This window comes from Crotalus tigris, unplaced genomic scaffold (assembly GCF_016545835.1).
Source record: "Crotalus tigris isolate CLP2741 ecotype Arizona unplaced genomic scaffold, ASM1654583v1 scf7180000017550.10884619, whole genome shotgun sequence".
Classification (NCBI taxonomy): domain Eukaryota; kingdom Metazoa; phylum Chordata; class Lepidosauria; order Squamata; family Viperidae; genus Crotalus; species Crotalus tigris.
The window spans coordinates 928,232-1,154,835 of NW_024096468.1; the positions used below are offsets into that span (position 1 = coordinate 928,232).

At 38.2% G+C, this 226,604-nt stretch overlaps 6 protein-coding genes and 2 long non-coding RNA genes across 16 annotated transcripts; 3 read left to right on the forward strand and 5 right to left on the reverse strand.

The window, feature by feature from the left end:
* Nucleotides 1–273: 273 nt before the first annotated feature.
* HMGA1 (high mobility group AT-hook 1) lies at nt 274–35,569 on the forward strand. Its single transcript, XM_039338865.1, has 5 exons — nt 274–676; nt 20,264–20,372; nt 22,840–22,923; nt 28,921–28,974; nt 34,242–35,569. Exons 2-5 carry the CDS (start codon nt 20,271–20,273, stop codon nt 34,296–34,298), a joined length of 297 nt encoding a protein of 98 aa, XP_039194799.1. The 5' UTR covers nt 274–676; nt 20,264–20,270; the 3' UTR covers nt 34,299–35,569.
* Nucleotides 35,570–37,641: 2,072 nt separating this feature from the next.
* SMIM29 (small integral membrane protein 29) lies at nt 37,642–52,269 on the reverse strand. Of its 2 annotated transcripts, none has more exons than XM_039338905.1 (6): nt 52,116–52,269; nt 51,855–52,007; nt 45,255–45,427; nt 43,637–43,662; nt 42,249–42,354; nt 37,642–40,689 (listed from the first exon to the last, which is right to left on the reverse strand). In XM_039338905.1, the coding sequence occupies exons 3-6, from the start codon at nt 45,363–45,365 to the stop codon at nt 40,627–40,629; spliced, it is 306 nt and encodes a 101-aa protein (XP_039194839.1). In that variant the 5' UTR covers nt 45,366–45,427; nt 51,855–52,007; nt 52,116–52,269; the 3' UTR covers nt 37,642–40,626. The 2 variants fall into 2 exon arrangements, with proteins under 2 accessions (XP_039194839.1, XP_039194831.1); XM_039338897.1 differs by having other exon boundaries at nt 51,918–52,007; nt 52,116–52,265.
* A 269-nt stretch (nt 52,270–52,538) lies between these two features.
* LOC120306191 lies at nt 52,539–63,688 on the forward strand. Its single transcript, XR_005556191.1, has 2 exons — nt 52,539–52,678; nt 54,460–63,688. It is a non-coding gene; the product is annotated as an uncharacterized LOC120306191 (long non-coding RNA).
* Nucleotides 59,609–85,773, reverse strand: NUDT3 (nudix hydrolase 3). Its single transcript, XM_039338876.1, has 5 exons — nt 85,172–85,773; nt 67,540–67,650; nt 65,949–65,993; nt 65,533–65,617; nt 59,609–64,374 (listed from the first exon to the last, which is right to left on the reverse strand). The coding sequence occupies exons 1-5, from the start codon at nt 85,274–85,276 to the stop codon at nt 64,202–64,204; spliced, it is 519 nt and encodes a 172-aa protein (XP_039194810.1). The 5' UTR covers nt 85,277–85,773; the 3' UTR covers nt 59,609–64,201.
* A 9,592-nt stretch (nt 85,774–95,365) lies between these two features.
* On the reverse strand, nt 95,366–101,817 carry RPS10 (ribosomal protein S10). Its single transcript, XM_039338887.1, has 6 exons — nt 101,721–101,817; nt 100,660–100,809; nt 99,063–99,234; nt 96,661–96,738; nt 96,228–96,283; nt 95,366–95,459 (listed from the first exon to the last, which is right to left on the reverse strand). Exons 2-6 carry the CDS (start codon nt 100,807–100,809, stop codon nt 95,418–95,420), a joined length of 498 nt encoding a protein of 165 aa, XP_039194821.1. The 5' UTR covers nt 101,721–101,817; the 3' UTR covers nt 95,366–95,417.
* A 10,073-nt stretch (nt 101,818–111,890) lies between these two features.
* Nucleotides 111,891–171,624, forward strand: PACSIN1 (protein kinase C and casein kinase substrate in neurons 1). 6 transcript variants are annotated; one of them, XM_039338948.1, is made up of 11 exons: nt 111,924–112,041; nt 125,564–125,725; nt 157,314–157,444; nt 159,435–159,591; nt 160,857–161,092; nt 162,486–162,641; nt 163,396–163,571; nt 166,272–166,392; nt 166,777–166,901; nt 167,070–167,263; nt 169,809–171,624. In XM_039338948.1, the coding sequence occupies exons 3-11, from the start codon at nt 157,382–157,384 to the stop codon at nt 169,916–169,918; spliced, it is 1,338 nt and encodes a 445-aa protein (XP_039194882.1). In that variant the 5' UTR covers nt 111,924–112,041; nt 125,564–125,725; nt 157,314–157,381; the 3' UTR covers nt 169,919–171,624. The 6 variants fall into 6 exon arrangements, with proteins under 6 accessions (XP_039194871.1, XP_039194882.1, XP_039194862.1 ...); XM_039338937.1 differs by lacking the exon at nt 125,564–125,725 and having other exon boundaries at nt 111,891–112,041; XM_039338928.1 differs by lacking the exons at nt 111,924–112,041; nt 125,564–125,725 and adding an exon at nt 125,924–126,144.
* Nucleotides 115,268–125,693, reverse strand: LOC120306211. Its single transcript, XR_005556196.1, has 4 exons — nt 125,562–125,693; nt 122,726–122,813; nt 120,492–120,669; nt 115,268–116,477 (listed from the first exon to the last, which is right to left on the reverse strand). It is a non-coding gene; the product is annotated as an uncharacterized LOC120306211 (long non-coding RNA).
* Nucleotides 171,625–183,950: 12,326 nt separating the features above from the next.
* Nucleotides 183,951–208,998, reverse strand: SPDEF (SAM pointed domain containing ETS transcription factor). Of its 3 annotated transcripts, none has more exons than XM_039339007.1 (6): nt 208,592–208,998; nt 191,914–192,405; nt 189,745–189,942; nt 189,250–189,297; nt 187,067–187,207; nt 183,951–186,264 (listed from the first exon to the last, which is right to left on the reverse strand). In XM_039339007.1, exons 2-6 carry the CDS (start codon nt 192,377–192,379, stop codon nt 186,086–186,088), a joined length of 1,032 nt encoding a protein of 343 aa, XP_039194941.1. In that variant the 5' UTR covers nt 192,380–192,405; nt 208,592–208,998; the 3' UTR covers nt 183,951–186,085. The 3 variants fall into 3 exon arrangements, with proteins under 3 accessions (XP_039194941.1, XP_039194932.1, XP_039194950.1); XM_039338998.1 differs by lacking the exon at nt 208,592–208,998 and adding an exon at nt 207,177–208,535; XM_039339016.1 differs by lacking the exon at nt 208,592–208,998 and adding an exon at nt 205,183–207,090.
* Nucleotides 208,999–226,604: the final 17,606 nt, after the last annotated feature.

Here is a 226,604-nt window from a genome sequence, read left to right on the forward strand (position 1 = left end):
ACAAAACAAGCGGGTAGTGATGTTTTTTTTAAAGTTTTGCAAAGCGTTCCCTCCCATTCCTTCCTCATCTTTTGGCGCGAGGGAAAAGGGAGCAGCAGTAGCGCTCCCGCCGTTGTTTTCCTTTTGTTCTTCGCAGTTCGGCGCAGCCGCCACTTTTTTTTTTCCCCGAGCCCTCTAAGCAGCCTTTTAAAATCACCCTTGCTGCTTTCTTTTATATTTCCTCCACCCACAGGTGATGATGCAGACGCCGACTGACTCCGCCTCCTTCCCCTTTACCCTCCCTCCCCCTCTTTCTCTCTTCCACTGGAAGGGCTAAGCTCCCCTTAGCCAGTCAGCCTGCCCTTATTTAATTTGAAGTGTGATTTTGCTATTTTTAGCTTCTGGATTCTCTCCAGTAAGATTTAGAGGAGGCTTTTTTTCTCCTCTTACTTTTTTAATTCTGCAAATGATTTTGACCCAGCTTCCTTCCTCCTGGAACATTTTAAAAAAATTTATATAAATAAGAGGGGGCCTGTCTGCTTGTACGCTGTTTCTCTTTTTTTTTTCCACTGCAAGTCTCCCTGCCTTCTGCTTCAGATCTGCAATTGCAACCATCAGCAACCAGAAGGGGGGATTATTTCTATTTCACTACAACACACAAGGAAAAACGTATACAGATTCGCGAATAAGAATAATTGTAAGTTGGTGATTTCTAAAAAAAAAAAAAAGTTGCGTTAATTTTATTTTACATTTGCAGAATTTAGAAACGGATTTTGCAAAGTCATTTCAGTTTGTAAAAAATGTATCTGTGCTCTGAATTTACAATAGGAAGCAAGTAAAGCATGCGGAATAAAATATTCTCCAGCCTTTTATTCTCAGCGTGCATGCAAGTAAGAAAAGAAGGGTTATATGTGAGGAAGGGAGGTCTTAAGCCACTGGACTGGGGAAGGCGGAATGGCCTTGTAATTTGTAGCTAAAGTGGGTATGTTTTTTCTCAAGCACTTCGCCTTTAATGTTAAATTCTAATGCACTTGATCCGGATTTTATTCAGGGTGGGAAAATTGATAGACATATTTCTACAGATCAGGGGTCCGATGGTTAGAACTCCTTTTCTTGTCTCCCTTTATTTTTATTTTTAACGTCGGAAGAGAGTAGGTAGTGAACTGCATTGCTTATTGCAACTTGCTCCTATCTGCGAGACTCCCGTAACATTGGAGCTCTGGCGGCTGGTATTTCAGGCTTCCCTCCTCCCCCCCCCCTTTCTCGAGATCCCTACAAATACATGCACGCTGGGGCTGTGTTCATTTTTAAATCGCGCGACACTACTTTCGTCCACTTATTAATTTTTCCAGTGTATTTCTTCCAATAGACATGCAGATCTGGAAAAAAATTTGTGTTTGTGTGTGCGTGCAAATAGCAGGTGCATTAGGCTTTCTAGAAACACCCCCTTCCGCTCTTTTAAAGAGGAAGATGCTAGAGCTTTCGTTTTCTTTTAAAGGAAATTGGTATAATCGCTTTTCAGGTGTTGAAATGATTGGTAAATTTGACTAGATTTTCTGTTAGACGGATTTGCTTTATTCATTAGCCTGTGTATCGTTTTTGGCTTACATTTTTGAGCAAAGGCTTTGGCTGTTGTTGGGGGGCCCACACTACTGCCCCCATAAGTATATTTAGTTTCAGTGAGCTGCTACTACTGATTTCAAATGTTTGTGTTTTTTCATTAAAGGCTCTGGCTCCCAGTCTCGATTTAGTGAATTGCTCAATTGGAAAATATTGGAGAACTTAAATAAAAAATTTGTTCAGAATTGAAAGTAGTGCACCTAGCTAGCTTATTATTAATACTTGGCTAACTGATGTTGGTAGAATTGGGTTTTTAGCAATTGGAGAAGTGTCTTGAAGTACCTGAGTGTTATTAACTAGTGCTTGGAAGAGAGAGTTTATCCAATTTCCTTTTTTCTACTGATCAAAAAAGTTGGTTTTAGTGGAAAAGGAAGAGATGGGGGACTGTGTAACTTTCTCCATCAGTGTTCTGTTGTATAAAAAGCTTCTTGCTAACTTCAAAAAATGTAATTTATCATTTTTCCTCTTCACAAAGAGGATAATACTCCCCCCCCCCCCCATCAAGGCTTTGTGGGACTGAACATTTGTGCCCTGCAGGACAGCTCTTCAAAAGTTTCCAGTTCTGTTAACCTTCCTGTGTGGCCCTCCAGCCTTCCTTATCTCTTTCTTTTATTATGTGCACTTCAAGTGGGGCTGGCTGTTTTAATAGCCCATCTTCTGGGGCTTCAAAAGAATCCCCCTGGAATGCTCCATTAAGGAATCTCCAAAGCCAGCCCTATTTTCAAACAGGCTCTTAAAATTTGTGATTTGGTATTTATGTTTTTGCCTCCAGCATATTGTAAGCAAACCCAATCCTTTGCCCAGAAAGGTGCCCCAGCTCCTGGGAGGATACTGTGCTGCTTGGATTTAGGCCAGCCATTTTCGATTGAGCAACCTGTTGTCTTTCAAAATTTAATTTGTTATTAATCAGAGAGAAGCAAACAGTTGTGGCGCAAGCAGGGTGTGGGAACCTGGAAGGGGAATTGGCAGATAACTGTATTTGAGGAGAAAAATAACCCCAAAGATTGCTGTTTCTAAGGGTGACAGGTTGTGACTGCTGGCATTCAACTTCATTTTGTGGAATGGGTGATCTCTCTGGCCCTACTAGCTGTCTAGAATAATATGTAGTGATGGAGGGTGCTGTATAAGCATTTCTTCAGCCAGTACTTTTAAAAGCATTTTCCTTTTTTTCCATCCAGAGAAACATATCCATGGATTCTCAGTCTTCCCAGTCTTCTCTGCATTCACTATTTTAGGATGTAGAAACAGGATGATTTACACTTTCCTGCATTCATTTGAAACTGGAGATTGACTTTCATTGTAGCATAGTGTTGGTTTTCTTGGTTTCTCCATGTTGGTATAAGACTTTCCAAAATCTGAATCAATTGTTTGTTGATTTGGACAGTACAGATAGTCCTCAACTTACAACAGTTCAGTTAGTGACCAAATTTACTGTCAGGACCCTGACTGACACTGAAAAAAGTCATTTTTCACAATTATGACCGGTGCAGCATCCCCCATGGTTATGTGATTTACATTCAGATGCTTGATAACTAATTCATATTTATGACTGTTGCTGTATTCCAAGATCATGTGATCACCTTTTGTGACTTTCTGAAAAGCAAAGTCAATGGGGAAACCAAATTCACCTAACAACTATATTACTAATTTAACAATTGCAGTGATTCACTTAATAAATATGGCAAGAAAAGTCATAAAATGGGACAGAACTACTTAACAAATTTTTCACTTAGGAACATAAATTTGGGACTCATTTGTGGTCGTAAGTCAAGGCCTACCTGTAAAAGGGAAGTGAGTGGGGATGTTTCTTGCCCTTCATTGCATTCTCCATCAGCAGAAGCAAGAGAGTATTCAGTGGTAGCAAGTACCTGCAAAGGATGTAAGTTGCCCTTAAGTATTTATAGCCTCAGCAAAATTCATCGTCTCCAGAAAATCTGAGATTTGAGAAAGGGGAGAGAATAATACTGGTATATTAGTTTATACATTATTGCCATGTTTGTTTTGGCATTTTGTCACAAATCATAAACCATTATTTAACATGTTGTATAAATCAGATGACTTGATGAACAGATCTAGCCTGTTCTATAAATCCTGTTTAAAACAAGCCATGGCTTGATGTACTGTGTAATCATAATCATTGGATTAAACAAATGACCTAACAGCTCAAGGAAAATGGAAAATTCCTAAAAGAAGTGGAAGACAACCTTGTAATAATGGTCTGTGTAAAATACAGAAGTTTGATTTGTTGTGTTTTCCATGTGATTCTAATGATAACTGTTAGTAGATACCTTTTCCAAACTGGGAATTGCTATTATAAATCTAAGAATTATCTATTAGGTATGCAACAATTTATGATCATCCAATTGACTTTCATTGATCAAACTGCTGTGATAATAAGTTACATAGTCTCTCTGTGATCTAAAAGTTGTAGTCCAATTTTAGATGGATCATTGCCTAAATGAAATTTTTTGACATTAGTTAGAGACAGTTTGCTGTAGTGGTTAAGGTGCTCATCTAGTAACCAGGATACTGTCAGTTCTGGTTCTGTCTTAAGCAGAAGCCTGTTGAGTGGCTTTGAGCCAATCACTGTCCCATAGCCCACAGAGGGGTGGTATGGGGAAAATGGAGGAAGAATTTCCTGCCTTGAGTTACTTACAAAGTATGAAAGGCAGGATAAAAAACTAATAAAATAAACTTTCCGTTTTCACCCAGAAATGTTGGTTTTAGCAGACAATTGAGGAGAATAGAGTATGTGTATATCCAGATGTTTGTTAAATCCAAATTTACATCATCTGTTGCAAATGATGTAAATTTATATTAATCACATAGACTTTGAATGCTAAAGACTTGTCTGTTATTTGGAGGGATGCAAATCTGGTATGTTGCACTGGAAGTCCAATGAAATCCAAAAAAACAGGATCCATGGTTTCACTGTCATCTGATAGATTTTCAGATGCAATATCAAGGATTTATATGAATACTATTCTTGCTGCAAGTAGTTTTTACTCAGTTTATTTGATTTGATAATTACATATATACCCTTGTTATTGTTTTGGAACCTAGTATAATTCTGATATTATTACAAGTAGTAATAATATCCAACTTAACCATTAGTTTAGTGATGGTTTGAAGTTATAATTAGTGAAAAAAGTGACTTACAACCAGTTTTTACACTTATGACCATTGCAGCATCCCCATGGTCATGTGATTGGAAATTGTGCACTTGACATCTGGCATAGATGATAGTTGCACTGTTCCAGGGTTGTGTGATCACCATTTACAACCTTTCCAGTCAGCTTCCAATAAGCAAAGTCAGTGGGGGGAGCCAGATTTCCTTAATGACCACATGATTCTTTTAACAATTGTCTTGCTTAGCAACAGAAATTTTGGGCTCCATTGTGGTCGTAAGTGAAAGACTACTTCTATAAAGCATAATCTGTAAGAGTAGAAGAGCTACAGGCCAAGCTATTTCTGAGTTTCAATGATATAAGTATGGTTTCAATGCATATACATTGCAAAGCATAAATGCACTATAATTATAACTTCTTCTTGTGCCATATCCATTATCGGACATTGACGATCATGTTGGCAATCCTGTTTTTATCAGCAGCCGTACAAAAAAGTGCTGCTGAGTTTTGTCCAAACCAGTCCCTTAGATTTTGAAGCCATGATGTTCTTCTTCTGCCTGGACCTCGTTTGCCTTCAATCTTTCCCTGGAGGATTAAATGGAGTATGCCGTATTTTTCTGGGTGTCGCATCATGTGTCCGAAATATTCTAATTTTCATTTTTTAATTGTTTTGATGATTTCCCTTGGCTTTCCCAGGCGGCTTATCACCTCCTTATTATAACTATAATCTTCAATCCATATGTCAATCTTCCTCAAGCTAGTGCCTTCTAAAGATATTAAACTGCAGTTTCTGTCATTCCTAGGCAAGCTGTCTGAAGTTACACATCTGGATGGCCCCAGATGAGGAAGAAGCCTAGTTTATAATCATAACTCCAAAAAGAGGTTGACAGCATAATAAAGCTATCACCTTAGGTATTTTCACCAATGAATTGCTTTTGCATCCTGTTTGTAAGATCTCATAATTTGTGTTATTTTAAGTTCTTTTCCTGTTCTCTTGACATCTATTTCTCTCACTCCCTCCCTCCCTCTGTCTGTGTGTGTGTGACTATGCATCTCATATATAGAAGATACCATTCCTACATTTTCAGTTTTAATAATTGTCTCCTTCTAGACATGAAGAGAATCTAAAACTGGAAATTCATTCCTACTAGTAGATGATGATTTATTTACTGACTTCCCAACTCAACAATATGATTTTCTGATGATACTATGTACAGTTTTTCATTCTATCATTGTATTTTTGGTCTGATGGAAATTTGAATTAAAATTTGGATTGATAAAAATATTGCCTCAGTATGGATTTCACGTTTTGTTAATAACTTGGTGAGTATGATTGCTTTTACATCATCAGTCATTGTACATGAGAGTTTTCCAGGTAGTACCAGCTCTGTGAAATTAACAGCCTTTTGCATTTTGTTGGTCCGATATTGATTATGTTGGTATATCCTGAATTGAGTATTACCAGTAGTACATTAATATATTTTCTAGTTTGTGGGGTGAAGGCAACAGTATGCTTTCAAGATAGTTTCTAGAATTGAGATCCTAGCTTTTCTTCCTCTTGCTTACTCATGAGGAGTAAGACTGGTTTTGCCCAACGTCTTGTCTGCAGCAGGGAATGCTATATGTGAGGGAGAAGGGGCGTTGTCTTACCTGAATGCCTTTTCTCAGCACGGAGATGGAGAATCCACCAATGAGTTTAAGACTGTATTCCTGCCCAGTCAGATCAAGTAGGCCAAAGTTCCCACGCCCATCCTGGACCATAGAGATCCCAGTCTTGACGCAAGCGACGCCATTGACTGACAGCAAGATGTTGTGGCTCACAAAACTAACTAACCCTAGGCCTAGATGACCTAAGAGGGCGGGTGTGGATTCTCCATCTCCGTGCTGAGAAAAGGCGTTCAGGTAAGACAACACCCCTTCTCCAGCACTGGAGATGGAGAATCCACCAATGGGACATACCAAAGCCTACTGTCCCTGAGGGTGGGGGGTAGACTGGTCCAGTGTGGCACTTTGATGTACAACCTGCTGAAGAACCCTCCTACCAAAGGAGGCCTCTGCAGAGGAAAATCTATCGATTTTATAGTGCCGAATGAAAGGAGATGGCGAAGCCCATGTGGCCACTCTGCAGACTTCCTCAATGGAAGCTTGAGTGGTCCATGCTGCAGAAGTAGCTGCACTCTGTGTGGAGTGTGCTGTAACCCGTCTAGGAACTGGCAATGACTCAGCCTGATATGCCCCGGCGATGCATGCTCTAATCCACATACCAATGGTGGAAGAGGAACCCTTCCGACGCCTGGAGGAAGAGTGGAAGGATATAAAGAGGGCTTCTGAATAGCGGAATTTTGCTGTCCATGAAATATAGTACCGAAGAGCTTACGGACATCCAAGGTATGCCATTGTTCCAGGGCGTGCAATGGATCTGGACAAAAATCCGGCAGCACTATCTCCTGTGATCTATGAAATAAGGTATTGACCTTCAGGTTGAAGGTAGGGTCGAGTCGAAGGACCACTCGATCCCTGTGGAACACACACAGGTCATCCCGGATTGAGAGCGCCGCCAGTTCAGAGATACGTCGTGCCGACGTGATTGCCACCAAGAATGCCACCTTGTGGGACAGGTAGTGGACGTCGCATGTCTTTAGGAGCTCAAAGGGTGCCTTGGTAAGCGCCCGTAGGACCCGTGGTAGTTCCCACGAAGGATACCTGTGCACAGTGGGAGGTCTGGTGTTTGCAGCCCCTTTAAGGAATGAACGAAGTAAAGGGTGATGACCCAATGACTCCACAGAGTTACAAGTGAGGACCGTGGAAAGAGCAGCGATCTGCCTACGCAATGTGTTTGGGGCCAAGCCCCTCTCCAGGCCATCGAACAAGTAGTCCAAGATGTTGGGAATCTTAAGTTCCTTGATGGACAAATGCCGGCCGGAGCACCATGATTGAAAATTCTTCCACTTGGCCTTGTATATTCGATTCGTGGAAGGACAGCGGGAGGCCTGAATTACAGTGATGACCCCTTGCGAGCAAAGGTCCCTTGTTAAGATTGAGCACTCAAGTGACAGACGGCTAACTGTACCGGATGGAGAATAACCCCTTGGCTGAATGAGGAATCCGCCAAGGGTCCGTGAGGGAAAGGCTCCTCAGATCGGCAAACCAAGGTCTCCTTGGCCAATACGGGGCCACCAGGAGTATTTCTGCTCACTCCCGAAGAAGTTTGCGTATTACCGCCGGGAGGAGAAGCAGAGGGGGAAAGGCGTAAAGCAGGCCCTGAGGCCATGGGCTCCAAAGAGCATCCGTCTGTTTTGCCTCTGCGGATGGGAACCAGGAGAAGAAGCGAGTCAGCTGGCATTGCGGTGACGTGAAGAGGTCCACAAGTGGGAGACCAAAGCGGTGACAAATTTCTTTGAAGACCCTCGGATGGAGACACCATTCCGAGTGATCTACCGTTGTCCTGCTCAGAAGATCGGCCTGAGTGTTCGCTTCCCCTGAAATATGATCGGCCTTGACGGAGGCCAGGTTTTGTTCTGCCCAGGATCCCAGTAAGAGAGACTTGGACAATAGAGTCCGAGAGCGGGTACCCCCTTGGCGATTTACGTGAGCCTTGGCTGCCACATTGTCCGTGAGGACCAGTATGTGCTGCCATGCCACTAAGTTGCGGAAGTGCCGTAGGGCTAGGTGGATGGCTTGTAGTTCGAGCCAGTTTATGTTGTGCCGGAGATCCGATATGGACCAACGGCCCTGTGTCCACTGAGACCGGAGGTGTGCTCCCCAGCCGAACAGACTGGTATCGGTCGTGAGTACTAACCTGTCCGGCTCTTTGAAGCATGACCCTCTGAGCATGGCTGGAGACAGCCACCACGCGAGGGAACCCAGCACCCGTTGTGGGAGTCTTACCCTTTGTTGGAATGCACTGAGGTTCTACCTCTGGAAGGGGAGCATGAACCATTGCAGTTCCCGGGAGTGGAGTCTGGACCACGGAATGATTGCTATGGCCAAGATCATCTTCCCTAACAATTGGGAAAGACTGGCCAACATTACTGACCGGCACCGGCGTAATTGGAGAACTGACTCCCTTATGCTGTTCCGGCGTTCTTGAGATAGGTATACCCGGCACTCCACTGTGTCTATGATGGCCCCGAGATGTAACAGTCTTGTTGTGGGGACCAAGTGACTCTTGGAAAGTTTACCGAGAATCTGTGATCCTGGAGTAGTTTTACCACCAGTTTGAGGTCCGACAGGGCGGGCTGGTGGACGACGACTGGATTAATATGTCGCCCAGATAACATTGGACTCTGACTGGTATCATCCTTAAATGAGCTGCCAGAACTGCCAGAATCTTGGTGAACACCCTGGGAGCCGATGATAGGCCGAATGGGAGCGCCCTGTATTGGAAGAGGCGTCCCTTGTATGCGAACCATAGGAACCGGCGGTGGACCAGAGACATAGGGATATGAAGGTACGCCTCCATGAGGTCGATAGACGTCAAGAGGTCCCCTTTTCTTACACTTCCCAAGATGGAACGGAGCATTTGCATCTTGAATTTGTGATATGCCAGATGGAAATTCAAGCCTTTGAGATCTAGGATGGCTCTCCATCCCCCTGATGCCTTGGGGACGACGAAAAGGATGGAGTAAAATCCCTGACCTCTCTGGTCCAGTGATACTGGTTCTATGGCCCGTATGTGCAATAAATGTTGAACGGCTTCGTCCATGAATCTTTTCTTTGTTCGGTTCCGGGGGTATGGACAAGAGAGGAACCGATTTGGGGGGTTGGAGACAAATTCCAGGGAAAGACCGTGACGGACGGTGCTGATCACCCATGCGTCTGTGGTGGTGGCTTCCCACTGGTGGGCAAACAGGGAGAGTCTGCCCCCTATGGGAGGTACTGATGGGGAGTCATCTGGAACGGCGGAATGGCCTGCTGTTCCCTCGAAAGGGCCACTTGCCCTGCGCTTGTTGCCTGGGTCTAGGGTCTTGTCTATCAGCCTGTCTCTCCTGCCTATCTTGTCTGGCCTGAAAGGGTTGTGATGGCTGGGTGTAATCGAATCTAGCACCTGCAAGAAAGGACTGTCTCCTTGAATAGTAACCGGAGCGTTTGTCCGGTCTTTTAAGGAGGTGATTAAGGACCTTGCGTTTGTCCTTGTTTTCCATTAAGTAAGGATTCAACACTTCCCCAAATAGCTTGCCTCCCTGATATGGAGCGGCTGCCAGCTTCCATTTAGACTTAGTATCGGCTTGCCAATGTTTCAGCCAAAGCATGCGCCAACCAGTGATACTGGACACTATGGCTCTGGCCGAAAATCTGGCAGCCTGGAGTGTTGCGCCTGACGCATACTCCGTGGCCGCTACCATCTTACTAAGGTCCTGGTGTGTTCGGACATCCTCCGCTGGAACCCACGTTTGCAGTTGTCGGAGCCAGCTGAGTGCGGCTCTGTTGAAAAAGGAGGTGGAGGTTGCGGCCCTGATTGCCCATGCAGCCGCTTGGTGTGTTCTGCGGTAGGTGGACTCGCATTTGCGGTCCTCGGCCTTAAGGGCCTCAGAAAAATACTAGGGGCCCTAAGAGCTTGTCCACTGTCGGTACCTTCAAAGCCTCCTCCAGATATTTGGCTACATTGTACAGCCTCTTGTCAGTGTTACCTGGGAGGGGAAGAGAAGCCAGGGAAGTCCATTGTTTCCGGATCGTATTCAAGAATAAAGAGGGACAGGGAATGTGGTGTTGAGCCGCTACCGGTTCGACGAAGTTCGGGTCAGCGTCCGCGACTGGGAGAACGGGAACCGATTCTGTTGAGGTCCCCAGTCTGAGATGAGCTGTGGATGTAGCCTTATATAGTAGGATAACAAAGAATGAGGGGTTAAAGAGACCGCTGAATGAAGGCACCTCAGGTGGAATGTCTTCCTCTTCAGACATTTGAACCTCCTGCTCTGTGGTGGGTTGGTCGAGGTAAGAATCCTTGGAAACTGATGACCCCGATGGAGAAGAGGGATAATGACAGGTCTCCGCCCCCTGCTGTTGAACAGGACGGGGCATGGCCGTCCCTGGCCTGGGAGCCTGAGCCCTAGCATCAAGGGCTCGGTCTACTGCTTGTGCGATCAGTAAGGCTAGGCGGTCCTCCATAGGGAAAGGACCAGCTCGCTAGGGCGTAGCCCTGCCGCAGTAGGGGTGAATGTGGCCTCGGGAGCCCCCTGAGACACCCGTGCAGTAGAGGATTGGGTAAAGGAAGGAAACTCACCTGTCCCGCACTGCGCAGGGGAATGTAAAAATTCCCCCGTTGACCAGATCCCCAGAGGGGAGGTTGGAGCCCCCAAGGATAAGTCCGGGGCTAACCGTCCGGTCTGAGTTGTTTCCAACCTGGCCCTTTTCTGCGCCTTGGAGAACTCCTTTTCTAGGGCTTGGTGTCTCCTGCTGGCCTGTTTGTCTGTCTTCCTGAAAGATTTTGTGGTAGACCTGGCCTTAGTGGCCGCCATCTTATCAATGCCTTCCGGACTAGGTAGACCTGATGAGGATGGCAAGGCTCCTTTCGAGGAAAGGGTAGATTCCTCCATTCTCCGATAGCACAGGAACACGGTAGGGGGGCCCTGGTATCTGGAGAGTATACACACTGGGTAAGGACAGACATACTACAGGGGACGCCTGGAACCCAGATACAGCCTCTGCGTGGATAAGAACAGGCGCATTTCTGGGGACGCCTGAATCCAACAATGGCTGTGCACGGATAAGGACAGACACACTGCTGGGGGTGTCTGGAATCCGGCCTGGAATGCTGTGGATAAGGACAGGCACATGACTGGGGGCGCCTGGAATCCAAGCAGTTGTTATCCAGATAAGGACAGACACACTACAGGGGGTGCCTGGAATCCGGATGGAGCCAATTGTGTAAATGTTGACAGAATGGGGGCGAGGAGACACCAGGGCCTGAAAAGGGGGGAACCCAGGGAAGCTTGGATGTGTCACCAATCTAGTCAGGTCACAGTTGGAAAGGAAAGCCTGTGACTGTTATGAAAGGAGAATGCCTAGGGAGGCCTAAGGCCCTTCTCTGAAAGTAGGTCTCAACCTGTATTCAAGATGGCGACCGTCTATAAAGTCGCCCAGTCAGCCTGCAGTGGGTCGGGTCTGATAGCCTTCCTTGAGGACCACCTCCCCCAGCGAGAGCCCTCACCCCAGATAGCCCTCCCCCGCGGTAAACAGGAAGGATCCTCTTCCACTTAAGCCTGCGCCCGTTGGGCCTATTTAGGCCACACAGTCCCAAAATGGCAGCCGCGTGTACGCTGCACGGTTCCAAAATGGCAGCCGCGTGTGGGGACTGACTCCTGGGGGTGATGCCTGCCCGGGGCCCGTAGAAGGATCACCGTTCACAAGGGAGAGAATCGGAAAACGACCCCGGTTTCGGACTCACCAGCAGCTGCCGGCCAGCTGATCCACGCTGCTCACTTGCGTGCGCACCCCCTTCTGTCGACAATCCGACGATCAGTGAACCACAGTTGGAAAAGAATGGTCCAAAATTGCTCTATGGGTCCGGATTGGCCCGCAAAGCACCAGCGGCTCCTGAACGAGCTGGGAAGTCTCGGGGGTGTCCTGGGTCTGAACTGTTCAGCGGAGCTGCAGCCGCAATCTCCATTCGCAAGAATCGATCTCAACTGGCTGGGCTAACAGCCGTTAGCCACAAGCAGTTCAGTAAGCAGAGAGTTTAACCTCTTTTTGAATGGGGGGGGAGGAAGGAGCCCCTTCTTTAGCAAGGGCTTGATAGCCCCTCAATGGAGGAATTGAGAGATATCTCCAAATTCCTGGGGAAGTATTAGAATTTGGTAATGCTAATCCAATTTGAAAAGGGAATAAATCCAATTATCTCACTACAATCTCTCAGCTACTGGGAAAAAGGAAAATCCACCAATGGAGACTGTACCTGCCTAAGAACCAAACTTGCACATCTCTCCATGGGCAAGATCAAGTCAAGACTGGGATCTCTATGGTCCAGGACGGGCGTGGCAACTTTGGCTGACTTGATCTGATTGGGCAGGAATACAGTCTAAACCCATTGGTGGATTCTCCATCTCCAGTGCTGGAGAATAGAAAAACTAGAGGTGAAGTTGGAGAAATATAACATACTGAATGAAATACAACCTTAGTAGAACAAATTGTTCTGCTAGATAATATGAATGAGTGGGAATGAGATGAGAGTACAGAAAAAGTGATTAGGCCATCCAGGGACTCAGGAATAATGTTGTATACTGAGTATTTGCTTAGAAAAAGGTCTGCTTTGAATTTGCGATTTAAGTTTATTCATACAAATTGCAAAGGAATACAAATCTAAAAATATGACTGGTTTGATTATTTATAATGAAAATTGAGCAAAATATACAAAACCCTGATCTTCTGAATGTTGGGCGACCATTTCTTGATAATGTCAAAGACTAATGGGAGAAATGGATAAAAGAAAAAAAGAAGTGAAAGAGGCCACTGAAATAGAATGACTGCTGGGATGAAACTCAAGGCGTATGTCTTAGAAAGAATATTTGAGAGATAGATATTTAAGATTGGAGTTGAAATGTTCTTAGTGTCCAAGAAAACACTAATGAAATGGAAATAAATGCTGTGAGAATCTGAAACTGAGAAGATTGTAGTAATAACTGGTATCACTAAAGAAATATTAAAATATGGATGTGGTTAACATATGTGAAGCCAGCACCTATGCCTGATATCTGGAAGACTTCCATTATGTTCTCCCACAGAAAAAGATGCTGCAAGGAGAATTAGGTGTTATATAGGCCTAGGAACATTTTTCACAGAATTTTGATTCAAGGAAGAGAAGAATATAGTGCAGTTACATGCTGGACAAGAGATATGCAGCTCATCTTTATTCTTCAACATATTATTGAAGAAGAAAAAATATACAAGTTTATTTGGAGAAAACCTATGATTAAGAAAATAAGCTTGAGCTATGGGATATTTTGCAAGAGTATGTTGAAAGTTGGTTGCCAAATGCAATAAACATTATACAGTTGAAGTAAAATCTGTGTGAAAATAAATAAAATGCTTAATCAGCATTTCAGCATTATGCAAGTGGTAAGAATGTCTCATTATTTAATATGTTTGTGGTGATGTTAAAGATATGTTGGTTGAGCATGTGAATTTGTATACTTTGTATGTAGAAAATGCCTTGTTGGCTGAGAAACTGATTTGTAGCAAGTGCTAAATTGTACAGTGCACATGCATTGAGGAGTTTTGATCTGAAAATTAATGTTTTAAATATAAAAGTACTTTTTTACAGAGAAAATAGGATGAATGATTGTAAGTTACATGGCAAAAAATAGTAACTTGATGTTGTATATCATGTTAAAATATTTATTGAAAATTGGGATATGGACAAATCTTAAAACATGTAATAGAAAGGTAGTAGGTTGCATTTGATCTATGGTGAAGAATGAATGTTTGCCAAAAAGCAAAAACAACTGTGAATAATAGTATGCTTTTGCCCATTTAGCTGTATGGAAGCGAGAGCTGGATATGTGAAGAGGAACATAACAATCACTTGAATGCAGTGGGAATAGGATACTTAAGTGTGGCTACATCAAAAAGAGATGGAGTCAAAAATGAATGAGTGATGGATGACTGTATTGAATTCAAAAGTGAGTGACCAATATGAAAAAAAAATACACTGAAGTAGTTTAGACATGCAGAGAGTAAATGAAGATTGAATTACAAAACAAATATATGAAGAACAAACAAATGACTTGAGAGGAAGGGGAAGACCAAGAAAGTTATGGTTGGGTGGAGCTGATGAGGGCTGAAGTACAAAAAGCAATATATGAATCAGTGTATGGGAGAGGCAGGGGTGGTTTTCAAGGGTAGGAAAGTATGTTGAGTATAATGAATAGTGTTAGTGTAACATAATTTTAGCTAGGCTTTTTTCTGTTTCATGTTAATTTAATTTACTTTGCTTGTTCCTTCTTTTGCATAATTTTATTCTACCACAAAAGGGAATAATGTAATAGATACTGTATATATTTATGTGAAGATGTATTGATGGCTTCAGAATGTGGTTTGTGATGGTGGCTTTTTAATCTTAGGTGAGTAGATCTATTTATCTATTTCACATATAAGGAACTTATTGGCTGCATGCATCTTTCTCATCACCTCTTTGCAATCCCAAATTGAATGGGGCTATTTTTCCCCTCTTTTTCATTTTGATTGATTTAAGGGACGAAAAACTTTTTTTTCTTTTTCTATTTTGACCCCACTAAACCCTCAAACATGGGTTTGAAAATTCTGGCGCTGCACTTTCCAGTGATATTACAATATTACTGAACATGCTTCATGTAGCCTCAGTGTAGAAAGAGCAGGGTTGATACCAAGATTTTAAAAAGTTGGCCACCTTTAATTCTCACTGAAACCTATGGCAACAGGGACCATAATTTCATAGCAGTTCCTTAAAGACTATTTATAATTCATTCCTTAATAAATTTATTCCAAAGTAAATCCATACTAAATTCAGTAAATTCAACTCTACAATAAGCATTTCTAAATATTATTTATATGTGTCTAGCTCCTTTTTTTAAAAAAAAAAAGTTGAGTCACTTCCACAATTGAGTATGAGTCAAATTTTGTAAAAAAAAAAAAAAAGGAAAAAAAGAAAAAAAAAGACTAGTACCTCTCTGTGTTCAAAGTTCATAAATCTATCTGGGTATATATTTTTAAACCATGTTCCTAGAAATATCTACATTCTGCAGGCAGTTGATTCCAAGTTCAAAAAAATCTCCTTTGGTCATCCTATAAAAACTCTCATAATTTTGTTTTCTTGGCTGAGTTTTTTTGTTAGAAAAAGTGAGCTTTTCTCAACTTTTGAATTTATATGTTTTGAAGAAAAATTATTTAGATAATATTGTAATCTAAAAAATATGGAGCCTTTAAACTATGCTTTATATTTAGAAATAAGGATAGAAATGAGCTTTTGCTACTGGCAATATTTATAAACAATAAAGCTTTATCAACTATTCTGATTATCTTAAAAATGCTCAATCCCATGAACTGTATTCTTCAGATCTTTGCTTATGGAAAGTTTCTATCTCGTATTGTCAGTGCCGCAGACTAAGCTTCTAATGGTGTACGTAAGAAAAGAGGAAGGGACATTTTTGGATCTCTGGCCACATTTGGAAATTACATGCATATTGTGGCAATGCTAAGAAAATATCTGTCATGGGATGGGAAGGCAGTCAATGTACATGGTGGAATTAGCTGGTCACCAGAATACCCATTGCCAAAAGGACAGTTGGTGAAGTTGCTGCTCACTAATCCCCATAATACACTGTCTGCCACTTCAGCATATTTTTTATGGCAGGTTTTTTGTTTTTAAGAATCAATATATAATCTATAGGGGGGTCCAAAATATTATTGTCATTGAAGAGGAGGAGGTTTTTATAGAATCCATATTTTTCTGTATTTTTATTTAAGGATGTCTAAGCAAACTTTGAAGGCAGGAAGATAGCCTGGCAGACACCAAGGAACATGTTTGCATGGACATGGATGCAAACAAAATTCTAAATTAATGTGAAGAGGAAATATTCTGGTATCCAAAGGCATTAAGACATTGATTTGGTTTTGTTATATGTTATATTAGACATTCAAGTGGGGGGGGGGGAGAGAGAAAGATTCATTCATTGAGACAGTACATACTGATCTCAACCATATCTGGAGCCTTGATAAATCTTTATCATATTTAAACAGCCCTGGCTCTTTTTAGTCAAAATCCTTTATGGGTTTTCTGACAAGATGCTGTCAGTTTCTGCTAACAGCTAGAAGAAAGAATCTACAAGCCAGCATTTCAGTGAACTTCTCTGTATTTGGAATGCACAGAAAAGTTGAGGTCTTCTCTTTTCTATTCAGGGGTCAACAAAGACAATCTGTGGTTGGATGATATGCTGTGGTTGCCCAAAGGCACCTAACTTTAGTCAAATGGTTTAGTCAAACATGGTCAATGTGAATCTTTTGGAACTGGGGACAAGGTGGTGCCCTGCATTTCAAGCTGATACATTGGTATTTATTGTGGAGGAGTTGCTGTCTAATGACTCCCCCTCGTCATAGGAGTCACCATGGAAACAGCTCAGCAGGTAGTCTACCCTTTTAAGGCCCTGTTTCTGATAGATTCGGACAGTTGTCAAGTTGCAGACATACAAGATTCAGGAAGAAGTAGGATATTGTTATGTGTGATTGGAAAAGTAGCTAAGGGGCAGAGCAATACAAAATTATATGAGGTGGCACGTTGACATTCTCATCTTTATCTTAAAGCAAAGGTTTTGATTGAAGTAGTGCTATATGAATAAGGTTTAACGTCCCTCCCATATGACATTTCAGATATTCAGACAGAGCTACCATCATTCTTGCCCCACTCAGAGAAAGTACTGTTGTCATAGTGATAGCAGCACAATTGATATGGGTTTGGCCTTCAAGAAAAAAAAGTATTTAGGCCCTTTTTTTCTCAACCTGATGTGCCATAAAGACCTAAACCCATTTGATGCCTTTAAATTGGGAATGATTGGCTTAGTCCTAATTTAAATAGGATATCTTAGTCAATGTAATGCACTTTTCCTGTCAATTGCCCTTAATAACCTTTATATAATAATATTTAAATTTTGTTTTGCAGAAGACCTTACAGTAGTGGCCAAAATTGTGGAAACCTTTTGGAAAAAGTGTGCATTTGAGGTTTGATAGCTAATAACGCCACTTTTTTGGGGGGAGTAGTACCATAAAAGTATATATCAATGGAAAGATAATTTAATGCAATAACTTTTGTGAAGCATTTGATATTGGAATAGCAGTTATAAGGAAGAAAAGTGAAACACGTAGAAAAAAATGAGATATACAAAAGTTATCACCATAGAAAAAACGAGATATACAACAATTATCACCATGTCAGTTAATACTTAATTGGGTAACTTTTAGCATGAATTATGGCCTTACAATGTCTTCCCATGGAGTGAACCAAGTCCTTTAGTTCTGCAGCTGTTATAATGTGAAACCAAGATTGAATGATTGCTTCTATTAACTGGGTTTTATTGCTGGGTCGCTTCTGACTAACAAGTTTCTTTAGTCGGCTCCATAGATTTTCAATTGGGTTAAGGTCTGGACTATTCCTAAGCCATTCCAGCAGTGGAATATGATTATCTTGAAACCACGTTTTGCACACAGCAGCAACATAACATGGAGCCGAATCCTGTTGAAATATAAATGCTTCATTGTCTTGGAAAAGATCACGTGCGGAAGGCTTCAGTTTGGGCTCAAGTATTTCATTAATGTATTTTTGGCCATTTATATTCCCATTAATCACACAAATTCTGTCCACACCTTTTGATGTCATACAACCCCAGCTCATAACACTGACTGGGTGTTTCACGGTACATGCAATGCAATTAGGATGCAGATCTTCTCCGATTCTTCTCCTTCCTTATTTTATGCCATTGCTACCAAACGGAGATCTTGGTCTCATCACTCCAAATAACACTGCCCCATTGTTCTTCTGTCCAGGTAACATGGGTTTTAGTCCAGTTTAGTCTTTTCAACCTTTGTTTGAGAGATAAAAGTGGCTTTTTTCATGGAATTCTAGATTTTAGGCCAAATTCCTGCAGTCTGCGCCGAACAGTCCTTGCACTCAACTTCACATTGCATTGCGCCATTTCATCTTATATACAGTCAGATGATTTTCTTCTGTCACGTAGGTACAGTCTCTTAATTCTTCTATCATCACTTGCTGTTGTGCACCTTTTCCCGTCTTTACCAGTATAGTTTTCTAGTGACTGAGTCTCCTTATACCTCTTCAAAAACTTAGAAATGCCACCTTTGGTTAAGTTTCCACCAATTTTTCTTCTAATTTCTTTATAGTTATAGCCTTGTTCACTTAATAATACTATTTTACATTGCTTTCTGGATGACTAGTCAACTCTTTGCACCATTACTTTAATTTTATTAAGTTTTACAAGCTCACTAAATGAAAGAACACAAAAAACCCCAACCAACTTGATAGAAATCACATAACACACTGACAAATGTCCTCCTCTCAGCTTCAATACATGACATCAGTAACTGAATCCTACTGTGATCTGACTGGTTGATTGCCAAAACAAGATGACACCTGATTGGCTTTCTAAACACTCATGCTCATTGGCTACAATCAGATGAAGGAAAGCTACCTGATATTAACCTAAGCAAGTTGTGCTTCCTTTTTCTGGTTATTTGGCTATAACCTTTCACAGAAGACAGATAATTGAACAAACGTTGTTGCATTACATTGTTGATTAAATTATCTTTCCATTGATATATAGGTTTATGGTACTACTCCAAAGGAAAGTGGTACTATTAGCCATCAAACCTCAAATGTACACTTTTCCCAAAAGGTTTCTACAATTTTGGCCACTTCTGTATAGTTTCTAAAATATATTTACAACATTTATTTTGGCTTTAAATAACTTGCCCTATGTTTTCTATTTTTCAAATTCTTTGTGGAATAACTATCTTCCTAAATTCTTATTCTTGCTCAGTTTATCAATTTTTTTTCTGCATTATGTGGGAAAAACATCTTCCTTATTGCTTAGTATCAATATATAGGTTATTATGAGTATGCAAAGAACAAAATGCTGGAATATTAATTTTTTCTTCAGTGTAATTTTATCACTGGCAGTGCCATGATAGTTATAAGGCATAGACTCAAAATAGTCTTCAGAGAACTTACTTTAAAGTACAAGGGCTTACTAAAAAACAAAAAATGCCACTGAACACAGCCCTCTTTTCCATAGCAGGGAATGCTTTTTGCTCTGAAGCTTCATTTAAAACAAACCATACTCTTTTTTCATTCAGAACTCTGGCTATTCTTCTATAGTTCAATGATAAATTAATGAATTCATGGAATGAATCTAATAACTATTTGCATATTAAATCAGGCAGCAATTGTAAAAAAATATTCTAAAAGCTGGATGATAATCTATTGGTACTACAATAAATGTGAAGTGAGTCTGATTAACTTCTAAGAAGCACTGATATTCTTAGTTCAGTAAAACATGTAGACTTTAATAAAAATTGGAAGTGTTTTAGTTTCATGCTTGGCAGGATAACAGAGTAGTGCAGCCAACTCTTCTAATAATGGTCATTCATGATATTCGTGTTAGCCTGTATGTTGTACTGCAGTGAAGCAGACAGAAACACACACACACACACACACACACACAAATTTAGAACAGGGGGCCCTTTGGATGCCTTTGGAGTGTGCTGATCTGAATAGATTCATTTTTCAAAGCATTCAGCTTTCCCTACTGAGGCAAATAGAGGGCATTTCCTCTTTGCTTGGATAAGAGCACCTCTTGAAAATGTAGACTGGGCTTTTCATTTTCTCCCTGGATAGGGAGAGGACAGAGCCTTAAAGGCACTTTGCATTGTTCATACTCTTTTTTGTAAGGTTTGATATTCTAGTAGCCAGAATAAAATCTACCTTTAAATCTACCTCTGTAGACATTTGAAAGAAAAGAATTAACAGAATCATTTTATATCTGTCCTTTTAAAAGAGAGAAGATGAGTGAATCCAGTGCAAAATCAAGCCAGGCCCTGTCTGGTAAACAAGACAAGGATGTTTCAGAGAAGAGAGGACGAGGTCGGCCCAGGAAGCAACCCCAGGTTTGTACAGTATTCAACTTCCCTCATGTTATTAGGGGAAGATGTACTATGAATCTTACTGGTTATTTCTTAAAGCAACTGAGTCATAGTAAAAAAGGAAATACAAAGGACTATTATTATGGTGCAACCAAAGCTATTGATAATACACAATGAAAGTTAAACATCAGTAGGTCATTTACTGTGCATACTTAATGAAAGAAACTCCTCTGGGAATCAGGGCATCTTGCTTTATGATGCTGGCAGTAATTGTGACAGTCTAACTCCTTTGTTTCTGGAACAAATGCAGTTCTGTAGAGGAGTACTGAAGCAAATTTTGAATCTCTGCTATTTTCATAATTTGCAAGTATCAAAATATTTTTCTTCCTAAAGTATCTAGAAAGTACTTTAGTTTAGGCTGTCTTCAGTGAATGCAGTATCCTGGTAGGAGAGTAGTTCAGCCTTAGAGTAGCTTATTTTGATCCCAGAAAGAATGCAATTTCCCTCTAGAGATTTATTTCAGCTTAAAGTGTTGAAAGTTTGGGAACTCTTTAGAATTGTCTGCAACTTTGCAATATTGTCATCTGTAATATGATCAGAGTTTCAACTAAGTCATATTAATAAGTAGAGGTTCTAAAGCAGTTAATACAGTATATTGAACACACTGAGCAAACATTATTGTGTTTCTAAAGAGTTCACATATTTTATCTCATTACTATAGATGTTTATAATATGATTCAATAGAAGATTTTGATAGGGAATCACTTCACCATTGCTGGAACTTCAATCTCTGTCCTGATCTTTTTGCTCTGAGTTTTCCTCAGAGACATAAGTATTTATCCAATATAGTTAAGTATAGTTTTGATTTTGGATGACAGCTTCATGGTATGTTTTCTATTTTACCAGAAGCAAATATATATGCCATTATTGTCTATTTAAACTGGAATGATCTTGCTTGTGAAGTAAGGGAGCCACAAATTCATCTCCCAATTTTACGGAGCATCACATGAGGCTCTCTAGTGACAGTGATGTCATTGAACAAGCCTAGTTAATTCAAGGGAGCTGTTTTTAGCATTTGAGGGAGTTAAGGATAAAATTAAAACTGGGAAATCTTTCTTGCAAATTGTTTTCATTCCCATCCTTAAAGCCACCAATCCAAATCAAAAAAATGGATCAAATTTGCACAAGCAAAATTTGGTAATTTTTCTGCTGTTTTTTGTTACATTGTGTCAAAGTACTAAAGGGCTGCAAATGGGAGGTGAGCTGTGAATTTATAGACACTGATCAAAGAACCCTAAACTGATGGAAACCCTGATTCTTTCTACATTTATAAAACTATTCTTAGTTCTACATGAAAAAGATCAAGATCAGGCCAATCTAGTTTTTTTTTTTTTTTTTGCTGTTCTGAACTGCCATCACCTCCTCTTCTATCTGCCTGAAGTAGTACAGGGAGACAATCTTTCTGGAGAAAGGCTGATGGTATTAGATTATTGGCTTCTCTATACTACTAAAACTTGTGTCTGTAATCTTTTAACTGGTTGAAACATGCATCAACATTTTCAAGTTGGCTAAGGAAATGAAATTTGGGGAAGTTGTGGCTTCTTCAACATTGCTGTTTTAGCGTTGTCACAATCAGTTACAATTATGTGAACCTCATTTTCAACAATTCCATAGGAATACTTGGAATACCGCACTTCCTTGTTCCATCCTCCACCCAGCCTTTGGAAAGGGAAAAAGAAAGGGAAAGGAAAGGATGACAGGAGAGAAGGAGAAAAGGAAATGAGGAAGGAAGGACGGAGGGAAGGAAGGGAGGGAGGAAGAAAAGGAGAGAATGAAATAAGGAAGGGAGAGAAAGAAGGAAGGAGGGAGGAACAGAAGGAATAGGAACGAGGGAGGGAGGGAAAGAAGGAAGGAGAAAGTAACAAAAGAAAAGGGTGGAAAGGAAGATTTTTAAGGTTCGTTGCCAGCTTCCCATAAAGACACTCTGTGGGGAAGCCAGCAGCAAGCCAGAAGTTGCTCCCATTCCCACTTTTTGGCCCACCTGTCGTCATTCTGTTTCTGTGTTTGGGTAAGGAAATATGTGTGAAATGATGATCTAATGAGTCACGGGTTATCTAGTTTGCAGCTATAAGTAGAAAGTTACAGGAAATATGAAACACTAGCTACAGTGTATAACACTTGAACAGTGTCCACTATATGATAAAATGAGTATAACAAAAATGTGTGGTCTGTACTACTAAACATATGTCATGGTGTTAACATTTTTGAAACTCATTCTTTAATCACTATAGATTGTATTATGAATGTCTATCAAAAATTAATGTGTCTGCATATCAGGTTTCTAAATTGGCTGTATTGGTTACAGTTTGGTGGGATTCTTTTATTTCTTTTATGGTAGCTTCCAGGTACAGCTGCAAATGCCCTGAGTGGACATGTAAGCATTAATTACATTTATTTCTCTGTCACTCATCGTAATACTCTTTGTTTGTAGCAAGAACCCAGTGAGGCACCAATACCTAAGAGACCACGTGGTAGACCAAAGGGGAGCAAAAACAAGTCCACTTCAAAGGGAAGGGTAAGTATTCTGGCTGTTGGATAATGAATTAAAAATCATACTCAATCACATGTACTCTTTCCTGTTGTTTTTATGCACATATACCAATTGACAGTGACTGTTAAGGCTGATCTGGAGAATTGTTTCAACAGAAATAGCCATCTATGGAGAAATGAACCAGCCATAGGGAGTGTCAGTGGCATTCTCCAAACATTAAATATATTGGAACAAACTTTTAATGCCTTTACTAGGACCAACTAGTATAGATAGCCTTGACTTACGACCACAATTGAACCCAAAATTTCCATTGCTAAGCAAGGCAGCTGTTAAATGAGTTTTGCCCCATTTTACAACCTTTTTTGCCACAGTTTTAAGTGAATCATTGCATTTTCAAAAGGCAACTGGACTTTCTTGGTTTTTCCTTGAAGACATTTCACTGAAGAAGCTTCTTAGTTGAGAAGCAAAATGTCTTCAAGGAAAAAACAAATCCAGTTGTCTTTTGAAAAAAGACCTTTGGGACAACCATGACCTGGATGAAGGAGAATCTCTTTAGATATGAATCAGTTGTTAAGTTAGTAATATGGTTGTTATGTGAATTTGGCTTCCCCATTGACTTTGCTTGTTAGAGGGTTGCAAAAGGTGATCCCATGACCCCATGACACTGTAACCATTATAAATATATGCCAGTTGCCAAGCATCTGAATTTTGATCATATGACCATGGGGATGCTACAGCCGTCAAAAGTGTGAAAAATGCTCATGTCACTTTTTTCAGTGCTGTTTAACTTCAAAGAGTCACTAAATGAATGGTTGTAGGTCAAAGAATACCTATAATTAAGATGTGTAATAATGTGGGGGCTGCATACATGTCAACAGTTGGTTAAGAGACAGCTTAGCCTTAGTAAGAATATGAATGTGGCAAACTTCTCAGAAGGCACCCTCCTTAGTTTTTTGGCCAGTGAAGACAATGGGGGAGAAATGTGCTTTCAAACTAGCATGATTGAAATCAGCCTTGTAAAGTAATCCATACAGGAATAACAGAATAACAGAGTTGGGAGGGATCTTGGAGGTCTTCTAGTCCAACACCCTATTCAAGCAGGAAACCCTATACCATTTCAGACAAATGGTTGTCCAATCTCTTCTTAAAAACCTCCACTTTTGAAGCACATCCAGAAATATTTGCTCTGCTATTTGTAAATTACCTTAACAGAATCTTGCAAGTCTGAAAGTATATTCCCCCATCAACTTTACAGCCTCAAACTTTTGAGAAGTTTGCTATACTCAAATTTCCTTCTGCTGGCTAAGATGCCTTTTATCCAACTGCAGCTTTTTCCTCTTTCCCAAGGTCATTCCCACATACCATTACAAGATATGAGTTATAACTCTAGAAAGGTTATGCATTTTCTCTTATGTTTTTTCTCAAATGGTCTATTATGTCTTCTACTTTTTTTTATTTTAAATGTAACATTTTCCAATTCTTTATCTGTTTGTGCATATCAGTCTGATATTTTTGAAGTTTCTAAGATAAAACTAAATAGCACATGAAGAATATAAAATTCTAGATCTAGTTTTTCATCTGGTAATAAAATAGGACCTAAAGACTTATCCCCTTGACTTATGGCCATTTTTCACACTTACGACTGTTGCAGCATCCCCAGGGTCACGTGATCAAAATTCAGACACTTGCAGTTGACTCATATTTATGATGGTTGCAGTGTCCTAGGATCATGTGATCACCTTTTGCAACCTTCTGACAAGCAAAGTCAAAGGGGAAGCCAAGTTCACTTAACAACCTTCTTACTAACTTAACAATTGCAGTGATTCACTTAACAACAATGGCAAGAAAGTTCATAAATGGGGCAAAACTAACTTAACAAATGTCTTACTTAACAACAAAACTTTTGGGCTCAATCGTACGTCGAGGACTACTTGTATATGTTTTCCTATTATCGATTTTGCCTAGTATTCTGTGAAATTTTCAGGTGACAGTTAACACCATTTTCTGAAATAACATCTGTTTTAAGCCTAATATCTGCTTTAAACCTATAAGAATACATATGTTAGGAAACAAACTCAACGTTGAGGATCCCCAAATTTCCTCATCACTCTTGTTAATTAACTGAGAATGAGCCAAGAGCATTGGATATCTGCAAAAAAAGCAGTTGTCTCAATGCTACATCAATGCAAGTAATCCTCGCTTAACAACTAGAATTGAGGCCAGGATTTGGTTGTTGAGCAAAGCAGTTATTAAGCAAGATGCCCACATAACTGCTTTGAACAGTGATTGCTCTCCTGGTTGTGGCTGTCAAGCAGTCTCTGGACCACCCTCATCCATGGAAGTTTACTGAGTGACTAGTCATGCTCTCTCAGTCCATTACAAGATTGCTATTGTGGAGAAAAATATGAAGAAGCATTATGTGTGTCGCTTTGAGCTTCTGGAGGAAAGGCAAGTTATAAATCTAAAAAATTACTGAAGGGTTGTCATTGTAAAAAAAAATGGGTAGGCTTGTTAAGTGTTGAACCAGGAGATAATAGGAAAAAGTGATTTTTAGATTACAAGGAAGCAGGTTTAGTGTAGATATCACAAAAGGTTTCCTAATGGTAAGAGCTTAAGCAGAGGCATGCCATAGTAGTGGATTCTTGCATTGAGCACAGCTGCACTAAGTGATGTTTATAGTCTGTATAACACATTTTAAGATTGTGTGAACATTGAAAAACTATTTCCAAAGAAAAGCTATGCTTGTAAATATGCATATATTTATTTAATTTGGAGCTTATGGGGAAAGAAAAACAAATAATGGAGTTCTATTGATATCCAAATCTAGGATTTTGAGTAAAAGATATTTGAATTAGATGGACAGCTGGTGACATTTGCCTGTGTGTGTGTGTGTGTTCGCGCATGTCTGTCTCCAAGCAGCTGGAGTTTGTAAATCTGCAAAGAATAGAAAGGGATATGTCTCACTCACACAGAGGGAAGATTACAGTTTGCTGGATTGGGTAGCTTCTCTCTGTCCCATCCCTCTGAACATGGAGGCCTTGACCTCCTAGCTTCTCTGTTATATAGTTCCCAATCCTTAATGGCACAATGACTGTGCCATTTGCACACTGGTTAGGAATGAAGGCTTGATATATCAGGTGCTATATGGCTGAAACTGAGTGAAGCTTTGGAATAAAGCAAAGAAATGAATAAATGATTTGAGAGCTGATGACTTGGCAGCTGTTTACATATGCAGTATGTAATCAAAAATAATAGGCCCGAGCCATAAAGGGCATGGTCTTTCTTCACCCAAGTCTTCCAACTAGATACCAAAAATTATCTCTCCAAGTCTTCCAACTAGATACCAAAAAGAATTTTCATTGTTCCAGATGCTTTGGAGCAACAGATGCTTGATCCTGATTTGGCAGCCAAGCTGCCAAGGTTATTTCAGTGGACACCTCAGCTTAGCCCAAGCTCTCGCCATCTGTTCAAATTATAAAATGTAGCAAGAAGAGAACATGAACCAAGTTCTGGAGGCATTTGTTTCTGTTTGTTTTGCATCTGACTCCCTGCAGCTATTTTGTTCTATTTTAACAAGTAACAGCAAAACCTTATTAAAAAGGCACTTCCAGTTCCTATCGGTGTATGAATTACAAATGTTCTGTTCCTGGTTCTGAAGTGACCATACCGAGCCTATTCTGTGATTTGGAGAAAACATTAGATATATTCCCAAATGATGCTGAGTACTATTGTATGTGGGTACATGCAACAGTACTCAGCATCATTTGGGAATATTTTTTAGCCTTCGCTAATGGGCAGCCTCCTCCTAGCAGTCAGCTCTTACACTGTTGCGGTTACTATACAGAGCAAGTATGTTCCTGGAGCCTTTTGAATTCAAAATAGCCATTACAGATGTTAAGACAAATTTACACTAAGGATGATCTGCAGTAAGTACAGGTTATTGTGACGACCAAGCTTTTGCTCTTGGCCTGACAGTTTCTCCTACAGCTGCCTCTGTATACTTAAATGGGATTGCAACAGGTGCCATGGAAATAATGGATCTACTTCCCAAAGTACTTTTCTACTCCAGTATCCAAATGATCCTGCTAGTTCCTTATCTGGTGTTTGGAACTATTTTAGACAAGATGTTTGGCATGTGGAATAATCTGACACTTGAATAACCTTCTGCTATGAACTACACATCCAGACTTTGCCGTACTGCAATTAAAGTAGAAAAATGGGGCTGGGCTGTATTCAGGGTAAAAATGTTTCGGGATGCTATAACCAGAAGCAGAGACCTGACAGAGTACTACCTAAAAGGCCAGTCAAATGATGGTAAGAGGGCAGATCTTGGTCCTTTTCTTGACCCCTGCCTAAAGGATCAATATATAAATGCTAGGGAAGAGTTTTAGTAGGAAAGAGATTTTTAGAGGGTTTCCTGAACACAGTGTGTATTTGGTTTCAAAACTCTCTTGAAAATATACGACTCATATCCTGCATTCTCTGAGTCATGATACTAGAACCCAGATGACTCCTGTTGAAAGTGGCAGTGATGGTAAAGAATAACAAGGGAAGGACTAGTGGTTCTGATGCCAAAAGACAAGACCGAGGCCAACTAAAAAAGATTTTTGCCAACCCAAGTTTCAAGTGTATGAATCACATCCTGATTATAAGGTTAATTTAGAATTTTTGAGATCATCCTGGGTATTTGTTGTAGCTCCTGCAGTTCAGGTTTTGTTTATTTAGCTTAGCAGCTGTAGAAATTAAATTATTACCGGTATGTGTGCTCAGATGAAGAAAAAACATTTCACATCATAGATAGGAACTATCTTGAACAACACTGTTCTGTTTCACTTTCATTATTGGCTTCTTTGAGGCAATGGCTAGTTGTTTCTATCACAATTAAGAACAGGAATATTTAAGGATTGTTTTCCAGTTTATTAGTAGCATTAGAATGCCTTTTCACAAGTAATTTTAATTTCAGACATTGAATATATTTCTTGTAATGTCCATCCAGATAATCAAGAATAACATACAGGAATGCTAATATTTTCATAACATCTGTTAAGTCATTCTGTGTTCATTATAACTTGTATTTTACTAGCTAGTACAGTATAATATGTTTGATGTTGAATTAGGTGGTAGTTTCTGAGGCTAGCTAGCATAATTTCCAAAGTTGAACATCTCACTTTATAAGGGGAAAAAAACCAAAATGGAGTGCCTGAACTCAAGCAGAAATACAGATTACACCAGCCTCGTGTTTTGGTACCTTCCAAATATGTATTATCTATTTTATTTATTTGAAATCTTATATTGATTGCTTAATAGCTGAAGCTCTAGTACAGTGGTTCTCAACCTGTGGGTCGGGACCCCATTTGGGTCGAACGACCATTTCACGGGGGTCGCCAAACAACGCAGTCCGCCATTTTTTTTCCCTTTTCCTTAGCTGTGCTACTCCCTTTTATTCTATTGGCTTTTGAAAGCCAATAGAATAGACTCTCTTGAATAGAGTCTAATTCTATTGGCTTTCCAAAGCCAATAGGAATTGTCCAGGCTGTCTCTGCCCTGCTGAGCCCGCCAAAAGTCCCATTCTGCATACGGTGCTGCACCAGTTGAGTAGTCCTCGACTTACAACCGGTTGAGTAGTCCTCGACTTACGACCGGTTGGGGGTCCCGGCATTAAAAAGGTTGAGAACCACTGCTCTAGTATTTATATAGTATAATACATATATAAGATAATATCAAATGGTTACCAGTTCCATAACTTTGTCCTGCTACTCTCATACCCCCAGATTGTGGTAATGGAGTTCATCCTATAAATGGCCTCCTTTAAAATGTATTATTTTTAAAAGAAATATTGCCTGCTACTGTTACTGATTTTCAGGGACTCCTTCTGAACAAAAGTGCTCCAATATAGCAACAACCTTTTAATTAATAAAGGAATACAAATCAGTCTAAAACCAAACTGGATTTCTTGTAGATGGCAATAGCTTGTAATTTTGATCTTCATTTTAAGACCATCTTTATGCCTTCCTTCTCCAGAAAGCTGCTGTAACAACACCTGGAAGGAAGCCTCGAGGTCGACCGAAAAAATCAGTAAGTCATTTTTGAAAAGAGGTATCTATATAAAGAAAAAAAAGGGGGGGGGGAGGGAGAGGTTATTTTAGTCTCTTATCCTCTTGAATCTCAACCTGTTTGCAACCAGTGGTTACACTGGATGGGAGAAATTATTGGATTAAGAGAGATGGATATGGTGAATATAATTAATTTTGTCATATACAGGTTTGTGTATTGTTTACAGGTATTGTTCACAAATCTGGAATTTTGCAAATGGAATTTTCTGACTCAAGCCTTTTATAAACTATGCCTTAGGTTTTCTACTAGTAAAACATAATACAACCATAGTTTTTTTTACCATTACTAGGCAGAAAAGATGTAATAGTTTTTGGCCTACTCTGTAGGGCTTGCATCTGGTGATGGAAATGGTGCATGTAGCAATAGGGAACAGGTCTGAAGAACAAATCAGCGTTGTTATTCCCTAACACCAATCTTTAGTGCCATCATCTCAGAATATGAGATGACAGTGCTTTTGATTCGTCTCCAATAGCAATTTTACCAAAATATTCAACAGGAGGCAGGTTTACCATATCAAGTGAAAAACGCTGCAATATAAAGATAAGTAAGAGGACTGAGACATTTTGTTGGATTTATTCTCAATTTTGAATCTTTCTGTAACAATATCCATTGAGATGTAATTCTCTTATGGGTCTGATGAATTTTAGAAACTGTCTTCCAGAAATGATTGGTGAAGCATAAGGGAATTTAATGCTTCTTTATTGGAAATTTCAAGAGTATGTTGCCTGTCAAAGCTAAATCTGACTGCTTAGGAGGTTCTCCGAGGTTTATTTGGTTTTTAATCCTATCTTTTCAACATTTTATACATGTTGTGTTTCAGTTTAAAATTATTCTTTCTTGCCCTGAAGTGAGTAACAGGAAGTGGCTTGTTCTGTTAAGTAGCACAGATTTGGTGTTGCCACTATGGCATTCTTGCAGAGTGAGTTTCAGTCAGTTTCATCTGGCCATGATTGCTTAAAACAATTTTTTTAAAAATAATCCCAGAAGAGATTCTGATCTACATTCAAAAATTTATTAACAAAATAGGGTTTTCCAGTTGATCCTAATAAAATTATGTGTTCTATCTTTAGTGTTACTTTTATACACCACAAAGTAAGATTATTTCTTCTTCCTGATAATGATTATGTTCCATTATACCCTCTTCATGCAGACAGAAGTATATCTTACCTCTTAATGTTTATCTCTATATATCTTGTAATGAGAGTTACAACAGCACAAAAGGCTAGATGTTCTTTGGAGAAATATTTGGCAAGTCCCTTTAAATCAGTGGTTTACCTAGATTGGGACTTACCTTACAGGTGGCCATTTTAAATTTCCTATAGAGACCCAAATAAAATTCTACATTGAAATGAAGACATTGTGTTAAATTAAAATGGGGAACCCAAATATACTTTGTACCAATTAATTACCAATTTGTCAAATATCACAAATTCGTGCTTAGGAATAATTGTAAATCAACCATTTCCCCCCAAAATGGACATTTTTGGTATTCTGAGAGTATGTTGTAGGAGAATTCACAAAATGTCTGTCAAAGGAGAGATTTGTCCAATCACAAAGAGCACTTCATTGCATATGGCCTGTCACAAAAGTCATTTGTCACAAAACAAACTGAGACAAATGCTTTTATCACACTTTTAAGCCCATAGGACGTGTCCATCAGTTTACTATTGCATTATTTCTAGGCAGGGGATCATGTTTCCGGGCACAATTCTGAGCTGCAGATTCCCACTATTCTAGTTTTTCTTCAGTTCAGATACGGTATTCATATTTTTCTATTTTATTTTTGAGAATGCCTGGGTAAGCTATTCATAGAAATAAACATAATACTGGGAGCTGATAATTTGCTTTAACGGATATTTGCCATATATTTTGATGGGGATTTCCCTCCTCAATTTTAACGACATGTAGGACAGACAAATCCACAGGCACATTCAGAATGACATTGCCAATACTAGCCTTACATTCTTGAGTTCTCTGTAGGAAATTTATCTGGGACTTCGTTGATGAAGTGAGTTGTGGAGAAAAGACAGGCAGATATCAGTGTTACTGGATCTTGCCCAGGATGCTGAATGTTGGCATTACATTTGTAGCCCAGCTATGAAGACAAATAGATTCCCTTTAAAATAAGCTAAACTATATCTGTAGAAAATTCCAGGCTTATTGAAGAAGTTGGGGACATAACTAATGTTTTTGTTACAATCCCATTTATTCTTACAAACAAATTGAAAATGTTCAAAACAGGTTGTGCCATTAATTTGGAATGTGGAACATGCTGCTGACTCCATATTGGTCTAAATATCAGAAGTGGCTAATAGCTTTGCAGTTCACATCTGTCGCCAGCTGTCAAAGTGTAAAGAGCAGTCCTTGCCAGAAACAGCTCATTGCAAGCTTTCTTAATAAGCAGATAGGCAGTCTTCCAAAATGGGAAATCAGATTTGCAATGAACATTTTAAAAAAACATTTACTTTTAAATCATGACATAGACAAGAAATTGTAATAGATTACATATTTGGTCCTTCATTTCTTAAAACTTGAATTTTGGCAATAAGAAACCTTCTGTTATCTGCAGGAATTACTATTGCTAAAATGTCACGCTTGCAACATTATGCTTGCCTTTCTGCTAACATTGATATTCAGCCAGAACATACATGAGTTCAAATAAACAGATTATGCTATTATTTTTGAAGCCTATTCCTGAGAAGTAGGGTATGTGGGAAAGAATAATAATAAAGTATTCTTTGAAGATCACTCCAGCAGGGCAATTCATGAAAATTAAAAGAGCAAACCAAGGAATATGGTCATTTCCTCTAATATTCACACTGGGTTACTTCCAAGAACTGTAACTAATTTAGGATTTAATTTGCTCTGCCTCTATCTGTAATATCACCTAGATCTATTAGTTTCCTCTGAAATAATATTTCCATTTAAATTGCAAACTTTCAAATGTTTCATGATCCATTCCACTCGTCTTCTTTTGAGCTTGTTAAATCTTTTTCCAACTTGATTGGAACTGAAACCTTCACTGTGTGTCTTCTTTTAGCAAAGAGGTTAAGTAGAGTTGATTATTTCCTTCCTTTGCTAAATGAGCTCTCTTGCCCTAAAACTTGCTGAACCGACTTGGCAGGCACATTCCACAGTGGTTTAAATGTGTGTTTTTATGAATGAAACACAAGGAAGTCAAGGTTGCTGACTCACACATGCATTCAACCATGACTCATCTCATTCCAATAGCATTTGTTTTAGCTTTAAAAGAGCAGGCAGGAGAGACTTCCAGGAAGAAATATTTCCCCTCATATGCAAACAGTTGTTTATTTAGGCCTAAAAGAGTGTGGATGTTAGGAATTTACTTGCTGGATACAATAAACTTTTAAGGAGACTGCAGAGGGAGCTTAAACATTGGACCTATTTTTTGTTTCGTTTTTAATTCTGCTCTGTCCCTCTTGTGGCAGGTTGAATATATGACAATTCAAAAGTCCAAGATGAATTCTGTGTTGGAAGCAGTTCACTTTGTAGTGAACATTATTTTTATGCCGACTTCATATCCATGTGCTCATTAGGTTTGTTTCATTAGCTCCATTGTATGTTATGCTGGTTGGGTCTTTCTTGAATAACTTTTATTATTTTGTTATGCACTTAGGCAGAGTCACAAAAAAGCTGGAGTAGCTTCAGAAAAGACCTATCAGAGTAAAGGGGTCTGAAAACAAGCTCTATGAGGAAAGACATACAGGTAGTTCTCGATTTATGACCACAATTGAGCCAACATTTACGTTGCCAAACAAGACAGTTGTTAAGTGAGTTTTGCCCCATTTTACAATCTTTCTTGCTACAGTTAAGTAAACCTGCAGTTGTTAAGTTAGTAACACAGTTATTAAGTGAATCTGGCTTCCCCATTGACTTTGCTTGTCAGAAGATTGCAAAAGCTGATAATATGACCCTGGGACACTGCAACTGTCATAAATACTTGCCAGTTGTCAAGCATATGAACTTTGATCACATGATAGCATTAGCAATAGTACTTAGACTTATAAACCACTTCACAATGCTTTACAGCCCTCTCTAGGCAGTTTACAGAGTCAGCATATTGCCTCCCAAATCTGTCTCCTCGTTTTACCCATCTCAGAAGGATGGAAGGCTGAGTCAACCTTGAGCCAATGAGACTCACAACGGCCGAACAGCAGAAGTAGCTTGCAGTACTTCATTCTAACCACTGCGCCACCACGGCTCATGATCATGGGGAAGCAGCAACGGTTGTGTGACAGTCATAAGTAACTTTTTTCAGCGTCATAACTTCGAACTGTCACTAAATGTATGCCTGTAAGTTGAGGACTACCATATTTCAGAAGACATTTATCAAATGCCTACTTCAGATATCATAGTAAGATGAGAATCAATGGGTTGAAATTAAATGAAAGGATATTCACTCTGAACAACATTAGGAGGAATTTCCAAAGGGAACAAATGATACACAGTCGAACAGTTTGTCTAGAACAGTGACGAAGTCCGCCTTGCTGGAGGTTTTCAAATATAGACTGGATAGTTACTGAGGATAGTCTAGGGAAATCCGGCACTGACAAAGGGTTGAATTTAAGGATCTTTAAAATGACTTCAGACTCCTACATTCTGTGAAATTGATGATTTCAGTGTATGATCTAAAATTGATTCCAGTCATGTAGTACCTTGACTTACAACTGCAACGACTTACAACTAAAATTCCAGGCTCCATTGTGATCATAAGTCGCAGACTACGTGTAATAGGAATAGACTTCAAAAGCAAACACTCTAGAACTTGGATGTTTCTCTTTTTGTAAGTGTTTGATGATGATATTATACAGCAAATGAATGCTAGCAAAGGAACAGGTTTTTGCTTGGGCATACTGGTCTGCATTACAGCAGGAAAAGCAAAGCCATTCCTTGAAGTTCTTCTATTGATTGCCACCTTCCTCCCTCTATAACAGTGTTTCTCAACCTTGACAATTTTAAGGCATGTGGACTTCAACTCCCAGAATTCCACAGCCAGCATTGCTGGCTGTGGAATTCTGGGAGTTGAAGTCCACATGCCTTAAAATTGTCAAGGTTGAGAAACACTGCTCTATAAGGAAGGAGGATCAGTTGCCTCTGTGCAGCAATGAGGAATGGTGTTCCTCACTCCTGCTATAGTATGAAGCTTAGTCTTAAAACAAGAATAATATAGCAGCAGATCTTCCCAATACTATTTTTTTCCTGTGTAGGAGAAAGATGAAGAAGAGGTCAACATCTCCCAGGAGTCTTCAGAAGAGGAACAATGAGAATAACCGACTGATTCTACCTCACAGCTCAGTTTTCCTATTTCTTGTCAAGTTCTGGGACTGAGGAAAGAAGGAAGAATCCTCACCCCTTTCCTGACCTGATCTTTCCAACGTTCTCACAGTCAAAACAGCAACACTAGGGTACAGTGTAAAACAGATCAACCATCATATTTGATGTGTAATGTTTAATGGGAGAACTTTATATTTTGTTTTCCCCTCTCATTTGACAGGGTTAAGAGTTTAGCCTACCAATTCATGTAATTCTGTATTATATCTGTTTGATCTATTTCTCCAGAACACTCCTTATCAAGAAAGGGGTTTATAAATCTTTATAGTGACCACTTATTCATGTTGAAAAGAGTGGACAGCCTAGTTCTTCCTAATCAATCCTAATTTCCACTTCAGAGAGACCATAATACTCTCCAAAAGGATAACTTGGCACTGGCAGAAAGTTTGCCGAGGAGGAAGATTTGAGAGCATTGTTATTTTATTTTTTTTCTGGGAAATGAGTATAATGGGATAAATGCCACAACATTAAAAGGATGGATACATTATTTTTTACTACTGTAAGGCATTTGCAAGAATAATTGAGAGGAAGTTGTCCTATCCTTCTCACCCAATTTCCAATAGTTCAAGAATATAGTGCTTTGCAATCGGTCTGTGTATTCTTGTTGACCACATGCTACCCTGCCCCAATCAGCTGCCTTAAGGCCAGAGCAGTTACACTTGCATAGGCTGAGGTGTTTGGGGTGAATCTGACCTAAATTCTCATCTTTTCCCCAGGAACCAGAGATCCTATTTTTTTCCCCTTTTCCATTTCCATCTGTCCCAGCTGCCAGTGCACAAATGGAGCGTACAACTGAAATGTTTTTCAATTGGTGCTCAGTCATTCTGCACAGAAATGATATTGAACAAGACTTTGCCATGATCAAGGAAAGCAGGATGGCAAAATTCTCTCCCTTCGTGGTCTCTCTTTGGGTTTTTGTGATTTTTCTCTTTTGGAAATAGCAGTTAGCAGTTGACAGTTGTCTTTCCATTATATATTGTTTGTCAAGGTTTTCCTTCTTAATTCACAACTACCTCTGGATACGTTTGAGTTTCATTCTCTTAAAACACAGATTGCTGCTGTTTGTTGCTGCTGTACTGATTACAAAGTTTTATTTCAACAGGTTCTGTCTGGTTTTTCTCTGGAACTGACATTTTACACTACAGATAATTTCATTTCAGTTGACTTTTAAAACTATTGTGCTATTAAAAAGGGATAAAAGCTCTTCTTTGTCAGACTGATGAATGATTGGGGAGAGGGAGGTTGTGAAAGTGGACACTATTATAAATACTAGGCTCTACTATGGAAACCCCAATCACAAATAACTTCTGAAAGTATAGATATGATTTCTTTATACTGCTTTTTTCAAAACATACCCATTTCTTTCTGTCGGGCATTTTTTTCTTTTTAAAGCTGTATATTAGCTATATTAAGAATTTTGAGACCTCATGATAAGTACTCCCTAGGTACAATTTAGCAGAAAGCAAACTGGTCAGAATGCTTCTCATCCACTCCTTTTATACCACTCTAGCATAGCTTTTGTCTTTTCTCTGGAAAGTGAAAACTTCCAAATAAAGCATTGGACTACAATCACCCTTTATTGCTTTGTTATCTTAGAATGCTGATATGGGATCAACAAATATTTCTAGAAATATTTTTGAAATTTAAAAATATTAGGTGCCTGGGTAAGGCATCAAAGGGGACATTTACACATACACTGTGCTCATGGAAACTATATAGCCTACCCTTCTGCCCACTCACCTTCTTCTTCTGCATTTGATATATTTCATAAAACACTCTTAAAAGGGAACAGAACTGAGCTGGTTGCATTGAATATCCAGTATATTATATAGAAGATAACTGTTATTCATTCAGTAAAAGGCACAAACATTTTAAGTAAGGATTGCAATAATTCCTGAACTGGTCATTAATTAATATCATCAGTCAGTCTCCAGCATCTGCCCAATGGATTGACATTTGTTCATCTTCCAAGACCAGTATAACTTTGCCTCTCTTTATAAATATACAAGAGCGATCCCTGTTTAAAACTCTCATCTTTCTAGCCTGGATAGCGCAATTTGCACAATGCCTGAACAAATTAGTTTCCAATTTAAAAATTATTTTTGGCAGTGATTAAATAATAAGACAATAGGAATCTGTATTACTATTGTTCCATCTAGCTCAGTATTGACACAGAATGACTGAAAGTAGGATTTCCGCCGATTTCTCCTGCCTCATTTGAATATGCCAAACACACAAAAAACAGGATTTTCTGTGTGCATTGCATGTTATGTACTCAGGCAAAAGGATTTAACTTTGTTTGCCTGCAAAGAAAGCAAACCTTGTTTATTAAGTAGGCACATTTTTTTTTAATCTTTATCAGGGCAATAGCAGAGAACAGTATGAACTCTTCCCTTCCTAAGGGTTATATGAAATATCCTTTCCATTACCATGCTTGATAATTTTAATTGACCTATGGCAGTGTTTCCCAAACTTGACAATTTTAAGGCATGTGGACTTCAACTCCCAGAATTCCACAGCCAGCGTTGCTGGCTGTGGAATTCTGGGAGTTGAAGTCCGCATGCCTTAAAATTGTCAAGTTTGGGAAACACTGATCTATGGTTATGTGAGGTCACAATGCAAAAGGATAGTATAATCAGTAGCTTATAGCATATAAATTTATTACTAAAGATTGTGGTTTACTTGAATAAAATGAGTAATGTTTTAAACTTTTCTTTCATAGCAGTAGACCAAAAAAAAAAAATAAACCTGAATTCATAGGGACCTCAAAAGGCACAAAGAGGATTCTTGTCATCAAATTTGTCACATGTCCTTGCTCCATTCTTAATGCAGCAGGCAATATTTTTACTTGTAATATACTGTATGCTTAAACCTAAACGACATTTGACATATATTTGGTGGCATCTTATTCTTCACTTCTTTTATCACTTCTGGTGTTGAGGAAGATGCAAAGTTCTGGTTCTTGCACTTCAGGCGGCCTCAGCGATCATTATTTGATGCTGTTGTAGTGTGTCTTTGATGTTGTGTCTCCACCTTCTTCTGGGTCTGCCTCTTTGGCCCTCTCTTTTTGTATGTGCCTTGTACAGTATAGAATCCCAAGAAATTTGATGGTATAACTGGAATAAAAGTTCTAAATATTGAATCAAGAGCTAGTCAGTCTTGCCATTTTCCTAAAACTGTTCTTCCCTCTTCCCATGCTTTTGCTTGAAACATGGGATTTCTGGGGGGAAATCCATTTTTTTTTATTCATTCTAATATTCACAAACTGCACAAGTATTTGGGCGACAATATTTAATTAGAGAGATGTAAAATCCCTGCTTTCTACTATTTTTAGAATTTTTAGATCTATCACCAGAAAAACACCTTTAAAAAATTAAAATTGTCAAACCTGTCTGAATATCTTCAATTCCTACTGTGTGAAGAAAGTACATGAGCAACAGTCTTGGATAGAGAAATGTAGATATTGGAAAGGCTGCACTGTATATGTTTCAGTAGCTGCATAGAGAAGTTGGTGCAGTTTATCATGTCATGATAGTATATTAACATAGAAAATTCTAACTTTATTAGATCGGGTGTCATGGGTTTTATTTCCTAATCTGAACAGAGACAAAAAGTGGTCTACATTTTTAAGAATTTAGTGGATTCCTAACCCCTAATAATTGTAAGAATAATCAGATTTAAGGTACTTCTTTTAAAAGAGATGTAACCTATATTCAACAGAAACACATTCCCAATAAATAGTACCTGAATCCCCAGATGTTCTTCAGTATCAGATCTGAAATGAGTATTTCAGTATGCTTCTGGGCCAAAACAGACTTGATGGCAATATGCTCTAAAGCTAATTGGAGAGAATTTCTGTAAAATGAAAGTGGATTACAGCTAGGATCCCAAATTCATGTTTCACAACCATAATGATACACTGCAGAATATTTTGGTCAGAATGTCACTTTGAATATACTCTAAATAGAAAAAGATTACTTTTTGTTTCTAACTCCTGTTATCAACTAATGGACCACTACTACAACCGATTCTAGAATTTTAATTTTTGCATCCAATGGATGTTTACAAAAAAAAAAAACCCTTTTGTTTCTAAAAACAGAACAATTTGCCTCTCAAATGCTGATCTGGAGGGAGCTCAACTGTTTAGAACAGGTTTGCTCAGGTCAGGGGTTCCCAACTGAGGACGCAAGATGCGAAAACTTGGGTTTTCAAAATTATAGCGTACATGCATAATTCGTTGCTGTTATTTCAAACTTTTCTAAGGGGTGCAAGAATATATCAGAAGCGTTCTAGGGGTGTGGGGTATAGAAAAGATTTACCTAAGCTGCTGACTTAGGTAAAGAAGGAATGGCAAAATCATCCTGACTTGATGCTCCTGGCACTAGCTGATATCTGCCAATTGTATATCTGATTCCAACTAGTGCACTGCATTTGACTTAATTTTTTACAAAGATCAAAACAGGAATTTTCATTTTGCCCAACAGAAAATTAACTCCAACCATATGACAAATCAAAGTAGCAATCTAACACTCAGAATGCCTCAAGCTGAAGGTTACTCTTAAATCTATTCTTTAGCTGCTGTGGGGATGGAAATACATAATCTGTATCTGGGAAATTTATTTCTATTTTGAGACATTTAGTAGTATGGAAGTAAATGCAGTACATAAACGAAAGAACAAGCATTCAGTACATTTAGAAACTAAAATTCATGATTGGATGTAAATCATGACTGCAGTTTTTTGCCTGCAGACCCATAACAAAGCAAGGAGTAATAACAATATGAGATATAAATTAAAGGCATATAGATGGGGACAACATAAAACAAATTACAGTGCAGAGTCCATATTGATTTCATTTGAAGATGATGCAGGAAATGGCAACTAATTTTCTTCATGAATTCAGCCCATGTAGCTGCACCACCAGTTCATCAATCTTGTGTGTTTAGGAAGAGAAGCAATAGTTACAATGTGCATTGCCATTCAGCCTTGTCATGCCAATCTTTTTCTTTGCATTAGGAACACATTGTCAACCTCAAAAGGCACCAGATATATGCAATATAAGTTGCATCCCAATTTTCTTAAAATGTGTGGAAGACCCCCAACTTTGCTTAAAATCAAAACTTCGGGGGAAAAAGACATAAAGGCATTAAGACATTTTCTCAAAGTTACCAGTGCAGCTTTCTCATTAGGTGCATAATTTGTGTCCATTTGTTGAGTTCAGCAAGCAACGAGTAGCACAATTTTTTCAGCTTCAGCAAAACAGCAGTGACACTACTGCACCAATATGTCAGTCCATCTCAGGTATATCAATGGTAACAAGCTGTATTCACAAACATAGGCATAGCAGGTTATAGTACTGGAAAAGCTTGATTGTTTTGCCAGTTACTCCTAGTCAGGTTCAGTTTTATTTATAAAACAGATGATTTCTCAAATACCAAATATACAGTAAGTCCCTATTGAGCTCAAACATGTCATCAAAGAAAATAGATCTCAGAAATAACTATAGTCCTTTCTGATAGACATGCTAAACATCTATATGAACTTTCTAGCTAAACTGCATCCTTCCAGCATGTAACACATAAACAATTCCAAAGCTGGTGACATATACCCGTTATCCCTATTTCAAGAAGTATACCACCACCCCTCAAGCACTGAGTTATGCATTTGGCAATTTTATTCACTTTGCTTGCATCTGTTCAGCAACATGTTACAGGAATCCAACCATTTTAAATAATACACCCTTTTACATTCTTAAGCATGTAAGGAGAGAAGGCAGCTAGCAATGTGTGCTGGAATATCATAGCAGCTGCATTCTGATGCTCTTTGTTCACAAAAGGAAATGGAGGTTGACTGCTTTGTTTTTGCTTTGCTTAATGAAGCCGAACTTTTGAGGATTGATGCCCATAATGCAAGAGCTATTCAGTAATATTTTACTCAAAAATTCATAAACTCCTGTATCTCATCATCCACATAAAATGCAAATCAGGAGACAATTGATACGAAGAATGATGCCACATAGCAAGCTGTCCTAGTTCCAAACACAATTCTCCAACCCCTCAGGCTGCTCTTTGTATCAGGTGTCCAGTGCCAATCTCCTTGACATGGCTGGCACCCATTACACCTTCTGTTACTGGAAGTCATGGCAAGAGGCTGTAGTACTGAAGTGTAAAGAAAGGCAGCAACGTTAATGGCATTCAGGTTGGCACACATGCCAGGTAGGTCATCCATCTACACTCTTACGATCAGTCTGAGCTGAGTACCATCAAGCTTTCACATCCATAAATGAATTGCGATAAGGCTGGTATCCTCCCCAACCTCGCATGACCTGTAATACACAGACACATACTTAATATCACCACCAGACTTTCATTAATAGCATCTTTTCAAAGAATAGGCAGCTTCCACAGCCTATTATTATGACTGAGGATAATAACCTGGCAGTTTTTATTACAATTAGAGGCTTGCTTCCCTAACTCAGCCACATGAATGGAAATCCTCCAGTAAACTTTTAATGGGAAGGAGATGGATGCTCCGTCTGCAATTCCAATACTGCATCGTTTTGGAAGCCACTTCAAGAAAACAAAAATGGAGACAGCGTTCTTTGTGGAAAATCACCTTTGAAACAGAAAGGAGAAAAACCAGCTCCCATGCACTGGCTATGTGAAACAGCTAGGCTTAAGCATATTTATGCTTCTGTGAACAATTCACTTCCTTTTTTATGCAGCCATGAAAAATGGACAGCCAAGGATCTTTTTTTTTCAACATTTTTCATTTCAACACTGTTAACAGATAGAGCAGAATACTGATTACACATACAGTAATATAAAAATAACTCCTTACACATTGCTTATTTTCTAGCATGGTCCATAAAAACAGTCAAATGTCCTAATAATATTTGGCTTTTTTAGCTATACTCACACCTTTCTGTAATTCACTAAGCAAGCAAGATCTCCAACTGCAACTTTCTAATGTTGTTTGTCAGACTTAAGAAAACTAACTCTTCATCCTCCCCTCATTTTGACTTGTATCCCACACATTTCTGACAGAGCCAGACAACAAAAAAAATGTTATTTTTCTTGAGAGTAACCTCCCTATTTTGTTTGTAAAAGGCTGTATCTTGAAAGACACAAGGCACTTTTGAGGGGAAAGCTTTGTGATGTGTGCCAAAATTTCTGCATTACAGTAGAATGCACAGTTTATCCCAGATATGCACACTGCTGTTAGCTGTTTGCTTTTTTATGGGAAAAAATAACAGTGATGAGAAAAATAAATTGTATATAAAAAGGCTCAAGCTAACTCATGACACTCCTAGAGGCAGTATATCTGAACCAGGAGGCTCAAGGAAAAAAAGCATAGCTTCAAACTACTCGTAGTATTCAACTTATGACCACATTTGGGACCCAAACTTGTTACTGTGATCTAAATTTGAACCAGACCCAATTTTTTACAGCAGCTGTTAAGCATATCACAGGATCATTAAACAAATCCAGCTTCCCCTATGGGCTTTCTTGCTGGAAATTGGCAAAAAAAAAAAAAATTGTATTTTGACACATGTTGCCTGACCTGGTTAAAAAAGTGGGTGAACCTCCAGAATAAGAGGCTACTTGATTTGGAAGGTGATGAATTAAGGTTTGGTTATTTATGGTAGGGGTCCCAAACCCCTGGTCCATGGACCAGCACTGGTCCGCGGCATGTCAGAAACCGGGCCGCGCAAACAAGTGAAATCCCATCCATGGGATGCAGGTAGCACACAAAACCATGCCCCCTCCGGTCCGTGGAAAAACATCTCTCCACAGAACCCATTTGAACATGAAATTGTCCATAAGTATCCTGAAACATGACTCTGCAATAGGTATGTAATGTGTAAAATATCAGTAAGCTTACTTTAGTGTCGTCCGGCTCCACTAGGAGTTCTTGCTCAGCCTCATGCAGCTCCTCTGCAGGATCATAACTGTACATTGGCAACAGATGATGGCGTAGTCGATCGTATCTAGAAGGTAATTTTGTCAGAGTATAACCTAAAACTGTCCTCAAGCAATTGAAAGTTGCTACAACTTTTTTCTCATGACCCTGGCACTGTCTTAGGCAAGGTAGAGCTAGATCATAAAGCAATGTCAGGGATGAACAACAGTCATAATTTCAATACAATAAATATTTTGAAATCTCAAGTAGTTTACTGTTCAAATGTGCTAGATCATTGTTTCTATTAGTCTCATGAACTAATAATTATTTTCAAGTAACTACACAGGTCCAAGTTTCAGTCACAGATCTGGTTTATATTTTGATAATTTATCTTAAGTTCCAATCATCAGTTGCCAGTCTTTAGCAACCTGATACTCTTCAAATGCTCTGAACAACAGATTCCAGAATTCCTAGATATAGGAATTCAGGAAATTGTAGGTCCAATACATTAAGCAGCACAAAATTAGGTGCACTATAAGTAAGCTTTGCATTGAATATGCATTTGTTTTTGTCAGAGGAAAACTTTAGAGTTAACTAATATAATAATAAAATACACAGATGATTTAGCACATAAAAGAACAGTCCATACCAATATTGACAAACCACTTTGCACGTTAAATGTTTATTTTGCATCCACCTAAAATTATATCATACTTACATACTATGGATATTTACCCGGAACATGTAAATTATACTATAGTGAAATGTTAATTTATGGATTATAATGAACTAAGAGTATGGATAGTTCTTCTAATTATAATCCATCTACATTAAACCCATGACTAATGAAGCATCATACAAACTGCATCCATGCAGCAACAAATCCTGTGATTTTAAATGATGAATTCCACTTTCCCACCATAACTCAACACATTAAGCTAGTATGCTTAAAACAGGTATCATTATTCACTATATCAGAAAACAATTGTGATGTGATCATTTATAACTATCCACAGTAGATCCTACAATACAACAGCTATTGAAAGAATTATATTATTTTTAATATAAGATTAAAAAAGAGTTACTAGTCAACTTCATATGCTTCTTATTAACTTTTAATGTAATTCCCAGCAGCCATTTTCCAGGGGCATTTAATGAAAGAAAAAAGAGGAACATGTCATAGTTAAACCAACATACACAGAAGCAATGTGCATTATTCCACTTTACATTATTTAATGAATTGATCTAACTCTGTTTACAGTAGAGTAAGTATGTAATTGACTGCATTGTTTTAAAAAAAAAAGAGTCCCTTCTAGTAAGAAGATAGATTTGAAAAGACAAGCTCAAAATCTACTACTGGAATTTCTTACCTCCTTTTTTTCTGGATATACATCATCTGCAATGACAAAGGGGAAGGGGAAAATAACTATGAGAGGAATGTGAATCTGCTCTAGACATTATTTCTTCTAACTAGGAATAAAAATAAAGAAAAAGAATAGAAGGAATGTGAACATCAGGGTCAACATTTGTTTCATTAGTCTATGTGGAATTCTCACAAGAGGCATGCCACATAATAGTAACATGCAGAGTACCCAGTTCATTTGAGATGTGACCTTAAGTGTCAAATGACAAGGATATTGACAAATGTAGCTTTATGTAGATAAAATCTCACCAATGTTTCCAGAGACCAACCTGGTACCCTCCAGGAATATTGGATTACAGCTACTTTATTTCCCTCAACTTAATATTTGATAATATTAACTAAGGACAATGAGAACTGTAGGATACCACAGTAGGGATGACTGTATCTTTTCAGTGGAATAGACTAAAGAAAGTCCTATTTTGGCATACTTCTTATGAAAGCTATGGTCCCTTAAGAAGCTGATTTCAATTTGTGAGCATCTTGAGGTAATTACAAGTTTCAAGGGCCTGAGTTTATGCAATGAAGTGTTTGTTTGGGCTATGGCTTCCAGATACACTGAACATAAAAACCAAAAGTAGAGCAGCTTTCATATAATCTACTTATATATCTACATAAAGCTATAAAATTCTTCAATCAATTTACATTTTAGGCACTAGCATTTTAGGCATACAACTAAACTGAAACATTTATTTTTTCCAAACTTGATAATATAAGGCTTCTTACAGTATCCAGGAATTCTAGGCTAAGCATCATTGAAAGCTATTGGAATTGTAAGGAAGAAATACTTTTGCTCAACCTAAAAGGGAAAATGTAATGCTTATAGAAAAGGGAAGCCAGATTATTTTTATTTATGTAATATATTACTAAGTAATGATCTCAAAATTCAGTCTTCCCAAAACAAGCATTTCATCCTATTGCATTCCTACATCCAATAAAGTATTACCATTTTGACAAAGCACTAACAGCAACAAACAAACCAGCTGTACTCCTCTCCCAGGTATCCTGTGCGCTGGGATGTAGTCCCAACACACCTGGAAAGAACAATATTAGAGAATATTTTGTTAATCTATATAGGACTCAGGTCTGTGGGTGATCTGAAAATGCTGTTGGTAAAAAGAAGAAACATTTGTGGAGCTAAGTAAAGGACAACAGTTTTCTCCAAAACTGTTTCCCCCACCCTGGAATAGAGGGTGACTGCATAACGCACACAAGTGACAACAGACAGAATTCTCATATTACTTTTAAAAAGTTTAATTATAAATTTTTGTGACTTAGGTCACTGGGATTTCCCGAGATGCAGTGTTCACAAATGGGCATTTCTAATTTAAAATGGTACTGACTAACTGAAAATACTGCAACTGTTACAACAGAAACTATTGACTAAAAATTGATATTGAGACTCATCTTTTTTTTCCAAAGAAAACTTTCCAGCATATTCCATCGTTGACATAAAAACTAGAGCAGCATTTCTCAGCAACTTTAAGATGTGTAATCTTCAACTCCCAGAATTTCCCACCCAGCATGCTGGTCTAGAAACCAAGTGCTTCTGTCTTGAGTCCACTCACCACTGCCATGATGATGCCAGCAATAGTGATAAGGAAAAACGGCACTAGAATATAGCCCACCAGGGAGTCATTGGTTGGCCCAGCAGAAGTGGGCATGGTGGTATTATTCATGGCATAGAAAACTTGCTTGACAAGATCGGAGAAGCAGCTCCTGTCATCATTGGGAAGTCCACCTCACAACAATAAAAAAAAAGTTTAGGATTAAAACACATTCTACAACTTGCCAAAAGCCACTCTTCTCCTCCTCCCCAACCCGCTGCCTTCAAGCAACTGACCATAAGACAGTCACAAGAATATCACATGCTACTCCTCACATTAGAATCAATAAATGAAATCCTTTAAAATATTTAGCCCTGAGATAGCAATCACAGCTAAATGAAGCTGATAAAAGGGGCAAGAAAAATAAACCATTCCAAGACAAAAAGAGAGTGACAAGACAGAAAGGTAGACCAATGGAAATAATGCTGGCATCTTGGTCTAGCTAGTATAGCTGACCTCTAAAATACTCTTGAAGAAATGCTTTCATCCATCTCACTTTCTAGATATTTCCCATAATGGAGAAAGGCAAAACTGCAACCCTTACCCCACACCTCCCAGCACATTCTATCAGTAAAATTTACATAGCAAAATTTGCTCCATGCTAGGCTCACTCACAAAACAAAGTACAAAAACTTGTTTTGGTCTTAGGTTAATAAACCTGTGGCCCTCCAGATGTTGATGATAGAGCTCCCAACAGACATACCCAGAATGGCCAATGGAATAATAGTAGAGAATTGTAATCAGCAACATATGGAAAACCGTACATTTCCCACTTCTTTAGACACATGCAAATTTAGAATCAAGCAAAGCAATCTGGGTTAATTCAAATAGATACAACATGTTTTTCTGTATGGGACAGAAAAAACACTAGTTTTTAGCCATTAATGCTACCACTGTTCTGACTATTATAAGAAAATAGAAACCTGTAGTTTAGTAAATGGGCCATAGTTTTCTGGTAAAGCACATAATTTGCTTGCAGAATATGCCAGGCACAATCCCCATTATCTCCAGGTACAGATTTGTTTGGTAATCCTGTCCAACAATGCTGGCTTAGTCTGTGGTTCATATCTTCATATTTTCAAAATACTCATAAATAAATAATCTTATAGGAATATTGGATAACTTTTTTTTCAAATTCTGAATTGGGAGTACAGGTTTTCATTGTAAATGCAACCGAAATACAGGATACAAATACAATCTAGATCAGTGTTTCTCAACCTTGACAATTTTAAGGCATGTGGACTTCAACTCCCAGAATTCCACAGCCAGCATTGCTGGCTGTGGAATTCTGGGAGTTGAAGTCCACATGCCTTAAAATTGTCAAGGTTGAGAAACACTGATCTAGATTTATATTACTATGAGATGTAAAAAGCCAAGTTGGACCAATTCCTTGTGGCCCCTTGTAATGGTATGTGGGAATGACCTTGAGAGTTAGAATTAGGGTTAGGAGGAGGAGATACAGCCTAGGAAATTATCAGCTAAAAGAGAGAGGAGCCTGCAAATGCTTAATAGACAAAGAAATTTAAGAAGGAGCCGCCCTAAGGTATCAGACAACAGGAGATTTATGGTTTCTGCTCTGACTTGCAAGTTCTGTTAATGTAATCTGACAATAACATAGCACTGGTTCCTGTGGTCATGTTTTCTGTCTAGTCACCTGGGAAGGCTGATACCAATCTTGCAAGTCTCAAAATACAAATCTCTCCTGGTCATCAATGTGTTATAGCCCAATACATTAGAGTGGATCTTTCTTAAATGTCTTTGCTTGTTAAGCATTTGAATAGGGACCCTCAAATCTCAGGTGGGAGGCCAATCCAAAGAACTGGGACATCTACAAAGGTAAGAGATGGTCCCACAAATCTGGCTCTGTGTCATGTAGAACTTTAAAGGTGATAACCAGCACTTTTAACTACATCCAGAAAGCAACTAGGGTCTAAGGCAGGCATGTCAAACTTGTGATGTCACGCAACGTATCAGAGCTTTCTCGCCATTGTCGGCAATGGGGTGGGCGCGGCTCTGGTATGATGAAACCGGCCCACGGGCTGGCAGTTTGACACCCCTAGTCTAAGGCAACTGATGCAGCAGTAATGTAACTTGATGAATCACGGGGTAACCAGAACTATACATGCCACAGTAGTCTCAGCCAACTGCAGCTTCTGAATGTTCTTCAAGGACAGCCCCATGTACATAATGCAGTAATCTAATCAGGAAGTGATTAAAGCATGACTGTGAGCAAGCCTCCCAGTCCAGGAATAGTCACTACTGGCACACAAGCAAAGTCCCCCAGCTATGGCTGCCACCAGCTCTTCCAACAGGACTTTCAAATATAGGAGGACTCTCAAACTGCATTATCAATTCTGTCCAGGAGAATGTTACCCCCTCAAGAGTCAAAGATGTCAGCTCTCTTGATCCCAGGGGGCCAAAACCCCACAACCATTCCATCTTACTGGATTGCATTCTGTTTCTCCCCATCCAGGCCCTTATAGCTTTCAGACCCTGAAAAGGAAGTTAAACAGCATCACTTGCCCACCATGAGGTAGAGATGCATAATTTGGTATTGTCAGCACCCTGATAATACTGAACCCCAGATAAAGCAAAATTTATCTTGAGCTAACAGAATGTGAAGAAAGAACTATAGAAACAAATGAATTCAATGCCTAGGAGACTATCTATTTCACAGCTATAATTCAATACTGGAGAATCATTCCCATGTTAAAAAAAGAAGCTGGGAATTAAATGGAAGGACACCATCTATGATAAACACTTGTGGAAGTAAATCAACCTAGTTAACAGGAGATATTTCTTTAGATACTTTCTGTAACAACTCTTAAAAGTCCAAACAAACACCACATTCTGAGCACTTATAGATGATATATTCCCATTTATTCTGAAAGCCACAACAATTCAGAATGGCTGGCGGAGTGGAGATTTGAATTGGGGCCTTTTATCCCCTTCATCTGTCTTGCAATCTGGCCCTCCCTAGATTTTCTGTGGTCACAAGAAACAAACTTTCAGCAACCACATTCACTGATTAAGCGACAGCTACCAGAGCTAGGCTGCAAACATCCAGATTAACACTAGATGAAAGCAAAGAGATACAGAAGATTCTATCCTTTTACTGCCTTCTAGTTACTGCCTTAACCTCTGCTGTCTGGATATAGCAGTCATATTAAATAATAGCTGTATTATACATTTGGCAACCTACCCATAGTCAGCCAAACCCATAGTCAGCCTAATAATTTCTTAGGTAAGACTACAATTGGCTTGGAGAGTTCCATGGCACCCTATTAAGTAGTCTTCGGCTTATGACCACAATTGAACCCAAAATTTCTGTTGCTGAGCAGGACCGTTAAGTGAATCACTGCAGTTAAGTTAGTAACACAATTGTTAAGTGAATCTGGCTTTCCCACTGACTTTGTTTGTCAGGTCGCAAAAGGGGATCACAGTAACAGACATAAATACATGCCAGTGGCCAAGTATCCAATTTTGATCATGTGACCATGGGGATGCTGCAACATCGTAAGTGTGAAAAATGGTCACAAGTCACTTTTTTCAATGCTGTTGTAACTTTGAACAGTCACTAAATGAACTGTAAGCATGGTCTGACTATACATTAGACTCATGGTCATCTTATGCATTTATACATTCATATAATGTATTTCATGTATACATAAATGTATATTACATAATGCATAATATATTTCATATAAATATGCAGAGAGCCAGTTTAATCCAATGATTAAGGCACCAGGTTAGAATCCAGGAGACTGTGAGTCCTACTCCCATCTCATACATGAAAGCTGGCTGGGTGACCTTGAGCCAATCACTCTCAGCTCAACTCATTTCACAGGGTTGTTCTTGTGGGGAAAACAGTAGAGAGGAGTATTAGGTACGGTATGTTCATTGGCTTGAGTTATTTATAAAAAATAAAGGTGAGATATATGAATATAAGACCCTGCATGGGATGTACCATCTATAGATAGCTGAGGTGGCAGACATTGGGAAATCTTACCAATGGCTGGAAAGGACTAAACTAAAAAAAAACAGCACAGAAGCACTAATCATAGCAGCACAAGAACAATCAGTAAGCACCAGATCCATAGAAGAGTCAAAAACCAAAGTGCTTCAGAGACAGTCCAACACATAGTTGCAAGGTATAAGATGCAGACAGGAACAGCATACACTGAGTGAAAAAGCTAAGAAGCTGGCATTGTGTACAGAAACATCTGCAGTGTATGGGCTAGTCCAGGGGTCCCCAACCTATGATCCACAGTCCCAGGCAGCGGGCTATTGGCCAGTGAGCCACAGAAATGGCTGGCCGGGGCACGCACATGTGGGTGCGCATTCCCCCCCACTCACGCTACTGCCTGCGGTCCCATTTGCACAAGTGTGCAGGCGCAAACGGGGACACTTGCGTGGAATGGGTGTCCACAGCCCATTCACACATGCACCACTAGTCTGGGTGGTTTGTGCAGCCCGTTTGCACATATGTGAATGGGCCACTAGCCACTATGGGGTGTGCACAGCCGTTTGCGCATGCGCTAGTGTCTGCATGCGTGAACGGGGCTGCTAGTGCTGTGCCAGTGTGCACGGCCCTGTGCACACCAATTTTGAAGCTGCTCTCATTCCCTCCAGTCCGCAAGCCCGGAAATGTTGGAGACCTCTGGGCTAGACTCTCCCAAGTCCAGATGGAAGATTCTACAAAAGGTTGTGGAAAATAACAGTGCTAAGATCCTGCGAGACTTCCAGATCCAGATGGACAATAAGATACTGGTCAATCAACAGACATCATGGTAGTAGACAAGAAGCAGAAGGCACAAGATGGTGATAGATGTGGTGGTGCCAAGTAAAAGCAACATCAGGAAGAAGGTGTACAAGAGGCTAGAGAAGTACAAGTACTGAAGAAGGAATTAGAGAGGATGTGGAAAATAAAGACCAGCAGTGATGACAGCATTCAGGACTGTCACTCCTAAGCTCCAACAAATCCTCTCCATCCAGAAGAGTGGTGTGCTAGAAACAGCTAAAATACTGCGCAGAACTCACAAACTCCTAGGGCTCTGTAAGAGTCAATAGACTTGAGTTTTGGAAGATTTTTCACAAATATATAGTCGCAAGTTGGTTACTGACTACTGCAATATGTTATGATGAAAATAAAGCATACATGAAAATAGTTTAGCAAACGGTGTGGTATTGATGAGGGAGTAAGCAAGGGTGTGTGATGTGTTGGTTGTTTAACATATTTATGATTAATATAGAAATAATACAAATATGTATGTTTTCTATGATTTCCCATACAGTATGGTTAGTTCAGAACCCAAAGATCTCCAGTGAATGTTACTGTTTGATGCAATGAGGAGTGAAGAAATTTTTAGACAGATGCTGATAGGTGGGTATGTGCTAAGTATAAACAATGAATAACTTTGAAAGAAGTAAAACTAGAGGGGGACATGAAAATGCTTCATCAAATGGACATCAGTTTTGAAAATTCATGAGAAATATATAAGAGGTTGAATAGAGTGGGAATGGGGGACTTAAGCATGTGGGTGAAACAAAAGAGAGACTGTTCAATATGGGAGTTGAACAAATGAAAAGTGTTCAGTATGAAAAATATATGTTGAAGTGGTTTGGATATACAGAAAGAATGAACAAATGAGTTAATAGAAGGAGAAAATTGAGAAAGTCATGATGGGGTGGATTTGATGAGATCTTGAAAAAGAGGAAGGTGAGAAATTTAGAGAAGATAGATAAACAAGTATGTAGACATTGTGGAAGCAAGAACAAGATAGAAAGATTCCAAAAGGCGTAATGCATGGCATTGGTGTAACAGACTTTTAACTATTTCACCTTCCTTCTCACCTCAAATAACATAGTCTACCAGGAAAGAAAAGTTATATAAACAAAACCAGTGTTTTAACAGTCAAAGATTATTTTGACAATATTGATTTACTTACCCATATCTACTCTTTTTTTACATTTACACAACCCCTTCAAATGAAATTATTTCTCAAGAACTGGAGCCTAAGTTGTATCCTATGATTCCACACCCTCCTCTGATTTCTATTAAGTAAGAAAGCCTAAGACCCTATGAAAGGAAATCATAAAATTATCCCAATGTATATTATTTTTTTAAAAAATGTATAATCATAATCATGAAAATCTGAAAGGCTACCTTATTTGCACTTATTTAGCCAAAATGCTCCCAAAGAACTTTAAAAAAAAAAAAAAATCAAAGAACAGTGCTCAACTTGGTTTAGAAAAGCCACAGTGTGGTGTTTCTCAGCCTTGGCATTCCCAAGGAATTCTGAGAGTTGAAGTCCACACATCTTAAAGTTGCCACGGTAGAGAAAGGCCCCACTCCACCAGATCTCGACAAACAGAAGCAGCCTCCACTGAACCAAAAGGCTTTCGTTCAAGGGGACGACAGACCATTTGGGAAGAAGGCCTATATAATTCAGCAGTTCTGTTTACTTCCGAGTAAACAGAACACAAGCCCACATTCATCCCAATCATGGAACAGCGTCCTCTGGCAAACTCAAGAATTCAAGGCCGGCCCGTCTTATTCACCTAGTGTTCAAGCCGAGGCTTAATTCCTCTATTCCTCCTGTTTCCAGCAACGGCAGCGCTTACCTCTTCGGCATTCCCAGGTTTACAACAGCATCTCCATATATAAAAACACCTCCGCAACACTCATCTTCTTCCCGGAAGTCTCGCCTCGAACTGGGGGTGGAGAGAACACACAAGAAAATCAATGCGTCTCCACCTCCCTGCCATTTCCCCAGAGACTCATTCACTTCTCCATTTGCTTTTCACAGGGCCAGTTCTTACCTCCCTTCCTCCCCTCAGCTCCTCCGGGGAAACGTTTGGTTGCTGCAAACAAACACACGCGCCCTCCCGTTTCTGCAGCTCTCGAGCTTCTCGCGCTTTCAAACACCGGCAGAAGCCAAAAGGCGCGTGACTTCCCCGTACATTAGAGGGGAAGAGCAGCAGCCAATCCCAAACAAGGTTCCGCCAGGTAACACGCGATTGGTCATCGGGACTACAGAGGGCAATCTCCACCTATATAAGCCCAAGTGAAAGATAATGACGACGGAAAATAATTGTTATCTTCGTAGGTGGGCGTAATAGAGGGTCGCCTCTGCGTCGTACCAGTTCTCATTTTGATACTCAGCCTGTGGGAGATGTTTTCTGAACTGCAATGCGAAAAGTTCCGAAAGTGTACTTTGAAACGGGGTTCTAAAAAACGGTCGACAAGAAAACAAAATGCAAGGTTCCAATATTAAAGGGGCGGCATCGAACTCTGGCCTGGCTGTGACTCATCGGTGTAAATATTTTGCGGATTTATTTGACAGTTGTGTAACACTATCCACCGTCGAATGTGATGGTCAGAGGTAATTTATGGAAAATAAATTCTAAGAATTAGCCGAAAAGGAATTGGAAATAAGACGATGTGTCTTATGATGCCTTTACATAACAGTGACTAAATCTCATATGAATATTGCCTTCAATTCTAGCCAATTTTCAGAGGAAAAAGTATCAGAACTGGAAAAAAATGTAGAGAACTCTCAAAGTCAAAATACCTTCTCTGGAAGGAAGGAATATAATCTTCAGCATGGAAGCAATTTTTGTTAAATAAGACAAAACTGTGATACTTTAAGGATCACTTGTATGAATCAACCCCATTTTATCCAGTCAGATTCTCAATGGAAGTCAGTTCATTCATAGGTAAAGTTCTGATTATCAGTTTGAGTATTATATATTTAATTCCAACATTCCTTGTTTATGTATTCACATACTTAACAATGATATAATGAAGGGTTGAAAAATCTACCTAATAGCTTTAACTTGGTTTTAATAACCACATAATATTAAACATTACTTTCAGAAAGTTCTGGAAAAGGCAATGTATTTTTCACAAACTATGATTTTTTTTATTTATGAATTATTATGATTAGTCCAAATCAATCCACCGCAGAATGAAGGTCTTTTCTTCACCACACTAGTCCAATGTGGGTTGACAGGCAGACATGTTTTGAGTTTCTGGTCCAGGGCTGCAAAAGAAGTGTGGTCCTAAATCACACAGCAGGTTCTGTACCTTGTGGCTTCTGTAGTATAGGGTAGTAGTGTAATAGGCATATGTCATCAGTAAACCTGGTATAGCTCAGCCCTGTGTGGGGAACAAAGCCAGATTGCCCCTGATATTACCTATAAACCATGCTACACATAAAGGAACATCAACAGCCAATTCAACTGGAATAAAAGGATGCTGAGCAGTCATGCAGAGAATGTCTCAGCGATCACAGCACAGGCATTTGTTATGGACTGGAAGCAAAGAAAGAGGCAGCAATGGTTTATATTTTCCTATAAACGTTAAGGATAAAAGCTGGATAAACTACTGTAAACAATAAGGACTAGATTTCATGAAGGGAAAGCATGATAAAACTGATCTGAGTTCCACCACTTGGGAGAATTTGAACATAAAGTCATTTTGGTCCTATTTTAGTTTAGTTTAAATGGAGTATCCTTTTGAATTTCCTAATTGCTTTCTGAGACTTAATCTTCCACACACTTTATTGTTTCCTCTTTAAAGTAGCTTAAATCAGTGAGGAAAGATGACCCTCTGTGCTGATGTAGTGCATGTATTACAAGCTATTCAAATCTAGGATCCCAAACCAATAGTTGTAAGATAGATGAAAGAACTGCTCTTTTGACCACACTATTACAAATAAGTGGCTGTTTTCATAAAACATGCTAACTATGACTAACTGAAATATCCAAAACAGGATGTGAGACAATAGCCTTCTGTAGCTGTTCCCCTGCAGTGAGTATTTAGAGCAAATTGCCTTCAGTTCCAAGGCTGATATACAAGTATCCAGACCAGTCCCTACCAAAAGCAACTTTTTCTATTATTTGGTGTAGCCTTCTTATAAAAATCTTATAAATTGGTATCTGCAGACTATCAAGTTCCATAGTTTTATGTACACATTATATAAAGAAGTATTTCTTTTTAATTCTTTTATTCACAAACCATGAAACTAACCAAAAGTAGTTCAAACCTTTCACTTGGCTGCTAGCAAAGTTATAAGATCTAATCTTATCATTCAACCTCTCCAACCTATCATTCTCCAATTCTAGGATAACTGTTTTTCCCCGTACTCTTTCTATTCCACAGAAACCTGTGTCATTCTAGATGTGCTGAATATCAAAAACAAGAGCTATGCAGTTAAACTTTGCACCTCAGGAAAAGTGTCAAGTCCACTAAGCATCACTAGCATGGAGGCAACATGTATAAGAATTTCTTAAAAAGCAAATATTCTTCTCCTGCTTGAACTTGTACAATATTTGTTATTATATTTTAGTTAAGACTCATATTTATTACAAAGCAGCTGCTCTTAGTCTAGATAATTGAGAACCTGCATTCCTTGTGAGAACAGGCCCAAATTTCTGAATTTTTGAAGGCTGCCAATCTGTTCCTAGAAAATGTCATTATGACTCCATGGATGTGAATGGAATATATTAGAAATTATAAAAGGCAAATATTAAAAATTTAAACCATTGTTCAATGTTTGAGACATTTTTGAACAAAAATCAACTGAGAATTTAAAAGGGCAGTAAGAACACTTATGATCTCTTCCACTCACTATTCATTCTTTGCTGTCTTTCTTGCCTAGCTGTAGATCTACCTTGTCAGTATTGTGTCTTGAAAGCTGCATGTCATTCTTCAGTTCAACCGATCATGACAAATATAAATGGAAAAAATAAATGAAGAGGGGGGAAACCAATAATAACACTAATATCTGGTAGTGCTATCAGTTATAGTCCTTCATACCTAAGCGGCCTTACTGGTAAATGAGAAGTACCTTTGGAGAAAGGAACTAACAACTGTTTCTGAGTGCATCAACGTCTAGAGCAGGCATGTCAAACTTGCAACATCACGTGACATCGCGCGACGTATCGGAACTTTTTCTCCATTGCCGGCAATGGGGTGGGCGCGGTTTTGGGATGACGTGTCCGGCCCACAGGCTGGCAGTTTGACATCCCTGCTCTAGAGTTAAATATGGTATTTTGGCAATGTATTAATGTCCCTTTCTTGAAATTACATTTCTAGTTCTAAGTTCTCACTGTTACTTTTAGTTTAAGTTACAAATATTAGACGAGATACAAAACATTCACATCCTTAGATAATCTCTCTAGAGGAGTAGAAACCTATAAGCATACTGCTTCTGAAAAAAATAATTTCAATTCTGTGTGACAGACATTATGTCTCTTTTTACAGTGGTCTAGCTAGTGATCCAGTCATGCTGCTCTGAAAAAAACAATAGCTGGATGAATATACAAGGGCTAGAACCTTACTTACCACCCTCCTTCCACCTCTCCCAAAGCAACAATAGTCTGCATTATAAAATGTGATTCACCTAAGTAGCAGCTATTTTGTAAAAAGGAAAACTACATTGTGATAATTGGTGTTTACTTGCTAATAGACTGATAGTTTGGGGCAATATTATAGGGAACTTTCTTCTACTATAAAGGTTTTAATGTTTGCTCCCAGTCTGTGAATATAGACATTTTAAAATTTACATTAAAATATGAACTCGTGGTTGAAACAAATTTGGTTACCAAATCTCATGCTGCTGACAAGACAGGATAATTATTATTTTTCCAATCAGCTGCTAAAAATATTTTCACTATGACCATAGCCATACTAGGACATTTCTTTGCACGTATTTGAAAATTTAAAAAATAACTATAGTTCAAGACATTTTCAACAGTGATGGCTTGCTACTATTCTATAAGATATATATTTAGGCCTGCAATGTTATGCACTTACCTTACAGTAAATTTAATTCAGTTCAACAAGGCCTATTTCTGAAATGCATCAAATTGTACTACAAAGTGTTAAAGACTAATACATATTTCTTGTATTCAACCAGGACATCAGTAGTGAGATTTGAAGAGTCTCCAGTTTCTTTCCAAGCACAGTTTGTGCATTAGGGAATTGATGCCAAGCAAGATGTCCATATTTTCTCCACATTTTGTCTTTCAGTTCTCTGCAGGGAGAACTGATTTGAAATATGTTGGAAAGGATGTCAAAAATTATTTTGCCATTGTATGATAAAAAATTACATAAAATACAATCCTTTGGAAAACATCTCTACATACAAATCATAATAGAAAAGTGGGTGTGTCAATTTGCAATCCTATCTTAAAAATGTGGCAGTGAGTTTATAATTTATGGAAAAGAAATGTTATCATTTTTTTCTTAGTGACTGTTATAGATTTCATGTAGTGCAAACTAACTCAGAATAATCAGCCTCAGAAGTATCACTTACAATGTTCTAAAACATTATTTATTTATTAAATTTCTATACTGCCCAACACACCTCCTAGGTAACTCCGGATGGTTTACATTGCTATCTGATACTTCTACTAAAAAACAATAATCTGAAGCAAACACATTCCTTAATAAAGGTACTATACTTCCAGCACTGAGATGGTACTGTATATTATTTTTTACATGTAAAATTATAGCTTTTGCTAGGCAGGGACCACAAAAACACAATTATTTATATTTAGTCTCACACAATTGGAATGAATTATAGAAAAATGTTCCTATTCTATAAATAAATAATTGACCCCTGTGCTCCAATAATGATGACTCCTTCACTCATCTCCATTCTCTGTAATTTATTTAAATATGGAGATTGCACTTATTAAAAAGCCGCTTGAACAGCGTGTTTGAAAAATTGCAGTACTTTATCATGTATTAGTCATCAGAGTAATATGTGCAGATTTTGTTGTGTGCACAATGTAGATGCACAGAATTCAAAATCAAGTGTTATGATGTGCATATACATGCACAACAACTAATCTTAAGAAAATCTGCTTGGAAGTTACCTATTATTTCAGCAAGTATGTACAAAATATGCAGCTTGTTACATGTAAGGTACCTTTATGATGGTTTAATCTGACATACAATCAACTAAAAAGCAAAAGAGCTCAGATATTTTATCAGTGTGTTTATCAGTATGAAAGAATTAGGCAGTCCAATTATAATAAACCATCATTTTCTTATAGGTCTGTATAATTTATCAATAGCCTTATTCTTTTAGCACAGAGTGCTGTACTATGGTTGGCAAGATAAGTCAGCATGGTTGAATTTAGCTGAAGTTAAATTTGAAAGAACTGAAGGGAGAACAGTTTATGCAGAAATAATTTTTTTAAAAAACATTGCTCATGATAACTCGGACAACTGCTAACTACAGATTATGGCAGAATGTGGACTAAGTGGCCTCATGACTGCCAATCATGGAGGCAGTGGATTTAATTGAGTTTTCAAAAAACACTGGCAGTGTACCCAAGATTGCTTGGCAGGCCACACGTACCCGAGTCATATGTTATAGAGGGATACTATATAGCCTCAAAAGTCTGGTTCAGTTCCAAGCATTCTATCTTTTTGTGATAGTTAAAGTGCATGAATGGGTGGTGGTAAAATAGCTTCTTTAGAGTTAGCTCCTGTAGTGAGTACAGCACATGGCCTTGGAGGGCAAAGGGAAGATCTGTTACCTAGGCAACAATTAGAGAAATGAGACTTGAAGTCAAGAAGGAATTTAGGAAAATGCCTCAAACAAGTTAAAAGTTAAGTCTTATTTTGCTCCAGGCTATTCTTACAATGTCTATTCTCTAGTCTTATATTGTTACCTGAAACATTCTGGTCAAAGACTATTTGCTTCATTTACAGTAAACCAGCATGTTCTACTTGAATCAGCTGCATTTTCTTTGGGGATTCTTTGTTTAGTTGTATGAGTTGTTTTTCACCCAAATTAACAATTATGTCATATATATTTTACAAAACTGAATGTGTGAATATTTATCTTGAAAGCAGAATGGAATATTATGTTTTATATCTTCTTTAATAGTAGATATTAAGAGGGGAGACTGAGTAGAATCCTCTATCAACATACCTCTGTTTCATATAGCCAGGTAGTAGCATTTTAGAATTTATTTCAACCTTTGAATTTTAATCACCAATGAAACAACACAAGTTTAAGAGCCCTGCCCCTTTCACATGCCAAATAGGAGAAAGTTATTAGGTAAAACACATCTTACAGGAGGAAACAGGGACAAACACACTATTCTGGTATGAAGAACTAGAATGATTTTGAGAGATGATGCCTGAAATCTCTGGTGTTCTATGAGCTCACCTGTTTGCTACACTCAATTTTGAATATTTTTTATCAAGGTACAGACAATGGTAATAAAATCCATGGTCTATAATTTAGAAATATTGAGTAATACATTGCAAGTCATTCTATTCTTTGCAGCAGTACAAGTCTTGGGCACTCAAGTCTAAGAGTAGCCAATCAAATGCGCCAAGCTTCTAGGATAAAGTGTTCAAGTAAGATCAATTTAATATCCATTATAAATCTTGCTTTATCTGAAATAATTTCAATTGAATGTATTTATAAAGATGCCTCCATTCATAATTCTTTTTCATTAAATTGAGGAAAGAGAGAAGAAAGGAAATGAATACATAGATAACAGCAATTTAAAAGAAAGGATGTGCATTCAACATCCAGGTGAAATAAATTTGACATTTTCAGCATGAGCAGACATCAGAGACAAATATGTTGATAACAGTAACTACATTATTTAAATTTTGAAGTAAATATATATGAGACTGCATTACACTGAGCCATAATTTTGGAACATCTAATCCAGTATTGTTAAATAAGTGTAAGTAATTGTCTTTCAAACACATCTTCTTGATTTTATATCACTAGGATGCCTAGTGAAACTGGCGGTGGGGGGTGGGAGATGTCATCTTGTAATTTCTGTAATTGCTGTTGTATATCTTATTGAAGACAGATGACAATTCAAAAGAGTAAATAAAACATGTAAGATTGTGAAATCAATCTTCTTTCATCAATCCTAGGCATTTTTAGAAATATAGGACTAACTTAAAGTTACAAATTTGATCAGTAATATGCTACTTCAGCTGAAAAGCAGCCTTTGTAATATCTACATTCAGACATAGATAAACAGTTAAGTAGAATCAAATGTCCCCAGAATTTTGATATGGAGAAACTATTTTGATGATAACATTCATAAGTCATATCAGATACTTCAGACACATGCCTACCAAGGTGGCTAACTGCTTTTCTAACAAGATTGTGAAATTAGAGAAGATTTTAAATAACCATTAGCATACTTTCCAAATGTTTGCATCAAATACTAAATGTCATCATTTTATAAGAACGCAACATTAATGCCATTGAAAATAGTTTCTAATAAAATCTGTTATCACAAAAGGTGGCAAAATGTACTCAAAAGCAGCTTCTTTATTACAGGGTTTGAAGTATACATACATACCTCTCCAGTGCAAAATAGTCCCACAGCACTACTGACTCTCAGTTCCCCACCCTTTCCAAAACAATACCCGCTACCTGGGGACAGCTATAATGACAAACAAAATCAAGCAAGCATTAAGAAATATGCACAATGTTTGATATTATCTCTATTCAGGAGCAATTGTAGTTTTAACATTAGAAAACAAGTAAATCATGAATCACCACCACATAAACACTCTCAGAATTTTCACTAATACATGCTCTAATTTGAATTTCACTGCTTACGAGCAATTGCATGTAGTTGCTAAGCTTGTATTTTAAGCTTACAAGTATGAACTTCAAGAGGTTCAAAATATTAATTTCAATTGTAGGAATGATCCTCCCTCCTTAAAATTGGATTTAAAGTCCAATTTTCTCTCTAAACACTTCCTCAATGTTCTTCTAATTTATAGGCATACCCCAGATCACTTCTCTTCAATACTTATGTTGTACACTCAGAGGTAGCAAGCTACAGAAAGAAAGAAGGCATGGAAAGTCTCCCTCCCTATCATCTGAGCTAATGTCCAAGAATCTAGCACAAACCTGAATGGGAAAGAAAAAAGATCCATCATTTATCCATTTTACAGCATATACTGCCTATTATATCAGCAAAACATAGAGGGGTAGAGAAAAAGAAATATTGGCATTTATGGGAATCATATAAATTCAAGTGCCTCCAAAATAAAATGAACAATTTCACAAATGCAAATTAGATAGCTAACATATCTAATTGCATGTTCCTACATAAGCACTAACTAAAGTTAATACGGCACTTTATTTTTTATTGGCAGATTTAAAAACAAATAAACAAAATAAGCTTACTGGAAAAGGAACAAAATAAGAATACTGTTGACAAATATAATATTTGGGGGGGAAGAAAAGTTAAACTGCTATTAAAATCATTGAATACTTTTAGGCTAAACTCTTCAAAGTTGATCAACCACTCCATTTTCAGATATTCTAACTGATTCAAGATTAAATTCAAAGGATAATTCATATTAAAATACACCTGCATATTCTACCACTATCCTATACACCTTCTAATCTAAGCAGACATCAAAACACAGAAGGGATGTATTAGGTATTCATTAATGTTTTTTTAGGATATGGGACATTAGATATGACTGCAGAGAGACTGAACCTTTGTCTTCCTAATAAAGAAAGCCCATACTGGAAATTGTAACAGAAGTTGTGCATTTTGACTCACAATGTTACTGTTTCCAAGTAACTATACTTCACTAGATATTATGTTCCAATTCACTGTCACAAACAAATGTAAGTAGCACCGTCAACCCTGACTTAGCAAGCAGGGATAGGCAATGCTTTAGATTTGACTCTTTAAAAAATGCTTCAGAGCACATAAGGCCAGGAACATGGCAGCTGCTTGCAGCCCTTTAAAGTAGACTCATCTTTCCCCAGGATCATGGTAGCTGTAGGGAACAGCCATGTGATCCCACAAAAAAATGCAATTTCTTTAAAAAGGTGCAGATAGATGCTACATTTATGCTCCAATGTTCCATTTCCAATTTATGTTTACACCAGTGTACCACCCTAATAAGGGCTGATATATAGCACACATAATGCAAAAGCCCATCCAGTCTTCATCTAATGAGAATATTGGTATCTCATTTGAACTTATAAGTAACTATTGGTCAGTATCTAACTACAAATCCAGAATACTGCTTGTACTGTTCCACCAAATGTATAAATCTAAAAATATGCAAGTTCAACAAATTCTTGCAAATGTTGAGCTGCTTCTGAAACTGTGAAGGACCAGAAATGTATATATAAAAATAAAATCCACAGATAAGCAATACACCTTTCTTTGGAGAAAGTACCTAATCTCCTGAACATCTGATGGCCAAAATTACTAAACATTTTTATAGGGAAAGAATGACCTTTCACATGATTTTATTGTCACTGCCAGCAATTCTTAATTTCCATATGTAAAGTTAAGAGTTTTGTAAATAAAGACCAAAACAATCTGTATTTTAATGGACAAATCCAGCAATCATTGAAGGATTAAGATGTTTAAAGTCCAATATGGTGACCAACTTGCCTACTTAGAATGAACTGTATTTGAAAATTCTCTTTCTTGATGCATGTTCTGGCAATATGGGAATTTCCAGTGTAATTAGAAATGTGAAAAAGTGAGTTGATATAATGCATTTTCATTGTATTACTAGTTTCTTGGCTCGTTATTACAGAGTACCTGAGATGCTGGGAAAGCATGAATATAGTGCATTGAAAGGAGGTGAAATAGTGAATTTTAGTAAACAGGAGGAAGTTTACCAATAATCCAGACAGTTTATACCCCAGGAGACGCATCTTCCATTTCCAGTTCAGAAGTTAAACATCAGCAACTCAGTGCAGTTGTATAAACAGCATCAATTCATCCCACATTAAACTACTTTCTTGGCACAATTTATTTTTCCTGGCCCAAACAAACAAGAAATCACTATTAGAATATCATTAACAATATTCTATTCTAAAGTGTCAGTTTAACAGCCCTCTAAAAACATTTTAGAGTTTTAAAAAAGTGTGCATTCTATAGATATTAAAACTGCAGTCACTCCATCAGGAGTCTCAGTTCTCTTTCAAACAATTCTCTGTGTCCTAATCAGTTCAATGAGACACAAAACCTTCAGTTAAAGGCAATAGTTTGCTATTGTGGAAAGTGTCACACATATACTTAGTAAAATAAATTATTATTATTGTATTGTATACTTCAAGACATTAATTAAGCTCATTCAGCTAAATTTTATTATTTGTTAAAATGAAGGGCAATAAAGTGGCATAACATAATTTTTCATTTGTTTGAGATCAAGTTTAAGCCACTTTTTTCAATGCACCTTTCAGCACATACTGTGTATTGCTTTTAGTTTCAATGATACCATATTAAGGAATGCTATCCTATTAACAGAAAGTAGGGAATTAAAAAATAAGAAATATTATTGGTTTTATAGCAACTGTCCATTGAAGAAACTATACTAATTTACTTTTCATCAGGCTGCATGACTATTTCAGAATATTTTAAATGTATTTTAAGCATATAAGGGAAAGGAAGAATTATCTATTAAACTGGAGTACTGCAGGTTTAATTTCACATCTTGGCTATACTGTGACAAAGAAGTAGTCACCAAATATAGCAACTAGGTCCTGTCTCAAGCCAGGGATGAACTAATGCCCCTCCCCAAATCTACCCAGATCCACCCCCTCCCACAGCCCTTTCCAAAAACAAGACAACACTGTTGGCAAATCAAGACAGTATGAAACATCAACAGAAATAAAAATGCGATGTGTGCCAATGCATCAGGTTAACTATCCTATTAAATGACACAGATCCCCATACAAACAATTCTACTTGGGACTAGCTGTACCTTTGCTGCTTAAGAAATTAAGTCTACAATTTTGAGTGTGCTCCATGATACAATATTACAGACAAAGGAGACTAGACACTTGAAATTTTTCCCTGGGAATTCTTTTCAGGGACATAAGGTGACTGTCCCACCAAGAGGTGACACTCAAAGTACAATCCAATGCTTTTAGTACAAATTACAATATCCAGTTCAGTAAGATGTAAGGCATATGGACAAAAAAAAAAAGACACCAGCAGTTTGCAACAGGAAGATAAATCATTTTACACTATTAAAAGCATTAGTGCTTGATGTTCCAGTTCACATTTTTAAAATCATTTCAAATCCCTGATTCCTATTTACTGAAGTTGGAATTCATTAAGCTTCTGAACCCATATGCTTTTGAATGAAGAATGATCAATTCTTTGTGCTTCTGTCCATTGTTACATGACATACTGATTGAAACTATGGAAAGAATTGAGCACCAGGGATGCTTTGCAAGTCTCCTTCAAGTCTCATTGTATTAAGTTTGGGTCAGGGAACAGGATGCAGGGAATGAAACTGGCCCAGCCACTAGCACTATCATAAAGAAATGCTTTTAAAGAACAAGGCAGACAAGTTTATGAAGCCCTCTTTATAGAAGTAGCTTGTGTTTTTTTAAAAAAATCTTGCAAAAATCAGTGTTAGATTTCTCCCTCTAAAAATGTTACGTGCAGATGTGGAGCAAGTGGCCACCACACAGACCTCAACAGTACCTTACAGTACAAAATCTAAGACATAAAGACTTGATCTCACATTTGTAGCCTTCTTTACTGAAAAGATAAGAGATTTGGCTATGGCTGGAATAATATACAAGAACATTTCAGAAGACAAGGCATAGATGAAACTAATAGCCTTGCTGTTCACATTGTCAAAATTTTGTTAATAGGGAAGGGGAACTTCATGCACAAAATGTGTATTACAAAATACATATCCAAGAAAAAGCAAAAACAAAAAATCCCAAACCACCCACTTTGCACTATAATGCAACACTCAAACATCTGCTCTGCCAAAGGCTGCTGCACATGTCTTGTTTACCAAATAACACATGTGAAAGCCGCAAGAAGAGGGGAAGAAAGGAAATCCAAGTTTCAGTCTATGTTTCAAACTTTTCTGATAGGGTTATCTTCAGTCATCTGATGTCGGATAGTGTGCTCTCCTTCGAGAATGATGTGGTCACAACAGGAGTGCCATTATTAGCCAAACAGCCTTGCCTTAAGGTTTCAAAGTATGAAGCCTGTACAGGTTTGTGATACTGCAGAACTTTTATGGCATCATCTATCTTAAACCATTCCCTTTTCCTTCCTGCAGATAAATAAAAAGGGGAAAATATTGAACCTCAACAACTGAAGTATTTACAATCTTCTCTATATGCAATTGTTTCACAACAACAAGCTGTATGTTGATTGTTACTATTAATAATGAATTCATTAAGTAGGCTTATCTTTTCAAAATGCAAAAAAACTATTCAATGTTTCACAATAAAGGTATACTACTGTATAGAGCAAAATATCTTCAGGGTACTAAACACCCGTAAATTCTTAAACATTTATGAACTTCATTCTGAATGAGTTTAAGGATATAGAACGTAACATACCTTCAAAGAAGACTTTGGCACAAGCAACCTAACTAATCAACCGCCTTAAAATTCAAATACAGGAAAAATTGAGTTTTATTGTATCACCTGTAAAGTTTATTGTACATACAATGCTTTCTGTTAAGTAATTTACTATATTTAGTAGCTGAGAAGAAAATAATTTGGTTAACAAGCTTTCAGTCAAGTAAAACTGTTTATTTTCTATGATTTTTTTCAAGTGTACAAATTTAAATTACTGTATGATTAAAAGGATGTGTGCAATAGAATGGAAAATAAAAACCTGAACCACACGAAGAACTTGTTATAGTTCTGTAAACTGTAAATGGTGTGGTTGTTATTCAAGGATATAAACATGGAAAATCTAAGATTAGGAAATAGCCCCAGATCATGGAAATTATAAAGTAAGACTGTTGCCTTAAAAAGCACATATTCTAGATACTATTTTATCATTTCTGTGCCTTTTGGAAACATGAGGGAATTTGTAAGAGACTGAACTCTTAAAATGACAGCGTTTTGTCTTAACCTATTTTTATCCTAATACTTAGAAGGTTACGATCAAATAAAAATAGCTATTTTATGCATGTTGCTCGGCATACTGCAAAAGTGTTTGGTTAACTCTAGGTTAGAGGTGCACAACCGATTCTGAAAAAAGGATCTGATTATGCACTATCAAGTTTTAAAAAACACATATTTTTATGAAAATATAAGCAAGAAAAATACAATAAGCTTCATAACAACTGCAAAAAATATTCCAAGTAAGATTTTTATTTTTTAACTTACATTTTACAAACCTTAATCCAAATAGAGGGATTCAACTATTATCCTCCTAAAGAGAATCAGGAACACAAATGAATGTGCTTGCTTACCGATATTCACAGAATCCTCCCAATCTTCCAATACTTCTGTGACAATAAGTACGTAAACATATGTTCTGTGTTTCCTGTCTTGGTTCTGAAAGGATGATCAACATTAAAGCTAATTTGAAGAAATATAAAACTACAACAATGATAATCTTAGCATTGAGTTGAAAAGATACTTACAATATGTCACACCAACAGCAATGCTCAATTGTGACTTGATTTCTTAATCAAGGAGTTTCAGATACTACTAGTAAGTTAAAATATAAATAAAACTTCTTTAAGCATTTTTGTCCTACATTTTGAAGAGGGTTCACATGAGAGAACATTTATCTTTTAATCTAACCTAACAGAATCTCTATACATCTCCAAACTTTAATCACATATAAAAATGTTTTATCAATTCTGGTGATATTTGTACTTACCTCAAAAATTCCTACTAATCTTCCTAATGTCCCTTTCACTCCAGCCTGTGATATATTCAAAGAAAATAAAAAAGCATTTAATATAAGTCATAGCTCAAATTATTTTAAAAGACATTTATAATTTAAATTATATATTTTACAAATTTTTAAGAACTATATATAAATCTGTGATAATATAATTTACATTGTACAATGGTGAAAGTTTGGGAATTTTTAGAAATATTCATTGTCAATATTGTGATCTACCGTATGATTTGCTTTGAGACAAAAAACAGCTCTAATATGTAGATATCTGTGCGGATATGGGCTGTGATAATTTTGAACAAGCTAGTAAGTGGTGGCCATGAACACATAAGCTATTTCTCCCCTCCCCAGAGGTTTAAGTTGAAATGTGCTTGAACTGAAAATCTAAAGAAATCTAGTACCAACATGTGAAAAGATGAGCAGGTAGAAGTTGAAGCTGTACAGTTTGAAAGGTTAGTAAAGTAGCATCATCTATATTCTCTTGCCTTGTTTCTCAGGTGCAAGCTCACAAAACAACACCTCATATCCAGTTATTGGTGAAACAGTGCCTCTGGATATCTTCAAAGTCACCAATAACAATCTCACCACACCAACCCTCTCTACCTTAAGGCTGCGCCTAAAGTACCTAAAACCCAGATAAGCACATTTCTGAAAGGCGAACCCTCCTTTTCTCACCTGTCCAGATCGTTATAATATATGTCAGGTCTATTTTCTCATTCAAAACATGAATTACAGATTTCTCACAGGTATACCTAGCATTTAATGTCATCAGCCAAATTTCAAGATATAACCATTAAACTTTCTAACTCCTGTGCACCCTTATATCCTGCTCTCACCTAAATTAGGTAAGGATAAGGCTTAGGATTATCCTTTGGGGTTTGGGGGCAGGCAGAATCCTCTACCGTTAGCTCTTGTCTCTCACTTAAATGGAGGTCTGTAATGCCAGTCCCAGCACTTCCCCAGTTCAATACTCCTTTTTTTCAGTCCAGAGCGCCCCTCCCCCCCCGATTTTGTACTGTCTATTCTCAAAAATAGGTGTGCTTCCTTAAACATTCAGTAAACTCTAAATTTTGTTGCTCTTTAACAAGGTAGTCCTCAATTTATGACCACAACTGAGCCTCAAATTTCTGATGTTAAACAAGACAGTTGTTAAGTGAGCTTTGCCCCATTTTACAACCTTTCTTGCTACAATTAAGTGAATCACTGCAGTGAATAAGTTAGTAACATGGTTGTTAAATGAATCTGGCTTTCCTATTCTTTTGCTTCTCAGAAGGTTGCAAAAGATGATCACATGACTCCGGGACACGGCAACCATCATAAATCTGAACCAATGCCAAACATCTGAATTTTGGTCATGTGACCAAGGGATGCTGCAACAATCGTAAGTAAGAAAAATGGTCATAAGTCATTTTTTTCAGTGTCGTTGTAACTTTGAACACTTATTAAATGAACTGTTAAGTTTAGAACTACCTGTACTATACAATTAATATTTGGACAATTCTGAAAGTGAAAGGAATGAGCAGAAAGAACAGACAACTTTCAATCCAAGCATGATCTGAAGACATACCTCTTCACAAACTTCCCGCACAGCAGCCACACTAGGCTCCTCTTCAGGCTCCATTCCACCTCCAGGGACAATCCATCTGTCAGGATGACGACTACTGCTAACTAACAGCACCTATAAATAACAACAGAGCTTCTGTACATGTTTACACCTCAGTTATATAATTCTACAATTACAAGATGGTATCCTGCTATGTAAAATTAGTACATTTTTTAAAATTCCCAAACCTATTCTAATATTCTCTTTTTGCCTAAAGTCCACCCGTACTTAGATAAAGACAGATTGGAAGTTATATTTATTTACTTACTTATAACCACTTTTATTATATGTATAAATAATTCAAGGTGGCGAACATACCTAATACTTCTTCCTCTTCCTATATTCCCCTCAAAATCCTGTGAGGTGGGTAGGTTGGGAGGGAGAAACTGGCCCCAAGTTACCACATTTTTATCCTTTATTACTTTATAAGTAACTCAATGTGGCAAACATACACAGTCCTCTTTCCCCACAACAATCATTTATGAAATAAGTTTAAAGTGGACTGATTGAAATACATCCCAAAAAGTCAGGAACAGAAGCAGGCAAGCTCTATTAAGTACGTTAAAACACCAAACTTATTTGAAAACAGAAATAAGCAAACATTAAATTCCCTTTAAGAACCGGCTTTGAAGCATGAGACAAAGCTGTTTTTAACAAAATTATAAAAATGTTCATCTGAAATAGTCAGACGTCTGCCAACTATGACAAATGTCTTCCCTCTATCTCTGCATATATGCATACCCTGCTTCTCCCAAATGACTCAATGTAAAATGGAGCACAGAACTAGCAATCATCAAAAGGCAAACATACAATGGACTAACAGCAAAAGATTTGAAACAAGTAGCATTTGCAAATACTTTGTAGCCAACCATGGTTATATTAATCCAAGAATATTCTTAAATTTAATAAACAAAAGCCAAGCTGAATTCATACATATGCCACTGTTCTAAACAGCCCAATAGAAAGCATTAAAACTACTGAACATTAATTAATTAATTAATTAATTCATTTTCTATAGCCATACATCTCAGTCATTGATTCTGGACGATTAATTAAATTAAAAATACTAAAAAAAATTAAAAATTAAAAACCAGGTTTTTTCTATTAATGAGAAAATAAATAAGGGAATTATTGTGAAAAAGAGAAAAAAAAGAACTTAATTATAGCATCAAGCCAATGCTGCCTGTAGAACAGACCACGAGCTACACATGTGCCATTTCCATGTTAAGCTAAAACAGAGCAAACCAATCAGTTTCCACATTATGATCTTGAACATATACCCACAATTTTCAAGGAGAACATCAGGAATTACTTTGAAGTCCTGAACCCCATGTAGAGAACTGGAGGAACGCACTTACAGTGACTGAGGATGAAGGTGAAATCAGAGACTGCCAAAAAGCAAATGAGATGCAGAGCAAACTGTGGAAATTGCCAAGAGAAGACAAAAATCTCAGAAAGGAATTTAACAATGGTTTTCAGAGACAACTGTTAAAAGAGACAAGAATCAGTATTTCAACATCTGTAAAAATATACTGTACAAGATGGAAACAGACATGGAAAAACAAGGAAAATCTTTCAAAAGACCTCTAAGTATAGAAGGAGGATCTAACCTCAAATTGGTATGCTAAAGGACACCAAGGGCAGATAGGAACCAATTCAAAGATGATCAGACAGAGTATACTGAAATTACGATAGAACAGAGAAGTCAACATACAAGAGACCCTAGAAGACATTCCCTACTTATAAGCAGGGCTTTTTTTTGTCATAGAACGCCCAGAACGGAGTTCCGGCACCTTTTTTGGATGGAACCTTGTAGGGTAGGCAAGGCAGGTTGTATGACATGTGTGAGTTCCGGCACCTTTTTTTTTTTTTTTTTTTTAAGAAAAAAAGCATTGCTTATAAGAATATCTAGCACTTGAAGTTAAATCAGCACTCTGGTCATTACCAAGTTGAAAGATTACAAGAATATCCACAGAAATATGGGAAGCAATAAAGATTATAACCAAGCTATGTTAGCAAATCTAGAGAATGATACAGCAATCAACAGATTGGAAGAAATCAATCTACATTTCAATATTAAAAAATGAGATGTAATGGAATGTGCAAACTGTTGTACAATATCTTTAATTTCACATGTAGCAAAATAATGCTTAGGATTATCCAATACAGATTAGAGCTTTATATGGGAAAAATATCAGATGACTTTAGAAAAAGCAAAGGAACACAAGACATTATTGCTGTTGCAAGCTAAATAATTAAGAAACACAAAGAATACTAAAAATAAGACACTATGTTTTTCATTGATTACAGAAAGGCCTTTGATTGTGTCAATCACATCAAGATATGGAATGTGCTTAGAAAAAAAGAGGAATCCTGAAGATCTTATTGTCCACATGAGAAACTTAGGCAGCCACACAATATAGTTAAGTATACTGGCTCCAGAATGACAAAAGAGCAAAACAAACAAACAAACACACACGCACAAACACACACACTCCCCTTATTTATTCAACTATAAACTGAATATACGATTAAGATAAACTTGGAAGAAGAGGAACATAGTCCTAAAACTGTAGGAAGAAACATCAATAACCTGTACTATGATGATAACTCTATCCTGATAAATAAAACGATCTGCAAGCTCTAGTAATAAAATTAAGAAGCACAGAGAAAACATAATGGTACCAGAATTAAATATGAAGAAGACTGAACAAATGACAACAAATAAAATAACCACCCTTAGAATGGACAATGAAGATACTGAAGAGGTGAACAGCTTCTGCCTTTTAGGATCAATCAACTGTAAAGGAACAAGCAGTCAAGAAATATGTCACAGACTAGCACTTGGTAGAGCAAGCAAGAGAGTCTTGGAGAAGACATTCAAAGTTGGGCTTTAAAGAACAGGCTAGGAAAAATATTGACACTTTTGAATTTTGGTATTTTGTAAAAACTCCTAAGAAAACTGTGGATAGCCAAGAAAACAAGCCAATGGATTATTTGTACAAATGGGGCATTGTCTTACCTGAATGCCTTTTCTCAGCACGCAGATGGAGAATCCACCAATGGGATTAGACTGTATTCCTACCCAATCAGATCAAGTCAGCCAAAGTTGCCATGCCCGTCCTGGACCATAGAGATCCCAGTCTTGACGCGAGCGTAGCCATTGACTGACAGCAAGACGTTGTGGCTCACAAACTAAAAAACTAACCCTAGGCCTAGATGACCTACAAGGGTGGGTGTGGATTCTCCATCTCCGTGCTGAGAAAAGGCGTTCAGGTAAGACAACGCCCCTTCTCCAGCACTGGAGATGGAGAATCCACCAATGGGACATACCAAAGCCTACTGTCCCTGAGGGTGGGGAGTAGACTGGTCCGGTGTGGCACTTTGATGTACAACCTTCTGGAGAACCCTCCTACTAAAGGAGATTCTGCAGAGGCAAATATATCGATTTTATAGTGCCGAATGAAAGGAGATGGCGAAGCCCATATGCCCACCCTGCAGACTTCCTCAATGGAAGCGTGAGTGGCCCATGCCGCAGAAGTAGCTGCACTCCGTGTGGAGTGTGTTGTAACCCATCTTGGAACTGGTAATGACTCAGCTTGATACACCCCAGCGATGCATGCTCTAATCCACCTGCCAATGGTGGAAGAGGAAACCTTCCGACCCCTGGAGGAAGAGTGGAAAAATATAAAGAGGGCTTCTGATTTGCGGAATTCCGCTGTCCGTGAAATATAGTACCGAAGTGCTCTACGGACATCCAAAGTATGCCATTGCCGTTCCAGGGCGTGCGATGGGTTTGGGCAAAAATCCGGCAGCACTATCTCCTGTGACCTATGAAATAAGGAATTGACCTTCGGGATGAAGGTAGGGTCAAGTCGAAAGACTACTCGATCCCTGTGGAAAACACACAGGTGATCCCGGATTGAGAGCGCCGCCAATTCAGAGATACGTCGTGCTGACGTGATTGCCACCAAGAATACCACCTTGTGGGACAGGTAGCGGACGTTGCATGTCTTTAGGAGCACAAAGGGTGACTTGGTAAGCGCCCGTAGGACCCGTGGTACTCCCACGAAGGGTACCCTTGCACAGTGAGAGGTCTGGTGTTTGCAGCCCCTTTAAGGAATGAGCGGAGTAAAGGGTGATGACCCAATGACTCCACAGAGTTACAAATGAGGACCGTGGAAAGAGCGGCGATCTGCCTCCGCAATGTGTTTGAGGCCAAGCCCCTCTCCAGGCTGTCTAACAAGTAGTCCAAGATATTGGGAATCGTAAGTTCCACGATGGACAAATGTCGGCCGGAGCACCATGATTGAAAGTTCTTCCACATGGCCTCGTACATCCGGTTTGTGAAAGGACGGCGGGAGGCCTGAATTACTGTGATGACCCCCGGCGAGCAAAGCTCCCTTGTTAAGATTGAGCACTAAAGTGACAGACGGCTAACTGGAGCCATTGGGGGTCCAGATGGAAAATAACCCCTTGGCTGAGAGAGACTCGTTCCGGAGGGATCCGCCAAGGGTCTGCGAGGGAAAGGCTTATCAGATCGGCGAACCAAGGTCTCTTTGGCCAATAAGGGGCCACCAGGAGTATCTCTGCTCGCTCCCGAAGAAGTTTGCCAGGAGTAAAGGTAGAGGGGGAAAGGCGTAAAGCAGGCCCTGTGACCATGGACTCCAAAGAGCATCCGTCTGTTCCGCCCCTGCGGATGGGAACTGGGAAAAGAAGCGAGTCAGCTGGGCATTGGACGGGGACATGAAGAGGTCCACAAGTGGGAGGCCAAAGCGGTAACAAATTTCTTTGAAGACCCTCGGATGGAGGCGCCATTCCGAGTGATCTACCATTGTCCTGCTCAGAAGATCGGCCTGGGTGTTCACTTTCCCTGAAATATGATCAGCCTTGATAGAGGCCAGATTTTGTTCTGCCCAGGATCCCAGTAAGAGAGACTCAGTCAATAGAGTCCAAGAACGGGTACCCCCTTGGCGGTTTACGTGAGCCTTGGCTGCCACATTGTCCGTGAGGACTAGTATGTGCCGCCGTGCCACTAGGTTGTGGAAGTGGCGGAGGGCTAGATGAATGGCTCGTTGTTCAAGCCAGTTTATGATGTGCCGGAGATCTGTGCCCACTGCGACCGAAGGGAAGCCTGGATGTGTCAACAATCCAGTCAGATCACAGTTGGAGAAGGAGGCCTGTGATTGTTGTGAAGAGAGAATGCCTAGGGAGCACCTAGGCCCCTTCTCTGAGAGCAGGCCTCAACCTGTATTTAAAATGGCGTCCGTCTATAAATTGTCAGCCTGCCAATCTGAAGTGAGTCCAGTCTGATTATTCTCTTTGAAGACCCCCCCCCCAGTGAGATCCCTCACTCCAGATAGCTCCCAGCAGAAATCAGGAAGGATCCCCTTCCACTGTAGTCTGCGCTTGCTAGGCCTATTGAGGCCACGCCGTCCGCGCGTGAGACCGCATGGTCCCAAAATGGTGGCCATGCATGGGGACTGACTCCTGGAAGCAAGGCCTACCCGAGACTCGTTGTGAGAAAGGAGTGCAGTTCGTGAAGGAAGAGAGGCAGAAAAAACGGAGGTTTGGACTCACCAAACAGCCGCCGGACAGCTGATTGGCGCTGCTCTCTTGCGCGCACACCCCCTTCTCTGCCTAAAAACCGACGATCGTTGACTAAAAGGCTGAAAAACGGTCTGAAATTGCTATACAGGTCTGAATCAGCCCGCAAGGCACCAACGGCTCCCGAAAGAGCTGGGAAGGTCTCGGGGGGTGTTTTCGGCCTGAAACGGTCAGCGGAGCTGCAGCCGCAAGCTCCGTTAGAATGTATCAATCTCCTCAGCTGGCTGGGGCTAACGGCCGTTAGTCCTGATCAATCCAGTGAGGAGAAAAGTTTTTACTATTTTTGGATGAGGGGGGGAAGGAGAAAGGAGCCCCTTCCTTAACAAGGGCTTGTATAGCCCCCCAATGGGGGAAATTAGGAGATAACTGCAAGTTCCTGTGGGAAAGGATTGAGAATTTGGTAATGGTAATCAAATTTGAAAAGGGAGTGAATCCAATTAGCTCACTACAACCTACACAGCTACTAGGGAAAAGAAAATCCACCAATGGAAACTGTACCTGCCTAAGAGCCAAATCTGCACGTCTGTCCTGGGCAAGATCAAGTCAAGACTGGGATCTCTATGGTCCAGGACGGGCGTGGCAACTTTGGCTGACTTGATCTGATTGGGCAGGATTACAGTCTAAACCCATTGGTGGATTCTCCATCTCCAGTGCTGGAGAACAAACCAGAATTCTCACTCAAGGCACAAATGACCAGGCTCAAATTACTTTATTTCTGACACATTATGTGAAGGCCTAGTTTCTAGAAAAGGCCCTAAGGCTTCGAAAGGGGGAAGGAAAAAGAAGAAGAGACTGACCAGCAGCAAAGTGGATGGACTCAGTTACAGTGGCAAAAGGTACACTATTAAAAAAATTTGAAAGACAGATTGTTAGAGAGAGATTGTAATTTAAAAAAAAAACTACATGGTCATTAGGAGTTGGCAGTGATTCAATGTCATATAATAATCAATCAGAAAATAAAGCAATATTTTTCTTTGGTAAAGATATCATGAAATTTTATAACAGAATAATATTATATTGTTTTTATATTTTTATATTAATAATAAATACAGCATTATAAGATTTCTATACCTCTAAAATCTCTTCATATATTTGCTCTGTCATTTAATCTTCATTCCTTCTCTCTACATAACCAAACTACCTCAACCTGCTTCTTTCACATTGGTCATTCACTTTTGTATTCAGTAATCAGCAACCATTCATTGTCAGCTCTGTTTTTCTTGTTTTACCCAAACACCTAAATATCCAATTTTTACTGGATTCAGTTTATATTTATATTTCTCCTGAATACCCCGCTCTCACTTCCATATATAAAATGATGCAGAAGCATGATCTCATGTACAGTGATTTTCAACTTTTTAAAAAAACATTCCTTTTTTGCAACAAACTATATGTTAACCACCACCTTACTGACTTTATGTGTTAAAATTTACAATTTTAATTTATTCATTCTGTACATTAATTTGGTATATCACCAATTAATGAAGTCCCTCAGTGCTTCACAACACAAATCTAATATAAAATCAAAACATTAAAAGAATAAAAACAAGCAAAACCAGTAAAATTAAAATGTCAATATTAAATAGCTTATCTAAAAAGGTTTTAAGGTTATTCTGAAAGATAACAAAACTATTAGACTCAATTCTGCATGGCATAAATTCCAAGAACTTCAACAATAATAGTATAGTCCTGAGTCACTATCAAAGAAGCTCACTTCAATTGTATAAAAACTTGTTCAGAAGATCTCAATAAGTATGGAGCACAAAAAGAAAGAGGTGCTCTAATAGGATAGGGCAGAGGTCCCCAACCTTTTGGGCATCAGGGACCGGTTCCATGGAGAAAAGTTTTTCCGCGAACTGGAGGGTGCATGGTTTTGTGTGCTACCTGTATCTCATAGATGGGGCTTTGCTTGTTTGTGCAGACCAGTTATTGGCATGCTGCAGCCCGGTACTGGTCCATGGACTAGGCCGCAGTGATGGCGAACCTTTTAGAGACCGAGTGCCCAAACTGCAACCCAAAACCCACTTATTTATCACCAGGTGCCAGGTGGGCGTGGCTATGGTCATGGCAGATTGGGTAGGAGTGGCTAAAGTGAGCATGATCACCTCGATGTTGTTCGTGGGGAAGATGCCTGTGGGGGCCGGGCAGGATTGGGGGAGATCCAGGGGGTCTCTGCCAGGTGGGGCGGTGGGCAAGAGGCTCATCCTGCGGGGTGAGGCGAGGCAAGGCAAGGGTGGGGGTGCCATTGTCATAAGGCAAGGTGTGGCAGGGACAGGGGCGGCCGCTGCCTGACATCATTGACCTCTGCACACAAAGGCCAGCGAGAGCATGGGTGCTGGGATACATCCGGCCATGTGGGACCTCAGCGAGTTAGTGGGCGGCTGGTTGAAGAGGGACGGTTGCCCTCTCCAGGGCATGGCCTGTGTGCCCACAGAGAGGGCTCTGAGTGCCACTTCTGGCACGCGTGCCATAGGTTTGCCACCACTGGACTAGGGGTTGGGGACCCCTGGAATAGGGCATCTATTTGTAAATTTCAAATTCCTCTCCCAATAAAGGAGAATATTTGTAGTGCAGGATTGAAATGAGGGGCCTTTGGTGCTCTCCGAGCTTGGTTGTTTGTTTGCAGATGTTTTCATTACCCAAACTTTGTAACATCATCAGTGCTAGTCATTATCTAGTTTGGGTAATGAAACATCTGCAAGAAAACAAGTAAGTTCACAGACAATCAAGGACCCTTCAAATTAATCTTATTTATTTTTAAATTAAATAAAGAAGAAAAGACAGGAAGATAGGCTTTAAAAAGGCTGGATTTCCCAGGAATGGAAGAATGAGATAAAGAGAAAGAAATCAGTAATGAAGAAACTAATTAAAAGATTTTCCTAATAAAAGCTGAAGTTAGATGACATAATACTTTAAAATACAAAAATGAGTACAATGTTCAGTTACCCAGGGCTCCCCTCATCTGATCAGCTCTTAAGTGACATTAAGTAACTTTCTGAAACTGTTTCATTTTTCCTTCCAGTATTGTAACTAACATTTTGAATCTTTAAAGAACAGAAAACAAGTCTTAAGCATTTTTGAGAACAATCCATTTTTCATTGTTTTTCCAATATTTAGAAATGCACTGGGTTCTGCTCTGGACAGATGAAATCAATGCAACTTTTTTCAAGATTATTAAAAAGATGATATTTAACAATTAAATCCTGAAGTCACAATTCTAATTAAATATTCAGAAAGTCAGGTAAAAAAAAACAGAATTACATCACTCTGATTTGAACTAGAAAGATTTAAATAGGCGTATCAAATACACATTTAACTTAAAGTTAAATCTTTAAAGTAAAATAATAAACATAATTTCAGACAGATCATGTTCTGGGTGAATGAAGTATACTGAAAAGTTCCTTTGAGGAACATTGAGACGGTATTTTTTCAAACTTTGGGGCCGAAGGGGCGTTGTCTTACCTGAACGCCTTTTCTCAGCATGAGGAACGTAGAATCCACGAATGGGTTGTTTTAGTCTTCTAGCCCAATCAGACCAAACAATCAAATTTGCCATGCCCTGCAGGGTCTGAGCATGCCCCAGTTTCGAATTGCTGGCACTAACCTAACTGCAAATGATAATCAGTGAGGGGTGGATCCTACATTTCTCATGCTGAGAAAAGGTATTCAGGTAAGACAACACCCCTTCTCCAGCATGTAGAGGAATGTAGAATCCACGAATGGGACATACCAAACCCCTATGATCCCACGGGTGGGAAGCAGGAGATCCCTGGATCAGTCCTGTTCTGCAGGAGAAGAAAGGGCAGGATTTCACCAGGAGATCCCTGGATCGGACCTGATCTGCAGGAGAACAAAAGGCCACGGTCCACCTGAGTGGTACAGGCCTACACAAGGGTCTGTGAGGTCCGGCCCGCCGTTAAGCACGGAGTCATTACGCGATATAAGCCGCGCTGCACTCAGGGGCTGTCCTCCCCGTTCAATTTTTCAGGCCCACTGTAATGGTGAGACCATTGGGCCGATAATATATCAAATTGCAATTAATAATAAATTTGCATATGCATATATATATAGATATATCCAAATTTCTTTTTCTGACAAAGAATTAAATTGGGAGACTAAGATGGCCATTTCGAGCTCATTCTGCTCTCGTCAGTTAGCCACACCCTTTATGGGATTCGAACCTGGGCAGTTTACATACTAGGCAGTGATTTAACCACCAAGCCACAGGCTCTCCTCCCTCTTTGCCAGCTGAGTCAAGGGAGTATATGCAGGAAGTTTTTCAGACAGATGTCTAATTGATTACACCTTGACATTTTTAACTGCTATACTGCAGTTTTACTTTTTACAATCTCTTTTGCCTTTCAGCACGAAGCTGAAAACACCAGCCTGAAGATGACGAATGGGACTTCGTCGAAACGTCGCCAAGACACTTCCAATTTTAAGCGGGAGAAAACCCGAACAACCAAAGACCTACATATATATATATATATATATATATATATATATATATATATATATATATATATATATATATAAAAGTTTGATTTGAATTTAATCTTAATTTAATTTTGTTTTCTTTTTTTGACCCTCGTGTCTCACTTAGTGGCGGCTAGGACAGTAACTGCCAACCACTATATGCAGACAGCGGAAAGAAAAAACAGGCAAGGCAAGCAGCAGTCAATGTGAGATACTGGATGCTTGAAAGGGACAGGTAAGTAACACTGTATGCTCTCAATACTAGAAGTTTCAAAAAGAGTGAGAGACTCAAGCTATTTTCCCTCTGGCCACGAGATTACTTAAAATGGCGTCCACCAAGAATCTGAAGCAGAGAGGTAAGGAGAGTCTAATCCAAGAGGGGTGGAATTAAGACCTCCTATGTCCCCCCATGGTAGAAATATCAGCAAATGAATTCTACTGCTCTAGATGGTAAACAGCAGAGAAGGCTATAAATAGATCAGGTTGATTACTTCTGTGATCACACAGAGCCCAAAATGGCAGACGCGATGATCTGATCAGATAAGATACAATCTGATATAGTGAGGTCCTCTTCTAAGGGAACCCAGCAACTATTTTTGGATTTTGAGCTAATTTGAAGCAGAATGGAAATTGAAAAAATATGAGAACGATCTGGCAAGGAGCTCAAAATGGCGTCCGCGACTGTTTGAGTGAGTAATAAAGCCAGAAATACCCAATCCAAGTTTTTGGAAGAAACTAACAATTTCAAAGCCTCATTTCAACAGCGATGATCGTGGAGGATTGCTGTGTAGAGGCAGCGATCGCGACGATCAGCTGTCTGCCTCCAAAAGACTGAACGGACAAGGGAATTGATTATAGAAGGATTGCAGCCCTGAGCCCAGAGCTGAACCAGTCCCCCCAAAAACAGGAAAGTAGGGAAAGAATGCACAAATGGCATTTCTAATCTAAATCAGGAGCCAAATTTTCACGTGTCTTCAGGGCTGAAACCAAACAAAACTGGGGCATGCTCAGACCCTGCAAAGGCGTGGCAAATTTGATTGTTTGGTCTGATTGGGCTAGAAGACTAAAACAACCCATTTGTGGATTCTACATTCCTCTACATGCTGGAGAAGAGACAGTTTTCTCCTATTATTAATACAACCTGATTAAATTGCTCAAATGACTTTTGGCGAGCATAGTCAGGATTTATATCCTAAGACTAAGTGCATTTTTGTGATCTGTCAACAAAAGGATCAAATGTCAGAGAGAAAATATGGATTAAAACCTCTATAAAAGCCCAGCAGTAAATGGTATGGTATAACAGAAAAAAGATTTGTAGTTCTAAGATTCTTCTATTTACTAAAATAATAAAGAAGCCTTTATTATTTTAAGGTGAAAATCTGCTGCATTCTTCCAGTTTTATCTATCATCATGAGAGAAGATAATGAATTCAATTTATTCATAAAGCTTCTCACTACACACTTAGATTTAACTCTGTAACTACTCTTTTTATTTCCTCTTTGTGAAATCTACTGGGAAGTTCAAATTCGGATACTATAAAATACAATTGTCAGCAACAGAGTTAAAAAGGGAAAATGAGAAAGTTTAAAACTAGTTTGCAAATAGTTCTTTGTAGGCAAAATAAGAAAGGGTGTCTATTTTACCAAAGGGAAGGGGGAGTAGTTGGGATGTCAAAGCTCACCATCAAGTAATAGTTAAGCAACTAGTTAAGCAACAGAATTCACTGCAAAGCAAGATGTTCCCATTGTTGCTTTTTTCTCGGAAACCACCCAATCTTAACGGGAACAAGTAATTCTATAAGAAAGTCTCTCAAACTCCTAAAACTCTTAACACTTGATAATGAAATTAAATACTTCCATAAAATGTTTTATGGAAAATATTTGCCACTATTGCAAAACGTTTTATGTGATGTAACGATCGTATAATGCTACCCAGGGTCACCATCTAAAAATGAAATTATTTCTTTAAAAAGCAAGCAAACATGTGTGACACATATATAGTTGCGTGACAAAATTTAGGCATTCTGGTCAAATGTTTCAATGAATTACTGACAGAAGCTCTCACCCAGCAGATTTTCAATAATATTCAAGTCTGGAAAATGTGAAATCCATTCTAAAACCTTTATCTTTCTTTCCAATAAATATTTAAAGGTTGATTTGGAGACATGTTTCAGATTATTATATATTCACTCACCTCACATTAGCTTTTAAAATATATATTGATATTTAGCCAAATTCATTACACACAGTATTTCTTATTCCAGCAACTGCCACACAAACCCCATAATAAAGCCACCCTGCACATAACAAGCTGTTGGCAAGTTTTAAATGCTTCACTTTTCCTTTCCAAATCTATTCTTTGTGGCTGTTGCCAAAGAACTGAACTTTAGCTTCATCAGTCCAAAGCACTTCATTCCAGAATGTTTCAGGCTTATCAAGGGTTTGTTTTGCACAGTTTAGACAATGACTTCTGTGATGAGACTAGAAAAAAGGTTTCTTTCTGGCAATTCTCTCATGCATACACCACTGCTTTATAAGCAAAGCTGTACTGTGACCTGGAGGTAGTCCAGTATCAACTAAACCTTTTGGCACATCCTTTGCATTGGTCTGGGTTTTATGTTTTGCAGATCTGATCAGTATGGAGCCAGTTCTAACATATTTTTTTTAAATCTTCCAGATCTTGTCTTAACTTCAACTGTTCATGTAATTTCCATTTTTTAACAATAGAAATTGCTGACTGGAAATGTAGGATTTTTAATACCATTCCTGGGCTCTTTAACAGTGAATTAACTGTATTTTCATATGCTCACTTAGTCTAGAAGAGCCCATAACCATCTCCAATCTAAGAGTTTAAAAGAGTCAGAACACTTTTTACACTCAAAAATGTTTTTTCCTGGCCAAATAAAGCCTAACAAATCAATAACATTTTAAGCATTATCATCATTTTGCTTTCCTTTCCATTTTTTCATATGCTATAACAGTTACTCTATATATGTAGTTTAGTAAGGATAGTAATATTTATTGAATAACGGTATTTGTAAATTCACTGGCAAAGACCAAAAAATAGTGCAAGGAATGAAAATCTTAGTTTTTCTATATCATGAGAGTACAGTATAATACAAAAATTACCAAAATTGACATTAACTGTTTTTAATGTGGAAGAGTGACATTTAATGTGGAAAAGTGAAAACACAACTATCTGACTTTTGCATCTGAATAATTACTGAAGACTGCAGAAGAAAAGATAGTTCAGAAGTATTCTGATATACTTGTACCATAAGAGCAACTGTTTGCTCCCAAATCCTCAGCATGCATTTTTAATATTTGAAACAAACTATCCAAGGCAAGCTTCTTACACAGAAATTTTATTCTCCTGCATGACAAAGTTTCTCATTATACGAACGTGAAATATTGCTCAACAGAAGAAACTTTTGAAAAAATTATTTATGTGCTGCTAAGATAGTGTCTTAAAAGGAAATGAAAAAAGTCATTCTGCTTGTACTTGAGGTATAAACAGAGTGTAGTGTTTCCTAGAATACAATCAGGGGCCAGAAACTTTTCCAAAGCATTAACATTCCTGAAATGCTACCTTACGCAGGCCGTTATCCAAGTGCAAAATACAAAGAGCGCATCTCTGTATATGGTTAACTTTTATTAATGTCACAAAGCTAATAAGTGGAGCCTGATAATGCTAAAGTTTATATTTAAATGCATAATATTATGCATTTAAATATGATACAATTAAACATAATACAAATATTAAGTGTTTGTTAGATGCTATAAGGTAACATATGTTAGCACCTATTCATCCCAAAGTAGAAGAATGTCATCCTCTGGTATTTCGGTACTACTATATACTTCTGTACTTCTGTGACACAGATAATACTTAGGTTTTCTAACAAAAGTACTTCTTTCTAACCTCAAACATTGAAAGGATTAAGGAAAGAGGCTCAAATCCCTATCCATTTGTCTGTCAGCAGATTAATCTCCAAAACTCAAGAAACAGGATCAAATTTAGTGAATGAAAAGCCAGCAAAAGATAGGCTGAGTCTGAAAATGAATTTGATCCAGCTGTGGAACTGGGAAAAAATGATTCTAGAAAAAAACAATCCTTCAATCAGCCAATCTATGGGACAGCTATTTGGGCAGTAGCTTGAAATATTATCAATTCCTCCATTCTGAGCCATCTCTGTCTTTCTAGAGAGGTATTATTCAGGGATCTGAAAGGATCCCAGAACCTATTATCTTCATGATTTCACTACCATGTTTTTAAATAATGAAATAAATCCCAAACCCTCAATGTTCCAGAAGCTCATCTGTAGAATTTCATTATTAACTGAAAGGCATTATTTTGAACAAAATCAGATGACTTATCGTCATCCACTAGGCATTACTACTAGATTATTTATTAAACAAACATATATGGCCTCTCAATTCACACACTGTGATTCCAGGTGACTTACAATATTAAAAATTCACAGAATAAAATACCTAAATGCCTCCCCCAATAAAGGCACTCCACTTGAAAGAAACTCACATTTATTATCATGTTCATTTGCAATAATTCTCTTTAAACAGATTTGTAGCTAAAAAAGACTATCAAATAAAATTAATTGATACACTGACCCTTATTTTTAAAGTGCCAAATTTGCTCAGTCACGTGTTTCTCTGCAGTTTTAAATTACCATATAACACTTAAGACCATTTCTTTCTGTAATGCCTGCCTATGCACAGCATTCAATATGTACTACCTACTCATGCCAACTGAAGTGCAACAGATGCCCGGTAGGAGTAAGGCTTTTTTTGTAGAGATAGCAATATTAAACATGTCCTTCTCACAAACTATGGGATTTAAAGCTTTTGGAATTACTGATTTTATTGGTTTATTTTTCTGTTGATGAAATCAAGAGTTATTTCTTTTCCATTACTCTCAATACTTTATTTATCTGACAGTATTAGAACTATATTTTCCTATTAGGTTTATTATTATAGATCTTCTGACTTTTGTCAATCATTATACCAGTTTTATAGTTTAATAATTATTTTCAGTTATAAATATAAAATAATGAACTTAGACAATAGTAATCTTTACAACAAAAAATGAACACTTGCAACCTTAACCTATTAAGGGCCCATGTACCATATTCCACATGCTATATGCAAAAACAGAAAGTTGTTCTCCACTGTTCTGCAGTTCCATCCTGTAGATCAGTGGTTCTCAACCTGTGGGTCGGGACCTTATTTGGGGTCAAACGACAATTTTACGGGGGCCGCCAAACAATGCAGTCCGCCATTTTTTCCCCCTTTTCCTTAGCTGTGCTACTCCCTTTTATTCTATTGGCTTTTGAAAGCCAATAGAATAGACTCTCTTGAATAGAGTCTAATTCTATTGGCTTTCAAAAGCCAATAGGAATTGTCCAGGCTGTCTCTGCCCTGCTGAGCCTGCCAAAAGTCCCATTCTGCAAACGGTGCTGCACCAGTTGAGTAGTCCTTGACTTACGACCGGTTGAGTAGTCCTCGACTTATGACCGGTTGGAGGTCGCGGCATTAAAAAGGTTGAGAACCACTGCTGTAGATAGCCTCCAAGTGGACAACCAGGCTTCTGAATTCAGCCTGTTGACACAAACAAAGCTGCTGCAGATTGCCCAGGAACTTCAAGAGGCTACAGGTAATCCTCAACTTACAACAGTTCATTTAGTGATCATTCAAAGTTACAACAGCACTGAAAAATGTGACTTATGACCATTTTTCACATTTACGATGTTGCAGCATCCCCATGGTCATGTGATCAAGATTCAGATGCTTGGCTACTGGCTCAAAAATGTTGGGCTCAATTGTGGTCATAAGTTGAGGAGTAGTTGTACTGTATTTTCTAGTCCATTTCTCAACATAACATTTACTTCTGCAAATGGTACAGTAGATGAATGAGAAGCCATAGAGCCACACTCTTATACAGAACTTTTAGGAAGAGGCAAGTTTTATTCTCACCTCTACTATATGATAAAGAATTTTGATCACATGACTATGGGGATGCTGCAATGGTCGTTAAGTATGAAAAATGGCCATAAGTCACTTTTTCAGTATTTTTGTAACTTTGAACAGTCACTAAACAAACGGTTGTAAGCTGAGGATTACCTGTATTTCATTCTGCAGATTTTTTTCCTTTGAGAAGAAAAACTCTTTACGAGTATATTAAACTTACTGATTTCTTAACTATACTTTCAAAAATAGTTGTACACTGAAGAGAATTTATTTAGAAGGTTCTAGAAACATTGAGATATTTTCTTTTTCCTGTTAAGTCTTACACTAAAAACCTTATTCTTACTCCACAAAAGTGTGTTTTGCTAATGGATATTTCTGATTTGTAACAGCCATAAGCAAGCATAACTATACTATAAAATGTTATGCATATAATGGAATCAATTCCTTTCTAATTTGAAAAGAAGTATTCCTACTCACTCAAGCAGTCTTCACCATCCTGCAACCTACTTGTGGTATATGTGTAACAACCAGTAACATTTAACAAATACAGTAACATTTTCTTCTTCAGCAACTTCTAATGCCAGTACTTTGTATGCACCACCCCCTTTCAGACTAGAACCAATTATGCAAACATATTTGGTAGAAAGCCCAGCTGAAACATAAGGCTTACTGCAATCAATCTGTAAAAAATCATACAATATATAAAGAATCCAAGTGCATATTTTTATTGGTGTTAAAGAATACAATTAAAATTCCCTGATAAATGCACTTCTCCTTTATTTCTCTTGGGCAGACGTGTGACATTTCTGAAGAACGGTTTGCACTCATAAGAAGTCCTGATTCCAGAAGAAAGGCTTTCAAAGCCATTGCAGTGTTTTAGCATTAACCCAGTATCTTGCTGTACTATAGGAGATCAATACGGTCTACAACGCACATTCTCTCGACGAGGAAAGGGGGAATGGAGTCACTTGCTTTTTACACGGAGTGTGGTTTCGCCCCAAAGTATTTGCACCTCCCACAAATGATTCACAAAGGGGAGAGCGCCAAGGACTGTTGTGAGTCACTTCTCGCCTAGTAACAGCCGCGTGTTCTCGTACTATTAGCCACTCAGGAACTCCGTCCGTCACGCTCTCTCTTACTAACTGGAGCGTGCATCTGCAAGCGCCGGACGGGGAAATGGAAGCACTAGTAAGCTAGGGCCGAAGGGGCACCGGGGGGCCATTCCCACACTCGCTTCCTGTTCGGCCGACTAATTCTTCGGGAGCAGCCACCCTCCCGAGCTCCGCCCCTCTCCCCATCCTCCGTCCTTCGGTGGGTACCACCCAGCGTCTCCGCCCCCCATTTCTCCCCCTTCGGAGCCCTCCAATTCGTCACACCTCCCCCCCCTCTCCCTCATGTCGGGCGTCCAGTTCCGGCCCGACACTAGCGCTCCCCGCCTCTTCTCCGCCCCCCCCCCACCCTTTGGCAGCACCCTTGCCACTTCTCTCCTGTGGCTCTCCCCTTCCAACCTAGCCTACGCGCGGCTCACCGACCTCCTCCTCGCTCTCGTTGCGGAAGCAGAGGCAGGCCGCCCGTTTCTTGTATCCGTCCCCGTCGTAGGTTCGAGTCTGGTTGGACTTGAGCTTCATCATCTCCATCGGGGAAAGGGGTGGGAAGGCCCACCAGGGAGGCAGCAGCGAGATGAGCCGAGAAAAGGGTGTCTGCTCCGCACTCGGGTAGGTTGGGGTCTCCCTGCCTGAAGGGGGCGGGGGACCCACTATCCCAGAGAGTCTGTGTCTCCTCACACAACAGCCGAAAAGGAGGGGAAGCCCCCTCTGTACCGCTACTTGCTACAAATACTGTCGCCGTCCACCCGCCGCCTTGTTCCCTCTCTCTGCTGCTCCCGTACTAGTACCGCAGCTTCTGCCAGCGTTTCGGCCACCGCCGCCAACGACGACGACCGCGGCGCCATCTTGGGGCATACTACGTCAACGGCGCAGAGGCAGCGGGTGGAGAAAAGCGCTGCCCGGGATTTCTTCCTCAGCGCATGCTACGCAGGTAGCGTAATCGGGGATTGGGAATCACTCGCCCCTTTGCGCTTCGGACACCCGTTGCAGAGCGTCTCCCAACGCGAGGCTTGAGCCCAGCCGCACTACTGTAAGTCAAGAGTGTGGAGAACGCGGGGAGGGGCACCGTATGTGCTCCGCTGCCGTCACACTCTTACGCTATCGCCGTACACGAAAGCCACAGTACTGTAAGCGGGACGTCTGGCGTAGCATTTTGCTTAGGGCCTCAGGCTTAATCGCGGGGCTGCGCAAATCGCGTACTGTGAGAGAAACAATGCCCATCTTGTGAGAGTAGAGGCACGCCAAAAGCGTAGAAAGAAAGAAGTCTTATTGCAAGCTTCGATAAAGGGAGGGAGGGGTAAGACAGCTGAATAAAGGGTGTCTCCTCTGGGATGGCAAGAAAAAAACGAGAATGGCGTATTTGAAGCTACTCTAAAAGAAATGGACGTTTCGTATCTCGGCGAGTGCCTTAATCTGTTAGGTTTCGTGAGAAATCATATTTTCCGAGCATTAAAGCTGTTAAGATTTTGTCACTCACAATGTACAATGCCCCGCCCTGTTCGGCTTTCGAACCTTTTACCCTAAGGATATCCTGAAGCAAGTGGATCGATCCTGATGAATGTCATTGATAGAGTGGCGTGTCCGCGTAAAAGGAATTAGTTTTTATTTAAAAAGTTGCCTCGACTGGCCCCAATCCACCACAACAACACATCATCTTTTCTCCTTTGACTTAATCTGGCTTTTCGTAGATGAAAGGCAGGAATAAGAGAAGGCAAACTTCCTTCAGAGTTGACAGGAATGGGATCTAAATACAAGATGTCTGCCGAAAGAAAAAAAATAGCCTGTTTCCTCAGCAGCAAAGTTAACCTCTGCCCTATAAAGGAGCAGGTGACGGCAATGCAACTTGCCTCCTGAATAACATGCATTGCTGTTGTTTTAATAACCTATAAGCTGTGATAGTTTATTGTCTCAAAATTTAATGAGAAAGCCAGTATTTTACTTAGTGAGAAAGGAGCCTTATCTGACCCAAAGATGCTTTTCCAAAAGGCTACTAGACCATTTGACTTCTCATCCAATCAGTTCTGATTGATGGGGAATGGAAGGATTTATATTCAGTCATTTGGTCATTAGACCAACCCCCTATATACAATATAACAGTTTGTAAGCTCCCTCTTTTCATGGGGTTCCCAAGGCTACTGGAAAAACCATGTTTTAAGAGATTCCCAGAAGACTAATAGGATTGGGGCTAGCCAGGGCAGGAAAGGCTCATCTCCTGGGTCCTGTCAGATGGAGCCGTAACATGCTTCTCCTGCTGGACTGGGTAGATGTAACTAGGGAGAGGTAGTCCCTCACTTAACCTGGTCCCATAATATGTAGGGTGTTGTGTCCTGAGCTTGCAAAGGCAGGCTCGGGACGTTGCAATGGTCCTGGGCAGTTGCAAGCTGCCTGGGACCAGACTGAGTGGCGCCGGCTTCGCGTGCATACACAAGGCGCGGAAGCGCACCAGAATGTTAGCTTTTTGCCCGGGGATTCTATTAAAGGAGACAGAGAGGCCTGCTAGCCTCAGAGCTGTGACGGAGAGAGAACTACTGAAATAAAAGGCTGTTGGAATTACAGAATGTGCTCTATTCATTCGCCGTTGACTCGAGGACTCAACATAGGGTATTAAAGGTGAAATCCCACATCTCGAATTGAACCTGGAAGCAAACTGGTAACCAATGCAATTCATGGAGCAGAGGTATAATGTGTGCAATCCTAAGAGCATGCATAACTGCCCATGCCACCACATTTTGTACCAGTTAACCTTTTAGATACTGAAATATCTGGAAGCTTAACCGGCAAGTTCCATTTAAATCACATTACAGTACTCCATTTAGGGGGTGACCAAAGCATAAATAAAGCATAAATAAATATGAGTAGAGCATCATGATCCAGGAATGGGTGCAGTTGGAGAACAACACTGTATAAAGGTCTATATAAAGACTTTCTAGCCAAAACTGCCGCCTGGTTACCCAAGAGCTTTATATGGATGTTAAAATACGAGAGAGTACCAAACCCTGCGGAACCCCAACTAGTAGGGGCCAAGACTGAGACCTCTCATTCTTGATCAACACTGCTATTGGTCCTATAGTAAGGAAGGAAACAAGAACATTACAGTGCCGCCCACTCCTCCCCCCGTGAAGCTAATATAGGATACCGTGGTTGATGGTATTGAATGCCGGTGAGACATCAGTAAGAACCAGGATAACTACACTACCCCTATCTTGCTATTGCCAGAAATCACCCAAAAGTGCAATCAATGCCATTTCCATCCCATGTCTAGGCTTGAATTCTGACCTAAGAGTCCAGATAATCCAATTCACCTATTGAAAGTGTTATATGACCACCTTATTTACAACCATCCCAAAAGTGAGAGATTGGATAATGGATGAAAATTATTCAATATGTTGGGGTCCAGTAATGGCTTCTTGAGGAGCAAACCTATGTCTCTTTAAGAGGCAGAACACTTATCTCAAGGAAAAATTCTAACTATATCACCCCCCAAGCAGCCTTAGCTAGCCAGGAAGAATACAGATTTAACGACTGCTGAATTCAAATTCAAGAGGACCCTGTTCAAACCTTTCCCAGATAATAGGGACAGACTGTGCCTATTGCACCTAAAGTGGACCTGTATTAGGACTGGTGTTTAACTGGAAATAAATTCAAGCAATTTTATCCAATAAATGCTCTGAAATTCAACTGCATGACCTTGTGTGTGAACTTCCAAGTCTTTATCCAAAAGGGCTCACTAAACGGGACTGCTAAACGGCTATTGCAGATATAATAAGAGTATTGCCATATTTGGAAGGTTTTTTAAGTATAGGATAGGTATGCTCTCAATAATATTGTCAGCTCCAATGCTAAAAGGACCCGAGTTCAAGGATCAAAGCCTAGGCTGGTGTTAGTTTCAGTTTCAAACATGAAACATATTGGGTTCAAACATATTACACGACATGACATATTGTTGAACTGACATTTAATTTTAATTGCCTGCATACCTCTATTTATTTGAAAAATGTGAGAAGAACAGTTTTGAGTAATTGCATTTGTATTAACAATGGAATCACATTAGAATTCTACAGGGTATATGCTGTTGCCATGTGCACAATGCTGACTACACAGATGCTCAGTGGAGGAGGTTTAATGGGAGATTAAAAAAAGAATCTCTAAAACTTTACAAAATGTAATTTGTGCTTCATTATAATTTTTTTCCCTCAAAATACACATCCACTTTCTCTATTCCTTATAAGGAAAATATATCTAAAATACAGTATACTTTTGTTTGTGTGTATAATAAATGTCCTCTCTCAGAGGAATTTCCATGGTATAAACAGTCTGTTTCCCATTATGGGCATACATTGTACCAAACTATTACAAAATATCGGCAGTGAATCACATCAGAACTATTAAGGGTCCTGAACTAACCATTCTGCATTTGTTGCTTTTAAACAAACCCTGTCTCTGAAGAAAGATTTGGAACAAACTTTCAAGATTAGTCCAAACACCTGTCCATGGCAGGAATCTGCATACTATCCCATACAAATGGCTATCACACATTTGAAAATCTAATTGATAGAGCATCCAGAACTCATGAGGCAAACTATGTTGAATAGCTCTCAGATGAAAATTTTTCAAGTTTGGGTCTCCCTTTGGAAAGTTTCCACTCAATGGCTCCTGTCCTATCCAGGGGCACTAGAGGATGAATCCACAGCCAGTATACAACTGTTACTATGTCTCCCCTTAGCTTTTTCTTTTTAGCATAAATGTACACAATTCTTAAACCTTTCTTCACAGAATTTAGCTTCCAAATTCCTCACCATTTTTATTGTGCTTCCATGGACATTTTCTCTTTTATCAAAAAAAATCACTGCTGCCAAGAACCATGGGACAAATTAGGAAAATATAAAAAGGGAAAAAGCAGAGATGTATGCTTGAAATTCATGAAAGAAAAATTTAAAAGACTGAAGGATCCTGCTTGCTGGGGATGACAATGAAAGTGCGAAGAATTTGGGGAGAGAATTCCAATTAAGCCAAGTATGGATTCATAAATTTTGAATCCAATTTTTTTCATAGTTTGCCTTTTAATTTTTTTTACTAGCCCTAACATTGAAGAAATAAAAACATTAAAATATTCCTTGTTTGGATAAGTAAAATACACTCAGGTTATATTTCATTAATATAGGGGTAAGTAATTCACCTCCCTTTCCTTGATTGCAAGTAATGTGGAAAGTTATTTTTTCAAGGTTGAACGTGGGATAGGAATAGATAATTTCTGAGATTTAAAACTATTTCCACTTTCATCCTTGAAAATACCATAATCTATCCCAAATGCCAAAAATTGACCTCAAAGTGTATACATTATTTAAAATGGAGCATGGAAGGGTAAAAATTCAGTTTGTCTCCCAGTGCCCTCTGACTTCCAATTACATCTTCAAGTGAGAAAAATGTGCTGCTGGTAATCAGTTATTCTAGCAACTGCTAGCAGTATGATCTGTGTGATATTACCCATGAGTTGCCAGCTCTGCATTACATCTCTAGCTGGTTTCTGCCTAGATGTCCAGATAAGACTGAAGGATCATCATTTTCTAAATGGATTGTACAGATTGAGATTATTTTCCAAAATTAATAGGATATTTCCAATGCTGTATATTATTTAGAAGGAAACAGTTACCACATATGGGCAAAACTGAAATAATGGAGCTTTACTTGAAGAAACAGAATTCATAAACCACATCCTTGTGAATAAGCGTATTCCATTTGAATAGGAAATAAAAATATATTCTATTGGAGTCACTAAATATATGAATAACAGCATTTACGAATACTGTTAAAAATAGAACTGTTGTTTTAACATTAGAAAGATTCAGTGATTCAATATATATCTAAATAGCTCAAAGAAATCAATACATCAAAGGAAAAATCCATCTGTTCCAAAACTGAGCTGTTAGCAATTATAGACAAATTTTGTGATACTGTATCTGAATATATACAGGTATTTTTCCTTTGTGTTTAGCAACCATTCAGTTATGTAAATGATGAAAAAGAAACTTAACGATCAATCCTTGCATTTACTATCTTTGCAGGTCTGTAAAGCAAAAGAAAGCTGAAACAAGAACATAATAGTTGCAGCTGCTTCCCTTAACAACTAAGTTGTAGATCCCAATTGTAGTCATTAAACTAGGACTACCTGTAATTGAATAATTGTCTAAAACTTACTATGCAAGTAGTTTCTGGCTTACAACCAATTGTTTAGTGGCTGTTCAAAATTAAAATGGCATTGAAAAAAGTGACGTATGACTAGTAACCACATTTACAATCAGCAGCATCCCTGTTTGGGCCTTTGGAAACGCATATATTTACAATGGTTGTGGCATCCCAGGGTCATGTGCTTTCCATTTGCAACCTTCCCAAACAGCTTCCACCAAGCAAAGTCAATGGAGGAAGCTGGATTCACTTAATCCTATGATTCACTTAACAAAAGCAGCAAAAAAGGCTGTAAAATTGGGCACAACTTACTTAACCACCACTTTGCTTTGCAACAGAAATTCTGGTACCAACTGAGGTTGAGAACTACCTGTACTAAATTAAACTTGTTAGGAGAAAGCTGTCAAGTTTTGCAATAGTTATAACTCCCATTCAGACCAACATATTTTGTCACTAGGCAATGTATTCTTTATGGGATTTCATATTCTGCTATAACATGCAAGCTTATTAGTTAGCCATTCATAATCACAATGATTAGAACAAAAAGTGGTTAACTTGCAAAAACCATTAGACAAGTCATGCCCTGTTGAGTCAGAGATATTTCTTTACCTAAACACACAACCAGAATGACCTAGGGAGGACAGAGGAGGAGTGGGAGCAAGAGCAACTTTTGACTTCCTGCCGGCTTCCCCAACTTGTCTCCTTGAGGGAATCTGGCAGGGAGCATCAGAAATATCCCTTCCCTTTCCACCAAACAGGTTAAGTGGTTGCTGCTTGGCCAGGGAGGGAATGATGGATTGCAAGACTGGCTGGAATATTCAATGGAATATTGAAAATGAAGACCATGTGACTGCACCCGAAGCAGCCAGTAGTTCTGAAGCAACCACAACTTCCCCAAATTTAGTTCTCTTAGGAGTCATGGGTCCCAGATTTGGAGGCATGCTGTAATTTAGCCTACTTGGGGTACCTTGGTCCAAAAGTTGCTGCCCTATGATGCACTGTTTCACTCAATTAAAGGTCATGAGAGTTTTAATCGTATATAGATTATAAGCATTCAGCAGTTATTTTTAGGTAAAGATCAATTCCAGAAGTTATTTCAGCATTCAGCTTGCTGGTGTGTATGCTCATGACATGACATTCCTCCAGAAGCCACAGAAATCCTACAATAATCCTCTCCAGTGACTCAAATCATTTTTATAAAATATCTTGTAAACTAAGAGACAACGCAGTGCTGCCTAAAAGTATAGATATAGCAGTGAGGAGTTTCAGGTTTAAGCTTCCTCGTCAACTACTGAAATTCATTGACTTTGAATGAATCGCACTCAGCTTTTTTTTTCCCCTGTGCCATCAGTCAGCGTTGATTCTTGCAATTGCCTAGTTAGTCCCTGCAGTGTGGCCCAAGGTCATCCAGCTGGCTTCATGACGAAAGTAGAACTAGAACAGTTTCCCAGTTTTTAGCCTAACACCTTAACCACACCAAAATGGTTCATTCAGCCCAGCCTATTTCACATGAATAATTAATGTACTGACTAATAAAATTATGAAGCTGAAGCTGAGATTGGATTTGACAATTATTTGGAATATCTGGAAATTCTGTAAGTCAGAAATAGCAACTGATGGAAATCAAATGGAATGTGTTACTATTTTTGGTACCAATCCTAAATTTAGTGCTTTTGAAGAAATTGAAAAAAATACCCACAAATATTTCACAAAAGAACTTTAGATACTGGTGCCCATCTCTATTTCTACATAAAAAAGTAAAAATTATTAGGCCAAACAATTAACACCAAGTTCTGAAAAACTCTGTAAGGCAAACTCAAATTTGCTTTCTCAATACACACAATTTAAAATATATTTCTGATTATGTCCTGTTTACTTTTATTGGTCATTTTGTATAAAGCCTGGCACCTGTATTTTCATTTTTCAAATAAGAAAATAAATGGAATAAGAGATTTCTTATTCTAGTGTTGATGAATAAGTATAATATGAATAAATGCATTAGCAAAGGATATCACAACTATTCTTCTGTAAAAAAAAATAATAATAATGACCAGTTACATGGGATATTTCTAAAACTGTTGACACTTTATCATCATCATCTGAACTCCAATAACATATTTAGTAGGCCGTATCTTCATCTAAAATTAAGCAAGAATATCAACAAATTAAATATCAACAAATTAGCTCTATTATGGATCTACAATTTTTAAATTCAAAATTGACTGATAAAATGTATTATTTGAAATTATTGCTGGTGAGCAAGAGATTACTGAGTATCTCAGGACCTTTTTTATATCAGCAGTATTTTGCATATTGAGGGGTTTGGTTCTCCACAATAAGCCATTCGATAGTAAATAAATTTTTGGTTTTCAATCTACACACTCCATAAACTAAGGCTAAATCACCATATGCAATCAGTAATGTTGAGAATGGGATTTTTGTTAAGATCTTACCAAGTTATTAAAAATAAATTCAAGATTAGGGTTACGTGCATAATCACAATTGCAGAAATATTTTACACAGAATTGGCTATGCAGCAAATTGAAATCTATTTCAAATAGCACCATGAGCTTGAAGACTTAAATTCTTGCTCAATGTTCAGACATAGCTGCCATGATAAAAAAAATATTTAAAGTATATATGTATATATACTTTGTAGGTCTGTGGTTATTCGGGTTTTCTCCCACGTAAAATTGGAAGTGTCTTGGCGACATTTCGACGAAGTCCCATTCGTCATCTTCAGGCTGGTGTTTTCGGCTTCGTGCTTCTAGGAGCAAAATACATACAAAATAAAGTGTCTATGCCCATTCTATACCATAAGCCATTTAAATCTCCAGATCACTTCCATGAGACTAAATCCAGCCACATGCTTCATCTGGACATAAGAGGCCATTAAATACAACACATATATAAATTCCAATATTAACATCATTATTGAATGCTAGGGAGAATTTTTTCAACCCTCTATTGGTAAAATGAATAGTGAGCTATAATACAGTTATAATGATTAATGGCTAGAACTGCATGTCAGAGGTAGTTCCCCAACATTCCATTTTCAGCAGTTGTTAACAGCTAGAACCAGGAAAAGGGTAGATATTCAGTTTTGGAACTGGGACCAGATTTAAATCCTCACTTAACTATAGTAAGTTAATTGGATCAGGGCTTTTCAATCTTTTCACCCATTGTACTACTTTTAGGATATGGCAATATCCGAGTACCACCAATCGCCTAGCAAGGTGTCAAAAACTTGACCAAAAAAAGGGGGGGGGGAACGTACAGGTAGTTGACTTACAACAGTTTGCTTAGTGACTGTTTGAAGTTACAATGGCACTGAAAAAGTGCCCCCCAGCCACAGCCAAGCAAGGCACTTGCCTGCCCACCCGGCAGTGCTCTTCCTTCTGTCCGAGGTTTTCATTGTTGTGAGCATTTCTGTTGAGGATTGGCAGTGGGGGTGGTGTGGTGTGGTGTTTGGTTTTTATTCCCCCCGTCTGCTGGGTGTTTGCAGCAGGTTTTGGTCACTTCACATGACCCTGGGACACTGTGACTGTCATAAATATGAATCAGTTGCCAAGCATCTAAATGTAAATTATAAGACCTTGGAGATGCTGCAACATTCCATCTGATCGGCGCTTCTTCAGGGCTCAGAAGCGCCAGGATCAGCGCCGAGCTCCAGCTGGAGCCTGGTGCTGATCCTGGCGCTTCCACTGAGCCTTGACAGTCCCGAAGAAGCGCTGATCCTGGCGATTCCGCTGAGCCCTGACAGCCCTGCAGCTCCAGCCATCTCTCACTCAGGCTTGTGCGGTGCTGCCACCGGTTCAGTTCATTCCCCTCCCCCACTACTTTTCTAGGATGGTCACATACCACCTGCCAGGTGCCAATGTACCACAGGTGGTACCCATACCACTGGTTGAAAAGCCCTGAACTGGATGGCTTTAGACCAATCACACACTTTCTTAAGCCCAACTCATTTCACCATGGTTGCTGTTCCAAGAATAAAACTAGATGAGACCAACCTTCATGTGAGCCATCTTGGGCTCACAGATGAAAAATGCTGCAACATACTGTAATAGCAACATAAACCAAAACTCCAATGATATGAGTCAAGGAAACCAAAATTAAAGATCAGAGTAAACTATACACAGAATTAGTTAATTCATACAAATCACCATCTATTTCAACAAAGAGAATGACACTATCAGGGCATGAGATTGACACTATATGGCTAGTAAGATCAGGAAATAACGGCTACTACAAAGTCTTAATCTAATTGAGGACCTCCTTTGAACCCTTGAAAATTTAGAGTGTACCTTTAAAACAGCCAAGATTTCCCGTAAATCCATTTTTGGGGTATAACTTCCACATAAAGCAAGAATTAGAATCTTGCAGCTTATAAATGCATCACCATTTCAGCATGTTAATTAAATGATTCAAGAATAGTGATTTTTTTCACATTTTTATTATACACAAGATGCAAATAACAGCAAGTTTTCTACTGAGGGGGTTGACCACGCCCACGTCCAAATCCACCTCTCTGTAAATTAAAAAGAAAACATTAAAATTGTTCCACAATTACTGCATGAGTCAAAGAAAAAGAGAGTTGACAGGACTTAAAAGTAAACAAACTAGGAACATTAAAGTAGGGTAACGATGCCACCATTCAAACTATTGGGCATTTGGACAAAAAGATTCTTTTCTATACCCCAGGTAGAAAAACTAAAGGGCAGGAGCAAAACATAAGAAGTCATAGCTCAAATATTCAAAAGTATTTCTTTTTAAGTTTAAGTATTTCAATCATGGTGCAATTTGGTCAATAACTGGCTAAATTAAACTTACTAATACCCTCCAAGTAGCCCTCATATTATGCTTGGGAAAAGAAGGCAATTAAAGAGAGCCATAACTCAAAATGAAAAAGAAGCAATTCTATATTAGTAAATATTTTCTCTATTTAGTTGCTATTATTCGTATGATGAAGGAAGGTCCCTAGGTGTACCACATCGTTACTGCTGAAACAAGCAAAAAATACACCCATAAACAGTATTTTACATTTACTGGCAATTAATACTTGGATCTACATTTCTACCTGTACAGCTAATGATAATCTAAATTCTATTAACAGTAACATTTTTAATGCAATGAGATGTTTCCTCTTGGAAGGTGAATACAATTACATTCTCGTGATTAATGCTTGATGGAATTTTGCATTACTTAATCATCAGGGCATACTGTTCTTTCACTTTTATATTTAAACTGCCACATATTTTTAGCATGCATTAAACATAGTAAAATACATTATACTTACAAACTGAAATTCAGTAGCTGACCCAGCACCAGCTTCTGCCTTTTTGTCTGCACCAGCTAATAGCAAAAAATAGTATACGGTTAAGAATGCCATATATGAAGATTCCTATCACATGTAGATGTGCCTAAAGTTTATTAGAATACTAGAAGTCCAGTACAACGTATAATCAGTTATGTAATTTTACTGCTGAAGTCAGTATATATTCTTACCCTAGCAAGTGTTCCTTCCCTTGCTTGTTAAGAACAACAAAGCTCTGATGGAAACTCTTTTCAACCATAACACTATCCTTCTAAGCTCAAAGTTTTTCCAAAGCACAACACAACCGAAAGGACAATTCTTCCTTTTGCAGAAGTTCATGGTCAGGACTACAGAACGTAACAACAATGGCAAAAGATAGTTATCTTTTCAGTTCAGCAATAAAGTTAACACTTACGAGGAGCTGCACTTCTTCTATAGGTATCCCTATCAGCTTCTCCTCGTGTAAGACGAGCAGGACGTTCACCCTCTAAACCTAAAAAATAAAAATCACAATTTAGTTTGAAGATGCAAAATTATGATTCAGCTAGTATTTACAATGAAACTAGATTCATTACTTTTGAAAATAGACAAAAAATTGATAATATCAATTGTTTGGTAAAAGCCAAATAAATCAGAACTAGATGCAAATATTGTATCTACATCTTCCATAGAAAAGGTATGTTTATGATTCACTGGAACCAAGTGCAAATATGATGGTTCTAGGCAACTGTTTTGTCCTCACATCAACTTCGTTGATTATTTTAAGTTGCCCCAAACCTATTCATTTGAGCTCTTTCTCCTATACTGCCCATCCACTCTGGTCCAGCATTCTAAAAGCCAATCCTGTCAATCTAATTAGATAAACTATCCATCATAATGCCACCTATAGTAATAAATTCAAACTGTGCCTATAGCTCTGAATTAAATGAGAAATACACCCAAAGCTAATTAATCGAACACTGAAAACAGGAATAACTGAATTAGTCAGCATGTCCCATCAGGACCAAAATTCTGTCTTCATTAGGGAAGTGCTGTACAGGCAGTCCTCAACTTGTAACAGTACATTTAGTGACCGTTCAAAGTTACAACGGCACCAAAAAAGTGACTTATGACCGGTTTTTCACACTCCTGACCACTGCAGCCACCCTATGGTCACATGATCAAAAATTGGAGTGACTCGTATTTATGACGGTTGCAGTGTCCCTGGGTCATGTGATCACCTTTTTTGATCTTCTGACAAGCAATGTGAAAGTCAGATTCACTTAACAGCTACAGTGATTCACTTAACAATTGTGGCAAGAAAGGTTGTAAAAAGGGGCAAAACTCACTTAACAAATGTTTTACTTAGCAACAGAAATTTTGGGCTCAATTGTGGTCATAAGTCAAGGACTGCCTATACTTCAAACACAAAGTCCAAAGGTGCTTCGGGGTGGGGATAGGCATGCACGCCACCCAACAGTACATCCTTTAAAAAATGGTGTCTTTTCCTCGGTTAACACTATAGCCACATATTCCTAGGAAAACACATATTCAATTAAGGCCCATTCATGTGATCTCTGAAACAGCTTGTGACCCGCACTATCAGTATCTTCTTAATTCAACAGTGTATCTCCCTGGGATAGTGCCGTTAATCATAAACCTCGGAAGGCATGGCTTCCTTCAAGAGGTGCCAATAAATGCAGAGGGTATATGTCATTCCAAGACAATTTTCTAGCTTCAAATTTGAAGTATACCACATCTCTAGTTTCTAACTGGTGAACCAGAATATATTTTATTAAAAGGTGCATGATTTCAAATTTGTCACTTTTTATAACTATTACTAACATTTAAGAGGTCAATGAAAACTACGCCCGATTTTATAATCATGTATTCTTACAGACACAGTAATAAAATCCCCTTTTCAACTTAAATTATTCCTTTACCACTTTCATTTCACCTGGCAACCTAACCCATTTTAGAGCTATAATTCAGGTGAAAGTGAGATTACTTAAAACAAGTGGCTATAATACAAAAACTGGAAAAAAGTATAGACACTGTGCTCTGTTCACACATTGTTAATAGCTAATGAGTCTTTTGAAACTGAAGCAGAACAAAACTTAAATAGATAGACAACCACTTCACTACTTGCCCTGAAAATTTAATTGAAGACTAAGTATCACTGATATAGAAGTACTTTATATTTTACAAAATATTGTTCATGTATGTTGCTAGAATGCTCATGAACAATTCTCTGAGAAGGTGAATGTTAGTATATTTCCCTAATGAACTAATTTCAAAAAAATTAAGAACCACCTAATGCAAAGCTTGGTTGTCAGTATATGTGAACATAATCAAAACCAGAAGCAATTTAGACAAGAGAGCACAATAATACAATATACAATACACTAGCACAATAAGCACATGCTATTTTCTTTGTAAAGCAACTGCAACTGGCTGCAGCAAAATGGTTGCTAAGTAAACCATTTCTGTGTGTGAAAGAGAACGTGTAGTGAATGTGAATGTGTACTGAATGTGAATGTGTAGTGCAAGCACTTAGTATTTTTGTTTTAGAAATAGATCTCAAGGATCATTTAAATTTTTGTTAACTATTTTACAACTTAAACAATGCATTAAAGAATATTTTAAATTGTTAATTAATGATTTATTATATGCTTTGAACTCAAGATGTGCAATATAAATATTTAAATAAAATTAAAGAACCCCCCCAAAATACCTCCTTTCTTGGCAATAAATACCAAATCCAGAGAAACATTAAAAATTTCACTAATAAATCAAAACTATCAAAGCGAAATTCTAAATTTCCAAAACAAAACTCACCTTTGGGCCTGGGTCTGCCTGTTTCAGGACGGCTGCGGCGCAAAGTGGCAGGCACGATTTCAGGTGGTAGGTGGAGATAATCTCGCAGGTATTGGATACCCTCATTGGTCAAATACCAGTAAAAATGCCTCCAGGCAAACTGTTCCTTCACATAGCCTCGAGATTTCAGGGACTAGGAAGACACACTAATTAGTTGTTGGAGAAAAGAATAATATTGTAAAGATATAATTAAAGCTAACTAGGTTTCTATCCTGAACTGTTCAGCCATGTTTCTACACATCTTCTAAAATTATAAACAGATAATACTGTTCTTTCTTCTCTCTATATTCAAGAATTAGAAAAATACTGCTACTTCGTGAAGTGCAACTTTTTCAAGCCTCAGGTCTGCTCTTAATCCCAACAAGAGCTAACAACAGAAAATACCGTATTTGCACGTTTAAAATCCCACTTCAAAAGTTTTCTCAGGATCAGCTTGCCATGGAGTAGTGTTTCTCAACCTTGACAATTTTAAGGCATGTGGACTTCAACTTCCAGAAGTTCACATGCCTTAAAATTGTCAAGGTTGAGAAACACTGCCATGGAGGATTAAGACAGTACTGTACCTCCTGGAATTATTTCTAGAGCGCTACTTAAATATAAAAGTCATGCCCTATTACTAACTTTTCTTTCTTAAAATGAAACATGTAGACTAAATGCCTGTGGCAATGATAGGTATCCACAGGCATTTATTGAAAGATGGTTGAGGACATGAACTTATGCATATCTTTGTATGCAAATAATGCTGTGCTGGGAGCTGAGAACCCAGCAAAGGTAGACTATACAAGGCAAGAAGGCCTAAACATATTGAAGAACACAACAGATATGTCTGACTAGGAAAATAGAACAAGTTCAAATTATACATAAATGGCAATATATAGAGCAAGAAGATAAATCTGTGGAATTTATCTGTGGAAGATAAATAGTGGAATGTTTTCTTGAAGCAGGAAAATAGAATTTTCAAGGGACTAGTATTGGTAGAAACGAAGTTGGTAATATGTAGTCTGCAGGAACGAATGTTTGTCAAAAAAAAAAAGCAAAAAAGGCTATTATGTAAGAATATGATTGTGCCCATTTTGCTATATAGAAGAGCTAGGTTTGTCAGAAAAATATAAAAATAAGTTGAATTTAGCGGGAAGATGTATGTGTGTTAAAACAAGAAAAGATAGGATCAAGAATGAATGGGTGCTGAATGAATGTGAATGTGATCAATACAAAAATGAATTACCAGTACAGAATAAATATACAGCAGTGATTTGGTCATAACGAGAATAAAAAGAGCAAAACAAACATAAGAGTGTTTATAATTGATAGCAATGGAAAGGCCAATAAAGTGGGGGTTTATGAAACGTATGAGCTTCTCAGAGAATTTAAAGAGCAAAAGGGAATACAAGAAGGGTTTGCAAGGACAGAAAGGCACTGAGAAGTATATTGAAAAGTGTTAGGTGTAAACCAGGGGTGTCAAACTGGGGAGTTTGACACCCCTGGTGTAAACTAACCAACTGCACCATCAAGGCAATTCAAAGATCAGTTTAACTTGCTGGTTAAGATAAACATTTACCTGCATTGCTTTCATGACATGGAGGTTGGGCACATTTTTGTCAGCTAGTTCTGGATGCTTAGGCATGTGGACATCCTTCTTGGCTACCATCACACCCTCCTTAAAAAGGAGTTCATAGATTGCAATGCGATTTTTTTTAGGCATCAGCATCTGTGGGAAATATAGATTTTGTTGTCAACTGCAGTCCCTTATCCAGTTCAAAGTAGCACTAGTTGTCAAGAAACACTACACAGGTTAATACATTAGCTTACTGCTATGCCAAAAAACTGAAAGGTAAAGGACATACTTGTGCATCTCAACCACTACAAAATTAGAGAAACATCAGAGAAAAACTATATTATCTCAAGATTATTTGTCCACTAGCCAGTATAATCTACAGTAACTGGAGTGGTCTCAGGAAGACAGACCACTTTTTATCACATCCCATGTTTTAACCGGAAGTAGAAAGAATTAAATCTCAAATCACCAACATTGAGACATATTTCTTTCTGAAAAAATAGCAATAACTAGAGGATGAGACGTGAAAGTTCCATTGAAACTAGAAATGCTTGGCAGCTTCAATTGACAAAACATCAGGCATGATAACAATATGCATCTCTTACAAATTCTAGCATAGGAATCAATTCTCTTTAAAATTATTTGGTATAAAATGATAGTTGACCTCTAGTGAAGTCTTCGTCCTTTATACATAACTTTTAACTTTTCTGAAATTTTTTTTTTAATGTAAACAGGGCCACAAACTGCAGATGTAAACAGGGCCACTACTGAACAATGTGTTCCAAAAAAAGTTGCGATGCACGGGACGAACTTTGCTGCCCCCATCCTAGAATCCCACAAAAGTTCCCACGTTATCTCTACAGAAGACACGGCCTGGATAACTAAATTGCCCGCCTTCCAAAAGGCATCCCTATTTTTCTCAAGTCTCGATTCTCCCCGGCCAAATCGAGTGCGACGAAAGCAAAGAACAGAGTGCCTAAGGGCGCCAAGGAGGAGTATCGGACAGTGAAAATGTAGGATGCGGACGATGCGCGGAGGATAGACTAATAAGAGCCAGGCCTTACCGTGGCAGCGCTCTCAGGACGAAGGCTGAAAAAGAAAGAGCATGCGCAATGCGATCTCTTTCTGCCTCGGAAGGACCTTTGTACTTAAGGAGTCGGCTAGTCTAGTGCCTTTCAGCAAAGCCTCTACTACCGTAATCGTCCAGCAAGAGCGTCGAAATTAGCTATTACTGTATTTAGAATGTTTAGTTTCATTTGGGGTAATTTTTGGAAGTCTTATTTTATTTTGTTACCTAAATACCTGTAATTTATACAACGAGGGATGAATTTGCTACAGATGCTGTGCATAGCGACCTTTACATAACTTATGCATTTTGCTGCGTTACACTTTTCTGGTTTTTTGTTTACTGTGTGCTTGTGTCTTATGAGCTGCCCACAAATAAACCAATTAAGTGTCTAGTCCAGTTTTCTACTCTTGTAGTGGCAATGATTATGAAGTGGTACAAGCAGAACATGACTACCCATATTTCCTACCTGATGATGAGACACATTGTTTCCAGTGGTGGGATTCAATATGTGAACAACCGGTTTTCTGTGTGGATGCTGCTTCTGGAAGTTCGTTTTGGGCCTGGGCCACAAAAAATTAGCTACCGGTTCTGTCGAAGTGGTGAAAACCAGCTGAATCCCACCACTGATATTTGTGTATGCCGGACAAAAGGGTAGGGCTTTGATTTAATTTTTGCCTTCATTATCTTGACTTTTTTGACACACATGCACACACATAGACATGCACATGGAAGGAGGGAAAGGAATATATACAAGGTTACCAGTTTGGGGCTGCAAAACCTAAGATTATATAAATCATAATCCTCACGGCTGTCTATTCATATTTTGGCAACCCAGATCCAATACATCTAGCCTCTCCCATAATAAGATCAGTATACAGTACAGCTACTGTGTACAAATCCCTTGTCATCAGAAATAGTGAAAAACCTATTTTTTACTCATTTGGAGCAGAGCCACAACTGACAGAACCCATCTCATTCCAAATTTAAATTGACCAGAACACCAGGCCTTTTTTGTAAATCAAGATGGGCACCCTTTTCAAAGAGACTACTAAACCCATGTCTAAAGCAGATATAATGCTCTTCCAGATGAATATCAAACACAGATACATAAGAACCCTGCATAATGTCTGGTCAGGTATTATGTGAATAGTTATGGAAACCAGATGTTTGATCTTAACTACAGTACAAGCCAACATGATCGTGGAGGACAGTGCTCAGTGACTGGATGTGAGAGGTTTGCTTGCAACAGCCTAAAAGTCCAATAGTATGGGAGATCCCCAGCCCTTGATCCTATTGCCACTGACTTCCTAATTGAGGCATCACAAATTATTCAGAAAACATGATTTATTTCAGAAAAAGATGGAAACCCCTACTTTAAAACTAGATAGCTAAGTAGCAGTATCGGATGGAAACTAACCAAAGAGAGAAGCAACCTAGAACTAAGGAGAAATTTCCTGACAGTTAGAACAATTAATCAGTGGAACAACTTGCTTCCAGAAGCTGTGAATGCTCCAATACTGGAAGTTTTTAAGAAGACACTGGACAGCCATTTGTCTGAAATGGTATAGGGTTTCCTGCCTGAGCAGGGGGTTGGACTAGATGACCTCTAAAGTCCCTTTCAACATTTATTGTTGTTGTTGTCGTCATCATCATCATCATCATTTACAACAATAATGTGATTCCAAAGTAGAGTGGGTATGTGTGGAAGCTAATTTCATGAAGATGTGTCATGTAAAAACTGAGTAATCTTCATGCCATGGTTAATGAAATTTAAGGAGGAATCCAGTGGCTGAATGAGTATATAGAAGCTAAAAACCCTAAAGAGACAACCAACACCAATAATAAGACAGTTCTCTCTGGCTTGAAGACCCAACACAAAACAGAAATACTGTAGGTAGCTTAACTGTGAGAAGGAAAGAGCAGAATAAACAATAGTTCCTGAAAAAAACAAGTTATATTATACTAAAAGTGGGAACTCTTCCCTTGAAGAGAACTAAAAGATCTGATCTCTACAAAGCCTTAGGAAGATTTTGCTTCCCATCCCTTCCTCTGGTGTATCCCTTTGGATTGGCTAAGGAAAAAATTATTGAGAGATGGTTCTCATAAGAATCTGCTTCCTTTCTGTGCATCCTAGCAGAATGAGCTCTTGACAAACTAGAATAGTTTAGACTACTGAACTGAATAACAAGAGGTAGTTCTGGACTTATGACCATAATTGAACTACTCTCGTAAGTTGTGGAGTTACCACGTAACTGACCACACTTGATTTTACAACCTTTTTTGTGGCAGTTGTAAAGAAAGCAATTGCCATGGTTATTAAGCAAATATCCTGATTGTTAAGTGAATCAGATTTTCCCAGTGGGGATTTTTTTTGTGTGTGTTGAAAATTGGAAGTACATGCCAGAAATCGGCAAAAAAGCCAAAAATCAAAGTTATGTGATTGAGGAACGCTATAAATGGCTGTAAATGCAAGCCAGTTGCCAAATGCCCCAAATGCAATCATTGATCATGGAGTGTATGTGGCCATTAGAACTTTGAAAACAGGGCATAAAGTAGCTTCGGAGAAGTCCGGTATAATTGCATAGGTCACTAAATAGCCAGTCATTAAGCAAGGACTGCCTGTATTTAAGTATTTTTTTTCCTTCTGCAGCAAAACTTTTATAAGTTAGCATACATTAAAGACCACTGGGAGGCAGCACACTTCTTAAAATAATATTTTAGATGCTAGCACTTTTCACTGAGAAGGGCCTCAAAATTCTTGAAAGGCAATTCTGAAACAAAATGCTGTATACGATCTCTTTCAGCTACTCTATACTTTTGTGTCTTGCTAGTTTCACTGGGCAAAAATGGTTGGAAGGGCTCTGCATTCTTTGAAAATGATTTGGTGGCTCCCATCTCTTACTCCCACATTCTGCAATATTAGATTTTCTGTCTGTTAGGTCCCTCAGCTCCCACATTTCCTTGCTTTTGCTGCTGAAACATATGACATCTTGTAGATACTGCTCATTGTATAGAGCAGGGCTTTTCAACCTTTTCACCAACTGTACCACTTTTAGGCTATGGCAATATTCGAGTACCACCTAGCAAGGTGTCAAAAACTTGACCCCCCCAAAAAACAACCTGTTCAAAGTTGCAATTGCACTTATGACCATTTTTCACACTTATGACCAATGCAGCATGCCCAGGGTCATGTGATTTATATTTGGATGCTTGGCAACTGATTCACATTTATGATGATTACAGTGTTCCAGGGTCATATGATCCCTTTTTGCAACCTTTTGAAAAGCAAAGTCAATGGCAGGGCTGCTAGTGGCCAAGTGCTAAGGTGGGACTTCCTTCCCTCCCTCCTTCCCTCCTTCCCTCCCTCCCTCTTTCTCATTCCCACTCCTTGTGAAGAATTTGAACCCCCCCCCCCATATTTTCCCTCTTCCATATATTCATCAAACAAGGAAAAGCCTCCAGAGACAGAAAAGTGAAGCTGCTGAGGGAACTAGCTTAAAAAGGCACATTCCCCTTTAAGAATTAGCTACTGGCTAGAAAGGAAAGTTAATGAGTGCAGCGGCACTTAAGGAAGAAAAAAAATGTAGTAAATATTGGCTGCCGGCTAAGGCAGCCTCCCCAAATGGCTCCATTCATAAGTAAAGGAATGCTACAGGCAAAATCCATTCAGGAGAAAAATACTTCAAAATTCCTTGCAGTAAAACTTACAGCTAACAATAGCAGGACATCAGCTAATAGGAGACATCAGCCATAAGCCAAATAGAAATTGCCAAACACTCCTTAAGAACACAAAGCCCACATTGCACAAATCCCAGAACTTCAAAGTCACAAAAGCACATAAGAATCCTTCCACTCTCCATCTTCCTCCCTCCATGTCTTACCACCAGCTGATGCTACCTTTCTTCATTCCTCCTGGAGGGCAACCCCTCCCCTGCTGCATTTCTTGCCTGTTTGTTGCTGCCAGCACTGGTGGCTGCCACAGAAGTTGTAGATCGGCTCATGGCCGGCCTATTTGATTTGATTTGATTTGATTTGATTTGATCTCCTCTCCTCCTCCCTCCCCTTCAGTGGCCCAAACTGCCTCCTTTTATAGCTTCTCCTGTCTCCGCCCCCCCTCCTCCTCCTTTCTCATGGGGGAGGGTGAGCCAGAAGTGAACCTGGGGTGAGGCTCAGTCTCAGCCACTCTGCAGCTCCAGAGGACTCTTTCACAGTAAGTTCTTGCCTGCGCTGACTCTTTCCCTCCCCCACTACACTTGGCTAGCAGGGCTGCGTACCACCTGCCACTCATTAATGTACCACAAGTGGTACATGTACCACCGGTTGAAAAGCCCTGGTATAGAGTCCTAATTTATATCATTCTTGTGGGGTTTTTTTAAAGAAAATAAATAGTATTTCTGTTTACTTATTAATTGAGCTTGTTAACTACTTTAAAAACTACAACATACAACAGCTAGGTGTGTAACAATTAAAAGAGACAATTATGACAAATTAATGGATCAGATTAAAACAGGCTTGGACACCTGGACAAATCTCCAGCTTTCTTTCATGGGTAGAATTGCCATAATTAAAATGAACATATTACCTAAAATATTATTCCTATTTCAATGTATACCAATTAGATTAGAAAAGGAATTTCAACCAAACTATACTTAAATTCATTTGACAAGGGAAAAAACCAAGGATTAAATTAAAATTATTATAGGATGCTAAGGAAAGGGGGGTCTCGGCCTCCCTGATCTGGAAAAATACTATCAATCTACAATTTACTGTGGGTGTGGGATTGGATTCGACTGGAAAATCAGAGATTATTAAAACTGGAAGGTCATGACATGCAGACTGGATGGCATGCCATGTTATGGGATGAGAAGCATAAAGTTCACCAGTACTTCCGGAGGCACTACATCAGACAGGCGCTAATAGATGTATGGATCAAAATCCGACGACAGAACTATAGGCAAGTCCCCAATTGGATCTCAACACTAGAAATGTACATACACCCAAGGTTCATTCAGTTGGGGAAAGTAATAACCTATAAAAACATATTAGACGAGATAGGAGAATTAAAATCGAGGAAGAATCTCCAAGATGCAGGGATAGAATTAGAATGGTGGGCATACCTCCAACTACAAGCAAGATATAGGCAAGATAAAAAAGAGTGGGGTATATAGATAGAACCGACAGAACTAGATAAAATTTTATCAGGTCCCGAGGATAAAATGATTAAAAAATATATCATTTTCTTTTAGATCAGACAATGCATGAAGAACAGGTTAAGGAGACCATGTTAATTTGGAGTAGGGATTTTGGTTTCAGTATCGACCTGCATATTTGGCAAGAACTGTGGGAAAGAAATAGGAAACTCACCTTAGCTACCTCATATAAGGAAAATCTTTACAAGATGTTTCATAGATGGCATTTCCCACCCGTAAGGCTAGCCAAAATGGGTTCAAACATCTCACCCCTATGCTGGAAATGTAAAACAGCAGTAGGATTATATTACCATATGTGGTGGGAATACCCAAAGACTCGTGAGTATTGGAACAGGACACGAAACTGGTTGAGGGATATATTAACACTGGGCTTAGAGTTAAAACCTGAACTCTTCTTGTTGGGAATAACGACAGAAAAATACGACAAGGGAACAATCTACCTGCTGCTACACATCCTGACTGCAGCTAGGCTTGCTTTTGCGCAAAAATGGAAGAGCAAGGAAATTCCCACAGAGGAAGAGTTAATACATAAAATATTAGCATGTGCGGAAATGGACAGGCTCACAATGATATTAAAAGACAAATGTGGATCAGTTTATTATGAAACCTGGGATAAATTTTACCGCTGGAAGAAATAGAAGAGGACGGTTGGGATTAAAGATGAATGTTAAGATAAAAATATATGTTATTTTAGAATAAGTATTGTATATAAAACTTAGATGTATATGTAGAGATGAAGAATGATTGTAAAAAGTGGAATAATCTGATAAGAATGTATATACTGGAATGTCACGTTAAATCCAATGTTTGTTTCTTTTTAACTGTATTATAAATAAAATTTGTAAAAAAAAAAACCTACAACATACATTTTGTATGGTATACTATTATTTTATTACATTTCTACACTGCCCATCTCACCTAAATAACTATTGGTGGTTTACAATAAAGACATCAAAAGTGGTATAAAAGCACAAAAGCATAAACAAAGATAAAATGGAGGTAAGAACAAAGATAAAATTAAAACTAAAGTATTAAAAGATTTTAAAAGGGCCAACCAAAATTCTCAGTCCATTTTCTCATACATTCTTTAATCTGTTCTTCTGTTTAAATTTCAACACAAATTTATATATTTTAGCAATTACATGTTCATCATCAGTGAACACCTGTAGTTCATATTTTCTTACTTTGCTCCATACCATAAACCTTTTTGTCCGTTTTGAATCTTTCTGATAACTATAAATGAGAAAACCACTGAAAACAATATTCTTCCGTTAGAAATTGCTCTCTTGATTTAATTTTAAATTTCCCTTGCTTGTTTTCCAATACTTCCAGAACATCAACTAGTTGTCTTTGTCTGCTGTTTCTCTTCTACTATGTAAAGATGTTTTGGGGCACAATTTGGTTTATGTATAGTCCATACATATTTGGTATGTCTAAAGAATTTTTTTTTAAATCCACATGAATTTTAACTTTATCATACCATAAATATTCATGCCAACCAAATCTCAGGTTGTGACCTCTAATTCTAAAAATCTCTTGTTTCTCAGCAACATTCTTTCAACCAAGTCAAACAAGCAGCAAAACACAGCTTCAGATCTAGTAAACTGACACAACCTATCTTCCAGAAGGTATCTCATCCAGCACCCTTCTCATAAATCTGGTCTGTGAAAGAAGTAGAGCTCCCATAACCTATACTGTGATTCTGGCATATAAAAAGGTAGGCTTTTTTTTAAAAAAGCAGAAATTATTCTTATAGCCCTGTAGTTTAATGGCATGTTATTAGAGATTTCAACCCTTCCTTCCCTTTTTTGAGAAATAAGTCTTGCAAAAACTAAACAAAATCAAACTTCTTGTTATGTTTTCCAGGAGTTCTACCATTAGTTTTTAAAAGGTCAAGTCTTTTTCCTATCCAGGAGAAAGAAGGGGGAAGGCGTCTAACCGTGGCTATGGGCTAAAGACATCTCTTCTTCCTACATGGAATGGACACTTTTGCAACGATGTCCATCTTCTCAAATGTGCATTGAAATTCAAACACTAGCTAGCTATAAGTGAATGTGAGTGAGGAATCTGCAATCTGTGCATTCTTTTCCTACCTTTCATTAAACAGAAATCTACCTTTCTTCTTCCCCAGTCTCATCCCTGTCCAACAAATCCTTCGGCTTAACCCAAGAAATATTCAGTCAGTTTGTCCTGGTTTCTAAAATTCTTTCTCACCATCATTTTACACAGCAGAATTTATTTGTTAGCTACATTTCCTTGCAATGGATTACAATCATTCTATTTTTACAGCACTGCAAACAAGATGAAAAAAATGGCCAGTGAACATATAAAATTTAAAGCAAGCATTAAAATCCTTCCTCAGTTGTACCACTGTTTCTGGCTGCCCTTCACTGTTTACCAAGGCCCACTCCTTTATAACAACAGGGTAAACATGATACTTCTAGGAATGAGGAAAGATAGTAAATGTCCAAGTTGTCATTAGGAATCTACTGAACCAAATTCATCCCATTGAGCTCCTAATTATCCTTTTGCAGAGAAATTCAAGCATTGAATTGTTTTGCTTCGTTTTTTGTTTTATTTATATATATATATATATATATATATATATATATATATATATATATATATATATATATATATATATGTATATTCAATAATGATGGTGAAAATGCGACTCCCGGGCATAATTATAAATGGAATGAATAAAGCGCGTTCACCAGGAGAGTTTAAAGTTAAAATACTTTAAAGTATTTTACTATATTAAAAGGTTGCCAAGCTTTCGTTGGGAAAACTCCCCAACATCTTCAGGGCTGAGAGACCGTTTCTAACAAGGTGATTCAAACGGTTTCCATAGACGTCTGCACGTGGTTCCTAGACTGTGCTAGCATTCCCTGCTGAACAGCTGATAGGTGGGAGGGGGAATCAGAGTAAAGATTTCTTCTGTCGTTCTCTCGAGCACTTTTGTTCACATTTCCGTCGACCTCAGGGGGTATTGTTAAAGTTATGTTTCGCCCTCTCCCGGCAGTATTGGCTCTCGTTGCAGTGGGGGGATTTAGTTTGATGTCATTGTGTATCCTACCATGGAGGCGGGGCTTCATCGGCTGCAATTTAACATCTTTCCTCGGCTGCGTGCTCCCGTATTTATCTTCGCTCGCATGTACAAGCATCAACTGGATGTGGTATTTTTCAATGTTTGAATCATCCTCCTCCATCATGGTGTCCCCCATGCTCATCTTCCCTCGTAGGTCATTATTCAGGTTAAATCCCCCCCATTTCTGTGAGCAAAAGTCTGTTGGTATTTGGGCAGATTCCCCGCTCATGTTACTTTCCCTTTTATCAAGCGAACGGGTCGTCATCACATGTTTTTTCTCCCCTCTCTGTATGGGATATCCACCTTTATTATTATTATGGGTAGTGCTAAATTTATTATTATGGGTAGTGCTAAATTTAAATTTGAGGATAAAACCACTAAATTTAGCATTAAATCTGCCTAACATGCAGATAGCCCAGGTTCGAATCTCAGAAGAGTAAGTTTGGCTGATGAGGGTTAAAGGAACCCGAAATAGCTATACCATTCTCTCTTTATTCTTTGTTAGCAAAACCTAAAAACCTAAAAATGTAAAATGATGTCGCAGTTAGTGACTGCTGCTTGTGGATGGCTCTAGATTGAGCTGATACAGGCAAAAGAAAAGAAAAGAAAGATTTCTTTCTCCCATATCTGGGCTGACAGGGTGTTCATTCAAGGTAAAAATCTCCTCCCCCTGTCTCTCTCCTGGTAGCTAACAAAGTGGGAGAGAACCCGTGGCTTAGAGGTTATAACATCTTCCTAACATGCAGATAGCCCAGGTTCGAATCTCAGAAGAGTAAGTTTGGCTGATGAGGGTTAAAGGAACCCGAAATAGCTATACCATTCTCTCTTTATTCTTTGTTAGCAAAACCTAAAAAAGAGAGAGAGAGAGAGAGGGAGGGAGGGAGAGAGAGAAGGGGGGGAGTTTTTCAGACAGACCGGTCTGATTGATTGCACCTTGGCATTTTGATTGCTATACTGCAGTTCTACTTTTTTTATAATCTCTTTTGCCTTGCAGCCCCCCAACTAGGGGCATTAAGCAGGCTCAAGTTGCAACTGCTATACATTACAAATTCAGATTTCTTTTTTGCTGACGAGAGTTAAAGATTTAAGTGGCAAACTAGTATAGCTATTTCGGGATTTGAACTAGGGCAGTCTACATGCTAGGCAGTGTATTAACTACCAGGCCACTGCAACATTACTATATGTATATAAAATGATAACCTTCCTATTATTATTAGATCTCAGGATGCCACATCAAAATGAACCAGAAACAGCAATAAATCAGTGAATACCGAGCAATAAGAACACAAGCAAATAATCTGAATTAGTAACAGATTAAGCCTTGCATAGTTGATTTAAATAATGATAATAGGGTTAGGGCATAGAAGATAAGGAAAATTGGGATCAAGGTGTGCAGATAGAGAACATTCAGTTCTTTGCCTGGGGTCCCAGTATGATCTGGAACTCACAACGTTAATATTAAGCAGCCTGTCATAGGCAAAAACTGAAGTGAAAGTCATGGTTTCTAGTTTGTCCTAAAGACTGAGGATTGGGAAAGGTGGGTCAGATTGACATGGGAAAGTAAAAATAAATAAGAAAAGGAGATAGCAAACTAGAAGAAGTGAGGAGGCCATGTCTAACGTTAGAGGATGGTAAAGGAAAAGGAATGAAACATGAAGGAAATCCCAAGAAAAGGAGAACACCCCTGATGCTTTAGCTTATTTTCTGCTTTCTCTGCAGTAATGTTTTCACCTTGTGCTGTCAGCAAGTCATTATTCAGAGCATGGCCAGGGATTGGTTGGCTAAAAATGCCTCCCTAATCTCTGGGTTGATCTTGATCCCCCCACCCCCACCCCATCTGCTGTGACCTTCCTTTCAACGTGCACAGGCTGAGAAAGAAAAGCAAGAATCTTGCTAGGCAACTGGCATCCTAGATTACAAGTGAGCCAGGCAAGGTACATTGCTGCCAACTTGATCAGCCGTGGGATACTGCTTTTCTGCCAACATCCGATGGTCACTGCAGCCCCTCTAGAGAGGTATGTTATGAGCAATCCTCTTATCCTGTTAGGGAGTCTCCACCTTATGTCATCTTGAAATTGTATTCATGCTTTGCCAAGTGGTCCAGAGGACATTTGTATGTAGTTTATGCTTTGTATGCTTTAAGTCAATCTGCTGTGCTTTCTTATGAGCATTAGGCCTGTCATCTTCCATCAGAGCAAGGTAGCATCAGATAACTGCTAAGAAGCATTACACTTTTAAGATTCTATTTCTTATTACTATGCTGCGTTACTCTATTTTGTTGATGCTTCATGGAAAATATATTTTATGGAGGCAGCACTACTTCATACAAGGATCTCACTTTGATTTCCGTAGCATAAAGTACTCTTTTGTTTTTGAGTGGTTCCACTCTCTGCAGTTCAAATTACTTGAAATGGCTTTTATTTTAGTATTTCAGTTTCTGTGCTTCCCTCCTAGCACAATCAAAGTGCAGATAATTCATTAGATGCTATCAGGTGAACAGAGCAGCATCACGTTTATTGAGACTTGTGGACTAAGAATGTTAATGGATGAATTGTGTTTGTAGGATGCTGGGAGGTAATCACCAGCAAAAGTTGTTATAATATGTTGTATGTGGACTGCAATGTGGCAATAGTACAATGATGGCACTATAGACGAATATGTATGTCTGTATGTATGTGGATACAGCTGGTTCAATTTTTTGTTGCCCAGGCCCAGAATGGATTTCCGGAAGTGGCATCCACACAGAGAACCTGTTGTTCACATATTTGAATACAACCACTTTGTGGATATATTGCATAAATATTATATAGATATTTATTTATATAGATACCCATTATAATTACTGAGTTGCATCTCCATCATTATAATACTTGGATAGTCATTAGAGAACTATTTTGAATATCACTCTGATTTGCTCATTGTCTCCCTGGAAATAGACTACTGGGCTATCCTAAGATCAGCTGGTCCATAGCTTTAAAGCGCTGGCCCATTTATAGTACTTCAACACTATCAGTCTGAATCCTCTTGGATTTAGCTTTATACCTTTTTATATGGCCAACTATTTCTGAAGTAGCAGCCCAAAGGATTGAAAACAGATTACTGTAGAGGGAAATGGTCAGCTGCTAGATTGTTTGCCCACATCTCCCTTAGGACAATCTTCCCAGGAGTTCTTTATATAATAAGGCTGCTCAGTCTTGCTACAGTATAATAACAGTTCTTCCCTCCTGCATATCAGTTATTTGAAAACACGTAGAGAACCTTTAACTATAATGTGCTTTAATCCAATAAAAGTAAAACCATTTTAGTGTTCAACAGAACCATTCCTTAAATAATGTTAAATTCTACAATGTCATTGAATTTGTTTTCATTCAGTTTGCTTCATCTACTAGTAATCTATACAATATATTTTATATAATTAAATCAAATTAAATAAAAGAAGAAATGCTCTACACATGTGCCATAGTATTAACAGCCTAATTATCCTTGAAGTTAATATAATAAAAGAGTGGGGAGATCAAAATCTTATGTTATTAAACAGTACAACTCCAAACATGTATTACTGTATATTGCTTAGAAGTTTTCTTCCTTGCTCCTTCATCAAAAGATATACACATAATTCAAATGTTCACAGACAATATGTAACAAAAATCTATTGTTGCAAATCGGACATAGACTTCTCTTCCAACGTGATATAATATTTTTAATTAATCCCATGTCTGAAATAGAGTTCTTGATTTCTTGATAGACTCCATATATGGAAAATAGTCAAGAGTAACATATACATGTTTAACACAGTGACTGAATCTGAATAACTATCCTATTGATTTCAGTCCAAAATGTGGCAATTTTAGGACCTGTCTAGAGAAAATGAGTTAATGTTCATGGTACAATGTTTATCCTTATCTTAATCCAGGCAGCCATCTTCAATCTTGTGCCCTAGATGGTTTGGGAATGCATCTGGCTATAAATTCTGGGAACTGCAATCTTATCTCTTCTGCAAAGCACCAAGCTAATCTGTGACAATTATACACATTTTTAGAAAAAAAGTGTGCTTTTCATTAACAAATCAAAGCCAAATAAAGTTTCCTGGCACATGTCTAGATTAAAATATGTATGACTTTGTTCACTTCTATTTATGTTTTCCTTTATATCTAAACGTTAACCTTTCTAGGAATTTGTATAACCATATGCTGATATTATAGTGCCTAAGCTATGTATCTCATAATATGTTGCTTTTCTTTTGGTATCAAGAGATATATAGAGGAAATAATATTTCCAAACAAGGCAAACATTTTAATCATCCATACCTTAAAGTTGTCCATCTCTCTTCATGAAGACAGCTGGAAAACTCCACATGCTCCAGCTAAAAGCACAAATTGTGAATTGGTGTCTGTACAACTGAGAGCTTTGTTTTCTCCTGGATTAGCTTGGCATTAATTCTGTAGTGCCATAAGGTGATTGCCAACTTGATTTAATGGTTGAAAACTAATATACACAAATATCCAGACATAAAAGAATGGACAAAACCATTCATGTTTAATGTATTCTCCTAAAATGTTTCTAGAAGTCAGTGAAAAATTATAAAAAGAAAAAAAAGAGGAATGTCTACTATCTCTTTTAAACCACCATATTTTAGTGAGGGATTACAAACATTTTCAGAGAAATAGTGAGAACAGAGAGAAAGAGAAAGGGAGGGGGGGAATTAACAGATTTCTTATGATATTAATTTATATGAAACATAATCCAATACGTTTTAGGGAATTATGGATCTTTTTTTTTAAATAAGTGTGTTAAAGTGCCATAAAAATATTTTCTTCCTTTTACTGCCTCTAGCACTTACATTAGTAACAGAGCTGCCTCCTATTTTAATTAGATACTTAGTTCTGCTTTTATTTTTCAGGCAATAGTCTTCAAAAGACATTCAGACTATATGTTTTGTTTCAGTTAGGTAATGTCAATCTTTTAAAATTAAAATGAGTAACTGAAGCCACAGGGAAACTTAGTGGAGTGAAATGGTCATCCATATTAAGTATCTTACTGATCACCTTTTTATAATTTTAGATGTTATTATACTTTATATAATTTCAGTTATCTACTTCATAATTTATATATTGACTGCACCCTGGATCTCACTCATAGATGCTAGTTAGGTTGTTTTATAAATGTATTTTAACTTTATCTTAAATTTTATTTTGTTTATTATCTATTAAGATAGGTATGTATGTATGATGAGTACGAGAGGAGAAGTACCAGGGCCTGAAGGAGGATGTGGAAAGTAGAAGCCAAAGTTGTCTCAGTGGAGATAGGAGCATTGGTGACTGTGACTCCTAAGCTGGCAGAGTGGCCCCAACCCATCATAGGAGCAACGTCAGAGCTCCCTGTCCAGAAAACTACAGTGTTAGGAACAGTTAAGATACTGTACAGAACCCTCAAACTCCCAGGCCTCTAGTAGAGGACCGGATATTAATAGGAAGAAAATAGAAATGTGACTGTTCTTATCTTTATAAAAAAAAAAATCTTGTCATTCTTAAGATTTTGTTCTTTTTTTATGATGTCAAGTAATTTTTCCTGTGATTAAGGCTTCAGTTAAAACATCATTCTTTAAACAACAAAGTTAAAATTTCAGAGGTATAAAGAAGATTATTTGTGGAAAGGAGAAATTTCATTATTTGGGAAAAAGAGAAAACCAAAATAAACAACGATCACACATAGAGAATTCTAAATTACAATCAATAAAGTCAATTTAACTTATTTAGCTACTTATTTCTGATTTTAATACATAATGGGGAAAAGTCTGTGAGAGTACAGGTTAGTATATTGTTAGGAAAGCATAGACTGAGAATAATCTGGGAATCTGAAATTAATCAAAGGCAGGTCTATATTTGATTATTATATCAATGAATGCCAACCCAATGCAAATAAGCATGGAAGAAGATAGAGCTTTTATTTTCCAAGATTCAAACATCCAGTGGTATATGGACTGTAGCCATGAAGTGAAGAAACGTCTGCTATTTGGAGAAAGACTAGGACAAGTCTAGACAAATATGTAGTCATCACACTGACAACAAAGGCATATGCTGTCAACATTATGATTTATTTTTGGCTTGTAAGAGAAAATCTTAGAACGGTGATGCTAGAAAAAAATGATTGAGAATATATTGAAGAACATGTCATTCAATAGTATAGGAGTTGAAGTAAAACCAGAATTCTCCAATGAAACTAAAGCTTAAGAATTCTGGATGTATAATGAGAAGGCAAGAGTCATCAGAGAAGACTCTGGTACTTTGAAAAATCAAAGGCAATAGAAAAAAAGGTCAACAGAAGACAAGGTGGTTAATATTTTCTTGAATTACACAAGAACTCTGAAAATCAGTTACTGGCAGAAAAATCCTATATCTATTGGATCCCAAAGAGTAAGAAACCTCTGAACCGCTACATAACAGCAACAAACCTGCAGCAAAAAATAAAAAAAATAAACAACCCTGTTCAGTTTGCCAACTTCTGGATTATCTTAAATTTATGCTATCAATTATTATAGCAGTTATCATTATTATAATAACTATTATAATCCTAGTTTTCAAGGACACCATATTTTAAATGGATATTACTACATTTATTTCAAAATGTTGTACATCAACCCTGTTACATTTGGGAAATCTACTTAATCTAATGAATGATGAGAATTTCTGTTGCTCTCACTGCAGCACTCTGTACAAAATATTTGCTTCACTTTTCTGTGTTCATCTTTTTGTTAAAATGAAACTGTTAAAATACTGCCCAACTCTGTAGATTGGACTCATCTCCCATGTTGTTTACTTAGTCCCATCATACAGAATGGCAAAGATTTCCCAAATTATGCTTTGATTCTGCACGAGCAGTCACAGATTAATTCTTTTGCTCCTATTATATTTCCCTTATAAAAAATTAAGCCAATAGCCATTTAACTGATATCAAATATATTATCTAATTTAATCAACCAGTTATTTCCTCCTCAAAACATAAATACAAATATTTGTAAAATATTTTGTAAAAACACAAAAATACCAATGTCTTCTATAGAGCTCTGATCCTACGTTAATGGTCTAAACCAGGGGTAGGGAACCTTGGCACTTTTATGACTTGTGGACTTCAATACCCAGAATTCCTAAACCAGCCATGCTGACTCAGAAATTCTGGGAGTTGAAGTCCACAAGTCATAAAAGAGCCAAGGGTTGCCTACCCCTGGTCCAAACAGTAAAGGGACAGCTCATAAGACTGCTTGAGAAGGTTGAGAGTTTTTCTGAAACTGCCCTTGGTCTCTTTTCATCTTGATGGGAACTATGGTTCAGAACATTTCAGGAAGGCAGTTGGGATAATTGTCCCAGCCTATATGTAAAAGTGGATTCATGTAAAGCTCAGTTCTCTATTTGGAATGATAGATCTAAGAATAAAATGAATCAGTTAAGAATATAATTCTAACAGTTATTTGAATGTGTTAGGTTTTTATATGTACTCGTGTTTACTTTAAAAAGCAGAAACTGGCAATGAATGCAGGGAAAAGGGACAAGGACAGAGAAGGTGAGAAGGGTCTCAAATAAATATTTTGTCTTTGGACCTTTTACCCTTTCTGTGGATGATATCATACAGCCCCAATAAGAAGAACTGATTAGTTATATTTCCAATAAATTACTTGCTTCCTATATTGCTTTTCTTCTTCAATTTTAAAATGATAATGCTCTGGCTTGTGTTATTACTGGTTCAACAATGCTGAACTGAAATAATAATTCACAAGTAAAAAGAGAAATTCCTAACTAAAGGCAATCAAACAAACCATTTTGTTTGTGATAGGTCTGTGGTGGCGAACCTATGGCACGCAGAGCCCTCTCTGTGGACACGCGCACCATTGTCCCAGTCTTAGGCCTTCAGCTGGGTTTTATAAAACCTTTTCGCTTTAGGCCTCCACCATCGTGTGCAGAAAAAAAAAGTTCAATCAATCAATCAATTTCAACTCGCAGGAAAAAAAAGATCTTGCAAAGTTGGAATTGATTGATTGAACTTTTTAATCCCACCCAGTCTGCCATTACCATAGAAGCCATACCCACCCAATGGGCCACGCCCACCTGGCACCCGATGATACATAAGTCGGTTTTGGGTTGCAGTTTCGGCACTCGGTCTCTAAAAGGTTCGCCATCACTGTAATAGGTTGTCAGAAACCTGTAGTTCTGCTCTTAAGAACAAAGTTGGAAATAATTCTAATTAATTGCATAATCTGTGAAGAATACTGTATGGTGAAACATACAGTTGAAACTAAATCTGTGACATTATAGATTTCAGGATGTAAACAGCATAGGAAATAAACACTGTTTTTTAAAAATTGTTAAATGCTTTCAAGCATTTCTATCTTGAAATGAAAATCTATCTTCAGATGAAAAGGTTCCCTGAGGTCAATAAATACAAGGGGATCCTGCTGGCAGAGTTACAATCTGAAAGATGTAACTCCAAAGGGAAAAGGGCTAAAGAAGGAACAGAAAAAATAAACTCAGGCAATTAACAGTTTTAAAGTTACACAAATAAATTTTGAATGTATAAAAATGAGTAGAATTAAGAAAGGACATTTCCTCACCTCTGCTTGGCAAAGAAGACAAGCAAAAGCATCTTCCAAAATGCTTTCTATTACAAAGCATTCAAAGGAAGGATTGTCTATCTTTTTTTGGTGAATTATATGCCTGACATATTTTTATGATACAGAAACTTATGTCCAGCATTTGTCTATTTAGGAATTACAGCACTTTAAACAATGAACAATTAAAATTACAAACATACAGTAATTAGGAATTATGTATATAGTATATGAAATGAGGTGATGATTGTTATTTTTTATAAACAAATGTAGTGTGTGTATGTGGGGGTGGGGAATGCTTATCACCACATCAGGAAAGTCCATCCTCAGGAATTTTTAAACGGAAGACTTGCAGAACAGAGGCCTTCACAGTACTATCTGGACTGTGTCCTGCCTTTCTCACAAATACCAAACAGATGCAAAATGCAAGTGTGATCTCTTCAGCAGAGTGTTATGCACCATGACACAAATGATTCTATGTACCATACTGGGAGGTCTCTTGAATTGGACCTCAATCAAATTAACAACAAGGCTGAGATCTTGGAAAAATAACAGAGCCCTTTTCCTGTCCTCATAAAAAGTATCTTCCCACAAAGTCTCATGCAGCTTGCCAGCAAACTGATCCCTTCATGTCAGGGTGCATGCCCCTACCCGGGAAAGGGTTCCGGAAGAAGCCTGAAGGGTTGGAAATTAGCAAACAGAAGGCAGATTGTTTTTTATGGAACTAAACTGGGGTTTTGTCGGCACCTACACAATGCCATAGCCTTTCACAATTATTCACTTTCTGAGCAAGTAACTGCAGAAGGCCCAATTATTCTGTGCTTCTAATTAAGGAAGCAGATAGCCAAGCATTTGTATTCTCCAGGAAGTGGAAAAGGGATTTTGGGATCAGCAGCTTCTTGTGTCACATTCAAGTGAAAGTAGCAACGAGACATCTAGAATCAGCAGTCAAGATCTGCCGGCATTAAACATGAAGGAAGGTTATAGGTAACTTTGGGAACAGATAGGTGAGGAAGTGTCTTATGTGACACAGCCAAGCCAGGCCCAGGGAGACCGGAAGAAATAGAAATAGGCAGGAAGCATCAAGAGAATAATGCAATTGTAAAGGAAGCTTTCCTGATCTACTGTAATAGCCTTCAGATAAATTGGATTACAATTCCCAGCATTCCTTGGAGTGATAATCTCCACGTCTGGAGACTACAAAGCGGATATTGTTTTAAAGTATAGGCCAGAGGGAGTATGTATGTTATGTTATACTACTTGGACCTTGATATGGGCAGTAGAAAGCTTTTTTAACTGCATTGGATGTTGTCTTGGCTCCTGTGCAATTGGCATAGCCATAATTGCAATAGTGCTTGTACCAATGTGCCAAAGTCTCATTACTTTGGCTCTGGATCAAAGCCATGAGGCTGTACAGGAGGTCATTTTAATATACTGTAGTTATAAAAGAGCATCATGGCAATACTTTTTTGGGAGAACAGGGTGTCTGTATAGAAATAGCAAGAAACCATGGTTCCAAATTATATCTTTATGGACACATGTATGTGTGAGATTTTACAATGTGCCATCTTTTTTTTTTTACTTCAAGTGACCACATGGAAAGATTTTCTCTATGACAATCTATCCCTGTGAGAAAGACCTTCAGAAATGAGGTAAAGAGAAGCTGCCTGAGGAAAAATCTGATAAAAGAATATAGCTCATAGCAGCATAATGGGCAGAGAAAGAGGCTGAGGAAAGATCCTCCCTAATTTCTCAGACTGTAAAGGAAACAGTGGGAGAATTGTACTTTTAGACTAGCAAGACTGTTAATGTAGCCTTACAATACAGTAGAAGCAGCTAGTCTGGTCAGTTTCCTATCTGGTATACCTGGTAAGGCAGACAATCCTAACTTGGTTTTTCAGATTTTCCAATGGTACACTCATCACCACTGCAAATTAGTCCATCCACCTTGCTGCTAATCATCTTTCCTTCCACCTTTCCCAGGATTAGATTCTTTTCCAGAGAAAATTTCCCTTTTCATATAATGTATCCAAAGTAGGGTAATCTGAAACACAAAGAAAAATAAAAGCAGTCTAGAAAGGCCGTGAGTCCAAATGTAAGAATGGCAGAGAAAGACTTTTCCTCTGTAACAATTTTTCCATTCAGAAGAATCCCTTTAATATGTTTTTCTACAAAGAGAAACAAGGCTTGGTTAGTGATTCTGGGCAGAAAACAAATTGGCTCAGAGAACTTGATAGCCATATGGATGCTTTTTGGTTTAAATTCGAAGTCTCTTTGAGCTGACTTTTATTTAAAAAAATATGTAGGAGGGAAACCTTTCTCAATCTGTGGGGTTTCCCTTGCTTGCTTGCAACTGGTGACAGGTTGGTCACCAGTATGGCTTATCCAAATAAGTTGAACAAGACTGTGTCTTGCATTTCTTTTTGAGATACTTGTGGAACTTAAGAGGTAGTTCGAATTTTCCATGTGATGGATAGATCCACCCCTTCCTGGTTTCTTCCACAGTTGAATGGGGCATGTATGGCCCACTCAATTCAGGAAGAATTGGGGAAAAATTTATCTAGGAAGTAATCAATGCCTTTGAAGCTTCCTTCTTTGAAGGAAATTGTAATTTGCTCTCTTGAAGAAACTATTTCAATTCTGGTATTTTTGATAACATTTGTTTTTGGGGAAATCTGTTGAGAAAAGGGAAGGAGATTCAATTAGAAACATGTTTGAAGGGAACACATTATATAGATTTCTTTCAAATAGGGTTCAGCCCCAGTCACAGGACATTGAACTTTGGTCACTCTAGTCAATAATCTTTGTCCAGATTTGGATGGGGAAGTCTATTAATCTCCTGGCAACTTTTATTAATGCTGGCATTGATACTCCTTGGTTACCAGCAAGGTTTGGGAGTAAAGGGCACTGCATTATATTAATGATCGTGGGGGAATAGTGGTCAAACTCTTGGATGCTCCAAAGTGGATATCAGAAGGCTCAGTCCTTTTCCATTTGTTATTCAACACCTAGATGGAGCTTCTGGGAAAAGTTTGGGGTGAGATGTCATCAATACACTGATGACACTCTTAAGGTCTGAATAGAGAGAAATAAGCTAACACTGTTTTTTTGCTTTTAATTGTTGACATATTCTGTATTCATTTGGTCATCTGTATCACCACAAACAGCCCAAATGGGTGATCAATAAATTTTGTTCTTAAATAAATACATCTGACAAAGTAAGGCAATTTTGATGTGGCTTATAGTTTATAGCTGAAGCTGCAATTCTAGGTGTCCTAGATTAGAAGAAAACTCCATTAATTTTCCTGGGAATATCTTTAAATTGACAAACTGAAGATACTGTATGTAAAGGTATATCTGTAGGGATCTTTTCAAGACTAAGACAAGGTTCATACAATTTTATAAATCATATACATGACTAAAAATATGGATCCTTATCCCAGTTTTGTTTGTAATCTAACAAAGACCTTCTACTTACATTCAAGGCAAACAAACCTGGATGGAAATATTACAACTGCAAAGTCAATGTGATGATACAGAGGAATTATCTGTGGTGCACAACAAAGCTATGTTCATATGTAATAGCATTTTGACTTGGACCTGAGAGTGCTAAGTGTAAATGAGAATGAAAGCACATGCTGTTAAATTTAAAGAACTTCCTCTCAATTATGACTTTTAACAGGAAATACTGTTTTCATTAACACATCTATATGACACCTAAATAATGGGGCACTTATCCACACTAGGTATTTACAGATGTTCTGTTTCCCTAGGATATTAATATAAAAACCTCCACTCAGATCTGCTTTAAAATTGCTAATTTTATAGATCTAACAAAATAGTCCACATTGGAAACCAAAACCAACACACTCAAATGAACAATTTATCTAAGAAATTCAGCGGTTGTGACCACAACAGAAGCCCCTCATTATTTATGACCTTTGAGCATAAGAAAGCATCACTTACTTATATTTATTAATTCATCAATAAATTAAACTGGCATAAGGGGACTGTGTAGCAAATGCGCACACAGCACTTATGCAGTGCCTGTATTATACAATTACATTACCAAAGCAGTTCTTTTCCTCTTTCCCAGTTACCTGAGAAGTCGAAAATTCTGTAATGCCCCTTCTCCTCACCTCCATGTTCTTTTACTTCCTGCTTAAAGCCAATAGCACCGTGGTTTATCTGAAATGAAAAATTCGAGGAAAACCTGTGAGATCTTTTAGGAAGATTTTTGATTAAAATAATAGGTAGGAGAGATGTGCCGCAAGAATGAAGGAAGAGGATACCAAATGTAAGAAATTACAGGAGGAGTTTTTAATTAGCAAAGGTACAAAGCAATGGAAGGCAGATAGTGACAAATTTCTCAAATTCCTGCCTGGGGGGGAAAAATGTATTTGTAACTTCACTCCTTCTCTTGCTAAGCTAGGAATCTGGAAAATAAGGAGATAGAGGAAGGGTGCTGAAGACTGAATATCCCATTGTGCTTCATTAGGAAGACAAATGAACTCTTTAGAAGAAAGATGAGACTTTACCTGAGACAGAGCGTGGGCGACAGAGAAAGCCACAAGGGATATGGTGTATGTTCTTAAAGCAACTTGATCTTAGTGCTTGTGAAAATAACCTTCCTTAGGAAAACTGCATCATTACTGCAGCTGATTCTAAGGCCAAGTTTTACTGCTCCGCCTGATAATGACATCAGATCTGTAATCTCCACTTAGCTAACTGAAAGAAAAGGGTGAGAATATTTGTCAGATGTTCCCTTAGGAACTGGAAATAAAGGAATATAATCCATTTAATAAAGAAAGCCAGAATTGGTAGCAAAAATTATTATAAAATAAACATGATTAGTTTGTACCACCACAATCACTCCAAAATAGAGGAAATATAAGCTTTTGTGGTGCAGAGCACCCTGACAGCCAAAAGTGATGACAGGAAGAAACCTCAATCTGCCTTCTGATTTACCAGAAAAAATAGTCAATCAATCAATCAAATACAAAGCAGGATTCAAAAAGCTAACTAATTCTTCACATTATCTATGTGTAACCAAAGGAATGCCTTTGTATTTGTTGCAAAACACTAACTCAACTCCAACACCTGATGATGTCCTAGACCAGGGGTAGGCAACCTTGGCTCTTTTATAACTTGTGGACTTCAGCTCCCAGAACTATTTTTACCCCAGTTTGTTAAGCAAATCCAGCTTCTCCAATTGACTTTATCTGTCAGACATCACCCACAAATCACAACCAAAAATGCTGCAACTCTCATAAATATGGGTCAGTTGCAAGGTGCCTAAATTGCAATCACACGATCATGGGAGTGGTAAGATAGTTGTAATTTAGATTTTTTTTCTGAGGCCATCATAACTTTGAAATGAACAGTCATAAATCAAGGATTACCTGTACTATATTTTTCTGAAGAAATCTCTATTGAGTGCAGTGAAACTTTCTCTTAAGTACCCTCATATAGCTTTATAGCAACTTAATTTAAAAACAAAAGCGTAAGAATTTTATGAAACAAATGATTAAGTGGACCTGAGAAAACAAGTATGTTTTTGAAAGCCAAGGCCTAAATCCCACATCTTCATTCCTATTTGTAATTGAAAGAAAAGAATTCCATGAAGTTCCACAACACCACCAAGTACTGTACATTTGAATAAATTTCATTGGGTCTTTCTTTTGGTTAGGTTACATCAAATAAAACAAATTCATCACAAATATCACTTAGCTATACCACCATTATCTGGTTACTGATTCCTGTATCTAAAAAGATAGAGGCTGTATTTTCATTAACCTACTGTATTAGCATCCATTCCACACATCATTCTCCAACAACAGCAGCTATTATTCTCACACATATAGGATTCTGCCTCCAGAAAAGAAATTGAAATAGTTAGCATACACCAAGCATGTCAAACTGCTGGTCCACATGACATCGCGAGTTTGACATGCCTGGCATACACAAACAAATTGACAGCAACCTATAGTATATCCACCTGGCAAATTATTTCATCTGTTTTCATTCAGAAAGAACTTTCAGATGAATCTTTGCAACTTTTTTTGCATTTGGAGAAGATATTTGGAAGGTTCTGTGGCCCAGCTTCCAATTCTACATTAGGTCAGCCAATCCCTCTGACTGGTTTCACAAATGAAAGCAAACATATATGTCCCAGGATAATGTTGCAGGATCCAATCTGGGTCGGTCACAGGGACCAGAGTTTAGTCTTCCAGTCTGAAAGCTTGGAAGACTAAACTTCTGACTGATTTATCCAAAAAATCTTGGATTATGGATTTCTGCAAGAGAAAGCTTATTTGAGAAAACTTATCCGAGAAAAGGCAAAATTTCTAAAGAAAAGTAAAAGAAAGCTTAAGAAGCAGTGTTTGGAAATGCTTTGGGGTACAATATTGGGTCTCTGAATCCATGTATTTCACTGATCTGTTCCATTAAGAATGTCTCCTGCTTATCACACTATTCTTTGAGCGACAAATATTTTCCAATTATCTCCATCTCTTCTGCTGTGTTCTTATTGTGCCCAACTCATACTATGAGCAGCGAGATTTTTCATATCATTCCCTCTTCTGGGGTGTCAACTAGACTCTTATTTAATGCCCTCTTATTTTGCCGAAAATTATTTTGTGGCCTAGAATCTTGTATGTGCCTTAAGCGTGGCTGGATCACTGCTAAGAGATTCCCACGCTCTTCGCTTTCCTTGAGCTATCCGCAAAGGATATCCTTAGGGTCGCCTAGGAACCAACCTGCCTGTTTTACAATCTTGCAGAGGAAGCTCCGCCGGCAATTTGGAGCTTCGACGCGTTTGTACCAATCTGAAATGGAAAAGCGGGGAAAGGGGTACGTCAGGACGGGTAAGACGCTTAGTTCCCGAAGAATAAAACCAGGTCTTCCCGGTTGGCGGAACCGGGCTGGTGTCCTTACAGGTCATTCGAAGGAAGCATCATACACGTGTCCCATGCCTCTCTGTAGTCACGCGCCCACGCGCGTGTCACAAGATTGCGAGAGGAGGAGGGGAAAATCTGGGGAGGATTCGAGTGGGGCTGCCTGCTGCTGCCGCCGCCGCCGCCGCCACCACCCGCGAGCAGGTAAGCCACGAGCTCCCCCCCCCCTTCCCGGGCCTAGACTGGGCTCGGGTGTCCGTGTGCGCGCGCGCTGGGGTAGCGGGCGGGGGCGACGGTCCCCGCAGGCAGGCTGCGCTGAGCATTACCCAGTTGCCATAGAAACCAGCAAAAAAAGAGGTTGGCGGCCGGCCGGTCTGAGAAGGAGGAGGGGTGGGAGAGGGGAGCGATTTGCCCGCAGTCTTTGCGAAGCAGCAGCTTTAGCCGCAGCTTCGCCGGAAGAAACCGACGGGCCCGCTAGAGCGCTTGACGAGCTTTGAGAGCGGGGAGGGGGCGGTGAAGAAACCCAACGCCGCCTCTGGTGCGGCTTCTCGGGCTCTCTCTCTCGAGGGGGGCGGTCTCACTGTGCCTCCCACTCTAAGGACCAGCCGGGCAGAGCCACGCAGGTAAGCCCTCCTCCCCCCCCGGTGAAAAAAGAAACGCAGCAAGGACGTGCCTGGGGCGGACTTTCGGCATCTTCCCTCTCGTTCCCCCCCCCGCCCCCCCATCCCCCGCTCCCGGTGGATCGAGGCTGGAAAGGAGGGAGCCAAAGTCTGGCTGTTTCTGGATGTCGTGTAAGGTATAAAGGCACGTCTGAGAGACAGTCGGGGGTCCTATAGCTGGCACTAGTGGGGAACTTGTGCTTCATAAGTGCTTGTCCCCTTCTTTCTTCCGATCATCGCATCGTTGTTAAGTAATGTTAATGTTAAGTAATAGTACTGCTAATATTATTATCCCATTGCTCCGGTCGTTGCACTTGGCCTGGGCTGCATCCCGCAACGAGCAGGTGTGTCTTGCTCTGACAAGAATCTGAAATGAGTTTGGACTACAACACTGTTCCCTGATGAGGAAGGAGAGGCGAGTGCGTGGCCGACGGGTTGTTTCTTTCCACCCTACATGTAGACTTTGATTGATTGATTCGATTGCTGCAGAACTAACTGCTTGCGCGGGGGCAAACAGGCAAACAAAATCACCTCCCTCCGGGTATTTTCCAGCTGGGGTGACACAATGAGATGGATCTTTCAGGGTTTAGATGTCTGTCTGCACCATTCCCTCTTGAGGAGAAATTGCATTGCTTTTTTATGGTGGTAGTGGTGGCATTTTTGTGTTTTGTTTTTAATGGTTGGTTGGTTTTCTTTTAAGTGAGGTTGGGCTGTTTGCTGTGCCTCATCACCATGATGCCCAAACAGTCTCCAGAAAGGGGAGGGCATTCTGTTTAGGTTTTTTTGTTGTTCTTCTTCTTCAAAGAAGAATATAACTATTTGGGAGGGGGGCAGAATAGTTATCTTGCCTGTTTTCATCCACCTTTCAACCTCCCTTTTGAAATTGCTATTACTAGAGCAGCCAATTAAAATTAGTAGCAGGGGAAATCAAGGCTTTTATCTATCATTTGAGTGTTATTTTAGGGATCTGCAATTCTGCCATTATTAATTTAGGAATTTGGAAGTCAGTGTGAACATAGGACGAAGCAAGATGGGTGGAGGCCTAGGGCACAGGATATGCCAAATTCTTTTTAGCTAAACTATGCTTCTTGCTACATAGAGTCCGGCAAGATGCCCTCCAGGTGTCTTAGAATTGCAGCGCCTAAAATTTCCATGCTGGCTAGGAATTTTGCCAATTGCAATCCCATTGCATCTGGTGGGCACCAGGTTGGGAAGGTCTAGTGTAATGAATGGTTTTGTTAGAGAAAAACCTCTGGGTAAACATCAGAGCTGTCCTTTCTCTCATAAACAACAATCTGGGATTATGATTAAATATGCCCTGTGATTAAAAAGAGACTTTAAAATATAGACTTATCAGTTTAAAGGAAAGAGCAAAAGTAAAAAAGATGGACTGTGTCTCAGATTATATAGCATTCTTAGATACATAATCTGAAATCAAGATCTCTTGTCTGTCTTTATGCTTTCTTGTAGGTTGATGCAGGGCTGTTAGGAATATCTTGAAGTCATATTGGCATTGTGTTTCTAAAATTATAACACTATGTAAGTTTGATAGTAATGATGATCAAAATGTGACCATTATTTACTTGGGTGGATTAGGGCATGAACTGATCACCATAAGCAGAAAGCTAATCCAGCAGCAATATGTTGATGATTGTGTGCCCAAATAATCATATAAATTGACCCTTTGATCCCCAATTTTTTTTCAGTTGCATCATTTTTCTGGATTTTTGAGCTATAATCTTAAACACCATTTTCTAGTCATCACTGATGCACCTAATGCAGTCAGAGAATTGAATTCCTTTGCTCCTTTATAAAAACTATAACAAATTAGAAATCAGGATTATTTGAACTGATATGTTGTCCTTAATATATAGCACACACTCCATTTTGAACTTAATGTTGTCTGACTTTGCCTGCAGCCCTGGCTACATTCTATCCAGTAACCAATTCTCTTCTTGGGCTTCTTGTCTTCATACCTAGTAAATACATTTCTTTTATATTAGCTTGCTTCCCCCTCCCACATGACAATCGTCTTCCCCCACACATTATTTTGCAAGTCCTTACACAACAGACAACTAAGTGACGTCGGTACAAATTAGGACTTGTCAATAGGATTTCTTTGGCACAAGTAGCACCCTGAAACAACTCTTTGCATTGATCCTGTATATGAATAAATGCAACAGATTCAGTATTCTGTTTCATCAATTGTCAGTGAAATCAGTTGAAGATATCAAGATATTTCAGAAATTCAACTCTGCTATTATTGTAAGCTCCCCTAGGCAGGGATGTGCTGTACATAAAATAGAATGAAGTTCAGTATCTATGTGGAACAGAATGTGGAGAGATCATTTAGAATGTCATTCTAGTTTTCTCATTTTTGCTTATTACTCTCCCAATGTTTAGAGTGGGGAGAAAGAATATGCCAGAATGCAAATAATGAGGAAAATGCATATTTTCTTTTCCAAATGCTGCATTAGGGCTTGTCCAAATGCAGGTTCCAGGCAGATTGCAATGTTTTATCTCTGCCTTAATGTGGCTAAGGAGGATTGATAATAAGTTATGTGTTGTGAGGATAAGTGTGTGCCTGAGGTCTTGTCATGGAAGAACACAAATGCAATAACTACATATGCTTCTGCTACATTGTCCTTTGTCCAACAGGTTTCACTAACTGAGAAAATCTTTCAATGGCAACTATTTTGTTGTTTACTTTAGGTAATATAACCACCTACTGATGATTTTTTTAAAAAAAAATCAGTCTCTGTGATTCAAAATTGGTAAACAGTACTGGTTTTTGCAAGTTTTCGTCTTTGCTACATACCTCAGAAGGAATGAGAACACATAAAAAAGGAAATAGAAGATAGCAGCAAGTATTTGGAGGTTTATTGGAGTTATTTTGCATCCAGAATGCTGAAAAGGAAAAGAAAAAAAAGATTAGCTTAAAGCAATCAGCATTTCCCCCAATTTCCATCTTTTCCTCTGTATGTAAGGATAAATGATAGACAAGAAATAAGAAATCACAGAAAGTTAGATCATTTGAAAAGCAGAGACTAAAATTATATAATACTGTGTAATGTGTAGTATTGCCCAAAGTTATAAAATATTGGGGTGGCCTATAAATCTCATAAATAAATACCCTTATTGAAAAGAATATCTTTTTGACACATTTTCATGTTGCTTATATTTTCTCTATTATGATGTACATGGCAAACCTACTCTGTTAAGATCCAATGACAGCTAACCAATAAAACTTAAGATATTAAATTATGATTAGCCATTTTGAATGGATAACTTCCTTAACCTATGGTGAGATCCCTACTGCTTTTTGAGGCCAGTTGCACAATGAAATATAAACTCCAAACAACCTACAGCTTTTTCTACTGTGGTGACTGCTTAACCATCTTTATGGATATATATTTGAATAAGAAAATTTATTGTGCTCTTATAATTAATTAAAAATTAAACTTCCATTATATATCAACTGCAAGCATTCACACACATAGTTTGATTGTAATGCTTTCAGCAGTCCTGTTAAGGAGGTCGGGAATAGATTCACACATTCTGTTATCTAACTACAAATTCTTTGTTTATTCACAGCAGAAATCAGGTTATGATTTCATGACAATTATTTTCCTTCATAATAAAGATCTTAGGACCAAGGCTGAAAAAGAGCCACCTGCTTTAAGATTACAGAAATCAACCATGAACTTACCTGATTCATTGCACAACTTTTAACCATGATGGTACAACTTTTCCTAAGAACCATAATTGATCTGAGGCCAAAAACATTTTGGTGCCTGAAGTAAAAGAACAAACAATGCCCTCCCCTAGTGTTAGTGAGCTTTAACTAGTAAGGTATTCAAGAAAAATTGAATAATAACATCTAAGCAGGTTGTGTCAATTCTGAAACTCTCCTCTTCAGCACCCCTTGTGACTTTTTAACTTTTTAAAAATATATTTTGATATAAAAGCTTACAGAAGTTCAGTAGGACTTTTGGTCATCTGTAGGACCTTGGCATTTGTACCTATATAGCATTTTTGCTCATGAATTATTGAGGCAAAGATGTATGTAAAAATATGTATTATGCTTGTTTACTACAAATACTGGTAATAGCATCAGACTTCTTGGCACAGGTTTTTAATTACCTTGGTTGAGAACTGTAGTACACAAGAATACATATACAGGACCAAGCATAGCAGTTGCTGATGCTTAAAAGCAAATTGGCTGCAATATCTTATTTCACTCACTAGCTGAATGGGGGCTGAAGCAGGAAATTTAGTGTTTCATGGCACCATAAATACAAATATGGGGGCTTATGCACATCGCCTGGTTATTCTGTTGTCAGAACAGGCTGGCAACCAACAGCATACCATTTACAAGAAGTGCTATTATCATTTATTCTGTTATTTAGTATTCATAATAAAGTTCTAAAATACATAATAAACCATAAGGATAGTAAGAAGGTGTTTTTAAAGTGCTTCTTACGTCTTCATGAAGGTGCATTTGATACCTTAACTTTGTGTACATAAATCCACTTAAATTGTTTTTAATTACATTATGTTGTTATGTTATGTTACTATGTTTAATGTGTCAATTAATATATTGACAATTACTTTCCTGGAAGGAAAGATGGAAGGGCACAGCAGGCGAATTATCCAATGGGAGAGCATAGTGGCCTGCTATAGCAATAGCAATAAGACTTATATACCGCGCAATAGTGCTTTACAGCACTCTCTGGATGGTTTACAATGTCAGCATTTTGCCCCTAACAATCTGGTTCCTCATTTCACCAAGCTTGGAAGGATGGAAGGCTAAGTCAACCTGCTCTCTGGGCTATTTCAGTAATACATTATGTCAATATTTTAATCAAAAAGAATTTGGCTCCAATTCATGCTCAGAAAGGATCAAAATTAGTTGATTTTGAGCTGATCACTATGTCTCAGCTTAATTTATCTCAAAGGATTGTAATCAAAATAAAAAATGGATCTTTAATTTTGAGAAGAGATTACATGATTTTAAAAAGTGACAACATCAACTTAATGATGAGCAACAAATGTAACATATATCTTATGAACCTCCACATACCTGTGATCTAGGGAAAAAAATCCAGAGAAGACTGCTTTTGGCTTCATGCTTCTTTATACACATGCAAACTTTGAAAAAAAATGTTGATTAGACAGGTTCCATGTCTAATTCTGCAGGGCTTCATATAAGTAAAGTCTAATGCAATGAAGGGAAAGGGAAAGAAAACACCTCAAGAAATTCAGATGCAAAAGAGTTAAATCTAAATCTGACAATTTAGATAATGGGCAGAACCAGCACAGTGAGACTCAGAACTAGCACTAGTGAGGCTCAGACTCTGACCAGGAGCAGGAAGTGTTCCATTTTTCGCGAATGAATTTTAAAAAAGGGATAGGGCCAGCTCTATTTTGCCTTTTGTTGTTACCTTTCCATTGTGGGAATACAGTATCTCAGTCTGACTCCTCCAGGTAAGAATAACTTATTAGCCTAGAAGAAGATGGGAGAATCAGAAGAAGTTATCTAAAGAAATGTGGAGCTAGATGTGAATGAAGTTCTTTTATAAAAAAATCAGCATTGTGGATGGATCCAAGCTGATTTTTTAATCTGTGTTGATCTATTTTGTTCTGCCTTGGTTGAGTGTGTGTGCATGTGTGTGTGAGAAAGAGAGGGAGGGAGAGGGAGAGGGAAAGAAGGAGAATCTCTTTATGTATTTGTAGTTGGGAGATTAGCTACAAAATGAAGTATTCATATTTTTCTCTTCCTTTTCTCCCACTCCTTTGAATTTTCAGTTAGGTCCTTAATCTTAATTTATATAATAAGCCACTGGAATCTGTTTCTGAGATAGAGTACAATGTATCCTGGCCACTTTGCACGTCTAGTAAGGCTAGTAGGCTAAAAGCAGAGAAGTTCCTCTCCCTTCACAAAAAAGGTACAGAGAAGAATACATAATTCAGATGAACACAAAATGGTCTTATGTGCAGACGACATTTTCTGTTTATGTTTAAGTCTCACACTACCGGCCCAGTGTTGTTCAAAAGATAGATGCCTTTAGCAATATAGCAGGTTACTGTACTAACCGATCCAAGTTAGAACTGGTTCCTATAGGTGAAAATTTTGTTACCCATCCATTTAAGGAATATCAATTCGGATTTCGACTGAATCCATTCACTATTGTAAGTATGTGTATACCAAAGGATCTAATTCAGTTAGCAACATGTAAATATATACTGAGATTTCTTCAGATTTTGATGGAAGGGAGTTACTAAATCTTACCTTTTGGGGAAAGGTGAATGCTCGCAAAATGAATATTATTCCCAGATTAATTTATATTACGTGAGGAGTTTCAGTTTATATGTCTGGCAAGGATTTTCAGAACATACATTGTTTAAAAAATTTCTATGGACTTCTTTAATTCCAAGAATTTCTTTACGAAAATGCAATTACCAATTAATGAAGGAAGATTCAGCTTTTTAAATCTGAACTTATAACATCATGTTTACCTATTGTCAATTTTTTTATATTGGTAGCCAGCAATTGGTGTTAATGTTCTGATTTGGGCAACTTTGGTATATACATATATGCTACCTTTGGATGGATGAAGAGCAGTAGGATCTAAATATACTACAATTCTATATGTTTGGAAACAGTTACTTCAGTTAGGAAACTGTGCGATGGAACTTCTAATGAAAAAAGATTTGACACAATTTTTCCCATGCTAAACTGACTTTATAGATGGAGGAGGAAGTGTTGGATATGTTTGCCACCTTGAGTTATTTTAAAAATAATAAAGGTGGGATGCAAATACCTAAACAAATAGGAAAACTCAACTTTAACAATTGGAGAAAAGATGATATTAAAAAATGGGTGGAAATGGGGATATTGACCTTAAATCAACTGTTAAATGATGAGGATGGATTTTTATCATATTACGAGACAAATACCATCTACTAGATATAACTTAATGGTGGCCTTTACAATTACAACATTTGCTAACAACAGCAGCATTTTTCAGAGATAAATTGAATTCTACAAACTTGAAGGATTCAGTCTTAGGAGAATTTAAAACTATTTTTCCATCCTATTAGAAAATGCTATTTATAACAAAATCTGCATTCCATGTCTCTGTGGAGACTGTGGCTGTGGCCATAATTCATTTTCCAGATTTGTTTGCTAGCTAAATACTTGTTTATCATTTTCTGTGGAGTTTTAAATAACATATATGCTTTGGCTTTTGACATTTTAAAAAAAATATATAAAATGTCTTATAAATATAAGAAGCTGTGTCTCAGAACAAGGAAGTAACATGGAAAGAGGTTTCAGCTTAAAAGCATTTACATGAAACAATGGTCTAAGCAATTAACAAAACAGACCACATCAGCAAGAATTATTTTATTTTTAAAAGAATTCTTAAAGCCCTGGTGCATAATGTAACATTAAAATACATAAGTACTCATACAATAATAAGTATCTCTAGCTTAAGTGCTTGTGCTGAAGTCAGAGAAGAAAAATACTTCCAATTTTCCAGACAGTGGAAAGAATCAAACAAGGATTGAAAGTAGATATTCAAAGAATCAACAGGAAAATGTAAACCAATGAACAAGCCCTTCTTCAGATCCAATCATCAGAATCAGAATCAGAATATTTGTATTACAAAAAAAAGTGAATTCCTTGGTTCCTGGATTTCAATATATATTTCAAGAATTCCAAAGTAAAACCTCTTCCTTGATGGATCACCCCTGATATAATATTAAAGTTCTATGAGAGTGACCACAATTTTACTCTGAATTTGGCAAGAAGCTTTTTCTAGATTATACTGAAATTTGAATTTAGTCATGATTGAAAGACAATTGCTTCTATGGAATAAGCTTGCCCACTCCTTTCCTCATTAGTATACTGTCAGTTCGGGTTGGGCCCTTGTAACGCAACCAAACGGCATCAAGCAGGGACGCACAATAATAATTTAGAATTATTTTGAGTGATTTTTTTTCTGTTAGCAAATTTATGTAGCTGATGTACTTTGGAAGATATTATTGGTATAATCTAATTAACTAAGATTGAAATCGGTGGATAGTGAGGAATCTCTTGGACGTTATTTCTAGGATTAAAAGCTGTAAATCCCTCAACACCAGTGGATGCAAAATATTTGAGGGATGACTTATTTAACTATTTTCATCAATTCTTTATTACTTTTATAAATAACTCAATGCAGCAAACATATTTCTATTTTTTGCACAAAAATTCTGTGAGGTGGGTTGGGCTGAGAGAGAGGGAGTGACTCAAAGTTACCCAACTGCCTTGGATGTGTATAAACGTATACTGTATAGAGTAGGTGGTCTTCCCATTGCTAGATATGATGCATCTTTAATTTGACTCAGAATGTTTTTTCTTATAATCTGCAATCGCTCAATTTCAGTTTTCCTGACTATATAATAATTTCAATGACTGGATTGTTCAGAGGTTTAAAAAGTCAGGTGTATTTCCTTTCTTTACTTTGCAGTTGAAGTTCAGGATAAAGTAGGATGAGCATCTTCATGTATCTGTTAAGGCAAATTACTAATTTTTTTGTGTTGCCATTTCAATAACAATTCAACTATTTAGATAAATAGCCACCATTTCAGTACTGTGGAAATCAAGAAAACCTTATGGCTGTAAAATCTGTTAATATCAACTCCAAAGCCACATTTTGCTCGAATCTAAGCTCACTCCTGGATTAAAAGTCTGGCAATCTCACCTCTCATCTACCTTAAAAAGTTTTGGAAAAAAATATTGATGATACCTCACTTCAAACTGATAGATAACCTTTCCCTGTGGCTTCATGTAGGTATTAAAGAGGAGAGGGGAAACAAACCTTGTGGCACATCACAAGGGAGTGCCCTTTTAGTTGACTTCTCCTCCCTCATTGTTAGCCTTCCCAGGTAAACCAAACAGGAAGGATAACCACTGAGCTAATTCTACTTTATTGTCAGGTTACATTGGCAGAATCTTGCGAGTCTGAACAGAAACCACAAATCTTCGACTGTCACTTCTAACAGTCTTATAGATAGGGTGGGTCTTTTTTAAGTTTCTTCACCTGATAAGTAGTTGAGGGATCCTCCCCTTTAATCTTATCATTTTCTAGGCAGCATCTCTTCTCCTTTTCCCTTAAGGTTATACCCACATGGCATTACATTGTTCCAACTCACTAGAACTTCCCATTCAGGAAGGAGCAGAATCACAGTAAAACATAATCTTCCACTCCTAATTCTTGCAAGCAGCCAGAGGAATGGTATTGAAGACTCATTACGTCTTGCATTTTCATCACATGCTCAGAGCTAAACCCTGAAATTATCCAGATAATCTACTTCATTTACAATGCTCTGTAGTTTCAGACACCACTTTTTCAACAACCTTCCCTAAAAAGAAATGCTGCCTTTGAGGATCACTTTACGTGATCAAGAATGCAACAGAATGAGCAAAGATAAACATGCCTGGGTGTGTCTATGTGACACTACTACTTTGCATATTCCATTAGTTACCCTTGCGCTTCCAATTGTGATTAAAGGTGCTGGCTATGACCTATAAAGCCATCCATGGCATAGGAACTGGTTATCTGAGGGATTGCATGTCTCCTATGGTGTCTGCCTGGCTGGTACCATCTGCCAAGTTTGTCTTGTTCCCAGTTCCTTTGACTAAACAATGACATTTGTCAGAACCCACACAGGGCCTTCTCTCTAGCAGTGTCTGGAATGAGGTTCCCTTGAGATCCATGTGCTCCCATACTGACATTGTTCCAGAAGGCTTTCAAAACCTGGCTGTGCTCCCAGACCTTGAGCTATGATGATTACAGCGTCTTGTTGGATACATTGATGGTGTTATTGGCCAGATTTACCATCTTCTTCTCCATCTTTTTCTATTTTACATTGCATTTTATCTTGATCATTTTATAAGCTGCTCAGAATGAATCTGAAGTCAGCCAGTACCTGAAGTGAATCAAATCAATAAAAGAAAGAAAGAGAAGATTGAAGACTAGACAATTATTGTGTCTTAATTATTTCAACAAGAAGAGGCTCTTCTGGAGATGGATTCCCATTCCTCTTTCAAGGTGCTCCCCCCCCCCACCAGAGGCACTCATAGGCGAGGCCTGAATCAAGCCTGCAAGTGGTGGAGTTCCTACCTATCACTCAATCTATTTCCTCAGGACTAAGCATATGTTTATGAGCTCTGCTAATTCTGTGTAAAAACTCATAAAATGAATACAGCTCCTAAACATCTCACAATTTAAACACTGTATCCTACTATAAACTTAATAATGGTCTGGTATATCTGAGATGGCACACCTTGGTTTGTAGTTACTCATAACATCAAAATCACAATTTGCAGGTTAGATGACAAACAATGACTTTTAACAAAGTATACTGTAATTGTTTCCTCATCCAAGGAGCACTACATCAAGTGACTGAAATGTAAAGATAACTAAAGATGAAAGGCAAAGTCTAAACCATAATTTTCCTACTTATATGTGAAAATTCAAGCAGTGTAATGCCTGAACAGTCACTAATGAGAACACAACTGGCTTTAAAAAGTGCATTTGATTTTGTTGCTATTTGGTCAATTGAGCACCTGATTCTATATACTATTCTGCGTTCATGGCAATTTTCCAAGACTGGGGAGTTCACAGTATAATGAATATTAATTTGAAATCAATGAGCATACGCAAATATGTGAGCTTTTTATTCAATAGAAATGATTAACTGAAGATTAGTTTCTAAACTCCCTACAAAATTTACATGGAACATTGATGCATATTTCTTGCAAAAGAACAAGAGATTTAAAAATTTTGGTCATTTTGGCAAAAGTTAAATTCAAATTTCTCAGTTTAGAAACAATTAGGAATTGTAAAGTTAACAAATTTCCATAGAACAGAGATCCCTTCCTGCATTCTTTTGAGCCATGTGGTAATACAGTATAGGTAGTCCTCGAGTTACAACAGTTCACTTAGCAACGGTTCAAACTTACAACATCCCCGCCAAAAGTATTATGACCCAGTCCCAAAGTTATGTATGTTGCCCTTATGATTAACCACAGAGACGCTGCAACATGCTCCCTGCTTATTTTCCCCTCATCCTGCCTGCCAGGTCTCTGCAGGCACTAGGCCTGCTTTGTAGTCCACCACATTGCCCATGCTCTTCCCCACCCATCACTGATTGCTCACTTATCTTTGGAAGTTCTCCAGAGCTCAAGATGTTGGTGCAAAGCTGTTTTCCTCAGATTTCACATTCTTACATATGCTTCTGTCTGCTTTGGAAAAGTGTTTTTGCAGGAAGGATGGAAGCGTGTGGAAGAATGCAAGATCTATCTTGTTCCTGCAGGCTTTATTTCATCCCAGTATAGATGGCACCACTTGTGCTCTCTGTATATTTTCAGCAACAGTTCCTAAACACCTGAAGCAGCAGCTGGGACAGCTGAGCCCTCGAAGTGGGCCAGGTCAGTGCAACTGCCAGGTGCCACACCTGCAATCCCCGCGCTCGCCTCCTGCACTGCCTTGAGTGCCAGAGCCCTTGTCTGGCAGAGAAGCACCAGGCTGGTCTCTCCCCTTCTCCACCAAGCCCTAGCGTCTCTCACAAACGGGCGCAGGGCAGCCAGCGCACCAAGTTCTCCAGCTCTGAGACACGCAAATTTGTGAGATCCAGGCGAGTTCAGCATTCCAGCAAGTGGCTGGGAAGAGATCAATGGCCACTGAATTTCACTGAAATGAAAGAAAAAAACTCTTTGTAGAATTCATTAGCAATTTCTGTAGCTGACAGTGCATCTACAGGTACATTAGTTATTAGCTACAAAAAAACCCCTGGAAAACGACATCAGAAGAAGCTGCCACTGTATTGTCAACCAAGTGGAATAGTCTACATTGTGATCTTAGACAAATCAAATCTTGAAAAATTCTGTATAATGAATGTTACTCAATAATCCATATTTTTCTATTTTAGGAAAATGGACGCTATAGACTCTGACCCTATCTCTGAAGTACTGTTTGACCTCGAGACATATTGTGCATTCTTTTGTTCACTGATCTTTCCCACAAGTGACATCATTTGAAGCAAAATCATCATCATGATGCTGACATCATTTGGAGCAAAACCATCCTCATGATAGCTACTTTATGTCAATATATACCTTTAACCTAAGTGAATAAGTGAAATGCAGATAATTCCAGCCAATTTCAAGGAACCCAGAAGTACTCATCTCTTAATCAAAGCACTAGATTTTAAAAGAGGACATGGTTATGTGCCTTCAAGGCAGAATTATCTTGCTTCTGAAACACCTTTGTTCATGTTTAAGCAATTTTAAAAGATAGAAATCCAAATTTTAATTTTCATCAAAAAATGGTTCAAATGGTTTCCCTTTATCCATTCAACAAATGTTTAAATCCAGTTTGGGAATATAGTTTCCTTCCAACCAGCAGAATGATTTCTCACTGTTCCTTAAATCAAGAGACTAGTTCTCCATTTGTTTTGCTACAGCAATCTGCACTTTGCCCTTAGCAAAGCCCCAAGTCTACTAGAATGTCAGTAACTGTTAAATTCAGCTGATTTGAGATCAGAGCTTAGATGAATGAAAACAAACATTATGTTATGCCAAAATGATGTCTCCTGGTGCAGTTCTTGCAACTGCCTTAAGGACCTCAAGTACAGAACAGGAATGACTAAGTGCTAGAATTTTCACCTTCCCTCTTGCAAAGCATCTCTTGTCTATCTCTCTCATACACCCTGACACCCCCAGCATGCATGACTCATACTATATGCCAATGGTGGCGAACCTATGGCATGGGTGCCAGAGGCGGCACTCAGAGCCCTCTCTGTGGGCACACATGCCGTTGCCCCAGCCTCCCCTCCCCCTGCGACCCCCTCCTCTCCAGCAGCCCCCCTGAAGGAAAGTCGCCCCTGAGCGTGGCCCACACGGAGCAGCGCAGCCAAGGACATGGCAGCCAGGCAGCATAGATAAGACTCTGCCCTCACATCCCATCGTGCACAGTTGATGCTGCAGGGCGTGGGCAGAGGGTGTGATCGCCATAGCGCTGCTGGGCTGCCTGGGCGATCTGCGGTGGGCCCTGGAGGCAGTGAGTGGCCTTGCAGGCAGGCGGGGCGGGGGGTGCGGGGTGGAGCAGGGGCGAGGCAGGGGGTGGAGTGGGGGCGGGGCCAGTTTTGGAGCACTCGGACTCTAAAAGTTTCGCCATCACTGCTATATGCAAATAAGACAAATTAAGGGTCTTATTGTGATGGAGGTTTTGCTTTCTTTCTGTTGAAACTAAAGCTGGAGACACAATCGTATCTTCAGGTAGAAATGTAAGATGGGCTTTAAAATGATGGGAAGTTTAAAACGCAGCATCCCCAATCAAGCACTTTTTAATCTTCAACTGCAACTACTTTAACAAGCATCTCCTGTTGATAAATCAGATTTAATTTGCTGAAAGAGAGCTAGTTTTCAATTTTCTTTCAAAGGGAAAGAAAAATGCAGTGAAATTTTCTTGGATGAAGTATGTCAATTTTGCATTTATTCAAAAGGTGATCAGGATGTGCAAATATCCCTCAGTTATGTATCTCACAATCGTTTCCTGAACCTGTCCTTCAAAGTTTTCATGCAGCCATTTAACAAAGCATTCCCTCTCCTTTTTTGCATCGGTATGACAGAAGCGCTACCTTTATTCAGGATTCTATCTCTTCTTTTTGGTTACCTACTTCACTTTTGAATGGTGTTGATACTTTAGGACAATTTGTTCTAATGGCAAGAATAGGATTTTTTTTTTTTCAGAGCTCCTCAGTACATACAGTCACCACAGAAAGCCATGGAGAGCACAACTTTAGTTGGGACTATTTGATTTTGTGTCAAATGAAACATAAAACCAGGCTTAAGATCAGTGTGGGAAGTGCATCCATGAACTTAGCTTCCATTGTATGCATTAGGTGAGTTTGGCCTAACAGTTAGGAAAGTGGAGCAGATATCACAAACAGGAGGAAAAAAATATAGCAGTAAGAAGGGATTTTCTGTCTCAAAACAATGGCTGGTTTTGAGTACTATCAGCAATGAATTATGGAAAATGGATATTTTTCCCTATTCTGGTCTATATATTAAGTATGAGTTCCACATGTTAAAAAACCTACCTATGAATCATAGGGAAGTTGGTTCTAGATTAAATTATATTGATAAGAAAGTTGAATGGAAAACTAATGAGAAAATTGCACTTTTTATACTCCAGTCGAACAAGATTAGAGTACAACCATTCTAAAGTAAAAGATGCCATCTTTGTTCAAATTAGCCTAAGTACTTACACTGATATTACACTGATATCATTGTGTTTCCTAAACAATTTTTTCTCTTGATGCCTGAGGTCCTTTAGTAGCTAAGAAGAGAAGGCCCTGTGACTTCAGTGCAGCTGAGTTTGCCTATACTTTGTCATCTCTGGTTTCATCAACCCCCCCTCAGGATATTGAATGGTATGAGAATCCTACCCCACATGGGAAGCCTATCCTATATTTAACTAAAGCCCTGGGGGTCATCAATATTTTTGACCTGTGAGAGAAGGCAAGGCAAGGAGAAAGATTGCATCATTCCAACACAGCTGCATAATCATTCCTCCCAGCTGCCTTTCTATCATTTGAAAGTAAAGAAGGAATTCATAGAGAGAGCATGGAGGCCTCTGTCTCTCCTGTGAGCTTTCTTGAAAAGAGAGATGCCGTCTAGCATCATAGTACTGTATACTCAAAACACTTGATGAATACAAAGCTCATGGATGAATGTGGCAATAACAAGATGCAAGTTACAATTTTGCTGAGAAAAGAGCAAAATTCATGCTTCTTAAGTTCAGAATGAAAGCTAAGATTTTTGTCTATTGCAGGGGTTCTCAACCTTGGCAACTTTAAGACTTGTGGACTTCAACTCCCAGAATTGAAGTCCACAAGTCTTAAAGTTGTCAAAGTTGAGAACCCCTGGTCTATTGCTATTGTGCTTTGGGCTTTAATTTATGCTCCATCTCTGCTTCCAGAAAGGAAAATGCTGGTCTTGAAATTTCTAGTACACGATAATAGTTAAAATATTGTAGGTTATCATTAAATCAACACTTCACCTTTATTCCATAAACTGACTTTGGAGTTTCCAAGGTTCTCAATTATGCCTGTAGACCAGGGATGTCAAACTGCCAGTCCATGGGCCGGATGCGTCATGCCGAAACCACGTCTACCCCAGCTCCGGCAATGGGAATAAAGTTGCGATACGTCGTGACACGTCACGTGATGAGGTGAGTTTGACACCCCTCCTTTAGACCAAGGTAGAAGAGGTTTTCTGATACAAAACACCATCTTCTATATATGAAGAAGGATGGAAGGGGTGAGGCCATGCCAGCTAGCAATTCTAAACATTTTAAATAAAACACACTATTTCTCTTCATGCCAGTGAGCATGCTAGGAACTTCTGATTCTGATGTTTCCTTTGTGCACGCAGGCCTATTTTGGATTAAGAAAGAATACCTGTCCTCTCAAAGTATTGTGCATTCATTCTACAGGATATTGATTGAGTGATACAATATTTCCTGTAATAGGACAGTCTTCTGTCGTTTTTATGTCCAAATAGAACAATTCTGAAGTTCTCAGTTAGCACTGGACACTTTATCAATAGCCTTTCCCTGTTGAGGAGGGTAATTGATGGATTTGATTATACAAACTATTATATTGTGCATAGAAAAAAGGAGAAAGTGAAATATAACTCATTTTGGAAAGAATGAGTCAGCATGGGAGCAGATTTTCATCCCTTATAATATCTCTCTAGAAGCTAAAGTTTTTCCATATTTACCAATATTTCCAATTTAGAGGTTTAAAAATCTTATGGAATCTACCACCATATCCTTCACAGCAATGCAAGAACCTCTTTCATTCTCTGCTGTCTATCTTCAGACTGCTGTTTCCTACCAGGCAGCCAACTTTATTTAGGTTGATTTGATAGCACTAAGCATTTCTTTTTCTGTTAGAAAGATATGATCAGTGCTGGGCATTTTCTATAAATCAGACAATAAAATGAGGAACCTCCATTCCTGAATGTGCATCTATTGGAGTATATATTTGAGGGGGGAAAAACAAAATTGCTAGCTATGTAGTAATAGCTAGTAATAGAGGCAACATGAGTAGCCTATAAATTTTATAAATAAATAAATAGTTTGGACATACTGTATGTCTTAAAAGGTACTTTTGAATCAGAGTTGATTCACTGATGCATGTAGCTAAATAACATGATAACTGAAGAGGACTGAGCTTATGCAGTTATACAAAGGCTAGCCCATGTCATTGGTATGCTAAATTTGAAAAGATCTTCAAAGAAAGTCTAATGCTTAGAGTTAACAATATTGTAATATTGTCTGTGCCATTTGAATAGTTGAGGAACTTGTCCTTAGTGGGTAACTCTTCTCAGGCAGCAGAAGGCTCTCATGCATTCCTCCCCCCTCCCTAGGAATTTACCAACCCTCCTCCCATTTCTGTTTGGCAAACTGCAAGCCAAAATCAGGGGCAGGCAACAATGAAGCTGAGTCAGCTTTGACATTAGTGTACTTAAGGTGATCCCAGGTAATACAAATTTCTGCCTGGTAATACAAATTGTGATGCAATTTTCTTGCCATTGTATCATCTGACTATATAATCACTGAGATAGAAAACTAGGAAGTCACATTTGCTGTTGATCTATACTTTACAAGATTAAAAACAGGGATCGTTTCGTTACAAATACTGAATGCAACTTTTTAAGTGGTGAAGATTATATGTAAAGCAAAATTAATCCTGATAGGAACCCAGTTGGTATCTAAGAGAAGAATCACTTAGTTATATGCCTGGGGCCATTTCCATATGGAGCTTTGGTGTCTCGACTACATTGGTATCTTACCCCTCTGATTCCACATTATTGTTCTTCTTGGGCAGCAAAGATGATTTATTTCCAGTTTAGCTGTGATACAACATAAATTGGAAAGGTTTCATTTCCCAGCTGTAAATAGTAAAACTCTGTATAATGATGAGATGACTCATTTTTCTATTGGCAGGAATATCCCAATCTTACCAGCTGTCTATCTCTCCCCCCCCATACACAAATTTATTAATTTTTAGCATTGTTACTCTGTTTTGAAGAGTGGAATCATTCACTGAGCAGGAGAAGGAGGATGCAGAAGATTGTCAGCTTTTATCATTATATCAACTGCATTGATTCTCATATGGGCAACAACAATGTTGATGTTGTCTGCTCCAGTGCCATTGTCGGTAATTGATCAGCTGAAGAGAGCCCTGGGGCTTCTTAATGCTTCAAGGTCAGCTGTAATGAGAATAAATGCAACTCACATTCAGATTTGGTGAGTGAAACTGTTGGTGATATAAAGTGCTTGAGCCTGGAATTGCTCTGACATTACTGTACATAAATTAGACCCTATCTATATATCTATACTGAGGATGTCCATATGTACAATAGCAAGTTGATGGAAGCTGTAATCCAAACTTGGCACTACTAGTGTCTACCTTGTATGTTGTCTCTATAAAGAAAGGATAGCTTGCCCGAGCTCCGTCGTGGCAAACCTATGGCACTCGTGCCACAGGTGGCACACAGAGCCCTCTCTGTGGGCATGCGCGCCTTCGCCCCAGTCCTAGGCCTTCAGTTGGGTTTTATAAAACCTTTTCGCTTTAGGCCTTCGCCGCCGTGTGCAAAAAAAAAAAGGTTCAATCAATCAATCAATTTCAACTTCTCGCGGGGAAAAAAAAGATCTCGCAAAGTTGGAATTGATTGATTAAACTTTTTAGTCCTACCCAGTCTGCCATTACCACTGCAGCCATGCCCACCCAATGGGCCACACCCACCCAATGAGCCACACCCACCCAATGGGCCACACCCACCCAGCACCTGACAATACATAAGTGGGTTTTGGATTGCAGTTTGGGCACTCAGTCTCTAAAAGGTTCGCCATCACTGCCCTAGCTGATGCTATATTGAAATGATCCATCTATATAGGCAAAGACAAACACTTCTTACAAATATGCAGATAAAAAGAAAATCACATTCCACCCACGATCATTTCATTCTAATTCTCTTCTTTGATATTCTTCTGATAAAAGAACACAAGTTGAGGCCGTGAATCAATATATTCTGTGCAAACTCTTATATGTTTATTTAGATGGTTGTTTTGCTACTGTTTCTTTTTTAGCTTTGTATCTAAACAGGCAACGTAGTAAGATGAGAGAAGGGGAAAAAAGGCTTGTAAAGTTTAAATAAAACCAGTAAACAATCTGTTAGTTCATCAAAAACTAAGCTCACAGGTATCCTGGAAGAGCATCGAGTATTTTCTTTAATAAGATGAGCTGTGCAGGGGCATATATGGGTGTACCTCCTAAACTGGCTACCTAAACATTCATAGGTCTACATATATAGCTCAGTCCCTTGCGCTTAAAGTTGTCATCCTATTTTTTTTAGTACAAATTCTTTGTTTCCCATTCCTCTGTACTCTTTATGCACAGATGGTTGAAAGCACATATGCAGCTGATTTTTATTTGAATTGATGGTCTATATTTCTGAGGTGGCTGAGAGTTGTAGGCAGTGTTATTCACCAGCTTATCCTTGAGGGGAACATGGCCCAAGCTCTATCAAATCACAGCAGGGCAGCAGTTACTGCTGGAGGAGTACTGCTGGGTTCCTCTGCAGGGAGGCTGTAGCAGCAATTGTTTCTAAAGAACCTTGACAAAGCAAATAGGCCGCTGTGGTCAGGACCCGTGTCCAGCAGCATAAACAGAAATGTATGAGGTCATCACTTGAGAGGCCAATCTGGTCTGGATTGCATTGCTTTCCTCTTGTAACACTACTTGGGAGATGTCACTGTCATAAAGCATGTTTCACAAACTATCTTTTTAGATTGTAAACTAGAGAGTACGGGGTAGCTGTTTTTATTATATCAACCATTTTGGAAAACTCAATGGGCGATTGCAACTAATGTAAATTTGGTAGATGGATAAATTGGCTCTCAAACAGATGTTTAAATAAGCGTAGGTTGACATACTGATTACATTCCATCCTGAACAGAGATGGATAATCTAGCATTGGGAATTTGGTGGTGTCCAAATATTTTGCGTTACCTCTCCAGGAATGTGAAGCTTATAGAAGAGAATATTTGTAGGTCAGGATTGAACTGTGGGGTCATTAGTGCTCTCTGAGCTTGGTAGTTTTCTTGCAGATGTTTCATTACCAAATTTGGTAACATCATCAGTACTGGAAGGGAATCGGGTTTGCTCTTTTTTAAAAAATTATTATTTTCTTGTGGCCTGCCCTGTCAGTGTTAGGGGGAGCAGTCTTGGTGATTCCTTGATTAGGCTGTTGTTTACCATTAATTTGTTTGTCTGCATTGGTTGTTCCTTGATTGGGATACTGTTTACTTCTTGATTGTTGGTCTAGCATTAATTGGTGTTAATAGCTGCTCCTTTTGATGTTGATTGTTGGTTGGGACATGTTTTGGACTTTTTGTTGCCCTTTTGGCTTTTTTATCTCTTCAGAGTGATATGCAGATGTTGTTTATCTTTATATATGCCTATTGATGGCTAATTGGTCTGAGTTCCAGGCTTCCAGGAATTCTCTGGTGTTTTCTGAACTTCGCTTGACATAGCATGCTCACAATTTCTCAGCTGAAACTATGGTCAAGTCTGTCCATGTGTTGTGAAATTAAGGTTTTCATCAAAAGAAAACTTAAGAGAGCACCATGCCTAAAGCTTTCCTGGCTTCTCATGTGTAAGAGAACTCTCCATTGATCTTTTCTGCTGTCATTGCTACAGAAAATCATTATTCTTTAAAACTTATTGGAAAGTAAATTTCTTCTAATTGAGAAATTTGGGGAAATCCTTTACCATCTCTTTCCTAAAAAAAAAAAATGTTAGAGAATATTGAATACCACTTGTGCCTCACAGGTGGCAGCACCTAGCTGATTTTGGTCTCCAAATCTAAATAGGATGGAAGATCCCAGTCTCAGAGTTATAAAGTAGGCTGAGGAGTTGAAAACATCCATAAAAGAAATCAGTAGAGAATTACTTCTATATTGCAAAAAAAAAAAAAAAAAAGACTATATGGGCATGATTCAGGAGCTAGCAGGAGTTAAAGGAGACCTTAATGCAGTGTTTTTCGAACTTGGTAACTTTAAGATATGTGGATTTCAGCTCCCAGAAAAGGTTTACAACTGTATTTATAACATGTCCTTCCACATTAGGACAGGATTTATTGATTAACACAGCTGTCAATGAGTATAACATTTTACCTTGTATAGCAGGACAAATCCTGCAGTGGGGTTATATCCGGATAGGAAGAGGAACACAGAGCTCTGTAAATGCAATAGGGCTGATTGGAAGTAAGTAAAGCAAGGGCTTTCTAAGAAAGAGATTACAACTCATGTCTAAAATTATCCATCTGCACCATTTCTATGAATGCCCGTCGAGTTTTCTGTTTAAATATAAAGACAAGAAGTTCAAGAAAGGAAGAGGATGGATGCAGAGGCAAAAATGTGTTGGTATTTCAGTAGCATGTACTTGTAGTTGGATTAGGCTTCACTGAGTGAAATCAGGAACTCAGTTTTTTGCCCAAATGTGGTTTTGAGAAGGGACAGCTATCTTAACAATTATTCTGAGAGGCAATCCCAAGCATTTCAGGCAGTAAGGGAACAGGGGTTCAGTCCTTGCTTTCTGTGCAAGGAAGTATGTGGCATTTTCTCTGGCATTAAGCTAAGGGATTTCTTGTAAAGTAAAATATGTTGGGCAGTAGATTACCTAAATTTAAATTCTCATGGGGATGGAGGAAGAAAGAGAGAGAATTTTGGGTTGAAGCATACAGTACCGTCACTTGTAGGTATCATTAGTATTCATGAAATAGAATTCTTTCTGCTTCCTATAACACAGTGGCATCACTATTTTTCTAGCAGCCATTTCCACAGGATAAAGGGAGCATAATAATGTTTAATCAATTTATTACTATTTAAATTTTCTTTTCATTCAACTTGTTGATTTCATTATTTTGTTGTGTGTTTTGCTGTGTGTTTTTTTATCAAAAACGTAAAAGATACAAAAGATGCTAATATGTTAAACAAGATCAATGTTGTTATATGACCATGCTAGCTGGGGATGACAAGGTGGGGACAGCTCCACATTTCCCATTTGGGAAGGTCTTATATCTTTTGGTCCTGCAGTAGTGTCATTTTTTGTGCAGCATTAGCTTTTCTTCCCTTTTTCTCCTAATGATAAAGGCACGTATTCCATGACTTTCTAGAATGCTACCTATTCTCTGCAAGCAATTGACACTTTCAGCAAATGTTTATTGATTAGAAAAGTGCTTCAGCACATCTTTTCCAGAACTGGCTTCTCTTGTCTGCCTGCCAGTTGAGGTTAGTTCCTTTTGCTACTGTCTAGCAAAATTACTTTTTTTAATGCATGCTTTATTATAGCAAAAGCAAAAAAAAAGGTGTTTTGCATCATGAACTAAAGCTGTAGTGTCTGTAAACTAAGAGGCCTAACCCTTGCTACAGCATTTTTATAGGTGTTACACAAGGAAAAAAGCTATCGTTGCCAAATGAGTATTAATTTATACCAGCAATTAAAGTACTGAGTCATAATTTGAGTATGTATGCATATCTTTCTCATACATTTTGTGAATCAAAAACTGATAATCAGTTGAATGTTAAAATTCAGCAAGAATGACAACACTAATTCCACAGTGACTGACAATAAAGGTTTTGTGTGTGTGTGAGAGAGAAAGAGTGAGTGAGAGCAAAAGAGAGAGAGAGAGAGAGAGAGAGAGAGAGAGAGAGAATGTAGCCAATAATACTGTCTCCCTTGTTGAAAAAAAGGAGAAAGAAATAAGAGCTAGGAATATGAATCCAGTTTTATAATTTTAAAGATATAATAGGTGTTATATTTTAAAAAATATGTACTATTTCCTGATGTTTTTAAAATAATTCCAGGATTAGCTTGACCTTAAAAAGGAGATGCCAAGCAAGAATTTTAACAATTTTAACATCCAGGCAAAACTCATTCATTTGTAGCTTATATGACAAAAACCATATGATTTGGAAATTGAATAAAGGCAGAGTTCAGTGATAGCATAAATCAATGTTTCTCAACCTTGGTGAGCTGAAATCCACACATCTTCAACTTGCCAAGGTTGAGAAGCACTGGCATAAATGACATTTCTTCACCATGTAATTTTTTTAGGTGTTTAGGAATTCCAACACATTTGAATTGCATCAGGTGGGATAAAGCTGTTATAAATAATAATTTTTCTGTGCCGGCAACCTATATTTCTTTGTCAAGTTTTATAATCAATATTAATCAGAAACCTGAAATCATAATTTTTCATTTTTAAGCCTTTAGTTAGAACATCTCATTCTCTGTTTGCCTCCATTAATAAAAGAGGCTTTAGGAAACAAGTATATCAAAACTGAAATTAAAATATAAAACAAATATTCAAACTTAGCGGCAAATAACAAATTATGATTTTCCAGAAACAGGAACTAATTATATAGTAGGGAGGGGGAATGGATAGAACAGAACCCAGACTTTGTTTCTGTAGTTTCCTAATCATAAATTTCTGGTTCTAAAACCATAAATTGGTTTAAAATATTTAGCCTGGGAAGCACCTTCAGAAAGACCTTATATGAACCAGGAGAATATTGATACAATAGCAACAGCATAGCTTTTAGGAAAACATGACTGTCAGACATGACAATAGATAAGATTTTATCCTACCCCGGGGTCACACACACACACACACACACACACACACACACACACACACCTACTTTCAGAGGAGCTGATGAGATTTTCCATTAACTAGATATACTCAGTGCAAAGAAGGACATGGATGGTGATAGGGAATGCTAAGTAGTTTATCTTATTTTTCTTTAGTATGGACTGGATTTAGAGTTTTTATTTGTTTTTGTTACTGCAAGGCCTGGGGTAGCTCAGGGTAGAGAGTGAGTTTCACTTTTTATCTTCAATGTTTCTGAATTGCCAGAAGTAAAGTCATTTTTTCAAACTGCTTGATAGAGATCAGAGAGTGAAAACAATGATAATGCAGAAATGCCAATAAACTGGGCCCTGGAATGCAAGAATCATTATAATTATAATTATTATAATCATTTCATCATTAAAGTCTTTGACTTATGATGAAAAATATATAGAGATTAAGATGAAGTATCTGTGATCCTTCAGATTTGGATAGACTATAACAACCAATATCGTTGACAATTACAGTTGTTTCATGCTAATGAAAAATAGAGTTTAACAGTGTTGAGGGATAACAGACGTCCATCTCCTAATAAAATATACTAAAGAAAGTTTGTATTTTTCTGTATTTATAGTGTCCAGAATTGGTATATTTGCTGCAGCCACATTTTGAACAATGAATATTTGCTCTGAGAGCTACTAATGGAATAGATAAGGAAAGTACATATGTCCAAGAAACATAATTTTTGTTTCATAATTACGGTAGCAGGTGGGGCAATGGAAATAAACTTAATATTCTTTCAGAAGATTTAAACAAAACAGCATTCATACATTAGGTGCTATTGTAGCTTAATTATATATTTTTTTTATAAAATATAATTGATTTGATCTGCAAATGCACTAAACTATAAATCTTGGTTTACAAATGAAGTGAAATGAATCTATACAATAGGTTGGACCAAATATAAACTAGCCACATTTTATTTTAATGTGTTGTATGAAGTGTGACAATTCAACAACAAAACAACAACAACAACAACAACAAAGAGAGAGACAGAAGCCCCAACCATCAAGGATACCAGATTTTTGGAGATTATATGAGCCAATGCTGATGAGATGATTTACAATTCCCAGTGAAGCATCAGTGGTCATTGAATCTGAATTTGTTTTCTCAGCCCGTGTCTAAAGACTCTTATCATTTGTGCAGATTTAAAATATACATATGCTACTATGACATGTAGTTTAAATGCAAATCGAGCAGCTAAAAAAGAATGAAATAAAATAATACAGTCACAAGCAGCTGCTCAGCAAAGCCAACCTCTAATGCCCCTATTAAACATTTTCTGCTGCTCTAATTAATGTCAAATCTGCCATTTTCATTTCACGTTATCATGTCTCTGAGATGCATTCTATGCGTACTTAAACAATGGCCACTAGAATCAAAAGATTGGTGCTGTTGAGGACATTCAGGACGTCAAGTACCCCCCCCCCATTGGTGGAGGGGCTCCATCAGAGAACATTAACTCTCCCTGGAATTTGGTTGGAACTTGGGATTCTTTCTCTAGTTTGGCTCAGGCACAGAACCAATTAAAGATCTGAAGGAAGGAACACAGCAACCTGTGATAGTGTCTATTTTTAATGTGCCAGAATTAAAATAGAAAACATGATTTCATGATTCACGGCACTGTACATTTGTAATAAGTTCCTGGCCAGCCCTATTCCAGGTTCAGATTAATTATGTTTGAAAACTATTTCTCGATTTTATATATATCCAAGTTAGTACAAGTGAGTAAAGCTGCATTATTGCTTCCTTTTATTCTTATCCTAATGGTCACTTATTCCATCTCATGCACACTTTTACGTACTTGCAGGTACATTCATCCTGTGATGTGTATATTCTGAGGCACTGTCAACTTTTTTTTTGACTGCTAAAATAAAACCTCTGATTACAATCCTGAAAAGGTGTTGTAGTTTCCTGCCATTTTGTGAGTAAACACATGAAAATAGTCAAATAAACAAATCAAATAGATTTTATAGATGAAAGGAAAAGACCTAGAAATCACCTCCCAAACCAAGAGAAACACAAAATTTTGAATTTTGAAGGACACGATCTCATCCAATTTGCATTATAATCCACTGAATTTGCAGTGCACTAAAAGGTTGCTCAGCTCTGTTGTATGTGGTTATCAGTGTTAATAGTTGTGATTTCAACAGATTGTACCCATTCCCTCTCCAGCTGCTGTGTACCAAATTTATAGCCCAGTAGTTCTCAACCTGTAGTGCATGGACCTCTGGGGGGGGGGGCTGCAATGTCATCACAGGGGGTCCGGGAATTATTGAAGAAATGTTATGATTTAAGTCTTGAGTCAAGTCTTGGGAGTCCATGGCCATGCTCCATGGCCACAAAAGGAATTAAAAGGGGATCCATGGTGAAGAAAACTTTAAGAACCACTGCTATAACCGCTCACCAAGACACTGGAGAAAGTCTTTGGTGTCTTTACTTCTGTTTTATATCTATTTTATCTCCAACCTTTCTATTGCTCTCTTACTCTTCCTTCAGTTAATTCTCCTGTGTCCTTACTTCCACAGAATCCTTTTGTTCAATATGCGTTGCTCATCATCAGCACTCTAGTGTGGATGTCATTCTACATTCTGTTGTTTCAATGGGAAGAACAATCTGGTGGTGTACTTCTAGTAGATATGCTATGTTTTCTTAGATTGGATAATTAGTTTACTCAGTAAATAGGTAGCTATCTTACTTGCTGACATAAACAGACACAAGTGCATTGTGGTCTCATCGCTTTTCTATGTCTGTTCACAGCTCTGATATTGCTGCCATTTCATACCTAGCCAATCAGAGATTGATAGGAAAAATTAAGAAGGATAGGATTCATATGAAAAGTGACAATGATTTTTCTCTTTTGAGAATTCCTTATTGAGGCATGTTCCTCATATGGGAGAATGATACTTGAATTAAGTCTCATCTTCCACCATTGGATGACAATTGTAATAGATGGGTAATAACATCTAAAAACTGACAACAAATCATTCTAGTTCAAGAGTATGAAGAATTCCTCATGTCCTCTAGATATTTTTGGCCATGATTTATTATCCACAGTGAATATGATCAAAGGCCAAGAACAGTGGGACTATAATTAAAAATCAAGCCATTTACTTTTGTTCTATTGCCATAGCAAGGTAATGTTGCAGCTTTAATGCCTGTTATGCTAACTGTATTTTGCTTTTGGTGGTACTAATAAGAAAGTGCATAGATTCAGGAAGACTGGTATATTGGTACTTATGCAAGCTGCTTCTTGACCCCTTTTTTCACAGGCATATCACTATCAAGCCTTCACTGTTTTATTTGCCAGTGGGTGTATTTTTCTGCATGGTTAATGTATAATTATTTGATACAGATTATATTGTAAGTGAGCTGCTACCCTTGCCATCATGATTAGATATATATTACAGGCATGCATGTTTCTTTACTTCAGTTATATTCCTGAGAGCTTCATGTTTTCTGCTCTGTATCTTCCTATAATGTGTATTGCTGTGTCTGAGTATGCGTGTGTGTATTGCCAGATGAATTGCTCTCTCAATTCATTTATGAATCTGCACATAGCTATGCCAACATGTGAGGAATGCAGTCAGACATTTATTTTCAAGGGTGGCCTGGACTGTAGGTTTCTGATAACAGCAAATCCCCTCGAGGTGCAATTAGTTCCACTGCAGTGAGCTCTAGCTTTTGTGACGATCTCAGAAACTCTTGTAACCATTTCAGTACAGAATCCTGCATCAGTTGAGCCTGCCAAAGAAAAATTCCTTCCTCTTCTGCCCATGATTAAACTCATGGATCTCCTGTTCCAAAGCAAGAGGAGCAGAAGTATTTGGGTTAATCAGTAACTTCTTCCTTAAAGCAATCATTTTTGGCTGACCAAGATATATTCTGTCTAGTCTTCATTTCTAAATTGTTAAGTCAGTATAAATGGATTCTTGTCATCTCTAAGCTAAATTGCATAGTACCTTAAGGGTCTTCTAATACTGCAGATGGCAATCAGTGCATAAGCACATTGCCAAGGCTCTAGGATTTGGATGTGTCACTTTCCAAGTGCTGCATTAAACAATTCATCCCATCTTTGTTCCCCTCCTAGGATTTGTGTTTGTGTCATTTTGCATTCTGGCAAACAGCTGATTTTGGGATCAAGAACGTTTTGTAGCATGGACCATATAACAGTATAAAACTAAGTCAGATTTCACATGATGTTGAAACAATACACCAGAATCTTTCACCAATGAGATAAAAAGCCATGGGACCTGAAACTGATTCATACACGCAAAATCCATGTTGCCACCAATAGCTCATATGACACTTTTCCCAGCTGAGAATATTTATATTGATACAGTGTGCAGATTGGCACCTGTGGCATTTGTTATATCCAATCCATTCCAATTGCAAATGGAAATTCTTTTTATATTGCTTCACATAATATGGTGGAAGTCACTCTGATATTTCACTTAAATACCTACAAAGTATTGTATACAAATAGGGAAACTAAGATTCAGTAGAGTCAAGAAATCCTGTGTTTTTAATACAGTAATTGGTGTTCAGAGGAAGAACAAATACACTTTTTCTATCTTGATGTACAAGAATTACACCCACAGTTTTCTTCTGCCTAATAGAAAGACCTCTGCTTTCTCTTAATCAGTCTCTCTTTTCCTTGCCTTATTCTATGCATGGATAGGAGCATAATCTTCCCATAAGATCAAGTTGCAATTACTAGAAAAATGTCAAACCTAGGGCACTTTTAACCCAACATATTTAGATGAATTGTGCAGGGATCTAGGTTAAGGGAAGCTAGGTCTAGATTAAGTCTACCTTCCTTTGGGCATGATAGGAAATATATGTGTGAATCTAAATAAATATTGATCAGGCACAATGTTTGCCCAGCTCAGCATCATCTAAGAAAACCATTTATACAGCAACAGGGCTGGATTGTAGATGAATGATTAGCATAATTTTCCATGTATGAACCCCCATATATAAATCAGAATCGGTTTTAAAGGATTAACAGCACAGTGAAAAGAAATGCATATTGTTTATGAAGGGATGGGAGGAAGAAGAGGTTTATATCTACCATTGTCTTTTTATTATTATTGAAAGTGTTTTTTATAATTTCAAGTTGATTTTCTGCCTGAGTTTAATTTGCTGCAGATAGAGATTGGAAAAGACTCTGGGACTGCAGAGAAAAAGGCAGATAGTTGAGGCACAACAGAAAAGAGGGTAGGATTTGGTTATCTAAGAGAGGTAGTAATATTGCTAGTCCCTACCTGATTTTCTTCATTTTTCTCCCCTCTATCCTATCTACAACCATAAACTTCTCAAGTTTTGTCATTCAGTTGCAACCCTTATTCTCAGCCAAAACATCTGTTAAATATGCTGGATAGGGATGATGGAAACTAAGCTCCTAGATACATGTAAAGCATCAGTTAAGGGAAGCTGGCTTCTGCTATGATTATCCAAGTGGGGATGATTTGGAGGTTATAGTATTACATGACAGCTATTTCAAAACAGCTTGTTTTTACAGAATCTCTGATCTCACCTGAATAACAAGGGTTTAACTGAATATATGTTGGCCTTTACTCATGTAAATTCAAGGTTAAAAGCAAATAATATAAAAAATAAACTTGGTCTGTTTCTTTGCTTCTCTACTATGTCTGATTTTTATCTTGGAGAAGGTGCTGAAGCAACTGTGATGCTTCCTGGAAGAAAAGAAATTTTCTTTTTCCTGCAGGCTTGGCGTGTTTCAATAATCTACTAGGTTAGCCAACTGAAATATATTCTGTTTTATGCCTTCATTAGCTGAGGTTGTATATAGCATTTTTAGCAATTTAGGCATTATGTGATGCAGATCATAGATGTACAACAGCAGATGCTATTGTACATCTTGGCACTAACGATCTGTCCCAAAAAGATGTACTCTCTGTGCAGAATGATTTCCAGAGCTTGGGGCAGGAACTTAGCAAGATAGGCTTACTTTTTCAGAGGTTTTCTTTTTCCTGCAGGCTTGGTGTGTTTCAATAATCTACTAGGTTAGCCAACTGAAATATATTCTGTTTTATGCCTTCATTAGCTGAGGTTGTATATAGCATTTTTAGCAATTTAGGCATTATGTGATGCAGATCATAGATGTACAACAGCAGATGCTATTGTACATCTTGGCACTAACGATCTGTCCCAAAAAGATGTACTCTCTGTGCAGAATGATTTCCAGAGCTTGGGGCAGGAACTTAGCAAGATAGGCTTACTTTTTCAGAGGTTTTACCAGTGTATAAGTAATAAAATGGAAAAGGCCAGTGTATAGCAGAATTCAATATGTGGCTAAAGGAGTGGTGTAAAGAGGAAAGCTTTAGTTATATTAATCACAATGTCTGCAGATGGTCCAATGAAAAAGTGTATAGAAGAGATGGTTTGCATCCATCAAAGAAAGGGACTGAGTTACTTGGCAATAAATTCACAGATTTTCTGGAGAAATATTTAAACTGAACAACAGGGACAGTGAATTGATTGATACAGAACATTCCTGTTCCCAGCAATCTAAAAATTATAGGGTTATCAGTGCATGTAACATAGAGGTGTGTGTGGACAAAAATATCAATCTAGCTGTCAAGTAAAATCAAGCTTTTAATAGTGAGTGCCATACCAATTGCACTAATCAAACAGGTGGTAAGAAAACAGGGGAATTCAGGCACCACACAGGTTATGTAGAAAGTAAACACAAAGTCAGTCATAATGATTGAACAGCCATTTGTCTGAAATGGTATAGGATTTCCTGCCTGAGCAGGGGGGTTGGACCTCCAAGGTACCTTCCAACTTTATTACTATTACTATATTTATGGCTAGAATAGGGATGGGCCATTTGCATCTCCAAAGTCAAACATGTCTCTATCAATACAACTTGGAGCCCTCATCCAGAGCTCCTTCAAAGTGGGCAGGATCAAAGTGTCAACACATTTGAGATTGATAGTTTGCCTTAAGAGATTGATCAATATCAATCCATCAAAATAAACGAAAAAAGAAAGAAATTGCCCAATTTGGGTCTATTATTCTTAGAAGCAAAATAAATCCCCAAAAATCCTTCCTCAACTCCCAAAATACAGCCAAATATTTTGAACAGGCCATTTCAATGACATGATATCACCAGCCTTAGTCTCTAACTGCAAAAAACAAACAAAACCTCATTACCTTATTTATCAAGCCACTGTGAATTATGAATTAATGCAACAGAATTCAGTTATACACACACACGCACACACAACTGTACTGCAGGCAAAATCTTCTTTCAGTACCAGACTGATCAAATCTATAGTATTCAGTTGAGTTTAAAATTGTTCATTCTGTGCTGAAAAATCTGGATAACTACAAAATGATACCAAAAGGATACAGAATTGGCCCTTTACCAGGCTTTTGTGTGATTACAATTGCAAAGTTACATTGCAAAGTTATTCTTCAGGGAAATACTTTCTTTAACATTAAAGTTAAACATTAAAATTCTTACAGAATGTTCTAAAATTGTCTTAAATCCAAAATGATAAAATCAAATTGGAGCTTACTAATTGGAGAAGATGAGTATATTGCTTATAGTTCAAGATAAATAGGACTATTGGATTTAGGATGCAAACATTCCACATATCATTAAATGGCTAAGCATTCTAGTAAGTTTTCCCAGCAATGTTTTTGTTTGTGTCATATGATCTGCTACTGAAGATATCACAAAATATTTATGGAGTATTGAAAGCAACAAAAGAGCATAGCAGTCATATTTGGGAACCTTGCTTACACTGTGTATATTTCTGTCATGTACAATTATTTTTTGTAACTGATGAAATATTTCCAAATTCTCTTTATGAAGTGCTTCTTATTTAGCAGATGTTTCCAGAAAGTCAGAATAAGTTCTTCAGGTTTTACTGTTAAGCTTTTACTATCTGAGATGGTGGCATTTAATTTATTATGCCTGGAAACTGTTGATATGCAGAAAGATCTTATGTCTCTTGTTGCTTGTTCTGAAAGATAATGCATATTGAAAAGGATTCCCTTAATAAATGACCTCTGGGGGGGGGGGAAAGAAGACAAATCCAGAAAAAATAGATTTGTCTCCTGCTGAGAGAAAATGTTTGAAAAGAGGGTGTGCTGGATAAATTAAAAAAAAAAAAATTCAAAACATGGTGCTATTTACCATAAGGCAAAAGGTGGAAGGTTCACATAAATGGGAAGATAATAGAAAATCATGCATTTTGTCTCCCAGAAAGCCTCTGCCTGTTTCCAGGTAAAATTCAGGTGATTATTTTGCCTACATATTTGTGTTCTTTCCTTGCAGTGCATGAGGTCTGGTCCTGTTGGCAGAGTGGCTGACCCCTTGGTGATAAATAACCAGGGCCGCAAACAATGTCAACTTCCTGTGATGAATCTGTGGCATCTGTTGAAGAAGTAACTGACAGCTTCTGGGAGGTAAGTACCTCCCCAATATTCATGATTGGCTGACTTAACTTAGTAAGAGCAAGCCAAATGCAAAACAGCTTTTCCTCTTGAGAATGCTGAAACCCCCAAGGAACTAAGGAACACAGTCACTTCAAAAAGTAAATATTTTTAGAAAGCTTCCATGAGAAGGTTCCAAGGTTCTATGAGATTTTTCATATTTCTTCCCCTGATATCAGAGACGTGTACCTCCACAGGAAAAAAGAAATTCAAGTCCTTGCCTGTTTCCTCCAGAACAGTGGTTCTCAACCTTTTTAATGCCACGACCCCCAACCGGTCGTAAGTCGAGGACTACTCAACCGGTCATAAGTCGAGGACTACTCAACTGGTGCAGCACCATTTGCAGAATGGGACTTTTGGCGGGCTCAGCAGGGCAGAGACAGCCTGGACAATTCCTATTGGCTTTCGAAAGCCAATAGAATAAAAGGGAGCAGCACAGCTAAGGAAAAGGGGGGGAAAATGGTGGACTGCGTTGTTTGGCGACCCCCGTGAAATGGTCGTTCGGCCCCAAATGGGGTCCCGACCCACAGGTTGAGAACCGCTGCTCCAGAAGCTTTCTAGAGAAGTCCTTGCGGAGAGGATTTCTCCACAAGGAGGAGGAGACGCAAAGAAAAAAAAGCTGCATTCTGCCCTTTTGATCTCCTGAACAGTCCCCCTCTGTCTGATCAGCATGTTAAATGTGATGTTTCTGAAGTTGGCATTAATAAATTCCACCTCTTTGCAGTGAGAAAGAGATCTCATAAACAGATACTTTAAAATGATTCAGAAAGAACGAAAGAAAGGATGGGCCACAAACATTTCTGTCTCCTGCTGGGGTCTAAAGTGCCTTAGATACACCAACGCCTTTGATAGCAGAGTATTTCTCAAAGTTGGTTTGCATCACCAACATCCATGTGTTGGCAATCAGTTGTTTCTTTTTAAAACAGATGTTCAAAAACTACACATTCAGTCTACTGAAATACATGTCAAAATGACAAACGTTATTACTGAGAAGGATTCTAGAAATTGTATTATGACAACAATAATAATTTTTACTTATAACCATTAACTTATGAAATACTTTGGTAGGATTTCTACCTTAAAAGATAAAATATACTTAAATAATTATAATAAATTAGTGATAAATAATTTTACTGATCAAAAAGGAGACCATATTCGGCCATTTAGGAAGAGAGGGATGTTGTAAATTTATGCTTAATAAAAGTTATGTTGAAGTTTCTAAAAAAAATAAGTGCATTGGCTTTGCTCTCATTCTTAGTCATCCTAATTTGCCAGGTAGCCAAACCTGATTGGCTGGTTAAAAATTCAGCAACGTCACATTCATGGAATGATTTCTAATTAAGTGGAATCATTGTGATGAAAGAGCAAAAAGTTCAGGCTAATTAGAGGAGAATGGCACAGTGGCAGATTGCACAAGCATTGTGAGCACATACAAAAAAGTGTTTTCCCGGTTTTGCAGGAGAGAAATCAGGAAGTTTACTCTTTACCCCCAAAATATACCTTTCATGCTGAAAAGAGAATGGTTGAATTTTAGTACTGCACTATGGCAGAGCTCTAAGACATTAAAATAATTGCAGAATGTCCCAGTGCTACATCAGGTAGCAGATTCTGAGGCTCTTCCTTAGTAAGCTTTCTGATTCCTTCCCAGTACTTGTGCAAATGCAGCAAATTTAATCTATTGGTTATCTGTTGTTTGAAGGGAAGAGTCAGACTCAGAATTTTCTGCAAAGAAGCAGAAGAATACCCATGGCAATCACATTTTAAAGAGTTTTTTCTTTTTTGAAATCAAACGCCCCCTCTTCTTCTCTACTTCTCCTGTTCTCCACCCTCTGGTGCATATGCTTCCTGCAGGGTGCATTCCGCGCCCCCCCCCCCCCATGTCCTGAGCCAACCTGGCCTCCAGGATGATTCCTGGAACTACAGCCAGTCACTTATTCCAGGCAACTATTCATGTGTCTGGCAGGTGGGGAATTATAAGCGGACAGTGAAGCGGATTGATGATGGATATCGGCTTTGCAATGATCTGATGAACTGTGTCCATGAACGGGCCAAGATTGAGAAGGCGTATGCTCAGCAGCTGGTTGATTGGGCCAAGAGGTGGAGGCAACTGATAGAAAAAGGTATTCTAACTCTTTCCTTAGAAGAAGAGTAGGCTGGGAAGGAGCTTTTTCAAAAGCAAAAGGGAGAAGGTATTGCAATCTGCACAACTGTATCAGTTTTTTTCTTTTGGTTTAACCTGGACAATATGGAGGAGAAGAGACCCCAAGGAGATTTTTTCCTTCAGTTCTTTTCATTTACTTTAAAAGGAAAACATGACTATTCATAAACTGTTCTCATCCTATATTTGAAGTTTCCAAGTTTCCTTAAAGGCAGTTTTGTGGGCCTTTCTAGGCAATCACTTCTTAATTTTGACAGATATTACTTCCAGATAAAAGTGTGGTCCAAGATTATTGCAATAAAACAATTCAGATTTAAGAGAAGTATGTAATACTTAAGCCATTCAATCAAAATGAGCCAGAGCACTACTAGAAGTTCACAAGTTTCGTTAAATATTACAGTTAAATGAAATGCATGCTTATTAAGAACCTAATCCAATTCAGTAGAACTTCCTTGTGCTGAAATGTATATATAATTATTATCTTACTTGTAAATATATTGCAGTACATATCCAATAGTAGCATGGTATCCTTTTCTGCATAATGAAGGAATAACGAAAGGGAGCAAGGTTATAGGCATTTATTTTGTTCAGGCAATTGAATATTAGTATGAGCAAACTGATGTCTTCCAAACTTTTGCACCTTGAATACCGATCAGATCTAACAGCATGATCGATGGCAAGGGGCTATGTATTTCATAATCAAAAACATCTGGAGGGCAGCAGGTTGCCAATGTTTAGCTTCATAAACCACAGGCTCTTGCAATTGTTTTGAGGACCGAGGAACTGAGTCCTGGGAGGAATGAGTATTTAACAATATGCCATTACCACTTCTTGAGTCTTCAAAGCAGCCATGATGTTGTTTATTAAAAAATAAACTCCGTGAAGATTTAATCTTCCACTTTATGACTTTTAGGGTGGCTCTCATGATTACTCATTTAAATATCAGTATAAGGAAATATGAGTCACGTAAAGTGATTGGATCTTTTACAATCACAAATAATGATCACAAAATCTGTAACTAGAGTATCTGAGACGCTCTGAGAGTCCCCTTAGGCTTCATCACTGTGGGCTTCTCAGCTCTCTCAACAATTCATTTGTTAATAAAGTAGAACAGTCTGTCAACTTTTGAATGCGTTATAGGAGCATTCAGTTTGTACAGAAAAAATGGGCTGTTATTTCAGGATGCTGAGCCATTATCCCACCCTTACTGGTAATGTTTTTGCATAGGTCCCCAATATGGCAGTTTGGAAAAGGCATGGATGGCCATAATGACAGAGGCTGACAAAGTCAGCGAGCTACACCAAGAAGTTAAGAATAGCCTACTGAATGATGATTTTGAAAAGGTGAAGAACTGGCAGAAGGATGCTTTCCACAAACAGATCATAGGAGGCTTCAAGGAGGCCAGAGAAGCAGAAGACGGTTTTCGGAAAGCACAGAAACCCTGGGCCAAGAAGATGAAGGAGGTAGGAAGGAGTGAACGAGAGAAGATAACAAAAGACCTCTTAACTCTAGTTACTTTACAAAGGAAAGAAATCCATCAATTTCCATGGACAGAGGTTGAGATAGCCTTTCTTTCATTGACAACTTTGCCAACCTGATATTTTCCAGTTATTTTGAGATGAAAACTTCCCATTGTCAGACTGACTGGGATTTTGGGAGCTGCAATGCAGAATCCTATACATTTGGGGGGCAGCAAATTAGCATGGGATGAAAACATGTCTGTTGATTCTTAAGATAACGAAGGCAGTATAATAAGAAAATATTAATGCAACATGGAAAGGAAATGTCAGTGTTGGGCCATCAATTTATAGAATCCCCTTTTTTGTGGTTTAGATCAGGAGCTTTCAAACTTTTCCAGATTGCAGAGCCTAATAATAAAGAAAAAACAAAAATTCCTAGAATTTCTGACCAAGAGGCAAAGTTTTAGTTCAGAATTTCTCATTCTTGTTCATTGAAGTCCACACCTCTTCATGTGGCCAAGGTTGAGAAACATTGCTCTAGTTTGGCTGCATTCAGCTGAACCTTTTCCCCCACACTCCAGTCTTTCATAGAACCCATCAGCCTCTTGTGCAATCATGAAAACTATGAGTTAGATTACATCCTTAGATACTATATGAAGTAATATCTATATGCAGATAAAAATGATAAAAATTCTCTCAAGTTGAGTTTAATACCTAAAAAATGCAGCCCTGCAGTTTTGTCAGCAGTGATACAAATGTAGTAGGCGATGATATTCTTCCAAATATGTTTTTTTCCCTTTTTTAAAAAACTAATCTATAGCCCTGGAATTCCCAGTGATTCCCCCATCCAAGTATAAATTAAGATCAACCTTAATTAGCTTCTGAGATCAGCCAGCGTTGACTAGTTGCTGTTTCTTGCTGAGGTGATATCCCTATGGAAACAATATTTATCACTTTCTATCAACCTGCAAGGCTCAGTTCATGGCTATAAACTGTTTTAGCTTCTCAATTTCTCCAATTTTTTAAATCCAGAACTTTCATAGTTGCTAAGCAAACTTTGAAATACAGTATAGTATGTGAATACATTAAAACACGAAAACTAGGTCATGTATTTTATTCAGTTTATGGTGATAGCGAGCCATCTAATAATACAGTTATTCTTAACATATTTTATTTATTTGGTACCCTCCAGATGATTTGGTCTGCAATTCCCATTATCTCCAGCCAAGATCACCCCAGGTCATAGACTTCATTAAGGATTGCCTGTTGGATGCTAGAGTGGGGAACATTAGTTATAATCTCTGTGCAGAAGATTCACGAGTGGCAAGGATTTGATAACTTATGCTGACTCTCTGAAATAATTTGTCTGGGTTCTTTCTCTTGTCTCTCAAACCAGCTGGAAACAGCCAAGAAAGTCTATCACTTGGCATGCAAAGAGGAGAAACTCGCTATGACCCGGGAAGCTAATAGCAAAGCCGAGCAATCTATTACTCCAGACCAGCAAAAGAAGCTTCAAGACAAAGTGGAAAAATGCAAGCAAGATGTACAAAAGGTAGGAATAACTTTCACCAAAATAACTCTCAAAGTTAATGCTCATCTTTTTATATGAACAAGCAACAATCTAAATACACAATCACTCTAATATGCAGAAATATATAACTGCACACAAGAAAAATAGTCATCTTCATGTTTACATATAGATGAAGATGTAAGCATACACATCAAATGTATACATTTCTGTCTGTAGACGAGATATATTGATCATCTCAGAAAGTACAATTTACTTTTAAATTGTAGCAATTATTTATTTATGTGTATTATTTAAGACCCAATAATTACTTTCCATATCAGCTGTTGTTCCTTCTTTTTTGAATCTGAAACAGAAATAATATCCAAAGGCTATTCAGTGACACTGTCACAAGTTCACACATGGTGACTGCATTTTCTAAATTCAGAATTAACTTGGAACTTTGTTTCTTATTTGTATAACAAGTTCCAGGAACAATATTAAAGCATGCTTCCAATAGAGATGGCTGCAGCTGACATTAATTACAGTTGAGATTAATCTTTAATTCAGTGCTGATATGGAATAAACTCATAATTGAAATATTTATGCAAGTTTATTTGGGATTGTGCCTTATTTTATTTATTATTTCTATGGAGAATCTATAAATAATGTCAATCAATATTATATTTAAAAGAGCAAAATAATACATGCCTACCTACCCAGAAAATCTTACATGGATAGGATTGAGCAGTGGCCTTAGTCAAGGAAACTTAACTATATCCCTTTGTTACCTGGACAGGCTCTGGAGAAATATGAGAAGGTTGTGGAGGAGGTGAATAAGGGCACTCCACAGTATATGGAGAGCATGGAACAGGTCTTTGAGCAATGCCAGCAGTTTGAAGAGAAGAGGCTTAATTTCCTGAAAGAGGTGCTATTAGATATCAAGCGACATCTGAACCTGGCAGAGAACAGCAGGTAGAATTATTATTATTGTTGTTGTTGATGATCATCACACAGTCAGCCAGATGTTCAGACTGGATTTGGCATTTTTGTCTACCTATCGAGTCCTTACCAAGGACCTGGGATAGGCAGATATGGATGTTTGAATTGATGGTATTACAGATATTGTCACAGGATGGAAGCTGTTCCCAGTAAGGCCACCTTTTGCAATTGACTGATGGTGAATTTGTCAATGCCAATGGTGTCCAAGTGGTGCTCCAATTGTTTTGGGATTGTACCCAAGGCACCTATTACTATTGGTACTACCCTTGCTTGCCTTTGCCACAGTCCTTCAATTTCTATTTGTAGGTCTTTGTAGTTTGTTATCTTCTCCAGTTCTTTCTCTTCTATTCTGCTTTCTCCAGGCACTGCCACATCCACTATCCAGACATTTTTGTCTTTCATATCGACAGATGTTAAGTCTGGGTTGTTATTTGGCAGGTGCTTGTCTGTTTGGATTCTAAAGTCCCAGAGCAATTTAACATTTTCATTTTCTATGACTGTCTCTATTTTATGGTCCCACCAATTCTTGCTTGCAGGCAAATGATATTTCTTGCAAATCTTCCAATGCACCGTTGTTGCTACTTTGTCATGCCACTGCTTGTAGTCAGTCTGTGCGATCTTCTTGCAGCAGCTTACCAAGTGGTCTACTTTTTTTCAGCTTTTTTCCATAGGTGGCACTGTCTGTTGCTGTCTTCTCAATTTTGACTTTGCATGCATTTGTCCTTAAGGCTTGGTCTTGTGCAGCCAGAATTAGTCCCTCGGTCTCTTTCTTCAACTTTCCTGCTATTAGCCATTGCCAGGTCTTCTTATTATCTGCTTTCCCAGCTATTTTTTTTTAATGTACTGGCCATGACTACTGGCTTTGTCTTCCCATGTCTCCATTCTGTTTTTCATTTGGTGTTTCTTGTAGGCCAGTTTGGTCTCTCCAGTAGTCAGTAAGCCTTCCTGATGATGATGATGATGATGATATTATTATTATTATTCATCGCACAGATGGATGGATGCCAAACTGGATTTGGCATTTTTATCCACCTCTCAAGTCCCTTCCCAAAGACCTGGAATAGGGAGAGGTGCATGTTTAATGGTGTTAAAAGTCTTAGTAAAGCTGCTTTTTGCAATTGACTGATGGTGAATGTGTCAGTGCCAATGGTGTTCAAGTGGTGCTCCAATTGCTTGGGATTGCACCCAAGCTGTCTATCACTATTGGTACTACCTATGCTTGCTTTTGCCACAGTCGTTCTATTGCTATTTGCAGGTTTTTGTATTGTTATTGTTATTATTCTGCTATCCTGCTTTTTATAAAAACATAAAAATTAAAGCAGCCAAGCCAGCTCTGAACATTACTCCATCTTCTCTCTAATCTAATGTTTATGTGGGGGGGGGGAATAACCACCTCCCGTAAAAAAATATGGGAGTCACAAAAGTGGAAGTTGATTTTTTTAGCAGCTCTGTAAAACTTCATGAATGAAATAAAGTGATTCAAAGTCTGGTCTGGAGGCATCTTTAAAATAAGAAAGGACAATATTGGGAGCATTAAATGTTTTGCTAGCGCCCCCTTGTGCTTTATTAGAACAAGTTGAGTGGTCAGTTTTCCTTTTTTTATTGAAGATTCTACAGAGATTTTTGGACTCTTGTCTTCTATCATCTGCTCCTGAGACTGCAGGCTGGGCGTTGCTAAAAAAGCCCGCCAAGAAGATGTATTGGGGAGCATAGTTGCTTGCATATAGCCTTAGGGGTGGGATTTCTTAACTTTGTATTGGGGAATTGTTACCTATGTCTCCAGACTTGGTTTCAGTGTAAATAAGGATGTAATCAAGATAAACCAAACCCCCCTTGTATAAATGATTATGGAGCACTTGATTTATCAATTGCATAAACACAGCAGGGGGGCTCTGCAGTCCAAAAGGCATCACTTTAAATTGGAAGTTTCCCAACGGGCAATTAAAAGCTGTTGTCCCCCTCCCTAATCCGGATCTGGTAGTAGATCAATCACAGTCCTGCTATTTCTTTCCCCTACAGGATACTCTTTCTTTCAGAGAAGAGCTGGGCTGTCAATTCTAAAAATGAGCATGGCTGTAGCCATTTCCCCTATTCATTTTAGGTTGACACATAGAATGGAGGGAGGGGGTTTGCCAGGTGCTTTGCTAGTCTAAATAAACTTTTATCCCATGGGAACCAAGGTCATCGGCTGCTCCTTATGTGATACACATTAATTCAATGAAATATAAGGGCTACTATCACAGATTAGGTACATACAGTCTATTTATCTCACAATCTCATTATTGTCTTCTCTGAGGCATAAAGCATTTAAAGATTTCAGAAATATTTACTAATCCCAAGTAGAACTTTTTTCATGCCAAACTACTTGCAGAATCATCAGCATTTCCCTCAATAACAGATTTTTTCTTGGAAAAAAATGCTGGGAGGAATAATGGAACCCATATAAAATTTGTTTATAGAAAGTAAATGGGATTTAAATGTTGTAGAATGAATGGCAATAAATAAAAGTATAAACCACTAAAATTCTGTGAATATGGCAAGGTGATTATGCCATAATATTCTCATTTAAGTTTCTCTACTTGATCTGCCACTAAGCTTTTTTGTCTAAGGTGTCTAATGGTGGTTTCTTACTTCAATCCTGTCTTTATTACTTTATTTTTTTGTAACATGCAGCTATTCTAAAGTCTACCGTGAGCTGGAGCAGACCATTCGTATGGCCGATGCACAAGAAGACCTTCGATGGTTCCGCAACACCTCTGGCCCGGGGATGCCAATGAACTGGCCTCAGTTAGAAGTAAGAAGCTGTCGCAGGATGATGCCTCCAAGGATGGCTGCACTGCCAAGCTGTAGGTTATAGATTCATGGCTATTAGTCATGATGGATATCTAGAGCTTCAGGGTTGAGAGAGCCACGGTCCATGTGCCTAGAAAAACTAAGGCCTAAGACATTGTCCTCCCCTGATGCAGCTCCCCACAATGGAATTCTGCCTCTCTAAATACTGAAGTGACTTCAGAATAGCTTCTATGTCCTACTTCTGGTTTTACCAGAACCACGTGGTAAACTACCACAGGAAGTAGAATGTGTTTATTATGTTCTTAAGACTGTAGCTGAGTCATAGTGCAGTTGAAGTATTGGAAACTGAGGCTTTGGGGTTAGGTAAATGTTTTTGCAACTGCAGGAATGGAATCCAGATGCGACACAAACAATAAACCGAAGAGAGAAACCTAAAAAGAACGAGGGAGGCAACACACCCAATGCCAGTGGAGGTGGGGAAGCAACAGCACAGGGAGGAGATCGTGGCAGGTAAGCATATGAGATATTTCCAGTTTGAGACTGGCAAGATAGTATATTTAAAATACATGTGGGCATCATGCACGAGAGTCTCACTATCTCCAGTCGTCCCACAGAATTAGTTATATCAGAGATATATGCAGTAATATCATATCTTACAATGCCACGTTCCATTACCAGTGTCAGCAGTTATGAACGTGGCCAAGCCTATGCTGCAGAGTGGTCAGACGATGAGGGTAGCAACACTTACAACTCCAATGAAGCCAATGGTGGTGCCAATTCCTTTGAAGAAGAAACAGTTGGGAAAGGGGCCCGTGTACGAGCTCTGTACGATTACGATGGGCAAGAGCAGGATGAGCTGAGCTTCAAAGCAGGTATGGCGTGAACAGTGGTATGCTCAGGTTGCTCAATAAGTAATGAGGAAATTTGTCCTTTTCGAAAGCAAAGATCAAAAGTCTTCTATCAAAGTGTCTTTTTAAAGACATTTCTTTAATTTCTTAAATGGGTGCATTGCAGTAAGGCATTCAACTTGCATATTTTCTAGCCATTAACAAATTCTAAAAATATAACTGAAACAAAAATCTAGTAATGGCAAACATAACTTTTCTTTTTTATCTATAATGTCATATTAATACAAATTTTGACTCTCTTATATTTATTGCAAGAGGGCCCTGTTCAATTACGTTTAGTGGGAACTTTAGCTCTCAAATATGTTGTATGAAGTGCATTTAAATGCACTCATTCCTACTGTCATGTACTTGTAATCTCCTGCTCTTTTTGCAAATTCTCTTAAAGAAAGACGTATTGCTGTTTTTTCTAGCAATTACCTCATAGATGCAGTTAAAGTACAAATGACCTTAAAGTGTTGCTATTTGTTAGATATTAGAAGTTTTTTTCTTTGAGCATATGCATTCTCTCTACTAAAGCACTGTCTGAGGAATTCTCAAGACTGATTGAAAACCTAACCTGAACAGAAAGGAGATAATGTTAGAAAGTGGCTCAAAATTAAATTAAATTAAATAGAACATACTATTTTAGGATCATATCTCTTTGGGTATTCATGAGGATGGGGAGGAGGCAGGAGGAAATAATCTTCTGTGCATCATATCACCACACAAATAATGCAAAGTACATATTTTATGTCAGTTGCACGAGGACATCATGATGCATGTGATGTCTTTATGGCTTCTACAGGACACCTGTGCATATATTCCTTGAAGTACCGTATATCTCTGTCAGTGCCATTCAGTTCCTACACTTGTACAGGGATCATGAACAATGTGCCCTTTATTATAGTTATTAGCAATAGGTAGAAGTCATTTATGTAGAAGCAATTAGCGACAGGAGCCAGTTACTGTGAGATAACTTATCAAACTAATATGACCATGTGAGAAATTAGTTTTTTATACGCATCAAGTGCAGTTATAAGGTAAAATGGCTTTCTGTATCACCAATATTTTCACTTACTTCTTGTGTCGAGTCATTTTATTTGATAGTTGGTCATTTCACTGAATATGATTCCAACTTGTGGTTTCTAAACAACAATATGCAAACATAGACAATTGTAATTTATTCAACAAGCCATTGCTAACAAAATCATGGTTTAACTTGATGGGGTCATTGTGCCAATTAAGCTTACATTAGCATCTATTTAAGGGAATTAGTTGGTAGCAAACTATGCATATACATCTACTAAGGTTTTGCAGTGCTTCAGAGTTGATGCCAAAAAAAAAAATCTTTCTACAGCATGTAATAGCATGTTTATGCAGATGATACCACTCTAATGGCAGAAAGTGAAGAGGAACTAAAGAGCCTCTTGATGCGGGTGAAGAAGGAGAGTGCAAAAGTTGGCTTGAAACTCAACATTAAGAAAACCAAAATCATGGCATCCGGCCCTCTCAATTCCTGTCAAATAGATGGGGAAGAAATGGAGGTAGTGACAGATTTTATTTTTCTGGGCTCAAAGATCACCTCAGATGGGGACTGCAGCCAAGAAATTAAAAGACGCTTGCTCCTGGGGAGGAAAGCTATGGCAAATCTAGATAGCATACTAAAAAGCAGAGACATCACCCTGCCAACAAAAGTGCGTATAATCCAGGCCATGGTTTTCCCAGTTGCAATGTATGGCTGTGAAAGTTGGACCATAAGAAAGGCTGAGCGCCAAAGAATTGAGGCCTTTGAACTATGGTGCTGGAGAAAACTCCTGCGAGTCCTTTGGACTGCAAGGCGTTCAAACCGGTCAGTCCTAGAAGAGATCAACCCCGACTGCTCTTTAGAAGGCCAGATCCTGAAGTTGAAACTCAAATACTTTGGCCACCTAACGAGAGGGAAGGACTCACTGGAGAAGGGCCTAATGCTGGGAAAGATTGAGGGCAATAGAAGAAGGGGACGACAGAGAATGAGATGGCTGGATGGAGTCACTGAAATAATAGGTGTGAACTTAAATGGACTCCAGAAGATGGTAGAGGACAGGAAGACCTGGAGGAATGTTGTCCATGGGGTCGCGATGGGTCGGACACGACTTCGCAATTAACAAAAACAACAACACCTGTTTGCAACTTTTTGAAATAGCCATGACATTTGGGGAATACTTTGACCACTGCAAATGCAGCAGTACAACCCAGAGCACTTCGCAGTCCTAAGAAAAATTTATATTTTGTTTTTAATAAAAAGGCAGTCTTTTGAAATTAGGTACATATAAGGTACATTATATTCTTTTCCCACTGATCTTTTTCTCATTAAACCACATGCCCTCTTGCTTCTTTCCACATAGGTTTTAGTTTTACATATGTGTCTCAATATCAAATACACAAGAGAACTCAGTGGAGGGAAACACTGTTGATAGGGTGAAATTAATTAGAGAGGGAATATCAGATTGATAGTGTGCTCCCAATTTGTAATTTATTATTATTTTCCTAGGTGATGAATTAACCAAATTAGGTGAAGAAGATGAACAAGGGTGGTGCAAAGGACGTCTGGACAACGGGCAACTTGGTCTTTATCCAGCTAACTATGTGGAATCTATCTAATTCTGTCATGTTCTCCTTGTGCTGCCAGAATTCAACCCTCTCCAATCCACCATCTGTCTATACCAGCCAAGTAGCCATCTTGCTCTACAGTCATTCACTCAGCACAGTTAGAGTTCCAAACATATTTTCCAATCAATCTTTTATTTTTTTAATTACATCTCTAAAAAGTATTTTGTGGTAGCTTTACTATTTTAGTTTCTTAAAGAAATGAGATATGACAAGTCAACACTCACTGGAGAGCTTCTCTTGTAAGGGAAAGCCAATACTTCAAGTCTTTAAAGCCTTACCAATAAGGCTTCTGATTGGTTGGATTTTAATTATAAAATGTAGCAAAGAAACATTCCAAATGGCTTATTCTGTCTAGCATTTAAGCTCTGGGGAAAATGCAGTTCACCCTCATTGAAAAACCAAATCAAGCAAAAATAAGGAGATAGGAAATATAGTTTTTTATTTCTTATTTTTCTCTCACCCCTGTATAGTATATTTCTTACCTATTTCTATTCTAAGAGCAAAAGACAAGATATATTTATTCTTTCCAAGAAGTCTCAGTCAGCATTTTTTTTGCTGTAATAGTCTACATTGATCATCTAGCAATCATCCAGAACAATTGCAGTAACTGAAAGATATGGCATGTGTGATATGTTATGAATCAAAACATCTGTTCCATGCCAATTTCCTCTATGCCACTAAAATATGTGGCTTGTTCTTCTTTTGAGTTTAGATGAGGTTGTTGAACTTGAGGAATACCCAATAAAACTCATTACAACTGGCTTCTTTCTCTCATCTTCTTTTGAGGAATTGAACTGCATTCCTGGGGACATGAGTGAATGTATCCCTTTTGAAATACAAAGATAAATCAGAAAATGTTATTTCTAGCCTGAGTACAGGAACTTAAAAGGAGATGCAAAATTATGAAAACTAATTACCATTTATACACTTAAACAGATATTGCACCATGAAAAGAAATGCACTTATTGTGAATTGGTATTTTTGGTGTTGTTGAAGGAAAGTCCTTGTATGTTCTTGAGCGGTGGAAAATGAGGCACCTTTTTTAACCTGAACACAAAGAGGCTTTATTAGAGAAATATATAGGTGATATCAAGGTAACATCCCTTTCAAATGAGAATCAAGAGAAGGGATGTGTGTGAGGACAAAAGCAGGCAGAAAGCAACTTGAGATTAGTAGTTTCACAAATTAAGAGTAGGCAAAGTAAGTGATAAACAGGAAAGACAGAAAATTCCTATTTTATTGGCTCTTACAATTGTAGGTCATGAGATTTACAGAGCCAGTGCAATTGAAATCACTGTTCCAACACCCTTTTCACCAGTTCATTCACCAAGCCACAACTTCCACCTGGTATTTATTTGTCTCAGGTAGGGACTCATGATTTGCAATTTGCCTCAGGAAGTCTGTTTCCATTGATATATTAGCATCATTGGCTTCAGTCACCCTGAAGATGATCCCTTATTTTTTGTTTCTGTTTAAGGAAGTAGCTTCCATCCTTCTCTCTTTCTATCTCAATGCCAGAATGTTAAGACATGCTATCAGATCTTTCATGTTTATTTCTTTATTGAGGTTCTGTGCTATTTCTTGTAAATCCTAATTGTGGTAGCATATAACTAAATCATTCCAAAGGAATTTCATCTTTGTTTTTATATCTGGAATAAAGAACCAGCTTTACCTTGTTGGAAGCTTTTTTAAAATTTCAGGTTCTTGTTCCTTGCTTTGACCACAGATACTGTACTGTTCTGAAGTTTGCACAGTAAGTCTTCCTTTCCTGGTTCCTCAAAACGAGGTGACTGCTAAACATAGATGTCTTCCTTGATTTATCCATGCAGAAATGCAAACTTTACACCAAAGTGATGCACCTGCATATTCCCAGCTGGTGCTATACTGAGCAGTGTTTATATTGAAGTGTTATGACAAAAGTCTCAGCATAGTTTTCATTAGTTAGTCTGTTGAAATAACCAAGGTCAAAAAACAGAAGCAGCAGAAATTTCTTTATTGTAGTAGAGTAAAAATAGCAGTACTGTATATTGCAATCCTGACAGAATTTCTCTCCACCACATTTTATGCCAGACAAAATCAAGATGAGATTATTTTGAGTTATTATCTCAGAATTGAGTAAACTTTTCTTCTCCTGCAGCAATTCTTTGCTCTGTTCCCAACACCAGATCTACATTTTTTCACTCCATATTTTTTAATATATTCCTTTGCCTTGTGGCTTTATAGTGCTGGGCGTCCACTTCTGCATTGCATTAGAGCTTGAAAACCCATTTTCATCCTATTATTTTGTTTCCTTGCAGGTCACTTAATGAGTTTCCAGTAAATCTTGTGAAATGTTTTGATTTCCTTTTTTGCAGGGTTTTTTCATTCTTTAGATTTGTTAGCAAACCCTTACTCAATGTCTTTCCAAAAACAAGACTCTTCTATCTGTTCCTTTTTTGGTTATGTAGAAAAATCTTCAGGGTGAAACTTTGTTGCTGGATCTCTCTGAACATCACAGCTGTAATGATTCAGTTTGTGTTTCTGGATCTGATGTGCCGTTCAATAATTAGCGCATGATGAAAATTTCCATTGAAGTAAATGGTTTCAGGTTGATCATCCGGGTGTAAGGAATATCCTTCAAGGTATATTCTGAACATTAAAATAAGTCATGCTGTATGTTTGTGTGGAGAGATCTAGGATTCTCTATCCCTGCAGTATTGTTGGTATCCAGGCAACAGGACTTCACATCTAATACCGAGTTTGGTCCTTTTTATTTTTGATCCATAGGTTTAGACTTCAGAACTAAATGCTCTAATATTGTAATAGGCTAGCAAATATACCCTAGTTTGGGCTTCTTTCCATGCCACAACTTATGGGGCATTACTGTATATTTGTGGCCTTATTAGTAATGTGTTCTTGAGACGAGGCAGTGATGACTTCTTCCACTGCATCCTGTCAAGACACACTCTGATAGAGAAGAAGTTCCCTGAAGATGGGCTCCAGCACGAGTCTGATAAAATCTCGGGTCCCAGTTACCGACCCATGTTGGATCCTGCAACATTGTCCTGGGATGCTTATATTCGCCTTCATTCGTAACTTCTTCCCTCCAGAAATTATTTGCCAGTCCTGGATCTTGCAGTATGAACTTCATTTCTCTTAGAGAGAGGTTTCCTCTTAGCCGTGCCATTTGTTCTGGCATATAAAACGTAATAATTTCATGTGATTCCTTGTTCCTTCAAGTACTTTTTTATGTTACCCACCATGTATTCACCCACATTATTTGTGTGTAGAACCTGAAGCTTTCTGTCAAATTTGGTGCTTACCGAAGACATTTATACGTACCATAAATTCTTTTCGTAAACTGAGCAGGTAGCAAGTTATAAAGGTAAAGTAAATTGTTTATAAACATGAATAGGTTTTTGTTTCTGCCTGTTGTCATTACTTCATTGGCCTACAAATATTGGCTGGACCAGTTCCAGGAACTGCCTCATCAATTTTTCTTTCCTCTCGGGCATTTCAACTGAGCTGCATGTGGTTGCATTCTCAATCATTTTGCTAAATACTCAAATTTCTGAATAGCATCTGGGTTCTTATATCACATTCTTCTGTGCCATGGGCTTAAACAGGTTATTTGACTGCATTGTTTGGCTGCTTTTGCCTTAGCCACAGCACTGTTTATATCAAACAATGTATTTTCTGGGAGGGTGCCTTTCATCATTCTCCATTTTGAGGTGCACACACATACAGACACAAATTGCCTTTAAATTTTACTTCACACTGTTCCTTTGTCATAGACTTTAATGAGAGCAAACTGAACAATCTTGCTATTCTCTCCTTGTTGAAATGAGTTTTTGTCCTTCTGCTAAACAGCCAATGTGTGACAAATACAATAATTTTTTCATTTTCTTAATTAGGTTTGCATGTTACACAAGAATCCACACACAGTCTATCCTCTGATAGAGAATGAGACTTTTTAGTTATTTTCATCATTTTACTATTAATGGTCCATTTTCCTTGTGCTGCACCTTCTTCCTTGCAATTGATCTTAACATCTAGAAACAAAATTATAACTAGTAGCCAGCATGGGTTTGTTAAAAATAGATCATGCCAAACCAATCTTATTTCATTCTTTGACAAAGTGACTAAATTAGTAGACCAGCAAAATGCTGTGGACATAGTATACTTAGACTTCAGCAAGGCATTCAACAAAGTAGACCACTATCTACTTCTTGGTAAACTAGAAAAATGTGGGATAGACAGCATCACCATCAGATGTGGCTGACAAACCACACCCAATGAGTCGTCCTTAATGGTACTACATCTACATGGAGGGAAGTAAGCCGTGAGGAACCACAAGGTTCCGTCTTAGGCCCAGTACTCTTCAATACCTTCATAAATGACTTAGATGAGAGACTAAAAGAGGAACTCATCAAATTTGCAGATGACGCTAAGCTGGCAGGAATAACCAACACCCCAGAGGACAAGCTCAGGATCCAAAAGGATCTTGATAGACTTGAACAATGGGCTTTATACAGAAAAGCAAGGTTTTACTCATAGGCAGGAAAAACCAAAGTACAAGTACAGATTAGGTGAAATCTGGCTCAAAAACAGTAACTGTGAGAGGGGCCTTGGAGTCCTAGTGGACAATCACTTAAATATGAGTTAGCATATGAAGAATGATTGCAAGAATTGGGTATGGGCAGTCTAGAGAAAAAAAGGACTGTGGGGACATGATAGCAGTATTCCAGTATTTGAGAGGTTACCACAAAAAGGAGGGAGTCAACTTATTTTCCAAAGCACCAGAGGGCAGGACAAGAAACAATGGGTGGAAACTAATCAGAGAAGCAACCTGGAATTAAGGAGAAATTTCCTAATACTGAGAACAATTAACCACTGGAACAGCTTGCCATCAGAAGTGGGTGTTTCATCACTGGAGGTTTTTAAGAAGAGACTAGGCCAGGGGTGACATGATGTGTCGTGACATATCATGACTTTTTTTTCATTGCCGGCAATGGATTGGGTGCGGTTTTGCCATGACACATCCAGCCCACAGGTCGGCAGTTTGACACCCCTGGACTAGACAGCCACTTGTCTGAAATGGTATAAGATCTCCCGCTTCAGCAGCAGGTTGGACTAGTAGACCTTCCAGTTCTATTCTGATTCTGAACTTTTTTCTGTTCAAGTTACACCCAGAGTTTTGCAGGTGATAAATTATAAAGTTAAGATTTGCCTTGTCTGTCCTCTCATCAGCCATGACTCTGACACAAACTACAGTCTCCCCCTTTCTGGAAGGAAGATTAAGATCAGAATAATTGACATTTCTGGCTGGCTACACACTTTTTGTCTTTCAACTTGTCTGGTCATTTCTGACATCTCATCCCCATACAGATTTATAGCTCACCCTTCTCTGAGCTGCTTATTTCAGAGTCTTGTAAAAAGATCTTCATTTGAAATTGCAAATCTTGTATCATTTATGAATAAAACTGATTATCTGAATTAGTTCTCTAGTTAAATCTTGTAGCTAAACAAGAATAGGGTCACTTCTTAACAGCTGGATCATTCCAGCTGCTCTGCCGTTTACAGCCTCCCATGGCTTTTGATCTTACTCTGCATTCCTGGGTTTTTCTTGGTCCAGGACAAAGGCAGTCACTTGTCACTTGAGAAGTATTTTCATAATGCTTTTTCATAGCTTGAAACATCCCTATTTTCTTCCTAGTCTTTGTTATGGGTGCTCACAATGAGTCACACACTTGTATATCTTTCTATTAACTTTTTGCTCACTGGTCTTGGTCTATAACCCTGATAGACAGAAGTGATTTGTTTGATCCTGGAGAATGGGGAGAATTAGGCTAGAGAAGCAGCTACTTCTTTTAGACTAGAATCAAAAGAAGAATTGTGTAAAATAAAGGCAGGCAGGAAGGAACCTGAGATAAGCAACCTCACAGATAAAGAACAGAGTATGAGGGTAAACGGGGACCAGAGAAAAAAAATCCCCAATTATCTACTAGGCAGGTTGTAAGGTACTGAGAATCAGTGCAACTGAAATAATATGTCAATGCTTGAATCTGCTTGATTGTTAGGGTTTTTCATTGATAATTACATTTCAGTGAGTGAAAACCTGCTTTTGAACTGAATCCATGCCTTCAGTCAAAGAACATTTATTATGGCACCTAGTTGGCTAAGCATATGATATAGTAAATTGGAGGAGGAAGCAGTGCTGAGTGCCCTTAACTAAGATGAGAGAATGCATGTCTTACATCATCTGGAGCAGGAGAACCACTGCCTTATATAAGGCATGGTAGAAAGAGAGTATAGCTGTTAATAAGGTATGAAAGCACATAAATTATTCACAAGCTGGCAAAGGCTAATAATAGCAGTATTCGTATTGGGCAAAAGTAATGGGAAGAAGAAGCCAGTTAGATTTCTGTGCACATATGCTATAAGTTAAAAATGTACATAACTTTTGAATAAAGTTCCAGAACAAGGAGTGCTACCCCAAAACTAAGAAATAGCAGAAAATTGTAGAATTAATAAAAGGTTTTAAAAATGAGATTCTATATCCCATTCCTACCAATATTGGCAAACTCACTGGGAAGAATTTTCTACTGGGGTCTTGAATAATGTCCTATTTTAAAATATAATTTAGAATGTTACATAACATCACTCAATAATTCAGGAAAGCTGCTTGAAAATAGCAGGTATATTCTAAATTATCCCATTCCTAGGTCTGGAATTCATGCTTAATTGACTTGTGGGGGAGATCAGTGAATAGCTATAGATTATATAATTAAATGCAAAAACTCTATTTTTACCAGTCTGTGAGAATGGTGGAAATAATTAAATTTCTCCCATTTTCAAAATTATTCCTTATAGGATACACACACGAGGGAGGGGGGAGAAAGAGAGAAAGAGACTTCCTCCCTTACCAATAGCTCAAAGTTCACCCATAGGACCATCTAGATCAGTGTTTCTCAACCTTGACAATTTTAAGGCATGTGGACTTCAACTCCCAGAATTCCACACTCAGCATTGCTGGCTGTGGAATTCTGGGAGTTGAAGTCCACATGCCTTAAAATTGTCAAGGTTGAGAAACACTGATCTAGATTCTAGAGCTATACAGTAAAGAGTAAATAAAATTTGCATAGAAGAAGAAGCAAGCTTCATCCCTCTGTTGAGCAACATACAATTGCCAAAACATTAACATTAACAAAATCATTTAATCCAAAGAGAAACAAAAGAGTTGGTGGTGCTATTTGTGGATTAAGAAATGGTTATTTAAAACCTAGGTGGCTCTTCTAATATTGAGTTAAAAATCACATCAGCTTTGACCATTTAATCTCCTTGTTAAGTCTAATAAGATTCAAAATCTTGACTTCGATGAAGTAAACTTTGAAAATATTTATGTATCCTAGAAAATCATATGTGAAAGCACTCTTTAAAAGCTATTTATTCTGGACTGCATTTATTCATCTAATCTTGTCAGGTTTTAGCATTTTTTATTTAAATAATTGGAGAAATAGTCTTTTTCTCCAGCCCCTTATATAAATGGTGCATATCACCTGTGTCCTGCATTGGATGCGCTTATCCCATCATTGGTTAATGAAATTTATATATTTTTATTATTACAGTGATTTCTTTGTATAATCTTTCCTTTAACTTATCTGCATCTTCACTCCATCATTCTTTTTTCCGGGAGATATTTTTAATGACTGGTTACAGGCTATAATACTTTTAGATTAAATTCATCCTTGTTAGAATACACAAAGGCTATGACTAATGTATGTTACAGTTATTTAGTTTATGTTCCCTTTTTCATGTATCCCATCCCTGGACCTTATCCTTGGATACTATCAATCAGCCTCTGCTTCTTTATAAACATCTATTGTCCTGCCTCCTCTGAAATTGGTTTATTTTTTGAATTACTGGACCCAGTGACTGGTGTTGCTCCTGAATAAGTCATGTGGCATACTGGATAATGTAAACAAGATATTAATGACCTCCAACTGTTTTGTTTTATTTTGTTAGATTAAGATATTTTTGATGAATGCTGTTCTTTCAGCAGTACACCTGGTTTGCGTACATTGATAGTGTAATTTGAAAAAAGAGTTATATAAAGATATATATATATATATATATGCATGCATACACACAGTAAAGAAGTATCTGTGTAAATGTGCATGTGTGTGTATATATATATATTCATACATATATGTATATATAATTATTGTGTATACAAAAATGACTGATCTATGTAAATGTATGAATTTTGATTCTTGTTTGACTTTGTCTTCTTACCATCTCCTGATGTAGCTATGTGTTTACAAGCTGAGCTTTTTCATTTGGTATGATCAGGCCACTGGAATCAACTGGGGGAAAGGGAACATGAAGACAAACCTACGAACTAGACTGTATCCAAGTAATGTGGAATTTCCTTCTTAAAATTATTTTTGCTCAATCTTGAAATTTGAAAGTCCAGTCCAAACCTGATATTCAGATGTGTTGAACAGTTGATTTAAATGGTTCAAGTGGTGACCAATTTAATTTTTCTTTTCCTCAGGGTATATTCAGTGGATTCCAGTCTGGTATTAGGCATCACTTTTCAAATCATGTTACTGTGTATAGATGCACTGGATTGGCGGCTAGATGCTTGGTAAGATAAAAAAGAGAAGAGATGCAGGTTGTAGAGTAGTGTTTCTCAACCTTGACAATTTTAAGGCATGTGGACTTCAACTCCCAGAATTCTGTTGTAGAGAATTAAAATGAAAGTAGGCAGGATTGACCATAAGCCTTGCAACATGAAGGAAAAAACATCTCAGTGAAAGAAACCCTCTCCAGTGCCATTGCACCAACAAGGTTTCAAAGATGCCCCAAGAAAAATCTACCTTCATTGACCAGAAAATAAACTGGAGAATATTGATATTCTCATGCTGCTCCTGGAATGGTACTTTTATTAATTTTCAGACTGTCCATGGTAGGTAAATGGGAAGGTACAGGACTACAAGCATGTATGTATGTCCACAGCGTAGGTGTGTGTATATGGAGGCAGGTGTGCAACAGCTGACACAGTTTCAGGTTCTTTGAATACACTGATGTGATATGCTCACTGATTGGTTGAGAGCTTGTAGTAAACTTGCAACAAGTCAATCCAGGTCCTTTGCAGGGTTGTTGTTATGTTCGGGCGAAGACCCTAACCCATAGAGCACATGTAGCTTTCACCCTCCCTCCCCATACCATTATGCAGTTTCCTAATAGAAACACAGTTTCCACCACTTAACATTTGTGGCTAAGCAGTGGATTTTTGGTGATGTGATTCCCTTTTTTTATCCCAATAAGGAACAAAATGGATGTACTAAGATTTGTTCCCATTTTGCCCCTGAATTTCTCAATTCCACCCAAGTCTGCATTTATTTGTCCCATTTCAGTGACCTCAACATGTCACTGGCCATGGTCTTAATGTTCTTGCAGGTCAACGGTTATATGAAAAAAAAATCAAAATGTATTACCCAGAAAAGTTTGTTTTACCCCCTCATAAAACAAGTGTCTTGTATTATGCATAATGGCTACCATAATGGAAATGTTTACAGGAATCTGTGGTATGTATTCACTATGTGATTCCAGGTCTATAAGATAAATGCCAGGCTCAAGAAGAGATTGTGAGTTTTGGTTGATTAAAGCCTACTAGATTTAGAGAGGAGCATTTCAACTTAGAACGTGTTACTGTCAACAAAGCTACATATTACGACAGTGTTTCTCAGTCTCAGCAACTTTAAGTTATATGGATTTCAACTCCTAGAATTTTGCAGCCAAAATGCTGTGGAATTGAAATCCACACATCTTGAGATTGGGAATACTGTATTAGGAGATGGAGAGTAACATTCTGTGTCATGCCAGTCTGCCTCTTCTTCTATAAAGAGCAAAAACTATACTTAAAAATACAATAATAAAAGGATTATTTTATTCATGCATAGTGTGTCTTGCCTTGTTACTTTTTTGGGAAAGGATAAACTCTTGTTATGTCATTGTCAAGATACAACAGAAAATTGTGCTCATATGCTTGTTCCACTATGTAGAAGTGGGAATGTTTACATATATAGATGGATATTCCATATTTAATATATGGAAAAAGATTTGCCCAAATTTCTAATTTCATACAGCTATTAAAAATTACAGGAAACTTCAACTGCCTCTTATTCTGCTCTGAGAAAGCAGACATAATGTATACTAACATTTTTATTTGGGGGGAGGGAGGAAAGAGCTTATGTTTATGGTTCCTATTGATATTTGAAAGCATTTGAAGAAATTTGAGGCAAATTTCGTGATTTGGTGCATGTCTGTGTTTATAGCAATACCAATAGCACTTAGACTTATATACCACTTCACAGAGATTTACAGCCCTCTCTAAGCATATTGTCAGCATATTGTCTAAGCATATTGTCAGCATATTGTCCCCAACAATCTGGGTCCACATTTTTCCAACCTCAGAAGGATGGAAGGCTTGGAGCCAGTCAGAATCAAGCTGCTGGCAGTTGGCAGAGTTAGCCTGCAATACTGCATTCTAATCACTGCGCCACCATAGCTCATTTGATTCACCTGCCTAAATGATTATTATCAAATATTCTACAGTTACGTTTATGCATGCACACCCATTTCAAGAGATGGTATTATTTTCTTACAATGGAGCAATTTCAAGAGTTGTACTCCATTCGCAGGTCCGGTAATAACTGTTAGTCCACTGGATATTCAACTGACACTTTCTAAAAGTCAAAATTCTTATTGTTAAAGGAAATCCTGACAAAGGATACATACGTGCTCTGGAAACATATCTGCAATTTGCAAACAAGTATTATGGTTGCCTCAGTCCCTATGAATTAAAAAAAAAAACCACCTGGAACATATAGTGCAAGTTGACTAGTAAGTTGGAAGATATCCATAGGTTTTCCTGCTAGGTTAATTCAAGCATAATAAAGAATCTGAATTTCCTTATATCTGAACTAATAATCTTCCAGAATGGCAATTATTCCCTACCAGTATTTTCTTCTGCTGCATTATTGCCAGATAAGTAACTTCCAACTATACGGTGCATCCCAAAGGTGTTTTATCACCTTTGGAAGGTGAAGAAGTTTCTTGGATGAAGAGAAACTCTTCAAGGAAAAAACAAGAAAGTCCAATTGCCTTTTGAAAACACACCTTTGGGACAACCATGACTTGGATGACTGAGAATTTCCATAGACATTAGTGCATCCATGGCCTCTATAGATCACACATGCATCCATGAAAAACTTACTAATATCAAATCATTTATCATCATCATCAAACTTTGGGCCAGTCGGTCTCACTCACCTTATAGCGTTGTTGTGGGAAATAAGGAGGAAGAAGTATTGTATGTATTCATAACCTTGAGTTATTTATAAAAATGATAAAGGCAGAATATAAATAAATGAAAATATTAATTACTTCAGGAGAAGAAAAGCTACAAGATTAATTTTGATGTTTATTCCATTCTCGGGCAACTAATTTGTTTATCAGATTATTGTTTGCTTGTCTCCCATTATTCACAAACTGCTGCATGATTGATCTTCTTGGTTGTATGTTGCTGTTTTACAAACGGAAGTAGAATCAGTCTTGTAATATCTCCTTATTTTGGAAATAGAATAATTATAAGGGGATTTATGTGTGGGGGTTTTTTGCTGCCAACGAAGAGTTTAAACAATCCTCCAAATATGTAATTCTCATCAAAAAGAAAAAAAAGTCTAAAATTAAAACCTGTTTTTAAGATAGTCTAGTAACTTTACAATGATCCTTCACTCTAAGCCAAGTATGAATACATCCAAGAGCCAAGATCAATGAAAGTTGCCCAGCATTTAGAGTACCATGTCGTCTCTATGGGAAGGCAGAGATCAAAAATAGTTGCATAAATGTAATTGAATATCTCAGCAATTGGAGGTATAAACTAGCTTTAGATCTACTTGATCTTGGATAAGTGTAGGACAAAACAGATACGGATTTTGTGTAAGCTGATATTCTTCTACTGAAAAGAAAGATTATCAAAGAGCCATGATGGTGCAGTGGTTAGAATGCAGTAGTGGAGCCAACTCTACTCACAGCCTGGAGTTTGATTCTGATCGACTTAAGGTTGACTCAGCTTTGCATCCTTCTGAGGTCAGTAAAATGACCCAGTTTGTTGGGGGCAATACGCTGACTCTGTAAACTGTTTAAAGAGGGCTGCAAAGCACTATGAAGCAGTATGTAAAACTAAATTTCTGAACTGTTTCTGCAGTTTATTTTTATGATCACCCCTTTTTCTAATCACTATTTATACATGGCTGTAAGGTGCTGAATCCTGATCTTTCTAGGAAAAATTAAAGAGAATCTTGCAAGCTTGATGTACATTCTCACAGTTACAATCTTCGTTAGCATTCCTTTTATTAACAAACTAGCCCAATGTTGAAAGAGGCAAACTACAAATTATCTGAACAAAAATAGGACGAGTGTAAGAGTGTCGTGTAAATGCTTGAGCTCAGGCTGAACACAGTTTCTTGATGAGGAAGTAGCAGTGGAAAAGCATAATTCTAGCCACCCTTCTTCCAGGGACTCACATGCCATTATTCATCTCTACCTGCTTTGGGCTTCAGAATTAGCACTTGGAGAATATGGCATCATTGTGGGGCAATCATAGCCTGTCTCTATCTACAGTTATACTGACAAATTGCAATTACATAAGCATAAATACTTTCAATTCAAATACCCTTTTTCTGATTTAATAAAGAACCTGAATACACAAGGTAGGGTATTCCAGTAAATAGCATGGAAAATAAATTAAGATCATATCCAGTGGCAACTTTCAAAGTATTTCTATTAATGAAAGGGTCGAGCAGCCTGGTATAGAAACATAATCCAATAATCTTTTATCTTGGAGATTTTTTTTAAAAAAAACAAATCCACTCAGGTTTATTTTTCAGTAGACCTACATAGTTATCTCAGTATCTGAATCCTGTCCTGAAACTAGACTTGAATGTGTCTAGATCAGTGGTTCTTAACCTTTCTAATGCCGTGACCCCATAATACAGTTCCCCATGTTGTGGTGACCCCCAAGTGGGTGTGGCCACCAATAAGAGGGAGTAGGACAGCTAGGGAAAAGGGAAAAAAATGGCAGACAGCGTGGTTTGGCGACCCCCGTGAAATGGTCATTTGACCCCAAATGGGGTCCCGACCCATAGGTTGAGAACCACTGGTCTAGATCAAGGGTCCCCAACCCTAGACGTGGTTCACTATTGGGCATTAAGCCCTTCAGAATTGGGCCGTGGAAGTGGGTGAGCAAGTGTGTGCAACTCCACTTGCGTAATCAGTGGGCGCACTTGCCCACCACTTGTGCAAATGGAGCTGCATGCATGCATATGCTCACCCACCACTTCCACGGCCCGGTTCCAAAGGGCTCAAATGATCCATGGCCCGGGGGTAGGGGACCCCTGCTCTACATGCTATCCTTTACTATCACCTGAAAGCTATAGCTGGTTCAGAATGCAGTAATGTAGATGGGCATGCCTTTGTATGTAACACCTTAGCTTTGCAACGTACACTGATTGCCAGTTTGCTTCTGGATACAGTTTAAAATGTTGATCATTACCTATAAAGGCATATGACCTGGTAACTTGATGGCTGCCTATCTCCCATAGTATCTGCCCAACAAATTCAATCTGGCAAGGTTGGCACCCTCCTGGTTCCATCAATTAAACAATGCCATCTGTCTGAGGAGATCCAGATGGCTCTCACCTTGCTGGTGTCTCAAAAGGTGTTGGAGACTTGCCTCTTCACTCAGGCCTTTGGCAAGCATAAGTATAGTTCCCCTTTGGATTGTGTGTGTGTGTGTGTGTGTGTGTGTGTGTGTGTGTCTTTTCAATTAAGTCCATATTTTTATCAGCCTAGCTAATTTTACTTTTCATTTTTGCCTATTGTTGCTTTTTTCCTTCTTTTAAATGCTTTTATTTGTAACTATCCAGAGTCACTGGAAGCCATATGAAATTAAATAATATCTGATGTAGCACTGTAAGAAAGGACTTATTTTAATTCCAAAGAATGTTCATTTTAATAATGTTAAAAATATTGCTCATTCTATATACTTACATCCTGCAACATGCTCAATAAATCTAAAATTTTGTATGCTGTGCATGGTCAGTATTCCTCTTGGTGGCAGCACCTAGCCAACATTGGTTAATTTTGAAAATGTAAGAAAGGTTACAAGGTACTTGGTAAGTAAAACCTGGTTAATACTTGTATAAGAGATCAGGAAACACTAGAGTTGTAAGCTAGATTGCCTTTTTCCATTCCATTGTTGTTGTCGTCATCATCATCATCATCTAGCCAAAGGCAAATCTCTTCTAAATTGTTTCCAATAAAAATGTACAGACATGTCGATGAAGTTGCCAGGAATTAAATTTAGCCTGGAGAGTTAATCTTACCTTAAGTCAAATACTGAAGTCTTAAGGAACTTCCATGTTTAACAAGTTTATGCCATAATCAATGTGGTAGTATGTATAGGAGCATGAAGGGGGGGGGGTTGTAAAAGAATAATATGTCAACTTTTTCTGAAAGCACATATGAGTAATGGTAGAGGTTTCCTTGAAGTTTTGGCCATAATTCCTTTACCTCCTAAATATTGTGTCAGTTTCACACGGTTTAGCACCCACTCTCTTTTAATTTTGATAGCCCAGACAACCTCTACTTGAGCATACATTTCAGATTCTCTCTTAATTTTCAGTGGCAGTGTAAGACAAAATGACAGTCACAATGACTTTGCTTTTGATCATTAGCCAAAATCTGCTTTGCTGATTTCATAAAGGCACACGATTGGGCCATAACTTGTAATTCTCAATGTAACTGCTGCAGTACCAGAAGTTGCAGCATAATTTCAGGAAATGTCTCCAAGAGAATTTACCTGATTTGGGATAATTATCCTACTCCAGGGATCAGCACAAGTCTCCAGGTGCAGCCCATACACCAGAACAACCTGTATCGTTGCCAGGACCATGTTCAGGCTGCCTTGGGGGGTGGAGACTGTGTGTTTTCTTCACTGTTTCCCAGATGCTCAGCTAGTTGGCCTCCTCAGGCAGGCAGGTGCCAAATTGTTCTTGTTTTGGGGTCAGCCTGAGCTCCAGCAGGAGGCTGCTTTGCACAATCCTATTGTTTTTTCCCCTCAAGAAAGGTTTGTTCACACACTGAGAATGGGTGACTCTGTCCTTCTGTTAACAATACCCGAAACAGTAACTACTTTCATTCACTGCATATATGGAAAACTAATCAAGTTCATTAATATTAAACCTGGACAGACTTTCTGGTCTGCTCCTTTGAATTAAACTACAATTTTGCATTCCTCTAACACATAAACAGAAAACCAATATACCGGGCCAGCCTGATTCTAAACCATTGATGCACCATTATTCTGAATTCCAAATCATGATTCTTAGTTTTTTTCCAACATCAAACTTGAAATATCAAAGCCTGGCTGTTGTGCTAAGAACAGGAGGAAAAAAGCAGACTAGAAAGTCATTTAAAGTATAGCCCCCAAGCTTGTTTGCTATCAGAGAAATGGGCTGTTGAGCTTTCTGCTTGTTACCCAGAAAGAAAAGAAAGGTTAGAGAGCATAGGAATTTTAAGCTAGGTCAGAAGACTGCTACGCAATATTATAATTGCCCACTGTTAATTTACAAAGTTGCAAACAATGTTACGTTGCTCCTTTGATCTCAAATAGTCTTCCAATTATTAGAATGGAAAAGTCTCTATAGCATCAGTATTCTCTTTCCTTTTCCATCAAATTCCTACTTTCTTTGGATTCCCATACCATGTAGTTGGAAATATTTAGATTATTTTTTCTTTTAAAGTAAAAAAACCCCTACAAAACCACAAAGCCTAGAATGAGATCTGAATGGCCCTGTTCATTTCCTTTTTGCCATTTTACTTAAACAGTAAATGTTTATTTGCTTCCTGTTTCCCAGACACAATTTATTTGTTTCCTGTTTCCCAGACACAGGAATCTCTACAGTTCACCAGCCAGATCCAACTGTCTTTGTCAATAGTTGCTTTTAGCTCCATCAACATTGCAGAGGATAAAGGATGCTGTTCCCAGAAGTCCTCCAGCCCAGAAAGGAATCAGTTACTCTGAATTTGTTCTCTTTGCTCTGCTTTTCAGACAGGGTGTACAAATTGGTAGACCAGCCTTTGTGAGATATCTGGTTTCCTGATGATCCCTTTCTTATAATACTGCCGAATTGAGCGGCTCAGCTTGTCGTAGTTCATGGCAGGCCGGTTCTTCCGGATTCCCCATAGCCGAGCCACCTGGGCAGAATCTTCAATCTTAAATATACCTAGGCAGTAAATATGAGAAACAAGAAATCCATTTATGTGGGCCACATCCTACCTACCATCTTCACACTATTATGATACTTTGAATCGGAGGAATTATTAACAGAAAAGATAGCTTGTTTAATAAAAAGAGGAAGAAATGTTTGCAAGGAACCATAAAAAAGCAAATAAAAATAAATTTGGAGAAGCAAAATCAAAAGCACTATAATGTTTTTTTTATTATTGGATTTATAGTTTTGCTTACTATTTATTCCAATGCTCAAATCAGCCAGCACACTAGAAAATGCAGCGTATAAAACCTAGCAAAGTTCATATAATTCAAATCAAAACCCAAATTAAAACTGATCAGTAAATAAAACACGTATGAATCCTGACAAGCATCAGACCTATCCCATTGCTCTTATACATATGGACAGTAGCAGTGGTCCTTCACAACTGAGAGTGGTCTGAATAAAATGCCTGTTTGGGAGCTCTGATGTAGATTTCTGCCCATTCTATTTCCCTCCCCTTAATTTCCCCTTAAGTTTGCACTTGGTGTGCTATGTCTTTCTCTCCCTCTTTTCCAGTTTGGAAGCATGGAGGTGGCTGAAAGAGTAAAATGGATGTTCTGATACCGAAGCCACCAATCTCACACCTGAAATTCCTCCCACCCCAACTTTTTTTTTTTTTTTTGCCCCTGGCGAATGTATAGAGTTTTTATATTTCAGAAGACCTTTATAAAAGGACTTTCCAAACTATGGAATCTTGGACTATCCAAATAAAGAATTTGCCTCCCATTTTCAGTATGAAATCAATATCACTGACCTTTTTCCTTATTGAGCCAACGAATGAAGCGACCATAGTTATGAGGCTTCAGCAGAAGCTCTTTCAAAAACTGCCATAGGTGAATGGGCTGGCCTGAGCAGGATGAATCTACCTCGCTGTCTGTCCAGTTCTCATCATTCCCTATAGTAAGGAAACATCCATCTAAATTAATTTTTAGAAAGCAATGTACTTTTTATTAGAAAAAGCAAGTTATTTTAGACAGGAACAATGGCAGTGTCACCTAGCTTAAAGTAGACTCAAATAGTGTAATGCATTTTGCATAGAACTGTTTTTGAAAAATCCTGGAATCCTCAGTTGATCATATGAAAAGGGCAGCTAAGAGAAATCAGTTATCAGGAACCTGTTTAACCTTCAGATTACAATATATTTTCTGTATATAAGCATTTGCAACATCAGCATTAATGTCCTGCTTATTTCTAAGCCAACCAACAACTGTAATATTCTAGTTGGTCTAGGATCAAACCACCTAAAAGTCTCCCTCCTCTCCATATGATCATCACACTGATTGAACTGTGCTGGAAATATTCCTCTTTATGTCCCAACCAAAAATGTTAGATTTTTCTATGTCCAAGATTTAAAAGAGAAACTCTTATATCTGGACTAGAGTAAAACCTCATGTGGTAGGTCCAACACCATGCTTTCTTTTCTTTTCTTTTCTTTCTTTCTTTCTTTCTTTCTTTCTTTCTTTCTTTCTTTCTTTCTTTCTTTCTTTCTTTTTTGACAGTTTTCCACCAGTACATTTCCCTTTTTCAGCAAGCATTTAGCCTTTCAAATTTCTAACTTTATTTTTGTAAGATTTGTTTTTTAAGATATTGTTCTTGAATTATTTTTCACCACTCTGTTATCTTGTTCTTTAATTCTTTAAGTGCCAAAGGAATGTTAGCTCTTATTGAGAAGAAAATTACATTTTCCCACTCATTCATGCTAGCTCTCTCTCTCTCTCTCATCTCTCTCTCTGCTCATACAGTATACAGAAACTATTCTATTATATGAAGATGTTATTCCATTTTGGATAATGGTATCTACTTTCATACAGTGTATTCTTTATTATAATGCTTACTGTAAGAATTGGTTAGAATGCAGTATTGCAGGCTAACTCTGCCCACAGTTCAATCCTGACCGGTTCAAGGTTGACTCAACCTGCCATCCTTCCGAGGTTGGTAAAATGAAGATCCAGATTGTTGGGGACAATATGTTGACATTTTAAACTGCTGAGAGTGTACTGTAAAGCACTACAGAATGGTATATAAGTCTAAGTGCTATTGCTTTTGCTATACTGTAATATAATATATATCAGTGATGGCGAACCTTTTAGAGACTGAGTGCCCAAACTGCAACCCAAAACCCACTTATGCATTGTCGAATTTCAGGTGGGTGTGGCCCAATGGCTGGGTGTGGCCAATTGGATAGGCGTAGCCCATTGGGTAGGCGTGGCTGTGGCTGTAACGGCAGACTGGGTGGGACTAAAAAGTTCAATCAATCAATTCCAACTTTGAAAGATCTTTTTTTTTCCCACGAGAAGTTGAAATTGACTGATTGAACCTTTTTTTTTTTTTTTTTGCACAGGGTGGCGGAGGCCTAAAGCGAAAAGGTTTTATAAAACCCAGCTGAAGGCCTAGGACTGGGGCGACGGCCTGCGTGCCCACAGAGAAGGCTCTGAGTGCCATCTCTGGCACCCGTGCCATAGGTTCGCCACCACTGATATATATAGTATAATAATGTAAAATCCATATACCAAAGGTACATAATTTAGTCAATGACTGGTCTTAAAAAGGACTGTATATTTTCGTCTTTTGATCTAACAATATCCAGACATTAAGCAGAACTAGAAGGCAGCTGCTTCTACTGCAGGAATTGAAATCATATAGAATAGAATTCTTTATTGGCCAAGTGTGATTGGACACACAAGGAATTTGACTCCGGTGCAAAAGGTCTCAGTGTACATACAAGCAACAAGTGATAAATCATGATCATAATCATAATATTGTGACATGTGCTTGTAATAAAGCAACATTTGGATTCTTGAATACCTTTTTTCTGCATCCCTATAGCTTCTTAGCTTTTTAACATTTCTCCCTCTCTGAAATATTTTTATCATTAGAATAATTAATAATATAAAATAAAATCTATTTTATTTTTATTGTTAGCAACAGTTAGCTCACCACAGTAATGCAGCTCCCCGGGAGCAGTTTTTTCTTTCATCCAGGCAGCTGGAAAGCAAACATAACATAAAGTTAATCTAATGGATTCTGACAGGCTGAATTTCCCCACTTCTTCCCATTCTTGAGGTCTCTTCAACAGTGCTTAAAAAAAGCCAATAGCTCATATAACTGGAAGGGATGCAAAGGACAAAATCCTGCTCTGTAGTACACTCACTATTCTACCTCAAAGTGATCAGCACCAAACTGTTCCAATCCAAAGCTCTACTAAACATGAGGCTGAACACTGGGACAATATCCCCCCCAAAAAAGCAAGAAGTCAAAAGCACAAGTAAAATCATTAGCACCGATTATTTCGAGAGTCTTGTTTTCCAGCAGTAGTTTGGAAGTACCACAGTATAGGAGAAAAGTCCCGCTATTGCTCCAACTAGCAAAATACCTTTTTGAAGAATGAGTTTTCAGTTTCATCATTTGTGTCTCAATTCTCTTACTAAATACCTGACTTCCAAATGTCCAGATGAGCATGTAAAACATCACCACATGATGGAGAACGTTGACGGAACGCTTCTTCAGTCATGTCACATAGCTCCTTCCCAGACAAGTCTTGGAATGATTTTCCAATCTGGGGCAATCGATATTGGTGTTCTGTCCATAAGATCCACTTCTGAACATTTCCTGGACTCCAGTCTGCAGGGTCTACAAAAATACACAGCACACATACATATATATACTAGAGAGTGTGTACATTGTTTCAGTCATAATTCATCTTCAGAACAAATATTCTAAGACAATATTCCAGGTGACTAGCATTGTGAGGAGGAACGCCTCCATTTTTTGATATTTTCATTGTTCTGATACATCAGCCAACATACAGCTATCATATCAATGTTTTCTGCTAAAGTTTTAAAGCAGTATTTATCTCTGAAATATTAGGCAGTAATAAAGCTATCATTGGAACTGCTGAACAACAACAACAGTCAATAACATCCGAACAATCTCCTAGAGAATAGTGCACGTTGGATACAGCTGTAGGTCTGATGTCGGTATCTTACATGGACAGACCATGACTGATAAAGGCTGATGATAGCTGCCATATTAGTCTTAATTTTTTTCTTGTTTTCAGGAATGTTCTAATAATTGAAGAGGTAAAACAAGCAGGTTGGCTTTTGTGTAGACAGTTTGCATTTTATATTTGTGTTGGCAGCATTTAGATCCTGCCGGCAGTATACTGGGAACATTTGCCTGGCAAGAAATCCATTGCAATTAGAAGAACTAGAAGAGAGAGCTGATATGTTACGCTACCCATCTTTATTGCAACTTATGTTTATGATTTGTAATTTCCTCTACATCGACTGAATTAAAAAGAGCACAGTCCTCCTTTAGTATGTAAAATTTGGAAACCTCAACTAAAATGAAAACTTTCCTGTCACTACCTCAGATGACCAACTTTTAAGAGTTCCTCAAGTTTGGATACAGTACAATTCAACTGACCAATCTGTATGACAAGGACCTGTTCTCCTCTAGATATTTCTGGCCTTCAAGTTCTATTATTCACATACATCATGATTTAGGGTCAAGACACTGGATCCAACACTATCTAGACAGTTCCAAAGCTGGTTTATTGCAGACTTCCATAATTTGACTCAGTTCATCCTAATGTCAACTGCTTTTCCTTTAGTGCCAACATGGCTAATGATGAATTATAATGGGATCATGCCTGAAAAACAATCTCAGCTGGGGAAGGCTGGTGTAAAATTTCTAAGACTTATCCGAATAAAGAATGCAAACCCATGTTGTATTTTAATATTTTTCCACTTCCTTGTCCTAACAACCAGCCAGGTTTTGCTCTTTCTAATCACAGCTCTGCCATTTCTTCTGCAACAGTGTTGAGTAGTCCATAAGAAGTCTGTGATTTTTATTAGATGCATGCAAATGCATATATGTGAATGAAGCATTTGGTATCTGGAGATAATGAATAAAGTGAAGAAAGCAGAAAAATGAAAAGCCCAGTGACAGCGTCTTTCTGTAACGCAACAGCGAGTACCATATGTGCATCCCAGGAGAAAGCCGTTCTCCCTCCATTTCCCCCCTTGTTCCTTTGCTCCAGCTATGTCAAATCTTTTTATTTCCACTGCCATGAAAGAATACTTGAGCTTTGATAACCAGCCTACAAATTTAGAGAACTGCTATGTTGTACATCATTATATAACAAGTAAATAAATCAGGTTGAAAGCTTATTTGATCCTCACACACATCAACTCCAGTTTTACGGAGTTTATAATCCTAATGTCAGGATAAAAGGCATAGTAATAAAGAATCTTCTAATACCCTAATGACTGATGAATTTATTACCTTATGTTAACTTGTCCATTCCATTAGATGCATTTTGTGATTCATAGAATCTTATACAATAACAAAATGGTTAGTCTTTAAGGTGCCACAAAACATTTCATTGCTTTTTGTTGCAAAGAAAACAAACAACATGGTAGTCTGAAAGGAGATTGAAACCTATCAATGATAGGCAAAGAATATTGCCAATTGTTGGCAAATGACCACAACAGTCTCACTAGTTTTGCAATGCATAATTATGCCTCTACATACACATTTTGTTCTATTTTGTGGGCTAAGCTGTGCCAAATATAAGAACAATAGGCCTGTGGTACTCACCTGCGGCAATGTTGAGCAGCTTACAAGCTGTTTCAATGTCCTTGAGCACTTCACCCACTACCATTGTTTGCACCTGTTCCAGAGAGTGCTCCTCAAGGTGAAGACTGGCCTGATAATCCATCTCAGAGGTGAGGCTCAATCCTTGACTGTCAATGATGGGACACTGCTCAGGTTCCTTATGCACTTCCGTCCTGCTTCCTTGGTTGTTGTGTTGTTGAGTTTCACCCAAACTCTTTGGGACCCAATTGCTGTCATCTGGGTACAGCATATTAAAATACTGCAGGCAATAGGTGGGAAGGATTTGCTCAGGTGTAGCAGGGGGGCTTGGGCTGTCAAGGGGCCGCCAGCTTGGGCTGTCAGGATCTCGAGCAAGAGGGAGCTTCTCCAGGCCAGAAAAGAGTACAGGATCCTGAAAGGTGACCCGACTGTGAGGCAGAGCAACCAGACCTTGGCCAGCACTGCCCATCACTCTGTGCAAGTTTTCCTCCAGATCTGCCATCAAAGAAGAGAGAGAGAGAGAAAGAAGGGGGGTGGAAACATATGCCTCAGTCAGAAGGGATGGTTTGATAATAATTTCTGCATTTCTGCCCAGTGATCAGGCACAATGGAGGAAAGCTAAGCCTGTTAAAGGAAAAGAAACCACCAAAGAGTCATTCTATGGCCAAAGAGACCCCTTGATGAAAACAGGTTAAATAGCTCTTCAAGGGCCCAGGCAACTCCTCCCTTCTGGGTCATTGGGCAATAAGAGGGTAAGGGAAGGAATCACGATAGGAAGGGGAAAAGCAAATGCAGGAAAGAACATTACTGGGGTTAAATGTATGGAGAATGAAGTAAGTCTCTCTCTAGTTTCCAAAGGGCAAAGGCTAAGAAAGGAAGAAGACCACAATATGAGGAACTCATCTAACAGTCCTTGTGGGGAATAGAAAATGAAAGGTGAGTAGAAATGAAATTGGGGCTCCATGTAAATACTCAGAGATGGGGCTCTTCATGAATATATTGTATGTGCAGGAAGGAGAGCAATGCAAAAAATAAGCACTGTCTGCACATCGTTATTCATGAATCACCTTCACCTGCATTATTCACAGATTTATGTCATTAAGTGACAGCTTCAAAGAAAGACCAGATTATTTTTAAAGAACAATATTTTATATCTGCAGATATGATGATAGCCGATTCCAAAAGTTCATTTACTGTTATCTTTTCCCCCAAAATATGATTGTATAAAATATCATTGGTCCCTGGATTTATTTCTTTAAACCCTACATAACCCAACACTTTACAAGGCAGCACAGACAATGTGAGAGAAAATACCACTGTACTGTCATTCTGAGACCCCTCAGAATGATAGGTTTGGAAGGGGCTTTGGAGGTCTTCTAGTCTAACCCCCTACTCCAGCAGGAGGTCCTGTATCTTTTCAGACAAATGGCTTGTCCAATCTCTTAAAAACCCCCAGTGATGGAGGCATGATGTTCCACTAACTACTTCACCTTGTCCTTGTCCACTAAATGCTTCACATTGTCCAAAGCAACAGAAAAAGGTTTCTCCTTTACTCATATGAAAAGCAATTTCCACCCATGTGAATGCAGTATTTGCAGAAGTTAAATTGACCAGCATCTAAAACTATGGCTAAAATGTTGAGAATGACACATAAATTTAACAAGTCAAAGCAACTATTGATCTCTCAGATGTTATAGAGAATTTCTCACTTCTTCTTTTGACTAGGTGATTTTCCTCCCAATTTGATGGGTAAAATTGGAGATAAAATATCAATGACTATCATTTACAAAATATTAAGTTATATTATCTATGGATTTGTCCCACCATAAACAACACCCCCACTCTTGTTTTTGGTGACATATTCATGGACCTTACCTTTAACTGAGCCCAAATTACAGAATATTTGCATTTACCACACTAAATGAGTCAGAATAATTCTAATTTAGTATGTGTATTATGCATCAGAGACAGGCAGAGTTTTACACAATTCGTTGAATGCACATTGGACATTAAGATTATCTTTAATATTCAACAACCCACCCACCCCTGCCCAACCTAACACATATAACTTGGTTTTATCTCTGAATGAAATTAACTAAGATTAGAATACCAACATTCTGATGAAATAGCAGGTTGGGCATCACCACAATGAGTCCACTATCCTGGAAATATTTTCATAAGCATTTTTGGGTAGGCAATGAACTGTCTTTCAATTCCCTAGGGACACAACTGAGTCAATGCAAAGGCAAAGAGATGCGGTGCATCCAACATGGTCTTTGATCTAAGTCTATCACATTCTGAAATCATATTCTGGTGGAACATTTCAACCTCATTTTAATCTTTCATCCTTTCCTTTTGTCCTTTGGTGATGAAAAGTGACCTGGGCTCAGCAGAGAGGTGGATGAATTGGCTGGATTTCCATGACAACTTTGCAACTGTCATGAACCAAACAGAAAGCCTGAGGGCTTAAAGTGTGTGAGGTGAGAATGACAGGAAAGAAAAGACAGTCCCTCTGAAATGAGAGTACAGTTAAAAGGCTGCTGTTGGGGACATCATGCTGGAATATAGAAGCTCAAGTAGGTGACTCACAAACACCTTCTTTCCATAGGGATTCTAGCGCTATACAGAAGCTCAATTCAAACAAATAATTCACTCCCCTTCCCACCATTCACCCACTGAATATTTTGGAACACCATATATTCCAGAAATACCTTGCTGATCTCAGAACTAAACTGGGTTATCACTTGGGTAGGAGACCATGAAGAAAATGCAGAATTATAATCTAGTCTGGGAAGTCAAGGACAAATTCCTTCCACACTTTTGCTTAAAAAACTTTGTGGGTGAATTCTTGTAGTCATCAAGAACTGAGCTCAAACTGGAATATAATTTAGTGTCGTGTAGTTATTCTAGTACATTAACAAAGGGTGAACATAGCAATAAGCAAAGCAAAAGTAATCTGCACAGTGGTGTGGGGAAGTCAAAAAACCCAAGAAGGTAGTTGTGGCAATATTATTGAAACCTTGCCTTTTTGGTGCATGTGTGAAGCCTGAACAGGGTAAGGCTTTGATGCAGTGGCCATAGCCACTCTCTTGACCTTTTGGACCCCTTCCATACCTGCCACTGAAAATACATGTACATTTCAAATGTCATGCTTCTGGTCTCCAGTAGTCCAGGCCCTTGGCAACAATCCAATACAAATAGATCAATATGCATAAGAAAGCTTGTCTCATTCACTCTACACCAGTGGTTCTCAACCTTTTTAATGCCGCGACCTCCAACCGGTCGTAAGTCGAGGACTACTCAACTGGTGCAGCACCATTTGCAGAATGGGACTTTTGGCGGGCTCAGCAGGGCAGAGACAGCCTGGACAATTCCTATTGGCTTTTGAAAGCCAATAGAATTAGAATCTATTCAAGAGAGTCTATTCTATTGGCTTTCAAAAGCCAGTAGAATAAAAGGGAGTAGCAAGCTAAGGAAAAGTGGAAAAAATGGCGGACTGCGTTGTTTGGCGACCCCCGTGAAATGGTCGTTTGACCCCAAATGGGATCCCGACCCATAGGTTGAAAACCACTGCTCTACACAAATGCAAGTACATAACATTTAGCTGTGAGTAAGCCAGTTAATTCAATAAGAAATATCTCTAAACATATCTGTATACCCTGACATTATACCAGTTAAAGTTAGCACATTTCAGACATCTGAGGGCCAAGACCTAGCAGGCTGGGTATATCCATTATCCAGAGAAGAAGTAGCTGCTCTTCTCTTCATTCAATGAATGAATGAGTCACACGATAGTTGCTTTGTATGGAAATAGATTCTGTTGAAAGTGTAGAAATTTAATACTGGGGGGGGGAATGAGAAGCCCCCTCTTCCTCAAAACCTACTGAAGATGCCTCATGATCAGACAGAAAAGAATGGGTAATACTGAGGAGTTGAACCTTTTCCTGTTCAGAAATAATTTCCTTATCAAAAAAATCAGCTCGGTTAAAATTCTAAAAACAGATAAGTGTGTTCAAGGATAGGGAATCATCTTTGTATAGTGTTTGGGGGGAAAAAAACTAGCTCATTGCCTACCCCAAAATATTTCTAGGATAGTGGACTCATGGTGGTGATGCCCAATCTGCTATTTCATAAGAATATTGGTATTCTAATCTTAGTTAAGATTAGTTAGTATTTTGTAAATGCCTAACATAACAATGCAGGATTTTCCCCCCTTTCAAGTACCATGCAAAATCATTTTCAAAATAATTGCAGGCAAACTGTAATCTCCTTCCTGGAAATATCCCAACAGCGAGGGTTCACAAAGTAGATAGTAAGAGTTCACAAAACTTCCCCTACCCCATTTCAGTAATGAAATTATAGTAAATGGTCCTGTGTCAGAGAATGTGCAGTGATCCCCCCCCCCCATATCACATAATTTACAGCATCTCCCTTTAAGGATCTGGCCACCTTCTAGATTTATAAGAATTATAACTTTCTGAAGCACAGCAGTGATCTTTAGTGACTGCAAAATAATGCATATTTTGTATAGTTGTATAGTTTTATTGATGAAGTGTCCTGCAAACTGGTTTAGTTTGAACTGCCCTCTCTCCCCCTTCCCCCCCAAAAATCTTTGCTGCTGATTCCCATAGGTTTCTATCCAGGAGCTGGAATTCATATCTGCTCCCCAGAAGGAATGATATATAGTACATAAGAAATCATTAAATATCACTGTTTGTCTCTGGCCAGAGTTTTATTATCCTGATGAGTCAATCAAGCGCAACAGCTAAAAGCCATGTTACAGTCTGAATTGTTCTTAAACCAAACTGGGCATACCCATTCCCACTCCTCCTGTTCATGATTTAGCCCAGTGCATTATGGAGTTAGAAAGTGGGATACTGAAGATGTGAAAATATTTGCTTGAGGGAATGCTAACATGATGAAGATATTAAAATTATAGAGGGGTTCTGTAATTCAGTCAATATTTGGAACAAAGTATAATCTTATTTTCTACCGTTGCATATTATCTGTCTATGATAACTAACCCTTGAAATCAATATCCATAGCTTAGCTAAAATGAAATTATTTTTAATGAAATGGATTATCTGGTTAAGCTTTGAAATCAGAATTATGTTGATGAACCTAAAATGTAATAGTAGACTACAATGAAGAAGCTACTGTTTTAAAAATTATCACAACTGTAGATCTTTAGACATCTGGATCTTCTTGAGAACATTGTACTGAATAAGAACAGCCTAACCTCTGCAAAGCACATTCTCCATTCCTTCTCTGCACAAGAAGTGCAAGTTAGTTACAACATGGACAAAGATTTTTAATTACCAGGTATTCCCAACACATCACCTGAAAATCAAGAACAGATGCTCAAAGAGGTGTACATTCAGTGGCATACATTGAGTATATTGACCTTTGGAGAATTCTCAGTGAAAATTCAGCTGCTAATATTGGTTGCAGGATTTTAAACAGAGATCCTTCCAGTCACCTGCTACAAGGTGTTTAGCACAGGAGTACAAAACTTTGGAGGGGGGAGGAGTATCGAGGTCTATGCTCAATCTTTAGGGCCTGCTGGAGATTGTACTTCCACAGAAAGGCAGAGTCAAGATGAAACAATGAAGGTAGCCATGACTTTGATTTAATATATTTTAAATGTGTTGGGCAGCTTGTATACAATGTATATTCTCTCTCAAAGATGTAAGTTCCTTAGATTCCCAAGTCTGTATCTGGCCTTTAGTTATGATTTCTAATCCATTAGAAGTAGTACTTTTCTATTACATGCAAAAGAGTTCTCTCCCCAGAAGTGCACCTTCCCTGTAGCAGCACCTGCCTTCCCTGGAATTTTAAAGCTTCCACCCTACTGGTATTTTTACCCTCTAAAGGTCCAGCTGTTTGCCTAGGCCTTTGGCAAGGATGATTGATACCCCTTTTTATCTTTGTATTTTTCTGCAGATTTATTTTCTTTGTCACCATTTTTCTTCAATTTTATGCCGGCTTTGTGTGTGTCCTTTATTGTTTTTATTCTTAAATGTCTTGATAATTATAACCCACCCAAAGTAGCTAGGAGTTGAGTGGCATCTAAATTTAATACATGATGATGAGTGGTTGTCAATATCTTAGAATATGGGACTCAATTCAACAAAGAAAACTCAGTTATCAGAAACATCCCATAATCCTCTTTCCTCCATAACTGTTTAATAGTGTAGTAAGGGATAGGTAACTTCATAAGTAAGGCAAGTGGAGTAGCCTACACCACATTGCATTCTAGTTCTCAAAAGTGTGCTGAAGAAAGTGTGCTGCTAGAGAAATAGTTCTGCTCCATCTGATCGAAAGCCTTTGTGCTCCTCATGAATAGAACGCTCTAAACCTCAGGTTTGTATCAGCATGCATTGTTTGAAAGGCTGTTGTGCAGGTGGCATTTTGAGTTTTCCTGAACCGGATGCGGATGGCCTGAGCATGGTAAGTGACAGAAAGGGGCCAACTGGCAGCTGCATCCCTGTGGATGTCAAGTCCTCAAAACGTTACACATTGTATCTTCTTTGTTACCTCTCTTGCTTATGGTCAAGGCAGGAGCATGATGTAATCCCACTTCCAAGTAAACCCCCACTGTCATAATCTGGCAAATATCTTTCTTAGGATTCAGGACTTGCAAGCTGTTACCAAATTCCCTTTTGTTCTGGAAGCCACGTGGGGGCTGATTTGTGCAAGATTTATTGAAGCCTTAATTTAATCCAGAGATTTGGAATTGGGCAATATCTCTCTGGGAAACATAGAGACACAAACCCCTTCCCACTGGGTAGCCCTAGCATTTAAAGTTATACAAAAAAAAAGCAGATTTTTCACAGCTGTCATTGCCACTGCATAGTCTTTAGTCTACAAAAAGCTAAAGTTTATAACATGTCTTGCTAGAAAGTATGTAGTTTTAGCAGTACCAAACCGACATTTTTTAATTAAATGGTCATCAAATCCAAATCCATATTGCAAAATACAACTAGGTGGTGTCTCAGCTGGTATCTATTTACCTCCAACATCCCCATAATCAACCAATAGATCAGTGCATCCTTCCTTAGAACATTGATATTGCATCAATAACGCAGAATACACCAAGTGACACTTAATTTCAGTGACTATGCATTGCAATGGCCTCTATTGAAATACATTTCGTTTATTTTTCATCTTTTTATCCTGCCTTTATTAATTCATCTTGTGCTATTTGTATTGCAGTTTAATATGTCTAATTGATTTGAGAAAGATTGCCTCAGAGGTTGCTGAAGTACAGTTTGCAGCATTTTTCAGCTTTGGCCATGTTGGCTAGGCAAGTACTGGAAGCTGTATTTCAGTCATCTAGACTTAAGGCAAACTACATATAGCAATGTTGCTGCTATAAATCCGGAGTAAGAGAATGATTTGTTTAGTGCTTAGTGTTATATAAAGTTAAATCTCAGTCCATTGTATTATAGTGTATTTTACTTGAATTTATTTTATCTTATTTTTATTTAATTTGTATAATGCTGGATGCCAGCAATTTTCAGAGGCATTTCAGTTAATGTATTTGCATCAAACATGAAATATAACGGAATGAATTAACAGAATTGTTGCAGAACAACAAGCAGCAAATTCAACAAAGAGTATATTCTTCTTGCAAACCAAATACTTGAGAAAAATCTATTTGCTGCCCTGTTTAGTGGTCCTCCAGTTTTTTTGCAGACATTATAGCCAAAGCACAAAAGTCCAACCCAGGCAGGTAGGCAGGTAGGCAGGCAGGCCCATTATAATCCAGTTCCCAAGTCAGCTATTGCTTCCTTGATGGCAAAACTGTCAAGTGGAAGATGGAGGAAAGATGCTTTGGGTGACTAAAGGATTGAACAAACTTCTCTAGCACTACATGTCAGGGAACATAAGCATCTGTCATTCGGTGATGGTTGCACAGATGCTCCATTTATATTTCTGCAAATGTAATGATCTGGCTAAGGGGTACTCAAACAGCAAAGCTCAGAACAGGAAGTTGGATCAACCAATCAGCATGCAGGACATGCACCTATGTGCAGCTGGAAACTGCATCCATTTACAACCTATGCATCTCTCATCTGCAGCCATCTGCAATCTATGCTTACCCATCAACCTCTTTGCAGCACAGCTATCCAGTGATGCCTATGTGCAATTGCAGGAAACTCTAAATTTAGCTTAAGGGGATAAGATTAAAACTTTGAGGGCTAGAGTCTTGGCATCACAAATCCCGTGTTTTGGGAGTGAGTGGAAAGGAGGCTACATCTGATTCTGAAAAACCAAGTGCTTGAGGCCTGGGAAAAAAAACCAAGCCAGTAAGAACGATATCTCTAGGTTATGGGAGTGAAAAACCTAAATAAGCTCAGAATAAAATATACTGTACTCTAAGGGTGGAGACCTTTGTTTGGTTTTCTCTGGGTTTGGCATATATTCTTTGCTGACTGTATTTATTGGGATAGGTGGAGATCTGGTTACTAGCTCCAAACAAGGTGGTTTACTGAAACAGCAAACTAAAGTGAGAGTCTAAAGTAATAAATTCCCTTTCAAGGCCAACTCAGCAGCTGTTTTAAAGATATCAGACACCCAGAAAACACACTGGCAGCAGAACTCAGAGGCTATATGTATAGATCATGAATCACCCAAATCAACGAGACATATAATTCACACATTCTTCCTTTCAACGATTTCCCTTCTTTGTTTTTGTATAACTGTTCTCCATTTTGAAACATTATTTTCTCTCAAAACCTCATTAAAAATGAATAACACATCACATTAATTATATTCTCCCTGAATGCCCAAACAATTCAAAATAACACAACAATGTTTATTGAAATAAAATAAAAACCAAATGAATATAAATTTATCGATTACCAGAAACAGAATAAATGGGAACAATATGTCTTTGAAGTCCATCCAGAAAAAAACTGGTTTTCACACATTATCAAAGGCTTGCCCCAAGGGGGAAATCTAGTTTTCAGGATGAGGCTGTTGTATGATGGAAAAACATAGTTCTCTCTCTCTCTGACCATTTTCCTCATAACTCTGAGGCAAAATTTACATCACGAGAAATATAGCTTGCTTAACTCTAGTTTAAGCAGCCACAGTGTATTAAATCCACACTAACTCACAAACCATAATTTGCAAAATATAATGAACCAAATTCATTATGATTTTAAATGATAAATCATAACCAAGCCATGTTTTGGTTCAGCATGACATGTAAATTGAACCATATTCTTTTTTCCTCTCTGACCTTTTTATTAGGGCTGTGTGGATAGGTTCTAGTCCGATTTGAAATACTAGTCCGATTTGGGTTAGTTCAATGTGATTTTTAAAAGAGCAGCTGCACATGGGCAAAGGCTTCTGAACTATTGAACCAATTTGGAAGTATTTAATTCAGTCTAATAATTCAAATTTAACTTCCTGGTTTAATTCAGTGTTTGATTGTAATCAAGTTGCTATTGAATCTCCATAATAAAGCTTACCCAACTCTACTTTTTATCCATATCATCTCTCTTTTTTGATCTGCTTGGGATCATAGTAGCACATATATAATTGCTAGTACTTTAGTTATATCAGGGACATCATATGTGCTGACTTTGAATTTTATCAATGCATTCTACAGATGAGATCTCATTGCTAACCTTTCAGATGCAATCCGATTCCTTGGGGTTTAACCAAACAGTGATTAATCATGAAATCATTTCTCCTTATACTTCCTCATTGTCAGTCCCACCACCCTGGAGAGAGCTTAAGACTAAAGTCAAATCATCTTATATGTAAATTAACAATTTTGAGATTTGATCCAGTATTGTGTAACAAGGAAATGTAGTGGTAATGACATTGGGAGACCATCATGTTGCACTAAAATGATGGATAGAATTTGGAAACAGACACAAAAATCAGTATCCTGAACATCTCAGGTATTACTTTGTAAAAAAGCAACATCAGAATGGAGAATTTATTAAACTTCTAAAAGCAAATTTTGTTTAAATATTGTAATTGATCAAATAATTCAAATCTATCTAGAATCTTACATAAATGCTTTTCATGTAGTATAATAACATTATCTGTGTTCTAACAGTTGTTAATATTAGACCTGATGCAATAGTTATTATTTACTTATTTACTGCATTTAATTTTTTCTAAGAGCCCCCACACAAAAAGAGTGTTTTTTTTCCAAAGACTGTCATGCATGGGAGTTTCTCCTAATACAGTATTATTCCTATTATACTGTAACAGAGGAAGAAAAAAGTGAGCTCTGAAAAATACCCAGAGAGTGGAGTACGACCATAGTATTAAACACTTGATCTTCATAATTTCTATGCTTTTCAATCACCAATTAAGGAAAGCTGAGCTGGGGACAAGGGACAGCCACAAAACATGCCTTTTACAATGCGGTCCCTTGTTGTGATCTTCCTTCTCTGAGGACACCTGATAGGGATCTGCTTCCAATGTCTTTTCAGACAAAATATTTTATTCTCACTGGTGTTCTAAATCTATTATAGGCAAGCCTACATTATGCTGTGTTTTAATGTGGCTGATAGAAATGGCTTGCTTGATCCTAATTTCCAAATTTTATTTCTACATTATAATTCTTCTAATAGTTTTATACAAAAATATATTCCTGTAGATTCAGAAATACAGATAAATAAAGTAATATACATAAATTCATGTTTTCTATGCTGTGATATGCTCCAAAGTATTGCTGCTTACATTTATTTATGTCCTGACTTTCCAAAGAAGAAAAAAAAATCTAAAAATCTAAGTCCACCACATGTAAACTACAAAAACACTATTAGACTGCAATAAAGAGAGACAGAAAAACACCTCTATGAGCTCTGTGGCCTTAAACAAACTTCTCTGAATGTGCTTCTTTTGCTGGCTGCCCAAAGTCCTATGAGTATCTTTCAGTAAACATTTTTTCAAACTGTGTTGCTGGCTTATCATGCATGTAAACAAACCCACTCACTTTAGGTACAGTTATGATCTATCATTTGGGTTATAACTTTAGATGAGGTACAGAGGAACAGTTATCTCTGAGTCAAACCTAATCTATTTGTGATTCTTATTTAAAATAGCAGTAAAGAGGGGTATAATTAGAGTATCATATTTAAAGTAGATGAAATGCAAACTGTTGACTCACCAATTTGTAATTTTATTTACATAGAGCCATATTGTACTTACATAAAGGTCAAAGAGAAAAAACTTTCAGAAGAGAGGAAGGAAGGAAGGAAGGAAGGAAGGAAGGAAGGAAGGAAGGAAGGAAGGTTTCTGAGCAGAATTATGTTTTAAAATCCTGTGCAATCAGTCGTATGCAAAATCTGAGGACAAGGAATCTTCAATATGGAAATGTTACCTCCAAGCAAAATTATAAATTATCTCTTATCAACTCAGCCTTTCCCTTTCTGCTATGAAGATATTTTTGCTTAATATTTTCCTCAGCTGAGGTCTATAAAGTTTTTTGAAAGAAAAATTAAAAAATAACACAAGCCAATGTAAAGTAAGAAAGAAAAAAGAAAAAGAAAGAAAAAGAGAAAACAAAAATGCAAGAAAAGGGGGAAAGCTAAAAGAAAAATAGAAAAGAAAAATATATTTAGAGAAGTAGCTTCTGATATTCTTCACAGAAATTATAAGTAGAGTTATATTTTAACCTGTCTCTCTAAAGTTATAAATTTAGGTAATGTGTGACCCTCTAAAATTATTGGACTCCAGTAAATCCCAGCCAATATCATTAAAGGTCTGGAGTGATGGAATTATAGTCTAATGATTAAGAGGGCTACCAAACTCTGGCCTAACATCTGATATTTACAATAATGACCTATACAAACTGAATAATGATAAGACTAGAAGAAAGTAGTAATATGATTATTTAAAGCATTGTTAGAATTTACTGATAACATTGTCTCTTTGCTCTTTAGTTACCCACAAAATTTACTGTATAGTAGTGTTCCCAACCTAAGCAACTTTAAGATGAGTGGACTACAACTCTCAGAATTCTTCTGCCAGAGATGCTGGCTTGGGAATTCTGGGAGTTGAAGTCCACTCCTCTTAAAGATGCTGAGGTTGAGAAACACTGCTGTACTGTGTTACAAATAAACAAACTAAACAAAAATGAGGCAAGGAAGCAGTACAAAATAGCAAAACCCACTAGTAAGCAGATAAAGCTCTACTTCAGGTTATCATATTAATGTACCAACATGTACATCTGCTTCCTCATTCCCAGAATAATGTAAGCTAAAAATGAAATGCTTTTGGTTCCTTCATTTGAAGTCAATACCTCAGGAATGCCATTACAGGGTTTCTCTACACATTTAACAGTTAATTAGTTCTGGTTGTATGGTTCTTCCTCTGTTTGCACAATCTACTTAACCATGACTAACTTTTAAGTTTTAAGCATATTTTCTGCCTAGCTTTTAGTCCAGTGTGTCATGAGAACAGAACCCAATGTCTTTAACAATCTATAGGAAAAAATAACCCTCAACTATACCCCCTTTGGGACATCTTGCCAAATAGTTTTCCAACACAGAACATGCTTTTAAAGTGTCACCTTGGCAATATGATCTGCTTGTTCCATTTCACTACTCTGACCTAAAATCCCATTCAGTTGATCCACAGTGAACTGAAAATGTATCAAATATCTGGTATGGACAGATTCCAAGAGAAACTCTCTTTTCATACCTGTGTATTATTCAGCTCCGATAAATCTTTTTATGTATAGTCAATATAAAAACCATATTTTTAGAAGTTTTTTAGATCCCACAAAGCACCAAATTCTGGTTATTTGACCCAGAACAGTGTTTTATGCTGTGGAGCTATTCAGATTTTAAGTCCAGCCATCATATAGAATTGTCATCTTCTGTCTTTTAGCTTAGACAATTTGTAATTTTTTTTACTGTTTTCCACGAATCCCAGATTGCTTTTATTTAAAGCAGAATCCAAACAAAAGCAAATACTGTATATTCTTGCTTTGACAATGGTATTATTAAGTAAACTTTGCTAATTTCCATTAGCAAATAGTTTGGTTTAGGATGAACTGAATAGCACAGCTCCATAAGTAAGCCTATGCAGATTGACAGCACTGCTGGAAGCCCAGGAGAAGGAGCACAGGGAGCCTGTGACTTAACACCTGGCAGGTCTTCTGGCCTTTTTAAATCTTAAATGAAAACTGGGCACAAAAACCAATGCAGCATAAACACAGAATATTTGGCATGGTAATATAGAGATGTTTCTCTATTATTATGGCTTTAAAGTATGGAAAAGCGCTTTTCCTACATCTTTCACTGGTGCAGCTTCCATTTCCTCTTTGTCCATCCTATTCCTCTTCTCACACTTTATAAAATTTCTTCAGAGTTACTTAGAGCTTTACATTTTATCTAGATCTGGAATGGAAAAATATTTTTCAGTCTGGTCTATTGTCCATATAGCAAAAAAAAATCATTTAACATTTTTACCCATCCACCCCAACTCTAGGTGTTGTATTCTTTCTGTAGAACATATCCAAAGATCCTAATATGTCACATTAGACTTAATAATAATGTGTGCCCGCCTTGATTTAGCTGGCAAAGTGGGAATATTTTGAGTTCCAAAGATGGCATTGTATGCTTGTAGGATGGTATTGCACCTTGGTTAAAAATGGAACATTATTTCAGTTGCCAAACATTCCAAATATCAGATTTTTGTATGAGGTTTGAGATATACAGAGAGAGTTTTGCATATATACTTGTATTGCACTGTTGTAGAGGTTCAGCACCTACTATAGCCAATGTACATATTTCCATCACAGATTAAACATTACATTACATTGTGATTTGACTTCATTGTCATTGTGAATTCACATATCTTGAAGAGCCCAACCAACATATGAACCTCTCTAAGATCAGAATGTTTGTTTTGTTAACAATAATGTGGGATGCAAGTTCTCCTTCACAGGGTATCCAAGGCAAAAAGACACGTTAAGTCTTTGAGAACTGTCCCTGGTTCTGATCCATATTTATTCAAAGCAAACTTGGTCAACTACATTTATAATTAGAGATCCAAAAATATAATTATTCACAACTGTGTTAATTTACATTATGCTTAAGAAAATGCTAATAAGAAAGGTAAGATGTGAACTTTTGAAATGGAACTAAGCTAAAATATTTTTTTAAATATTCACATCTGATTGCTTCTCTTCTCTTCAGAAGCGAGGTACATTTTACTTCAGACTCATCATTAATCCCTCACACTGGAAAGTCATAATTCAAGACATTAATAGATTTAATATTAATGGCACTCTAGCCTGTTCATCATTATTTCATTTGTAAATTGTTTGCAGTTCCCCACAAAATATTTAAGAAACAACTCTAAGAACCTGTAGCATCTCTCCAAAGCAGGAAGTCCAGCTGTCTCAGAGAGATGGCAGTATTGTCCCCACTTGTAAGAGGAAAACTGAGGAAAGGATTTTTATACAAGGATAGGATTGATTCCAAATTCTTAGATACTCACAAGCCCCAAGTATTAAATAATTTCGTTTTTTTTAAAACCCAGTTAAAATATCTGCAATCCAATGGGTGAAAAATCATCTCATCGTGTTGCTAAAGTTTTTTACTCTGCATGAAGAAATTACATTGTAACTATAGAATATTAATAATACCAAACTACTCAATCTCATATTGATTCTATACTATATTGTTCACAATGCAGCTTACTATTATTAAATACAGTATGCCCAGAATTACATGAAAAAACAAATGGTATCCTTAAAACAATGTATTATTCTATATAAATTAAAGGAAGATTCATCCTGCAGTATTTACAAGAATAACCACGAATAGAATGACGCACTGAATCATTCACTGATTCATTTTTATATTCCTCTTGTCCCAGCTGTTATTTATTGGTATTGCTTATTATAGTCATTGCTAAGATAGAAGGATTTGGGCAAAATGCTTGACTGATATTCTCACAACTACCTAAAATGAGTCCATATGCCCATTTTACTGGTGGAGTATTGATACTTGCTCAACATTATCCAATATGCTCACTTTGAAAACTGATTCAGGCTTTGATCTTCAAAATTTTCACATAATCAAAGAACAAAATATTTTGCTAGCATAGTATTTTTAATGGAAATATTACATTGTATATCCAATATAAAGTCTAAGAAGTAGACCTAACAAGTAACCAAAATGTTGTTGAGAAAAAAGCAAACATACTTTTCTTAATTATGTCATTAGAGGTGTATGCCAGGGGACCATTCCTGGGACCATTCCTTTGTATATTCTCACCTTTATGTCTCCCCAGGATTTCATTCTCAATTCTCAGTTGATTGCCCAATCTCCCACCAAAGAAGTTCTCTATGTTCATTTTTCAGAAATTATCACCATATGCTTGAAGAAATGTTCATGTTGCCTTAGATCTTCAGTCCTATCTCTAGATCAGAGAAGGTGGCAACCAACATCCAGAAATTCACCTGGATTGTTGCTGAGATGCATGGATGATGGCATCCCTTATTTTGAGTTGGCTTTGATGTTCATATGCCTTTGCATACACAAGTCTCTATGTCCCAAGGTCAGACTGCCCTCTCTCCACCTGCACTCTACTGATTACCTCTGAGACAAAAACAGTATGGGGAGTGGTTGAAGTGTCAACTGAACATAAACCTGTGCATGCCCCAGATGGGCAGCAGAGCTTGATGTTCTCCTCAAAATGCTGAGAAGCCCCTATTTAAGAAACCCTTTCCCTCTCCTGGGAAGCCTCTTGCCCCACAAGGATCCTGGACCCATGAGAAATGGTTGTGAAGGATTTGGCAGGTGAGCTGTCATTTGTGTTTCACTAACCAAGCATAACCACAGAGAGAGAGAAAATCAAACATGATGCCAACTTGCTTGTGGTTTGAGGGTGGGAAATGAGAGGTTACTCATGTGAGGAGTGGGGAAAAAAATATATTGCAAAATGCAATTTTAGTGGATATCTTCCACCTCCTAGCAATCACTATTTATGTGCTTAGTTATTACAAATAGATGTCCATTAAAGTGGAAGTAGTTTTTTATGTGCTAATATAGCATATCTATTCCTCTCAAGCCACATGGCACCACAACTGACTCCCATCATAGTAGGATGACATCCTGAGATCAGTATAGTTAATACAATCTAGAGGGAGATATTGTACCCCAGCCTTTGAATTTGAATCACAGCTATCATTCTCTAGTAGTCTAACATGGAAAGAAGTAACAAAACTATTCCTGGCTAAGGAGAAACAATGGACAAAGGAAGAGCCTGTTTCAATATAACTTCTGTAATATATAAAGCAGCTACCTCAAACTGTATATTATTGGATCTGCATATTAATGCAACACACATGATCCCACAATGTAATGGCACGTCAGTACTGAATTAGCACTAGCTGAATAGGCACTACTGAACTACAGATTTGTGCCTAGATATACCACGTCAGCAAAGCAGTAAGACGGGTTATCCATTCAACTTTAAAAAGTTGTTGAATATTCCAGGGTTACTTCAATGAATTGTTCTATAATTGCAAAGCTAGCTGGTGCTCAGTGTCAGTGAAGATTTTGAACTCATAAGAACTGGCCAACAAGTCTTAAAATATTTACCATTCTCCATTAAGATGTTGCAGGGAGAAGACACTGGAATTTGCTTCTGCTTCTTAAATCTATCAGTTAGAAACATCCACACTTACCCTTTAGATGTCCAGAGAAGTACCAATTACCAGCAGCAGCATCAATCCAATAGTGAGGCAAATGCTCCAGCCAATCTTAAGTGCCTTCACTGAGCATGAAGTGGTCAAAGAAGAGAGAATGGAATAGCCAAGGGAGTTGATTAAGGTGCTTTAAAGAGCTAAAACTATGTTTTATCCCTGCATCTGAACAAAAGTATTGTATGCAAAAAGTAAAATGCTCAAAGATGTATCAAACCTGCAAAGGAAAGATACCCTCATAAATACTTGCCACACACTAAGGAATGCAGGCAGGCAGAGAAACTGCAATGGAGAATGAATATAAGAAGAAATGCATTCATCTAATCAGCATCTTTAAAAAAGTTATGCACCAAGGCTAGAGCTGTAGCTGAATACAAGGAATACAGTGTTCAGGAAAAGTCTTCTTTCCCCATTATATCTAATTCCTTCCTTATTTATTTACCTAAACAAACAAGCTTGTGCGTACCTAGTAAGAAGTGTTTAAATATCCCAGCCTACAGTTAACTCTTTAATATGTGATAGTTCTACATATGAGCCAAATAATTTTTCATGCCCCGACAACTGACCCCCTTCTCTCCAGTTCCCCCTACCCTTTTCTTTATCTCTTGCATGCTTAAATGTACAGCTAGAGTAATGCCACTTTGTGTTCAAGACTGCCACAAAGGGAGAAAAAAAGGTAATAATGTTTTTCTGGACCAGCATGGGAATCCCTTCCCTTTAAATCAAATCGACAATGTGTACAGGAGCCTCCAGTTGTGGAAATCCAACTCTGATCAGCCCTAACTAGAGCTGCAAGGCTGAGGTTCCTTCCTACAAGATTGGAGGCTCTCATGCACTGCTTTTCCTTCCTCTGTGTGTGCCACAAGACAATGACAAACCAGCAGGATGCAGAAAGACCATTACTGAATAAAGAATATTACTGAAATCTGCAGCTATTCATTAATAAATACTTTTTTACTTGGTGTTCTGGGTGGTTCCTCTGATTTATCAATTTGCCGTTTCTAGTATCCTCAGTAGTAAACATACTATTAATGCATATGAATACACACACAGAAACACCCAAACACACTTGTGAAGGTTTTCATAAGAGCAATGGCAGCCATAAGGTTGAGCATGAAAGGAACAGAAAAAAGAGAGCATGAGCCAGTCATGAACTATGGATAGATTATGTAACACTCATTGAGTAACAGAGAATTCAATGGCCATTGGGTACTGATTGGTCAACTTTGTGTAAGGAACATATTTCTCAATTGGGGAAGAGGAGATCTTTCCCACCTATTGCACTATAGTCTCATTATACAGCCTTAAAAGTTTCAATAAACTACTTGTATGAGGAACTTGTACAGAGGCATGTGACTAGAAGTCAGAACTGTTACTATAATAAACCATGAAACATATCACTCAATCACAAGTCAGCTTAGTAATAACAAAGCTTATATGTATACAAATTTTATACAGCATATAACTATATTTTATCTCTCTCTATGATTGTATATAATATGATTTTATATATATAATGTATATTATATATAGGTATGTATGTATACAAACACACACACATACAAGCACACTCAATAATTATGAGGCCCATATACCACCATTTGACTCTTTAAATTTGTATTATTGGTAGACTAATAACATTTTGTCAGAAAAATCAGAAGAAGTGTCAAATAACTAGGAAGAATACGTTTTTGGTTATGAAAGAAAAAACAAAGGATCTGTCCAAATGTAAACATTGAATGGTTTGCTTATATAAGCGACATGCAAGTTGCAAATGTTTCTATTTCCTAAACAGAGTACTGTATTCAGTATTTCCAGTTAAGTAAGTTCACTGTCATTTTATTTCTTTTAGTGTAGAGAAGGATAGCATCTCAAAGGCCAAAGGCCAAAGACCGCAATACTACTACTACTACTACTACTACTACTACTACTACTACTACTACTACTAATAATAATAATAATAATAATAATAATAATAATAATAATAAAAGGGATCTTGGAGGTCATCTAGTCCAACCCCCTGCTCAGGCAGTAAACCCTATACCATTTCAGACAAATGGCTGTCCAATCTCTTCTTAAAAACTTCCAGTGTTGAAGCATTCACAGTTCAGGAGGCAGGTTGTTCCACTGATTAATTGTTCTAACGGTCAGGAAGTTTCTCCTTAGTTCTAGGTTGCTTCTCTGTTTGGTCAGTTTCCATCCATTGCTTCTTGTCCTGCCTTCAGGTGCTTTGAAGAATAGCTTGACTCCCTCTTCTTTGTGGCAACCCCTGAGATATTGGAACACTGCTATCATGTCCCCCCTTGTCCTTCTCTTCGTTAAACTAGACATTCCCAATTCCAGCAACTGTTCCTTATATGTTTTAGCCTCCAGTCCCCTAATCATCTTTGTTGTTCTTCTCTGTACTCTTTCTAGAGTCTCAACATCTTTTTTTACATCGTGGTGACCAAAACTGGATGCAGTATTTCAAGTGTGGCCTTACTAAGGCGTTGTAAAGTGGTATTAACACTTCATGTGATCTTGATTCTATCCCTCTGTTAATGCAGCCTAGCACTGTGTTGGCTTTTTTGGCAACTGCAGCACACTGCTGGCTCATACCAGAGGGAAAACTGCTGGAAAAACTTGAATGATAAAGGTCACTGAATTTGGGGAGAGCACATACTGTATTTGGCACTGGCAGGTTAAGGGTGGCAACAAGTGTGGGAGGCTCCTATAAGAGAAACTGATGCCATTCTCAACCTTAACTCTCACCAGTCTTGGAAAGCTACCTGAAATTGTGTTGCTGAAATTCAACTATCTTCACACACAAAATTTATACAGCCAACCTTCTACATCAGGCATTTCAAACTGCCGGCCCACGGGCCAGATGCGTCATGCCAAAACCGCGCCCACTGCATTGCCGGCAATGGGGAAAAAGTCCCAATACGTTGCACTATCACGTGACTGTTCTACACCATATTCAAGCAAACACGTCTTATTCACTAAATTAAAAACTATACAATATCTTTTCAAAAATACATTTCTTAGTGCTTTGCTAAACAGCAGAAATCATGCTCCTGCTTGGTTAAAAGATGCACTGCACTTTCCAGTTTCTACTCATCCTCAATTTTTGTACCCTTTCAGTCGCACCTCTTTCCCTTCCATAACTACACAATAATGCACTTTTTGTGTTTACACTTACTCTTCCAAACATCAAGCAGAGATGCATCTTTTACAGCCATAAGGTAGATATCTGGCTCCCATGGAAAATGCCAGTGTGCCACTAATTAAAGGCTGATTGTTTATCATAGAGGAAATGGCCATTGTTTGTCTTGGAACATTAAAGCAGGACTTAGGAGACCAACATTCAGAACAGAAACACTCCTTTCCCATCAATAGGTCAGGTCATGGTTGATTTAGGGGAAAAGTTCCTCACTTTCTTCACTAGTAATCTTTGCAATGAAAACCCACCGCATTGATAAGCATACAATCAAAAGACTGTTTTGCTACTAAACATAAAGGATGCCTACACATTACAGTTTCGCCACCATTGGCATAAGCACTTTATGTACATTCCATGTTATCAATAACTTAAAGGAGCCTTTTAAAATTCATCAATGTTATCTTATCCAATAGAACCATTTTTCTAATTTGCAGGTGGCTTTTTTCTTTTCTCATTTTGAGAAATGCTGTTTTAATCTTAGCCAGGCTTTTAGACGTATGGCAGGAGGTTAGAGACCAGCAGACTTCAACATGCTAAAGTCAGGGAATTTTTCATTAACTCGATGTTTGAAAGAAGCAGATTCTTCTTCCAGTTATATTTACCAGAAAACAACTTTTCTTCATGCATTGCAATTGGGTTTTTCCCCCATTGTCCTGTCTATACTAATAGCATACCTATTGATCATGCAAGTAGCTTCACAAATAGTAAAACTTGAATCCCACCTGCCTGCTTAAAAAAACTAAGGCAATTTGCCTTAACCATACCAATTCAATTAGCCCACTTCTATCAGCCCATCCATTCTAGGTTGTCCTGTTCACCAAAAAAAAAAAGTCAATTTGTGAACTTGTTAATTTACTGTGCAGCAAAAATTGTATAACAAAAACCAACCCAATATGATATTTTTATTTTCATAGCCAGATACGAACCTAAATGTTATATTTTATTATTATTATTCTCCTTCAGTTTATACTAGTGTGTCAGTGCTGTTTATAGTGTGTCAGTGCTCTCATCCCTTTAATCAACTGGCTGTCTCACTGAAGTTAATTGCATCTTATTTAGATTATTGACAATCTTCGTTTCAGCGTTTGTCCACGCCAATGTAAACTTATCTCTGTTCTCAGTTCTTTTACTTTATTTTTATTTTCTTTCTTCGTCATTAAATATGGCTTCTATTCACACCTGTACCAAAAAGAGAATGCAAGACACAAACCTTTTATTCTTGATTTTGCATGGTTAAATCATGATTATGAATCTAAATCTAAATAATATAGATTTAGTTTTATGTTAGTTCCACCACATATCTGCTCAGTTCTATATTAGTTCCACCATATATCTGGTCAGCCTCTGGAATTAGACTGCTGTGGGCTAGATTGCTTCCAAGCAGCTTTTCTCAGCTGATGATGATAATCACAGAGTGGTCTTTGGTTTAAGGAACTCCAATAAATGAGAGTGAAAAGATGTCTAGGACAATGGTGGCAGCCATTAAGGGAGTATGAATGGTTGCATTAATGAGTAAATGCTTCTTTCAGATATAAAAGAAGATAGAAAAATGCCCTTGGCTCTGAAAGAAAAAGGAGTAGGCTTTCTGTTGAAGAAGTCATCTCTTGATCCAGCTATACTGGACAAGTACTACCCTGTCTCCAACCTTCCTTTTATGGGGAAAGTTTCTGAGAAAGTGATAACATTTCAATTACAGAAACTCCTGGGGGAGTTTTACTTACGTCCCTTCTAGCTAATGTTGAGATTCAGGCATGGTAGGGTAACAGCGTTCGTTGCTCTGGTGGAGGACTTTCATTTTGGTCTAAATGGTGAGAGTGTGCTTCTCTTGGCCCTCTTAGATCTCTTGATATCTTGCTGGGGGAGTTTGGTATTGTTTTACAATGGTCCTGTTCATATTTTGTTGGGCTGGTTTAGTCAAAAGGAGGAAAGAAGGAGTGATGACTCTGTGGTTATTCCAGCATGGGGTGCTATATGGTTTGGCCTTCCTCCTGCTACTGTTTAATATCTATATAAGGCTATTGGGAAAGGTGTTGATTTAGGTTGAAGGTATCATCAGCTTACTGATAGTACCCAAATTTGCAGCACCACCAGATCAGAGATATTGTGGAAGTGCTAACTCAGTGTCTAGAGGCTATGAGGGTCTTGGCAGTGGTGGGATTCAAATACCTGAATAACCACTTCCGGTGGGCCATTCTGGGGCTGGGATGCCTCCCCAGGTCAGAATGGACTTCCAGAAGTGGTGTCCATATACTTCCAGCAATCCGTTTTGGGCCTTGCAAAAAAGGGCTAGGGCATCAGCCAGTTTGCCAAAGTCAACAAAAAATTAGTTACCAGTTCTACCAAAACGGAGCAAACCAACTGAATCCCACTACTGGGTCTGGGTGGATAAACACAAACTAGAGCTTAATCCTAGAAAAATCTAATTGTCATTTGTCCAAAAACATGTTGGTTCAGATCTCAATGATAACTCTAGATGGGGTTACCTTCTCCTTGAAGGAGCAGATCTAAACTTTGGGAACCTCCTGGACTTATGACTCCTGCTGGAACAATACCCAGGAACCATCGTCAGAAGGACTCTGCCCATATCAGCAGTGGTAGTCCCAAACTGGATCCTAAATTCATAAATAAGAAATTACAGATTGCTCCTTTACCCTTTAATAAACATAGATAACTTAATAAATACACTCGCAAATTAAGAGGAAAGTATTCAAAAGAATGTCTAAACGACTTGAGTTTTTTTGTTAATGGCACAGATTGCCTTTGAAGAGGGCATGCTCATTTTTTTTATAGCAGAGGCTAAATTGCCATTTATCTGGAATCTCATAGTTTGGGTATTTGGCATCACCAGGGGACTGAAAAAAAAACTTTTTACAACCCCCTCTAGCTCTATGATTCTGGTCAGGTAAAAAGTCTTGTGATCTAATTATTTGTGGCAAGTTCATATGTTTGTCCCCCACCCCACCCCAGATTAAACAAAAGCAAAAATAAAGAGACTATTCTTATACTATTTTTCTCTTTTCGTTCTCAGTGTTCTATCTTAAGATCAAGATATATATTTATGTTTTGCATTAGAAGCAGTTATATACAACCCTAAATATTTGACCTTTTTTACAATTTCAAATCCAGTCAAACTAACTAACATTTCCTTTTCCTTAATAGTCAAATTTTTAGATAATATTTTAGTCTTATTATTATTAACCTTAAAACCAGAAACTTGCCCATACTGAGTTATAATTTGTAACAAATCTAAAACTGAATTAATCGGTTGAGATAAGGTAATTACCAAATCGTTGGCAAAAGCTCTTAACCTATAATCCTTCTTATTTATCATTATTCCCTTTATTGTAGTTGATTCACAAATTTTTATTAACAAGATTTCTAGTGTTAAAACAAACAAGATTATTAACAAGATTTCTACTGTTAAAACAAACAATAAAGGAGATAACTCTGAATCTGACCGATCACTATTAAGAGCCTATATTAGGACTTATTTAGTGGCGATAAGGGCGGCAAAGCGTGTTCAATTTTCCGCACTTATTGCGTCCGCAGAATCTCGCCCGGCCGCCTTGTTTAGGGTGACCCGCTCCCTTCTTAAAGTGGAGGGGGCGGAGGAACCCTTGCAGGGGAGAGCTGCGGAGTTTGTTCAGTTTCTGTCGGACAAAATCGCTCAGATTCAGAGAGACCTGGACTCCGACTGGGCAGTGCCAGCCGAGTTGCCAGGGGCTGGTCTTAGTCATGTTATCTGGAGCGAGTTTGAGCCTGTGACCCCTGATGAAGTGGACAAGGCCGTGAGGGCAATGAATCCCGCCACCTGTTTATTGGACCCGTGCCCCTCCTGGCTGGTTTCTGCCAGTAGGGAGGTGACACGAGGCTGGCTCCAGGCGATAATCAACGCCTCCTTGATGGAGGGGTCTTTCCCGCAACCTTTAAAGGAAGCGGTGGTGAGGCCCCTCCTCAAGAAGCCTTCCCTGGACCCAGCTGTTTTGAAGAACTTTCGTCCCGTCTCCAACCTCCCCTTTGTGGGGAAGGTTGTAGAGAAGGTGGTGGCATCTCAACTCTTGCGATCCTTGGATGAAACCAATTATCTGGACCCTTTTCAATCTGGTTTCAGGCCCGGCTACAGCTCTGAGACTGCTTTGGTCGCACTGACCGATGACCTCTGGCGAGCCCGGGATAGGGGTTATTCCTCTATCCTGGTGCTTCTTGACCTCTCAGCGGCTTTCGATACCATCGACCATGGTATCCTTCTGCGTCGTCTCGGAGAGGTGGGGGTGGGCGGCACCGTATTGCGGTGGTTCTCCTCCTACCTCTCTGACAGGTCGCAGTCGGTGTTGGCGGGCGGACAGAGATCGACCCCTAGGCGCCTCGATCATGGGGTGCCTCAGGGCTCGGTCCTGTCCCCCCTCCTTTTAACATCTACATGAAACCGCTGGGTGAGATCATTCGGCGACACGGGGTGAGGTATCATCAGTACGCGGATGATACCCAATTATATATCTCCACCCCGTGTCCTTTCAGTGAAGCAGTCGATGTGATGTGCCGGTGCCTGGAAGATGTGAGGGTCTGGATGGGGGTGAACAGGCTTAGACTCAACCCTGACAAGACCGAGTGGCTCTGGGTCTTGCCTCCCAAAGGTCAACTAGATGGTCCATCTTTAGTCCTGGGGGGGGCAAATTTATCTCCTTCAGTGCAGGCACGCAACTTGGGTGTCCTCCTGGATTCACAGCTAAATTTGGAACAACATCTATCGGCTGTGGCCAGGGGGACTTTTGCACAGGTTCGCCTAGTGCATCAGTTGCGGCCTTATTTGGACCGGGAGGCTTTACTCACAGTCACTCATGCCCTTGTCACCTCAAAACTGGATTACTGTAATGCGCTCTACATGGGGCTACCCTTGAAGGGCGTTCGGAGGCTGCAGTTGGTTCAGAATGCAGCCGCGAGAGCGATTGTGGGCGCGCCAAGGTACGCCCACGTGTCACCTATCCTCCGCGAGCTGCACTGGCTTCCTGTGGGTCTCCGGATGCAATTCAAGGTGTTGGTTATCACCTTCAAAGCCCTTCATGGCATAGGGCCAGGTTACTTACAGGACCGCATTCTGCCGCACAGCTCCCAGAAACCGGTGAGGTCCCATAGATTGGGCCTCCTTCAAGTCCCGTCGGCCAGACAATGTCAGGCTGGTGGGCCCTCGGGGAAGGGCCTTTTCTGTGGTGGCTCCGACCTGGTGGAATCAACTTCCCCCCGAGGTTCGAACTACTCCCACCTTGCCGGCCTTTAAGAAAGCCGTTAAAACTCTCCTGTTCCGGCAGGCCTGGGGCTGATGTCCTCGGCGGGCCGGGATATGATCGGACTCGCGGTATGACTGGATTATTTTATTTTACTGTTTTATGACTGTTTTTAATTTTGTACGCCGCCCTGAGTCCTTTGGGATTGGGCGGCATATAAATATTTGTAAATAATAAAAAAAAATAACGGACATCCTTGTCTTGTACCTTTTCCAATTTGAAAAACCTCTGTTAATCCTCCATTAATTATAATTTGAGCTGATTGTTGTTGATAAATGCCCCTAAGGGCTTGCAAAAATTTATCCCCAAAGTTCATCTCCTCTGCTACTCTTAACAAAAATTGCCAATTTAACTGATCAAAAGCTTTTCAAGCATCTAAAAAGATCAACGCAGCAGGAATCTGGTTATGTTTATCCAAATATTCAATTAAGTCAACAATTTGTCTAACATTATTTTTCATATATCTTCCAGTTATAAAACCAGATTGATCAGTATGAATCACTTGTTTCAAAACAATCATCAATCTATTCGCCAATATTTTAGAAAAAATTCTGGAAGATATAGGTCTATAATTTTTTGGTTGAGTAAGATCTTGATCTTCTTTTGGAATCAGCGATATAAATGCTCTCAATTCTTAAAGGTCAACCTCTCTATAGGCAATAAACACTCCATATCTAATGCCTTCCCTCTCTAACCAACATAGCTAATATCCAGCAGTAATGATGTTGACTAGGAATATGGGAGTTGGTATCCAATCCAGCTAGAGAACACTGGATAGAAGACCACAAAGCCAAAGAAAATGGAAGGATAGTTATATATGCACTCTTCATGCCATAAAATTTTAAGTTGCAAAACTCTGGCCATGTTTATCACAAAGAACTGGCTCAAACCATATATAGGAGATTTAGGTATACAGTCCCTAGTATTCTTAACTGGAGCCAATAAGTAAAAGGTTAGAAGCAGCAGCACATTGCATAAATCAAAGCTCCTTCAGGTCTACCCTGTCTAAGCAAAGATAACTTTATCACAGTTTATTAATGGAAATAGAGGTGTGCTTTTAAATGTGGAAATTTAAGATACGGTATGATGGAAGCATTCTACTACACAAAATAAACACAGTCTTCTAGGATGCCTTTATTAATGACTGCATTAAGCAGTGTAACCCAATTAGGTTATACCAAGTCACCACCATCCAAGATCCCGTATCTCTGTCCGGTGCTCGACTGACACCCTTAGAGCAAGGGTGGGTGGATTCCTACTGGTTAAGAGCTATCCCTGTTTCTTATCACACAGTTTCAGGGCCAGAGTTGGTTGAGCCATGACTCAAAATGAGTGGGTTTGAGGATATCTAGAATTTTAAAACAAAAATTTATCCACATACATACAAAATCCTAAATGGAGCATTATTGAAACAATATTAAAATAATTGTTTTAGACTTAAATGATACTTTGGCACTGGAAACTACCAGGAACTTGAGGATGAACAAATAAACCAGGGGTCTTCAAACTTGGCCCTTTTATGACTTGTGGTCTTCAACTCTTAGAATTCCTCAGCCAGTGTGCCTGGCTGAAGAATTCTGGGAGTTGAAGTCCACAAGTCATAAAAGGGTCAGGTTTGAAGACCCCTGCAGTAAGGCACAGGCAATCATCCCAGAATTTCTGTGACTTACGGTATGTCCTGCCTTAAAGAAGCAGCTGTCACTTTTATTACAACTTGGCTAAAAGATCAAAAGCATAAGCACAGAATAAGGAAGTATTCATTAGATCTTATTTATTTATTAAACTTATATACTGCCCATCTGGCCAAAGGTGACTCTAGGCAGCTAGATCTTCCAAGTCAAAATGCATTAGGAGAAGCTTCTGCTGTGGTGGTGGTTTGTATCCAAGAAAATCCCAAAAAGGAACTAATTTGTCTGAAGTAATCACCCTGTGATTCAACTAACCTCATTATCAACCACAAGAATCTTAATCGTGTAAACTGTATTAAAACCATTAAGGATCATTCAGTATTAAGTAAACGGTGCACAGATCACCTTTTACTCTTTTCAAAAAGAGGTGGAATTTCCTGGTATTAGATTGCATCTCTGTGACTCACAGCAAATGGGCATTGCTTGGCCTTTTTTATATATAGTATTTCTTACAGGAAATATCTGAAATGTATTTAATTTAAAACTGGTCATCCACATTATGCTTACGTACATGGGGTGGCTGAAATTTCACAATATTTCCCTTTAGGCACCAAAATTCAAGCATGTAATTTATAGACATAAAATTTGCAGGGTCAGAATCTCTATGAATTTTGTGCTCAACTTTGAACTTGAAATTTTTTTCACTTTCCTTTTTTCAAAGAATGTGGATCCATTTATCTCAGTTCTCTTTATGACTGGTGAAAGCCAAAGAACATTCTCCTGTAATGTAGAAAGCCAAAAGTACTAAGTTGAAAATAATTTCAACAGTAGTGATAACTTCCATTCCCCGACTACATGTGAAAGCAATAATTTTGTCTAGGAGACATGTGGGACAGACTTCACAATGCACACCAATTTGCTTCTAGTGACCTTGTACTAGTTCCATCTCCAGCATGTTCCATCTGAGTATTTTAGCCTTTGCTATTACTCTGGGGGAGTCAGTATTTTTGGGCCAGGTCTCACAATATCAGGAACATATTCATAGAGCATGTATTTACCATGCATGGAAAAAAATCCATAATTTCATAAACTCCTGCATAGATGGAGGTTTGGATTGCACGTATTATACAAAGCACTTTCCATTTCTATGAGAATTACTTCAATGTAAATAATCAACACAAGTTCAACTAGTCATTTCATGACAAGAACCATTTTTTTCCCTAAGACTTCCTAATACCGGTAAATCCTGATATGTAGATATATACATAATGCTATGCAAATAAGTGTATATTCCAGACAAGGGTTAAAGGAGGAGTGGTGGCCTTTAACTATTCTGTAAACTGAGACAGCTTGGCTCCCAAAGCATTGGTGCAATTGGCAATGTTTTCTATTAATAGGCCTTAAGAAAATTCTGCTTGAGAAAGCAATAGCACTTAAACTTATATACCGCTTCACATTGCTTTACAGCCCCTCTCTAAGCAGTTTACGGAGTCAGTATATTGCCCCCAACAATCTGGGTCCTCATTTTTCTGACCTCGGAAGGATGGAATGGTGGCTTTTCTAACTGCACACAAAATGCACTGATCTGAGGGAGAAAATAAACCATTATAAAGGTAGACAAAGCTTTTTAAACAGAGATTTGTAAATTTAGCGCTTTATGACTATCAGAAATTAGTGTTTGATATGCAATTTGTACATGCCACATATCCTATTTTTTATTTCCTGTAGAGATTTTGAACGGTAACTGTTAATCAAAGTTTGCAGAACTATTGCAGCAGTCTAGAAACAACGTCAGATTATGTTTCCAAACTGGCATGGCTAGCAAGAAATTCAAGTGTTGAGCATATTCTGAGCACATACTCACTTGACTCAGAACTATTCAGGCTTATAAGGATAATCATAGTTTCAACACATGCAAACATTAAAGTAAGTAATAGTTGATCTAACTGCCATTTAATTGCATTGGGCCAAGGTAACATTCCAGGCCCTATAAAGCATAATTACAATTAAACTTCATTTGCATTATCCCTCATTGGTTATTGCTGGAAGATAGAGACTAAAAAGGAAACAATTTTTGGTATGAACTGTATTGAAAAGCAATATTGCAACTCCAAACAGGACTTCAGGATGGGACTTCAAGTTGCTTAAAAAAGTAAAAGAAGGGAGGCATGTGTTTTCTGCTTTACGTATACACTAGGTGAGAAATTTACTTTTGGACAGAACTTTGATTTTCCAAATATTGTTCCATAAAGCAAGAACCATACTGAAATTATTCTTGAAATTTATATTTAATTGATTAACTTTATTGTCTTGGATGAAAAGTATGAATTAATCTGATTTCAAATACAGAACCAGAACCTTCCTTGTGTAAAGCCTGTACAACTATCCTATTGGTTCCCCAAAGGCTCTCACTCCTGTTGATTACTGTATGCTTTCATTTTAATGCGCATGTTATGTCCACTCATTTCATTATATACTATATAGGCTACCCAAAGCAGTGTTTCTCAATCTCAGCAATTTAGGGTGTATAGACTTTAACTCCCAGAATTCCCCAGCCAGCATGAGTTCTGGGAGTTGAAATATACCCATTTTAAAGTTGTCGAGGTTAAGAAACACTGGTCTAGACCATATAACATTAACTTGAGATAACCAATATGGGCAGTGTATAAAGCAAGTGATTAATCCTATATGGTATACAGGTCCAATTCTATTGTTACTACCATTAAAAAAAAACCAGCTCCTTCAACAGGTTTGGTTCAAATCTCTGCATTCTTTATCTTTATTGCTGCTGATAACCAACAATTTAATACACAAGCATTAAGACTGAGCCAAAATAAGTATTCTTAATGCTTATCTGAAAATTTCCAACTTTTCTAAGAACTGATTAAAAATTATTTCCATCCAGTAGTGGGATTCAGCCGGTTCGCACCACTTTGGCAGAACTGGTAGCTAATTTTTTTTTTTTTTTGCCCAGGCCCAGAATGGACTTCTAGAAGTGGCATCCACACAGAGAACCAGTTGTTCACATATTTAAACCCCACCACCGTTTCCATCATACATGTTTTAATGACTAAAAATAGTCATTGACTTACAGCTACAATTGGCACCAGTGAGTCACACCCAATTTGACAGCCATTTTTACCGTGATTGTTAAGAGAGTCACTGCAGTTGTTAAGGGAATCCAGATTCCCCCGTTGACTTTGCTTGTTGGAAGCCGGCTGGGAAAGGGGCATAGAGGGAAGGTGTGACCCTGGGACACTGCAAGCATCATAAATCAAGCTAGTTGTCAAGCATCCAGTTTTAAACATATGATTGTGAGGATGCTGCAGTGGTTATAAGCATGAGGCTAGTTGTTTTTTTCAGTGCCGTTATGACTTTGAATAGCTACTAAACGAATGGTTGTAAATCAAGAACTAATCCATTTGAGATTAGAAGCTGGATACATGTAGTATCCAGTTCCTCCCAGTGGAGCTACTAATAAAAAATATATAAATTTCAAGATCAGGTAATTGAATAGAAATATTTTCTTTCTCAAAATATGCCAAACTAAAGGAAAAAAGAAAAAAGAAATAGATTTTCATATGGGTTATTATTTTTTCATCTGGGACATTATCAAAAGCTTCATACTTGATTAAACATACAATTCAGTTTTATGTATGCATGTACCATGTTTTCCTGAAAATAAGACCCACCCCGAAACTAAGCCCTAGCCTGATTTTTGGGGGGGAGGGCCTAATATAAGCCCTACCACAAAAATAAGTCCCAGGGGTGTGTGACCAGTACAAAGAGCAACGAGCATGCGGGGGCCGAAGGTGTCCGGCAGCAGCTGCAGCCCACCAGCCCCTTGATGCAGAGCAGGTAAGTCCATGCATGGAGGCAGAGGCAGGGGGAAAGTGTTTGGGTGCCTATGGGGTGGTTGGAAACTGAGTGATTTGCTCGGTTTCTAAGTGCCGAGGCTCCCAAACACTTTTCCCCCAAACGGAGATACGATGGAGACTGGAAGCTCCATCTGCTTGCAAATGGGTTGCTTGGAGATGGAGCTAATCACTTTGTTTCAAAGCACCCCATTTGCAAGCAGAGGAAGCTTCCAGTGTCCATCAGATCTCCATTCAGGGGAAAAGTGTTTGGGTGTCTATGGGGTGCTTGGGGCAGCTCCACCCCTCCCCACCTGCTTCGCCTCATAGCAGTGACATGGCACGGCAGGCCACGTGGCCTCCTGCCGTGAGTGGCCACAAGCAGCTGAAGTGGGTCAACAGACATATGGACTCCTGCTGGATGGGGCTGTCAGTGCTGCCACCACAAAGCAAGGCTTGTGTCAGGGAAAAAATAAGATATCCCCTGAAAATAAGACCCACTGCCCCTTTTGGAGGCAAAAAAATATAAGACAGGGTCTTATTTTCAGGGAAACACGGTAAGTATTTATTTGCCACCCATCTTGCCACAAGATGACTCTGGGAAGCTTATAAAATTAAAAGCAATAAACAATGCATACACACACACACACACACACACATATATATAGCAATAAAATTATACATTAAGCTAAAAAGATGGAGAGGAAGTGCAGAGAGTAAGGTGGGAATCTGCTATTAGTCCATCAACCAGCTCCAGCATGGCACTCCCCATTGGGGCCCAAACCTGGTTTTCAGGCCCTTACGGCAGGTCAGGTGGGTGGGTGCAGATCTCACCCTGGGGGATGAAATGTTCCAAAAGACAAGAGTTACGGCAGAGAAAGCTCTTCTCCTGAACCCTGCCAACAAAATTCCTTGACTGATGGGATCTGCAGCATGTCCTTCTCTGCCATCATGGATGGGGAGGGCCATCACACTGGATTATATGGAAATATATTGCACTGCATTCACTGCATTTTATTTTCAAGTAAAAATTTATAGAATAGTAATCTTTGTAATGCAGAAGTGGTAGCAAGTTTAGTCGGAACAATTTGATAATGTTAAAATTGAGTGAAGCCATTACAATATCTTATTTACCACATGTGCTACTTACCACATTATACAAGCTTGAAATTCCACCAATTCCACCTGGCTCCATAATGGATAAAGATAAATAATGCTCCACATGGAATTTTGCCAGGTTGAAGAAAAGGCAAATTCAAATAAATGTTTCCCTCATCTTGGCTTCCTGGATTAAATAGTAAAAGCAAGATTAGCGACGCCTCAAATTTAATATCACTGAGTCTCCCATTTCCCATATGCTCTCATAAAAGATGTTTATAGCAGTTTGTACATGTGCCAGAAGTTGTGATGGGTGGCAGCTAAGTACAATATACTATCCTTCTATATTGTTATAAGTTTCCCTTTATGAATGATATATTGCAAATAACCACAGCAAACAACTTTCCAACAAGCGTCATTTTGATGTATCTAGCTCCAATGTGTACTCTTACTAAACTCAAATATTACTCCCTCCCTTTCCCCAAACTAAAGCTAAAGAATCATATGAATGGTGATATTAAAACCTTTACATATGCCTCTGAAAGGTTAAGTGATTCTGTTAACAGTAACAGTAAAACTTCATAGAATCAGACCCAAGTTAGGTGCTTTTTCAAAAGACAACTGGGCTGCTTTTTCCTTGAGGGAGAAAAAAGCAGTCCACTTGCCTTTTGAAAAAGCATCTTTGAGACAATTATGACCTGGATGAGTAACAGTCTCCACAGACATACAGTCCCTAGTTAGCTTGTTCATTGTTTAGTATTCTGCTCACAAGTCTAGACATTTGTTAGCAATACAGAGATTTCATCTACATTTTTAATTCTCTGTGTTTTGGGTGAAATTTGATCTTCACAAAAATAATTAAATTGAGGTGGAATAAGTCCTTCCTACAGTAAGGATAATTTTTAATATGATACTTCTCTAATCAACTTTTGAAAACATCCAAGTAATTTCACGTTTTTTTTAAACTATTTGACTCTCTACAAATGAAATTGGACATAGAAATGTCTATTAGGATATAATTCTGATTAAACTAACTGTTGCATGTACCACAATGTTTTCTTTGCCATAGGAGTAATGAAGAATAGAATATACCATAAACACTTGGAGTTTATCATCTGAAATCAATTGTTAAAACAGAAGTTCTTATTTTGGGTGCATTACTGATTACAGGGAAAGGAGTTAAAATTTGCTGAGGTCATTTACTCTATTGCCACAATTACTTTCTCATAAATTAGTACTTGCTGACCCTCTCCATAGAGACGAAGGAGCGTTCAGGATAGTCTGCTGCTGAGGGATTCCTGAATGCCTGGGGAATTGCATTATGGTGTAGTGAGATGGCAATACAATTATTAGAGAATAGAATAGAAAGAGTTAGAAGGGACCTTGGAGGTCATCTAGTCCAACCCCCTGCTTAGGCAGAAAATCCTATACCATTTCAGACAAATGGTTGTCCAGTCTCTTCTTAAAAACTTCCAGTGTTGGAGGATTCACAACTTCTGGAGACAGGTTGTTCCACTGGTTAATTGTTAATTGTTCTAACTGTCAGGAAGTTTCTCCTTAGTTCCAGATTGCTTCTCTCCTTGATTAGTTTCCATCTGTTGCTTCTTGTCCTGCCTTCGGCGCTTTGGAGAATAGCTTGACTCCTTCTTTGTGGCAACCCCTGAGATATTGGAACACTGCTATCATGTCACCCCTGGTCTTCATTAGACTAGACTAGACATACCCAATTATTATTAATAATAATAATAATAATAATAGTAAAGTGGGAAGGGACCTTGGAGGTCATCCAGTCCAACCCCCTGCTCAGGCAGGAAACCCTATACCAGTGGTTCTCAACCTGTGGGTCGGGACCCCATTTGGGGTCGAACGACCATTTCACGGGGGTCGCCAAACAACGCAGTCCGCCTTTTTTTCCCCCTTTTCCTTAGCTGTGCTACTCCCTTTTATTCTATTGGCTTTTGAAAGCCAATAGAATAGACTCTCTTGAATAGAGTCTAATTCTATTGGCTTTTAAAAGCCAATAGGAATTGTCCAGGCTGTCTCTGCCCTGCTGAGCCCGCCAAAAGTCCCATTCTGCAAACGGTGCTGCACCAGTTGAGTAGTCCTCAACATATGACCGGTTGAATAGTCCTCGACTTACGACCGGTTGGGGGTCGCGGCATTAAAAAGGTTGAGAACCACTGCCCTATACCATTTCAGAAAAATGACTGTCCAGTCTCTTCTTAAACATTTCCAGTGTTGGAGCATTTACTGCTTCTGGAGGCAGGTTGTTCCACTGATTAATTGTTCTCACTGTCAGGAAGTTTCTCCGTAGTTCTAGGTTGCTTCTCTCCTTGATTAGTTTCCACCCGTTGCTTCTTGTCCTGCCTTCAGGTGCTTTGGAGAATAGCTTAATTCCCTCTTCTTTATGGCAGCCCCTGAGATATGGGAACACTGCTATCATGTCCCCCCTTGTCCTTCTCTTCGTTAAACTAGACATACCCAATTCTAGCAACCGTTCCTTATATGTTTTAGCCTCCAGTCCCCTAATCATCTTTGTTGCTCTTCTCTGTACTCTTTCTAGCGTCTCAACATCTTTTTTACATCGTGGTGACCAAAACTGGATGCAGTATTCCAAGTGTGGCCTTACCAAGGCATTGAAGAGTGGTATTAATACTTCACGTGATCTTGATTCTATCCCCCTGTTAATGCAGCCTAGCACTGTGTTGGCCTTTTTGGCAGCTGCAGCACACTGCTGGCTCATATTTAGGTGATTGTCTACTAGGACTCCGAGGTCCCTCTCACAGCTACTACTATTGAGCAAGGTGCCACCTATGCTGTATTTGTGCATTTGATTTTTCTTGCCTAAATATAGAACCTTGCTTTTTTCACCATTGAATTTCATTTTGTTAGATAGTGCCCAGTGTTCAAGTCTGTCCAGATCCTTCTGTA

What these genes read in the sequence shown, in the direction of transcription:
- HMGA1 (XM_039338865.1), top strand. Translation starts at nt 20,271, where the DNA reads ATGAGTGAATCCAGTGCAAAATCAAGCCAGGCCCTGTCTGGTAAACAA. An exon ending in GGCCCAGGAAGCAACCCCAG is followed by an intron (nt 20,373 to 22,839) that starts GTTTGTACAGTA and finishes CTTTGTTTGTAG; the next exon opens with CAAGAACCCAGTGAGGCACC. An exon ending in GAGGTCGACCGAAAAAATCA is followed by an intron (nt 28,975 to 34,241) that starts GTAAGTCATTTT and finishes TTTCCTGTGTAG; the next exon opens with GAGAAAGATGAAGAAGAGGT.
- RPS10 (XM_039338887.1), bottom strand. Translation starts at nt 100,809, where the DNA reads ATGCTGATGCCTAAAAAAAATCGCATTGCAATCTATGAACTCCTTTTT. An exon ending in TAGAAGAAGTGCAGCTCCTC is followed by an intron (nt 96,284 to 96,660) that starts GTAAGTGTTAAC and finishes TTTTGCTATTAG; the next exon opens with CTGGTGCAGACAAAAAGGCA. An exon ending in CAGCTACTGAATTTCAGTTT is followed by an intron (nt 95,460 to 96,227) that starts GTAAGTATAATG and finishes TTTAATTTACAG; the next exon opens with AGAGGTGGATTTGGACGTGG.
- SPDEF (XM_039338998.1), bottom strand. Translation starts at nt 207,255, where the DNA reads ATGAACATAGAGAACTTCTTTGGTGGGAGATTGGGCAATCAACTGAGA. An exon ending in AATCCTGGGGAGACATAAAG is followed by an intron (nt 192,406 to 207,176) that starts GTGAGAATATAC and finishes CTTTGATGGCAG; the next exon opens with ATCTGGAGGAAAACTTGCAC. An exon ending in TTGGCTCAATAAGGAAAAAG is followed by an intron (nt 186,265 to 187,066) that starts GTCAGTGATATT and finishes TTTACTGCCTAG; the next exon opens with GTATATTTAAGATTGAAGAT.
- PACSIN1 (XM_039338937.1), top strand. Translation starts at nt 157,382, where the DNA reads ATGTCAACTTCCTGTGATGAATCTGTGGCATCTGTTGAAGAAGTAACT. An exon ending in GGGCCAAGAAGATGAAGGAG is followed by an intron (nt 161,093 to 162,485) that starts GTAGGAAGGAGT and finishes CTCTCAAACCAG; the next exon opens with CTGGAAACAGCCAAGAAAGT. An exon ending in TGAACTGGCCTCAGTTAGAA is followed by an intron (nt 166,393 to 166,776) that starts GTAAGAAGCTGT and finishes TTGCAACTGCAG; the next exon opens with GAATGGAATCCAGATGCGAC.
- NUDT3 (XM_039338876.1), bottom strand. Translation starts at nt 85,276, where the DNA reads ATGGAGATGATGAAGCTCAAGTCCAACCAGACTCGAACCTACGACGGG. An exon ending in GATTAGTAGGAATTTTTGAG is followed by an intron (nt 65,618 to 65,948) that starts GTAAGTACAAAT and finishes TCATCCTTTCAG; the next exon opens with AACCAAGACAGGAAACACAG. An exon ending in GGAGGATTCTGTGAATATCG is followed by an intron (nt 64,375 to 65,532) that starts GTAAGCAAGCAC and finishes ATTTATCTGCAG; the next exon opens with GAAGGAAAAGGGAATGGTTT.
- SMIM29 (XM_039338905.1), bottom strand. Translation starts at nt 45,365, where the DNA reads ATGAATAATACCACCATGCCCACTTCTGCTGGGCCAACCAATGACTCC. An exon ending in CTGGCATCATCATGGCAGTG is followed by an intron (nt 43,663 to 45,254) that starts GTGAGTGGACTC and finishes TTGTCATTGCAG; the next exon opens with ATGATGTATATCCAGAAAAA. An exon ending in TGGAGCCGGACGACACTAAA is followed by an intron (nt 40,690 to 42,248) that starts GTAAGCTTACTG and finishes TGTGTATTACAG; the next exon opens with GTCATGCGAGGTTGGGGAGG.